Source organism: Trichosurus vulpecula, chromosome 2 (assembly GCF_011100635.1).
Source record: "Trichosurus vulpecula isolate mTriVul1 chromosome 2, mTriVul1.pri, whole genome shotgun sequence".
NCBI classification, from domain to species: Eukaryota; Metazoa; Chordata; class Mammalia; order Diprotodontia; family Phalangeridae; genus Trichosurus; species Trichosurus vulpecula.
Genome location: NC_050574.1, coordinates 273,736,297 through 274,024,654, shown reverse-complemented (window position 1 = coordinate 274,024,654; position 288,358 = coordinate 273,736,297). Strand labels below are relative to the sequence as shown.

General features: G+C 37.6%; 1 protein-coding gene across 2 annotated transcripts; it reads left to right on the top strand.

Annotated features, from left to right (window-relative positions):
• Positions 1 to 111,007: 111,007 nt before the first annotated feature.
• EPC2 (enhancer of polycomb homolog 2) lies at positions 111,008 to 286,431 on the top strand. Of its 2 annotated transcripts, XM_036745118.1 has the most exons (14): positions 111,008 to 111,463; positions 161,353 to 161,512; positions 210,433 to 210,578; positions 238,719 to 238,925; positions 243,344 to 243,492; positions 244,749 to 244,881; positions 248,349 to 248,540; positions 261,392 to 261,481; positions 263,202 to 263,347; positions 263,443 to 263,786; positions 277,016 to 277,152; positions 278,540 to 278,699; positions 280,652 to 280,985; positions 283,698 to 286,431. In XM_036745118.1, exons 1-14 carry the CDS (start codon positions 111,311 to 111,313, stop codon positions 283,768 to 283,770), a joined length of 2,424 nt encoding a protein of 807 aa, XP_036601013.1. In that variant the 5' UTR covers positions 111,008 to 111,310; the 3' UTR covers positions 283,771 to 286,431. The 2 variants fall into 2 exon arrangements, with proteins under 2 accessions (XP_036601013.1, XP_036601014.1); XM_036745119.1 differs by lacking the exon at positions 248,349 to 248,540 and having other exon boundaries at positions 111,029 to 111,463.
• The last annotated feature ends 1,927 nt before the right edge of the window (positions 286,432 to 288,358 follow it).

Here is a 288,358-nt window from a genome sequence, read left to right as displayed (position 1 = left end):
TGGCCGGCTCACCCTAGAATATTCCCCCATAAGACCTGCCCCCATCATCCCATTGTTGAGTTCCTCATGGAGTCTCCATTGTGTGGAAGGGCCCAGGCCAGTTTGCCTTCATTCTCCTGTCCACCCTATTCCTCACTTTTTGGCCTTCAAGACTAAACTCCAATGGCAGGTACCTCTCCCCATATCCCTATCCCCCTCTAAAACAGCTCCACTTATTTATCAGAGATAGTAACCTCAACTCCTTCAAGAAGGGGTTTTCCCACTCTCCCCCAGATGATACATCCTTTGTTATATAGTCATACGTAGCTTTACTGAGAACTACACAGATTAAAGTAAATTGTGTGGAAACCAAGGCTCTTTACAATCAGGAACAGATTTACAGTTTCAGCCTTCTTGTACCTTACTCTCCATCTTGTGCCATATGCAACAGTCAGCCCAGACTGCCTATATATCTTTATCATATTGCCAGTTTATTTGGTGCACTTTGTGGATCCCCTAGCCAATCTTCTTGCAGCTGTACCACACCTGGTGGGCATCTGCTTCCTAGGTGCAGAAGGGATCTCAGGAGTCATCCAGGCCAAGCTTCTAATTTTACATTTGAGGCATCTGAGGCCCAAGGAGGTAACAAGAGCTGCCCATCCATGGGCACCAGGTACAGCTGGCATCAGGTTGGATTTAAATGGATGTCTTTTGGCATCAGGGCCAGTGTTCTTTCCATGGTACTGTGTCATAGCCACAGAGATAGTCTTAGCCTCCAGAAGCCTAAGACATCATTGAGTCTAACCCTATATAGATGAGGCAGATTAGCTGTGTAACTAGTACGCACTAAGTAAATATCTGTTGAATGAATAAAGGTGAGAAGTGAAATGATTCGCCTAGAAGTGGAGGTATCCTGAAGACACTGCTGGACCTGGAGTCAGGAAGCCCTGAGTTCAAATTCCATTTCTAGCTGTGTGAACACGGGCAACTTAACCTCTCTGTGCCTTGGTTTCCTCACTTGTAAAATATGTAATAATACGTGAAATACATTTCTCATAGGGTTGATGAGTCACAAATGAGGTAACATATGTAAAGTACTATATAATTATCCTGGGTTTATTTTGGGGTTCCTATACCGTCACCTAACAACCTACATACAAACATAACATAACCTACATAACAAACAATAAACGTACCTAGCAACACCTGACAACATACGTCTTTGAGACCGTCTAAGGGTGTAATCTGCCAAGTCCTGATCTACAGTGAGCGTGTGAACTCTCAGTTTCGAATCCATTCAATTCTCAGTATGCAAATCCATCTGGACTACATGTGTAATTAGCCCTGACGTTTGATTAAAAGATCCTGCAAACACCAGAGTAGAAGACACTATTCTAACAAGGGTTATCAACTTGGACCAAAAAAAATCAATTAAGAACCACTCAGAAGTAAAAAGCAACTTAATTTGGTTCTCGTAGTCCCCAGCTGCTACTTTGGTGTCTAGAGAGGTTGTATCACACCCCAGAGGTTCCACAGAAGGAAGGAAAGGATGGAAGGAAACAAGCATTTATTAAACATCTACAATGTGCCAGGCACTGTGCTAAGCACTTTACAAATACCATCTCATTTGGTCCTCACATAGGTGCTTTTATTATCCTTATTTTACAGTCAAGGAAACTGAGGCAGACAGAAGTTAAGTGACTTGTCAGTGGACTGGCTCTGACTTACTGAGCCCAATGTTCACAGCCTGGAAAGGAGAAATACTAGCCAGAAAGGAGGAGTCACAGTCCACAAGATAAATTACATTAACAGGACATTCAGCTGAACAAGAGGGGCCCTGGGAATGGAGGGGCGGGTAGGCAGGGTGAGCAGGGGAGGTTGGATGAGTACCCACCAAGAACAAGAGAATGAGTAGGTATTCTGAGCATAGAGTCAGCCAACCCTAGCAGAAGGAAGTTGAAGCCCAGCCAGAGGGAGGGCAGAGCTGGACAAAGCAGATTAACAGCCAGGTAGCAGGATGGACATTAATCGTACACCAACCGGCTCAGCAGGAGCAGGCACCTTTTAGCAGGCCAGGCCTATGGTTTTTCTTCCTTAGCCACCCATGGAATCAGAACCTGACAGTTATGGGTGTCTTTGACAGTGTCTCAAATAAAGGGTAAATTAATTTTAATGTTTTGTTGTTGTTCAGTTGTTTCAATTGTGTCTGACTCTTTGTGACCCCATTTTCTTGGCAAAGGTACTGAAATCGTTTGCCATTTCCTTCTCCAGCTCATTTTATAGACGAGGAAACTGAGGCAAACAAAATTAATGACTTGCCCAGAGTCACACAGCTATTAAGTGTCTGAGGCCAGATTGGAACTCAGGAAGATGACCCTTCCTGACTCCAGGCCTGGTGCTCTATCCACTGTGCCACCTAGCTGCTCCAATTTTAAAGTAAGAACAGGGAAAATAACATTTTATTCCACAGATGCAAGAAATATATTTTTAAAAATATTCTTCTCCATATAGTGAAAGGAAGGAAAGTGGGAAAAACAAGAAACAAGCAAGAGAGATTGGAGTGGAGGGTTAGAAAAGAAAGAGGCAGAAGAGGAAGGGAAGAGAAACAGAAGCAGATGACAGGGAACTCTCCCCTGCCTTCTCTGCTCCTACTCTAGAGAGGAAAAAAAATCAGGACATTGATTCCACCATACACACACACGTATACAAACAGAGGTTAAGTAGCTTCCCCAAGATCATAAAACTAGTAAATGCCTGAGGCACGCTGGCTCTCAGGTAGGTGACCATCTTCCAGGTGAAGGATCAGCCTATTAAGGAGGACTCTGGCAAGAATCTTGCCAGCAACCACTAAGAGAGAGACTTGGTAGTGTACTTTCCAGGGATGTACACATTGATAATGAGGTTGATGCACACATTTCCAGAGCTAACTCAGTATCTGGGAGGCTCCAAAGGAAAGTGTGGGCAAGAAGAGGTATTAGACTGATTACCAAACTGAAGGTCTACAGAGCCTTGGTGCTGACCTCATTGTAGTATGACTGTGAAACCTGGACAGTCTACCAGCGCCATGCCAGGAAACTGAATTGCTTCCGTTTGAATTGTCTTAAGAAGATTCTGAAGATCACCTAGCAGGATAAGGTGCCAGACCTTGAGGTCCTTTCTTGAACTAAACTGCCAAGCACTCAAACTCTGCTTCAGAGAGCGCAACTCTGATGGGCTGGCCATGTGGTTTGAATGCCAAATGTACATTTGCCTAAATTACTATTTTATGGAGAACTCACACGGGGTAGGCGTTCACATGGTGGTCAGAAGAAGCAATAGAAGGACACTCTCAAGGTCTATCTTAAGAACTTTGGAATTGATTGTGTGACATGGGAGACATTGGCACAGGACCACGTAGCATGGTGTGCCTACATTAGAGAAGGTGCTGTGCTCTATGAGCAAAGCAGAATTGAAACAGCTCAAAGGAAACGCGAGATGCACAAATTTAGATAATTGACCCCAAATGTTCACACGGACTGTTTGTGCCTGACCTGTGGTAGAGCATTCCGAAATCATATTGGTCTGATGAGCCACAGTCAGACACAATGAAACTTGACTCTAGCATGGTCATATCATTTTGGTCCTCTTCGAGAATGAAGGACAACCACAATAGCCTGAAGCAGGATTTGAACTCTGGTCTTCCTTACTCTAGGCCCAGAGTTCTGCAGAAGGAAGAGGCAAAGGAGACAGATTTCGAAAAAAGTGTTAATGGACTTACTCTGCGCTGCCGTTTGTTTGGGTTGGTGCTTTGGGTACTTCTTTTCCTTGTCTCTCACGTGCCGATTAATTTTTTAAGCAGGATGACTTAGGTCAGGGAACTAGAGATTCTCTTCAAAAAAAGGGAACAAAAACCAAAAACCACAACTTTTATCCTGGCCTGGCAGGCCCTGCCCTCTCTGTAACCTTTGACATTGTCGATCACTTCCTTCTCCTTAAAGCTCTCTTCTCACTAACTTTTTGTGAAAATATTCTCTCCTGGTTCTTTTCCTGCCTACTTTACCACTTTGTCTCAGTCTCCTTTGCCAGGTCATGCCCACTAACCATGGGGGTCATGCAAGCCTCCTTTCCTACATCCTCTTCTCTTCTCCCACTATACTTTTTCACTTAGTGATCACATCAGCTCCAGTGGATTTAATTATCATCCCTGAGATTATGATTCTCAGATCTTCTTATCTGTAATCTCTCTCCTTACCTCCAGTTTCAAATCTTCAACTGCCTATTGGACATCTGGAACTGGCCATCCTGTAGACTTCTTAAACTCAATATGTCTAAAACAGAATTTCTTATCTTTGCCCCGAAACTCTCCCCTCTTCTGAATTTCCCTATTATTTACTGTCAAGTGTACCATCAATGCCCCAGTCACCCAGGCTTACAGCCTGGATATTGTTCTTGACTCTTCACACACACACACACACACACACACACACACACACACACACACACACCCATATCAATCTGTTGCCAAGGCCTATCTAATTTACCTTCATAACATCTTCCCTATGTGCCTCCTTCTTTCCTCTGACACTGTCATCATCCTGGTCCTCATCACCTCACTCATGGCCTCAGAGTAGACTGCTGATTGGTCTCCCTCCCTCAAGGCCCACCCCTACCCCAGTCTGTCTTCCTCTCCAGTCACCAAGGTGATGTCCATGTCACCCTCTTACCCAATGAACTCCAGTGGCTCCTTACCACCTCCAGGATCAAATATAAAATCCTCTGTTTGGAATTCAAAGCCCTCCATAACCTGTCCCCCCGCCACACCTTCCTACTCTTCTTGCATTCTATTCCTTCCCCATCACCCCAAGATGTACTCTGAAATTCAGTGACATCGGCCTCCTTGGTGTTTCTTGAACAAGAAATTGCATCTCCCAGCTGAGTATTTTCACTGGCTGTTATACATGACTCCAGACAGTCTCTCCCTCTTTATCACCTCCTGGCTTCCTTTAAAAAATAATCCCATTTTTTTTGGCAGGGCAATTGGAGTTAAGCGACTTGTCCATGGTCATACAGCTAGTAAGTGTCAAGGGTCTGAGGCAGGATTTAAACTCAGGTCCTCCTGACTCCAGGGCTGATGCTCTACTCACTGCACCACCTAGCTGCCCCCAAAATAATCCCATTTTCTACCTCAATTTCCTCCTCAGTTCTATGGCCTTCCTTCTATTAAGTATCTCCAATATATCCTCATTTGTACATAGTTATTTGCATACGTATCACTTAACCTCTGTTTGCCTCAATTTCTTCTCTATAAAATGGGGATAATAATAACACCTCCCTCCCAGGGTTGTGGTGAGGTTAAAACAATATAATATTATAAAGTGCTTAGCACAGTGCCTGGCACATAGACGCTTTGTAATTGTTAGCTATTGCTGTTATTAGTATTAATTATTATCATATTGTCTCCTGCATTAGATTGTGAGCTTCTTGAGAGTAGGGGGGGCCTTTGTGTCCCCAGCACAGAGCATAATTCCTGGCACGTAGTAGGTGTTTAATAAATGTTTATTGACCAACTGACTGCCTTGTTCTCCCTTCCCCCTTTACAGTAGGAGATATCCTGGGCTCTCCTTCCATGGGGGAAGGTATTCCAGGGTCTCTTTCTCCCAACAATGAGGTAATGTCCTAGAGTCTATCCCCTCTCCCAAATGAATTAGTCTTTACAAGTTGGTCTAGACCTAGGCATATTTCTGGACTGAACACAGGTTGTTGTTTTGTTGGCAAAGCTTGCCCCAGGCATTAAAATTGCTAGTTACAGGTGTAATATGCATTATCTCATTTGATCAAGATAAGCCAGAGCAGGAAAGGTTCTCTACAATGGAATAGGCTGTCCTCCCACAGATGAATTTGCCCCGCCCTCAATAATCCCTAGTTAAGACTGCTGAATGGCTACTCCTTGGAATTCTTTTACTGCCCTTTACGCAAAAACCTTTCAATTACACTAAATGGAAAAGCCATAGCAGCCTACCAAGAAAGAAATTACCTTCTGGTCCATAGGAATAACCAAAGTTTATTATTACTCACTTAAAAGGATTCATAGGAAGAAAAATGATATAATCTCATTTTTAACTTGGTAAGTTGATGAATCTGTGATTTTATCAACACAGATAACTTCTCCACATCTTCTCATCTTGTACAGTTCTTGTTCATATTTTCCAAGAATCCATAGGATTTTTACCCAGCGCTTAATAGCTCTTTCTTTTCTTCTTTTATTAAATTGTTGGTAGCAATTTACCAGTTAGGTTGTCCTTTTGTTGTCCCTTATTTCCTCTACATTCCAATTCAAATTCAATAAACATTTATTAAGCTCCTACTATGTGCCAGACACTGTGCTAAGTGCTCAGAATACAAATAAAAAAAGAAAGACAGTTCCTGCCCTCAAGGAGCTTACAGTCCAATGGGGGAAACAACACATTAAAGGAAGCTGGCAAGGGGGAGAGGGTGCCACTAGGAGGCACCAGTTTCCCCGGAGTTCAAACCACGCTGAGCTACAGAGGGAAGTTGGAGAGTTAGTGGACAGTCCAAGTCCAGCTCTCCATAAAGGGAAGCTTTGTGAGGAGTTTACTGCTCCACCCTCCACTGCTGCAATCAGAGGGAAGAGGAGGCTGAGGGAGTTGGGAGGGTTTTGAGTATCCAAAGCTGTTGGACAGCATGAGATTTCATCTTAGCCAGGGAGGAGCATGGTATTCCTATGGACTTTAAACTCAGCAGAGCGGCAGATGAGGATCCTGGGACAAGAAATTTAGCGTCCAAAGGGACCTCAGGAATCATCAATTCCACCTGTTTTTCTTGACTTCATTTTTAAAAAATATAATCCACTTGAGGAGTATGGCTCATTGGAGCTATTCTACTATTATTGATGATGACAATAGATCATTATACACTCACTGACAAATCTGCTGCGTTTCATGACTGTTCATTGTCTTCCTTCTCACTTTCTCTACAAATGCTGAGAAAAATGTGACATAACCAGGTCTTATGCTAATCTTTCCATTTTTCAACTGGGGTTTGCTATTTTGTACAATCATAGTACAATTATCCTCATAATTTTATATCTCTTCTGTATGTTTTTCAAATGGGCTCATACTCTAAACTGGTGGTCCCTGTGGCTGTCACATGTCTTTGCTTAGCAAGGAGACTCTTCCTGCTGAGGCAATTTTTAGGCTCTTTCAGCCTCTTCATTGTAGTGATTTTTCACCTCTTAAAATTCCCTAGGAAATGGTGATTTAATTCAGAGACTGTTTTATCCTCTATTTTATGATTCTCTTGACGAAAATAATGATGATGTTTAAGATTTGTGAATAGTCTACAAGCCTTTAATCTCTCTTGATTCTTGATCCTAAACCATATTTTATTTTCCTTTCTTTTCTTTCTTTCTTTCTTTTGGACCAGACCCATGATTCTGTTGGTATAGACAACTAACTCCACTGAGATGGCTAAGCATCATCTTCCCTGGGGCAAATGAGAAGGGTCACACAGCCAATATGTGTCAGAGGCAGCACTTGAACCTGGGCCTTCCTGACTCTGAAGAAGCTCATACTGTCTTTTCTTTCCTCCTTTGTTATTTTCTTCCTTCCTTACCTCCTTTCTTCTTTCCTTCCTTTCTTTTTGAAGGAATTTCAGGACTATATATTTTTAGTTAATATTTTATTTTTCCCCAATTACATGTGAAAACAATTTTAACATTTATTTTTTTAAAAAAAATTTGAGTTCCAAATTCTCTTTCCTCTTTCCTCTTCCCTCTCACTGAGAAGGCAAGTAATTTGATATAGGTTGTACATGCACAGTCATGCAAAATATATTTTCATTTTAGTCATGTTGTAGAAAAAAAAACAGACTGAAAAAAATACCAAGAAAAAATAAAGTTTAAAAGAAAGTATTCTTCAATCTGCATTCAGAACCCATCAGTTCTTTCTCTGGAAATGAATAGCATTTTTCACTCTAAGTCCTTTGGAATTGTCTTGGATCTTTGTATTGCCGAGAATAGCTAAGTCATTTGCAGGTGATATAATATGCTATTAATGAGGACATTGTTCTGGTTTCACTCACTTCACTTTGCATCAGTTCATGTAAGTCTTTTCAGGTTTTTCTGAGGGCATTTTGTTTATCATTTCTCATAATAGCACAAAAGTATTACATCACAAATATATACCATAACTTGTTCAGCCATTCCCCAACTAATGGGCATCCCCTCAATTTCCAATTCTTTGCCCCCACTGAAGAACCTGCTATAAACCATACTGTCTTTTCTAAATAATATTTTTTAGCAAAGTTTTGCCCCTCCCCATTCCCACATTTACATTGACGTCGCCTTGTATAAGGTACATGTTGACTAAGACTGGAGGACCTTGTCAAGTTCTCTGTTGAACAATCCTATTTCTTTATCTTCTACAATCGATATTGACTGTAATATAAGCTGTGATTATTTGCATGGTATTCTGTTAATTCATGTAATCTCCTTGGGAATAGAGATCGTTTCCTTCTTTGTATTTGTATACCCAGTACTTGGCACATAGCAGGCACTTAATAAAAACTTGTCAACTGATTATGATCATCCTGAGGACTACAGAGCAAAAAGATCAATTATTCTATGATCCTCTTAGATACATGATGAGGATCTCCCTGAGGGGAAAAAATGGAGTTTCTTTCCATTTAGCTGTACCTTCTTTGTGTCATAGCATTTCATTAATAGAGGTAATGTCAATATGGGTGTACTACAGTTCCTAAAGTAGCCTGTCAACTCATTAATTGTTGAAGGTTGAAACAAGTAATAATGCCAGCAGTCACGTTAATGTTTGTAGAAAGTCTAGTGGCTATGTGTGTTTGTGATAAAGCTTTTGGTTAAGTTGTAATTTATATTTGGCCTATTTATAGTGTTATTGATAAAACTGGATAACTTTGCTATGTTAGTTAGCCATGCTTATTTCTTTTGATTGATTGCTATGTGCTATGTATATCTAAGTACTTTTGAAATGTATGTAGTTAAGCATGTTGTCACTGTGGTATCCTCATAGGTGATGCTCTGTATGGTGCCAATTCTACTGCATTTATTGTTAATATGCTTTTGTTTTATTTCAGTTTCAATGATACCAAAGTTTTGGTTACATGGGATGCCAGGAAAATCATCCTTGTTTTAAAGCACTGATGTTTGCTTTCATGTTATATATTTACATATTTTGGATCTGCCTCAGCTGACCTTTCAAGGGACTACAAAGAATTCCAGCCCAAGGAAGGATTGTAACCCCTGTCCCAAAGCCCATTAGTATGGCTCTCTCCTAATTGGTAGAGATGCAGTCCCTGCTCTGAGTGAGGGGCAGGGCACAGTTAGTGAGAGATGAGAAACCTACGGCCTTCACCAGTGGGACTCTTCAAGTGCCAGTCCTCTTCCAGACTCATCAAACATTGAGTTGCTTTGGGTACTTCTGGCTTCCTGCTTCAAGAGAGAAGACGGAAAAGGTCAACCTTATTTCAGGTTGCTCAAAGAAAAGACCCTGGGAAGACATGGGAGGAGACATGTCCCCTATATCCAGCTTGCTGTTCTAGAGACTTTGAGGAACTTCCCCCCAGGTGAGATCACAACTCTCTCTTGATTGAGGTGAGTTATCTTGCCAATGAGAAAGTTCCTTCACTCTGTATTGTCTAGTATATATCCTCCTTCTCTGATTTCTGTTTTGCTACAGATTTGGATAAATGGGGTTTCTTTGCTATGTGTGTTCATTGTGGAATTGGCATTAGGTGGGAAAGGGGTCAAGCCTTGGACACAGAGTTTGGGATTCCCATTCCCCTCCAAAATAACAAGGCAATCAGAACCTTGAACTTGATCATATCCCATAGACTAATAATGTTTGAGAGAGCAGATAGATATAGTTCCCACCCCATAATCCCTCTCTCTGAGAGGAGTAGAGTAGTAGCCTCTGGCCCCAATCTCTTGCTTCTCTTCCTAGAAGGAATGAAAGTCTCCTCTGGAGAAGGATAGGTGGAGAAGAGGCTACAGATGTCTATTTTGCCTCCCTCTGAGCCATAGTGACAACCCTTGCTGTATGTGGGCTTCTCTCAGCACTTGGAGTCTTTCCTTATGCATGGGGAACAGTACTTGCTGTATTATATCAAAGTATGGTCTGGGAAGGCCTGGGTGTTTCCCAGGTCCTTTTAGGAGGTCCATGAAGTAAATAATGTTTTTATAATTATAACAAGATGTTTTAATTTCTATTAAGGTAAATAACAGTACATAGAATCCACATAAGGTAAAACTTTTTAAAATATAAAAGGGGCCTGAGACCATTGCTCTTTACCATGCTTGTAAAATGAATAAGAAGCCAGTAAGTGAAAGGTTTCTCTGGACAAAAAATTTACAATGTTTAACATGATTGTACATATATAACCTATATCAAATTGCTTGTTGTCTTGGGAAGGGGAGAAGGGAAGAAGGGAGGCAGAAAAATTTGGAATGCAAAATTTTACAAAATGAATGTTGAAAACTATCCTTACATGTAATTGGAAAAATATTATTAAGGGGGAAAAAAGACAGAATATTTACAGAGTTAATTTACTCGAGTTCTAAATAGAATATAGAATATTCTGGTTGTGTCTCCATGAGGTTACTTCTTCCAGTGTCATTTGCTCCTAGACTGAGGGAGTTTACTGAGCTTCTTAACTTGGACTGATGTCATGGCTGGGTTATTGAGAGGGGTTTGAGATAGGCCTAGGTGCTATTGTCTTATTAAGACAAAGTTCCTGAAAAATTTACACACACCAAAAGCAATCAGAATGGAAAAGGAGATACAAAAATTCCAAAAAGAACTTCTTAAAAAACAGAATTGGCCAAATGGAAAAAGAAGTACAAAAACTCACTGAAGAGAATAATTCCTTAAAAATTAGAATTGGGCAAGTGGAAGCTAATGACTCCATGAGACATCAAAAAAAGATTTTTAAAAAGTCAAAAGAATTTTACAAATAAGAAAATGTGAAATATCTTATTGGAAAAACAAATGGCCTGGAAAACAGATCAAAGAGAAATAGTTTATTGGACTACCTGAAAACCAAGATCAAAGAAAGAGCCTAGACATCATATTTCAAGAAATTATTAAGGAAAAAAATGCCCTAATATCTTAGATCCAGAGGGTAAAATAAAAATGGAAAAATCCACTGATCACCACCTGAAAAATATCCCAAAATGAAAACTCCCAGTAATATTATAGCCATATTCCAGAGCTACCAGGTCAAAGAGAAAATACTTCAAGCAGCCAGAAAGAAGTAATTCAAATATCATGGAGCCACAGTCAGGATAATACAAGATTTAGTGGCTTCCACGTTAAAGGAGTGGAGGGCTTGGAACATAATATTCCAGGAGGCAAAGGAAGTAGGATTATAATCAAGCTGAGCAAAACAGTATAATCCTTCGGGGGGAGGGGGGAATGGATATTTAATGAAATAGAGGACTTTCAAGCATTACTAATAAAGGGACCCGAGCTGAATAGAAAATTTGACTTTGAAATACAAGACTCAAGAGAAGCATAAAAAAGGTAAACATGAAAGAGTAATCATAAGGGTCTCAATAAAGTTAAACTGTTTGTATCCTATACGGGAAGATGATACATGTAACTACTAAGAACTTTATCATTATTAGAGTAGTTAAAATGAGTTTACATGGACAGAGGGCATGGATGTGAGTTGATTATGTTGGAATGATCTTCAAAAACAATGAATGGGTAAGAAAGAGGGATGGACTTGGAGAAGAAGAAAGGGAGAGGTAGAATGGGGAAAATTTTCTCACAAAGAAGAGGCATGTAAGGAAGAGCTTTTATGGTTGAAGGAGAAATCAGGGGTTGGGGGTAGTGGGCAGTGCTTGAATCTCACTCTCATGAATTGGTTCAAAAAGGAAAGATCTATCTATCTATATCTATCTATCTATAACACACACACACATACATGCACACATATTCAATTGTGTATAGAAATGTAATTTACCCAATAGGGAAATAGGAGGCGAAAGGGATGAGAAGGGCAGGGGGGAGATAATGATATAAGAGAGAACAGATTAAGAGAAGTGATGGTTAAAAGCAAAATAGACTTTTGAGGAGGGACAGGATAAAAAGGGAGAGAGAAGAGAAATAGAAGAAAATGAGATGGAAGGAAAAACGCAGTAATCATAACTGTGAATGTGAGTGGGATGAGCTTACCCACAAAATGAAAGCAGATAGCAGAATGAATTAGAAACCAGAATCCAACCATATCTTGTTTACAAAAGGCATGCTTGAAACAGAAAGACCCACAAAGTTAAAATAAAAGGCTAGAAGAGAATCAGCTAAACTAAAAAAAAAAAAAGACACATATAGCAATCATGATCTCAGACAAAGCAAAAGCAAAAATAGATCTAATTAAAAGGGATAATCAGGGAACTACATTTTGCTAAAAAGGTACCATAGACAGTGAAGTAATATAAAAATTTTTCAGAAGCTTTTCTGACAAAGGTCTCATTTCTCAAATATATACTGAGTATAGAACTGAGTCACATTTATAAATATGAGTCAGTCTCCAATTGAAATGATCAAAGGATACAAACAGACAATTTTCAGAGGAAAAAATCAAAGCTATCTATAGTCACATGAAAAAAAATGCTCTAAATCATTATTGATTAGAGAAAGGCAAAACAACTCAGTGGTACAACCTCATACCTACCAGAAATGACAAATGCTAGAGGGGATGAGGGGAACATAGGTACACTAATGAATTGTTGGTGGAATAGAGAACTGGTCCAATCATTATGGAGACCAATTTTGCAACTATCTCCAAAGAGTTATAAAACTTTCATAGCCTTTGACCCAGCAATACCACTGCTAGGTGTGTAACCCAGAGATCAAAGAAAAGGGGAAAGGACCTATATGTACAAAAATATTTATAGCAGCTCTTTTTGTGGTAGCAAAGGATTGGAAATCAAGGGGATGCCCATCAATTGGGGAATGGCTAAACAAGTTGTGGCATATGATTGTGATCTAGTACTATTTTGCTACAAGAAATGAAGAGGGGGATAGTTTCAGAAAAAAACATGACAAGACCTATATGAACTAATGCAAAGTGAAGTGAGAAGAACAATCATTGCACACAGAAATCTCAATGTTTTAATGATGATCAGCTTTGAAAGACTTGGCTACTCTGATCAATACAATGATCCAAGACAATTCCAAAGGACTCATGATGAAAAAATGCTGTCTACCTCCAGAGAGAGAGAACTGATGAACTCTAGAGTGCAAACTGAAGTATAATTTTCTTTCTTTTTCTTTCTTCTTTTGAAATACGACTAATATGGAAATATGTTTTGCATGATTTCATATGTATAATTGATATCACATTGCCTCCTCAGTGGACATGGAAGGGAACTCAAAATTTAGAAAGCAAATAATGTTAAAAATAATAAATTTTACAATAAACAAAAAGAAACAATCAGAGAACAATATATGACAGTGTATTCTCATTGCTCAGTCATTTGGTCATGTCTAACTCTTCATGACTCTACGGACCATAGCATGCAATGTTGTTCATAGGGTTTTCTTGGAGTGGTTTGCCATTTCTCTTTCCAGTGGATGAAGGTAAACAGAGCTTACGTGACTTGCCCGGGGTCGCATAACTAATAAGTGTCTAAGGTCACATTTGAACTCATGTCTTCCTGACTCCAGGTCCAGTGTATTACTGAGCCCTAAATTGCATGGCAAAGATTCCAAATATTGCAGGAGTTTGGAGAAGAGATCACTGTGGACTCGGGTAGTCGGAGATTTAATTGAAAGCATTATTCTTGTCTCTCATTCCAGGTTTGTTACAATTAGTCAATAAACATTTATTAAGGACTTACTAAAGTCTAAGATCAAGTTCTACCTTTTGCAATAAGCTTCTTTCTGGTCCTAAAGTCAATTTAAACTATATATATATATATATATATATATATATATATATATATATATATACATACACACACACACACATATATATATACATACACATATGTATATATATATATCTTGTTTCTACATATTTGTTTGCATGTTTCTCCCCCATTAGACAGTGACCCTTTGAGAACAGGGGCTGGTTTTTTGCCCTTTTTGTATTCCCAATACTAATACTCAGCAGAATGCCTGACGCATCTGTTGTTGTTCAGTCCTGTCTGACTCTTCATGACTCCATTTGGGGTTTTCTTGGCAGAGATAGTGGAGTGGTTTGCCATTTCCTTCTCCAGCTCATTTGACAGATGAGGAAACTGAGACAAACAGGGTTAAGTGACTTGCCCAGGGTCACACAGCTATAAGTGTCTGAAGTCAGATTTGAACTCGAAGATGAGTCTTCCTGATTCCAAGACCAATATTCTATCCACTGCACCACCAAGCTGCCCTGCCCTGCCCTGACATATATAGTAAATGTTTAAAAAATGTTAGTTCACTTACTAATTAGATCAACAAACATTTGTTTAAGAGCTTACTATATGCCAAGCATTATCCTAAGTACTATGGGTTAATAATAGTAATAATTATAGTAGCTAAGGTTTACAAAGTGTTTCATGTATGTATATATATATATATATATATATATATACACACACACACACACACACACATATATATATGTATATATATGTATGTGTATATATATACATACGATCTCTTTCGATCCTCACAGATAAGATCCTTACAGATAAGAAGAGCTCGTGGCTGAGATAAGTGATTGGCACAGGAGCCCAAGCTAGTAAGTGTTTGAGGCAAGATCTGAATTCTGGACTTCATTGGTCTTCCCTGGTTTTCCCAACTGCAAGTCTGGCATGTTATCTGTTACTCCACTTAGTTATCTAAAAGAAAAAGCAAAAACATGGTGCTATCTCTTTAGAGAGCTCACTTTCCACATTCTCAGAAATACTGTGTTCGCCAGGGACTAGATTTCATCCTCTTCAGCAATGATGATTTTCCCCTTTGTAGTGGTCTCTGTTTCTTATCCATTCCAGACAGTTTACTCTCACCTTTTCTTATCTCTCATGATAAAAGATAGTAAACAATCAGTTGGTTAGGATATTGAACAATTAGCTAGGTGGGACTAAGAAAGCAGCTTGTTTGCCCTTTGCTCCAAGTCTGCTTGCTGGAGGATGGGCTGATAAAGAAGCAGCAACTAACCTTCCCATATCAGTGGGTCTTTCCCCACTCAGGTGCATGATAACACACATATTTCAGGCCTGAGGCAGGAGCCTCAGGGTTTTCCACCTTATGCTTTCCAAGTGGGGCCCTGTGCAAAGGTAGGTGCCCAGCTCCTTAGGCACTTCTCAGTAAAGACATCCCCATTCATCTTCTCAGTTGCCCCAGGGCACCCTGCTGGCAGCTTTAAGCTTCCTTTAGTTTAGACCCAGGGCGTAGCTTGGCCTTTAGTGATCCTTTGTGTCCTATCAGATGTTTTGTTATTTTATTTCTTTCTGTTTTTAATCTTATTTCAATCCTTTTTTTTTTTGAAATTGGAAAGGAACTATAAGCGTCATAATAAGGGAAGGAGGGTGTCAGACTGGTGGATAGCCCCTACACTGAAAAAGGAGGTTTAGGTGCCTATTTTCTCCCACTTAGCTTCATAGTGGCTTTTTAACACCAAAGACAAGCCACTGATTTCAATCTCAGAAGGCTTTTCTGAAAGACAGCCCTATGGGGAAGGTGGAAGTCCTGCCTTGTCCATCACTTCCCCTAGGAACTGAGCTCAATTATGGCTTCAAAGTATTCTCCAAGAGACCAGTAATACCCCCAGCTCCAAAAATAACTCAAGAAAACCACTAGAAGTATTGTTTTTTAATATATAGAATTATTCAGACTTTATAAGGAGACATTCATGAATTAAAAACCATGCTCTCTAATCTGCATAATTTTCTGACATTTTCCAAGCAACCTGTACATTTATTCAATGCTTATATATGCAAGGCATTGTGTCAGGCATGGAGACACAGAGATCAAAATAAAACGGTCCCTCCTCTCAAAGAGCTTACATGCTGGGATGGGGGGAAAGGGGAAGAAAGAATAGAGGGGTTGCACAGGGGTGGAGTAGGGAAGGAAAACAACATGTACATAAGTAAGTAAATGCAAAGTATGTACAAGGAAAGCAAAGCAATTTCAAGAGGGGGAAAGTGCTCTCGTGAGAGGAGCAGGGGAGAGATCAGGAAAGGGCCCGTGAAGCAGGTGGCACCAGATCCACATTTTGGAGGAAGCTGAGGATTCAAAAGGTAAAGGTGAGAAGAGAATGAAATTCCAAAGGCCAGGATGCTGCAGATAGAGAAAATAGGCACCTAAGCCTCCTTTTTCAGTGTAGGGGCTATCCACCAGACTGTGAGTGGGGAACTTTTAGCAGAAACAGTGATGAGGTAGTTCAGACTGAATTTTTTTTCTTAAGTGTCTAAGTTGAAAGGATAAATAAATGACCCTAATCAAATTTAAATAATAATAATGACATTTATATGGAACTTTAAGGTTTGCAGAGTGCTTTACAAATATTATCTCATTTGCTCCCCACAACAATGCTAAGACTAGGTGCGCTTATTATTCCATTTTACAGACGAGGAAACTAAGGGGAAGGATGTTAAGTGACTTGCCTCGGGTCAGGATTTAAATTAGGATCTCACCACTCCAAGTCCAGCATTCTACCCACTACAGCCTGCTGTCTCTTCCAACAGTCTCATTTAATTAGCTAAGAGAAAGGGAGTCTATTGTGTATTTGGGCATTATTATTAATAATCGCTGTCTCATTATTACTAATAATAACACATATGTATAGCATTTTATTGCACTTTATATGATTCTCACTTGACCCTCTCAACAACCCAGAGAATTATGTAGTGTACGATCATCCCCATCTTATATATGAAGAAGCTAAGGCTCAAATAGGCCCAATGCAATTCCTCTGCCATGTAACCTAGGCCAGAGCCTATGGGGGAATATTCTCCTTTACAAATGCAGTGGTTTTTTCTCTACATTGCTAAAATTGCCTTTACACCGGACTGATGAAAGCTAGGGATTCCTAATCCTTTTTTGTGTCACTGACCCCTTCAGCACATCGCTGAAGTCTGTGGACTTCTCAAAATAATGTTTTAAAATGCATAAAATAAAATATATAAGATTGCAAAGGAAACATTACATTGACATAGAGTTATCAAAACACTTTTTTTAAAAATTCATGAGCCTCAGGTTAAAAATCCTTGTAAATATCTTATCCGTCTCCACTGAATAGAAAGTTGAACATCCAAAAGTGGAGATGAATTTGGGCTATCCATACACAGCAAACTCACATACTTGTGATCAAACTACATCTGGAGCAGTTGGAGGCATAGGACTTGGAAACCCAGAGAAAGACTGCCAAAGACTGCCATTTCAAATGCAGTCATCCTAGGAGGAGGCGATATCCCCAAAAGGTAATTGCAGCCCATTCCCCCGGAGGAAAACTAGGCAAGGTGCACAGATGGTAGTTACTCCTATGGAGACTTCTATGCACCCTCAGGCAAAATTCCATTTTCCCACGCTAATTCTGTATGTGTTGATAGGAAGACCTGAGTTCAAGCCTTACCTGGGACACATACCAGCTACGTGACTCTGGATAAATCATTTAATCTTTCAGGGTCCTAGTCAACTCTCCATTACTATCAGATGCCAAGAAGGTCATAACTTGTGTTGGCAGAGGGAGCTGTTCCCCTGGAGGTCTTACACTGCTAAACTCACAGACTACAATGGAAGGGAGGCTACCACAGTAACACCAGCTTGCCTTTCAGTATCATTTCCAGTAGGTTTCCTTTCAACTGATTTGGACCCTGAGATCGAATTTCACCCTCAATCAATCCCACCCTCTCCACCCAGAGATTATAATCAAGTTTGTCTCTTTATCAAAGACACTGGATTAGGAGACCAATAAATTCCTTTGCTATCAAGGAGAAATTAGTTGGGCCTGGCCACTGCCATGAGCGTTAGTAACTGAGTAATTATGGAATTACGAAATCCCCGAACCTAAAAGACAAAAGAGATGCATTTTTCTCTGACCCTATGTAGAGTTTTGAACACATTACCAAAATTCTAAACATACTGTTCTGGAAAATGGCAGGATCGAGAAGCAGGTGCAAAAACCCTGACTCTCTAATCTTCCTCTACTGTTTTATCATCGGTTAACAGACAAGATATTCGGATTAACGATCTGAAAATAATTAAAAATTATGTGATCAAAGTCCCTAAACTATTCATAACTGTTAATCTCACTGTTGGGCTTACATCTTCAAGGGGATCAAAGACAGAAAGAAAGACCCAATATACACCAAAATATGCACAGCAGCATTTTTGTGATAGTAGAACACTGGAAGTAAAGTAGATGCTCAGCAGCTGTAGGAAATTTTAGCTGGGAACAAATTTTGGTAGAGGAATATAGTGCTATATTGTTGTCCCCTAAGAATGGATGGATATGAAGAATTCAGAAAAACATAGGAAGACTTATATGAATGATGAGGAAAGAAGGAAGCAGCACTAGAATGACACAATTGTGATAATGTTATAAATTATTATTTATTAATTTATAGAAAGGAAGCTGAGTTCCGAGGAACTGTAGTTCTGGTTCTAGAGGATCAGATGACAAAATGTACATTCTCCCTTCCAGTAAAGAGGCAGAGAATTATGCTTAGGGGATGTTGCAGACATTGTCAGGGTTGGTCACTGGGCCCACCGTTTCTGTTTAACTTTGTTTCAAATAATCAGGTGGCACAGTGGATAGAGCACTGTAACAGGAGACAAGAAGACCTAAGTTCAAATCCACCCTCATATACTTGATAGCTGTGTAGTCCTGGGCAAGTCACTTAACTGCTGTTTGCCTCGGTTTCTTCATCTCTGAAAGGGGGATAGTAATAGCCCTTACCTCCCGGGATTGTTGTGAGGATCAAATAAAACAGTAATTGTAAAGTCCTTAGGATGGTGCTTGGCATATAGTAAGTGCTATACAAATGTTAGCTATTATTAGTGCTTTGTCCTTGTTACAAGATGGGGTCTTATGAGAGGGGAGGCATTTATTTAGAAATGACTGTGATGTACAATGTAGGAACGAAAAGTAGTAATAAAATGAAATACCCCCCCCCATACACACACAAAGTGAATAATAAATTGCTAGCCCGGAAATTCTATAAGGCACTTAACATACTTGCTAAATTTAATTGAATTAACAAGAGATTTGCCTTTTAGGAAAAATGAATTCCATCCTTGCCAGGGTTCCACAGCTTTTTTGTCATTCAGCAAAGCAATCTTGCTAATAGTAAGAGTATTATATTATACCAGCTAGCCCCGTCCCTGGGTGAGGATGGATTTAAGACCTGCCCCATAGTGGGGTTGAGTGTCTTCTAGGACATAAGCTGAATCCCCCTAGGCCTGAGAGCAAGGAAAGGCCATGGTTGGAAGCTTCTCACTCAAGGCAAGATCCAAAACGTAAGAATTGTCCTGCAAAACCAAGAAGGGTCAAACAACAAAGATGTTGGGATCAAAAAGAGAAATCAGCACTAGGATCGGAGTCTGAGGAAGGAGAGTAAAGAGAAATGGTGTAGGGCTCAAGTCAAAGGGTTCCACAACAGGATGACTTGAGGGGCTGAGTTCCACAGAGAATTCATACAGTTTGCTTTGCATTTGCTGAAGGCACACAAGTTGCCATTTAGCCCTCCTTAAATTGGTTGCATCTGGACAGTTCTTCCCAGTGGCTGCTACTTTATTCTCTATGGAAATGGTCATCTTGGAAGGGCAGTAAATAAGGGGTGGATTAGCTCCATTGACCATAATTAGCATCAGAAGATCAGCCTCTGAACTACCCTGGTACATAGAACAAAAACATTCTTCCCAACCTGATCCATCTTCCTGATGAGGCCTGGTAGGCCTTAGCGTATCTATCACTCCTATTAAAATGCATACTGATTCCTCAGGTGACTGTAACCAATTTGCCTGCCTTCAAAAAGTTATATTTTCCAAGTTTTCATCAGCTGACCTAATCAATTCAGGAGATTTGGACTAACACTGTCCATAGTTCTGCCAAAACTTCAACCTTAGGAAACTTGGATTAGAAAGATTGCTTCCCTTTGGGCCATCCCTCCCGGGATTACTGTTTAAATCAAGAAAGAAAATATCTGGTCGAATTCATTTATCATCACAATCTTATAATGTGAATCAGTAGTCCCTGGGATAAGGCTAGGGGAAATTTCTCTTACCTCTCTATCCAAGAAGCCAGTGTTACTGGCTATTTAATAATAAGCCTTTTATTGCTCATCTCTGTCCTTGAGATAGCTATTCTAAGCTGGGTTGAAAGTGATAATTTTCCCTCTACAGTTAATATGACCCTTAGTATCACTGCCCCTGAGCATGACTATCTATATGATGGGAATGGTGAGATTGTAGGGGTAAGAAGGTTAAGATGGGCTAAAGCTCCCTCAAATTCCCTGATTGCTTTTCTGAGGTCTAAAGAATTTATGATACTCCACTCACACTGCCTTCTGGCAGAGGTTCCTCCTCTAACTATATATCAACAGTCTGTAGACAGACTGAAACTGGCTTTGACAACCCTGTACTCGAACAGTCAGAGGACTGGCCGTCTTATTTCTTATTCGAATCTAAAGATTGCAAGAAAGCAAGAAAAAAAAATTCTGGCAAAGTTATTGAACTAGCCCTGTGAATGGGATTCAACTGAAATCACCCCAAAATTTAATAAATTCAAAACAACTCTTCTGTTAAGAGGCTATGTATAAACATATCCCTTTATTGTGGTTCAGTAGAAAGAACTCTAGATACAGGATAAGTGTTCAAATCCTGGCTATGCCATTCACTACCTGTGGAACCTCGGATATGTCACTCATCTTCTCTGGCCTTCACTTTCTACATATTAAAAAAGGAGGGGTTTGGATTATGTGACCTTTGTGATCCTTTTCAGCTCTATATGTCTAGGATCATAAATTTAGAGCAGAGAAGAAACTCAGAACCATCATTTTACAGATGAAAAAACTGAAGATTAGGAGGGTTAAGCAACTAATTTGTGATCATGTGCTTAATAGATGATAGAACAAGGCCTTCTGATCCACAGGTCCATGGCTCATTCCACTCAGCCATGTTTGCCATTGGACAATAAAACCCATTTGGAAGACTTTGGGTTCAGGTTTTGGCAGCAACATTTCCTGCATATTTGTTATCGAAGATGTGGCTCCTCTAAGCTGAGGAGCACAAGTCTCCATTGATCACTGGATAAGTTAATTCCTTCAAATTTACAATAGACCTTTGATGACTTTTCCACATTTTAAATGTTCTGGGGTCCCCTCTATCAATTCCACCAGCTCTAAATCATCACCTAACACTGAAAAGGACCCAGGAGATTTCTTGCCAACAGAATTGTTTAAATCCTGACCCAAGTGGTTTCGGTTTATGTATGACCTTGATTAATTCCACAGATAAAGATCCTTTAGGATGGACTCACAGGGTAGCCTATCCCATCTTGAAAAAAAGAAATTCTGTGTCCCTTAAATCATAATTAGCTTACTGAACACCCCCTCAAAACCCTATGACAAAGGTCAATGATTAACAAATGGAGTTGTTTTTAGCATACCCTAACAGGTTCAGAATAAGAGATTACCAAATCAATAGTAATTAACGCTGGATCAATAAGAGGATAAAACTTGATAGAGCTCTGAATTGGTCCAGCCATTCTAGATAACAATTTGGCTTTATTCACGAAAAGCCACTAGACCATTCATATCCTTTGACTCTGAGATCCACTGCTGAGAATTTGCCCCCAAGAAAGTCAAAGACAGAAGCAAGTTTATATATGTCTATGTTTGTGTGTATGATAATAATTATAATATTTAACATCACTTAATGTTATATCTGATATATATAAACACAATGTATACATATATATTTGATGTAACATGCAATGTACCTATATCAGATATGTGTTATATGTAACATATGTGATCATATAATACATAATATTCATAATAGTCCTTTTTATACTGGAAAAAACTATAAAATGGTGAAGTAAATTTTGAAATATGAATGTAATAGATTATTTTTGTGCCCTTTGAAATGACACATTGAACATGAGATTTTTATGAATTGATGTGTAATAAAGCAAGCAGAACCAGGAAAATTATACACATAATGTGTACAATGATGTAAATGAAAACAATACTACAAACAAAGCAGGATGGTACGCAATTGTACTGACCAATCTTGGCCGTGGAAAAGAATTAAGGCGATGTGCTTCGGTTTCTTTGAGAGCTAAGCGACCATGGGTGTTGCTTATGGTGTTAAATGAAGTTGTCATGTCAGCTCACGGGATGATGGCAGAGCAGGAATAAAACATTTGGAAATAGTGATGATGTCCCTCTGACACAGAAGGCAGGGGGAGGCAGTGGGAGGGACGTTCATTTTTTCTCTCAAGGTAGTTGAGTTTGTGAGGGAGTATCTTTTTTGTCTTGTGGGGTAATAGAGACTATAGTTTGATTAATTAGTTTTAGTTGATATTATCCCTTAAATCGTAATTAACCTATTATAATCCATTAATTTCATTTACTGTTGTTCAGTTGTGTCCTATTCTTCATGACCTCATTTGGGTTGGGTTTTTTTTTTCTGGCAAAGGTACTGGAATGGTTTGCCATTTCCTTCTCCAGCTCATTTTACAAATGAGGAAACTGAAGCAAACAAGGTTGAGTGACTTGCCCAGGGTCACACAGCTGTATCTGAGGCCAGATTTGAACTCAGATCTTTCTGACTCCAAGCTGTATGCTCTATCCACTGTACCATCTAGCCCCCCCAGAACAATTCCATACATGCTATAAATAGATATAAAATATATTTATTTTTTCAAAAAGAAATCAGACTATATAAAGGTGAACAGGTATCACTAAAACTTTTTGTAAGTGCAGAGGATTCTGGGAAATATGCATCTGCAAGCATTTCCAACATTCCTCATACTTTGTTGATCCATTACCCTGTGACTTCTAGAAGATATTAAAAATACTTGTTACAAAAGAGAGAAAAATTAATAAATATTTGCTAAATTGAAAAAAAAATTCTCCTTTATCAACTTTTCATTGTGGGGAGGAAGCGAGCCATCTTGATCAGGGTGGCTACTGTCACTAAGAAGGTATCCTGCCCTGGGACAGAAGCAGATCTGTAATGAAATCTAAAATAATCATGATCTAGGAATGTTGACAGGCTGCAGCAAGTCTCGCAGCCTACCCCACTAGATCTTTGGCCCGAGCATATGTATACACAGATAGACTGGCCAACATTAGGTCAAAGTTGTAGGGATCAACAGTTATGGTTAACTGTGTTAGGTCATGTAAAGGCCCATGGAATCCACTGCTGTTCTCTCATGACAGAGGTTGAGGGTTGTCTATTGAGCCTTACAAGGAGCGATATATTCATATGATTGGAGAAAAAGAGACCTCTCCAAGACTAATTTTCCTTCTGGAGGAAGGACCACTGAGTATAGAGGGATCACTTGCCTACTACAGGTGGACTGATTTTAATAGATGTGGTTGAAGTTTACTGCTACAAAGTGGTTTGCACAAGGGTCTGTCATGTTTTGTCCAAGTCTGGATTTTTAATCCATGGCAAATCTGCCCACAGATTATGTCTAAAGATGAAGGTGATAGTGAAATTGAAGATCTTGGAAAGTAACATCCAGCAGATTTGGCATTGCTTGAGCTTTGGAAGAGATGAAATGTCATATATATAGAATGACAATTAAGCCCTTCTGGCTGGAACATAGAATACATGAAAAAGTAATTGTGCAATAAGTCTGGCAAGGCAGGCAATGGCCAGACTGTGAAGGTTTTAAAAAGCCAACCAAAGGACTTTGAATTTTATCTTAAAGGTGGTAGGGAGCCATTGAAACTTCTTGATCAGATAATCAAGTATGGTCAGTCCTGTGTTTTAAGACTATCAACTTGACAGCTGTGTGAAAGAGATCTTAATTATATATTCCTCAAAAGTCTTTTCTACAAGTTAGATAATCAGAAATATTTGTACAAATGCCTTCGAGTCAAATTTGTTAACATAAGAAATGTCCCATTGAACAACACTTCTTTATCTCTCACAAAATCATAAAGACATTGCCCACTGTGTCGCTCAGTGTCCACCCAAAACTCAATATGTCCAAAACAGAACTTGCTTCCTCCCTAATCTGCCCCTCCTCCAAAATTCACTACTCTTTCTTAGGACTCCACCATTCTGCCAGTCACTTAGATTTGTATTCTTAAGATCACTCTTGAGTCTTCCCTTTCTTCACTGTCCTCCTGCCCCTTGCCCTTTATCCAACCTGTTATCAATTCTATCTCCACAATACCATCCATCAGTCCTTTTCCCTCTACTCACATAGACACCAGCCTACTTTAAACCTTCATCACTTCTGGCCCGGACAATTGCAACTGGCCTGTTCCACACAGCTGCCGTCTTGATATTCCTAAAACATGTCTGACCAAGTCATTCCCCCTTGTCCTTTGGATAAAATACAAAATTCTCAGCCTGTTGTTTAAGCCTTCCATAATCTAGTTCCAACCTACCTTTCACAGTTGTATTTCCTCCTATTTCATTTCATATATTCTTTTTCCAGTCAAACTGGCCTACTCCTCTCCCAACTCTTGCTTCTGTGACTTTACCTAAACTGGAGTCTGGTACTGCCTCTTTGAATCGCCAGCTGCCTTCAAGTGCAGAAGCCTTTCCCAATCCACCCCAGTTCATGTGCTCTCTACCTCTTGAAATTATACTGTATTCCTTTATGCTTGCTTCATTGGTTATTCATTGTATCTTTCTAGTAGAAAGGAAGCTTCTTAACATTGTGTAATGATCAACTATGGTGACTTAGTTCTTCTCAGCAATACAATGATCTAAGACAATTCCAAAAGACCCATGATGGAAAATTCTATCCATATCCAAAGGAAGAAGTAATGGAGTCTGAATGCAAGTCAATGCATATTATTTCCACTTTCTTAGTTTTTTCTTGTTTTTTTTTCCCCTTTTGTTCTGTTTCTACTTTCACAATATGACTAATATGGAAATGTGCTTTAAATGATTGCACATGTATAACCTATATCAAATTGCTTGCCATCTTTGGGAGGGGAAAAGGAGGAAGAAAACTTGGAAATCAAAATTTTGTTTAAAATGAATGAAAAAAAATTTAATTAAAAAAGTAAGCTTCTTGAGAGTAGAGACCTTTTCTTTTTATTTTTTTCCTTCTAGGACCTAGCCTATAATAGCAACTTGATAAATGTTTGTGGAATTGAAATGAGAACATTTCTTTCCTCAGAATCAATTGGTTGTTTTCTTATGTCAGACACAATAAATAAGAATTTGCTGAAAACAGTGAAAAGATTTCAGAAATTGAGAAGTCTTGGGTAAAAAACTGAAAACCATAGTTGCATAGGTATGTTTTCACTGCTGCTGTCCTTTGAAGGCAAAGAATACTGAAGAGAAAAGTTGATTTGGGAGGTGAACAGCTAGATAAGAGATGGTATCTGAGAATAGGATTTGCAATGCTGGACAATGGTTTAAAAATATAGGAATGGCATGCTCTTGACCAGAGATGGAGCAGAAAAGCTTTAAGAATGTGTTTGCCTGTTATCTTGCAAATCTAATAATTTTAAAAAAAAAAATTAAAGTAAAAAGGATGGGGATAAAACTTCCAAAGTATATGCACCAAGCTATATACCAAAGGGAGAAACTACAACGTAATAATAGCCCACCATTAAATAGTATGTTAAGGTTTAAAAAGGTATGTTACATATATTGTCTCATTTGATCCCTACAACAAACCTGTATGGCGGATATTATTTTTATCTCCAATATCTCCAATGAGGAAATAGACTCAGGAAAAAAAGGTTAAATGATTTGCCCAGAGTCACACAGATAGTAAATGTCTGAGGCAGGATTCAAACTCAGATTTTTCTAATTCCAAGTTTAACACTCTATTGTACCACTGTGACACCCTAAAGCTCGAAGGACAAAAATTAAAGACCCATTAGTAAAATTCACAGCCTTAAATGTCAAAAGTTGAACCATTAAGAAATATTAACTACAGGTCTCGCAGCAAGAAGTCAAACGTAATACCACAGGTATAACTAAGATTTGGTTAGATGAGATCTATGACTGGAATAGGACTCTGGATAGGTGTACTTTATTCAAAAGAAATAGGACAAATAAAAGGGAGAAGAGTAGCATTATATAAAAAGAAAGTATACTCATATGACAAAATCCAAAAATTAGAAGGAAGAAGAAAAGAGGAGCACATCTGAGTGAAGACCAATGAAGGGAAAAACAAAATTAATTTTGTCATCAGAGACTAAAGAGAGAGCCCCTGAAGAAAAGAGGGAATAGATGAGGATTTCAGGAAATATCACACATCTGGTACAGAAACATGGTAGAGCAATGCTGAAGGACTTCAATTATCCAGACACATGATGGATAATTGTCAAAAAGCAGAATATCGAACAAACTGCTTGACTTGTCTTAATGATAAAATTATTCTTCTAAAAGTAGAAGAACTGATAAGGGGGAATTCTATTCTGTATCTGATTCTCAGAAACATAAAAAACCAATTTTTGAGATAGAAGTGATAGAAACCTTAAGGGGAAGTGATCACTACCTCCTACAATTTTGTTTTAGCAGGGGAGAGGGAAAGGAGAGAAAAACCAAGTATATTCTGACATGCACCCTAGATTTTAAGAGAGCAGATTTCAAATGACCCAGAGAAAGGACTGAAATTCTACAGGGAAAGTCGTCCCAGGCCAGATGGGAAACTCCCAAGAATGAAATTCTGATAATTTCTTTTTGTTTTTTCTTTTTGGAGGGGGGAAGGCAGGGAAATTGGGGTTAAGTGACTTGCCCAAAGTCACACAGCTAGGAAGTATGTCAAGTGTCTGAGGCCGTATTTGAACTCAGGTCCTCCTGACTCTAGGGCCAGTGTTCTACTCATTGAGCCACCTAGCTGCCCATCAACCTAGATTTTTAAAGGTTATATACAGAAGATAGAAATAAGCGAAGGTTCTGGAAGATGAATACAATAGCATTAAATAATCCTGTAAGAATAGTTTCTGGAGTTCTAAAGGTCAGACCTATCTAAGGCTGAAAAAGACAGCTAAAAGGACAAAGAGATTTTTTAAAGTTTTATTTGAAAAAAAAAAAAGAAGGGTCAAAGAAAGAACAGGACTACAGATGCGGTAAATGGGATAAATGTGACCAGCAAAAGAGGGAAGGCAGAATTGTTTAATTCTTAAATTGCTTCTGTTTTCTCTGCCAAGGAGAATGATCTTTGAACTGGGAAAAAATGACACCAAAAGATGGTCTAGAGGGAGCTGATGCCCAGAATAAGTAAAGAGATGGCATGTCCTTAGCTATCTTTGATGAATTAAAGTCACATGGCCCAGATGAACTACATCTTTAGGTACTGAAAGAGCTGGCAAATGTGGTTACTGCACTAAAATCAGTATTATTTTAAAGACCTGGAGAACAGAAGAGATACTACAGTACTGGGGGACACATACCCTGATTTTCAAAAAAGGGAAGAAAATATAATCTTCAAACAAGAGGATGATTAGCTTGACTTCAATCCCTGGGAAAATTATCAAACATGTTATTAAAGGAATGGTTAATGAATGCATAGATAAGAAAGCAGTGATTACCACAAGCTTCATCAAGAACAGGTCATGCTAGACCAACTCCACTTCTCTTTTGACAGGGTTGCTTAAGTAGTAGATTAAGAAAATTCTGTAGCTTTAGCAAAGCTGACTGTTCTTGTGGAAAAGATGGAGAGATGTGATCTAGATGATACAATCAGATGGATCTGGAATTGCTTGAATGGCCAGATTTAAAGAGCAAACACTGATAGTTCCATATATAAACTTGGAGGTAGATCTCCAGTTGAGTAGTCTCAGGATCTGTGCTTGGTCCTATGTTGTCTAACATTTTTATCAATGACTTGGATAAAAGTATGGATGGCATGATTACCAAATTTACAGATTCTAGGAAGGATAAATGAACATATTGGATAAAAGAGTTAGGATCTAAAAAGATCATGACAGCCTAGAAAACTGAGAAGAATCTAAAATTTAATAATCACAGATGTAAAGGGGCATCTAGGTAGCACAGTGGATAGAATGTCAGGCCTGGAGTCAGGAAGACTTATCTTTGTGAGTTCAAATCTGGTCTTAGATACTTAACTAGCTATGTGACCCTGGACAAATCACTTCACTCTCTCTACCTCAATTCCTCATCTGTAAAATGAGCTGGAGAAAGAAATGGCAAACCACTTGAGTATCCTTGCCAAGGAAAACTCTAAATGGGGTCATGAAGAGTTGGATACAACTGAAAAACAGCTGAATAACAACAAAGTCTCATACTTGCTTTTAAGAAATACACTTCATAAGAACAAGGTGGTGGAAATATGTCTAGATGACAGTTCATCTCAAAGACACGTAGGGATTTTAGTGGACTATAAACTCCATATGCATCAGCGGTATGATATAGAATCCAAAAAAAACTAATATAACCTTAGAATATGAAGAGAATCTTAATTTCCAGGAATGGTGAGGTAATAGCCCTGCTCAACTCTGCCCTGGTCAGACCACCCCTACAGTATTGTGTTCAGTTCTGCATACTGTATTTTAAGAAAGACATTAAGCTGGAAGACATTCAGAGGAAGTCAACCAAGCCTTTCCCAATTACCAATTCTAGTGCCTTCCTTCTGTTGATTATTTCCAATTGATCCTGTATCTAGTTTGTACATAGTTGCCTACATGTCGTCTCCCTCATTAGACTGAGAGCTCCTTGGAACTGTAGAGATGGTTAACCTGGAAAAGTAAAAGGAGGGAAGGGGGGCTGGAGGGGAAGGAGATGGCACATGATAATATCTGTCTTCCAGTATTTGAAAGAGATATTGGACTTGTTTGGTTTGGTCAGAGAGGGCTGAAGTAGGAACTAGGGGTGGAAGTTGCTAAGGAGACAATTTAGATTTAATGTATAGATAAACTTTCAAACAATGTAGCGGTGTTCCTAAAGTCTGGACATATAGGCAAAAATGCATATTTTCAAGAAATGAAATGAATGAAATTTTTATTTAATTGGAATATTAACAAATGACATCTTCAATATGATTTCCATCATTTGCGATACAAAGGTTGATGCATTTTGCAAGATTCACGTGAACTCAATGCAATAACTCCACATTGCCATCAATTGCCTGTGTGTCCAGACTTTAGGAACACCCTGTAGAATGAGTTGCCTCTGGAAGTAGTTGTTCCTTCTCATGAGAGGTTAGCTAGCAAAGGTTAAATGACTACAAGTTGAGTACGATAAAATGAAGGTTCTTTTTCTGAGTATGAGTTATCTGTGGGGACCTCTGAAGTCCCTTACACAGCACAGTGCCAGGCACCTAGTAAGCACTTCATGTTTATTCTTTGAAATGCTTGTTGACTATGTTTCTGTTTGCATCAATTGCCAGGAAACTCAAAGTTTAATTCAGTGCTAGACTCCAGGACTCATTTTATCTGGGTTTCTCAGCAATATTTATCTCTTCACTTATTTGGTTTTGTTCTGTTTTATTTTTCTGTTTCATACTGTGGTTAATTTTATAAACTGCCTCAAATCCTTTTTGGAAGTAGACAACGTGTAAAGCCTAAAGAAATATTCAGCTGCTGATGCTGGAGATACATGGCCTTGCCTCTGTCATGACAAAAGATGTTGTTATTCTAACATAGGGAAACCTTGACCCTCCCCACCAGGGTTCCCTCAGCTGTAGGAGCCTCCTTCCAATTGCAGAAAACAGAGCAGAGATCTCTTTTACAAAGTGCCTATTGATACTGGCAAAAGAGAAAGGGACGGGGCCTTCAGAACTTCATCCCTTCCCCACCCAGCCTTGTGGCTCAGTTTTCTTATTCATTTCATTTCTGCAATTTAATTTAAGTTTTAATTAAACTGAACCAAATTGACACATTATTTACACAGTCCTTAAGACTGAATCCCTCTCAGCTCTTTTGCCATAGTTAGACATTTGAGAACATAAAGACAATGGTCCATTGTTCCATTTTTCAAATACCTTTCTATCCAAAAGACTTTACAATCCCTCTAGCTATACTTCTCTCTTTATTCCCTATAGCATTCCCTTGCTCACAGAGCTTTTAACCTTTGTTTCACTTATAGAGAGAACCTTTTTGTGGAGCTTATGCCCAGAGGTATTGGTATAACTTTTCTAAAAATATCTCACAGGGCCTGTACTAAGATAGCTCACACAGGTTCCCCTGAGGCAAAAAAAAATTACCTTTTATTTTTGTTGGTGTTATAGAGCAGGGAGGAAATTGTATCTAGGTACTTTAGCTATCAGTAAAGTATTGGATTTTTCAGTGAAGGTTAGGTGGTGGGGAGGAAAGCATTGCCACCTCAGCTTTATTCCCCAGGGTCTGGGGGCTGGTCCAGAAGTGTCCTTCCTGTAGCAAGAAGGGGACAAGAAAAAGTGGGTGGGTTGGAAAGAATGAGCCAAAACTTAAGCAGAGTTTTCTGAAAGGTTAAGTCTGTGATTTCACTAATTTTCTGCCTATTAGAACCTACTCTCTCCCAAGGTATTTCCACTCTCAACCCACTATTCTTTTTACTCAGTTCTTAGTTCTTTCTTTACCTGTGTTGTTAATGACAATCTTTCCCCACTGAATAAGTAATGCCTGTGAGGGACAAAGAGGGGAAGAGTGAGAGAGAGAGCTCAGCCCTTCTGTTGTTTAAAAAAGAGACCCAGATAAGTTGGAGAGTGGGTTGCTGTGAAGCTGCAGGAAGTAGACGTACCCAAGCAACTTCTAAGGAAGGCCTCTGTGTCAGTTAGCTGGTGAGGCAGAGAATAAAAAGGAACAGGATGTCTCCCCTGGCCTGAAAAAAACCCTCCCTTGATCATTCCACCCCAGCTAACTATCATTCCTGTTTCTCTTTTGCCCTCTGTAGCTAAACTCTTCCAAAAGGCTGTCTACAATAGCTGCCTCGACTTTCTCTCCTCACATTCTCTTCTTAACCCCTTATAGTCTGGCTTCTGACTTTATTCCATGGAAACCACTCTTTCCAAAGTTACTAATGATCTCTTAGTTGCCCAACCCAATGGCTGCTTTTCAATCTTCATTCTCCTTTACTTTTCTGCAGCCTTTGGCACTATGGATCACTCTCTACTCCTCGATATTCTCTTCTCTCTAGGTTTTTGGGACACCATTCTATCCTGGTTTTCCGCCTACTTATTTGACTGCTCCTTCTCAGTCTCCTGCTGGATTCTCCTCCAGATCACAGCCTTTAACTGTAGGTGTCCCTTGGGGTTCTCTTTCTGAGTTCTCTTCTCCCTCTATATCACTTCACTTAGTGATCTCATCCGCTCCCATGGATTTAATCACCATCTCCATGCTGATGGTTCTCAAAGCTACATTTCCTGCCCCAGTCTCTCTGCTGACCTTTAATGTTGCATCTCCAACTGCCTTTCAGACTTCTCAAGCTGGATGTCCACTAGACATCTTAAACTCAACATACTCAAAACAGAACTCATTGTCTTTCCAAACTCTTCCTGCCTCCTACCTTCCCTATTATTGTAGGGGGCAAGACCGTCTTTCCAGTCCCCAGGGCTCACAACCTAGGAGTTGTCCTGGATTCCACGCTCTCTCTCATCCCCCATATCCAAGCTCTTGTTAAGGCCTATCAATTTTACCTTTGTAACATTTCTCTAATGTGTCCTTCTCTCCCTTCAACACTGCCACCACTCTGATGTAGGCCCTCATCACTTCAAGCTGAGACGATTGCAATAATCTCCTGGTGGGTCTGCCTGCCTCAAGTCTCCCGCTATCCCAATCTATTCTAGCCACTAACGTGATTTTTCTAAAAGGCAGTACTGATCATGTCACCCCCCTCCTCAATAAACTCTACTGGTTTCCTATTTCCTCCAAGAGCAAATAGAAAATTCTCTGGCACTCAATAATCTTCATAACGCATCTGCCTCCTACCTTTCCAAGTCTTCTTATACCTTAACCCTCACCACATATTCCGCCATCCAGTGACACTGGCCACCTGGCTCTTCCAAGAACAAGACAGTCCTTCCTCAGCTCTGGGCATTCTCTCTGGCTTTTCCCCCACACCTGGAAAGTTCTCCCTTCTCCGCTCTGACTAATGGCCTCCCTGACTCCTGCTAAGTCACAACTAAAATCTCACCTTCTACAAGAATTATTCTAGTGCTTCCCCTCTTTCGATTATTTCCCATTTATCCTGTACATGCTTGCTTTGTATACATTTGTTTGCATGTTGTGTGTCCCCATTCGATTGCAAATTCCTTGAGAGTAGGGACTGTCTTTTGCCTTTGTATCCCCTAGTGCTTAGCACATAGTGGGCACTTAGCAAATGCTTATTGATTAAGTGTGAATTTTAACTCAGGCCCAGCACTCTATTTACTGTGCCACCAGCTGCCAAAAGAGCAAAAGCCCCTTGAGGGCAGGGACAATTTCATTTTTGTCTTCAATCCAAAGGGCTTGGCACATAGTTGGAACTTAATAAATCCTTGTTGATTAATTGCCATTGAACTTCCAAAATGCTTTTTGTCATTTCTCTTTTCATAAAGCAAAGATGTGATGGGAATCAATCAATTAACCATATATTAAGTGCTTGCTATGTGACAGGCATTGTGCTAAATGATGGGGAACCAAGACCACAGTGAAATAACACCTGCTCTCATGGAGTTCATTCTTAGGAAGGGGAAGAAGGCATGTGCATGTTGTTGTTCACTCATATCTGACTCTTTGTGACCCCATGGACAATAGCACACCCAATAGTGCCCATGGGGTTTCCTTGGCAAGGATACTGGAGTGGTTTGCCATTTCCTTCTGCAACAGATTAAGGCAAACAGGGGTTGAATGACTTGTCTAGGGTCACACAGCGAGTGTCTGAGGCTACATTTGAACTCAGGTCTTCCTGATACCCAGGCCCAGTGCTCCATCCAATGAGCCATCTAGCTCCCTCATCGACACATAAAGAAATATATGAGGAATAGACGTAAAATGAAAGCGAAGTAGTTTGGGAATAGAGGGCACTCCTGGCTGGGAGGATCAGGAAAGGTTCCATGTAGAAGATGGAGCTTGCACTAAGACTGGAAAGAAACAGTGAGGGGAGAGGGGCAGCGCATTCCAGATGTGGAGGACAGTCAGTGAAAAGACCAGAGACAAGAGATAGAGAGCATTGCGCAAGTGCCGAACAGCAAGTATACCAGCAGGGTCCAGCTGGGCGGCAGAGTGTGGGGAGGGAAGTAAACTATAAGAAGACTGGAAAGGTAGGAAGAAGTCAGGTTGTAAAGAAGATTGAAGATTGAAGTAATTGTTACCAGATACCATTTTTGCTAGGGCTGCCAGGTAAACACATAGGTGACACATTCCTGCCCAGTGTAAGATGATACCCCAGACATGTACTAAGACAGGAAAACAAGACACATGGTTCTCGTTCTCCATTATAATACCTCCTCATCAGTTAAGTTTCAGAAGGAAAAGGGATTAGTTGGATAGGAAGGGAGTAGGAAGTTGCAGAGATTATAAGGAATGGCAGAAGAAAAGGCACAAGAGGAAGAGAAGGAATAAGGAAATAAGGCAGAAGATCACTTGATGAAGAGGGAATTTGATGAAGAGTGGAAGGAGATGATGGTAATGAGAGCAGAGAGGTCAGAGTGAAATAAGGACAGGAAGCTGGGATTTAAGAACATAAAGAAGGGAATTCAGCAAGGGTAGAAGTGAGTGAAAGGTGATCTTGTTGGTAAGATTTTTTTTTTAGACACAGGGGTGGTCAGGTGAGGAGTAGCCAGTCCAACAAAGAGAAGATTGTTCGATCTACTTTTATAATCATTCTCCCCCAAACTTGCCATCTCATAGAAGCAAAGCGCTTTTCCTGGCAATGTGCTCCTTCCCAGATGGTCCCATGACAGGAACCATTGTGCAGCCAGGGGCTCTCAGAATCCCAGGGAATCCAGCTGCTGTGATGCTGTCTGTCCTCAAGAGTTACTGCTCTCATGTCATTGCAGGAAACTAGGCAGGGTTTCCCTGCGAGCTATGATAACTTGAAGGGAAAAGCAGGTGGACGTTAGAGCTACATTTAAAATGCCTTTAGTGATGCTTCTTGTCACTTCCTCTTAAATATCCTGTACAGTGGAACCTTGAACTCTATGGAGACAGAATAAAGACCAAATAGAGTGAAATGCTTTTAGAAGGCTAATGTGGAAGGGCAGGATTGGTCCTTACCCGCCTCAAAATTTCTCTGAATCACTTCAGGCTTTTAGTGTGTATTTTAGAGTATGTTTTTAAAAACATGATCTGACCTGCCACTTATCCAAATGCAACAACAATGTATTCCAATCCACAACAAGTAACCATGCACTAATAGAGTTCCCCTGTAGAACTCATTCAGCATGTTAGAGGCTTTTGTACAACATATCCTCACTGAGCCATTGACACCACAAGAGCAACTTACTCTTCTCTATTGCTACTTAGGAGAAATGGAAATAAATGCGGGGTGCATATAAACATGCTATATTATCATACATATAATGCTTGGTTGTCTATATTTATGGAGGGGAGAAGAGCAGATTATATAAAACCTGAGATGATTCTTGTTTAGTTTTAGAATGCAGTTACGCATATCCACTAAGATAGATATATATAATATATATAATTGATCATGCTATGTATAAATACATACACATATGTAAGCACACTTGCACTTATAAACATATAAATTTATGCATGCACACAAGTTTGAGATATTTGTGCATGTGCACACACATGTATGCACACATACAACATATATTTCTGGACATGTGTTAGTACATATATGCATGCATGTAATATATTGTGTGTGCATTTATATGCAAAGATATGCATTTATATGTATATATTTATAGCATGCATTGTGTTTATTAATATATGTGTGTTTGTACATGTATGTGTGCATCGTGTTTATACATACACGTATATATTTATTTGTATATGGTATAACCAAATATCTCAGTCCTAGAGAGGCAGAATGTTACAGAAGAAAGAATACTGAACTTGGAGTCACAAGAGCTGATTTTGAATCCTGCTCTGCTATTTTCTACCTGTTTGACCTTGAATAAGTCCCTTAATCTTTATGGGCCTCAGTTTCCTTATCTGTAAAATAAAGTGTTTGAACTAGATGCTTCATAAGGTGCCTTCCAGTTCTCAATCTATGTTCCTATGATTCTGTTGAGCTCCATATAATCTCTCTCTCCTCTGCTTATTAGCTAATATTGTACTTGGTACCATCACTGAAGTCCCTGCCACTGCCATGGTCATAGAGGGGGTGACCTCAGCACTGATATCTAGAGGGGCAGGGGAGCTACTGGAGATCTCAAGGACTGGGCCTAAAGTCCAGCCACTGAGTCCATAGTTGAATATTCAACTGGTGGGAATATTGTTCAATGGCACAGAGTGACAAGGATCCTTATAAGCTACCATCAAGCTGTGGCCTGTGCAATGGGAAGACATAGGCATCCTGACTTCAGCATGATGGTCTTCAGGATCTCAGTCTCCATGGGTCCTGAAAGGCAGGAGCAAGGGATTTATCTGAGGTCTAATGAAGGGGCTGGCATAGCCAAAACAGAAATGAAAGCGTCATGTCCTTGTAACCTAGCAATGGGCAGAGAAACAGAAGGCTCCAAAGGCAGAAATGCATTAAACATTCAAACATTTATTTTAAGTACCTACATTCAAACATTTACTTTAACTACCTACTGGGTATGCAGAATTAGATTTTAAAGATGGTGACAAACTAAAGAGATAAGGTGAATCAAGATAAGGGGGAAGGGAAGAGCAGTCAAACAGTGTAGGCCAGGGGTGGGGAACCCGCAGCCTGGAGGCCCCTTGTGGCCCTCTAGGTCCTCAAGTGCAGTCCCTTGACTGAATCCCAACAAACAAATCGATTTGTTCTGTGAAGTTTGGATTCTGTCAAAGGGCTGAACTTGAGGACCTAAAGGGCCACAGGTTCCCCACCCCTGGCCTAGGCCAATTTGTTAGAAAATCTGTAACTTTTTTTTTCTTTTCTTTTCTTTTTTAAAGAGCTAAGCCTTTTACGCTGGGTTCTCACCTAGCTAATCACCTACCTAATGTCCTGAGGCCTGGTCCCTTACTCTGTTCTTTTTCACCATGACCTCCATTCCCTCTACCCCTTCTTTCTTTCCCTGGCCATCACCCAGGCACCAGCTACACTCTTTTCCCTTTTTGATTCCCTGGCCCATTTATCCCAATATAGATCGTGCAGATTACAACCTTGCCAGGTCACAACAGTGGATTACTCCCACATCCACTTCCTTCACTCTCGTTTATGTGCTATTGAATAGAGGGGAAGGAAATCACACAACTGCCCACTACAAATTTTGTTATCTAATTTCAACAGGGTCCTCATTTCAGCTAGGTGAACATTCTTTTCCTCCCTAGTTTCATTATCTCACTTTCCACAGTAGCTATTTCAAACCTTATCATCCCTTCTTAAATTTCTCACCACAACCCCATATCCTACACCCCTCTCCTGAAGACCTCATGTTACACTTCACTGAAAATTACATCAATGAAAAAACTAAGACTAATCTCAGTTTCACCCTTTCTTTTTCATCTCACATCACGCAGACATCATCTTCTACTATTTCCTCCTTCCAGTTTCAGAGGAAGAGGTGATTTTTCTTCAGTAAATTGCCCCCCACTATTATTCTCTCTCTATCTCTGTCTTGCTCTGTCTTTCTCTCTCTCTTGGTCTCTCTGCTTGTTTTTCTGTCTCTTTGTCTCTCTGCCTATTTTTCTGTTTCTTTGTCTCTCTGTCTCTGTCTCTCTCTGTCTCTCTCGTATTTCCCTAGCTCCTGGCTCTTTCCCTACTCCCTAAAAATATGTCCATGTCTCCCCCACCTTAAAAACCTCTCAACCGATCTGACCATCCTCACTAGCTTGTCCTATACCTCTCCCCCCCTTCAAGGCTAAACTCCATGTGAAAGCCATCCCTAATCAGTGCTTCACTTGCTTCTAAACCCTCCATAATCTGGCTTCCGACCTGAAATTGCCTTCTCCAAAGTTATAAATGATCTCCTAACTGCCAAATGTAAGGGCCCTTTCTCAATCTTGATCCTTCTTGACTGTTCTGCAGCAGCATTTGACACTTTTCAATCTCCGCCTCCTTCCAGACACTCTCATTTCTTTAGGGTTTTTGTGGCACTGCCTTCTCCTGGTTCTATGTCCTATCTGCCCCCTTCTCAGGCTCCTTTTGTTGGGGGGAAGGTTGGGGAGGCTCAAGTTAGCACCTTGTCAGTAAAGGTTCAATACTGGGACAAAATTAAGCACTCATTAAGTCATTGAACATCTGACAAAAGGAAGTTTGCTTTGCACCAACACAAAAACTATGTGCAACAAAACTTGCTTCTCTAGATGTGGCTCCTTAACGTTCACCAAGCTGTAGCGCCGTGACTCCACATGGGTAGGACTTTTATGACTTTAGGGGACCAGTAAGTTGTATCAAGAGAGACAGTAGCCACTAAAGTCCCAGGGGCAGCTTTGTTGCATTTTATGGAAAACTATTTTGTGCTGTGGGGGATACTAGCGAACCCCTGGTTCTATTTGTTTTTCTGATTAATAGTAAAAAGAATTAGCATTTATATAGGACTTCAAAGTTTGTAAAGTGCTTTATGTATATTACATTATTTGTTATTTCATTCATTGCTTCTTCCTCCACATTACACCCTCTACCTTGGGTGACCTCAAGGCTCCTTCCTGGGCCCCCTTCTCTTTTTACTCTCTATGATATTACTTAGCAATTTCATCAATTCCCATGGGTTCAATGCAGATGATTCCTAGATCAATATATCCTGTCTTGATCTCTCTTCTGAGCAACAGTCATGCATCTCCAACTGTTTTTAAACATCTTGAACTGGGTGTCCCATAGATACTTCAAATTCAACATGTCCTAAACTTTGTCCCTCCCCACCCCCCACTAACTTCCTTTTTTCCCAACTTCTCTATTATTACTGGTGAGATCATAATCATCTTCCCAGTCACCCAGACCTGCAACTTTGGTGTCACATTGGACTCCTCATTCTTACCCTACGTCTATTCTTACTCCACAATCTATTGCCAAATATTCTCATTTCTACCTTCATGACATTTTTCATATATGTCCCTTCCGTTCCACTCATACTGCTACAACCCTAGTTCAGGCTTTTACCACCTTTTGCCTAGCCTACTGAGATAGCCTTCTTCTACCTGGTCTTTCTGTCTCAAGTCTCTCCCCACTCCAACCCATCCTCCATTCAGATACTAAGGTGATTTTTTTTCTACACTGTACACCTGACAATGTTACACACACACACACACACACACACACACACACACACACACACACACTGATCTCTAGTGGTTCTCTGTCAATCAGTCCTCAGTCAACAAGAATTTATTGAACGTTTACTACATGCCAGTCACTTTGCTGGCAGCTAGGTGGCACAGTGAATAGAGCTCTGGGCCTGGAGTCAGGAGGACCTCAGATACTAGTTGTGTGACCCTGGGCAAGTCACTTTAACCCTGTTTGCCTCAGTTTCATCCTCTGCAAAATGAGCTGGAGAAGGAAATGGCAAACCACTTCAGCATCCTTGCCAAGAAAACTTGAAATGAGGTCACAAAGAGTTAGACACAACTGAAACCACTGAACAACAGCAGTCATTATGCTAAGTGCTGGGGCTATAAAGAAAAGCAAAAACATAGTTTTTAGAGGAAATTATATGAAGATAACTGTGTATATGCAAGATATATATGTGTAAATGGGAGTCTGCCTTGGAGGGAAGGCACTAGCAGTGGGGGAGGACCAGTAAAGGCCTTTTGTGGAAGGTGAAATACAAGCTGAGTCTTAAAAGAAGCCGGGGCAGCCAAGATGCAAAGGTGAAAGAGAGCATTTCAGGCTGGGGACAGCCAGTGAAAAGTCGGGAGTTGGAAGCTGTGGGCTAGGACTAACACATAGGCTACTTTCAAACTCCAGGATTTAGAATGCTTCATAACCTGACCTCTTCCTACTTTGACAGTCTTCTTATACTTTCCTTCCCCCCATCTAGCTCTACCATCCAGCCATACTGGCTGACTTGTAGTTCTTTGAATCTTGTACACCATTTCCATCTCCAGTGGTAACTTCATTTTCCACAATCAGTCTACTTGGTTCATCAAGCCTCACTCAGAATAAGCACATCCCCTGAAATTTCATCACTGTGTTGATTGGCTCAGTTTTTGATACTCAACTCTCACCAGTGGCCTCTCCACTCTGATTAGAGGGCTGGAGAGTGGAGCAATAAATTCCTTCCAAAGTCTTCCTTAACTTCCACCCCTTCTCCTAAATTCCCTGTCATTGTCAATCACTCCACTGTTCTTCCACTTACCTCTGTTTGTAGCCTAGGAGCCAACTTTTCACTCTCCCTTAATCACCAGACCACACTCTCCCCACTCCATATCCAGTTACTTGCCAAGTCTCCTGTATTTCACCTCCTCAGCGTCTCTCCCACCCTCCTTTTCTCTCCACTCACATCATAACTACCCTAGGTGAGACACTCATCACCTCTCACTTACATGGACTACTGAAAAAGCCTTCTAATGAGTCTTCCTCCCTCCATTTACTTCCTCCCCACTCTGATCCATTCTCCACATAGCTACCAAATATATATTCCTGAGATATAAATCTGACCTCATCACTCCTTGCTTAAGAAGGGTGAGTGGTTTCCCTTTGCCCTTGCAATAAAATAGAAGCTCCTCTATTTGTCATTTAAAGTCTGTCACAATCTGGCTCCAGTCAATCATTCCAGGATGACTACACATTACTCCTGGTTCACCCACTCTCCAGTAAACTAGTCTACTTGCATCTCCCCCTAAACAACATTCCATCTCTTGCCTCTATGTTTTTGCAAGGTTGTCTCTTGTGCCTGGAGTGCTTTCCCTCCTTGCTCTGCTTTGGGAACCCCTGACTCAGCTTGGAACCTCAAGGCTCAACTCAAGTGCCATCTCCTTTGTGAAGCCTCCCCTGACTGCCCAAGCTGTTAGTGCTCTCTCATCCCTAACTTCCAAATCACTGTATATTTATTTCATATACATATATATATATACATTTACATATATATATTTCATGTATGTTCTTCTTGGTGAATATGATGAAATCCTATGTTTGACTTTGAAAGTTCTTCATAACCTGCCCTCCCACCCTTTCCAGTCTTCTTACACTTTACACATCCCACCCCACTTCCCCAAGTACACTGACACAGGACTCCTTGGAAAAAGCCATGCGCTGTCTTGACTCTGGGCATTTTCATTGGTTGCTCCCTCATGCCTAGTATACTCTACCCCCTCATTTCAATCTCTTGGTTTCTCCGGCTTCTATCAAGTCTCAGTTAAAATCCCACCTTCCATAGGAAGCCTTTCCTGAGCCCCCTTAATTCTAGTGCTTTCCCTCTGTGGACCTCCAATTGATTCAGCATGTATTTTGTTGTATACAGCTATGTGTATGTTGTTTCCCATAAGACTGTGGGCTCCTCAGGGACAGGGTGTGTCTTTGGTCTTTCTTTGTATCCTGAGTACTCAGCACAGTGCATGGCGTGTAATAGGTGCTTAATAAATGTTTGTTGATTGACTGTGACTATGATGTATCCTAGTCATAGACTGTAAGCTAGCTCCTAGAAGGTCTAGGGGTCATCCTGGACTCTTTGCCCTCTCTCATTTCCCATATTCATTAGATTGAGAGAGGGACATCTTTTGCTTCTTTTTGTATCCTGAGTACTTAGCACAGTGCATGGCATGTAATAGATGCTTAATAAATTTTTGTTGAATTGAGTGAATAAATATTTAGTTACCAAGTCCCCTTTATTTGACCTCTTCAACATCCCTCTCCTTTGTTTTTGTCTTTCTGTCCCCCAAACCTAGCACAGTGCCTGGCACATAGCAAGTACTTAATAAATACTCATCAAGTCAGGCTTTTACCCATATTTTCTCTTCAGCACATAAAGTATCTTGTAATTCTATAATATGGAATTGTTATTTTATAGTTATGAAATAATACGAGATTTTTCATTGTGGGAACTCTAGAGTAAGAATTTTATCCTCTGATAGGAATCATAATCGATCCATCGACATCATAGAATTAATGAATAAGTCCTAGGGAGTTGCCTGAGACACAAAGGGGTTAAGTGACTTGCAACTACTAAGAATTTGAACCCGAGTACTCTGTCTGTGATGCCTTGTTTCTCTTATGGTGATATATGTAGTTGGAAAAATTGCCTTCTTAAAAAGCTTTACATGTAGATTGGTGAATGTACTCATTTAATAATCTGAAGTGCTTTACTACTTATAATTAGTTACATGAGACAATATCCTTAAGATAATATTTAGCTATGCTTAACTGTGCATGTGGAAAGTCTGGTTGAGAAAACTACAACTTTTATTTTAAAAATGTGATCAACAGAGGAAATGGTTATTATAAAGGAACTTAGCTTTTTTAAAAAAGATTTGAATAGTTATTTGGAAAAGATGAATTTGAATCCTGGAGAAAGCACTGGATTTGTAGTAAGAAACCTGCCTCTGTCACTTATTCTCTGTGTGATTTTGGGCAAGTTTTAATTTCTTTGGGCCTCAGGCTGCAGCTCATCTGTAAGATGAATAGGGCGAGGATGGACTAGATTGGCTCTGAGGTCACTTCCAGCTCTATGACCCCATGACCATACCAACTAAACTAGAAGGACAACAAATTCCTCTGTCTTCTGGAGAGGCAATGGCTAAACAATAGTATAATTAGGTAGATTCCTATAGTTAAAAGGATGGACATCCCCCTGCCCCCAACATAATGATTAATTGGCCAGCGTCAATCATCGATGTGGAATGAGACGTCAGAGTTTCCCAGGGCTCTTGTCCTTGACCCAGTTCTGTTCTACATCTTTAGATCCACTGAGTTGGATGAAGGCAATTGTGTCAGGCTTATCAAATTTGGGGATGACACAAAGTGAGGATGAATAACTAACATGTTGGATGACAGAATTGGATCTAAAAATATCTCAAGAGGAGAGAATGATGGGCTGAATCTAATAAGTTGGATTTAATAGAGATTCATGTAGGACTTTCATCCTACACTTATTTTCAGAAAACCAATGGCACAAAGTACAGGATATGGAAGAAATGGCGAGATAAGTTTTTTTTAAGTGAACATAATATGTAACCTAACATTAATAAAAATATCACCTTTAAACATTTTTTTGCTTTATTTTGTACATGTTTGCATGGAAAAGGCCTGGGGGTTTTAGGTTACTACAGTCTCTACATAAGACAGTGGCATAAATGCTGATGCAAGTTTCAGACAAGGCTGCTGGCAGCCTCACAACATTCCACCCTAGTCAGACCCCATCTGGAGTATTAGATGCAAATCTGGGCATGATGTTTTAGGAGAGGCAGTGACAATCCAAAATGCAGCCGAAGAAAGGGGACCAAGATTGTTAGTTCCAAACCATGCCATACAAAGACTGGGTGAAGGAACCAGGGATAGAGAAGAGAATGTTTAGAGGGAACATGATAGGTGTCTTCAAATATCTGAAAGATGCTCAGGTGAAATGAACGAATAATTAAAGCATTTATTAAGTGCCTACTATGTGCAAAACATTGTGCTAAGTGCTAAGGATAAAATAGAAAAGCCAACAATCTTGGCTCCTAATGAGGTCATATTCTAAGAGGGAGGGACTATGCATAGAGTTTCCAGGTGCAAATTCTGCTTCTCTGCCAAGCCAATATTCTGCTTGGCTCCAGAGTTCGGAACTAGGAGCTTGGGGAGAAAGTTGCAGAGAGGCAGATATGGCTCTAGGAAGAGAATCCTAGTATAATTAGAGCTAGACAAAAGGGGAATAGGGTCTTCAGAGAAGTAATGAGTTTCTTCTTGAAGTAGAGGCTAGGTGACTGCTCTTTGGGAACAGATAGAATGGGGTCAGGAGGACCTGAGTTCAAATCAGACCTAAGACACTAGTTTCGTTACCCTGAACAAGACGCTTAACCTCTGTCTGTCTCAATTTCACCATTTGTAAAGTGGGCAAAATAGTAGCGCCTACCTCGCAGGGTTGTTTTGAGGTGAGACATTTGTAAAAGTGTTTGGCGCAATGCACAGCATGTTATATAAGCACTCATTTCCTTCCCGTCCCTCTATTTAGGGCTGTAGAAGACAGGGAATTTGCTGAAGACTTCATGGGGGAACAAAAGAGCAGCTCTTTGTTTCAGCTATGTGCTAACCCTGTCTGAGCCTAGACAGCAGAATTATCAGCGTCTACTTAGCCAGACAGTGACCTTGCTTGAACTCTGGCCAGCAGAGCATCCTTATCTCTACTACCTGCTGGGGACCTATCTGACTCTCTAGGTGGCACACCCGAAGGGCAATCTAGATTAAAGGCACCATCCTAACTAGGCTCTTTGAAGTCTTTGTTCAGAAGGAACCAGTAAAGCCTTTCCCATCCCTGAAAGGTTATTGTTTCCCAGGATCTCTACTTGGGCATTCCCAGAGGCAGGAAAGTTCTTTTGGCTACCTCTGTGGTGCTCAATGTGCTGGTGGCCCCTATGATTCGAACCCAGGCCCTTCCTGTGAGATGGAATTCCTGCGCTTAATAAATGTTTATTTGACTGAATTGAACTGAATTTAGGTACGTGTTGGACTGGATGATCTCTGAAGTGTCTCCTACCTCTTATGGTCAATGATTTGATGATCTGAACAATAAAACGTGGTTAGCTTAAGCTAGGCCAGGACTCTTTGCAGCTACTAAATCAACTTTTTGGGGTGGGGGGCGGGAAGAGGAAATGTTTTATTATTTCTTGTGGTTATCCTAATGCCTTAAGTACCATACCAGCCGGATCTGACCATACAAAGGGCTTTAGTCTATTCTTAACATGGCCAATAGCTCTGAATTAACCACAATTAACCTTAATTTCTTCATCTGCAAAATGGAATCACTGAAATGCTACACAAAGGCAGTCTGATAGGATGGTTGAGCCAGATATTGATTGGGACAGCAGGAACCATGTTCAAGTCTGGCCTCTGACACATACTGGCAGTGTGACCCTGGGTAAATCACTTAACCTCTCAATGATAAAGTCAACTAAGACTATAAGTTGCAAAACTATTGCTTATATGCATAGGTTCAAGGCCAGTTTCTGATGCAAATCAGCTGTCCAACTTTGGGCAAGCTACTTCTCACTGTTCCTGTCAACTTGCTAAGGCCATAAATTGCAGAGAAGGTTCTGACCTCCATTGGTAGGAAAGGCTTTCTCATCCATAAGTTCCCAATATCCATGGAATCCAGTCCTGATCTTCACAGTTGGCAAAAGGTGGGGGGAAGGAGAGGTTGGGAGTAAAGAGGATTATTAGTTACTGTGTTCGCAGAAAGGGAAATATTTCCTTACAGAGATGCTTTGATGCCTGCTTTTGGTTTAAAAATGGAAACTTCGAATTTCAAAGACTTCACTCACATGCAATTTACTTGTTTATCTGTTCTCTTTCCAGTTATTGCCTCTCCCTTGAGCTTGGGGATTGGTAACCTGGGGACAGGTGTTTTAGAACCAAAGCATTCCAAAAGCCAGGAAGGAAAAGTCCCTGTCCCTTTGCTGGTGCTGATTAAGGGATGTGAAAAAGCATTTACTATTTTCAAGACATTTCTAACTTCAATCAACTGAAGAAGGATGAGTTATGGTTGATAGTTTGAGGTTGGGGACTTTTAAGGTGATTATATATTTTTTCCTAGACACAATAAGTTCTCTCTACCTGTTCTGTGTAATTCAGTGTCCCTTAAAGACTGCAGGAGAAAGAAAATTGTTTTGAAGGGCTTGGTTTTAACTCTCAGGAGCCTGAAAAGCTGTTCTGGGATCAGCCAGGAAAGGCAATCCATAGCTAGTAAACAGTTGCAAGAGAGGCAGTCTGGTATGTGCAATAGAGGTTATATCTCAGAGTCAGGAATACCTAAATTCAGAACCGGCACCAACAGACTGTGTGACCCTGGGCAAATCACTCAACCTCTCAGAGTGCCCCAGCAATTCTCTAAAACTAAATTACAAAGTTCCCTGTCTCCTTAGTGGAGGGAGTCTCTCCATAGATTAAATCACAGGCATTGGGGGGAAAAGTGTTGTGCCCAGGCCAACCTCCAACGGTTTTCAGAATCAAATGATCTAAGTTATACAAGAGGAAGCCATGTGTGACCATTACAATAAATGAGTCTTACAACTCTTTCAATCCTACTTCCCCTAGGACAGGGGTGGGGGACCTGGGGCCTTGAAGTGACATGTGGCCTTATAGATCCTTAAGTGCGGCCTTCTGACCGAATCCAAATTTTACAGAATTTGTTTTTGACTCAGTTGTCTCAAAGTCGCAGGTTCCCCACCCCTATTCTGGGATGATTTCCAGGACTGATAACAAAAGATCTAAGAATAATGCTCCACCAAGCTGGAAAGCTCCTTGAGGACTTACCTTCCTTAAAGCAATAAAATAATCATAATGATGATGAGAATGACAAAAAAAAATTTTATCATGAACTTAACAATCATCAACAATATTCCAGCATCCAAAGAACAAAAAAGAGGATTATACATAAAATTATGAACCTATTATACAGTTCATTTTTTTAAAGTATACATATCAAACTTGTATTAAACAATGTAGTAATAAAATTGCCCTATTTTGTGTCTCCTTCTGAACTTATATGTTTTATTTTAGACTTTCTTTGTACATATTCTTGCTTTATTGACATTCTGCTTATTCATTCACCCCCGCATCCAAAAAAAAAGGCTTCCCTTGTAACAACAAAGTATAGTCATGTAAAATTCTCATTCTTTATTTCTATGTCACCTTCATCACCTATGTCACCTTTCTGCCCAGCAAAGGGAGACCTGCTTTCTCATCAGACTTTCTAATTCATGACTGATCTCGTTGACGACAAGGACTATCTTTCGCCTCTTTTTGTATCCCCAGTATTCAGCACAGTACCTGGCATATGGTAAGAGCTTAAACATGTTGATTGATCAGAATTCTGAAGGTTTCAAAGTTGCTTTCCTTTACATTACTGTAGTTATCACCTAAACTTTTCTCCCAGTTCTGGTTCATTTTGCTGTGCATCTTTCAAAGATAGAGAACTATACCTAGAATCAGGAAGACCTGAGTTCAAATCTAGCCTCAGCCTTTACTATCTGTGTGACCCTGGGCAAGTCACTTGACTTCTGCCTGCCTCAGATTCCTCAACTGTAAAATGGGGATAATAACGTCATCTACCTCTCGGGATTGTTTTGAGAATCACATGAGGTATTTGTAAAGTGCTTAGCACAATGGCTGGCTCACAGAAGCACTAAATAAACAGTCCGCACCTCCTTCTTCTCATTTATTGCAGCACAATAATACTACATTAAATTTGTATACCACAATTTGTTCAGTCATTCCCCAACTAAAGGGTCCTTGTTTTTTTTTTTTTTTCCAGTTCCTTGCTACAATAAAAAGTTCTCTTAAAATGTTTTTGTACATATTTAGGTCCTTTCCTTCTGTCTCTGACCTCTTTGAGTAGTATTATCAATAAATCAAAGGATATTTACAGTTTAGTGATGTTGGGGGTGTAGTTCCAAGTTGTTTTCCAGGACATTTGGACCAGTTTACAATTCTACCAGCACATGTTAGTGTGCCCATCCTCCTGTGCCCATTTTCATCTTTGCCAATTTGATTAATATAAGGTAGAGCCTGAGAGCTGTTTTAATTTCAATGGCTCTTATTATTAGTGATCTGATACATTTTTTCATATGGTTGTTGATAGCTTGCATTTCCTCACTTAAAAACTGCCTGTTCACCTCTTTTGACCTATTGAGGAATGACTTTTGTTTTTATATGTTGGTATCAATTCCTTGCACACAGTGTTCCAAAAGTTAAATGCTGTTAAGAGTTTAAAACTTGATTAAGGCTTTTGACACACCCTCTATGTCTTCGATATCAAACCTTATCAGAGATACTGGCAGCAAGGGATTACTCTCTTCTTGTAGCTTGCTTTCTTTTCCCTGACAACTCCTGGTACAGTGCCAAAACAGGCATTTAATAAGTACATGTTGATTTGTTTTTTATCGAAGAGAATGAACAACTTTGCCACCCTGATCAAACTCTTTGCTCCATTCAATCCCTTTCCCCATAGTTACTTCCCAAACATACTTGTCCCACTTGGAAACTACATAAATATACAAACGTATTCAGTGCTTTCTCATAAAGTATGAAAGAACGTGCTTGTTTGGTATTGATCCTTCAGTTGTTTGTATCCATGTTACACCCATTTCTCTCTCTGTCAGTGTTCTCTACAATGACCACAATTTTGACTTAGAGAAAAGAACTGGTAGCTTCAAGTAGATTTTTTCCCTTATTCTTCATTTATTACTACACAATAATGTTCCATTAAATTTATATAGCACAATTTGCTCAGCCATTCCCCAACTGAAGGGTGCTTGTTTTATTTCCAGTTCTTTGCTACAATAAAAAGTCCTATTAAAATGTTTTTGTACATATACAGGTCCTTTCCTTCTGTTCCTGACCTCTTTGAAGTATCTAGCCAGCCATGGTATCAATAAATCAAAGGATATGTACAGTTTTATTACTTTGGGGGTATAATTCCAAGTAGGTTTTGCTAAAGAAATATACTTTGTCAGAACAACCTTCCCATTTGGGGACTTAGAAAACATGATCCCTGTAGCTTCTGCTTTAGATACGAAAGCATTTTCCTCTCTGAGACTACCCCCAATTTAGCCTGTATTTCTTTTGTTTGTGGGTTGTTGTTTACATGTTGTCTTCCCCCATTAGACTGTGAGCTCTTTGAGATCCATTTTTCACCTTCCTTTGAATTTCCAGAGATTGACACAGTGTCTAGCACATAGTAGGTGCTTAATAAATGTTAGTAGACTGACTAGTAAAGCAAGAGCCCTCTTTAGCATAATAGATTTAGAGCTGGGAGGAATCTTTAGAGATCATCTAGTCCACCTCCACTCCATCTTACAGAAGAGAAAACTGAGGTTTGGAGAGATTCAGTCATTTGTCTACTATCTGACTTGCCTTGCAGGGTTCCATGACATTTTTTTTTTTTTGCTTGGACCTGTATTGTAATTGCTACAGGAAATTTTCTCCATCCTTGCAGATCAGCAGCTATTAATTTCTTGGGACAGAGCAATTAAATGACTTTTCCAGGGTCACACAGCTGCTGTGTCAGAGGCTGGCTTTCCATGGCACAGTGCCTCACACAATTAAACATTTTAGCAACTTTTAAAAAATTATGATGAAAAACTTAAGACCCAGTAGAATGTTAATTCCCTTAGAGCAAGGACCATAAGTATAGCCCCTTGTACATAGTAGGCGCTTAATAAATGTTTGTCCAATTAAACTGATCCAAACTTGAGATTTGTAACCCTGAATGAATGAATATCTATGGTTAACTCAGCAAGAAATAGCTGTTATTTTATCTTTCCAAGAGAGTGCTATCTCCAGGGACCATAATCAATACTGTATTTCAGCAAAGGGCAATAATACTGGTGCTCATCCCTTAATCCTTCCCCTGTGATTTCACACTACCCTTTTTTTAAATGACAGAGACTAATTTCTCACAGAGTTCACTAGGATTTCCCTACTGCTCGATAGAATTTTCTGATCAATAGCAAGGAGAAAAAATGGTTCGTGGTGGAGAGAGGAGCTCTCCAGGGACCTATGATTCTAATGAATTCCATTTCCCAAAGGTTGGTGGTAATATTATTGAGATACAGACAGCTAGCAGAAATAAGCAAGAAAGGAGGAAGCAGGGGGGAAAATGCAGAAAAGACAAGAGACTTCCATAATTTACAATGGTGTTTGTGTTATTTTTTTTTTGCATCCCCAAAACGTGATGTTACATTGGAGAGAGTATTTCCAGTCAGCAATCAGCTACTATCTGAAATCAAAACTTTAGTTATTGTCCAGATGACTGATAACTTACTCTATAAATCAATAACTGCCTTTTGTCCAGTTGCCATACCGAAAGATTAATAGAAGCATCTCCTTCCTGTTTTCTCTAGTGATAACCTAGCTCAGGTTTTAAGGGTTTTTTCTTCCTTTGTAGCTAGGAACTTCCTGGTTACTATCCATAAAAGTCGTGGGGCTGTTTTCAGAGAATCTGTGTGACTGTATTCTATCATTTTTTTGTTACCAGTTCCTCCTTGAAGGAAGTGTATCTCGTCAGTAATCCCTATATCACTTTCCAAGGATCAATCCATTCAAAAGTAGGGAATAGGAATTATTCATTCATTTCACAAATATTTATTAAGCACCTAATTCTTTTTCTTTTTTTTAAAGACTTGATTTCCTTGTATCTCCTCAGCCAGACATACAGGGACTACCCCTAGTCCCAATCCCACTACTGATTAGCAGGGTAGTTTTGACCTATTTAATTTCCAACCTGAGTGGGTTCTCCCATCTTTGGGCAGCTTGGTGGCCCTGCTCCTGTGTGCTCACCATATTGAACTTAGTGAGGACACTGGATGGGGGCATAATCCTCAGTAGCTCACATCTCTCAAGTTTAAGAAATCCACCCATCAGTCTCAGACTGCCAGGTAGCTGGGATGAACACACTCTGCTACTTAGTTTGTATAGGGCATAGTGGAAGTTACAAAAATGTATGACATATGGGGTTTTTTTTTGATGGGGGATTTATTCTGCTTGGTTATGTATATTTATTACAAGGGGTTTGTTTTTCTTTCTTTTTTAGTGGGTGGGAGAGGAAATGGATCTTTGTTAGCTGAAAAACAAGTAAATAAATGAGATACATGAAATTTGTTCCTGCCCTTAATGAGATTAAAATGTATTTGTGAAGAATATGTATGCTCTTTGCATATGCTCACAAAGATAGACTAGTTTGTTCTCAGATAAAATTTATCTTAAATTTGATTATAACTTCTAATATCATAAAGTGTAATTCTGGTTCCTCAAAGCAAGATTTAATAAAGATGCTCCTTTATTTTATCTTAGGATGGGTGACATTTACGCCAGCAGAGAAAAAAGGTGGTTGATGGGTCAACAAGACTCTGACTGTTGCTAGCTCTCTGTTGTCTTTTCCCAGATGCCCCAGGCAAATTACAATCCCAAACATGAATTACAAATAGGCAAGCTGGTGTAATAGAAAGAACTTTAGTTTAAGACTCAGAGCTGGCTTAGTTCCTTCTCTGCCACTAACTTGTCCTACAATCTTAGGCAAGGTTTTAGCCTCAGTTTACTTATCTATAAAATGAGAAGATTGGACTAGATGATTTCTAAAGTCCCTTCTAGAGCTAACATTTTGTGATTCTATAATCCCCAAGCGGCTAGATGGTGCTGTGGATAGACTGAGAGTCAGGACTTGAGTTTGAATCCTGCCTCAGACATTTTTATTAGTTGTGTGATCCTGGGCAAAGCTTTTCATTTCTATCAGCCTCAGTTTCCTCAACTGTACGATGGGGATAATAATAGCACCTGCCTCCCAGGTTTGGTATGAGAAGGAAATGAGACAATATTTGTAAAGCACTTAATACAGTGCCTGGGACATATTAGGTGCTTAATAAATGCTTGTTTCCTTCCTCCCTATAGAAATTTTTGGGATGTTCAGAGGTTTCAACTAAAGTGAGCAGCAAATACAAATATAATGGTGGTATTCTGTGAAGCCTTAGCGCTCTCTTATGACTTTTGGTAGGAAACTTGTTGAATTAGTAGGACTGGTTATACCATGAAATTTGTTATTGTGAACTGTGTGATCTATTGTGTGGGCATTTGTGACATTGTCATGGCAGTGGCTGAGGTTATCACAGGCTATCCCGGTGCCCTAAGGGTGATCCTTGGTTACTAGGAAGTTTGGGGGCTACATGAGGGAACATAACCAAGGAGCTCAGGCCCACTTTGGGAAGAGAGATTCAGCAATGGTATGAACCTTGACAATCGATAGGATAGGGCAGAAGTTTTCAAGCCATTCTCCATCCTTGTCTTCCTATTGTTATCTTCTACTATTGTCATCTCTCTTTTTTCTTCTCTATCTTCCTTCATCATCACCACTCCTGAGCAATTTGCAGCAACCCTTGGATGATATCTTCAGATTATTTAAATGGTAAATAAAAGATATTTGAAAATAGCATTACAGAATGGCATGGCTCGCCATTCCTAGTTCTGAAGATGTACATTCAAAGTGGATGATTTTTAATCACTTTGGACATAGACATCAAATGCCCTCCATAATCTGGCTCCAACTTACCTTTCCAGCTTTTTTTTTCATTCTTTGGGTACTCCAGCCAAAAAGAACACGTATCTACTTCCCAATGTTGTCTCCCACCTCTCTGTATTTGCTATGCCGTTCCCTAGATCTTTTAAGAACTCCTTGTTGATCTGTTGTTGAAATCCTTCTCTTCCTTCAAGGTCCAGCTCAGGGGCTACCATCTCAAAGAAGTTTTCTCCAAACTCTCTGGCTGGGGGTGGAAAGGGGGGAGAGGGAAGAGAATCCTCTCTCCCTAAATCTGTCATTTCATTCTATTTAATCCCTTCTGTGCACTTCTCATAATTGAACATATAATTATATGGGGAAATATCATTATCCCCTCCTTTCCCACTCCTCCCCAACTAGACTGTAAGAGTCTGTAGAGCAAGGAACTGTTCCTTTGTCCTGGTATACCTATTGGGGGCCATCTTCAATCATCTTGTGGTCATATCTGACCAAAGGACCCAGGTGGCTCCAGAGGAGAAAATGAAGCTGGTGACTTTGCACAGCCCTCCCTCACTTAAATCCAATTCACTTGCAAGTCACAGCATCACCTTCCAGATGTCATGATCCTCTTTGAAAACAAAGAACAACCTGTGAGTGGCATGAGCTATCCCACTGGGGACCCGACTGGCCAGTTCCAGTTGGGCAACATAGCAACTTCTTTCCTTCCTTCCTTCCTTCCTTCCTTCCTTCCTTCCTTCCTTCCTTCCTTCCTTCCTTCCTTCCTCCTCTTCTCTCATATGTAAATTTTGATCTCTTAAACTTCATCAGATATTGATATCTTGCACTTTATGGGCTAGTTTTCTTTCTTAAGATGATACCTTTAACACAAGTCACTCTGGCTGTCATTGACTGGCTAACAATAGGTCCCAAACCAAGACCATGGGGTCATAGTTTGGGCCCTGATTGCTCGCAGTGAGAATAAATAGCAATTGTTTCTGTTTTGGCCAGAAACCCTGAGGTTCTTCCCCTCCCAGATTAATATTTTTTTTAACTAGGTAAAAGAAATTATTCTTTGCCTCATTTCTTATCTAGCCTTAATCATTGAATGGGAATTGCTTCTGGGAAAGACCTTAGCTTAAAATGGCCAAGGTCTCCCACTGCATAGGGGCCAGCTCCAGCTGTATTGATCTATATCTTGCCATTGAACCCAGATGGCTCTGGAGGACAGAGTGAGACTGGTGACTTTGCACAGCCCTTCCTCACTTAAATCTAATTCACTTTCAAGTGATGGCATCATCTTTCTGATGTCATGGTCTTCTTCAAGAATGACGGACAAACAACAATAAGGTATCCCTATCAACTACCAATGCACTGCAAAATGTAGGTAGCTGGGCTGTATTGAAGTAACTTGGCAGTTGGACCACACATACCCCTCCTTCTTTTACCTTTCCTTCTTACTCATCCCTGACTTGCCCATTTCAGGAGAGAGAAATGAAAGGGAGGACAGGGAAGAGATAGAGTAGAGGGTAGAGCAGAAAGTGAATCCAAGGGCCAGAGAAAGGGGCATAGACAAAGGAGAGTGGGAAAAATAGGAAGAGGAGAGGAAGGAAAAAGGCAGAAGAACCATAGGAGAAGAGGATGGAGAGCAAGGGACAGACAGCATTAAACCATAGTCTGGCCTGTACCACATGCCTCTAGCAAACTGAAATTTTGAAAATAAGATCATACATGACATTCTATTTAAAAACAAACAAACATGAGTTTCTCCCTTCCCAACTCTTAAAATGGGGGTAATAAGGACAGAAGAATGGAGACAAGATAAATTTCACCTATTCACTTTTCTGCCTAAGGCCAGCCTCATCTTTCATTTACAGGGCAAAGAATGCTGACAAAGATCAAGTCAATAAAAAAATAATTACAAGCCATTTGTGTCATTACCTTCTAATGAAATAGAAGCCTTTAATAAGCACAATCCTGATGTCATTTGTAATCATAGGTATTTAGGGGGGTTGAAGCTGGTAGACTTAGTATTTGTAATTATCTCACTTTCCAAATATTCCAGATATCAGCTTGCAAACTAAAGAACAATCCAGATTATTAAGAGGACCCTTTCTTTCTTAAAGTAAAGATGATTTGTATATTGGCAGGGGATGGGATCCCTCACTCAGCCTAGGGGATCATGGATTGGATCTTGAGATTCCCCAGTGGAAGAGAATATACTGAAGGGACTATCAAAATCCAATCTATGAGCCCCGAGGCTGAGGGAGGGATCCTACTCCCTAAATATACAGATATCATTTCTACTTCATGCATCAAAGTCCTGGATGAGTGAACCACCTGAAATGGCATCTAAGCTTTTGCACTGGACAGCATGAAGCAAGATAATCTATAGCCTGCCCCCTGACAGATTCCTGACAGCATTTCTTTATTGTCTTTGAATTATTTATTGCCATAGGTCAAGAGATCTAGATGCCAAGGGAATGTGGAATAATTAGTTCCATTGTGTTTCCACCTTCAACCCAGAGAAACAAGACTAGAAGATTATGACTGACCTGAGGGACTGACCTACTTGGAAATTTATCACCCCCTCTGCAATATACACATACACATCTGATTTGGTGATTGTTGGGAATAAGCAACTAAAACCTTACAGAGCTATACAAATCCATGACATTCTGGAGAGGCAAGGATTTCATAGTCAATGGGCATTTATTAAGAGCCTACTACATACCAGACACTGTGCTAAGTGCTGGGGATACATAGACAACGTCCCCCACCCCCTCCAAAAAGTCCACATAAAACAAAAAACTCATGGTCCCTGCTCTCAAGGAGCTCACAGGTTAATGGATGAAACAATGTGCAAACTATATGTATACATACATACATATGTATATATACATGTGGGGGGTGGTGGTTGGATATGTGTGTGTGTGTGTATGTGTGTGTGTATATATATATATATATATATATATATATATATATATATACATATATATATATATATATATATATATATATATATATATATTAGGGGAGTAAGGTATAAGGAGACTGGAAAAGTAGGAAGAGTCCAGGTTATGCAGGGTTTTAAAAGCCAGAGGATTTTATATTTTTTATCCTGGTGGTAATAGGGCATCATTGGAGTTTGTGGAATAAGAGAGTGATATGTTCATAATAGGGTGATCATTATAGTTATCAATTATTTATTGCAAAATATGGAGACTTGACTTTGGATAAATTTTTTAATGTTGAAAAGGCTAAATTGATTTTCTTTGTTTAAGGAGAAACTACAAAGTGGCGTAACAGAAAACCCAAGACAGCAAGTTGGGAGTTTTTGGTTCTTATCTCAGGTTTGCTACAAGACAGCTGAGTAGTCTTGAACAAATCACTTTACCCCCTCTGGGCCCCAGTTTCTCCATCTGTAAAATAAAGAGGTTGGACAATGTACTATCTAAGTCATAGTCCATAGCTATGATTCAGCTCTTGAAATGAGCCACTCATTCAATGCTTGTCTCTTTAAAAATTTTTTAGAAAATTATACTTTATTTTAACAATCATTTCCAAAACTTTTGAGTTCCCAATTCTTTCTCTCCACCCAACTCCTCCCTCACCATTTAGGAGAAAAACAATATGATATCAAATATATATGTGAAGTCATACAAAACATATTTCCACATTAGCTATGTTGCAAAAAAAAAGCAAGAAAAATAAAGTAAGTGAAAAAAGTATGCTCGATCTGTACTCAGAATTCATCAGTTCAGTCTCTGGATGTAGATGGCATTTTTCTTCATGAGTCCTTTGGAATTGTCTTGGATCATTGAAGTGATTATAATAGGTAAGTCTTTCACAGTTGATCATCCTTACAATATTGCTGTTACTATGTGCAATGTTCTTCTGGTTCTGCTCACTTCATTTTGCATCAGTTCATATAAGTCTTCCAGGTTATTCTGAAGCTCTTCTATTTATCATTTCTCAGGTTAAGTGGTTTCTCCAGGGTTACACAATTAATGTAAGTGTCCTAAGGCAGGATTTAAACCCAGGATTTTCTGACTTCAAGGCCAGTGCATTTTCTACCATACCATAATTATGAATGCATTGTGACTATAAAGTAATGAGCTGTTGTAACAATTCAGCTAGCAGTTGCTGTGGGGGTATAAAACCAACAACAACCAGCTCACAGAACGCTGCAAGCCCAGGTTCTTTTGATCTCCTTTTCTAAGGAAAGCAATGTTAAGGGGTTAACAATCTTACTTTAATCCAGTATACAAATATCATGCACTTAGTTCAGGGGAAAAAACAAGCACCCTGAACTTTAGAGCAAATACAAACAAATTACAAACATCAACAGACAGACCTTGTCTGATTCAAATCTCAATGCATAGTTACCAGGGTTTAACAAAGTCCAAATATCCGGGTTTACAAGCTGGAGGGCTCTTAACTACAGCTGCCTGGAGTTTCCACATCAGCACACCACCAAGAGTGAGAGACCTAAGCAAATAGCTCTGTCTTCTCTTTTTATGCAGTCTTTAGCCATCATCAAATGTCATCTGAGCGACCAGAACTTAAGCTCCTACTATTGGCTCTGGAGTTAGCACCTCCCCCTAGGACCTTGAGGGCTTCACACCCACATCGACTTAGCACATAATAGCTAGCGGTTTTGGGCCTACTTGGGAGCCAAGATATTATCAGACCTCCCTTCATGAGTCCTACCTGGAGCCCCACCTTAGTTACCTAATTTAATCAAGGAGATAAAGGCCAAAACTCTTCAAGGGCACTGGGTTGAATAAGTGCTAAGAGCCCATCTTGATAGCCAATACATGAGCTTATATGTGACAAAATCACTAATGAATTTTATATCCTTTGTTACATTATCTTCATTTCCAAATATATCCTTTTCCACCTCCATCCCACCCCCCACTAGCAAGACATCTCTAGACATCTAAAGAATTTTAAAAATCAGTTGCAAACTACTAGCAACTTTATGAGAGATTCCGCCAAAATCACTAATAATCAGAAATGCTAATGGAAAAAACTCTAAAGTTTCATCTTGCATCCAGCAAATTGGCTAAGATGGCAAAAGATGAGAAAAGGTAATGTTGAAGTGGTCACGGAAAGAGAGGCACACTAATGCATGATTGAATCAGTTTAACTACTATGGAAAGCAATTTAAAATTTTGCTTTAAAAAAAAAGTGAGTATGTCTATATTCCTTGATACAGCAGTTCCACCGATAGGTAGATAACCCAAAATTTTCAAAGAAAGAAAGAAAGATCCCATATACATTAAGTATTTATAGTGATACTCAGCAACACAGAACTGGCAGCAAAACAGGTATCCATTGATTGGCGAATGGCTAAACAAACTGTATCCTTTAAATATAATGGAATATGGCACTATAAAGAGACAGAACTATGAAAAAAACAGGGAACCATGATGCTATTTGTGTGTATATGTGTGTGTGTGTGTGTGTGTGTGCGTGTATGCATGTACGTATGTATGTATGCACATATGCAGGTAGAGTGAAGATAAGAAGAAGCATTTTTGCCTAGCTCATTTAGCACACCTCCTCTACAACCTAGAAAACATAGCAGAGCAAATTCTTATTGAGAAAACCAAGAAAAAGTAATAGTGAGTCATTCTTTCTGCCCAGGGCAACCTAAATTGAGAGAGAGGTTCGCCAGCACTGGGGTGAGGGCTTGTTAGGAGCACACAGAGGCAATAAGACAAGAAAAAGAGAATGGAAGGAATAACCATAGGCAAAGAAGAAACAAAATGATCCCTTTTTACAGATAATATAATAAACCCTAGAGAGTCAACTAAAAACTAATTAAAATAATGAACAACTTCAGCAAAGTTGCAGGATATCAAATAAACCCATACAAATCATTTGCATTTCCAAGTATGGCCTACATAATCCAGCAGGAAGAGATAGAAAGAGAAATTCTACTTAAAAATAACCACAGATAGAATAAAATACTTGGGAGTCTACCTGCCAAGACATCCACAGGAACCATCTGAACACAATTACTAAACATTTCATAAAAATAGACAGATTTAAACAATTGGAAAAATATTAACTAATTATTAATAGGTTGACCCAATATAATAAAAATGACAATGATGCCTAAATTATTTATTCAGTGCCATACCAATCAAACTACCAAAGAATTACTTTAAAGAGCTAGAAAAAAATAGTAAAATTCATCTGGAAGAAAAATAGATCAAGAATATCAAGGGAAGTAATGAAAACAAATGGGAAGGAAGGGCTATTAGTATCAGATCTCAAATTATACCGCAAAGTTTTAATCATCAAAACAATTTGGTGCTGGATAAGAAATGGAGGAGTTGATAAGTGGAACAGACTCAATATATGGAAGCAAATGAGCAAAGTAACCCTGTGTTTGTTAAACCTTAAAATTCTAGCTACTGGGGCAAGAACTCACTATTCAACAAAAACCGTTGGGAAAATTGTAAAGTAGTCTGGCAGAAACTAGGTATAGACTAACATCTCACACCATATAACAAGATAAACTCAAAATGGGTACATGAGTTAGACATAGAGGGTGATAGCATAAGCAAATTAGTGGAGCATGGAAAAGATAATCTGTCAAATATATACATAGGGGAAGAGTTTATGACCAAACAAGAGATAGAGAGGTTCAAAGGAAGTAAAATGGATAACTTTGATTACATACAATTAACAATAGTTTTGTACAAACAAAACCAATGCAGATAAAATTAAAGGTGGGGGGGAGTAGGAAACTGGGGAAAATATTTGCAGCAAGTTTCTCTGATAAAGGTCTGATTTCTAAGATATATAGGGAACTGAGTCAAACTGATAAGAAAAGAAGCCATCCCCCAATTGATAGTCAAAGGATAGAAATAGTGTTCAGAGGAAGAAAGCAAAGCTATCAATAGCCATATGAAAAAAAGCTCTAAATCTCTAATAAATAGAAAAATACAAATTAAAACAACTCCAAAGTACACCTCACACCCATCAGATTGACTAAGATAACAAAAAAAGGAAAATTGCAAATGCTAGAAAGGCTATGGGAAAACGGGTGCATTAATTTACTCTTGATTGAAATGTCAACTAGTTCAACTATTCTGGAAAGGAATTTGGAAATGTGTCCCCAAAGGTACTAAACTGTGCATACATTTTGACCCAGAAATTCTTCTATTAGGTCTGTACCCCAAAAGATCAAAGAAAGACTAAAAGAACCCACATGGAAAAAATATTTATAGTGACTCTCTGCAGTGGCAGAGAATTGGAAACGGAAGTGTTGAATGGTTGAGTAACTTAGGGCATAGAATGCTATTGTGCTGTAAGAAAAGATGAAGGGAATGGTTTCAGAAAAATCTGGGAAGACATCTATGAACCAATGCAAAGAGAAGTGAGCAGAACAAGGAGAACAATTTACACAGTAACAACAATATTGGAAAGACAAACAACTTTTAAGACTTAAGAACTCAGATTAGTGCAATGACCAACCTTAATTCCAAAAGACTCATGATGAAAGATGCTATCTACCACTAGATTTAGATCTGATGGACTCAGAGCACAGATTAAAACATATTTTCTTCTATCCTTCCCTCCTTCCCTCCCTCCCTTCCTTCCTTGCTTCCTTCCTTCCTCCTTCCTTTCTCCCTCCCTCCCTTCCTCCCTTCCTTCCTTCCATGCTTCCTTTCTCCCTCCCTCCCTTCCTCCTTTCCTTCCTTCCTTGCTTCCTTCCTTCTTTTCTTCCTTCCTTTATTCTGTTCTTTTAGACATATCTAGTGCAGGAATTTATTTTGTGTAACTATATATATTTGTAACGGTTTTTTTTTTTGCCTTCTTAATAAGTGGGGGAAGGGGAGGGGGCGAAAGAGAGAATTTGGAACTGAAAACAAAATAAAATTGAATTTTAAAAAAAGAAACATATGTATTTATGCAAAGTAAAGCAAGCAGAACCACAAAACCAATATCCGCAGTGACTACAATAATGAAAATGGAAAGAAAAACAAAAATTGAAATCGAATGCTTTGTAATTTTCAGTTATCAAGCTCATCTCCAAAAGAAAAAGGAGAAAGTACACCTCTCTCTCCCTTCCTCTCAGAGGAAGGGGCCTGTGGTCTGGAATGCTGAATATACTGTCAGCCTAGATTAAAATGTTGGTTTGCTTTGCTGAACTGATTTGTAAAATTCTTTGTTATAAGAGATCTCTTATTGTTGCAGGGTGGGATGGGGGTGGAAAGGGATATATTTGAAAATGCAGATAATATAACAAATGATATAAAATTCATTAGTGATTTTGTCACATATGAAGATAAGCTCACTCCTTTATAGTCACACTGCTTTTGTAATTATGGTATAGTGGAAAAGGGCACTGGCCTTGAAGTCAGAAAGGCCTGGGTTCAAATCCTGCCTTAGGACACTTACATTAATTATGTAACCCTGGGTAAACCATTTAACCTCTCTATATCTCTTGTTTCCTCATCTGCCAAAGTGTGTGTGTGTGTGTGTGTGTGTGTGTGTGTGTGTGTGTATTCAATGACCCCTAATTTCTTTTACAACTTTAAAGCTATGATCTTATGACATTAAAATATATTCAACATGGTCATTATCTGAATTCTTTAATTCAGAGTGTACTTCAGGCTCTTGCAGTGCTTCAGGGTCATCCTTACTGTACATTATCCTTATATAACTATATAACCAGTTCTGGTTATTTGAGCTTTCTTAGGTTCTGGATAAAAGGGAGTTTGTTATGCCAACATATTATGTTTGAATATAGTCTGTCAACCCGAGATAAAGGTCCCTTCCATTACAGGGAAGAAAATCTGAACCTTTATCACTATAGACAAATACAATTTTCTGGACCATTGAGCAGTCTATTGCCTGTAATGGAGGAGCATCCTTTCAAATAGCCTAGGCTAGGCCAAGGAAAGTGAGCAGAAGATTGTCAGTAAGGCTTTAAAAAGGAGGGAGGCAGGGGAGGGAAGATAAGTGAACATAATAAGTTGTGTTACTTAATTAGTTTTAAAATTACATTCTTGGATATTTAACAGATATTTCCCCAAGTGAACTAAGCTCAATGAAAAATCATCATGTCGGAATAAGCCTACTGTAGTTCCATGTCTGTCCAACAAGGTTTCTAATGTGAGTGTGTTCTTTTTTGCGGGTCTTGGGGTCAGAATTTTGAGGCAAGATATAATGTAAAGAGCCCTGGATGGAGGGCAGAGACCCACAGAGCAGACTATGGCAATGACCCTCAACCAGAAGTGGTTTTGTCATGTGATGCAATCTTGTCACCTGGATAAAACAAAAGGTATACATTTTTTGAAACCTTACAAAAGAACTCTGAGTTTGAAAATTAAGAAAAAGTAGCAGAGAAAAAACTCTTGCATTTGATCACCAAAAAAATTAAAAGGGCAATGAAAAGTTGACTTTAGAAATGCAATGATTGGGACCACGTAGCATAGAAAGAATACAGGTATTGGAGATATCTCAAAAATCAGTTCTAGACGATCTTTTAAAAGAGTAGGAACCTCAGCTCTCCAATTTATAGTATTACACCCAAGATGGCAGACTCCAAGGGAGACACAAAAAGTGGTATTGTCCCTCTAAAGAGGGACATCTAGCGAAACAAAAATGATCCCTAGGACTTCAGAAAGAAGGCCTCTGGGTAGCTACTCAGGGATGCCACTATATAAACATTTTAAAATAAAAATAACCCACAAAACAAAATCTCTGACAGGCAACATGAATAAACATAAATTCAATAGCATACACATTTAATTGCAATGGTCATTATCATGTTTTACTGATATTCGTATGGCACTTTAAAGTCTGAAAAGTATTTTATATACCTCATGGTCCACTGGGAAAAAAGGACCGGCTCTGTATTTAGAGACCATAGGTTCAAATGGTTAATCTATGTGACTCTGGGCAAGTCACTACCTTAATAGGTCTTGATTTCCTCATCTATAAAATGAGACAGTTGAACGAGCTGACCTCTAAGGCCCCTGCTAGCTTAAGATTGATGGTGCTGTTGTCTAATTTGAGTCTTACAACTCTGTTAGGTAGGTATTACAAGTAGCATCATTCTCTTTTTACAAATGAAGAGACTGACTATCAGAGAGAATGTAATTTGCCCATGGTCACAAAGCAAGTTATGTCAGAGGTGGGAGCAAAACCAGGTTTTCCTAACTCTGAGTCCAGGATTCTATCTATTGTGACAAGATAGATAGATCACAGATAGATAGATAGATAGATAGATAGAAACATGCATACATACATATGTAGATACATAGCTGTACAATTATTTCTTTTCTTCAATTATTTAACGTCTGGTGCCTCCCAGACTATGCAATCTCTGAGGGAAAGTCTCTTCTTCCTTACTCCCCATAGTATAGGTAGTGGTCGCATAACAATCACTGTGGTGTGAATTCAATTCATCTAATGTTTTTTAAAGCCTATTTAGGGTAAGATGTTGGGTCTTGAGGTCAGAAGGCCTGAGTTCGGGTCTGTAACCACTGCTCAGTTAGCTATGTAATCCAGAATAAGTAATTTAGCTTCTTCTATAGAGAGCTGGGTGGTTTAGTGGAGAGAATGTCGGACTTGGAATCTGGAAGTCTTGAGTTCAAATGTGGCCTCAGACACTAAAAAAAAAAAAATAGAAAGAAATTTACATGATAGCTTTACTATATGCTTAAAAGGAATAGCAAGTTATACATGATAAATTTGCAGTTTCATATGTAATCATCCTTTTTTTAAAAAAAAAATTACACTGTGTTAGGGAAATTGTTGTTTTATTCCATAAATCAAAAAAAAAATTGAAAAATAGTTGTATGACCCTGGGCAATTTCTTTGTGCCTCAGTTTTCCCATCTGTAAAATGGAGATGATGGCGGCATTTATCTCCCAAGGTTGTTGTAAGGACAAAATGAGATAGTATTTGTAAAATGCTTTGTAAATCTAAAAAGGTTATAGAAACACTAGCTACTGCTGTTTATTCCTGTTTCCTCAGCTATAAAATAAGGGAAATAATACTTGCATCACCTTCTTCATTGGGTCGTTGTGATGAAAGTGCTTTGCAAATCTGAAAGCCCTAGGTCAGTGAGAGTCATCATCATCAGGAGCGCTTAACATGGCTGGGTGGCTATTAGTTGATATTTTAATCTACTCACTTTGTTTTGGAGAGTGCTCAAATCCTTCCCCTTCTAAGAAATCTGCAGAGACTCTAGCCCAACAAAAGAAGATATGTTGTGGTTGAGTCATGCCCAGCTCTTCAAGACTCCATTTAGGTTTTTCTTTTTCTTTTTTTTTTGGAGGGGGAAAGGCAGGGCAATTGGGGCTAAGTGACTTACCCAAGGTCACACAGCTAGTAAATGTGTCAAGTGCCTGAGGTCAAATTTGAACTCAGGTCCTCCTGACTCCGGGGCTGGTGCTCTACTCGCTGTGCCCCATTTGGGGTTTTCTTGGCAAAGGTACTGTGGTTTGCCATTTCTTTCTCCAGTGGATTAAAGCAAACAGAGGTTAAGTGGCTTGCCCAGGGTCACACAGCTAGAGAATGTCTAAGGCTGGATTTGAACTCAGGTCTTCCTGACTCAAGGCCCAGTACTCTATCCACTGAGCCACCTAGCTGCCTCCAAGGCAAACAGATTAGGACTTGCCCAGGGTCACACAGCCATTACTGAGGTTTGGGCTCTGGAAGATGAGTCTTCCTAACTTCAGACCCAGCCCTCTATCCATTGAGCCATCTAGTTGGGGGGTGGGAAGGGGGAGGTGAAGAATGGGGTAGATGTCTCCCCTTTTTTTGAAGAGACAAGTAACTCTGAATGTTGTACATACTGTCATATACAGTAGATGTGTTGGTTTTGCTGAACTGTTTTTTTAATCTTTATTACAAGGCTCACTGGGTAGAGAAGATGAGAAGGATATTTTGGGAAATAAACATGATGTAAATCCAAAAAGCATTAAAAAAATTACCATAGCCTGTAGGGATATCATTTTTCTCTCACCCCCTATAGTGCTCATCATCTGTGCCAATCATTTTGGCCCTTAAAAATATATTGACTTCTCTTGTAATTTAACTGTTTCGCGTATGTGTATATGTCTTGTCTCCCCACTAGAAGGTAAAGTCCCTAGGGGCAAGAGCTTACCTCACTCTTTTGTTTCCTATACTATTAACCATGGGGCTAGAATGGATCAGAATATTAACTTACTGACTGGATATTTTATTTTTTGTTTAGTTTTGAGAATAATATTTTATTTTTCCCCAGTTATGTGTAAAGACAATTTTTAATATTCATTTTTTAAAAACTTTGAGATTCAAATTCTCTCTCTTCCTCCCTCACCACCATCCTCCCCCACCCTCGCCCACCCCAGACAGCAAACAATTTGATATAGGTTATACATGTTCAGTCATGCAAAACACACTGCCATATTCTGACTGGATATCCTTTTAAAAAGCCGTCGTGAAGACAGCTACATGAGGTCAAGTCATACAACTACATAGTTTCAGCCACTCACCAAAGATGACCACACTGACACCAGGATTCAGCTGCCTTCTCTCTCCGCCACCACAGCCCCCTTCTCCCAATGGCGAGTTCTTCCCAGAACCTTCATTTTGAGGAAGGGTCCAAATCAGCTATCGTTCATTCTCCAGCCTTGGCCACTACACCTCCATCCAGGTACTTTTGCTGCTAGTCCTCAGCTCCCATTAATGTGTGTCTTCCTTCATTAGAAGGCAAGCTTCTTAAGGGCAGCAACTGCTTTTCCTTTTCTTTACATTTGTATTCCTAGTACTTGGTTAATAAATGTTTGTCAAATGATTTGACTTGACCTTAGAATTTATCTTTAATTGGAATTACAATACCTCTGATAACCTAATCTCAGAAATTCTATTCTCTGACCACAACCTCCTTTCTTTTCACCTCTTCTACTCCTACTAAACCTGTTTTGTTTTGTTTTGTTTTGGTTTTTCCACATCTTACAGTGGATAGAGCTTCAAGCTAGGAATCAGGAAGACCTGAGTTCAAATCCAGCCTCAGACACTTACTAGCTATGTGACTGTGAACAAGTCACTTAACCTCTGTTTGTGTCAGTTTCCTAATATGTAAAATGGGGATAATAGCCCCTATCTCCCAGGGTTGTTATGAAGACTCAATGAGATAATTATAAAGCATTTCGTATAGTCCCTGGCACATGATAAGGGCTATATAAATATTAACTATTATTCTCCCAGACCACCATCTCCACTCTCCATTTGTTAGCATCCCTAGCCATCCTTAACCTCATGGTCAGCCACTTCAACAAATGTTGCTACCACTCTAAAATCCCTTACTTCCCTTGGCTTTCTGCTGTTCCTGTACTGGTCACCTTAGCCAGAGAGGTGATTAATTCCTTTCATTTAATTTCTCTGAGTTCCCAGGCATTTCTTGAAAATGTCATAACATCGGTCTGCTCCTGTCCATCATACATTACCCTCAGTTGGGCTGTCAAGGCTGCCTGGCAATCCTTTTATTCAACTCTTATTTACTATTTTTTTCTTACATTCCCCAATAGTTCCCATCCCAGCCCTTCTCCAGGCTCCTTAAGATCCCAGCCTACTTCTGCCACCATGTTCTTAGTAAATGACCTTTCTTCCTACTTTCGGAATGAGTAGCTTCAACTCTGGCCCATCCCATCTCAAAACGCTTGTGTGTCACTTCCCTCCCGCCTCAGAGAAAGTGATGCTTTCCTTGCAAAGGTTAACCCCTTCATCTCTCCCCTTAGTCCCATCCCCTCATACTTACTCTAGCATCTTACTCTGTCTGTCATCCCTTCAGCCTCACACATCTTTGATTTTTTCCTTCTTCAACAGATTCCTTCCCCTGGGCCAAAACTTGCATCTTTCAGTCCTTTTAGGACCATAGAAAGGTAATTCCCGTGGGTCAGGTGACTTGAATTCATCAAGGGCAGGTAGGTGCTCTCCTATTATCTCCTTTCTTATCTTGGCTATCAACTCCCTGTTAGTTCATTTTCGTCCTGTCATTCTCAATATAAAAGTCATTTTCTTTCAAAGGGAAAACAGGAACAAAATGGGCATTCGCCAGCCTGGTCTTCTCTCCCTGGTTAGTTATCATCCTATCCACCCCAAGCAAAGGCCCTGTTCCTTCTGAGTGAGAGATAATTCTTGTGAAGACTTCATAGAGAGAGAAAATATAAGAATTATTTCTGGAATGAGCAGGGGCAGTGAGAGGATGGAATAGACCTTGGGATTTAACCTTGTAGGAATGTGATCACCTAATTCTCAGGAATTCGGGGCCTTGGGCAATAAGTGCCTCCCCTACCACCCCCTAGCACAGAGTTGTTACCAAATCCAGGAAGACTCCCCATCCCCTCCCTAATTCTTCCTCTTTACCTTAGATTGGCTGTGCTTGATTTCCTAGTTCTTTGTCTAGCTTTTCGTGCCTGGATTGTAAGCCCACCTCCCAGATAATGGAGAGGAGGGATAGTGGTGGGCGGGAATCTTTTTGCATTAGGATATAAATTGGTCTCTTGCCTTTTGTAATTAGCCTCCTTCCGCTAGTCTGTCCTAGTGGAGGTGACACCCAAATCTGCGAGATTTGTAAAATAAAATTAATTCCTTTTCTGTCCCTACCTGAGAAGCCTCTGTGAATTATTGGGGTACTCGGGTGGTCTTGCCACCCCACACACTTCTTTGATCTTCCTTTTTTTTTCTGCAGCTCATTTTAGCTTAAAAACAATATTTTTTGTTGTCTTTAGCCTCCCTTGCCAGCCTCAGTTCATTCTGAGGTTTAGAGTTTCTTATACTATTTTTATAGGACTACGACACACTCATATTCATTCTTTGTCATCTAGCCTTGTTTCTATCCTTTGTGTGTTTCTTTCTAAAATCTAAGTTGTCTTCCGAGCTCCTTTTGAATCCACATTAGTCTCTTCTCACAAATCCCATTTTCCCCACCTCATTGGAATTACTTCACTTTGTGTCTAGAATTTCATTCTTGAGCATTAACCATGCTGGTAGCGGGTTGACGTCCCCTGGAGCATTTCAGTACAGGAGGTCTTACCTATTTTTTCTCTGAACTTTTGGAATCTTCTTTCTCAAGCTTTAGAGTTTGTGTCAGACTATGCCCAGATTTCCTCTACTCTATCACAACATCTAGGATGGAGTGGTCACTTTTTCCCAAGGTTCCTTTTCCACTCCCAGAAACCAGTTCCTTTCTTATATACTTTCCTTCTTTGGCTTCTTCATCCAGTTCTTTTCTTACCACTCTAATTGCTCCTTTGTCTCTTTCCCCTTCTAATCCTCTTAATAGAGGCATTGCCCAAGGCTCTATCCTTGATCCTTTTCTCTCTAAACACTTTCTCCTTTGTTTACCTCATCTAGCCTAATGGCTTCAAGCATCTCCTTTGTGTGGATAAATTCTCAGTCCAGGCCCTCATTACATTTTCCCTAAACAGCTGGAATAGCCTTCTAATGGGTTTACTCACCTCTAGTTTCTCCCCTCTCCAAGCTATCTTTCACAGCCATGTCAGATTAATCTTTCTAATGTACAAATCCAATCACTTTACTCCCCTCTTCAGAAATCTTCAGTAGCTAACCATTACTTACTAAAGTTAAACTCTAATTTGGCACTCAAGGTGTTCTTTATCCAATATACTTGTGTAGATTTTTCTCTTACTATACCCCTTCTCGTATTCTATGTTTCATCCAAACTGGACTACTCCTTATTCCCCAAATATTTCCCATGACTTTTCCCTCCATTCTTTTGTCCTACTCCTAGAATACGCCTCCATCCTAAAGTTCTCCCTCTCATTCCTACTTTTTGAAATCTTATTGATGTTGCCCCATTTTACCATTTTTTTTTCTTTAAGCTTTCTCCTCCTTGGATTTTCAGATCAAAATTTAGTGAGTTCGGGTGGTGGTGGTGGTCATGGGATAGGGTAGAGAAGTTTTAGAGAGAGGGATTTCTCTATTCCATACAACCTCAGTAACTGAAAATAGCGACTTGTAGAAGAAGCTTATCATGAGAAGCCTGTGCATGCCCAGGTAAACTTAAGAGTGCGGTCCCCGGATGCCTTCTTCGTCTTTTCTGAGCACGAATGACAGACTAGAACCCAGACGAATGACATAAGCCTTGTGGGTTACTTCATGGCTAATCAGAAATTCAAGAATTTTTAAATTCCAGAGTCAGGCACTGCTCTTAGTCTCCAGAGGGAAAAGGTTTTTTTAATAATCATGCTTCTTGGAGAAGAATCACCCTGTAGCTGGAAGATTAAAGCCATGCCACGAGACACCAGGAGATCTAGACCTTGCCAACCTTCCATTATGAGTTCCTCAGACAGTGAAAGTCTGAGGTGAATGTTCAGCAATCCCTCAAAGTGTCTTTACCTTCTTGGCTGAGTTTGATGAGTGTGTGGGTTATTTTAGTGTTTTATGTCTGTATTTGTTCATGAGCTCCTGTGAATCCTTGCATCTTTGTATTTCATGATGTGGAGGAAATAAAGATTGTTCCATACCTGAAATGAAAAAAAAAATCCTACTCATTCTTCAAAACCAATATGACCTCTTAAATTCTAACCCCCCACCCCCGCCACTTCCTCAGAGAGATGGCACCCTAAGGGGGCAGAATATAACATACACTGTCAGATTTAGTCACTGTTAATTGTTTTTGCTTAACTGGTTTTCTTTGTTGTAAGGGGAGGCTCATTGGGTAGGTGGAGTGGTGGTGGCATATCTGGAAATGTCTGTGGCATATAAAAAAGAAAAGGCATCAAAAATGATCATTTTAAAAATTAACTACTAATTTTTCCAAGAGGACCTCTTAGGAGAACTAATTGGAGGGGGTAGGGGGCAGGGTGGGAGGAGATGACTTTGGCCCTTCCTTCCCTCCACCTTTGGCCAGAGAAGAACTTTATGTAATTCAAGGAATCCAGAAGGTGTTGGACTTCCCATCCTTCCCTTGGTTCTAACAGAATCCCTGGATCAGTTTATGGCAGTATCTGAATTGGGGGGCAAGGAAAGACTGGCAATATAGAGCCACAAGGAACCAGCTAAGAAACTACACTGTGCCTAAGGGAAACTTTTGAGCACCCATAGATAGAAGAAAAAGACTTTCGGTAATCAGGAGATGTGAATTACTCCTTTGCCACATACAGCCTGTAAACTTAAAGCCACTTTCCCCTGGTCTCTTTGCCACAGACTCTTGGTGAGATGTTTTGTTGCAAATGTTCTTCCTATAACACCTTAGTAAATACTGCTCTCTAAAAGCTAAATAACTGTGACTGAAATGATTCTTAGAGGACAGTCTTGGGGGAAGAAAAAAGCATACCAATGGGGGCTTGAGCCTACAGCATTAAAGAATAAATCCTAACTCCTCAAGGACATCCCTAGACCTCTGAAAGGATAGGGATACAGCCTTGTTGTGGGACTCAAGATTTTTCTGAGAGTGGGAGTTTAAATACAGATCTTCAGAACTAATATGGGCTACAGAAGTCTTTTATTATTATCTTGATTAATGGAAAGTGTGATTATCCGTTCTTAATACTCCCTCTTTTCTTTACTCCACGTTGCCTACACTATAGCCATCATCCTTGTTCCCCTACTACTGGAACCTTGGACTCCACCCTGGCACCCTAGGCTCTGATGAGATGAGTTTTCTCCTCATCTTGCTTGGAACCAGGACTCCTCACAACTTCTTCTCTGTCTATATCACATGGCTACATGCTTCAACACCCCCCCCTCTAGTTCCCCTTTTATGTTGTCTTTCTTCATTAGAATGTTAGTTCTTTGAGAGCAAGAACTATCTTGCTTGCTTGTGTTGGTATCCCCAACACTTAGCACAATACTTGGCAGTCAATAAGCATTTATTAAGTACCTACTGTGTGCCAGGCACTGTGGGAAGCCCTGGGAATAATACAAAGGAAAGGAAAATTCATTCCCAGTTCTCAAGGAGCCCATTGTCTATTGGAGGAGACAACACACAAACAAGTACATACAAACAGGACACATACAGGATAAATTGGAGATATTGGAATCAATAAAGGGAAAGCACTGGCAATAAGGGGAATTTGGAAAGGCATATAATAAGTGTTTAATAAATGCTTTCTCTGGCTATCCACCTATCATTATCCCTTACTTTTTGAAGACATTGATAGTGCTGCCACCCAAGTGAATGGATGTAGCTGAGTGGATAAAGATATATGGCCTGCCATCCTGTTGTCCTTCTCATCAATGCCAGAGGAAGCGTCAGTCAGCTATCATGGGCAGGATCCTGTAGAGACCCCAGCTCGTGTCATCCTGATACCACTGTTGAAACCCTCCCCATCTTTCAAGACCCAGCTCAGAGGCATGCAGGTGATTGGTGTCACCAGAGTAAATCCCTACACCCCCACACATACATACTCCTCCCGCCACCCCCCCATCACTCCCACCCCCAATCATATAACTTAGTTATCAGAGGCTCCAGGAGGGTGAGGCAACAGGAAAAGGCCAGGACATCCAGGGAGCTTTGGGTAACCTCACAATCTATACCTGTCTAGATGCCTGGGATGCATTAACACCTTTACTTTCTACATTCTATATGTGCAAACACTGACCTTTAGTTTGAGGTTATAAGTCACTATGTGTAAAGTCTGTGACCATTTGTGGCTTTTCTTCTTGATCTCACAGGCTGCTCTTTTTAAAATATGAGTCACCCTGCCACTGTCTACTGTGAGCCAAAATGGTCTTCCTGATTTCAGTGTTTCCAGAAAAATAGTACAACATAACACTAACTTCTAAATCACCTTTTAGTACAAAATCTATCTTCCTCAAAAATGGTTACAACTTTTCAAAGGAAATAGGTTAAAATGAATGGATCCCCTTTAACTTTCCTCCACAGGTCCCCCTCACCTCTCCCTCCTCAGCCCCACTTCCTTTATACACAACCCACTTGCTTGGAAATACCTTTGGCGATGGCATTTTAGCATTCTTCACAAATGAAAATGAGCAATTCACTTTGGCACTAAGACACATTCAATTCTTGGGTGAGTTTCTTTTTTACTAATTAATGACTCCCTTTGGGTATAGTCCACAAAGCCAAATGAGTGACTTCCCTTGTATATTATTCTCCTGACTGAGCAGTGTGGTGCAGGAGAAATGTTTCTAGACTTGGAGCCAGGCATAGACCTGGGTTCAAATGCCATCCCTGGCACTTACTGTGTGACCATGTGTGGCAAGTCAATTAACCTCTTGGAACCTTGATTTTCCCTTCTGTAAAATTGGAATGCTACCCTTAGAATCTAGTTCAGCAGGCTGTTTTAAGGATCAAGTGAGATAATGTCTCATTATATAGCTTAGCAGCTATATAAATGTCAGTTGTTACCTTAAGAAAGTAAGAATGAATCAGAAACTGTCCCAATCCTGTGAAAGGTCATTTTTAAGCTTGAGTTCTCATATCCTTAATAAGTATAACCCCAAGCTGTATATCATAGTAAGCAATTTCCTACAGAGTGCGATTTCAGAAATGCTGAAAGGCTCCTTGCCCCCAAAATAGACCTCCCTTTCCCCCAAATTCCTACCATCACACTACTTTCTCAGGGTTAAATCTCTGTAAAGTATCTGAGAAAAACTTAAATATATTATCTGGAATAGATAAAACAGAAAGCCATTATATGAGAAGAGAACAGAAGATCAGAGAACAGGACACAGGAAACATCCATTTTGATGTGAGGGATTCTAGATTTTCGATATAGGGTGAGTTTGTAGCCAATGTTTTGGGGAACACCCTAGACAGCCAGCAATCAGAGTGAGGGCACTAGATCCCTGAGAGGGGAATAGCAGGAAAGCTATGCAAAGGAGAAAGAAGGCCATGACATGGGGAACTGGGGGGAAGCATCAGAGATCAACTTCATCAATTTCATAATTTTATTCTTAGATTCATAGAAGAGAAAAATTTTAGAGCTAGAAGAGATTTTCTTATAAAAAATTCTATTTTATTTTATTTTCAGTTCCAAATCCTTTTCCTTCACCTTCCCTCTACTCTTTCCCTACTTATTGAAAAAGCAAGAAAGATAAAACACATTATAAATACATATAGTCATGCAAAATAAATTCCCACATTAGCCATTTTCAAAAAAAAGAAAGAAAAAAATATGTTTCACTCTGAGGTCTGAGCCCATTAACTCTTCCTCTAGAGGGGATAGTATGTTTCATTATGAGTCCTTTGGAATTATAGTTGGTCATTGTGTTGATCAGAGTTCTTAAGTCTTTCAAAGTAGTTTGTCTTTACAATATTATTGTTATTGTGTAAATTGTCTCCCGATTCTGCTCACTATACTTTGCATCAATGTTCACACAAGTCTTCCTAGGTTTCTCTGAAACCATCCCCTTCATCATTTCTTACTACGCAATAGTATTCAATCCCAATCATATACCATAACTTATTCAGCCATTCCTCAAATAACAGGCATCCCCTCAGTTTCCAATTTTTTGGCACTACAGAAAGACTTGCTTTTAAATGTTTTTTGTACATATAGGTTCTTTCTGGAAGAGACCTTTGAAGTCAAGTCAAACTTCTTCATTTCACAGACAAGAAAGCTGAGACCCAGAGAGGCAAAGGCAACAGGAAAAAGCCCAGGCCCAAGATCATACAACCAGACAGTGGTAGAGCAAGGATTGGAACTCAGGTTTCCTGACCCTCGGTCTGGTGGTAGCTGCCACGCCTTGCTGTTTCTATGTTTGTAAAGTTCATTTCCTTCATATAGACTGACTGCATTATACTGTTGTGGGGAAAGAAATTGTAAACCTGAAGACACTATAGGAATGTAAACTTTTATAGATAGAGATCTATGTATACAGAGACACATATAATTAGTACATAGGCTCCCAACCTGTCTTGTATTCTACTTTGAATGATGACCCTCCCAGGGCAAAAACATAAACCACATAATGAAGTGAGACTGGAAGAAATGACTGTTTTAAAAATTACATATATATATATATATATATATATATATATATATGTATATATACACACACATATGTATATGTATGTGTGTGTATGTGTGTGTATTTTTGTATCCTTTCCAAGTCTATGGATCCCCTGAAATCTATCCACTGAATCCTTAGGGGTCTGTGGACCCAGGTTAAGAACTCCTGTTCTACAGGAAGAAGTCACAGTCACTACCAAGGGACAAACCCACTAATCAATCAAAGGTATTGATTTGATAGCAGTTTAGTCTGGGGCTGTGGAGGGATATGTATATGGCAGCCTGGTAATAATAAATTGAATGCTAGATTTGAAATCAAGGAAACTATATTCAAATTGTGCCTCTGCTACTCACTTCCATGTGACCTTGGTTTTTGTTTTATTGTTTCTTGATATCTCATAAAGTCATTAACTTCCATTTGCCCAATTTTAGTTTTTAAGGAATTATTTTCTTTAGTGAGTTTTTGTACCTTCTTTTCCATTTGGCCAATTCTGCTTTTTAAGGAGTTCTCTTCAGCAAGTATTTGGACAATTCTACTTTTCAAGGCATTCTTCTCCTCATTTGATTTTTGTACATCTTGTATCATTTGGCCTATAATGTTTTCTAAGGTATTATTTTCTTCAATATTTTTGCGTGCGTGTGTGTGTGTGCCTCCTTTACCAAGCTTTTAGTTCTTTTTCCATCATTTTCTTGCATCACTCTTATTTCTCTTCCCAATTTTTCTTCTACCTCTTTTACTTGATTTTTAAAATCCTTTTTGAACTCTTCCATGACCTGAAACCAATTCATATTTCTCTTTGAGGCTTTAGATGTAGCAGTTTTGACTTTGTAGTCTTCTTCTGAGCATGTGTTTTGATCTTCCTTGTCACCATAGTAACTTTTTATAGTTGGAATTTTTTTTTCTGTCATTTGCTCATTTTTCAAGTCTATTTCTTGACCTTTAACTCTATGTTAAAGCATAACTCTGCTTCCTGGCTGGAGGGTGCCCTTTCCCAATCTTCATGTTTTTTGTGCAGCTGTTTTCAGAGCTAGTTCTGGAGGTCTGTAAGATTTCTATTCTTTCAAGCTGGTATGTTCTAAGGAAAGGTATGTTTACTACTCTCTTGGTGCTCTGATCTATAAATGACCATAAACACTGTTTTCTGCCCTGGAAGTGTGACGAGAGTTCCTGCTCCACTGCAGTCACAAGCTCTGGTGTGTTAGTGCTTCTCCTCACCCTCAGACTGCCAAGCAGGACTGTGACCCCGATACTAGTATGAGCAATGCAACAAAGTCCTGCCCCCAGTGCCAACCAAGGGACCCATGTAATCTCCTTCTGACCACTTGTCTGACCCCCTTACTGTCTCTAAGCTGAGAGCTCTGGAAGGAGTCACTGCTGCTCCTCATTCAGTCTCTTCCAAGGCCTGCTCCTGGTTTACTGGAGCCCAGTCTGTGCTGGTATGGCCTGCACTGGACTGAGCTCCACTGGTGCAACAGACCTTTCCTGCCAACCTTCTAGGTTGTCTTGGGCTAGAAAATCATTTCACCTTGTAATTTTGTGGGTTCTGCTGCTCCAGAATTTATTTTGAGGCATTATTGAAAATTATGTGGAGACTGAATTTGAAGAGAACTCAGAATTTGAAGAGAGCTGCCTTTTCTCTGCCATCTTGGCTCCCCCTTGTGACCTTGGACAAATAGCTGTCTCTCTGGAGTTCAATATTCTCATTTGTCAAATGAAGTCAAATTAGATGATCTATTTAGTGCCTCCTGGCTCGAAGCCATATGATACTAGACTTTCCAAATTCACTCATTCCACCTGTCTTCATTTGATTTCAAAATAATCAATTAAGTGAAATGAATCAAGCTGAGTATACAAAAATAATTGTAGGGTTTTTCCTCATCTGATTTAAATACAGAAACAAAAAACCTTTTCAGCCATTTGTGGTAATACTACCCAAAAAGAACCCAAGAAGGAATAACAATACTTGGAAAAGTAGCTCATTGTTTCACCACAAAGAAAGATTTTTTAGTAAGTCATCCTGGGAAATAGAATTTAACTACACTGAATTGTGTCTCTCTCTGAGTAGTGTTGGTTCAATGACTTTAATGATGTACAGGAGGGGTGTGTCTAGAGGTAGTTAGATGGTATAGTGCAGGGGTGAGGAACCGGTGGCCTCCTAGGTCCTTGGGTGCAGCCTTTTGACTGAGTCAAGTTTTACAGAACGAATCCTTTTACTAAGGGTATTTGTTATGTGAAGTTTGGATTCAGTGAAAGGGCCACTCTTGAGGACCTAGAGGGCCACATGTGTCCTCGAGGCTGCAGGTTCCCTACCCCTGGTATAGTGGATAGAGTGCAGGGCCTAAAGTTAGAAAGACCTGAGGTCACATCTAGCTTTAGAAACTTACTACATGTGTGACCTTAAATAAGTCACATAACCAGTCTGCTTCAGTTTCTTCACTTGTAAAATGAAGATAATAATAAGACCTACATTGCAGAGTTGTTGTGAAGATCAAACAAGATGATATTGATAAGGTTCTGTATAAACACTAGCTATTGGGAAATCTAGCTTTACCTGATTTGAGGAGGATCAAGCACCTTGTAAGTTCTTACTTGGTTATAAGCCTGGGGAGGTAGGGCAAGAAGGTCATATAGTATCTAACCTTATATTGGGGCTCTGCACAGAGTAGGTACTCTGTAAAGGCAGGATGAATGAATTTTGTTTATAAATTCCATTTAAACTGGAACAGAGTTTTGACTGACAGGACAAATCAGTTTTTACTCCTTGGTGATGTATAAATGGACTGAGCTGTTCTGTTCAGAGAGCTAGGTCCTCAGGAATCTCATGTTTGTCAATGAGTGGGAAAGGGGATTTCAAATTGAAGATTTTTCATGGAAGACATAGAAAGACTAAGTAAGTATAAATACATTTTTCCTTGCTTGTGTTTCTCTTCTAAGTACCATGCTCTTTTGTTTCAAAGTCATTCATCATCTTGGCTCACAGTAGGCTCTTAATAAATCTTTGCTTGCTTGATTCATTTACTATTGCTCTGCAGGTCAAACCAAATGAAAAGTAAAGAAAGTTTCAAGTATAGTGGACCAGAGTTGTACAGTTTGTGGTAAAATTAGAATTAGAATTACACACCTCACTCTAATCAGTATTGGCACAAAGAGGGAATAGTATACACAATAATACACTATAGATAGATAACTACATATATATAATATACACAATATATCCATATAATAATAGTCTACACACAATCAGCTGAATATCAAAATCTATCTTCCCTGATAAGAAAGCAGGAGGGAAGGACAATAAGCAAAGGTGGGGGAAGGGGAGAGGGCGGGCTGACAGAAGAGAGAGCAGACTGGGGGAGGTGGCAGATAGAAGCAAAACATTGTTGAGGGTGAAATGAGAGAGAGGACAATTCTAATTTCATTACATTAGAATGTAATGTAATGTGGTACAATCAGAGCCAAGGATGAGCTTGCTTTTTCCTCAGTCTCCACAGAGTGAGCCTGTTCATCTATATTTGTTAGTCTAAACACCACCATGTGATGAACTTCTTTATAAGTGTAAAATAAAAGCCATGGGATCATAGATTTAGAGCTAGAAGGAAACTTAGAGGCCATTGTGTCCAACTCTCTCCTTTTACAGATCAGGCAACTGAGACATAGAGAGGTTAAATATCTTACCCAGGGTCACACAGTAAGTGTTTGGAGCAGATTTTCAACTGAGGCATTCCTGAATCCAAGTACAGTCAGGGTTATTCACCAATCCAGGTTCCATGAATTTTCTGTGCACCTTGCTACATGGAAACTGAATATGACTAGTTACTTTGGACAGTTCAGTCAATCCAAATACTTTTGTTAATACCTGTTATGATTGATTCCCAGAAGAGAAGCAGACAGAATTTCTCAGCGTTGTAGCTGCTCCCTTCTTTCCAAAAAGTTGATTTTAGTATGATAAATGGCTTAGTAATGAAGAGTTGTCCCCTAAAAAAATCATTTTCAATAGGTTCAAATCAGGCTTTGGCTGCCTCCCTAGAGAAGGAAAATAGAAAATGTTTCAGCCATCAATGCACATAACTAGTCCCTTTGGGGAATGTGAAAAAAGAAATGGTTGAGACCAGACAACATGTTTAATTCTGAGAATTAGCCAGTAAGGAGACTTAGAAGCTACTTGGATGATATGATCTGGCTTTTTTTTTTTCTTTCCTTCTTCCTTTTTTCCTTTCTTTCCTTTCTTTTTCTCCTCCATTTTTCTTTTCTTTTTCTTTCTTTTTTTTTTTTTTTTTACAAACCCCCCATTGAATCAACTGGACAGAAGTTCCATTCACTTCAATGGGAGTTTTCAGGCAAAAGGAGAAAGGAGGATTTCATAACCTTTAAAAAGCCTCAGAACCCATTCATAGATTTCCTAGCATTCTCTGCACTTTTCCTGTGGTCAGGATACTAAGCCTGTCTCCTCACTGTCTTTATTGTTTCTCTTGGGGACTACCCTTACAGCTGAGTTCCCCAAGCCACATACATGGCCTTTGAGGTATAGATGTGAACCCATTTAAATATTTCCTGAAAGGGAAAACTGGGCACCAACCCCAGTGACGGACCTAAAGGGAGAAGCAGATGGGTCCAGAAACATAGAATAACTCAATTAAGAACACAGGACTGTCTTCTCTTCCTGTTTCATTACACTTTCTTGTGCCCTTATGCGTAGTATTCTTGTAAGTCAATCACTCTACTGCTCTAATCCAACAAAGAATAACTCAAATAAAAGAGCATTTCTCTGCATTCAAAATGCAAAAAGATCATCTCTGAATATTCTCTCAAGCCCTTTCCAATACCTTTCCTTTCCTTATTCCCTAACTGCCTTCCTTTCCAATATAGTATTCTATTTTCCTGCAATATTTATCAATCATTTTAAAACTTCAACCTAAGTCCTTCCTGCAGTTATTAGGATTAGACCCTGATGCCTGGCTAGGAGTCTTCCAAAATCCCTATTTTCTGCCCAATGAGTGACTTGCTATCATATTTCTTTTATTTATTTATTTTTAATTTATGGAATAAAACAAGCATTTCCATAACATAGTATAATAAAAAGATGGTTGCACATGAAACTGCAAATCAATTATGTACAACTTGCTATTCCTTTTTTTTTTTGAGGTTTTTTTATATCTTTTTTTGGAGGGGAGAAGAGAGGGCAATTGGGGTTAAGTGACTTGCCCAAGGTCATACAGCTACTAAGTATGTCAAATGTCTGAGGCCACATTTAAACTCAGGTCCTCCTGACTCCAGGGCTGGTGCTCTACTCACTATGCTACCTAGCTTCTCCAATTCCCTTTAAATATATAATAAAGTTATCATGTAAATTTCTTTTTTCCCTCCCCTCTCTCTCCTAGAGATGGTTACCATTAGACAGAAATAGGTGTTTGAGTATATGTGTGTGTATGTATGTATGTGTGTATATATAGTGTGTGTATATACATATATACACAGAGAATAATTTTACATACATGCATATAAAATTATTCTATACATACTTCTATTTATCAGTTCTTTCTCTGAATGCAGATAGTGTCTTCCTTCATGTGTCCTTTACAGTTAATTTGGGTAGTTATAATAGTCAAAATGACTTATTGGCTCTAATTTGTTCTTAAAACAGCATTGCTGTTACTGTATACAGTGTTCTCTTGCATCTGTTCATTTCACTCTTCAATATTTCGTGCAAGTCTTTCCATGTTTTCCTAAGATCATTGAGCTCATCATGTCTTATAGCACAGTAGTATTCCAACATGAAAAACGGCTCATGGTGTGTTTTCCTCCTCCTTTATAATATATGTAATTTATGAACATTGGAGCATCAGGTCTTCTGTCAAGGTAATAGCAAAAGTGTGTTTAAGCAAAAGTGTGTGTTTAAGGTTTCCTTTGCCTTCATGCCAGCTAAAGGTGAATTTTCCAGACACTTACTTTTTTCTGGCAACCAATGCAAATACTAAGATCCTGTCTGATTTAAACTCTCATGAAACTAAAGAAAAGGACCAGATAGGGGGAGCCAGAGGGGGCTGATTTACAATGCTCTTTGATGGCCTCAAGGCTATGTCTGCCCTGCTTTTCTGCCTAAATTCTAATGAACTGGTCTGAGCTTGAAGATATAAAGCAAGGGTGAATTACCATGGAATCCTAGAGGGAAGGAGAAGTTTCCATACCCATTACTGTTATTCCTTTTTTTTTTTTCCTTTTCTTGATTCTTACTAGAGCTGCCATCCTATTCTCAGTGTGGTGCTCCTGAAGATTACAGATAAGGTCAAAAATAAGAGTAGGTAGACACATATAAAAACATGATTTCAGAGACCCTGTGGATGGCTTCTGCCCCTCCCAAAACCTCCTCTACTCCACAAAAATGCAAATAGCTTTCCAACTTGGTTTGTTCAAGGTGAAAATTCCTAATATTCATTCCTATGACTTGAGCCAAATAAAGATTTTGGTTTTTTTTTTATCCATGTCTAAAAACAAGTACGTTAAAACTTTAACAGTCATTTGCATGTCAGTGTGAATGTGCTTATTATTTTTAAAGGCAGAATGGAGAAAGCAAAAGTAACACTAATATCTGAGTGGGGACCTAGCTGTGGAAGAGACAAGAAGAGAAGGCTAGAAGACAAAGAAAAAATCCTAGGGATTTCCCCAGTCTTTTGTATGGTGGTAGCCCATTATAGGATCAAGGCACTCCCCCATGGGCATGAGAAAAAGGACTGGGAGTCAGAGGGCCCAGAAACTTATAATTTCGACCAAGGTTATGGCTGGAGATGATTGTTTATCTATAGCACCCAGCACTTTAAATGCTTTAGAGTAAAACTGCTGCACTGAGGATATTGTTATACCCCAGCAATCCTATGCAACAACCTGGTACCCAGACTGTCACCCAGCATACCACATGGTAGGCACTCAATGAAGACTAGCTCAATTGAATACAATTAATAATCATAAGAGCATGGTAAATCAAAGGGTACCAGGTACCCTTACTTTTTTAAAAGATCCTCCAATTGATCAATGTGCCAGGCACTATGCTCTATATTGGGGATATAAAGACAAAATTGAAACAATCTCTACCCTGGGGAGGCTTACCAGGGTGAACAATATGTACACATATAGGTATATAAAATGTATATACAAAATAAAGTGATAGGGGAAAAGATGAATGAAAGAACTAGCAGATGGAGAGATTAAGAAAGGCTTTAGTTAAGAAGTGGCTTGAGCTAAACTTGGAAGAAAAATAAGGATTCTAAGAGGCAGAAGTGTGAAAAAAAAAACACGTTATAGGCATGGGAGATGGTCAGTGCAAAGCACAGTGTCATGTATGAGGTTCAGTGAGAGGGTGAGTGTGGGTAGCCCAGAGTGAGCATAAAGGGCAATAATACATCCTAAAGCTGAGAAGGTAGGTTAGGGCCAGGTGACGAAGGGCCAGAAATGCTAAACAGAGGAGTTTATGTTTGATGATCAAACAGGGAGTCACTGGAGTTTGCTGAGGAGAGGGTGACATGGTTAGACCTTCACTTTAGGAAAATCTCTTTGGCAGCAATGGTGTCAAACTCATATAGAAGCAGGGGCCACTAAAACACACATATAGATCCCTGAACGCTGCTTATTTGACTTAGAAAACCACAGAGTAATATTATGTATGTTTAGTTATATTTTTATTTATTTTATTTAACATTTCCCAATTCCATTTTAATCTGGTTCCAGCCTCCTGGCCAGTGCAGCCTCAGTCCGGTATTTGACAATCAACCATTTCCAAATCTATGAGATTTTATTACCTCCCAGTCTATATATCTTTATCTTGTGCACAAGAATAGCAAGAGAGACTACTAAATGCTTTGCTCAAATCTAGCTGAAGTATGGGGCAGCTAGGTGGCACATCTTCGTGGGTTCAAATTTGGCCTCAGATACTAGCTGTGTGACCCTTGGCAAGTCACTTAAACCTGTTTGCCTCAGTTCCCTCATCTGTAAAATGAGTTGGAAAAGGAAATGGCAAACCACTCCAGTATCTTTGACAAGAAAACCCTAAAATGAGGCCACAGAGAGTCAGACACAACTGGGCAACAAAAAAGGTTAATTGTATCTATTCCATTCTGCTGATCTTAGTAATTCTATAAGAAAAGGAATAAGGCCAGTCTGATGTGACCTATTCTTGCTGGAGCCATGCTGGCTATTTTATAATCACCACTTCCTGTTTGAGTTGTTCACTAACCAACTCTGGAATGAGCAATTGTAGATGTTTTTCAAGGAATTGAAATCAAGTTCACTGGCCTATAGTTTGCAGACTATATTCTTTTCCTGTTTTTGAAAATTAGGACAACATTTTCCCTTCTTCTCCCCAGTCTTTCCAACATTATTGACAGTGGCATAACAATCACATCTAGCATTGGAGTTCTTAGCACAGTGCCTGGGGCATACATAATAAGTATTTAATAAGTGTTTGTCGACTCACTGACTTTCTTATTTGCTTTTCCACTCTCTATTGGAGTTCACATTTCACAGCCCATGGAGGAAAGTCTCTGATCTAAGGATTGGGCCACCACCACATAACTGATTGGATGGAAAGGTACAGAAATCACAGGCTAAATAAAATGGCTAATTTCTTGTGGACATGTCAGATCTCTCTATAGTATAGCCAGTGACATCTTTAACTGTCATTTGTAGTCAGTCTGACCCCATCTAATCCAAAATGTAGTGGTATTCTTCCTACTCCCTCAATTTAAGGGCTACTGGAAAGCAAAGTCATTTATATGACTTCACCAGATTGCATAGTTGAACAAGTAAAGATTTTTCCATGTTTAAAGGCTTGTCAGACCTGAGGGTATTGGAGAGGGCGGGCATGATGGTAATAGAGACCAGGAGCAAATTGCAAACTAGGCCATATCTAGAAATGATTCTGCCTACGAGTTTCTCCGCTGATGAAGAACCCAAAGGGCTAGAGATACTTTTACTTCTGTTAACTGCCAATTCCCTTTTTTATTGGCTTTTAAATTGTCAAGTTACAATGGAGAAAATCTGATTCTCCACCCACCCCACCCCCAATCCCATTTTCTGATTCCACTCTCCTGTTCTCCCACCACATCTCAAGAATAGCTTGGAAAATTCATGCTGATTCAGGAAATATACTTTTATGTAGCAGGTGAATGCTTTCTCCCCTATTCATATGAACTGTGGCCCTGGGCCCTGGCCACCAGTCTGGAGAAGAGACAGTGCCCAAGTATTATATTAAAATAGTGTCTTTACCCAGAAGTCTTTCCCCGAAAGGTAAACAGTCAAAGGATATGATAACATAGTTATCTAAAGAAGAATTATTGGGGGCAGCTAGGTGGCACAGTGAGTAGAACACTAGCCCTGGAGTCAGGAGGACCTGAGTTCAAATCCAGCTTCAGACACTTGACACGTGTACTAGCTGTGTGACCTTGGGCAAGTCACTTAACCCCAATTGCCCTGCCCCACCCCCAAAAAACCAAAAAAAAAAGCAATAAAGGATTATTGTTGTTCAGTCATGTCCAATTCTTCATGACCCCATTTGGTCTTTCTTGGCAAAGATACTGAAATGTTTTGCCATTTCTTTCTCCAGCTTATTTTATAGATGAGGAAACTGAGGCAAACAGAGTTAAAGTGATTTGCCTAGGGTCACACAGCTAGTAAGTGTCTGAAGCCGGATTTGAACTCAGAAAGAAGAATCTTTATGACTCCAGGCTTAGCACTCTATCCATTTTGCCACCTAGATTTCCCTAAAGAAGAAGTACAAACTGTTAAAAAAAACCATATGAAAGAATGCTCCAGATCACCAATAATAAGAGAAATGCAAATCAAAACAACCCTGAGGTTTCAGTTCATATCCAGTAAACTGGCAAAGATGTAAGACTATGTTCAAGGTTAGAGAGATTGCAGAAAGGCAGGAACACAAATACGTTGTTGTTGGAGCCAGGAATTCTTAAAACTATCCTGGAAAGCAATTTGAAATCATGTGAAGTGACTACTAATAATAGCTAACATTCATCGTGTACCTACTATGTGCTAGGAATTGTGCCAAGTGTTTTATATTTATTATCTTATTTGATCCTTCCAACAACTCTGGGAGATAGGTGCTATTATTATCTTCATTTTACAGATAAGGGAACTGAAGGCAAGCAGAAGTTAAGTGACTTGCCTGGAGTCACAGAGCCAACAAGTGTCTGAAGCTACATTTGAATTCAGGTCTTTCTAACTCCGGGCCTAGCATTCTATCTATTGCACTACTATTGAGCACTCCAAGGAGCTCATTGACCAAAAAAAAAAAACAAAACTTCATACACACCAAAATATTTATAGCAGCATTTTTTTGTGTGTAGTAGCCAAGCATTGGGAACAAAGCAAATGCCCAAGAATTAGAGAATTGCTAACTAAATTATAGTGCATGAATGTAATAGAATATTATTTATTGTACTTCAATAAATAATGTATATATGGGCAATGGGGTATAGAAATCTGTCTTGCCCTACAAGAAAGTGAAGAGGAAGGGTATAATGGATGGGTGATAGAAGGGAGGGCAGACTGGGGGAAAGGATAATCAGAATGCATGCCACCTTGGGGTGGAGGGAGGGGAGAGATGGGGAGAAAATTTGGAACTCAATCTTGTGGAAATGAATGTTGAAAACCCAGAATAAATAAATTAAGAAATTTTTTAAAAATTTTAAACAGAAATAATGAATACAATGAAGCATGGAAAGACTTGGAAACTGATGCAAAGTGAAGTAAGCAGAGCCAGGAAAACAATATGCACCATGACTTCAACAACGTAAATGGAAAGAGCCACCACGAAACAATCAAATCAACCTTGTTATAGATAACAAGGTTGGCCCCAAAGAAGATATATGAGAAAATACCTTTCTCCCCACCTTCCTTTGCAGAGGTGGTGGTCCATGGGTGTGGAACATTGCAAAAAACGACTTTTGATGTGTGGTTTTGCTTCACTTTTTCTCTTATCTTTTAAAAAAATTCTTTGCTGTAAGGAATGACTCCCAAAAATGGAGGAGGGAGACAGATACAGGAGAAATGTATATGATATAAAAATATCAACTAAAATCTATTTTAAATTATATAATATCTTTTACAACAACAAAAATATATAATATTAAAACAAAGTGATCTGAATGTTGATTAAAGAAAAGATTATCATTTTTTTTTTAAAGAATAGGTGCTTTAAGAACCCAACCCGCTGCAAAGACGGTTCCCTGGGTATGATCCAGAAGGTTGCCTAGAACTCATTCCCAATTTATACTGCAGCCTGAACACACTCCCCTAGAAAACACTTTGAGTTTCCAGGGAGAAATGTGCTAGATTATGTATGTGAAATTGTCCAGGAAGTAAAGGCATGAATGAAAGTGGAGAAAAAAGGGTAGAGATAACACAGTCCAACAAAAGGCTGGTTCTGAGTATAGTGTCCTTATCTCTCTAAGAAGTGTCTTCCCTGGTTTTAAAGTAATCCCTTTGTATCCTGATTGTATAGTATGGTACCCAGAACGAACTAAGTGTGTGATGGATGTTTATTGTCTGCCCCAGAAAGAAATTCAAATCCTCTCCAGTCCAATAGAGACCCCAAAAAGAATTCATATTACAATACCTCTGAGAATCAGTCATCCAGTCTCTCCTTAAAGACTTCCAATGAAGGAGAACTCACTAACTTTCAACCCAACCCAGATAGAGCACTGGGCCTGGAGTCAGGAAGACTCATCTTGATGAGTTCAAATCCAGTTTCAGACACTTACTAGCTGTATGACCCTGAGCAAGTCACTTAAGCCTGTTTGCCTCAGTTCTTCACTGATAAAATGAGCTAGAGAAGGGAATGGCAAACCATTTCAGTACCTCTGCCAAGAAAATATCTAAAATGGGGTCACAAAGAGTCAGACAGGACTGAAATGACTCAACGACATCGACAATTGTTGCTAAGTTCTTACTGAGATCAAACCTAAATTTTCCTCTCTGCACCTTCCACGCATTGCTTCTAGTTTTATCCTCAGGGACCAGAGAGAAGAGATCCAGTCCCTCTTCAGCATGACAGTTCTTTAATAACTTGAACACAGCCATCATGTCCCACCTGAGTCTTCTCCAGGCTAACCATCTCACCCAGTTCCTTCAACTGATCCTCTTACGGCACAGATTCGATACCCTTTACCAGCTTGGTTGCCTTTCTTTGGATGCTCTCTAGCTTAGCAATGTCTTTCCTAAACCTGGAACTGAATGTAATATTACAGATGTGGTCTGAGCAAGGTAGAGTGGAGGAGGGGGAGGAGTGTGATTATCACTTCTTTATTCTGGGAACTCATGCCTCTCTTAAGGCAGCTTAGAATCATATCAATAGCTTTGGTTGCCACATCACATTGTCAATTTGTATTAAACTTGTGGTTCACTAAGACCCTCAGATCTTTTTTAGATCAACTATAGTCTAACCATGCCTGCTCCATCTTGTACTTTTGGAGGTGGTTTTTTGAAACCCAGGTTTAAGATTTTATATTGATCTCCACTGATTCATCTCATTAGAATCAACCTATGATGACTTTCCGGCATCATAATTATGCCATACAATGTGTTACTTGACCATCCCAGCTTTGTGTCATCTGTAAATTTGATAAAAGATGTCATCAGTGCCTTTACCCAAGTCATTTATTAAAAATTTAAGCAGCATAGGGTCAAGCATAGATACCATATATGAAAACCATTCTCATCTGATTAGGTTTTTTTTTTTTTTACTCAGAACAGAATTACCCAGCTTAATGTCTCTTCTTATTAGTGAGACTTGGCTCCGAAAGATAAAGCCTATACTTAAAATATGATTTGTCACCCTTGAAGATATTCCAAACAATATGCAGGGGACTCTGAAGATAATTCCTATAATGCTTTGGGGCTATAAGCAGCATCACTGAAATAAGAACATAGTCTCCCAAGGCTATGCGTTTTAAATGACAGCATTGATTTAGATCAAGATTTCTTAACCTTTCTTTGTTTCTTCTATTAAAGCCCTTCTCTGAATAATGTTTTAAAATGCACAAAATAGAATATATAGAATAGAAATGGAAACACATAGAACAGAAAATTACAAAGTAAACCGATTATATTGAAATAAGGATATAATTTCTCTCAAGTTTACAGATCCCCAGGAATCTATCCATGGACCCCTTGAGAGTCTGTGGATCTCATGATAAGAATCTCTGATTTAGATATATTGTTTTGCCCTCTGGCAAAGATCAGTGAACCACCAAAGCACTCTGTGTCTCTGTCTGTCTGTCTCTGTCTTTATTTCTCTGTCTCTGTCTCTCTCTGTCTCTTTCTTTCTGTCCCTCTCTGTATCTATGTCTTTCTGTCTCTATCTGTCTCTTTCTCTGTCTCTGTGTCTCTATGTCTGTCTTTCTGTCTTTCACACACACACACACACACACACACCTACACGCATGCACGCATGCACAAGCAAACACCAGGGAACTCAAAACTACCCAAAATACCAACACCATGTCATATCACAGCAAAGAGGCAAGCCTCCTTCTCCTTTTGTTCGGATGCTATAGCTCTTTGCATCCCTCAGTATGAGATACATCAGCAAAGAAGGCATTGCATTTCCCTTTTAATACTTTGCCTATGGGCAGCCTGCATGGAATGGAAGGACTGAAGCACTTTCCTGGCACCAATGGTCACACCTGCCTGCTATTTTCTTCTGCAGTCCCACTGTTTCCCCTCCTCCACTGTCCTAACATGTCACTGTTAAATATGGATCATAAACTAATATAGAAAAGAGTAATTAGTGAATTTATTCATTAGGATCTCTTTGTACCTCTATTGTTGATTTTAATAATTTATTTAAACTAAGATCCCTTACTTTATGCATTAGTTCTAGTAAGTAAATAATTGTATGTTTGATTTTTTATAAATTTATTTAAAATAATTATTTTTTGGAGGCAATCAGGATTAAATGACTTACCCAGGGTCACCCAGCTTGTAAGTGTCTGAGGTCAGATTTGAACTCAGGCCCTCCTGACTTTTTATATATTTTGAATGAGGCAAAAGGGACCTGACCCAGTCATTATGTTCATATATCAACATTCATAATAAATGTGTGTTGCTTAAGATAACAAATAATTATTAGTTACAATAAAGACACAAACAGAATTCTATTCACAAAATTAGTAATCATCTTTTTCTACTATGAATGTTAGATCCTATTCAATCATCAATAATAATAATAATAGCTAACATTTATATAGGGCTTCAAGGTTTGCAAAATGCTTTATGAGTATTGTTTTATTTGATCCTCACAACAACCCTGTGAGGTAAGTGTTGTTCTTATCCCCATTTTACAGGTGAGGAAATTGAGGAAGATGAAAGTTAAATAACTTGTCCAGGGCCACGCAGCTGATAAGTGTCTGTAGCTAGATTTACATTCAGGTCTTCCTGACTCAAGGCCCAGTACTCTATCCATATTTGTATCTATATCCTTTGTTTTTGCAGATGCTGTTGCTATTTTTTTAATTAGATTTTTTATTTTTAGTTTACAACACTTAGTTCTACATGTTCTTGAGTTTCAAATTTTCTTCCCTTCCCTCCCCTCCCCCATCCCACCCAAGACAGCATGCAGTCTGATATAGATTCTATATAAACCTTTGCATAAAACTTATTTACACAATCGTCAAGTTGCAAAGAAGAATTATGACCAATGGAATGAATCATGAGAGGGAAGAAACAAAACCGAAAAAGAAGAGGAAAAAAAAAAAGAGAGCAAATAGTTTGCCTCAATCTGCATTCAGACTCCACAGTTCTTTCTCTGGATGCAGCTCGCTTTTTCCATCATGAGTCCTTTGGAGCTGTCTTTGAGCCTTGTATTGCTGAGGAGAGCCAAGTCTATCAAAGTTAGTCATCACAGAATCAATATGTCTGTGGTTTGTTGCTGTTGCTATTCTTAACCAAGCAAAGAAGTTGTGTTAAAACAAACCAAAAAACCATGTGGAATTAGCATTTTTTTCACGTTGTGTCCAACTCTTCATGACCTCATTTGGGGTTTTCTTGGTAAGGATACTAAAAGGGTTTGCCGTTTCCCTCTCTAGCTCATTTTACAGATGAGGAAACTGAGGCAAGCAGGGTTAAGTGACTTTCCCAGGGGTCACACAGTTAGTAAATGTCTAAGGCTGTATTTGAACTCAGATCTTCCTGACTCCAGGCCCAATGTGCTATCTACTGCTCCATCTAGCTGTTTCATTTCTTTTTATACTAAATACATATGAAGACTATGGAAAGTCTCTACACAGCTATTACTTTATATACCACAGGATAACTTTGATCCAAAGGAATTGCTCTTCAAATATTCTATACAGAATCAAAGAATATTGGACTTGGGAGGGAACTGAGAGATCATCTGGGTTAGCCCCACCCCCCCCAATCCAATTATAGAAAGTAACAACCCTAACAGGCTGTCCCCATTCTCTCCTGGAGCACCTCGTTCATTCTGAAGCTCAGTTTGGTGAAGCATCAAGTTTCACTGTTGGACAGCTCTAATTGTGAAAAAGTTGTTCCTTGTATTGAGCTGAAATCTAGCTCTATGGAATTTGTACCCATCGGGGCTAGTTGTCTGCAAAATGCACCTAGTTTCATGCAATAGCCCTTCAAATATTTAAAACCAATAATCTTGCCTTCCTTTGAGAGGTCTTCCCTGCTTACCCCATTATTGTACATTTTTCTGTATGTAGTCTATTTATTTATCAGTGCACCTGCTGTGTTCCCTCAAAAGAACATAAAATCCTTGAAGGTAGGGACTGTCTCCCTACTGTTTTTGCATCTCCAGCAGCTTGAGCAATGACTGGCATATAGTAGGCATTTCATAAATTATTGTTGATTGATTCCCTAGTCTTCTTTCCACCCCTCCCCCTCCCCCTACACATCTTCAGTTCCTTCAGCTGTTCCTCCTACAACAAGTTTTACAGATCTCATTCTGGTCATCCTCATTTGGATGTTCTCTAATATATTAACTTGTACACCCATATTTCAAAGATCCATAGTTTTGTTTTTATGTCTATTTCCTACACAGGTGAAAATGGTAACCCCTCTTTGTATTGGTAGAGGTTTTTAATTACTTTCTCCAACTCTCCAGACATAGCTAGGTTGATCCTAGTACAACATATAGTCCATTGGAGACTCAAACCCAAACCTTTCCAGCTTGTTAAGACCTACCAGAGCTTGTTGGCATACTATTTTGAAAGTCTAGGGTGCCATCTGCACCATGATAAAACACTGGGTTTTTTAAGCATCTCTCCTAAAACGTAGCTGCCCAAACAAAATGCAATATTATAAATGTGGCCTGATTAGGGTAGACTGCTATCTGTAAAAAGAAGGGGTTAGATTAGATGGCCTCTGAGGTCCCTTTCAGCTCTAAACCTAGGATCTGATTATCCTATAAATATTGTTTCTCTTGATTTGGACCCTGTACTTTTAACAGCTCAGCATAAGACAGCATTAGCTTTCTTAACAACTATATCACATAACTGTCTCATATGAATTTGTGGCCAGCTAAAACCTTCAGTTCTTTTTCATCTGAATTTCCATTAAACCAGGTCCCCCAGCTCCCCTGCCTCCCCCGCCTCATTCCATCCCCATCCAATTCTCATGCAATTTTTTTCTTTTAATTGAAATTCAGAACTATAAAGTTATCCTTATTATATTGTCTCTTTTTGGTTTCATCTGAATATCTAGTCCAGATCATATCATACCCTGATTCTATTATCTTTCTTGGATCTCAGCCTTCTAGGAGTAGGGGGCTGATGTTTGCCATTGATTATCAAGCAATTAACAGGACTCCCAGGAAGAGAACCCTTGTAGGGAAAGTGGTATGATCAAATTAGTGATCTGCGATGATTGTTTGGGGTCAAGCCAGAGCTCATGGAGTAATCAAATCCAAGGGCCAAGAAGGAATCAGGAGGTTTTCATAGCACTCATTCAAATCTAGAGAAATCGGCACAGAGTGTGTGAAGGAAGCATACAAGGAAGGGAGCAGTAGATGGTAGAGCAGTTGATTTCCTGTAAATCCTCTGCTGCATACAGGCTTCCTTTATGGCTATGGTTACTGGCCAGCCCTCTGCCTTGCTCACGAATTAGTCACAGACGTCCCAGATAATCACTTTCATGTACATTATCTCCCTCAACTCCATGTCATCCACAAATTTGATAAGCATGGCTATGTCTTCTTCCAAGTTGTTGACAAAAGGGTTGAAGAGGGCAGGGTCAAGGACAGAGCCCAAGACACACCTTTGTCTTTGTAGATGTTTTTGCAAACTTCCAGGTTGACTTTGAGCCAGTAATCAAACTCAAGTTTCAGTTTTTCAACCAGATAGGAAGTCATGTGGCCAGGCAATCATTAAGCCCACATTATTTCAATTTTGTCTAGAATTGAGTAATCTTACTTTCTCTCCACTAAATTTGTTTTATTTCTTTCAAGCAACAGGCCTATCTTGTCCTTCTTCCTCCAAAGACAGATTTTGTTTGAGTTTTGTCATCACTTTTTTTAGAAGCCTCAGTTTATGGGAGCTTTAGGCTAGTTGATCCTATTCCTAAGATCTCTGCTTCCCTTTTGTATTTATCCTTGGCTGTGCACCACTACTTTTATCTTTTTTCCACATGTGCCAAACGTTATACCTGAATTCATTTGAAAATTTCCTGTGTAGCTACAGTTGGACTTCATAGATCCTTTCCATCTTTCTTCCTGGAATTATGCATGATTCTCTAGTCAGATTTTCAATTTCCGGAGTCTTCTACCATGACCATGACTTCTTTATAGAGTCCAAACCTAAAGGATTTTCTCCCAAATTTTAACACACTGGTTGTGGGTGTGGAACTAGGCCCAACAGTCTATTCTTTTGTTTTTACAAACTCAAGATGATATATGCCCTTTTCTGAAGGATCCTGTCACTTTCCCCTCACCAATTATTTCTGCCTTGTTGAATAAAAGTCCAGAATAGCTGATCCCCACATTGCTGCCTCTACTTACTGAGTGAAAAAATTTTTTTTGCCAAGATGAGTAGGCAGTAATGTCTCAGATGCTCTGCTTTTAACAGAGTTGGACGTCCTATAGATAGAGGCATGGTTAGTTGAAGTCTCCCATTGTTATAATAATTTCTTCTATACCAATTTGACCATTTCTATTAGATTTAGCTCCCAACTGGGCTAGATATGAAACTCTACGATTTGCTTTTCTAGCCTTGAGGACTGAGAGAAATATGGGAATAATACAGGCACAGCATGAGTGATGGGCCGAGGTGAGAATAGTGTGTGGGTGGGAGAAGATATGTGTTGCTAGGACCATACAAAAAGACATTTAAATTGCTTTTACTCATACTGAGTGAACGGTTTCAACCTGAAATGGAGGGGGTGGGATTGGTTTTCCAGGGATCAAAGGAGCTAAGAGAAATTATTTACCAAAATCTGGAGGAGCTAGCAAGAATTAGTAGTTATCCTAAGGGTGAGGGCTAGAGAGAGAGCCAGCACTAATTAGATTTCAAATCTGCACCAAAATAATTGGGTAACATGATTCTGCATACCTTAACTTATCTAATCTGTACGCAGTTTGTACTCCCAAGATTGTCTTTTGTAGTGGAAAGAGCACTGTTTTGGGAGTCAAAAGCACCTGAGTTCAAATTCTGGTGCTTCCATTTACTACCTCTGTGGTTTTGGTGAGGCCACTTGACCTCTAGGCCTTAACTTTGTTCTCTGTAAAGTTAGAAGGTTCTTAGTTGATTTTGCAGGCTTTTCTGTGGAAGAATGAGGGATGGAATGAGTGGAGAGGGGATGAGAGGAAATACTGCTGGAGGGGTGAACAAGTGCAAATTCCCTGGGGTTTGGGCTTTGGAGGAAAAATCCCCCTGGGGGTTTAGCTGCAGAAAATCATTTAAGAAAAGTGATAAAGGAAACCCACCTAAGAAACTTTCTGTTTTAGGGATGTCCTGGGAATATTCATTTCCCTGTACCCTACATAGAGTTCAAAGATTTTCAGTCTCGATGCTGTGATGGATCTGTGACGTGGTGCTCTCCCTACAGTGGTGTAGATTGGAACCCAGCCCTGCCTTCTCATATAGAGTTGGTCACCAAATTAAACTGCTTTAAGGGGTGTTCTAGCTTAGGAGGCTCAACAGATAGAGCATAGCAGGGGTGGCGAACCTGGGAGCTTCGAGGCCACATGTGGCCTTCTAGGTCCTTGGGTATGGCCTTTTGACTGCTATCTGTAAAAAGAAGGGGTTAGATTAGATGGCCTCTGAGGTCCCTTTCAGCTCTAAACCTAGGATCTGATTATCCTATAAATATTGTTTCTCTTGATTTGGACCCTGTACTTTTAACAGCTCAGCATAAGACAGCATTAGCTTTCTTAACAACAGACAAATCCTTTTATTAAGGGGAGCCTTGGGCCTGGAATCAGGAAGATCTAAATTGAAATCTGGCCTCAGATACTCACTAGTTATCTGACCCTGGGCAAGTCACTTAACCTCTGACTGTCTCAGTTTCCTTGACTATAAGATGAGGATAATAATAGCACCTCACACATTTGTTGTGAGGATCAAATGAGATATTTATAAAAGTGTTAAGCATCATGACTGGCACACAGTCGGAATGATATAAATGCTTATTCCCTTCCCTGCCCACTAATGCAGTGATACACAAAGATATCTTACATGTCTTTCAGGAAACTGGCAGATGGAACACATTGTCAGTGAGCCATAAATCTACCAGCCAGGACCAAGGACTATTGAGAGGTGGTAGTAACCAAATGTCTTTATATTTAGGAATATGTAACTAGGAAGGTTGCTCTGACTTCTTGTATTCTGACCTCATATTGTTCACATGTGTTTAAAACCAAGAGCACCAAGATAAGACAAAATTTGTAACTGATATCCCATCTGGGCAAGTAAAATAACCAGATGAAGGCAGAGAATTCCTTTCACTTTATTCAGTGTTATCAGAAATAACACGGACCTCCTAGATTCTAATGTCATGTCCCAATCCTCCCATCCTGGAACCAGACACACCTTCTCTAGGGACAGGTACTTGAGCTTAACTGCTGGGGATCAAATATGTGGCTTTAAGCTGAATCTGTGACACATATCCTTATCACTCAGACCCTCTTTTCAATGTTCTCTTTGTCTAGTCTCTAGAGCAATAAAGGAGCCACATAAACCACCTGGGTAATACAAACGTGGACTCCTGATGACCTCTTTCAAGGGCAGCCAGGTGTCACATACCAGACACAGAGGGAAACAGGAAGGACTACTGCACAATTGTTAAAGACTCTTCCAAGTCTTACCTGACAACATATTTGCTCCCATACTGTCCCCTCCACACTGCACAGTGAATGGTGCCAAAATCCTGCTGTTCTGACGTTTGTACACCCGCACTGTCCTCCCACTGTGACCCCACCTAAATGGTCTCTCTTTAACTCAGGTGCAGACAGAAGCTGCCAGAGTTCATTCCCTATGTGCAAATCTCAGCCTTGTTCCTCTCCTCTTATACTACTATTTCTCATCCCCAAATATATTTCTTACTATTAATTATTCTCTTATCAATAATTATTTCTCATTTTTTTCATGTTTCAGTTTCCATGTACAGGTCTCAACTGTCTAGAAGTTGAAAACTGGAGAGAAAGAGACACAATTTTCTCTTTCTTCCACTGGCTCCAGGCATGACTGTCATCAAGCCCTACACCTGTTATAACTTGAAAAGCTGCTTAACTTAATGAACATCTAAAAGTGGGTTGTAAGAATCATAAAGGACAGCTAGGTGGTACAGTGGATGGTGTGTTGGGTCTGGAGTCAGAAAGACATCTCCCTGAGTTCAAATCTGGCTTTAGACACTTAGCTATGTGACCGCAGGCAAACCCTGTTTGCCTCAGTTTCCTCATCTGTAAAATGAGCTGGAGGAGGAAATAGCAACCCACTTCAGTATCTTTGCCAAGAAAACCCCAAATGGGGTCAAGAAAAGTTGGACACGACAGAATGACAACAAAAAATCCAATATTTTAAAGCACTCCAATAAACTTGATTTTTAAAAGCTACCTTTTAGGTTGTTTAAAGGGCTATCAGGATTAAGTAAATACACACAGGTTTTTTTGTTTTTTTTTAGTGATAGTGAAATTTAAGAATCTGGTGGCTTAATCAAGCTCAACAGTCTATTTTAAAATATTCTTATATTTTTATAGTTCAGACACCTTTTGATAATACTTTAGCGAAAGGACAACTTATTTTTAACAATAGGAAATTTGGCAGGCCTTTACTTCTGAAGGTAGCTGGGCACCCTTTCCTTTTGGTATTAATACAAGCTGTTGATTGACACTTGAAAAGCATCTGCTTCTTCTAGCTTCTAAGGGGGAGGAGGTATAGGCTAATCATAGAGCAGCCCAAAGATTGCTCTTTCATGTCCGTGTTACATCATATGGGTTATTACTACGTATAGAGTTCTATTTGTCAGAGCATAGGCTGTTAGGTATTTCTATTTATAGAATTAGAGTTTCTCTCAAAATGTTCTGCATCAAAAAGATCTGATACACTTGGCCTGATTTTTATCCTCTTCTCTATAGATTTCTTCTGGGTTGAGAGCTAACTTTGAAGTCAATGGGAATCTGTCTGTCATGAAGGGAACCAAATGGCTTTGGTACAGACATGGCCAGACAGTCACCTTCATATATAAAAAGGGCCTTTAGATTTAAAAGGGCTTCTAGACTGCCCCAACCCACACCCTTTTGCCTCAGGGAATGCCACAGGCCAATCCTCCTTGTCTAGGCCTCCAAGCTGGTTATAGACATTTTCTTTATAAGACTAGGATAATTTATTCTGTACACTAAAAGCACTAAAAGGAATTTCCTTTTATAACTCAAATTTCTATAAGTACTTCAGGGGACTGAATCAATTTTTTAAAATACAGTTTTTGAATGGGAAGAAGTCTTAGCAATCAACTAGACCCATGCTCTCATTTAAAAAATATATTTTTTATTCTTTACTCAACAAACACCCAATACAACAAGCAATTCAAGATACAGAGTAGAACAGAAAGGAAGATTGTACATGAAACTGCAGATTGATATTATAGACAGCTTGCCTTTCTTTTTAAGTATATAAATTCCACCTGTAGCTTTCAAATCTGACTCCTCTTATATAAACAGGTTCAGATGCCCTCTATCCTTTAAAAAAAAAGAGGCTTTCCTTCCCTTAAATCCTCCCTTTCTTCCCTCTCAATGACAAACTTTTAGAGCATCATCAGTGCTTGATGCCTCCACTTCCTTTATACTCACTCATTGCTAAATACTATATTGTATTTAAGAAATGTCTGTTGAATATCTCCACACTGATATCCCAGCAGCACCTCAAGTTCAACATGCCTCATGCTGAATGCATCATATTTTTCCCAAAACCTCCACCTCCTGACTTTCCTGTTGCTGTGAATAAATTCACTATTTCCAGTCATCTATTCTCAAAGCCTGTCCTTGGACTCCTCCCACGCTCTCACCTTCCACATTTCATCATTTCACCAAGACCTATTAATACTCTCTTGGCAATCGCCTTCTCCTCTGTACCCTCATTTCCATTCCTCCTATCACCAGCCTAGTTCAGATTCTCATTTGCCTCTTTCTATTATTATATTTATCACATACATATCAGTGGAGTATAGTGGAAAAAACAATGGGTCTTGTAGGAAGAAGCTTTGGGTTCAGGGCTGGTCATGCTACTAACTAGCTGGATGACCCTTAGATTGCCCAGCTGTAAAATGCCATTAATAACACTACAATTACCTATCTCACAGGGGTTAAGAAAAATACTTAAAGCACTATGCAAATGTTAATTTTTTTTAATGATGTTCTACTGAACAGTAAACTTCTTTAGGGAAGGTACTGTGTATCTTATCCAAATTTTATATCTCCCCACAGTGGGTCAATCAATGAGCATTTACTAAGCATATACCATGTCCTAGGCACTATGTTCACTGCTGGAGATAATTAAAAAAAATAAAGGCAAAAACAGTCCCTGCCCTCAAGGAGCTCACCTTCTAATGGGGGAGACAACATGCAAACAACTATATTACAAACAAGATATAAACAGGGTAAATCAGAGGGAATCTCAGAGGGAACACACTATAATATAGCACTGAGGGGGGCTAGGAAAGGATTCTTTAAGAGGGTAGGATTTTAGCTGAGATTTGAAGAAAGCCAGGAGGCAGAGCACATCCATCACCATGTCCTGTATACAGTAGACATTTAATAAATGTATTCTGATTCCCCCTCATTTGGGAGTGCAGTAACTAATAGATAGTAGGTGCCTCAATAAGATATTGGGTGAATAGATAAAAGTTTAGTTATATAAGTTCTCATTCTCAACAGGTAAACTTAATACGTAATTCTAAAAATGTTCTAAAAAGTAGAACATTAATGGAAGAGTTGTGTTTAAGTTGACCTAGGACCAAGAACTTTTAAAAATCTGATTCAATAACTTTGACAAATATATTTGTTTGTGCCTCTTTCAACTTAATGTCTTTACACTAAACATTAGCATAATTTAAAATATGCATTTTACATTAAAAAGTAAAGCTTTGTTAAGTTAGAAATACCTGAAAAGACTAAAATTGCTAACCACTTGTATTTTTAATGTTCAGGGAAGCAGCTCTTTCATTTATATACCTCAAGAGGTCTTTTTTTTTTCCTTCTCCAGAAGTTGGTAATATACCTAAAACAGAGGAGAAAATGTTATCATGATTCTATTTACATCAAAGCAGTTTCTTTTTTTCTTTCTTTCCTTCCTTCCTTCCTTCCTTTCTTTCTTCCTTCCTTCCTTCCTTTCTTTCTCTTTCTTTTTTCTTCCTTCCTTTCTTTCTCTTTCTTTCTTTTTCTTTCTTTCTTTCTTTCTTTCTTTCTTTCTTTCTTTCTTTCTTTCTTTCTTCTTTTTTCTCCCTTCCTTCCTTCCTTCCTTCCTTCCTTCCTTCCTTCCTTCCTTCCTTCCTTCCTTCCTTCCTTCCTTCCTTCCTTCCTTCCTTCCTTTTCTCCACATTCTCCTCCTCCTCCTTCTCCCTGTCTTGTCCAGGCTGGAAATGCAGAAACTGCTCATGGGCTCAATCCCATTACTGATCAGCATGGAAGCTTCGCTCTGCTCCATTTTTCTGACTTGACCAGTTTGACCTTCTTTAACTAGCCTGGTATACCCTTTACCCCCTACCCACTCCTGGGGGCTCAACATATATCTAGTTCACAAACCCTGCATTTTATCTCCGCTACAGTTAAGAATTCCCAAGCTAAACAAACACCAGTTTCAGCCTTTCTAGCAGCAGGATTACTCTCATTTGCCATTATGCCCAGCTTTGTTGCTGTTAAGTCCTTTCAATAGTGTCCAACTCTTTGTGACCTCATTTGAGCTTTTCTTGGTAAAGATACTGTAGAGGTTTGACATTTCCTTTTCCAGTTCATTTTACAGATGAGGAAACTGAGGCACAGTCAGTTTGGTCACACAGCTAGTAAATGTCTGAGGCCATATTTGAACTCAAGAAGATGAGTCTCCTTGACTCTAGGACCAGTGTTCTATGCACTATCATGCCACCTCACTGCCCCATACCGTGCTCAGCACATCAAATCAGTTTTACAGTTGCATTATCATTTACCAAAAGGATCTGCTATAACATTCAGGTATCAAGTACTTTCTGCTATGACATAAGTATTGGTTTCATGGGTATAGGAAAGCATGTAGTATATATATGGCAAAATGTATGTCTTAAGTGCTTCTAAGTATATTTCTTATGAAAATCTTTCCTTTTCATAAGACTTTCAACACTTATTAACATTTAGCTATTGCCAAAATGTTGCCAGATATATTTGTGACTGTATTGTGAGACCATATCCCATTTTTTTCTGTATGAAGGACCATACTTCGCAGCCCTAGCTAACTATTTAACTATCCTTGCTGTGTTCATGATTGTACCAAAGCTATGGATGAACCTGCTGAGCTACTGATCACATAGGGGGTCCGCATCAGATGACACATATGGGGTTAGTTATTATATTAGTGGTCCTTATGGAACTTTGCCTGCCGTGATGTTGGTTGTGTGTCAAATTTGTAGAGTATTAGTCATAGTCATGTTGGGAGTCCATATTGAATCGTGCCTGCTGTGTAAGTGATCTCCTTGTCTAACCGTATTGAACTGTACTGACGGGGTAAGTGATCATGTTATGTATCCATATCTAGCTGGGCCTGCTGTGTTAGTGATCACATTGTGTGTAATTGCAGGGCCACCCTGCTATAGATCGGGAAACAGGACAGGAGGGCAGCCAATAATTGTGCGTGTTTTGGGTTGTTAGCTGTACTATTGAGTGAGATCATCTACTCCTGTAATGGAAAACAAGTTTTTAGTTTTAAAATGGAAATGGACTTGATATTCTTAATCTTGAACACATTCAGACCAATTTTTCTCCTGTTATCATCATATATAGTGATAAATGATATGTAGCAAGAAAAGGATGAATATTAAAAAGGTGAAAAGCTCTTATGTGCTAGACTAAAGGCCTATCTAATATTGCCAAGGAAAAATAAGCAGGAAAGTTATGTACTCTTCCCAAAGAGAATGCTTTTATTTCTTAACAAGATAAACACCCTTCAGGGATTAATTTTTTAAAAATGATTGACCACAAGAAATAGGTACTTTGTCTGAGAGTATGGGTGATCCTTGACTGGCTATGCTCTTGTCACCAATTACCAGGGTCACATTGATAAATGTTTAACAACTGGCTCTTGGGGTGGGTGTAGGGGAAGGGTATGCAAGACAATTTTAAAAATTTAATCTGCATTATTAATATTTTCTCTATAATTTTCCTAAGTAATTTCTTAAACCCCGATTTGTCGCATTTACCAATTTCTAAGGTGTAAGTGCTCACACTGAAAATTTAACAACTAGCTCTCACAAGACTATGAGCTAGCTTTAGCACACTCCTGCTTACGTATCCAGAGAATTCCCTCATCTTCCAGGATCCAAAATAAATTGCTTTAACAATGGATTTAAATTTTGTGTCTCAATACTTTTCATCTGAAAGATAATAATGAACACAAAGGAAAAGAAGAATAAAACAAAATTATGGACTCTGACTACAGCATAATGAAAACAGCTTTTTAATTCGTACACTAGAACTATGTATCAGGGGAACTAGGTACTGTAGTGGGTAGAGCATTGGTCCTAAAGTCACAAGGATCTGATTCAATTCTGTCCTCAGATACTTACTAGCTGTGTGACCCTGGACAAATCACTTAACCCTGATTGCCTCAAAAAACAAACAAACAAAACATTATATATCCCAATGAGTATTGTTTGTCAAAGTATCAGAGGATCACAGAATTTGAGAGTTGGAAGGGACCTTGGTAGACTTCTAGTTTAACCTCGGTTCATTATATTCTTATTCTGCCATTACTCAAATTATTTCTGAAGCCACTCTTGCAGAAGTAATTGTCTCTTGGATTTTGTCCTCCAGATAGGATTTCAGCGAGGGGTGGAGCTGTTCAGTTGTTTCAGCCCTGTGCAACTCTTCATGACCCCATTTGCGGTTTTCTTGACAGAGATGGTGGAGTGGTTTGCCATTTTCTTCTCCAGATCATTTTACAGATGAAGAAACTGAGGCAAAAAGGGTTAAGTGACTTGCCAAGGGTCACACAGCAAGTAAGTGTCTGAGGCCAGATTTGAACTCATGAAGATGAGTCTTCTTGACTCCAGGCCCAGCACTCTATCCACTGTACTACCTAGCTGCCATATGTGTGTGTGTGTGTGTGTGTGTGTGTGTGTGTGTACGTATGTATGTATATGTATGTATATATATACATACACACATACATACACATATACATATATTTCTTACAAAAATTCTTAGATGTGATATAAAATCCTTATAATGCTGTAGTGAAGGTTATTCTTTTGTTTTTAACAGAAAAGAACAAATGCAGGCTTCCACAGTTGCTGTTGGATGAAATTGTAACTTGTCCATTGATTTATTTATCATGTTGTGGTTATGAACCAGAGCTATTCACGATGATGTTCAGATTGCAATCCCACTTCTTTTTTAAATAAGGAGGAAAAGTGAAAAAATGAAAAAAATAAAGAAAAGGAAGTTGGAAGGAAGCTAGGAAAGAAGAAAGAAAGGGAGAGAGAGAGGAAAGAAGAAAGAAGAAGAAAGGAAGGGAGGGATTGAGGAAGAGAGGGAGGGAGGGAGAGAGGAAATAAGGGAGGGAAGAAAAAAAGAAAGAGAAAGAAGAAGGAAGAAAAGGAAAGGGAAGAAAGGAAGAAGATTTGGAAGGAGGCAGAAAGAAAGGAAAGGAGGAAAGAAAGAAGGAAGGAAGAGAGGAAGGAAGAAAGGAAAAGAGGAAAGGAGGAAAGGAAAAGCAAAGGGAAAGAAAAGTTCTTTCCTCATTTAGACTAACAGTATATATTATATATATTATAACTAACAGTTACATCCTTAGAAAAATACATGTAAATCATTCTAAATGTCTTCCATAATCAAAGTATAAAGTGTTTGACTTTTATCAAAAAAAGTTGAATTAAGTATTCAATACTTACATGTTTTCATGTTTGATAGTCTTATAATGTCCACCTATTGAAGTATTTAATGTTAGCTCTTTTGCAGAGTTCTACAGTCATGTCAATTCGAATAATAGTTTAACTCCAAACCTTAGTAACTGGCAAGACCAAAGCAGGATAGCTTAATGTGGTGACAATGAGAGAGGAAAAATGCCCTGGTCTCTTTCAGCCTGGATTATACTTAAACGTTTTAAATGGACCCCAGGACACAATAGAAACCCCTGATTTTGTCCTAAGTGTGCTTTCTAGGTAGTTCCAGGTATGTGATCTCATGTTATGGAAACAACAATAATAATTCTTCAAAATGAGTTTTTAATGTTGCTTTCTTTGGTTAGATTCCCATGCACAATGTGGATGAAGTTTAAGACCAGAGGAAGTATTTTACACATGGATTGAGGCAAGTTATTTAAAGGCTAGTCCATCCCAGTGGAGTAGGTTCGTATTTACAATCTTGCTGAAGAGGAAGTAGAAAACAGGACCAAGAAGGCCAGCCTGACCTTTAAGAGCCAAATTGACAGATTGTGACATTGGCATGCCATCAAGCTCTAGCTTGAGCTAAAGTTCCCCAAAGCCATTGTATAAAGTTTCAACGGAGTTGTGAGCCTTGGACTTGCTAGCGATGGCAACGACCTTTATGAGTCTTAATTCTACAAACTTCTCTGCAGCTGTCACTGTCAATCACTTTGTTCTTCTAGACTCTTCTCCCTAGGCTTTCGTGACACTGTTCTCTCTTGGTTTTCCTTTTGTCCACCTGGCCATTCCTTCTAGGTCTCCTTTACTGTTTGCAGGAGGCAGGGAAAGAGCCATGGATAAGGAGAGATGGAAGGTAAGAAAAAAGGTGAAGGATTCAGTTCAATTCAAATCCTGGGGATCAAGGTCCTGGAGGACATGGGCAGGGATGGGATCAAGAGCTCGGAGTTAGCCTTAGCAAATGTAGCACAGATCACTCCGGCCCAGACTGCCTGGAGGTCAGGTGTGTTACATTTCACTCCACCCTTTGGCCTCTCTGGTACCCTTAAGGGCACTTGGGAGGTCTTGTCTCTCTGCCAATGGGTCCAGTCTCCACAGATGATGTTCCCTCAATTGTAAGGGGTGGGGTTGTCCCCTGCATACCAGTTCCATTAGCCGTGAGCTGTTAGATCAGCTTTTTACACAGAAATATTTACTTCAGAAGGTATAAACACAAATATACAGTTATTTCTCCAACATGTGAGAGACCTAATCCCTCCCCTGTACCGCTTCAGTGTCTGGGGAGGGGCAGAGTCTATAGCTTAGCTTGGTAGCTATAAAGTATAGAGTAGAGTCCAAGTTCTTAGTCCAAAACCCCACACAGGCTCAAGTTCTAGGTATGACAGCTTCTCAGGACTTCCATGTCAGGCTGACCAACTGTACCACCCTGCCTGCACTCCTGGCTCCAGGGTCGACACGGCTTGAACTCCTGGGTCCAGTGGGGTTTCTCTCTGGTATCTGAAACTTAGGAGGATAAATAGCACCCAACAGAATCGGCATTTGCCAAGCCCATTTCTTGGAGCTGGAGTAAAAGAGGGAGAGCAAGGGAAGGAGCTCTTCCCCTCTCAACTGTCATGGCACCCATACTTGGTGCAGCAGATAAGAGTTACTAAGAAGAATGCGGCCAAAAAGGGAGTGGGGTCATGATTGGCTCAATCTCACCAGCTTTAATGTTGCGGACAGCCAATCAAAGAAAGCTATCTCTCCAAATGTAGCAAGGGATGCAGAGACCTCCATTAAATTAACACCCTAGTTCCATTAACTATTTACTATATATAACATTTTCCCCTAAATACTTCTGGGGCATACTAGACCACCTCTGTAGAGGTGAGTCTGGTGAAATAGACTTAAACCTTAGTTCAATTCCTATATAGCACTGGTCCCACCAAGTTTCCGCCCAAAGACAACACTACTGCCAGATGAGTCCCCATTTCAGCTTTTGCTGGCATGTGTCCAGGGCCATCATTAAGTGCTTGGCTGAGTTCAATACCAGCCCTAGAACCTAGGTAATGGATTGCCTGAAGGCTAGATGTTGATGACCTTTCAAATTCACTAGGTTGTGAACTTCTTCTCCCTTCACTTAGAACAGAAAAAGGACAAACAAAAACGCCAAGGATGAAGACTTGTTTCTTCTGGGCCATATGGCCTCAGAAGGGACGAAGGCTCTAAGGCTGTGCCTCCTATTACATGGTCTCTCCCCAGATTCTATGAGCAAAAGAGTCATCAAGCTCATGAAGCAAAGAGATAACCAAAGCTGACTCACCTTTGCCTTCATTTGAAAAGGCTCCTCCCAAACACAGAGTTACCCAACTGTAACCAGCTACAGAATGTCCACAGGTGTGCCATATTCTTGCCACACATCATCATGATTCTCCTAGAAGCCATCTCTTCACTGTCTTCCACATAAAGAGGTTGTATTTGTTGAACAAGCTAATAGGATCTGAGCATACACCTGACCAACATTACAAAGGGACCTGGACAAAGTACTGTAAGAAATATGAGGAGGGAGAGATCGCCTTTATCTGGAGGATGTGGGAAGGCTTCATGGAGGAAATGGCATTTAAGCTTTCCTCCATGCAGTGACGTTTCAGGCATGGAGGACAACTTGAATGACTCAATACATGAATCAGCAAGCACTTATTAAGTGCCTACTGTATGCCAGGCACTGTACTAGATGCTAGGGATATATGTTCAAAGAATGAAGCAAGTTCTGCTCATATGAGCTTGGATTTCTAATGGGGGAGACAATAAGTACATATAGAAGCATCATAATAAATATAAATAGTAATATAATATTATAAGTATAGATATAATTATGTTCAGCATAAATAAAAAGTTAATAATACAAATATATACAAAACTGCAAAATATACACATTTGGGAGGGAGGGCAGTAAGCAGTTGTAGGGATCAGGAAAGTTTTCATGCAGAAGATGAATGCACGGAGGAAGGGGAAGAATCAGAGGGTTGTAGATTTATAGCTGAAAAGGACCTTAGAGACTGTCTTACCCACTCCTTTTATTTTACAGATAAGGAAATGGTCTACAGATGTTAAATGACTTGACCAAGGTCACACAATACTAAGTAGCAGATCCTGGATTTAGGCCCAGCTCATTTGACACCAAATCCTGCCTTCTTTCCACTGCGCCGCGTTGTTGGAAGTCAAGAAAAGAACAAAAAACAACTAATAGTCCTCACTGGTTGGTATGCACAGTATATGATAAGGAATAGGGTGAAACAGGTCTGGAAAAGGAGGGTGATTAGAATTAAGTAGTCAAGAACCTGAAATACCAGAAAATAGCCTTATCAGATAGCAGCTAAAGCCAATGATCTATCTATCTATCTATCTATCTGTCTGTCTGTCTGTCTGTCTATCTATCTATTGATCCATCTATATAGTATATATAATACATACAATGATCTATCTATCCATCAATGTATTATATATAATATGTATAATACATGTATATATATATACTTTATACACATATATACTACATATACATATATATGATGTAAACATTTCTGGATATATGTATACATATATGAAGGGCAGCTAGGATGGCACAGTGGATAGAGCACTAGAGCTGGAGTCAGGAAGACCTGAGTTCAAATCTGGCCCTGGAGAAGTCATTTCACCCTGTTTGCCTCAGTTTCCTCAATTGTAAAATGAGCCGGAGAAGGAAACGGCAAACCACTCCAGTATCTTTGCCCAGAAAACCCCAAATGGGGTCATGAATAGTCAGATAGAACTAAACAGACAAACAAAAAAGTATATAGATGTATATATGTATATAAATGTATACAAATACATATGTTCCCTATAGATATTGGCTTTAGGGGCTATCTAGTAAACTTATTCTCTCTCTCTCTCTCTCTCTTTCACTCTTTCTCTCTCTGTCTCTCTCCTTTTACACACACGCACACACACACGCACACTCCATTCATAAATTCCTTCCATTTATCAAAGAAAACATATGGGAACACTGGGCTAAGCAATATGAGTGATACAAAGATGACTAAGACATAGGCCCAACCCTCCAGGAGCTTACTATCTAACTGGGGAGATGGGAAGGATACGAATAATGATAATTCAAGGTAGAATATATGTGTCCTAAAAAAAAAAGTGCTTCATTTGTTCAGGAAAGAGAGGGATCAGTTCTGATTTGAAGAATCATGGAAGACTTTGTGACTGAGGTAGTGTTTGAGCTGGGCCTTGAAAGATGATTCATTTGGATGGGCAAAAATGAAAGGAAGGACATTCTACATGAAGAAAACAGGGACAAAGCCTTGGAAATGGAAAAGAATGGTTCGTGTAAAAAAGATAACTTATAGCATCCCCCGTTTTTCCAGTTTCAGGTGAACTTATGAATACCAACACCATTAGAAACACCACTGAATAGCTAGCATATCAGTGTACAACTTGTTTATGAATAGACTTTAATCAGTGTGTTTAGCCAGAAGCTCAATGTTTTCCGATTCTTCAAGCCAAAAGGTACCTTTGAAATCTGACTAACTTGGCAAACTATTTTAATTTACAGACCAAATTGTCCCTTTCCTTGTGCTTCACAAAATAGTGTTTGGAAGTTTAAGGAAGGTGACTCAGAGATTTAGGAAACCCATAATCCTAGGACTTTATATTGGGAAACAGACCATGTATTACTTGCGGGGGGATGCAAGCTGTTGTTACAGGGTTAAGTTCCTCGACTATGGATGCTGACAGCTGTTTTTAGTCATATTCTCACAGCTTGCTTTATTTACAAATCTATGTTCGTAATCATGTACTTCTTTTTTGGGGGGAGGAAATGAAAAGTAGGACATTTATGTGTGTATACATGCATATATAATATATACATTGTATATATATGCAATATATGCAAGTAGGTACATATATACACATATGGAGTAGCAGCTTAAGTAGGCTTTAGCTCTGCACCTGTTTCAGCTCCATGATGGAAGAGAAAGCAACCATTGGCAACATGTCAACATGGACTGAGTTGCCTCCTGAGGGAACAGAGAGACCACCATTGAGGTTGGCAAGCTACCAGCCCCTCCCAAAGATACTTGAAGAAAACAGGATATGGAGTGGGAGTAGATGAGAGGGGGAGGTTGGATGGGATCAGGACAGGGGGAAAAAAGTTGCAGGAGAACTGAACCAGTAGCAGATTTTAGAGTCAGACTGAATCCTTTCTACAAAATGGTCTAACAGGCACAGATATACATGTATAATAAATGCAAAGATGGCTTTAGTGGTGTGATGGATAGTAAGGTATCTTGTCTGGGCCAGTCCTGATTATAGAGTGATGGATGGATTCAGAGCCGGTTTCCTTAAGATTCACATTTCTTAAAGTTCTAGTAGAGAAGGCAGCTGTTTAAGATGGGCTCTTGTCTCAAATAGACTTGCTAATTTAAATTGTGTTTGTTTCATTCTTTGTATTTACATGCCCATAGCCTAGCACAACACCAGCTACCTAGGAGGCACTTCATGAACACTTGTCGATTGATTATTTCCCTCTTTTAAACTCAGCCTCCATTTGTTTCTAAATGTCACATCATTTTTTCAAATCTGCTGAAAGGATGAGAACCTTCCTTGATTATTGCTGTTCAGTTGTGTGCAACTCTTCCTGACCCCATTTGGGGTTTTCTTGGCAAAGATCTTGGAGTGGTTTGCCATTGCCTTTTCCGGCTCATTTTACAGATGAGGAAACTGAGGCTGAGGGCTAAGTGACTTGCCCAGGTTCACACAGCTAGTGAGTGTCTGAGGCCAGATGTGTGCTCCACCCACTTTGCCGCCTAGCTGCCCTCCTTGTTTGCTACCTCCTTTCAATCCACACATCAGGAACAGCAGTTCATTGGATCAGGATTGGGAGGCACCTTAGATATCATTTAGTCTTACCCTCCTCCCTTCTCAGATGAAGAAACTGAAGACTAGAGAAGTGAAATGATTTAGTTGAAGAACTTGGACTCTAGTGTTTTGATTCTACATCCAGGGGATGGAGTTTAGAGTTGGGGAGACCTGAAATCTGGTTCTGTCTCTATTGCCATGGGCAAATCACAGCCTTTCAGAGCCTTAGTTTCCTCATCTGTAAAATGGGGATAGTAATACCTAAAATATCCCCTTCCTAGGTTTTTTGAGGCTCAAATGGGACCATGTATTTAAAGTGCTTTGCTAATTTGAAGTGCTAATAAATGACAGTTATTATCATTGTTATTATATCGCTTGTCCTGCTGTAAGCCCAAGTTCTTGAATCAAAAATCTCAATCTAAAGCTCTAGATCTATAGAACTTTCTTTCTTCCGATCATAGTTGCCTCTCATATTCATCAGCTCATTCACTTAAGTAAACTGTTCCTGGTGTGCACATATATAATCGTCTGAGTGAGCTGTTACAATGTGTTTCATGAAAGAAAGGAATAGGGTTCGGGGTAGTAGGGAGCAAGGAAGAAATTTCAGAGTAAGGAAAGGATCCAGTAAATTATGATGTGAACTCTGGAGAGGCATTTTAATAGTCTGCATTACCTGCTTTTTCTTTCTTTCTTTTGATTGTTTCATTAATAAAGAAAATGTGGAGCATTCTTGAATGTTTAATTTTGGAGGCTTTCTGCATTCTTTATGGAGCTGGAAAAGCAAATTGTCAGCTTATACACAAGGTGGCACCCTGTGATACCAGCCAGGTTTGAGAGGAGAGATGGAGAGAAGAGACTGAGCCACATTTTGAATTTACCACCTGGCATTCTAACTGTGGAAAAAAACAGAAAATGAATCAGACAATGCCCATCAACACTTACGCATGGCATCCTCTTCAGCGAGTCCAGGGGTTAAGAACAGCCACACCATAAGGATGTAGGGAGCTAGGAAATTATTCTGATTGATTATAATAAAGAAAGCAAACAATATGTCCAGATTACTCATAGATAAGAACTCAGCTCCCTTGATGTTGTGATTATTCCAGTAAAACTGAGGAGTGGGGGTTGGGGGATGGAGGGAGGTCAGGAGGCAGGAAGGAAATCCACATACCAACTTAATTAACTTTAAATTGGGTTGTTGAAATACTGAGCCAATTTGAAAGAATGTGACATTTACAAAACTCTTAAATAGTTGAATGGTAGCTATGACTATTTGTTTTTCCCAACCAGATTAAGTTTGCTTTTTAAAAGTTATTTGTCAATTATTTAGAAAAAGCCTGTTCTGATTGCAGGAGTGGGATACAGATAGTGAGATTTTATTTTGGCTTTCATGATAAATTGCTGTTTGATCTTGAATACTCAATTTGTGACTCACTTTCCTTATTTTTCACCCTAAGAAATTTCATATATATATATGTATATATATATATATATATACACACGTATATAGTTTTTTTTCTAATATTGTTTTAAAACCCAGTTCTGATTCCCTGATCTTTCTTCATATTACATTTTTGGGTTAAATGTATGCAGTTCATTGTGGGTCAAGGGAAAAGCATATTTGAACAGATCAGTAAGAATGTGTTGCAATTATTCCAAACCTTTCAAAATTCTTTTTGATAGAGAACTTTTTTCTTAGTAAGAGGACCTGTCTCAGAGGTTGAGACCATAAACTTATGCTATTTATGGCAGCAAGATAGTGGTGAAATTCAACAAATATGTTAGGAAGAAGGCTTAGTTTAATAAGAAATGATATTTATGTACAAACGAAAGACTTCCCAGACACCAACAAGAGTCAAATACTAGTTTGAGTAATGAACTGGAAGTAAAAAAAAAACAAACCCACAGACTGACTTATGATAAATACGTATTGTGCTGTTTCCTTCAAACTCTTTTCCTCTAATTCTATAATAACTGCCCATATGGCAAAAGTAAGAGAGACTTGAGTGAGAAGCTTAAGTGGACAAAGGTTTAAAGGTCATTGACGAGGCACTTTGAATGTACTGGCTCATCTGGGCCTTACAATAACCTTGAGAAGTAGGTACTAAAGGTCTTATTACCCCAATTCTATAGATGAAAGAACAGAGGTACAGAGGGCTTAAATACCTTACTTGCCTATAGTCACACAGCTAGAAAGTTTCAGGAGCAGGATTCAAAACTAGGGCTTTAGTCTTCAAGTCCAGTACCTTGGCAGCAAGTTTCTGAGTAGAAAAAAAAATCTGTTCTTAGTACTATATGCTAGGGCTTAACATGACTTATAGTAATGCATTGTCTTGTTTCCCAAATTGCTATTGGCCCATAAATGTTGGGCTGAGGAACCAGAAATGCTGTGGGTCATTGCAGGAACTTGCATGGAAAACCAAGTTCAATTCAGGTAAGGGACCAGTGAGGCATTCTAGGTCAAGCTGGAGTAGGGAGTATCTTGGTTCCCCATTTATCCACCTCCACCCCTGTTTCCATCACTGAATCCACAATGGAATAGATAGTAGATCTAAATCTAGCCTCTAGGCCATGGGGTATGAATCTTTATTGGGATCTTTGGGGCATTTAGGTTAGAAACTTTACCACCTGGAATGCTCAACAATCAGAGGCATTTTCCTAAGTAAGAAGGTGAATAATAAAGGAAAGGAAGAGGAAGTGTGGGGGAGGGGGAAGAGAGCTGGGGAAAGGTGGCCAGAGCTGCTGGTGAAGCATAAGACTACTTGCACTTGAATATTTTTGGGGACTCAGGGAAAAATCCTAGGAGCCCACTTACTGCATTTTTCTTTCCCTGTATTATCTTTACTCTTTTCATATTCAGTTCTGTGTTGAACCCTCAACTTCTTGGTTTTTTCCTTTCTTTATGCCTTCCTTTCTTCGCCCCTGGGATTCCTGCAGAGAGTAGTATTCACAGTTAAACCATGCTCACCAGCATAAGAAAAGTTTTAGTTCCAAACATTCCCATCTTTTATTAAGAACACCTTCCATGGAAAATGTTTAGGGTTTTAGATTTGGAAAAGACCTACTTACTTACTACCTTAGAGACCAGCTAGTCCAATCCTCTCATTTTATGGATGAAGAAATGGAGGTCCAGAGAGTTTGTGACAATGCCAACATCACAGACATTGAAACCAAGATTCGAATCTGGCTCTTCCACCTCCAAATCTAGTGTTCTCCTCATTACATCATGACTTAATGATAATTGACATTCATACAGGGAGTCTCAGAAGTCTTAGTGCAGTTTTATGCTTTAAATGCCTTTAAAACTGCACACAGATTTTTTAGGGACACTCGGTATCATGTTGTTAAGGCTCTCAAAGCCCTTTGAATGCCTTATTTTCTTTGATTCTGACAATGGGGCTATGAAGTTGGTACAAAAGGTATTCTTAACCACATTTCACAGATGAGGCAACCAGAGGCTCAGAGAATTTAAGTGACTTGCCTGTGGTTACACAGTGAGGGTCACAGGCAATGTGACTATGCACTCTTCCTGGCTAGAATCCAACCTTCCACAGGAAACCTTTCTTGAGTCTCTTAGTGCTAGTGCCTTCCCTCTATTGGTTTTCTCTGGTTTATCTTGTATACAGTTTGTACATAATTGTTGCGTGTCATCTCTCCCATTAGACCGTGAGCTCCTTGAGAGCAAGGACTGATTTTATCTTTTTTTATATCTTCAGCACTTAATATAATGACTGGCACACAGTAGGTGCTTAATAAATATGTATGTACTGGAAATGTCTATAGATGCTTGTTCAAAAAAAAAAAAATCTTGGAGTCAAACAGAAATGACTGTAGAGTTTCACTTTTCATTATCGGACCTTGAGCAATCCTGGTACTTTCTTATGCCTCTGTTCCTGACTTCCTTGACTATTATTAAAGTTTGATAATACTCGTCATCGAATTCCTAGGAATTTTGTTACGATTATGTAATTTTTTAAAGATTAATCAAGATATTCCAGCTAAAATAAGTGCCAAGAATACTGTTATCAAGATGGAGCTCAAATCATACTTCTCCAAGCTTTCCCTGAACACCCCAGCCTAAGATGAGCTTTCCCCCTTGTTAACTGAACAATTATTTTCTGTACAATTTATTTGGTATGTAATAATTTGCTGCATTTTGATGTCGTTTCTCTTCGCCACTGCGTTCTTGTGAAATCTTGGATCCTTAACCTCAATGAAGGGGTAGGATCAGATGATCTTTAAGGCCCCTTCCAGATCTAAATTTAAATATCTTCTGGTTTTGTTTTTCATAAGTTTGTATAATTTTAGATAAAATGGATTTGTTTTTGCTTCCCAACTAGAACCTGGCTGGGACCACCATGTCTTTATAGAACTCTCTATCCTACCATCATGTAGTGAAGTGCCTTGTACATGAACACACATTTGTTGATTTGATATTTTTGTTTAAGCTAAAAAAAAAAAATCCTCTAGACTTTTGATGCTCTTAGGATAGCGCAGATGACATCAAAAGTTCCTCCGCACTCTAAGATTCTAGGGTCTGGGGTGAAAAAAGTGAGTAGTGCACTTGCTCCACTGACCGGATTTGCAGCTTCTGAATCCCCTCACCTTGGTAGCACTGTTGCCTTAGGCATTGCCCCAAGGAAGGTAACTGCCAATGGCAGGTCGCTCCCCTAGGACAGCTCTCCAGGAATAATATTTTAGGTAAAAAGGGTGCAGGAAAGAGGTCTGCGGTAGCAAAACTGGCTCTAGGCTGGAGTTCTGTTAACCAAGCGGTGTAGACCAGTCCTACGGTATTTTCACACCTCCTGGGTATGTTGTGAGCATGAATTAAGAGCGTGCTCTGGGCTCCTCGGAGATAAGCACGGTTTAAATACAGGGTGTTATGATGATGACTGTTTTACTCTCAGACTTTGTCTAAGCACCCATGGGCAGAGAGCTAAGGGTGAGCAGGCATTTTTCATGCCCTCCCTCCCCCGGTGGTGTGCATGGATGGGATGGGTTGAGGAGGCAGGGGACACATGTTATGGTGCATGCCAACCCCACGCACACCTGACAGCAGTCAGGTTGGTGGTGGGTCGCAGGGTTCTCGCCAGTCCTGTCACCCTGGGAGGCTCTAGGGCCCGCGCACACTCCCGCGGGCCGGGGGCGCGCCGAGGAAGGAGTGGGTGGGGAGGGGAGCCAACTGGAGAGGAAGGAGGGAGTTAAGAGGGAGGGAGGAAAGAGAGAGGGAAGGAGGGAGGGGACGGCGGGGAGGGAGGGAGAGGACGAGGCGCGTCCCCGCGGCGGGGGCGCGCCCTCGCGCGGGCTGCCGGGATCGCTCGCCGCCGCTGTGGTAATGTCCGCCATGTTGGCCATGGCGCAGGGAGCGGATCGGGCGGGCGAGCGGCGGATCTAGTGTGTGGAAGCGGCCGCGGGCGGCGGTGGGTTGTTCTCGGGCGGGGTGGGCGCCCATGCTGTGGACGGGGGCAGTGAGGAGGAGGAGGAGGAGCGGGCCGGCCGTGCTGCACTGAGGAAGGAGAGGAGGCGGCGGGAGCCCTCCCCCCCCTCGCCCGCCCCGCCGCCGCCGCCGCCGCCGCCCGGGCTGTTCCTGTGAGGCGGGGAGACAATGAGTAAACTCTCCTTCCGAGCGCGGGCGCTGGACGCCGCCAAACCGCTGCCCATCTACCGCGGCAAGGATATGCCCGACCTCAACGACTGCGTCTCCATCAACAGGGCCGTGCCCCAGATGCCCACCGGGATGGAGAAGGAGGAGGAATCGGTAGGGACTCGAGTGTTTATTATCCCCCCCACCTTTCCCTCCTCCCTCCCCCCCCCATTGTCAGTCGGGCATCGCCATTCACGGAGCGCTCTACGCACGCTGGAGGGCGCAGCCGCTGCTCCGCCGCATGGGACCGTACGCCGGCGGAGTAGCGTAAACTCTCTCCGGCAGCGCCGAGCCCTCCGCGGCCGCCATGTTGTTGCGTCCCAGTGTTGTGATTAGCTCGCCGCGGCGCTTACGCTGCCGTATGGGGGCCTTGCCGTAAGCGGCGTCTAGGAATGGCGCAGGGGGATGCGCTGGCCGCTTTTGGCGTAGTGCCTCTTACTCGTTCAGGCACTGGGGACCTTTGCGGCCAGAAAGGTTTGTTTTTCGGGGTGTGTTGGTTTTTTTTTTCTTTTCCTTTTTTTTTTTGTTTTGGCGGCTGTTGCTGAAGGTTTCTTTTTCTTTTTTTGAAATTACTTCGGGGAAGTAGAACGATGTCAAAACAAACATCGGTTTTATCCCAGCAAGATAGTCTTCCTCTTGCTCTTACCTTCCCCCTCTATCCTCCCCATCCTCCCATCCCTGGTGCAGTAGGAATAAGCACTCCGTAGTGCAGCATTGCAGGGGGTGGGGAGAGACAGGACGGCGACGACACGGGGACCACTATATTGCAGCCTGCAGAATTGCATTAAGCCGGTCAGCATGCAAACGCAGACCCCTTTTTATAGCGTTGCCTTCCCAGTAGCTTAAGGTATACGTTGTTGTTTTGTTGTATCCTTCTGTACGAGGCATTGCATTTTCAGTGCGATACAAGCGACCAGTTATTGTACTTGTCAGGGAGGGTCGCTGCTCTTTTCATTTTGAGGTTTGACATTTCGGTGGTAGGATCTATTTCGTCTGAAATTCTCAGTTGTGGATTGTTGCATTCGGGGCGGAATGCTTTTCTTATTATGGGGGTGACTTTTGCACCCGGTTGAATTTCAGCTGGCTTGATGCATGGTGTTTATGACCCCTCGAGTGGTTTTACTTGCATGCGGAGTTCATAGTAACTGCACCCTCAAGAATTTCTTCAATGAACCTACTTCCCCGCCTCATTGTCAACCCCCGGAGTGTGTGGATTGGTTCTCCTGCTTCTGTGGCTGTCAAAAGAAGGCTTGCATCTCTGTGATTGGTTTCCTCCTTTGACTATTAATATTGCAGGAAACACTTTTATGTCTTTGATTGGCTGCTCGTGCCTCTGACCTCATTGTATTGCCCTGTTATTACTACTTTCCAGCTGTGATTTAATCACATCTCCCTTTAGAATTTGAATCACTGACTTACCCTTTCACTTGAAAACATGGTGGTGTTTTTATTTCTGAATACAGCCTTCCTTCTTTATTGTGATCATGGAGAATATGTTCTTCAAGACTTTTGGAGATCAAATTCTCCAATTTTTTTTTTTAAACTAGAGTAAAAAGGAACATTTTTGGTGAAGTCTGTGCTTGAATAGAAGGAATTACTTAGACGTTTTCAGTTCATCGCACCAGCAACAAATAGTTGCTTATGGGACTAGCATTTAAAATAAAGTTCCATTCCGAATGAAGAATTACTTTAATTACTTTTTTTTATTTCTAAATCAGGGATAGGCTTTTGATCTGTCTCAGGTGAAGGGAATTTCCGGTGAGAAAACTCCTTTTATCATTTAAAGTTGATACTTTTCTACGCAATGTATAGTCTTAGAGAGTTGCTTAGAGTACGAAGAAGTTAAGTGACATAGCCAGATTCATACAACCAATATACATCAGAAGCAGAACAAGATTCCAGTTTTTGCTGATGTATTGGTTCACTTTCTTTCCACTACACCCTGCTGCCTCATATTTTACTCAACTTTTGATTTTAAGAATTTTTAATATTTTGATCTTATAAAACTAAATTTTCCATAGCTATCATACACACATTTTCAGACTTTCAAAAAGACGGGCATGAAATGAATCCATCTACTCTTGTATATAATTAGTGTAGTAAAAAGAGCTTTGGACTAAAATTCAAGAGATTTGACTTCAGAGTCTGGAGGTGATACTGATTATAGCTCTCTGATCCTGGACAAATGCTTAACTTTTTCTGGGTTTCACTTTTCCTCCTTAAAAAAGTGAGGAACTTGTACTAGGTATTAGAGTCAGCTTATTCATTCTATCTGTCCATATCTTTTTTGGATCCTGATTCTGTTATGCACAGATTATTTTATGGTATTTCAGAGACCATTTAGGTCAAACCTGAAAAAAGAATCTTTCCTACAACATATCTGAGAAGTGGTCAGACTTTGCCTAAAGACCTCATGTTGGGGAATTTCACTTTGGAATAGCTCTAATTGTTAAACAGTTTTTCATTAAATCAAGCCAAACTTTGTCACTTTACAACATAAATCCATTTCTGTTCTATGGAGTCAAGGAGGATAAGCATACTGCTTGTCTACATGACAACCTTTCATTTGAAATAATCCATCCTGTGTCCTCTTAAGTATTCTCCTCTGCAGGCTAAATATCCTAGTTCCTTCAATTGATTTTCATGTAACATGGTGTTGAAACACTTTCCCAACTTTGTTGCTCTCCTCTGGATACTCACTAGGTTGTTAACATGTTTCCTAAACTGTTGTATTAGCAGCTATTGATCTTCTCCTCCTTTTCCACCTCCTTCTCTCTGCCTCCCTGTCCTTTATCCTCCCCCTCTTCTCCCACCTGACTGCAGGAAACTTTTTCTGCTAATGCAGATTGTAACTTCATTTGGTTGCCTACTCTTAGAGAGTTGCCTCAAGGACTCAGTGGTTAACAGTGACCTGTCCAGGATTACAGCAAGCATTTTGCCCATCTTGATGCAGCCTAATAGCACAACTTGTTTGGATGCCATATCTAAAAGATCATTTTCAGCTCTAAAAGTCTGCCACTCAGTGAATATTTGGTTATTTTTTTTTGTATTTCTGATTTATCAAAGCTCTCTAGTTTATTAACTTCCAAAAATTTGATTCTCCCCCTCCCCCAACCCCCCAAAAAGCAATCTCTTTTAGGACTACTTAACTCTAGGACCAGGACTGGGTCTACCATTTCATGGGGAATCGCTGAATGAAGATGCATCCTCTACTAATGCAAGTAGACACCTTTTCTGCAATTTGTAGTCTTAATCACTTTGAACACAGAGGTGAAGTGACTTGCCCAGGATCACAAACTATGTGTCAGCGATAGGACTTGAACCTAGGTCTTCCTGGCTCCAAGGCCAGCTCTCAATCCACTAGGTCATGCAGTCTTGAACCAGTTAATTACATACAGTGACGAATAACTTGCTGGTTCTTGGCTTCCTACTTCAGTTGGTCAGTAAGCGTTTATTAAGAACCTTTTATGTGCCAGGCACTCTGCTAAGTAACGTAGATACAATAAGAGGAAAAAGACAGTCTCTATTCTCAGGGAGTTTGCAGTCTAATGTGGAAGATAACATACCAAAACCTATGTACAAACCAAACTATATATTGGATAAATTGGAGACAATTAACAAAGAGTAGGTACTAAAATTAAGGGGATTCTGGAAAGGCTTCTTGTAGAAGATGGGATTTTAGCTGGGACTTGGAGAGACCAAGGGAGAAATTGGAAGGCAGAGATGAGGAGGGAGAACATTCCAAACATGGGAGACAGCTACTGAACTTGCCCATTTTGGAGATTGAGTGTTTTGTTGGAGGAACTGCAAGGAGGCCAATGTCACTGGATCACAGAATATATGGCAGGGTGTAAGAAGCCTGGAATGGTGGTGGTGGTGGTAGTGGTGGTAGGGGGTAGATTATGAAGGGTTTTGAATGTCATACTGAGGATTTGACAGCTGAGTAGAGGATGTACTGGAGTGGGGAGAGAGTTGTGACAGGGAGGCCAACACCAAGTTATTGCAGTAGTGCAGCTGTGAGGTGATGAGGGCTTGCACTAGGATAGTGGTGGCAGCAAAGGAGAGAAGGGGACATAGGGGACATATAGGAGAGATGTTTCAGAGGTAAAATCAATAGGTCTTAGCAACAGATTGCATAAGGGGTAGGAAGGAGAAAATGGAAAGCGTCAAGGATGACACCTAGGTTGTGAGATTGGGTGACTGGAAGGATGGTGATCAACACTAATAAGGGAGGTAGGAAGAGGGGAGGGTTTTTGGAGGGAGGAAGATAACTAGTTTAGTTTTGACATGTTGAGTTTAAGATGTCTGTGAGACATCTAGTTCAAGATGTCCAGTAGGCAATTGGAGATGCAAGACTGGAGTTCATCAGAGAGGTTAGGGCTGGTTAAGTAGATTTGAGAATTCATCAGCATAGAAGATGGTAATTAATTCCATGGGAGCTGATGATATCACCAAGTGAAATAGTGTAGCAGGAGACAAGAAGAGGGCCCAGATGGAGCTCTGCGGGACACCTACCTTTAATGTTTTGGGTATTTCCTGGACAAAGATCCAGTAAAGAAGATAGAGTGTTCAAATAGGAGAAAAACCAGGAGAGGGTATTGTTCAGAAAACCTAGAGAGAAGACAGTATCAAAAAGAAGATGGTTGACAGTGTCAGAGGCTGCAAGAAGGATGAGGATTGTGAAAATGCCATTGTATCTGGTATTTAAGAGATCATTAGTAACTTTGGAGAGAGCAGTTTTGGTTGAATCAAGGTCACAAGTCAGATAAAGAGAGTTAAGAAGAGAGTAAGAGGAAAGGAAGTGGAGGCACCTATTGTAAATGACTTTCTCTAGGAGTTTAGCCATAAAAAGGAAGAGAGATTTGAGATTGTAGATAGTAGCTAGTAGTAGAGGGATTAATTAAGGGAGAGTTTTTCTTGTTTTGTTTTAGGATGGGGGAGATTTAGGTGTGTTTGTGGGCCAGAGGAAAACAGCCAGTGATAGAGTTTGAAGAGTTGTCAGAGAATAAGAATGATAGAGGGAACAGTCTGCTGGAGAAGAAGGGATATTGGGATTTTTTTTTAATAATTAAATTTATATGTAAATATTGATTTATATATTCAAGGACTTAACCTGTGTCTCCTAATGACAATATTGGGAAATTCTTTTTAACTTTTTCAGAAGAGCAGAGGTTGTGACTCTGTGTGGTGTGATTGCCAAACAGCTGGTTTGTGGTTGTCATTGGCAGGTTAGCTATGGCCATATGTTCCTTACTACCCCTAAATGTGTTTTCACTGCCTCCACTATCCCTAAAAATCTGACCTTTGGCTGCTAAGCAGTTTGCATGAATCAGGATTTGGAGTTGGTTGTAAATTCCTTACCCTGTATTCCCAAAGAGCAGGGCATACCAGCTGGGTACTTTCAAGAATGGACTATTTAAATTCTATTCCCAAAGAATATGCTAGTCATAGAATTTTAAAGCTGGCAGAAACCTTAGAATGCATAATACTTGTTTATTTTTATTTTAGCAAGGAGAATAATTTTATTTATTTTAAATATGATGCCTTGCTTTTATAAAAGTCATTGTTTCTTTAATGTCTGAGTAAATGATGTAGATTTTACGTATGTTAGAATTACACATTTGTTGCATTGCAGACAAGTTGCTTAAAAAATTTTAAGGGATCCATGCTGTCCTCCATGTGCATAATTTTCCTCATCAGTTTTGATCCCAACCTAGCCATACCTTTTGATCCTATACAATTCATGACCATGTCTTTCCATACTAAGATGTCATTGTTCAGGTCTTTTTACATTTTGTAGGTAATAGTCATATACCACTACCAGTAGAGTTTTCTGGCTATCTAATGCCTCACTTTTACCACATGATGAACTTGCAAATTCATATACTAATAAATGAGCTATAGGATCATAAGCTTACAAACATGTGCCTATTTTAGTAGAATTATAAGCATAACCCTTATAATTTTACTGATTGTTTTTTGCTTTTTGCATGTTAGGTGCATTATATATACTTAGTTTCATAATATGCCTGATGAACAAGAACAGATGCAGTGTATGCCCAGTTTAATAACTATTTCTAATGAGTAAGAACTAAATAACTTTTTGTCTTTCACAGCAAAGTTTATTTTATATAAAATTTCGGGAGAATATAGATTCTACATAGTCATTGTAGATATTTCGAAAAAAAAATACAAATTTCACTAGGACACTTGAAATAACTTAAGACAATTGATTTATTTGGCTATAAGTTTTAGCATGGAGATTTTCAGTCTCCTTGAATCTTTTGATTTTTTTTTTTTTTTAGATTCAAAAACTGTAACCTACAGCATAGCATAGATGGCATTATACCACTTTATTCCATGTTTTTTTTTCTCGTGTTGCTGTGTAGTAGTAACTGATATTCATAATAATGGTCCCTAAGCACTGCAAGTTTCCCAAATTGACTTTTGAATCAGGTGGATATTAAATTACTTTCCATTGTTTTACTTTTAAGTATTTTGTTGTGTTTTAATTCTTTAAAAAATTTTTTAATCTGTGTGGGCCAACTTTAATCTTTTCAGTTACCTTGAACTGACTCTGAATGTGTGACATTTTGTTGTTTAATGCTATTTTCTTAGCAACCCAACACCAACAATGAGAAGTAATCGATCCTTATTAGTATAGTTTCTCCCCAGTACTGGCAACATCATGGTTATATGAGTAACTTCTAGCTAGTATGTCTCAAAGTGCATATTGAAGTACACAGGAAGTGTGTGGAAAACACTCTTTCGTTCCTTAGAATAATTTGTTCTTGTTCACTTGTTTCAGTTGTGTCTGACTCCTCATGACCCTGTTCGGGGTTTTCTTGGCAAAGATACTGGAGTGGTGTGCCATTTCCTTCTCCAGCCCGTTTTACAGATGAGGAAACTGAGGCAAATAGGGTTAAGTGACTTGCTCAGGGTCACACGGCTAGTAAGCATCTGAGGGCAGATTTGAAATCAGGTTTTCCTGACTCTAGGCCTGGTGCTCTATCCGCTGTGCCACTTGGCTGGCCACTTAGAATAATACTCCTGTTTTTATTTACTAAGGCAGAGAGGCAGTACTTTTATGGAACATTAGTTGAGTAATTCCAAAATATGCTTCCTGTTACAGTGGGACATTTTTGGAGTTACAGGCCTCACAGCATGAATTTAAAATTTTATGCAATCTTTTAAAAATACATATTCAAATTCATACTTTGAGAGAGAATATATAGAGTGTTTTGAATATCTTTTATCTTTATTGTAGCGTTTAATATAGCATAACTTCACATAATAGAGATATGCCTGAAAAGTTGTCTTTTAACAGTTATTTAAAAAACTGATTAATGTTTTAAATTCATTTGAATCCATCAGTCATAATTTATTCAACTCTTGCTGTATTCAAGATTGATAGTATTGGCTTTTATATGGGATATCAAATCTCTAAACTGGCTTCTGGTGTTTGCTATTCTCAGGGAGCTTACAGTCTAATTAGTGAGATAGGAAATGGGTCAGATAAAATATGAAGTAGTAGCATAGAGGAGGGCAAAGTAGGTGGTTGAAAAAATTGTGTCTGTGTAGCCTGGGGGGAAGGGAGAATATGTGCTACCTATTTTCAAGCATATTTTTGAAAGGCTGTCATGCAGAAGGGCTGTAACTTTTTTTCTCCAGAGGACAAAACTAGGAGAGATGGGTGGAACTTGCAGAACTGCAAATTTAGGTTTGATGACAGGAAAACTTTGCCTACAATTTAAAGCAAGCCAAAATGGAATAGGCAGTTTGTGAGAGGTGGTTGGTTCCCCTTTCTTGGAGGTCTTCAAACATAGGCTGAATTGATGACTTGTCAGATATTCTATGGGAGTTATTTCTGGGAGGTTGGACTACCTGCCTGCTGAGGTCTCTTCTAACCCTAACATTCTGTGATTCTGTGAATAATACAAATAAATACTGAAATAGTTCTGGGGAAATTGAAATTACTATGAATTGGTATAGACAGAGAAGGATTTAAGGAAGTGGGTCTTGAGCTGAGTTTAGTTGGGTTGTAAAATGGAAGGAGAAACTTAGAGACAGGCATGATTGGAAGAGTATTTTGTATTTGAGAATAGTGGGAGAAAATGTTAGAAAAATGCCTTCAAGGAGAAGGCACTTATATATTTATTAGATAATTGAATGCCAGGTAGCTTATGGAAAGGGTATTGAGTACTAGGTTGGGGAATATTTAATCCTGTAAGCATAGGGGAATAATTTTTATTTTTGGTGAGGCGATCAGGGTTATGGTGACTTTCCCAGGGTCACCCAGCTAGTAAGTATCAAGTATCTGAGGTCGCATTTGAACTCAGGTCCTCCTGACTCCAGGGCCTCTGTTCACTGTGCCACCTAGTTGCCCTGGAGTAATTTTATCGATGAGAGAAGGGACATAATGAAAAAAATTCTTGGATTTTGTAAAATATTCCCTTTTTGGGATATCATTATTCCGTCATTTGTTGTTTAGATAAAAGTTTGATAAAGGGTAAAAGTCTAGACCTTTCTTTATAAGTTTTTCTAAAAGTAGAATGTATCTTAAAATTTTCATCTGTATAACATTTAGTGTGATGTTTTAGTTTAAAGTTAAGCTTTATTGTTAAATTTTAAAAGTGTTATCCAACTTAACATCATTAAATGTTTTGTTTACATAGTAATTTGTAATGCAGAATTAAGCAAACATACATACCTTTAGTAGACTATCTGTAGCCCATAGATATATATGACTTTTTAAAGTGCCAGTATTATGATTAGTAAAATATAAATTCATCTACAAGTTATTGAATTCATAGTAGTTTGTCATTGTTATTTTCTCAATCAAAGGCTATACACTTACTAGAAGTCCACCTAATTTTTGATATTATAAAGGGGTCCTCACACTTGGAAATGTTGGAAAACACTTATCTAGACCAACACATTTATTTTGCAAATTAAGAAATAGATTTAAAGAGGTAAAGTGCTAAAAAATAGACAAGTTCATCAATGGAAAAGAAACATGAAGAAGAAAATAGTCACCTGGTCTTCTGTAAACTCAAAGACAACTTTAGTACTGGTAAAATTGGAAAATAATCTGGCAGAAATAAGATATAGGCCAACATTTCACACTGTATACCAAGATAAGCTTTAAATGAATACATAGACATAATAAAGGGTGGCATCTTAAACAAAGTAAAACAGCAGGGAAGAAATTACCTTGTAGGTGGATGGATAGGGAAGACTTACTGGCTAAACCAGGGATAGAGAGGATCATAAGATAAAATAGATGATTTTCGATTATATAAAATTATTATTATTTTATTTTTTTACAAAAATCAATGTAGCTAAAACCAAGCAATCTTAACTGGGGAGGATACTTACTGACTCACTGACTTGTAAGTGGCCCAGCCAGGACTGTTACTCAGATATTTTGACTTTTAGGCTGTTGCTCTTTCTATTTCTCTACTCTGCACTATTAATTTTGTACCACATAATATGGCACTTAATCATATACTATTTTGTGTTGTTTGTTGTTTCATATATGTTAGTCTTGTTTTTCCAAATAAATAATAATGTATTTGAAGACAGGGTTATGTCTCATTCTTTATTTGTACCTGTACTTAGCACTATGCTTTGTGAGTACTGCAGGCTCAAAACCTACTTTTTAAGTGAATCTGTCACTATGATAAGGTGTTATTTTTGTCCTCTGTCTTTAAGAGATATATGGTGCTACATCTTTACTGCTTGTACCTAGAGTGAAGAACAAGGTACGGTTAAATTAATTTAGTTTACCTTTCTGAGACATAAAACCATTAAGGCCCTGGTGAATCATTGTTGCTTAAAACTTGCTTTACTTTAACTAAGAAATGAATATAGATTAAATTTCATTTGGATTCGATTTTAGTAAGTTGAAAATATAATTTGATGGATAGCTACTCACATTTTTTATGCCATAAAGAAGACTGACTGGAGAAAAATTTGGCATAAAAATGGGGCAGTAGAAAATAGAATTTGTAGCACCAAATTAGACATTGATAAACTGGTAGAATATATAATTAACTTATCAAATTAGAGTGAAACCAACGTAGCAATGGTTATGATTCTTTACATTTGTTTAAAATATGTAATTTATACACATATCATTTGAGCTAGAGGCAGCATGTAGTAGTTAATAACTGGCCTTAGAGTAAGTATGACTAGAGTTTGTCTGCTGAACCTAAGAAACTCTCTAAGATTATATATTTCTGAAGTAAACAGATCTGCTTTATTAAGAGGGAGTTTCCTCACTGGATTTTTGAATCAGAGTTCCAGTCCAAAAATACATTAAGGAAGAAATCTATGCTTAGTGTTGTGCAGGATACAAAAGAAGTGAATGATGTCACCTTTGCCCCCAGAGATTATACGTAGGAAATATTTAGAGTATAATATGAGAATAAATATAGCTAAGTGCTAAAATATGAGAATGGATATAGTTAAGTGGTAAAAGAACTAAGTGTTGTAGAAGGTTAGGAAATGGAAAAATCAGTCTGACCTGAGAACTGCAAGGAAGTATAATTTAATTTAGATCTTGAAGGAAGAGTAGGATTTAGATCCGCAAGAACAGTGCATCAGGGAGTGTATTACTGATGGTTTGGTGGTTGGTAGTGAGAAGAGGCTTCCTGGGCTAAGGCCCAGGAGAAGCCTAGGGAATGAGTAGTGATAAGATAAGATGGCTGTGAGATACAGAGTAGTTGTTAAACATTTTGCAAATGTAATTGATCAAATCTTTGTGAATCCTGATCTTTGATTATTCTATATCTGATCTACATTACAGTTGAACATTTTCCAAATCTAGACATTCTATCATGTAATTCCAATTCTTCATCTGGTGCTTTGAAAGTAGATTACAACCTAGATTTTAAAATTGCCTTTAGGTTGCCTGTTACACTGTTTTCTTTTCCTGTTTTACCTATGGTGGAAATGGTCATGTCATTCAGTTAGCATTGTTGAGAAAGGAGAGGGATAAACAATTTAATTTAACCAGAGAACATTTTATTTTTAGTACTTACTATGTGCAAGAATTTGGAGGAGCAACAAAATAAGGGGTAACAAACTAGCCTTAAAACAGTTTTCAAAAAAAACTTAAATTTTATCTTATTTAGAAGTACTCTAGAAAAGTTCTCTATAACAGATTCTTGTGTGCGCGTGCGTGTGTGTGTGTGTGTGAATGTGTGAGATGGAACCCTTTGGATATCTGGTGAAATCTTCCTTCTTAGAATGAAGCCACTTTAAATAGTTTTTAAATGCATAAAGTAAAATGCACAGGATTACAAAGGAAACCAGTTATGTTGAAATAGATATCAAAATATTAAAAAAGCAACTTCACAGAACCCAGGTTAAGAACCCTTGCTCTAGAACATAGGTTCCCAAAGTGGGCATTACCTCCCCCTGTGGGGCGCTGCAGTGATGGGGGCAGTAGTAAACTTAGGTGCAGTTGGGGACCATTGAATAAAAATAAGGAGATGGTGGAAGCATAAAGAAGATAAGAAAAGAAAAAATATAAGAAAATTTTGAAAAACCCTTTGTACATGTTTTCTCAGTTGCATAAGAGTTAAAGTTGTAGTGATTACGTTGTTTTACAAATAAAGACACAAAATACAAAAGTCCACCAACAGGTCTTAACAAGCAAGGGTTGGCAGGAGAATGAGTAGCATAGCACAATGTGTTGTTCAGAAGTCCAACATGCATCGGCACGAATATGTACATGTATGACTTGTTTATAGTATGATATTATATGGTTACATGATGTAATATTACATCATCAAAATTTCAGTGCAGGAAAAAAATCTACCAATTTACAATAAATTATTAAATTTAAGATGCATCATTTCAAAAAACAATGGTTTTTTTTTTTTTTTGGAAATGACAGATTTAAAAAAAAACCTGTTAAATAGTTAAAAGAAAATAAGATTTTTGAGTGGGGCTCTGAGTAATTTTTTTTAGAGGGGGAGTAGGCCAAAGAAGTTTGGGAACCTCTGCTCTACAAGGACAAAGGCATCGCCTTGGCTATAGTAAATCATAGTCAATTTTGAAAAGAGATGTAGAGAGAATACTGGCTTCAGAGACAGAAGATGTGTGTTCTGATCCTTTCTCTCACATACTGGCTGGGAGGTGGGCAAATCAATTAATCTCTCAATGCTCTAGGCAACTCTGAGACAGTATAAGTTTCAGAGAAGGTGCTGACCTGCATTAGTGGAGGGGGTTTCCCCATCTAGGTTTTCACTATTAAAGGTCCAGTCCCTATCTCTGTTCCTATGTGCTTAGGTACAAAGACAACTAAACATTCCCTCTTTTCAAAGAAGTTTATAGTCCATTGGGAGAATACAATGTATCAAGTAAATACAAAGTATATACAAAGGAGAGACTATGTTAATACCTATTAGTGGGGTGGTAGGGAAGAATCAGGAAAGGTCTTTTATAGGAGGTGGCACATCCAATCTATGCTTTGAAAAAGGTAAGGATTCTACTACTTGGAAGTGAAGAAATATAATCTAGATTTATGTAGAAATACTTAGAGATACATTGACAGGTGTGGACAATAGTCAGGCACAGGCCATTTTGACTGGAATTTAGTTCTTTGTCCTTCATTTTCAAAGAGGACCAGTGATGTCACAGGGTAATGTCTTGACTTGTACAAGAATTGGATTTTAGTGAGGCAGAGTTGCACAAACTTTTCAGCCTAAGTCTCTCTTCCTGAATCATTGAAGTCCAGTGGCAAGACAAAAGTCAGGATGAGTGGAGATGGCCCAGGATGCATTGGTTGACCTTGGGGTCTTTGATGTCTGACCAAACTCTTAAGCACTCCACAGTGTCTGCTTTAGTTGCCTTCATGCACATTGGAAGAAATTGTTCTCATTTGCCCATTCAGAGGGGGACGTCTTAACATATTTGGGTAGAAACCCTACTAATTCACTGACAGGTCCGCTGGTTAGTTACCCTTAACCTGTTTTAGCCCATCTGATGAGAAGAGGGTTTACTGGGGTGAAATCACAAGTGAGAGAGTTGAGTGCCAAGTAGGCACCAAAGGTGGGTGAGCAGCCCTGAAAAGGGCTCAGCTAGTCCTCAAAACAGAGGTGCTAGTCCTCCTTGAACACCCTGTATGTCCTTTATGTACAGGAATTTAGTTTTGTGAAAGGGAAGGATTGGAATAAAACTGGAAAGGTAGTTGAGAACCATATTGTAGAGGACTTGAAGTACCAAACAAAGGAGTTTGTATTTTGTTTTCTAGGTAATAGGGAGCCATTGAAGGTTTTTTTTTTTAACTAAGTTGGTTATATGGTCATATCAGTGTTTTAGATTTATCAATTTGGCAACTATCTGGAAGATGGATTGGAGAGGGGAGAGACTGGAGGCTGAGAGACCAACTAACAGGAGACAGGAATACCATAAGGATAGATAAAAGAAAGGCTGTTTAAGCATATGTTTGGCTGTCTTTCTGCCTACTTATCTCCTACTCTTAACTTTTTTGTTTTATTTTTTAACAATTTAAAAATTTTATGGACATCTCTTATTTTTGTATAACTTTTATTTCTAAGTATCTCTCTCCCCTTTCCCTCTCTAGGGAGCCAGCCCTTGGAACAAATAATTTTTTTTTTTAAAGAGAGAAATAAAAGCAATTCAGCAAAACTTAACAAACGTTTCAGTCAAAACTGACAATATATCTAAAGTTCCACATTCATGTGCTTCCACTTTTGGAAAGGAAAAAAATTCTAACTTTTTCTTTTGTGCCTTTTGTGGGACAGAAGAGCTAACAGTGATTACAAAGAACATCATAAATAATTCAAACCTACATCCTGTGGTACCTGTGTATCTATTATTTGATTTCTTTATGGAGAGTGCCCAGTAGTTTTTGTTTTTGTTATTGTTGTGGGGTTATTTTTTGGGGGGGGGGTTGGCATTAGAGTTTTCATCTTTGTACATGGGCAGTCAGGAATGACAATAAACTGAAAGTCCTACATAAATCTCAGACCTCAAGAAGGAGAACTATATTGTCTTAGATGATCTGCAAACAGGAAAAGTGATTCCTGAAAAATTGAGTTGGTTGTATTGGATTTATTGGTTATTAATAAGCGAAGTTTTGAGCCAGTTATGTTCTCTCCAGACATCAGCTCCAATGCTTCACCATCTCTCCATGGACTTAGTTCTTGAATATCACCATTTTTCATGATTACTCTGCCCTCTATGAGAGAGGCATGTTCTATTGCACTTTAGTGCTTTAATGCCTATTAATTCAATAATGGGGAATGATGCTTTGCGGGATAGAAGTGCTAGCAGTTTCTCCCAGTGGAGTGAATTATGAGCTACATGGGTGAGCATGTAAGAAAACCTTGAAGGCTGAGACAAATCTTGATCTTTATTGATTTGATTTTTTAAAAAAATAGATTTTTTTGATAGTTTTTGTTTCATATATATATCACCAGAATTTCTCTTGATATCTCTTCCCCATGAGAGCTATCCCACATAACACATAATATTTTTTAAAGAAAAATCAGCAGAACTGATCAATATATCAGAAGAGTCTAAAAATACATGCAGTGTACCACAGTAATGGACCTTTTAACTGTATAAAAGTGAGCATGTATTCTCTTATCTCTTTTTTGGACCCATGCTTGTTCTTTGTAATTTTGCAACATTCACTTTTTTTGGATAATATTTTATTTTTCTCCCCAATTACATGTAAAAACAATTTTTGACATTTAAACAAAATTGAGTTCCAAATTTTCTCCCTGCTTCCCTCCACTTCCCCCTCTCTGAGATGGCAAGCAATTTGATATAGGTAATACATATGCAGTCATGCAAAACATATTTACATATTGGTCATGTTGTGAGAAAAACACAGACCAAGAAAAAAATAAAGTGAAAAGTAGTATGCTTTCATCTGCATTCATATTCCATCAGTTCTTTTTCTGGGGGTGACTAGCGTTTTTCATTATGGGTCCTTTGGAATTGTCTTAGGTCATTGTATTGCTGAAAATAACTAAGTCATTTGTGTTTGATCATCGTTACAATATTTTTGTTACTGTGTACAATGTTCTCCTGGTTCTGCTCACTTCACTCTGCATCAGTTCATGTAAGTCTTTCCAGTTTTTTCTGAAATCATCTTCATTTCTTATTGCACAACAGTATTTTATTACTACAATCATATATCGCAACTTGTTTAGCCATTTCCTGATTGATGGGCATTCCCTCAATTTCCAGTTCTTGGCCACCACAAAAAGAGCTGCTATAAGTAATTTTGTACAAATAGATCCTTTTCCTTTGGGATACTGACCTAATAGTGGTGTTCCTGTGTCACCAGGTATACACAAATTTATAGTGCTTTGGGTACAGTTTGAAATTGCTCCCCAGAATGGTTGGATCAGTTCACAATTCCACCAACAATTCATTAATGTCCCAAAATTTCCCACATCCCTTCAGCATTTATCATTTTCCTTTTCTGTCATATCAGCCAGTCTGATAGGTGTGAGGTGGTACCTCAGAGTTGTTTTAATTTGCATTTCTCTAATCAATAGTGATTTAGTACATTTTTTCATATGACAAGATAACTTTAATTTCTTCATCTGAAAACTGCCTGTTCATATCTTTTGATCATTTATCAATTGGGGAATGACTTGTATTCTTATAAATTTGGCTCAGTTCTCTATATATTTCAGAAATGAGGCCTTTCTCTAAAGACACTTGCTATAAATTTTTTCCCAGCTTTCTGCTTTCCTTCTAATTTTGGTTGCATTGGTTTTATTGTGCAAACCCTTTTTAATTTAATATAATCAAAATTACCCATTTTGTATCTCATAGTGTTCTCTTGTTTGGTCATAAATTCTTCCATTCTCCATAGGTCTGACAGGTAAACTATTCCATGCTCTTCTAATTTGCTTATGGTATCACTCTTTATGTCTAAATCATGTACCCATTTTGACCTTTTCTTGGTATATGGTGTGAGTTATTGGCCTATTCTTTCTGTAAAACTACTTTCTAATTTTCCCAGCAGTTTTTGTCAAATAGTGAGTTCTTATCCCAAAAGCTTGAATGTTTGGGTTTTCAAACATTAGATTACTCTAGTTATTTTCCTTTCTCATTGTTTAGTTGTGTCTGACTCTTTGTTGACCCTATTTGGGGTTTTCTAGGCAAAGATGCTAGAGTGGTTTGCTGTTTGCTTCTCTAGCTCGTTTTATAGATGAGGAACTGAGACAAAAAGGATTAAGTGACTTACCTGGGGGTCACACAGTAAGTGTCTGAGGCCAGATTTGAACTCAGGTAGATAAATGAGTCTTCCTTATTCATAGCCAGTGTTCTGTCTCTGTGCTACCTGGCTGCCCCCAGTAAATGGTCATTTACTACCGTGTATTGTGTGCCTAATCTAGTCTACTGATCCACCTCTCTATTTCTTAGCCAGTACAGGATTGTTTTGATGATTACTGCTTTGTAAATATACTTTGAAATCTGATATGGCTAGGCCATCTTCTTTCATATTTTTTTCATTAAGTTCCTTGATATTCTTGATCTTTTGTTATTCAGGATGAATTTTGTTATGATTTTTTTCTAGCTCTATAAAATAATTTTTTGGTAGTATGATTGGTATGGCTGAATAAATAGCATTCATCCTTGATTTTTTTTGTTGGTGTTTTTCCATTTGTAGAGTTTGTCATTGTGTATGTTGTTTTCTTGGCTCTCCTTACACTTCACTTTGCATCAGATTGCATATATGTTCCTGTGCTTCTCTGTACTTATATTCATAGTTTCTTATCCCACAGTGTTATTGCATTACATTTGTGTACCAAATTTGTTTAGCCCTTCCCCAATTGATGGGTTTCTACTTTTTCCCACTTTTTTGCTATCACAAAAAATGTTGCTATAAATATTTGGTGTATATAGAGACTTCTCATCAATAAACTCCTTGGGGTATAAGCCTACCAGTGGAATCTATGGGTAAAAGGATATAGACATTTTAGTAAATCTATTTGTATAAATTCAAATTGCTTTTCCAAATGATTGTATCTCTGTTGATTTCTGGGTTGCAGTCTGACTGAGTTGGAACCTGGAAAGACTAGAACTAAACAACCAAATGATCTCTGCTTTGGGGTCAGGACCAATGAAGGAATTTTGCCCTCCTGCTGCATAGGTTTGTTTGGAACGTTAGCTCTTTGTTGAACTGAATAATCAGGTTGTTGCCCTATGAGGATGAGAACTGAATTCTTCTTTGGTTCTGGATCCTGATTGTGTTCATCCTTCGTTTTCGAAGAGGACCACATCAGGAAAATGGTGACATGACTTGCAATTAACTTTGATTTGAGTGAGGGAGGGCTGTGCAAGGTCACCAGCCTCACTTTCTCCTCTAGAGCCATCTGGGTCCAGTGGCCTGATATTCATCAGGATGACTGGACATGGCTCAGGATGCAGTGGGATACCTTTGCCCTTTCAGGCTAAGGCCTTTTCAGGTTCTCACTGGTGTAGTGGGTATTGAACCATATGATCCTCTTAAATAAGGACACTACTCTCCTATGCCTCTACATGTATTTCTCGGACAGGAGAACATTACTACAGGGCAGTAGAAATTAAGATAAACTTCTGCCATACCAACTAGCCGTTGGCTTGCCTTTTTTTACCTCAGGCAGTCATGAAGCAGTGTCCTAGTATCCTGGACCAACCAAATACCAAGGATGGCCTCCTTACAAAGAAAACTTTTCAGTGGATATAAAGTATATACTACTTTTACCACATTTGGTCAGAGCTGCAGTTCCCAAACTGAGAGGGAAATTAAACCAGAAAATATTTAGTCTTGTTTATAGATTTATTTAGAGTTAGAAAGAGCCTGAGAGCTCATCTAGTCCATCTGCTTCATTTTACAGATGAGGAATTGAAGCTAAGAGAGGTTGAGTGAATTGCCCAAAGTCACCTAGGTAATAAACAGAGTGAGGATTCAAATTCACATCCATTGACGCTAGTGCTGGCATACTTTCTTCTGTACCAGGATTCCTACCTTATATATTTTTTAAACATTCTCTGTAATGTTGAGGAGAGAAAAAACTGGAATAGAGAGAAAAATACATCAAGAGAAAATAAAACCGATGGAACACGTAGGTAGCATTATTGTGTTGTCATGGTTCATTTGGGCCCAGTTATTTAATGTATTTCATGGTTACTCTTTTTTAATTTTTAGTTTACAACACTTGGTACTACATAATTTTGAGTTCCAGATTTTCTTCACCCCACTCCCCCAAGACAGCATGGAATCTGATATATCTTCTGTGTATAACTTTGCATTGAATTTATTTACACTCTAGTCAAGTTGTGAAGAAGAATTATGACCAATGGAATGAATCATGAGAAAGAAGAAACAGAACCAAAAAAAAAAACCCCCAGAAACCAAAACAAAAAAAGAGGGGAAATAAAAGGCGAGCGTAAAGTGTGCCTCCATCTGCATTCATACTTCATAGTTCTTTCTCTGGACGTAGGTAGTATTCTCCATCGTGAGTCCTTTGGAGTTGTCTTTGCACCTTATGTTGCTGAGAAGAGCAAAGTCTATCAAGGTTAGTCCTCACAGAAAACATATGTCTGTGGTTGTGTATAATGTTCTCCTGGTTCTGCTGTGCTCACTCAGCATTATATCGTGTAGGTTTTTCCAGGTTGTTATGAAATCTGTATCATCCCCATTTCTTATAGAACAATAGTATTCCATTACCTTCATATACCGCAACTTGTTCAGCCATTCCCCAATTGATGGGCATCCCATTGATTTCCAATTCTTAGCTACTACAAAAAGAGCCGCTATAAATATTTTTGTACACATGGGTCCTTTTCCCACTTGTGTGATCTTTTTGGGATACAACCCTAGAAGTGCTACTGCTGGGTCAAAGGGTATGAACATTTTTATAGCCCTTTGGGCATAGTTCCAGATTGCTCTCCAGAATGGCTGGATCAGTTCACAACTTCACCAGCAATGTAACAATGTTCCAATTTTCCCACATCCTCTCCAGCATTTATCATTTTCCTGTTTTGTCATTTTAGCCAATCTGACAGGAGAGATGTGGTACCTAAGAGTTGTTTTGATTTGCATTTCTCTAATCAGTAGTGATTTAGAGCATTTTTTCATATGCCTATAGATATCTTTAATTTCTTTCTCTGAAAACTGCCTGTTTGTATCCTTTGACCATTTCTCAGTTGGGGAAGTTACTTTTGTTTTAACCAGTAGCCCAAATGATACCATTTGTTCTGGTCAGCCACATAAGAAATGTATGATTGAATCAGTAATTCTGGATACTACAGAGCTAGTGCTAAGTAGGTTGCCCAGCTTCATCCTGGACAGCGAGACACACCTCCAACCTTCCTGCCAGTGTCCCCTTATCCTTTTCTATTCCTGGTCGTATGACCTTTTCCTTATCTTCCACTCCTCAAATTGTCATCTCTCTCAGAGGGAACCCACAGTTCCTGTTCACTCCTTCCTTCTAATTGCACCCCTCTAGGCTCCCAATTCTGTGATGAGTACCCTAAAATATTAAGGATCTTGTTATTCTCCCTGTAGCTGAATCCTTCTATATGTGCTGGTCTCTCCCAATTAGAAGTTGAGCTAAATGACATCTAGGACATGCCTATTTCTAAGGAAAGGCTGGGCAAGTGTTCTCTTTAAGCTTCATATCCTTCAGACTAGACAACTAGTAACAGACTAGTAGGCATTTATTAAGTGTCTTCTATGTGCCAGCTATGGTGATAAACCCTGGGGAATACAAAAAAGAGGCAAAAGCCAAGTCCGTCTTCTCAAGGAGCTCAGTCTGGTGGAGGAGACATTTTGACTAAATGTCATTTTGGCAGTGGATTTATTTAAAAAAAAAATAACCAGTACAACAGTTTAGATGTTTTCGTAGAGTTTATTATCAGGACTATTTTCTTTACTGTACACCAAATTTTGGCAAAAGTATAAATGAATAAAAACTATTTCCTCTATTGCACCATATTGGTTTGATTTAAATCCTTGTTAATCATTAAAGTTCTTAGTAGATAAAATTGAACATATAAAGTTATGCCTACCTCTAACTTTATTCATTTTGTTGGTTTTTATTGACAATCTATACACAATATTCAGTATTACACTGTTAAGATTTTGGACTGCCTTAAGAAAACCAATTAAAACTGAATTTATTTACATTATTTTGAGATAAATTTTGCTTAATTATCTAATTTTTCACAGGAATGCACATTTTATCAGTATAGAAACATATGTGTGTGCAAAACTTTTTATTAAGCACCTACAAAACAAGTTAGATATTGTGACTTTTATTATGAAAGAATTATGCCTAGAAGGAAGGGCATAATTAAGGATTGCTCAGTTCTCTCTCTCTCTCTCTTTATAGCTTTCATATAGTATTTTATTTTTCCCCAGTTACATGTAAAAACAGTTTTTAACATTCGTTTTTAAAATTTTGAGTTCCATATCATCACCTTTTCTTCCTCCCCACACCCCTTCATTGAGAAGGCAAGCAATTATGCAGGTGTAGTGATGCAAAACATATCCATAATAGCCATATTGTGAAAGAAAACATAGACAAAAAAAACTTCAGAAAAATAAAATAAAAAAGTATGCTTCAATCTGTATTCAGATACCATCAGTTCTTTTTCGGGGGATTGATAGCATTTTTCATCAGAAGTCCTTCAGAATTGTCTTGGATAGTTGTATTGCTTAGAATCGCTAAAGCAATCACAGCTGATCATCTTACAATATTGTTGTTACTTTGTACATAGTACATTTCACTTTGCATCAGTCCATGCGAGTCTTTCCAGGTTTTTAACAGAGTATCCTGCTCATCATTTCTCATGGTACAATAGTATTTCATCATAATCACATATCACAGCTTATTCAGCCATTCCCTAATTGATGGGTATTCCCTCAATTTCTAATTCTTTGCCCCCAGAAAAGAGCTGCTATAAATATTTTTGTACCTACAGGTCCTTTTCCTTTTTGCTTTATTATATCTTTTGGGATACAGACCTAGTAGTGATGTTGCTAGGTCAAAGGGTATGCATGGTTTTATAGCCCTTTGGACATAGTTCCAAATTGCTCCACAGAATGGTTGAATCAGTTCACAACTCTACCAATTGTGCATTAATGTCTCATTTTCCCCACATCCCCTCCAACATTTGTCATTTACCTTCTCTGTCTTATTAGACAGTCTAATAAGTATGAAGTAGTATATCAGAATTGTTTTAATTTGCATTTTTCCAATCAATAATGAGTTAGAGTATTTTTTCATATGGCTATAGATAGCTTCGATTACATCATATGAAAAGTAATCATATCTTTTGATCATTTATCAATTGTGGAATGGCTCTTATTTTTAAAAATTTTACTCATTTCTCTATATGTTTGAGAAATGAGACCATTATCAGAGAAACTTGCTTCAAAATTTTTTCCACAGTTACTATTGCTAACTGTTTTTTCTTCAATCCTGTTCCCCCCCCCCCCATTTATTATATTCTCTCTCCTTTCACCTTGTCCATCCTCAAAAGTATTTTGCTTCTGACGGTGCCCTCCCCCAATGTTCCCTCCCTTAATTATTAATCATCCCCCCCTTCCCTTCCCCTCCTACTTTCCTGTAGGGTAAGATAGATTTCCCCAATTGAGTGTCTGTGTTATTCTCTCTTTGAGCCAGTTCTGATGAGGGTAAGGTTCACTCACTCTCCCTCACCTCACCCCTCTTCTCCACTGTAAAAAACTTTTTCTTGCCTCTTTTATGTGAGATAATTTACCCCATTCTACCTCTCCCTTTCTTTTTCTCCCAGTACATTCCTCTCTCACCCCTTAATTTTATTTTTTAGGTACTATCCCTTCATATTCAACTCACACCTGTGCCCTCTCTCTCTATACTCCTTCTAACCACCCTTCAGCTTTCTCTTTATATTCTCTTTATTGTTGACAAGACATTAGTGTAGTATGTTTCAAAGTATACTACCATGTAGTTATGTTAGTACTGATTCAGTGATTATTGGATATGTGCTTAGCCATATGATACACAATCTCTTTCTTTAGAATGTGGATATTTCTCATGTAGAAGTAGCCAATACATTTACCAAATTACATGGCTTTGTTATTCATTATGATTCATGATAGCTATACTGATGTGTAGTGGGTATTCATGATATATTGGTACAGTAGTTATCAGTAATGCTTTGGTTAGTTTAACAAGTGTCAAAATTCTTGCCTGTTGGGAAGAAAAATATGCCTGTATGTAGTCGTCCTATTTTATATATTTACGTATTTGTTTGTTAATCTGTTTCATCATAATATTGCGTTAGCATTAGCCATTTTGCTGAGGAAATGTCGTTTCAAGTGGAATATTATTTTCTTGTTGGCATTATCCCAAATTAATTACTTTTATTGTAAAGAGTGAATTTTGAGAGATAATCTTTAAATGGGATTCTGCAGATAGCACTGGAAAAAAGAAATTTAATGCCTGTGGAGATTGGTGGGATTATAAAATACTTCGGTTGTATAGTAAATGGTTAACCTTAACTTTTCTTAGGAATATTTAAAAACACATATAATTAACAATTCATATATATTGGGTGGATGCTTATAATTGCAGTAGTGTGTCACTTTGCCTGGATCTTGCATTTGGATAGCTTGTTCAATTATTCAATTTCATGTTTATATGCCTGCAAAACTATGTCTGAAGTTATATTTCAATCCTTTCTTCCTTGCAAAGTACCTGAAATTATAAGACCATATATTACTCTGGATTATTATAATACTTCCTATTCAATAGTATCTTTAACCAGAAACTGATTAGTGTAGAATCACTAAATAAAAGTTGATAATTTGCTTGATTGGCTTACTTCTATGTCTTCTGCACAAAAAGCCAAATTATTGCTTTAGTGCAATTTTTCACAATTAAGCTGAAGTGTTGCTTTAAAAAAAATCTTACTATGTTACCAAATTATTTGAGTCAAACAGTGGACTTGTCTTCCCTTAGGGATGGAGAATTTATTTAGAAAGCTTTGTGTTCATTTTTCAACTTTTTTTAAAAATGTAATCATTTATTTATTTTTAGTTTTAGTTTACATGGCTCGGTTCTACATAATTTTGAGTTCCAGATTTTCTTTCCTCCCTCCCCACCTCCCTCCCCAAGTAAGGGTTTTTTTTTTCTTTTTTTGGAGGGGGAGGGCAGGGCAATTGGGATTAAGTGACTTGCCCAAGGTCACACAGCTAGTAAGTGTGTCAAGTGTCTGAGGTCGGATTTGAACTCAGGTCCTCCTGACTCCAGGGCTGGTACTCTACTGACTGTGCCACCTAGCTGCCCCCATTTTTCAACTTTTAAGTTTAATTTTCTCTGTTTTATTCTCATTTGAAACATGTACCTTTCCTTAAAGAACTGAGGTAAAAAGACAAACTAGCTGAAGATTAATTTCTCTTTATCTTTCTTAGGCTTGAGATAATTTTTTAAAGACTGTGTTATCTCAAATATACTGTATAATAATAACTACAGTAATGATAACAGTAATAGCTCATATACATGTAGCATATAGCACTTTAAGGTTTGTAAAACTTTGCAGACATTATCTCATTTAATCCTGCCAACAGCCCTTTGAAGTTTAAGACTTGCAGATATTTTCTTCATTTTACAGTTGAAGGAACTAAACCTTGGAAGTTAAATAAATGATCACATGACTGGTTAATATTAGGTGATTCGAACCCAAGTCTTTACTGATGCCAAGTATAGCATTATTTCCACTACAGTATAGTTTTTCAATACCGTAATAGAAAGTCTTAGTTCTAAGATGTCATCTTAAGTGCATAAGGACAGCAGTAGAGATGTATTTCAATATGAAATAATTCTAGCAGCATTTGAATTTTGCCTTTTTTACATCATAAGAGGGAACCTGGAAAGCATTTGAAGTGAGTCAGTACGTAGCACATTGTTTATATAGTATTTGGTCAGTTGGAATGTTATAGAAGTAAACGTGGCAAAACCAGTGTAACAACAATGCTACTTGCAGCTGCTGTGGAGGTGTGAGGCCAATAACACCAGCATGCAGGAGGGCTTCTAGCTCAAGTTCTTTGATCTGCTTTTCTAAGGAAAGCAACTTTAAGGGGTTTACATTCTCACTTTAGTTAAGCATACGTATATCATTCACTTTGTTCAGGGGAAAAAGTCAGCACCCTTAACTTCAGAGAAAACACAAACAGAAATTACAAGCAGAAATTATATAAACAGAGCAAATAACACAAATCAGCAGACAGGGCTTCTGTCTGTCCATAGCAATATATACAGTTACCAGAGAGAGAAGCACTGACATCTGGGATTTCAATGCCAGGGGCTCTCCTTAACAGCTACCCAGAGTCTTGTCTGGCCAAATCACACGAACATTCTTCCAATAAGTGAACCCCCAAATCAAAATTTTAACCTCAGTACATATATTTATATCTCCTCAGGGTCAGCCCACAGAAGACGTCACAACCATGTGACTCAAACCCATGTGACCTAGGCTTTCTTGTGACTTAAGCAGGTCATCAAAGATTCTTGATTCAATCAAAGACTCCTGTTTCAAACAGAGGCAAAATTCAGTCAAAGGCACTTGGTTGCCTTAGTGCTGAGAAGCACTCTAAAAGAAAAAATAGCAAAAAGTTCCACCTTGCTTGCCATTACAACCAGCAAAATATTCTGTGCTTAAATTATTGCTGTATTAGAAAAGGTTCACCAGTCAATAAGTAAGCATTTGTTAAGTGCCTAGTATGTGCCAGGCTCTAGTCCTGGGGACTAAGGATAAAAGTCAGATGGGAAACATCCCATGCCCTCAGAGGTTTTACTTTCTATAGGGGAGACAATATGCATCCATAGCTATATACAGAATGGATAAGCAGTATATTTTGGGGTGAAGGCATTTGGGGATAGTATCATCAGGAAAGACTTCATGTCAAAGGTTGTACTTGAGCTGAACCTTGAAGGACACTAGGGATTCTTAGATATATAAGTGAAGGAGGGAGGGCAGCATATCCTGGGCCATCTCCAGTCATCCTGATGAATATCTGGCCACTGGATCCAGATGGCTCTGGAGGAGAAAGTGAGGCTGGTGACCTCGCACAGCCCTCTCTCTCTCAAATCAAAGTCAACTGCAAGTCATGTCATCATTTCCCTGATACCATGGTCCTCTTTGAAAATGAAGGACAAACACAACCTGTGGGTAGACCGAGCTGCCTGAATGGAGAGCCGGCTAGTTAAGTAACTCAGCTTTCCCTTTTCTTCTCCTCTCCAAAGGAAAGTAAATTTTGATGGCTAGAAGCTGCCCTCTTAACTTGGGGTTTACTGGCTATATTTCTTTCTCTCTTTCCTTCTTTCCTCCTTTCTTTCTTTCTTTCTTTCTCTTTCTTTCTTTCTCTCTTTTTCTCTCCCTTTCTCTCTCTCTCTCTCTCTCTCTCTCTCTCTCTCTCTCTCTCTCTCTCTCTCTTTCTCTCTCTTTCTCTCTTTGGAATAGCAACTCTGAGGGTCTTCCCCTCCCAGATGGATTTTTTTTTCTCTCTTTTTTTAATTACAAGGCTCATCCTTTGATACACTTCTTAAAGAGGCCTACTCACTGAATGAGCCTTACCTCACTCTAAGTGAGTACTTGAAAAGGCCTAAGCCTAAAAGGGCCAGGGTCCAACCTGGGCCATCTCCAGCCATCCTGATGAATATCTGGTCACTGGATCCAGATGGCTCAGGAGAAAAAAGTGAGACTGGTGACCTTGCCCAGCTCTCCCTCACTCAAATCAAAGTCAACTGCAAGTCGTGTCATCATTTCCCTGATGCCATGGTCCTCTTTGAAAACGAAAGACAAACACAACAAGCCAGCTAGTGCAAAGGCATAGATAAGGGATGTAGAGTGTCATGTATGAGGGACAGTAGGGCCAATTTGACTCATGTGTAGACACAGTAGAATGGTAGTTCTCAAACTTTTTTGTCTCAGGACCCTTTTATACTTCTAGTTTTGAGGACCTCTTTACACTTAAAAATTGAGAACTCTGAAGAGCTTTTGTTTATACTTCTGTTTTGTTTACCTTATTAGAAATTAAAATAGATACATTTAAAAACATTAATAAATTTTGCAAAAATAAAGCCATCACATGGTGACATAAATAATATGTTTTATGAAAAGTAACTTTTCCAAAATAAAAAAATTAGAAGAGTAGCATTGTTTTATATATTTTTGCGAATATCTTAATAAAAAGCAACTCCCTTTTCATATATGCTTCTGCATTCAATTTGTTGTAATGTTGTTTTGGTTGAAGTATGTGGAGCAAATGTGGCCTCACAGATATTTAGTTGGGAAAGGAAGGAGTATTTTAATAGACAAATAATGTCTTAGTACTATTATGAAAATAACTTTGATCTCATGAAAGGGTTTTGGGGATAGACCCCAAGGGGTCCTTGGACCAGATTCTGAGGATCACTCGAATAAGGTATAATAAAGCTAAAAAGGAAAGTTGTATAGAGCTTTAAATGTCATTCAGGGGAGGGTTTTGTTAAAAAAAATCTTATAGGTGATAGCTACTGGAGTTTTTTGAATAGGGGAGAAACGTGGTCAGACTTGCACTATAGGAACATTCCTTTGGCAGCTGAGTGGAACATGGTTTTGAAGTGGGGAGAGCCTTGAGACAGGGAGGCCAGCTTAGACATTATTGCAAGTAACTCAGTCGGAAGGTGATGAGTCTGCATTAGTGTTGTAACTAAGTAGAGAGAAGGGGTAGAATGTAGAGGTAGAAATTACAAGATTTGGCAACTGATGGGAAATGTGGCTGAATGAGTGGAGGATGACTCTGAGGTTATGAACCTGGATGACATTTGGTTACCATTCCCTGAAAAGAAAAATGTTGGAAAGAGCTACTACGACCAATGTAGTGAAAGTGTTAAAGGGAAATATTCTTATATAGGTTCCTTGAATTACAAATCTGAGATCTATTACTCTTACTTTGTCTAGTCTTGGTTGTTCTGCTACCTACAAACCATTCCCAAGACTACTCTATTCTCAAAACCCCTTCTCTTGATTGCACTCTTCCTGCTAGTTGATGTCCTAAATCTTTTCTCATTTTCTCAGCCAAAATATTTCAAATAGCTGTCTGTATTCTGTGCTCCCATTTCCTTTCCTCTTCTTTTACTTTTTCTAAACACTTAGCAACCTGACATCTAACCTTATCAGTGACCTTATTTGCCAAATCTAATAGTCTCTTATCAACCCTCACCCTTCTTATGCTCTCAAACATTTTGACACTTACCTTTCTAGTCTTCTCATAAGATACCCACTTCTGTGGACCCTAGGGTCAAACCATACTGACCTACTTGCTGCTCTTGAATGCATGATGCTTTATCTCCTTTATACTGGCTGGCTGTCTTCCATGCCTACTGACCTCTTTCCTCACATCTGCCATGTAGATCTGGTTTTTTTTTTTCAAGACTCAGCTCAAATGCCACCTCCAGCATGAAGGCTTTCCTGATCTTTCCAGCTACTAGTGGATTCTCTTCTCAAACTTATTGGATTATAAACTTTTTGAAGACAAGGGACTTTACTTTTGTTTTTGTGTATGCTTAGTGATTAGTACAATGCCTGACATGCTCTTTGATTGATTCATGTATTGAAATGATATTGAAATCCATAAAGAAGAACATGTTGGAGGTGAAGTAATCATGTCTATTGTATTGGGCTTTGTTTAAATCCTTGTTAGCATTCTCAACCCTACAAATTAATATAGATGTAGAGAATTTATACAGGATGAAGAGATAGAAGAATTGGCAAATAAAGCCTTAAAGGAATGGTTTGAAGAAATTGGATCTTATAACAGAGAGGAGAAAAAATAAAAATTTGGAACTTGAGAAATTAAATTAGGCCAATGTGATATTAGTTTAGATACAGATAAGAATTTTTTAAAAAAATAGAAAACTCAGTTGCTCTGGTATTATACTTCTTTAAGCTGCTAACTCACTTTATGGTGATATCTTGGTTCAAATTTTTGTCAGTTTTAAAAAAAGATATGTGGAGAGATTGATAGAAAATAAATAGCAATTCTCAAACATTTTCATCTATAATCCATCACCACCACCCCCTCCCAAGTATCATAGGATCTTAACACGTACAAGTGCTCCCATTCCATCTGGTCTTCAGTTATAGCAGATTACTCCTTTCATCCCCATACATTTCACTAATATTCAGTCTATCCTAGTCTCCGGGCTGCTTCCCTGCTATCTGTAAACCTATGTTTCTGTCATCCTTAAAAAACCCTTGCCTTGATTGGCTAAAATAACAAAACAGGAAAATGATAAATGCTGGAGAAGATGTGGGAAATTTGGAACATTGTTGCATTGCTGGTGGAGTTGTGAGATGATCCAGCCATTTTGGAGAGTAATTTGGAACTACGCCCAAAGGGCCACAGGAATGTTCATACCCTTTGACCCAGCAATACCACTTCTAGGGTTGTATCCCAAAGAAATCACACAAGCGGGAAAAGGACCCATATGTACAAGGATATTTATAGCAGCTCTTTCTGTGGTAGCCAAGAATTGGAAATCAATGGGATGCCCATCAATTGGGGAATGGCTGAACAAGCTGTGGTATATGAAGGTCATGGAATACTATTGTGCCATAAGAAATGGGGATGATACGGACTTCGTAACAACCTGGAAAAACCTACACGACATAATGCTGAGTGAGCGAAGCAAAGCCAGAAGAACACTGTACACAACCACAGATATATGCATTCCGTGAGGACCAACCCTGACAGACTTTGCTCTTCTCAGCAACACAAGGTGCAGACACAACTCCAAAGGACTCACTATGGAGAATGCTGTCTACATCCAGAGAAAGAACTATGAAGTTTGAATGCAGATTGAGGCACACTTCATGCTCGCATTTTTCTCTTCTCTTTTGTTTTTGGGTTTTGTTTTTTTTTTTTTTTTTGGTTCTGTTTCTTCTTTCTCATGATTCATTCCATTGGTCATAATTCTTCTCCGCAACTTGACTAGTGTATAAATTAATTCAATGCGAAGTTATTTGTGGTAGTTATATGAGATTCCATGCCGTCTTGGGGAGGGAGGGGGGAGGGAGGGGAGAAAATCTGGAACTCAAAATTATGTAGAACCGTCTGTTGTAAACTAAAAATAAAAATAATTATTAAAAAAAGAATTAATATCATTTGAAATCACTTTTATGCATCACTATTACATGAATTAAAATTCACTAATTAAAAAAAAAACAAAACCCTTGCCTTGACCCTTCCATTCCCAGTTGCTATTGTTTTGTATCTCTCTGCATCATTCAATTGTGAAACTGCTCTGTGCAGAGTTACTAGTGATTTCTTAGTTGCCCCAACTAATAGCCTTTTCTTAATCCTCATCTTTCTTGACCTCTTTGTAACCTTTGACATTGTTGATCATTTTCTTCTCACTAGGTTTTCTGTGACACCTCTCTCTTCTGGTTCTCCTACCTGTCTGACAGCTCCTATTCAGTTCTCTTGTTAATCTTCATCCAGGTTGTGCCTACCAGTTGGGATATTCCCCAAGCTCTGTCTTAGCTCCTCTGTTTTCTCCCTCTTTACCATTTCACTTGAGGATCTCATCTCATTAATTATCATCTCTCTTCAGGTGATTCTATCTACTTATCCAGTCCTAACTTCTCTTGATTTACAGTCTTGCATCTCCAACTTCCTATTGGACATCATGATGTTCCTTGGACATCTTAAACTTAAACATGTCTAAAACAGCTCATTATCTTTCCTTCCAAACCAGTGGTTTGCTGGAGTTGATTTATGCCAGATTAGGAGAGCCAATTGTTAAATTTAATTTCAGGGAATTTAGGAGCTGATTGTTAAATACAGCCAGTGCAGAGTTCAGTGATGTATACTGACAATGTTATTTATTGCTTTTAAAGAACTGATGTCAATAGTGGCAGAGTTTATTTGCAACACATAATTTGTCTACCTTAAGTGATTGTAGCTTTAATATTGAACATTTGAAAGTAAACTTAATTGTATTTTGTCCTGATGGCACTAATGCTGGGAAGAAAGTCTGGAGAAGCTGTGATGTTGCTAGAAAAATTTTCTGAAATCATCATTTGACACTTTAAAAATTATTGTAATTATCACTTGATTCAATATCTGAAATAAAATAAATTAATCGTTTAAAAAATTCTGACTATATAGAATGTACATGAAGAATATTGCATATTTCATTATTATTTGTAAGTTGTATGCTACACATCTTTTATATTATTAAAATTTATAATAAACTTCTGTGTGTGTATGCATACTGTATTTTTCCTTGGAGGATCAGTTGTTAAACATTATCAACACAACACTACCCCCAAACCCTCAGCTCTTCTGAACTTTACTGTTTCGGTGGAGAGCAGTATCATCTTACCAGTCACCTAGATTTAATATCCACAAGCAGGGTATCAAGCTACATTTATACCAAATGTCTCAGACAAAAACAGTTTCTTGGAGTGTTGAGATGGCACCTGGGATACATAAAAGAATTTTTCCAGAAAATAAGTGTTAGTGTCATTCTTGACCCTCTCATTCTCCCTTTTGCTTCAAAACATCCTTCTATATGTTCCCTTCTGTCTACTCACATAGGTGCGACCCCTAATTACTTCACATCTGGACTATTGCAGTAGCCTTGTGGTTGGCCTCTATACCATCAGTCTCTCCTCACTCCAGTCCATCCTCTACTCAGCTATTGTATTGATCTTCCTTAAGCACAAGTCTGACCGTGTAAATTAATTGGGCAAATTCCAGTGGCTCCCTGTCACTTCCAAGACCAAATATTAAATCAACTCTTGGAATTTTAAAGCCCTTCATAATCTGGCCCCGGTCTTTTTGCACTTTGTTTCAGAACTCTGTGTACTCTACAATCCAGTAGGTATTCGATGAATACTTCTTGACTTGACTTCGTATTGAGAAGAGCTACAGTATCAATGGTATCTTTATTTTGCTTGTTACAGAAATGATCAAATTTCCACTTGGGTAAACTTTAACATATTGGAGTTTATAAAGGCTTAGCTTATGGGAGGAGATGCAAGTGGTGGGAAAAAGGTAAGACAAATGGGAAAGCAAAATAGAAAGAACAGGCAGTGCTCGTAGTGTTTGCAGTCTTTGGGACGGTTTTGTGTAATGTGAACCCCATTCTGCAAAAATACAATTTTCTAGTCCTGGACACACAGTATTAGGTTGGCTGCCCTCGTAAGTACTTAATAGGAATATTAATCCAGCCTCCAAAAAGGATAGATAAACTTGGAGGGAACATTGCCATATACTCTCACTTGTAAGAAACTATGGTTTAAAGTATATGCTTAAATTGTACACAAAAGCCAATTGATAAGTAGTAAAGATTGCAGATCTTTCAGGACCCAACTGAATTCAGTCTCTTCTGTGAAACTTTCCCTAGACTCCTGTAGCACTTGTTATTTACTCATTTGATTGTCGCATATTGCTTTACTAACAATAGTTAGAATAGATCATTGGACTTAGAGTCAGGAGGACCTAAATTCAAGTTCTGCCTCAGATGCTTGCTGGCTGTTTGACTGTGGGCATGTCATTTAAACACTCTGTTTCCTTGTCTGTAAAATGGGAATAAAAATAGCACTTAGCTTGCTTTGAGTATCAAGTGAGATAAGCAGAGTACTTTGCAAACTGACATCAGTGTTAGCTATTTTCTTTGTGTATGTGTGCATGTTTGTTTGTGTGTATGTATGTGCACACATTTCTCATCTGCCCAACTACACTTTGTGAGCTTCTTCTGGACATGTCCTCTATTTAATACTTATGTGCATTTCCCAGTGCACTCACCTTTACTAGATCTTCAGTAATATTTGTTAATTGAAGTAATTTTCTTGTATTTGTACTTTACAGTAGAAATGTTCTGTTGCATTTTTTAACCAAAGCATGCAGATTTAAAAAAAAGTAAATGTGGATTGAATTGTAATATGCTCTGGAAATTAGGAAAACATGAATAACTAATACAGTGTGTTTGAAAAAAAATCTGAAGACATCAGTTCTCCAAGATTGAAATTTTGCTAAGTCATTTTCAATGAACTTTGATTTTTTTTGGATATTTTAATGATATCCTCCAATATGGGATCAGTCATCATACTAGATAAGATTGTAACTAGATATTCCAAGATTGTAACTGGATATTTAGCATGTAGAATGTAATAGGTAATACAGTACTTTTAGCAGCATAATGTCTAAATGCCTCTATCCATTCAACTTGTCCTCTATATCCTTTAAACAGAATGGTGTGAATAACTCCAAATTTGGTGCTGCCCCAGATTTTTTTTTAATCTTTTTTTTTCTTTTTGGAGAGGGGAAGGCAGGGCAGTTGGGGTTAAGTGACTTGCCCAAGGTCACACAGCTAGTGAATGTGTCAAGTGTTTGAGGCCAGATTTGAATTCAGGTCCTTCTGACTTCAGGGCCGGTGCTCTACTCACTGTGCCACCTAGCTGCCCTTAGCTTTTTTTTTTTTCCCTTGGAGTGGGGTAGGTAAAGCATTTGGGGTTAAGTGACTTGCCCAAAGTCACACAACTAGTAAGTGTGTCAAGTGTCTGAGGTCAGGCTTGAACTCAGGTCCTCCTGACTCCGCGTCTACTCATTGCACCACCTAGCTGCCCCAAGGATTTGTAGTTGTTAAAAACTGTATTCTAGAAGATGAAAAATAACTGTCAAATCCTTTCTAATCATCTGCTTTGTGAATTGCCATGGTAAAATCATCATCTAGTGGCCAACCTTCTGGTAATGAACCTCCCTGTACTTTAGATAAGTTCGATAGAATTCAGCATTTAATGAAAAGCTTCCCTCCTTGTTAGAATAAGACTTTGTACACTACTGATATGGAAGAACCCAGGGTCATCCTCTGTACTATAAGGAAACATGGAAGTAAAGCTTTTGTGGAGTGGAAATGTCTTTTCCAGTCTACTTTTGTAATAATTCAAATATTTGTCAAGCACTTCCTCAGCATAAGGCACTGTGGGGACATAAAGAAAATGACACAATTCCTGCCCTCATAGAGCCTAGAGTTTAGTAGATTGTATAGCAGTCTATTAATATAGAACATCAGAGTTGACTGATATCTTAGAGCCAATTAATTAAAACCCCCTACCTGAAAAAAAAAATCTACAATGTAGATTGGTCATAAATCTTTACTTGAACACTACTAGTGAGGTGGAATCACACTGCCTCTCACATAGTTCATTCATTGTGTTTTAGGAGAGCTCCGAAGCCCAAATATGCCTTTTTTGCAATATCACTTGTTACTTTGTAATTCTGCCTTTTGGGGCCAAGCAGACGAAGTATAATCTCACTTCCCTTTACATGGTGAATTTTCATATACTTGATAATTGCTGTCATTTCCACTTGATAACTTTTCTTCTTTAGACAACACCCCAGTTTCTTCATCATTTTTTACTTCCCATTCTTTGGTTGATCTTAGGTATCTTTGTCCTTCCTAAAATGTGCCCAGAATGGAATACTGTATTCCCTTATTCCTACATGTTATGCCTCCCTTAATGTATTTTAGCTTTCTTTGCTGCCATGTTACACTATTGATTGATCTTTGCAGTCTTCTAAAAACCCCAGATCTTTTTTTTCTTCAAATTGTTTCAGTTAATCCTCATCTGGCATAATTTCAAGACTTTTACCAGCTTTGTTTTACTAGTTTGAGGTGTTTTTTTCAGTTTATCAGTGTCCTTCCTAAAATGTGGTACCCATTGTAGTTACTTAGTGGTAAATGTAAAGCATATCCAATATATTTGACACTTTATTGAACTAGCACAAATCATTGGGTAGTTAAATATTGGGTCATATATTAATTGCTGATGTCAAGTATTCTGCAATTAACTGTCAGTTCTTCACACCTGCAATACTATGATAATTAATTTTTATGTTGGTGTGCTTTCTAGATCATTAAAAAGGATAAGTTCTTTATAGTATGGTTTTAATATTGCATACTGTGTTCTAATTCTTTGAAAATTGGTCGACTAATTGCCTTACATAGCAATTTTGTTAAACAGATTATTTGATTAATTAGTATTCCTAATCACTCAGGACAACCCAGGGTTTATTTCATTTGAAAGGTGTCTACATAGTTCAGATCGATGGCCTTATATCAAGGAGTGCAGCCATTTTCCACTACTGCAGTAAACACAGAAGACATTTCAGAGATCTTTGTAGCACTGCTTCTCATTTCATTCTCACATGAAGGACTTTAGGTGGCCTGAAATGTATTATTTTGAAGTGCTGCATACTTTTAATATGTACTAATTTGTCAAATTTCAGAGTCAAAAATGATTTATGGATTATCTATCATTTTTCATTTAGTTTAGCTAGGCAGTCCAATGGATAAAGTGTTAGACCTGGAGTCAGGAAGACCTGAATTCACATCTGTGCTCTGATATTTACTAGCTGTGTGACCCTGGGCAGGTCACTTAACCTGTCTCCCACAGTTTTCTTAACTGTATGATAACAGCACCTACCTTCCAGGATTGTTGTGAGGATAAAAAGATAACATTTGTAAAGCACTTTGCAAGCCTTAAAGTGTTCTATAAATATATTAACTATAATTATATAATACAGTATAGAATTTGAAGTTAGGAACAATTTTGTATCTTATCAGTATATTTAATTAGGTCCACAATTAAATGGGAGGATGAAACCAGGCTGAATTGCCTTCAGGAAATTGATGGGCTCTTTTAATGAATGACCCCAGACTTATTCTGGAAATAGAATCTTATCTTTGAAAAAATTTTTCATGCTCTTTTTTTTCTTTGCATCAGCGTAATTTCCCCCAACATTCCTACCCTTCACCTCCCAGAGAGCCATTCCATCTAGCCAGTAATATTTTTTAAAGACAAAAAGAAAAAATAGGAAAAAAATCAGCATAACTGATCAATGCATTGAAAAAATTTGAAAATATATGTGTTGTATCACACTCATGGACCTCTAAGCTCTGCAAAGGGTGGGGTGAGAGAGCCTTCTCATAGTGCTTTTTCTGAGCCATAACAGCTTATCTTTATTAATACTAATGTTCTATGGATTCTGTTACACTGCTTTGACATTTTAACCACAGTCTCCAAAGAATTGAAAAATGAATATCATATATAGTAGGTATGAACAGTCTGTAATATGTACACATACCTATGTGTGTGTGTATATGTGTGTGTATGTATATATGTCATTTCAGTCATGTCCGACTCTCTGGACGCTCTTTTGGGATTTTCTTACCAGAGATACTGGAATGGTTGTCATTTCCTTCTCCAGCTGATTTTACAGATGAGAAACTGATTCCTATTGGTATTATCAGAAAAATGTATGCCACACAGAAAAATGATGGTCTGGTCACTTGGTGTGTGTGAGGGATGATAGCGTGTCCAAGTGCTTCACAAGTATTCTCAGTCTGTTAGGAGAAATTGGGTCCCTTGTGATGAATTTATTTTATAATATAGACAATCACTGAGCAGTAAAGGCAGGTGTAGTTGGTTTGTTATCTGCATTGTTGGAAGAAACATGGAAGTCTTTAAGATCAGACCCATTTGAGTATTTGACAGTCCCCTAATATAGAGTCTTGCATTTATAATACATATTTAATGAATTTAGTTAAACACTGGATTGGGAATGCTGAAGATCTTTCCATGGAGGAATACTTTCTTTACTATCTCTTAGAGATTGGCAGCATATTCCTTTGTTGGAAAGTTTCAGTTGATACATTTTTCCTTGTGCTGTGCTGAAATCTACCTTCCTGTAACTTATGTTCATTGGTCCTCATTTTGTCTTCTGGAGCTACAGACTTCTTTGTTTTTAGTCTCTAAAATAGTAAACCAAAGCTTTTGAGCTGCATGTTACTATTTGATTTTTAGTGTGCAGCCTATTGAAAACTTCTAATATCTGTTTAAGAATGTTATATTTTAATTGACTTTAGAGAGCATATAATCATCACCATCTGGCTGTTTGCATAATGATGATACTTGCCAGTTTTTTCCTATGTGTCAACAGGATCTGATAACCAGAAATATAGGCAATAAGTGAATGAATAATAATTATGTCTTAGCTGAGAATGTCTTTACAGCCTCAGTGCTATTTTTAAAACAAATTTGATAGTGCTATAAATCCTAAGTTTGGGGAACATTGCAGAATTAGTAATTTCCCCCACAAACATATAATTGTTTAAGGAACAGAATCTTATAATTGCTTCAGAAAGAAATTTCATTTGATCTTACAGGGAGATGAGAGAGTTCCTTTTCTTTATCTATAACCTAATTAACAAAAACTTGTAAAATATTTTATAGGCTAGAAATAGTAAGTGGAGTCTGATCTTATTTTTCATCTCATATATTTCTTTCCTGAGGGAAAATTAAGAACAGTGGCAAGTTATTGATCAAGATAGAGCTAGGATGTGTATCAGAAGTTCACATATCTTCCTTACATATAGCTGATGATTTACTAGATTCACTATGATGTAGGACTTGTTTGGGAGAATGGTAATTTTATCCATTAGGGCATTGTATCAGGAGATATACAAACATGTAAGAGTTTAAAGAAATTGAGATGCATTTTCCATAAAAAATTATAATTTGTAATATTCCAGATTAAATCACAAAACATTTATTAAATAAATGAAAAAACATTAATTTTTTGTGTGCTAAGTACTATGCTAAGTGATAATAGAAAAATTGAGAAATTGAGAAAGACTGAGAAAGTAAGATCTAGAGTAAGTGCCTACTTCGTGCCAGGAGTTGAGCTAAGTCCCTGATCTCAAGAAGCTCATGTTCTAATAGGAGATGGCACCTGAAAAAACAGGTACAGTTCCAGGAGGATGGAAAGACCTAGAAATCCTAAGAAGTGAGATGGGAGCAGAAATAGAGTGAATGGAAAGAGCTAAAATGTACTCTTACAGTAGGAACAATAAAAAAAAAAAACTTTGTAATGAGGTAAGTAGTAGTATAATATTTAGCTTTAGTGCTTTAGTAAAAGGAGGTATAGAGGAAAAGAAAAATTTTTGGAAGAAAATTCTGGGTTAAAAAAAGACTCAGTAACTTTTTGATGGATAGACGAGATATAGAGGGTGTACCCTTTGTGGTAAATGCAAGAGTTGAAAAAGACAAGTAAAGAAGTAGAGGTTTCAAGAGGACATAGATATGCATGAGAGATTGCCTGAATTATAATTAACTGAATTATAATTAACTTAACCATGAGCTGGTGAATAATGGAGAAAAGGGAGCAGGCATGGCAAGAGACCTGTATCACTGATGGGACAAGAAAAAAGGTGATTTGGAAGGTAGGCTCAGTAATGGCCATTGCGTACTGTCAGTGCTCCAGAAAAGTACATTAACGTTTGAGGATAGGATGGGGTAGTGTTAGAAGGATGTTAAAGAGGTTGATATTTTATATATATGGGTTTGTGAGTCAGATTGATAATTCTGTGAGTTTCCATGTAAAGCAATAAGTCTTAGACTATATGTTTATTTGATAAATCGCTCTCTCATCCTTATTAGTATATGTAGTGCAGGTTAAAACCCATCCACTGCCTTTTCATCTTGCATCATGGTTATCCCTGTTTTTCTTCTCTTCACTGTAAGGGGTTGAGAAGTGAGTGAATGATACCCTTATCCATGATAAACATATAGTCTAAGACTTATTGCTTTACATGGAAACTCACAGAATTATCAATCTGACTCACAGAGGTGTCAAACAGTATAGAGAGCTTCTTGAGACTCTTGGCTGGGAAAAGGAAGAGAGGTAAGTGCAAGTGTCTTTAACACTGGAGGAATGTGAGTCAGTGCAAAGAGTGCTTATTTTGAAATTAGGGACCTGACAAATTACCTCCTGTATGGTTTTGGGCAAGTCACCTTCTAGACTTCAGTTTCCCCATTTATAAAACAAAGGGGTTGTACTAGATGGCTTCTAAGGGCCTTTCCAATTCTAATAACCCTATGGTTTTAGAGGTGGTGGGATTCAAGGACACAGGTGGAAGGGTAATCCTTTGCAATAAAGGCCACCTCTTCATCTCTCTGTAAAATTATTAAGCATTCTTCTAGGTAAGCTGCCTTTTGACCTTGTTTCACTGTTTGTTCTGCTGTCTTTACGTTTTTCTGTTTCTCCATCTGTGGTTTTATTTCTGTATTCTATGGATGTTTCCATGCTGTTGGGTTTTGTCAGTATTTTGACTTGTTCCTTTTTTACTTATGCCAGGGACTGTGCTAGGCTCTAGGATTACAAAGAAAGGCAAAAGACAGTCCCTTCTCACTGGGGGTTCACAGTAGTAGGTGGGATTTGAAACCAGCAGGTGGGGATGAGGAGGAAGAGTATTCTGGGCATGGGGATAACAAGTGAAAATGCCCAATCTGGAGATGAAGTGGCTTGTGTGAAGAACAGGAAGGAGGCCAATGTCACTGGATTGCAGAGTATATTAAGGGGAGAAAGGTATGAGAACTCTGGAAAAGTAGGAGGAGGACAAGGTTGTCAAGATCCTTGAATATCAAAGAGAGGATTTTATATTTGATCCTGGAGGTGATAGGGAAACACTGAAGTTTATTGAAGGGCAGGGAGTATGGGGAGGTGACATGGTCAAATGTGGGCTTTAGGAAGTGGGAATAAACTTGAAGCAGGGAGACCAACAAGAACGCTATTGCAATAGTTCTGATTTTATGATTAAAAAAGTATAGCATTCTGTGAATATTCTGATCACAGCTTATTAAATTTAATTTTTTGATTTCTTGATCTTTTTTTCTGTACCCTCCAAAAATGTAATTTTTTTTAACATTAATAAAATTTTTTTGAATTCCAAATTATCTCCTTTCAACTCCTTCCCCCATTGAAGAAGCAAGCAATATGATATAAATTGTACATGTGAATACATGTAAAACATTTCCATATTTTCCATGTTACAAAAAAAGCAAGGAAAGTAAAGTGGAAAAGAAATTCTGCTTCATTTTGTACTCAGAGCTCATCAATTATCTCTCTCTGGAGGTGGATAGTATTTTTCATCATGAGTCCTTCAGAATTGTCTTTGATCATTATATTGATCAGAGTAGCTAAGTCTCGCAGTTGATCATCTTCACAGTATTGCTGTTACTGTGTACAGTGATCTGGTTCCACTCACTCCATTCTGTATCAGTTCATATAAGTCTTCCCATGTTTTTCTGAAACCATCCCCTTTGTTATTTCTTATGACATAATAGTATTCCATCATAATCATATACTACAACTTGTTCAGCCGTTCCACAATCGATGGGTATCCCCTCAATGTCCAATTCTTTGCCATCATAAAAAGAACTGCTATGAGTATTTTTGTACTTATAGGTCTTTTCTTTTTTCTTTGATCTCTTTGGGATACTGACCTAGTAGTAATATTACTGGGTCAAAGTTTTATAGCCCTTTGGGCATAGTTTCAAATTGTTCTTCAGAATGGTTGGACTAGTTCACAACTTCATCAACAATTCATTAGTGTCCCTTTTTTATATTCCCTCCAGCATTTATAATTTTCCTTTACTGTCATGTTAGCCAATCTGATGAGTGTGTGGTGGTGCCTCAGAGTTGTTTTAATTTGCATTTCTCTAATCGATAGTGATTTAGAACGTTTTTTCCACATGACTATAGCTTTGATTTCATCTTCAGAAAACTGCCTGTTCACATCATTTGATCATTTATCAGTTGGGAGAATGGGTCTTTTTTTTTTTTTTTAATAAATTTGGCTCAGTTCCTTATACATTTGAGAAATGAAACTTTTATCTGAAGAACTTGCTGAAATCCTCTCCTTCCCCCATTTTACTGCTTTCCTTCTAATTTTGCCTGCATTGGTTTTGTTTGTGCCTTTATGAAATTTGGATGCTCTGCTATTTGCTGCATTAGTATTTAGTATTATTATTTGGTGTTTATCATTGGTTTTACTTCTTTGTCTATTTTAGCAGAATATAGTTTGCCTGATTGTCTCTTTTAATTTGGTCTATTTTTGCTTTTGCTATGTCTGAGATCATGATTGCTAATTCCCCTGCCCTTTTTTTAAACCTCAGCTAAAACATAGTAGATTCTGTTGCAGCCTCTTATTTTAACTTTGTTATCTAGGTTCTTTTTTTTTTAATTTTTATTTAATTTATTTAATATATTTAGTTTTCAGCACTGATTTTCACAAGAGTTTGAATTACAAATTTTCTCCCCATTTCTACCCTCCCGCCCACTCCAAGATGGCGTATATTCTGGTTGCACCATTCCCCAGTCAGCCCTCCCATCTGTCACCCCACTCCCCTCCCATCCCTCTTTCCCTTCTTCTCTTGTAGGGCAAGATAAATTTCTATGCTCCATTTCCTGTGTATCTTATTTCCTAGTTGCATGCAAAAACTTTTTTCTTTGTTGTTGTTTTTGTATGTCTGTTTTTAAAACTTTGAGTTTCAATTTCTCTCCCCTCTTCCCTCCCCACCCACCCTCCCTAAGAAGGCAATCAATTCAACATAGACCACATGTGTATCATTATGTAAAACCCTTCCACTATACTCATGTTGTGAAAGATTAACTATGTTTTGCTTCTTCCTAACCTATCCCCCTTTATTGAATTTTCTCCCTTGACCCTGTCCCTTCTCGAAAGTGTTTGGTTTTGATTACCTCCTCCCCCCATCTGCCCTCTCTTCTATCGTCCCCCCTTTTTTATCTTCTTCCTCCTTTCCTGTGGGGTAAGATGCCCAATTGAGTGTGTATGGTATTCCCTCCTCAGGTCAAATCTGATGAGAGCAAGGTTTACTCATTCCTCCTCACCTGCCCCCTCTTTCCTTCCTAGAGAACCACTTTTTCTTGCCACTTTTATGCGAGATAATTTACCCCATTCTATCTCTCCCTTTCTCCCCCTCTCAATATATTCCTCTCGTATCCCTTAATTTGATTTTATTTTTTTAGATATCATCCCTTCATATTCAACTCACCCTGTGCCCTCTGTGTGTGTACATATATACACATATGTATATACATACACACCTACATATATACATACCTAGACACACACATATGTATATATATGTACACACACACACACGTGTGTGTGTGTGTGTGTGTGTGTGTGTGTGTGTATGTATGCATATTCCTTTCAGCTACTATGATATTGAGGTCTCATGAATCATACAGATCATCTTTCCATGTAGGAATGTAAACAAAACAGTTCAACTTTAGTAAGTCCCTTATGATTTCTCTTTCTTGTTTACCTTTTCATGCTTCTCTTGATTCTTGTGTTTGAAAGTCAAATTTTCTATTCAGCTCTGGTCTTTTCACTGAGAAAGCTTAAAAGTCCTCTATTTTATTGAAAGTCCATAATTTGCCTTGGAGCATAATACTAAGTTTTTGCTGGGTAGGTGATTCTTGGTTTTAATCCTAGCTCCACTGACCTCTGGAATATTGTATTCCAAGCCCTTCGGTCCCTTAATGTGGAAGCTGCCAGATCCTGTGTTATCCTGATTGTTTTTCCACAATACTCAAATTGTTTTTTTCTGGCTGCTTGCAGTATTTTCTCCTTGACCTGGGAGCTCTGGAATTTGGTGACAATGTTCATAGGAGTTTTCTTTTTGGGATCTATTTGAGGAGGCCATCTGTGAATTCTTTCAATTTCTATTTTACCCTCTGGCTCTAGAATATCTGGTCAGTTCTCCTTGATAATTTCTTGAAAGATGATATCTAGGCTCTTTTTTTGATCATGGCTTTCAGGTAGTCCAATAATTTTTAAATTATCTCTCCTGGATCTATTTTCCAGGTCGGTGGTTTTTCCAATGAGATATTTCACATTGTCTTCCACTTTTTCATTCCTTTGGTTCTGCTTTATAATATCTTGATTTCTCATAAAATCACTAGCTTCCACTTGTTCCAATCTCATTTCTAAGGTAGTATTTTCTTCAGTGGTCTTCTGGACCTCCTTTTCCATTTGGCTAATTCTGCCTTTCAAGGCATTCTTCTCCTCATTGGCTTTTTGGAGCTCTTTTGCCATTTGAGTTAGTCTATTTTTTAAGGTGTTGTTTTCTTCAGTGTATTTTTCAGTATTTTTTTGGGTCTCCTTTAGCAAGTCATTGACTTGTTTTTTGTGGTTTTCTCACATCATTCTCATTTCTCTTCCCATTTTTTCCTCTACTTCTCTAACTTGCTTTTCCAAGTCCTTTTTGAGCTCTTCCATGGCCTGAGACCAGTTCATGTTTTTCTTGGAGGCTTTTGGTGTAGGCTCTTTGACTTTGTTGACTTCTTCTGGCTGTATGTTTTGGTCTTCTTTGTCACCAAAGAAAGATTCCAAAGTCTGAGACTGAATCTGAGTGCGTTTTTGCTGCCTGGCCATGTTCCCAGCCAACTAACTTGACCCTTGAGTTTTTCGTTGGGGTGTGACTGCTTGTAGAGCAAAGAGTACTTTGTTCCAAGCTTGAGGGGATGCGCTGTTGATTTCAGAGCTATTTCTATACAGCCAGCTCTGCCACACCAGCACTCCTCCTTCTTCAAGAACCACCAACCCGGACCTGACGCAAGTCTTAAGCAGGCTCTGCACTCCTGCTCTGATCCACCACTTCATTCCTCGCACCATGTGGGCCTGGGGCCAGAAGTAACTGCAGCTGTAGTTCTGTAGCTGCACCTCCCCTGCTGCCCCTGGGGCAGTGGCTGAACCACGAACTCTGTCTCCCACAGCTTTTCCCACTAACCTTCTCTGTTGTCTTTGGTGTTTGTGGGTTAAGAAGTCTGATAACTGCCACAGCTCACTGATTCAGGGCGCTAGGGCCTGTTCCAGCCTGCTGCTGGTCTGGTTGGTCCTGCCGCCGCCCACGCTGAGCTCTACTCCCCTCTGCTCCATGCGCGATAGACCCCATCCAGTGACCATCCAGGCTGTCCTGGGCTAGATCCCTGCTTCCCTCTACTATTTTGTGGGTTCTGCAGTTCTAGAATTTTTTCAGAGCCATTTTTTATAGGTTTTTGGAGGGACCTGGAGGGGAGCTCACGCAGGTCCCTGCTTTTCAGCTGCCATCTTGGCTCCGCCCTGGGAAGTTCCGCTAGGTTCTTTTTGAAATGTGTTTCTTGTAGAAAACATATTGTTGGATTCTGGTTTCTACTGCCCCTTTCTGTTTTCTGGATGAGCTCATCCCATTCACATTAACAGTTAAGATTACTATGTATTTCCCTCAATCCCATTTTCTTCTGTTTGTTAATCTCCCTCTTTTTACCCTGTCCTTCTTTAAAATTCTGTTTTTCTTCTGACCGTTGACTCTCTTAATCTGCCCTTCCTTTTATCATACCCATTGCTTTAGCTTATCCCCTTCCCTTCTTACTTTCCTGTGGGGTAAGAAAGATTTCTATACCCAACTGAATGTGTATGTGTGTGTTTGTGTATTCCCTTTTTGATCCAGTTCTGGTGAAAGGGAGGTACAAGTGTTGATCAGCCCTCCCACGTTTTTCCTTCTATTGTAAAAGCTCTCTCTTTTATGTGAGATATTTTTTCCCCATTCTTCTCCCTTCCCCCTTCTCCCAGTGCATCCTTCTTTCTCCTTAATTTTTTTTAAGAGATCATCCTAATATAATAAACTCACACTCATACCCTCTGTATAGTCCTCTTTCTAACTGCCCTAATAATGATAAAGTTCTTAGGAGTTATATATATCATCTTCCCATATAGGAATGTAAACAGTTTGACCTTAGTAAGTCCCTTATGCTTTCTCTTTCATGTTTACCTTTTTATGCTTCTTTTGAGTCTTTTATTTGAGTGTCAGTTATTTGAATGTCAGATTTTCTGTTCAGCTCTGTTCTTTCATCAGGAATTCTTGAAAGCCCTCTGTTTCATTAAATAGCCATTTTTTCCCCCTAAAGGAGTATATACTCAGTTTTGCTGGGTAGGTTTTTCTTGGTTGTAATCCTAGCTCCTTTGCCTTCTGGAATATGTTGCAAGTCCTCTACTCCTTCAGTGTAGAAGCTGCTAAATCTTGTGTGAACCTGACTGTTCCACTGATATTGGAATGGTTTCCTTCTGGCTGCTTGCAATACTTTCTCCTTGACGTGGGAGCTCTGGAATTTGCCTATAATATTCCTGGGATTTTTCATTTTGGGATGTCTTTGAGGAGGATTGACAGATTCTTTCCATTTCAGCTTTACTCTCTGGCTCTAAGATATTTGGTCAGGTTTTCTTTATAATTTCTTGAAATACAAAGTCAGTCGCTCCCCCCCCCCCCCCCCCCCGCCCTTTTTCTTTATTATGGCTTTCAGCTAGTCCAATAATCCTTTGATTATCTCTACTTAATCTGTTTTTCAGGTCAGTTCTTCAAAAAAATGATTCACATTTTCTTCAATTTTTTTTTCGTTCTTATGACTTTGCATTATTGTTTATGTGTCATGGAATCATTAGCTTCTACTTGCCCAGTTCCGTTTTTTAAGAAGCTATTTTCTTCAGCATTTTTTTGCCTCTTTTATAAGCTGTTAATTCTCTTTGTAATTTTCTTGTATCACTCATTTCTTTTCCCAATTTTCCCTCTTTATCTCTTTTTAAAGCTCTTCCAGGAATTCTTGTTGAATTTATATCTGCTTTGCAGTTTTCTCCTTTGAGGCTTTGCTTGTAGCTATTTTTGCGTTATTTTTTGAGTTTGTGTCTTGATCTTCCTTTGCACCATAGTACCTTTTTATGGTATTGTTCTTTTTTATTGTTTGCTCATTTTTCCAGTCTATTTCTTGACTTTGAACTGTATGTTAGATTTAGGTTCTGATCACCTGGGGGTGGAGAGGCAGTGTGCCAAGGTTCAGGCTTTTTTTTCAGAACTAGTTTTTGGGGTCTTTAAGTTTTTGGTGCTTCCAAGATTGTGTAATCCAGGGAGAGGTGTGGTTGCTGCTCTTGTTTGCTCTGGTCTTTCCCCAGGAAGGAACTCTGCTCCCTGTAGACATAAGCATTAGTGCTTCCCTTGTCCTTGGAATATCTCTGGACTGATAGTTTCTGAAGCTGCTTTTGCTGCATATCACTACATCCAAGGTCCATCACTGGTGTTGTCACTAGCTCCTACCCTGGTGTCACAGATCTTTCAACCTGCTAAGTTGTTTTGTCTCATCCCAACCTTTTGTTGACTGTGCTCATGCTCCAGAATTTGATTTGACAAGTTACTTTAAAGTTGTTTGAAGGGGAACGTTGGAAGAGTTCAACTGGATTGCTGCCTTTGCTCTGCTTTTTTGGCTTTGCCCCCAATGGTAGCTTTTTTTTTTGAAAGAACCTTTCTGAACTCTTGCTAATTCATTATAGAAGAATTCTGTTTTAGTATTTGTAGACTGAGAATAATTTTTAGCCAAGCATTGTGATACAATTCTACTATTAATTGTAGTGGGGTTTTAACTGTAATGTTTTGTGAACACCTCAGAACATTTCTAGTCCAAATACCTGCATTGCGTGAAAGCAGTATAGTTATTTCTTAAGTTACTGGTTTTCTCATAAAAAATAAAATCTTGTTTGAAACTAATAAAAGATCATGTAGCTTTATGACCTGATAAGGAAAGATATTCTTTATTTTTAGGTAAAGTGTTCTGATATACCGTGTTAAGAATAGTTGTGAACAACTATGTGAGAGACTACATGGTATAGTAGAGGAGAACATTGAATTTAGTACTAAAAAGGCATGGGTTCAGAATCTAGCTTCTTGCTTATATGACCTTTTACCAGGCATAACCTATTTGAGCTTATATTCTATTTTGTTTCCTTGGTTTTTAATGCTGGGGCATTAGAGGTATAACATTTGTGATTCTTGCTGCCTATGGCTGTTAGGAACAAATAAGATAATGTACATAAAGTCGCCTGCAAATGTGATTAGTTGCAATTGTAAGTATTCATACCTTGTTTTTTTTTTCCTCTAGCCTCACTTTTTTTCTGGTGCTTTCTTGTACACTTATTACAACTGCTATCTCTTGTGAAAAATAATTTTAAGTGGTAGTTTTAGAAGTGTCTAGTTCTGTGTTGTGTAGATCACTGTATTGTCTAAATGGTGGTAAATTTAGTGAAAAGGTGCTGAAATAATGTTATTAGCTAAACTGACAGATATAACTTTTTAGGTCCTGCAGATTAATAGATTTTATTAACTACTTGATAATACTTGTCAAACTTGGGAATATTTGTTGTTCAGTTGTTTTCAATTGTTTCTGACTCCCTGTGACCCCATTTGGGATTTTCTTGGCAAAGATACTGGAATGGGTTTGCCATTACCTTCTCCAGCTCATTTTACAGATGAGGAAACTGAGGCAAACAAACTGAAGGTTAAGTGACTTGCCCAGGGTGACATAGCTTGGTGTCTGAGGCCGATTTGAAGAAGATGATTCTTCCTGGCTTCAGGCCTGGCCCTCTGTCTGCTGCTCCACCTAATTGCCCCAAACTTGAGAATACCTGACAACGTACAATTTTTGTATACAGCTACTTTTCCCTAGAAATTATTTAATCTATCCAAGACCTTCATTTAGTCTTAAATTATTCCAGAATTTGAAATACATCTTTAGTAAAATGATTTTATTTTCTTGCTTCTAATATTGTTTTACCCACCACATCAATGAGCAAACTTTTAAAAATAATTATTAATATACTAAAATAATGGTAATATTATGCAAAATTAATATGGAAAAATTAACTTGGTTTAATTAGCAGCATTAAATTTAGAATATTTTAGCAACATATGGACTTAATTTTAAGGCTTTCCAGTACCTTTGCCTTGTTAATTATAATTCCAGAGGTTTTTTTAGTTTTTAGTTTTTTCTCTTTATTCAGGAGTAGTGAAAAATAATAGGAAATGCAATTCGCTAACACATTTATTTCTGTTTTTGAAGTCATAAGGCTTGGGTTCAAATCCCAGTTTTACTTCTTGACACTTTTAGCAAATGATTTAATTTCTTTGGGTCTTCTTCCTCATTGTTAATGAGGTGGGTGGACTAGACAGCCAAGGTTCAAGGTGTTGATTTTATAATCTTTTTTTAAAAGAAAAAAAATAATAATTCAAATAGAAATTTTTAGAGAGAAGAATCTTAGGGTTTTTTTTTGCATTTGAGATACAAAGAAAAGTACACTATTAATTTGCCTGACTGAAATATCAATTGATTGAAACAACTTCAATCAACTACAATTGACTAACAGCTTTGTGGACTAGTTAATAAAAGCAAATATTTATATGGTACTTTAAGATTTGCAAAGTACTTTATATGTTTTATATTATTTGATACTCACCACAACCCTGGCAGGTAGGTGCTAGAAATTATCCTCATATTACAGATGAGGAAAGCAAGGAGGGTCAAGAGATGTTCAGTGATTTGCTCCAGGGTTACAGAATAATTGTGGCTGAGGTAACATTTGAACTCAGGTCTTCCTGACTCCAAGTCCAACACTCTATCTACTGTGCCACCTAGGTACCTCTTTATATGGATTTATATTTCAAGAAAACTCAATGTATCAAGTGTATTAATGGCCTGTTTTCCCACAGGCCTTCTGACGTTTTTATTTAGGTCAGTTTGATGTGTGTGACATGCCTTTCTCAAATTTGCATTTGCTGAGATTTGCATTTCTTAAATTAGTAATATTTGAGCCCTTTTTTTCATGTTGTTGATAACTTGGATTTCTTCTTTTGAATACTGCTAGGTTATATTGTTTAGCCATTTGTCAATTTGTCAGTTGACTGTCATAGCCCTTTGTAAATTCATAGCCGTTTGTAACCTGACTGACTTCAGCCTAACTTTTCAAGCTTCTTAGAATCTATGATCTGGTCTATCGTGACTTTTTGCTGCTACTTACGGGTAACATTTCAGTTCTGTTCTGTTTGTATTCCCTCCTCACTTTCACCTTTTACCTTCCTTTAAAGCTTAGCCTAAGCTGCTTTCTACATGAGGCCTCCTTATGATGGCCAGCTGCTAGTACCTATTCCCAACATTACATTATATATTATTTTATACATAGTGGTGTATGCATATTTCTTTTCTCTGATAGAATGCACCGTTTCCTTGTCCCCAGCTCCTATCACGGTGCCTGACATGCAGTAGGTACTTTATGAATGCTTATTGATTATAATTAAATTCAGTTGCTTGCATTGATTTTCCCCAAGTTTTGACCTTAAATGTTTTTCACATAATGATATTTTATATACCTAAGAAAAATAAAACTGAGTGTTCTCGGTTTTGTTCCAGACATTCTAATGTTAAATTTATCTGTTTAGTTTTTCAATGGATCAGTAATCTCATCAGTGTGCATATTACCTCCAAAATATACGTTGCAATCCTTACTTACTTGCCCATCCTTTGTGACTCTTGTCCATGCCTTTCTAAATATGTAGAGGGTTTGCCCAATGTTCTGAGACTTTTATATTCAAGGATACCACTGGAACACACAAGTTGTCCATCATTTCCTCCTTGTTTTCACCACGTCTTTATTCTCATTTATGTCTTTTGTGGAATCCTTTATTTGGATTCTTGTTCAACAAATCAACCAATCAACAAATTTTCATTAAGTGCCTACTCTCTACCAAGCACTATGCTAGGCAATAGGAATTACAAATACAATAAATGAAACAATTCCTGCTCTCAAGGAGCTTGTATTCCAATTTTGGATACTGCAAGGACATAAGTACATACACAATAAATATAGAGAAAAAATACAAATAAATACCAAGAGGTTAAATACAGGACGATTTGAGAGCTAGGGTACTAACAATTGAGGGTAGTGATTGATCTGTGCCGTGAATAAAGAGAGAAAGAAGCTAAGACATGGGAGTTGAAGAGAGGTGTCAGCCAGGCATGGGAGACAGCTAGTGGAAAGACACAGAAACAAAAGGGAGTGTTATGTGTGTGAATTTTGTGTTCTTCCTTCCCTTAAAAAAAAAGTATTGAAGTTTCAGAAGACTATAGGGCTTCCATGACTTGTGGCAATACGATAACACCAGTATAATAGTAATATTTAAACAATGGAACTTTATTTCAGGGATAAATTTGGAGTGATTAAAAAAATAAACTTTGCATTCTCAAAGGTAGTTCAGCTTCCTCTCTTTGTGTTAAATCTTGGCCTGCCTCATTGTCCATTTGAAGTGGCTGTTAAAGATGCATGCACACATACCTACATAATATATGAATACATATCTACACATGTATAAACAACCCATTCAAAAGATCTAAACAAAATACCAACCAGAATCTGTGGAAATTGCACCTATTGTTTATAGTCATTAATTTTTTTTGTTAACTCAGGGTTAATCAGATAAGTCTTTTTTGGTTTTACTTCTGTTTTGAAAAGTCTTCTTTGCTTTAGGACTATCGAGCAAAATTGAATCTCTGGAAAAATGAGCATTGTCTAGTTCAAAGGGGTCAAAGTCAGTGGGCTTGCAGCAAGGGACCTGCAAAACTACTAAGTGGAGCCTGAACTAGATTAAAATGTAATTGGGAGGGAGCAGCTAGGTGGTACAGTGAGTAGAGCACCGGCCCTGGTGTCAGGAGGACCTGAGTTCAAATTCGGCCTCAGACACTTGACACACTTACTAGTTGTGTGACCTTGGGCAAGTCACTTAACGCCAATTGCCTTGCCTTCCTCCGTCCAAAAAAAAATGTAATTGGGAAATGTTTAGTAAAATAAATAAAAATATAATACAACCTAGATAATGTTAATTTGTGGTTTTCTAAATCAACATTTGGCTTGCAAGGATCCATTTCTGTTTTGAGTTTCATAACTATTCTCGTTCTTCATCTTTAACAGCTGTCTGTTTTCGTGGTTTAGTTCTTATGTTAAAAAATATAGGACATGACTGAATGTATGCTTACCCTAGCTTATAGGCTGAAAGCTATTTTTTTAATGATACCAGATTTTATATGATTTGCCTCTTGTTCTCTAATAATTAATGGCAGAAGAAAATTCAAGCCCTAGTTATTTGGGTTCTTTAAAATTACTGGTGCATAATAGTACAAAACAAATGTTAAATATAGTTGTATGTTGAATCTTGATTATTAGCACAACTTAAATTGCTCACTTTACATTTTCCAGGAACACCATTTACAACGAGCAATTTCAGCGCAGCAAGTGTTTAGAGAGAAGAAAGAGAGCATGGTCATTCCAGTTCCTGAGGCAGAAAGCAACGTCATCTATTATAATCGTCTGTACAAAGGAGAGTTTAAACAGCCGAAACAGTTCATTCATATTCAGCGTAAGTTTGTTGAGCCATTGTTTTCTTTTTACAAATTCAGTTTATCAGATCTTTTTTTTCCTCCTCTTCTAAATTAGTTTTTATATGTATACATTGATTAAGACAACCATAAATTTAAAAATGGAATCTGTTCTGTCTGCTTTTAAAATTGAAGTACATTTTGAGTACTGATAGGGCTTGTAAAAGATTAATGTTTATGTGGCATTTAGAACTTGTTGCTGGTTTTATTTGCTATTTCATTTAGACTTTCTTCCACTGCTTTGGGGAGAGAAAGAGACACTTGTAAATATTTTTTAAAGGTTCAGTTTCCATTAAATCTAATGTCAAGGGTGAATTTTAAAAACAATTTTTATGCTGATTCAGGAAAGCCTTGTCTTAAAAACGACTTAAAAACCCTTGGATGTTAGACTTTGTTTCCCAGAGACATCTTTCTTTCAAAAAAAAAATTGAATTTCCTATGATTTGTTGTATTCTCTCATTTTATTGTCATCTGCTTAATTTGTTGGGTTAATTTAATTTACATTAGTCAGGCATATTTAAGCTCTTTAGTTTTGATTAAAGACTCCTGTTTTATTGAAACCTATTTTTTTCAGTATAGTGCAACTGGACAGTATTTCCATTTGTTTTACTATGTTGGTTAAGGCTTTCCTTGAAAAATTTCATCATTTCATTTCTCTGTCAAGATTGGTAATTTAAGGTGTTATTTTTTCCTTTTCTTGAGTTAGAGATATTCAAATTGTTCTTAGGAGTCCAGACCCCAAACCAAAACTCAGAATCCAGCAGAATTTTAAACTGTGCACATTTTTTCTTGAAATATTTTAAAACAAAATATAGTATCTTACTTTGTCACCTGATTGTTGGAGAGACTTTAACTGTGAAGATCTTGTAAGAAAAACATTTCCCTCCTAAATTAAATATTAAAAAAGTATCTGATTTATTAATATTAAGTTAGAAAATTGATATAAAATTGTCATGGTGCTCCTCATCATCCTATACCTGGGGGCAAATGCTGGAGATGCAACAATCATAATATTTTATAAAGAATATTTTTATTCTATAGGTCTTTCTGTAACAAATATATTTTGAGGACTCATTTTGTGTATAGCAGTCCTGAGTGTTAATATAGTACTGAGCTGCAAAGAAGTGACCTGTTCAAGGCCATATAATATTGTTGATGTGTGGATAATGTCTACATTGTATAAGGAAATTCAGCATCGGTAGTCTAAAATACTAAAAGTGAAAGGTTATTTCTCTGTTACCATAAACACAATATTTGTAGTAGACATAACCAACATTCTAAACAAATCTCAAACCAAAGTTTCCAAATTTGAGCCACTTATATTTTAATTAGATAAGAAAAAATGCTACCACATGTTTTTAACAAATAAAATCAAACTACTAAGCCACTCAGGCAGTAAGAATTTTTTATTAAGGCATTATGCTAGTGGTTACAGTTAGGAAAAGAAAAATGAAACAGTACCTATTCTAAAAGATCTTGCATTTTAACAGGAGAGACAATATGCAGTTACATAAATATATTCAAGTCAGATATTGGGGGAGGGAACTGAGGGTGAGGCAGGGTACAAGACCGCATTCAGAAAGTTGGGTTTGAGTTGAGCCTTAAAGGTATTCAAAGAGTTATGAGTGTATATGGGCAGCATTCCAGGAGTTGGGGACAGCTAGTGAAAAGGCATACATATGAGAGAAAGAGTGGTATATGTGAGGAACCTACAGTAAGGCAAGGAAGTCCATTGTACCTTTATGGAAGGAGTCTTATGTAATAAGTTCGAAAAGCGAAGACTATACCTGATTTTGAAGAGCTTTAAGTGGCAAACAGAAGGACCTATAGCTCAATGTGGAGACTCTGGATTTTGCATGTTGAGGTGACGTGGTCAGACTGGTGATTTAGGAAAATCACTGTGGTGGTTGTATGGAGGATGCTCTGGGGAGAGATGAGAGAGTTGAGGCAGGTAAACCAATTGGGAGGCTTTTGTAGTTGTCCAAGGCAGAGATAATGAAGTGCTGAACTAGTATGGAGAGAAGTCATAAGAGAGAAGGGGACATATGTGAGAGATGTGGAAATAGAAATGTCAACTGATTTGATAGATGGGGTGAGGTGAGAGTGGGCAGTTGAGGGTAAACCTGAGTGACTGTGAAAGGATGGTGGTGTCCTCAGAAACAGGGAATTTCCTAAGAGTGCTAGAGTTAGTGGGAAAGAACTTGTATACTGTTTGGAACATGTTGAATTTAAAGTGCTTGTGGTACCTACAGTTAGAAATGTCCAATAGGCAGTGGACATCAGCAGAAAGACTAGGGCCAGAAATGAAGATTTTGGACTTACCTACATAGAGGTAGTAAATGAACCTCTACTAGCTGATGGAGGTCAGGAAGTGAGAGAGTATAGAAAAAAAGAGAAAGAGCACCCAGGTCAGAGCCTTCAGAGTTTGTTATATGTACAGTTAGTGAGCATGATGTGGATGATAATCTAGTGAAGCATCAGTAGGAGAGCCAAGATATTATAGTGCCAGAAAACCTATGGAAGAGAGAGTATCCCAGAGGAGATTGTGGTCAACAGCATCAGATGCTGTAGAAAGGTAAAAAAAGGACATGAAGATTTTAAAGACCATTAAATCTGGCAGTTAAGAGATCATTGTTAATTTGGAAAGAAAACTTCTGTTGATTAATGAAGTTAGAAGCCAAACTGCAGAGCATTTAGAAAAGAGGGAGGGGGAAGGAAGTAGAGGTAATGAGCATAGATAGATTTTAAAGGAGTTTGAGAAAGGGAAGAGAAATTTAAGATTAACAACTCAACATGGGATATGTTTTGATATAAATCACCACCAGTTAATAATAAAATTCTTAAAGTTCAGATTAGACAAACCGCTGTCTAGGAGCTACGCAACTCACTTATAAAGTATGTTTCACCTTTCTGACCCTTGAGATACTTAGGGCATCCTTTTAGAAATTTGGGAGAAATTAACTCACTGGTTTTGTCTTCTAAGACCCTGGGCTACTTATTTCAGCCAGACAGAATTAGTGAATACAAGGAGGAAAACTGGATCCCTTGTTGAGGCTTTACATTTGCAAAATCTGGTTGGCCTTGTATACCTGTAAAATAAATCTATAGGTTATGTGAATTGAAGCCACAGGAAATATCATTTTAACCTAAGAAAGGAGATTGATGGTCTCTGTTACTCCAACTTGAAAAATTGGAAATAAGGATTTCTTATCCATGGACATCGTAATTTTAGATCAGTTTCCAAAGATGGAAACTACCTTTCCACTTGTTTCTTCATCCTTGAAATGGAATGGTATCCTCTCTCGTTTCCATATTTTGCATTAAAGACACTTGTTGATATATTCTAGGAAATTTGTTTCTAAGTTACACATTAATGTATTTCTCATTGCTGAAATCAAGGCCCATTAATTTTGATATTCTCCAAGATTCTGTTCTTGGCCTTCTTTTTACTTCAAAGATTCTCAAACTGGGAGTCTATAAACTTTTAAAATTTTATATATATACTTTGACAAGTATATTTCAATATGATTGAAATGTAAATGTAATTCACTATAATAATAAGATATTTTATTTTATGCATTTTAAAACATTATTCTGAGAAAGGGTTGATAGACTTTACCAGAGTATTAAAAGGATCCATGACTCAAAAAGTTGAGAACTGCTACTCTGCATACTCCCTCTTTGTGATCTCATCCACTTATTCTCTCTCTGCCTCAGTTTCCTATCTGTAAAATGGGGATAGTAACAGTCTCCATCTTGCAGGGATGCTTTGAGGATAAAATGAGATAATATATGTAAAGTTATTTATTACTATAATTATATTCAGTAGGGCAGGGTATTACACATACACACAGAGTCAACAGGTGTGAGAAGTTGAAAATCAGTAAAAGAAAAAAAAATGAATGTAAGGCTATGAGCATGGGTGACTAGGAAAGGTAGCTTCATTAACAGAATTAGAGAGGCCAGAAATAGCACCAGATTTTAGAGGAAAATGAGGTGTTCAATTTTAGAAATGTTGAGTTTAAAACTTCAATGAGACATTTAGATTATTTATGACAGGTAGTTGGAAATCAAGGTCTAGAACTTGGAAGAATATTTAGTGCTAGAAATATAGATGTGGGAGTCATCTGCATAGAAGTGATGGTTGAAGCCATGTAGATGGAAAAAGTAGGCATGTATCTTGGTAGTTAATGTTTTCTCAGTCACTTTTTCAGTATAAATAAGATCTGAATTTTTTTGTGATGATTCTAGCAAGGATCTTCTTTATATATGCTTGGTCTAATTCAGCTGCTCTTCTGGTAGTTATTCACTTTAGTGCCATTTCTGTCTCTTTTCTAAGTACATCTGGGATTATGATGTTAGCCTGTAAGTGTGGTGGCTTTACTGTCTTTGATGGTATTTTCCGTTTCACTTAGTTGAATCTCTTGATAAATTTTCTTTAAACTGATGTTACCCTCTACTCCTCTCTCTTTTTTTATGAGTAGATAATACTTAGAATTTTCCATCAGTCTTTCTCCTGTGGGTGTGTTTCCCAAGGCTCTGTCCTAGGTCCTCTTTTCTTTTCCCTCTCTGCTCTCTTCTGGTGATCAGTCACCTCATCAGCTCACATAGGTTTAACTATCATCTCTATGTAGATGACTTACAGTTCTTTTTATCTATCTCCCAATCTCTTTGAGCCTTAGTCCTATGTTAGCAGCTGTCTTATAGTACATTTTCAACCTAGATGTCCTGGAGGCATCCAGACATGTCCCAAATTGAATTCATAGTCTTTTCCCACAAACTACCTTCCAAAATCCCCTGTTCTGTTGAAAGCACCACCATCCTCCTTGTCTTCTAGGTTCATAACCTCAGTATCATCCTTTCCTCACTACACATTTACAGTTAGCTGACAAATCTTATTAATTACACCTCCACACTATTTCTTGTATCTATCCCCTTCTTTCTATTCACCGTACAGCTAACACTTTAATTAAGGCCTTCATTACATTTCACCTGGCTTTTTAGAATAGCCTTCTAATTGGTTTTCTGGGTTCAAGTCTCTCCCTACTCCAGTTCATTCCTACACATTGCTGTCAAAATGATTTTCCTGAAGCACAGATCTCACCATGCCTCTCCTTTACTCAGTTAAACTCAGTGGCTCCCTATTGTCTCCAGGATCAAATATATACTCCTCATTGTCTCATTGGAAATTACTCCCCTCTAGAACTCTACCATCTATCTAATCATATCAGCTTTTTTTTTTTTAATGTTCCAAATTAGCTTTTTTTCTTTTCCTCACAAATGACACTCACTTCCCATATCAGTGCTTTTGCACTGTTTCTCCCATGGGCCTGGAATGTGCTCCCTCATGCCTCATAGATGCCCTTTTGTCCTTTAGGACATAGCTCAGGCACGATCTTCTTTACTCTCTGTGTGTCTTTATTGGGCTAAAGCTTCTGAGGTATTAGGTTAGGGGTACCTTTCCTATCCAGTACCTGTTACTACTTTTGTAGTAATCATAATTCAACGCATCCTATATATTTTAAAAACTGTTTTACTTCTATCTTAGCATTGTTGATTCATGAGGAAAGCAGTGTCAAACAGAAACAGTGTTGTGAGGTGGGAGTTAAGTATCCCAAAACCTGAAGCCTGGTCCTGCCCTTTTCTTTCCATGATCAGTCTCCATTCGTAAGGCCATTTTAACCTCTTCTCAGTCTGTGTACACATTCTGTCACTCAGGGTGCTGACTGGAGGGTGTGAATTGGTAAAAGGCAAATCTCATGCTTTGTTTCTCTGGAGATGCTATCAAGTGAGGTGCAACCCTTTCTGAGGCATGTTCTAATGAACAAAATTTCCCCAGACCATAGGTTCTTAACCTGTTTTTTTTTTTGTCCTGAGTTCTTTGGCAGTTTTGTGATGCCAATTGGACCTCTTCTCAGAATATTTTTAAATACATAAAATAAAATCATAGGTTTGCAAAGGAAATCAATTATAATGAAATAGTAATCAAAATATTAAAATAACAAGTTCACAAATTTTGGGTTAAGAACTGTACCCCTACACAAAGCACAAAATGAAGCCACTACAGATATATACTTCTAATTGTGGGGCAGGGGAAGAAAGGGAAAATAAGATCTATATGGTGTCTGTGTGCCAGGCACTGTGCTAAGTAAGCTCTCCTCCTCTTCCTCCTCCTCCTCATCTTTAAAAATATTATCTTATTTGGTTCTCACAACAATCCTTAGAGGTAGGTACTGTTATTATCCCTATTTTACAGTTGAGGAAACTGAGGCAAAGAAAAGTTAAGTGATTTGTCCAAGTTCACAAAGCTAATAAGTACCTGAAGCCTGAATTGAACTCAGTTCTCCCAGGCACAGTGCGCTTATTCACTGTTACACTGATCACCATTACATGGGTCTTCAGTGGCTAGACTAAATCCCTCTCTGATATGCCAGTCAGGCCACACCCCCCCCCCACCCCCCCAGTTCTTCTACACCCCACCTCACTTTGTGAGATAACAAAGGAATGAGTATCACTCACCTCCCTTTACTTACCTTCTTTGCACTTTGTTATTCTAGCCCACAAAAAGTTTTGATTGAAATAATGTGGTTCAGGGGATTTAGATTATAAAGTTTTAATTCAGCTCTTCTACTTTATCATCTGATTCTTAAAATTACCATTCCCCTTAGAATCTTTTTCTTTTGATGATGTATCTTGTTGTTCTTTTTAAAAACATTTCTTAGATCAGTCTGATTCTTTTTTTTCTAAGCAATAACCTAGGTACATGGAAGAATTGATTTTATTACATAGTCTTTTCTTGATGATTGGACTTGCCTTTCTCGTGTTTCTGTTTGGGATCTCATACAACCTTTTTTTTTTTTCAAGTTTGTTTTTGGGAGGGCAAGAATGCCACAAATTCCTTCTTTCTGTTGAATAACTTTTTTTTTATTGATAATTTGTATTGTTTACAGGATTATGTTATTTGAATTCGTACCCTCATCTTCGCTTTTCGGAGTGTACTATTTCTTTCTCTTTTAAGACTTCTTGTGAATGTAATATGATCCTATATAATTTGAGCTACTTTTCCTTTATATTTGAAAGTTTCTCTTATTTATCACAAAATTTATTATTTATTGTTAAAATTGTAAAATTTCAATTTTACAGGCTTTGTAGTTTGATGGTGATTTTTTGTCTGGTAGTAATCTAGGAATTCTCTGAATCTCTGCTTTGTTGTCTGTATTTAGAAGTTGTGGAAAGATTCTTTTATTATTCTTGCATTAAATTCTCAGCAATTTTTGATTTGCCATGTTCTTTTGGAAGACATGATTTTCAAGTTCTTTTCACATGCTTTCTTTAAGATTAGTCTCTTTTTCTTGTATAGAGATCATCTTATGTTTTTTTAATGTTAATATTTTGTTTCTTTTCTGCCTGATTTTCCTCCACTGTGTTCTAGATCTGTTGTACTTTCTGTTATACTTTTTTTTAGATCACATATTTATTTGAGAGGTATTGAATATTATTAAATTTTTCCTACTTGATATTGTGTTTTCTAAATACTGGAATGAATATTCTAATTTCATTAGTAATTTCTTCTTTTAAGAATTTTTCTTTTGTAACATTCTTGAGCTTCTTACTGTTATTTAACCATCTGTGGTGAGGTCCCAGTTTTTCATCAGGTAATAAGGGTTCATTTTCCTTTCTCTGCTATTTGTGCTTTGCTTTCCCCTTGAAGTTTCATTTCTTTTTTTAATGTTCGTTCTCTCTCTCTCTCTCTCCCTCCCCCCCGCCCCCCCCCCCTTCCTTTTTAGTTAAGTTTTTATTGACAGGTTTTCACTCTGGATCTTTTACTCTTTTAGCTTTTCTCTTGTATTTTCCTATCACTAGCCTTGGGGGATTTTCCTCACTCTTTGGCTCCTCCCTCATCTCTATGTACAGATTGAGGGAAATTGCACCCTACTCTTTCCTGCCCCCCTCCCTCCCAAACATTTAGGCCTACTTGCAAAATAGCCTCTTCACACAGAGAGATATGAAGGTCTCAGTCATGAGTAACCTGGAGAGGAATGGGAAAGAAGATTTGCTTCAGATGTTTTTCTTATTCCTTTCCTCAGTCCTGACTCATTTTTCCTTTTTAGACGTGAGCGCTTTATGTGGCTTCCACCTAGCTTGAGTTTTTTGCTCTTTTCCTTTTATCTGGCTGGGCAGACTCCATCTGTTACTCCTTGTAGGATCAGAAGGAGTTTTGGGCCATACCACCCCTGTATGATCCCTATAGCAGGACTCTGAGTCACTCGGTTGTAAGATTGTTTGCACTTGCTACTGTGGGTGCACACAGTTGGTAAAGGGGTGAAATTGTTGAATGGGAGCTCTGAGTATTAAATTTCTACCTTATTAATCATGCCATTTTACCTTGTATGTAGTTTCTATCTTTCTATCTTTTGAATTCAGCTGTAATACTCTGTATCTGGTGGCTGATTAATTGGAGTGGGGTGGAGAGGGTTGAAGAGTTTTGAAGAAAACAGCTACTCCATTTTTTCTGGTCATGTGCTTATCTCTGATTGGCTTTTAAATACTATAAAAATACTATAATAATACAAATTTCTCATTGTTTCCCATCATACAACCTGTCTTCCAGACCAGCTGGCTTGCTTGATGCTCTCTGTCTCCTGTCTCCCTCCCTGCCATTGAACAGGATATCTGTCCCTCCATGCTTGGAAATGCTCTCTTTATCTTCATCTCTGCCTCTTCGAATGCCCAGCTTTCGTCAAAGCCCAGCCCAAAATACTAACTCCGTTATAATGGAAGACTCTCTACCTTTCTCACAGAATTGTTTTGAAATTGGCACTTGGTAAACCTCTTTATAAATAGCCATTAATATGGTTGTACCCTTGTACTCATTGGATTTGCTGCCACCTGAACTTTTAACCACCTGTTTTGTTTTTGTTTTTCTGTAAGATGAAAGAGCATGTATTATGGATAGAGCTTTGGGTTTTGAGTATGGAAGACCTGGGTTCAAATCTTACCTTCATTATTTATTAGTTGTGTGACCACAATCAATTCCTGTAACTTCCCTTAGTCTCAATGTCCTCATCTGCAAAGTGAGAGTAATACTGGTAATTTCTACTCCACAGGTTTGAGGCTTAAATGAGATAATATTTGTAAGGCACTTTGCCTTAAATTAGTATTATTATCTTGTTCTTGGAATGTCTACTTTGCCTTACCTCTGCCTATTGAAATACCATCCAGAATTCAAGACATAAGTAAATTCCTTACTTTGCCGGTAGTTTATATATGTTTTTTTAAAATTGTGAACTTAGACACCAAAAATATTTCCATATATAAAGCAGAACACAAAAAGGATTTTGTATGAAACCATGAATCTTCAGTTTGCTTTTTTTAGAAAAAGTATATAATTAATTTAATAGTTTTAAAACTGTTCTGCTCTTACGTGTTTCCTTCTGAACTTCCTTCTCTTTTGTGCATTTAAAAAAATTCAGTGGCCCTCCTTTTTTGAGCATTACTCTTACTAGTCATCCTTCTCAATTAAAAAGGGAGGGGAAAAAACTCCTTGTAACAAATGAACATAGTCACAAAACAAAACTACATGGTGGCCATGCCCAAAAAAGAATATCTCTTTCTGCACCTTGAGTCCTCCACTTCTCTATCAGCCGACGGATTAAATGGTTTATTATAACTCCTTTGTTGACATGGTTGGCCATTATATTGATTAGAGTTCTTAAGCCTTTCAAAGTTCTTTTTCTAGGATGTTGTAATGTTTTTTTCTTTTGGTCCTGCTCACTTCACTGTGCATTAGTTCATACTATCTAGGATTCTCTGAAACCATCTTTTACATTATTTTATAGTCTCATTACATTCATATATTACAATTTGTTCAGCTTGTTCCCCATTAGATTCTAATCATTCCCAACCCCACTGGCCCATCAAGACCAAGAGGTTTGTTTTGCTTTTGACAGTTTTCTCCTTAATATTGTTCTTTCTCTTAACTTCTCCTTTCCTATTTTCTTGTTGAGTTTGATGTGTTTTTATACCAGACTCTCTGTCAGTTTCAGATAAGATCATTTGATACCTATTCCTCCCCTTCCTTTTTCTCATGTGCCTCAGTTACAAAAAATAGCAAGTTCTACCCTCTTATTTCTCATTTTTATATTAGTGTATTACTTTTACCTTATCTCCTTTTTCCCTTCCCAGTTCTTTATAACAGAACTAATCCACCCCCCAAGTCCTCATCTCTTCATAGTCAGCTCCCTCAAAACCCTTTGAAGCTTTTAGGATTCTGAAGGGACACTTGTTTTCTTCTTCCTTATTAGAGTTTTAGTACTACATAATCATACAACTCCTTCCAGTTTTTCAATAAATTAACTGTACTAGACTTCTCTTGACTTGTGTTCATATTTTCAAACTCCGACTCAGCTCAGGTCTTTTATTTTATTTTATTTTTTTAATTAGAAGTGCTTGACAGTTCTCTGTTTCTGTAAAGCTTTATTTTCCTTCATCAGCTTTACATGGAAAGTTCTTCTTGATTATAAAAACCTCTCTCACATTTTGAAATACTGTATTTCAAGATATCTGTTTTAGTAGAAGCTGCCAAGTTTTGTACTTTTAACTTTGGTTCTTTGGTATTTGACTTCTAGATGTTTTCAATATTTTTTTTTCTTTGACAGGGGAGCTCTGCATTTTGGCTATGATATTCATAGACTTTTTCTTCTGAGGAAAAGAAAATTGATGGGTCCTTTGTATCTTTACTTTGCCCTCCAATTCTAACATATCTGAGCAGTTTTTGTTAATGATTTTTAAAAATAAAGTGTCCATGCTTTTTTATTTTCAAAAATCCTGGTTTTCCGGTAGTCTTGTGATTCTTAAATTACTTTTCCTTGACCTGTTTTCCAGGTTACTTGTTTTTTTTTTATATCAGATATCTAAATTTTCTTTTGTTTTTATCAACCTTTTGATTTTGTTATACTATTTCTTGCTCTTCAGTAACTGATTTTTATTTGGTCTTTTCTAGTTTTTAGGGAGTCTGTTAACTTGGGTGGGGTTTACCATTTTCTCTTATAACGTATTCACTTTCTAGTTATTTCCTACAGTGATTTCATTTCATGTTTTATCCCTTGCTTCGTTTCATTTAGGTACTTATGTAATTATGGAAAACCAATTTTTTACTTTGAATTACTTTTTGCAGTTGTTAATGGAATTTATTCTAGGCAGGATTTTGGGGCATCTCAAGATTTACAATAGTTTTTTATGCTAGTCGATATCTTTTTTGGTTTACTCATCTCTCTAGCTTTTGTTCTTGAATTGAGGCTCTTTGCTATACAGTAGCTGCCCTTTGCTGCTTTTTGAGATGTTTGGTTTTGCCCTGCATCATCTGGGTTCATCTGCTGACTTCCACTTCCCAGGATAAGACACTGGATTGTTGAGATTTAAAATGCTGGATCTTCCCGGCCTTTTAAAGCATCTTAGGATCGAGTGCTAAGAATCTTGGGAACTCTTGCTTTCTTGCGGCTTGTCTTAGTCTGAGAGCTGCTGGGTGGCTGGGAGGTAGATTTAGAGGCTGCTTATTATAGTATAGGTGAAAGATAATGAGGACCTGAATTAGGATGGAAGACATGGGTTTGGGAAGCAGAGGACCCCTACATAAGGAAGTGGAATTGATAGTATTTGGCAACTGAGATACAGGGCAGAAACAGAACTTTGAGCTTTTATGCCTAGGTGACTGTTGGGATGTTTGTGCCAACAACAGAGTCAGGGAAGTAATGAAGATGAGCAGGCTTGGGAGGAAGATGACTACAGTTTTGGACATACTGAATTTGAGGTTCCATTAGGATATCTAGATGCTTGTTGGATAACCTTATCTGAGCATGTTTGGAAAATGTAAGATGGGCAGTCAGAAGAAATCAGGACAGGAGATAAAAAAGCTTTGTAAGTTATCTACCTTGACTCCAAGGTCAACACTAAGTTACCTAGCTGGTTTTGGTAGCAAATTATTGGAAACAGAATAGGTGTCCTTTGATTCAGAAATGACTAAACAAATTGTGTTATGTTTATTTAAGGAAGTATTACTGCTGTAAGAAATAACATACAGAGAAGAATTAGAAGGCTTTTCTGAATTAAACAGTTCCAGGAAAATAGTATATGGGATGAAATACAATAGTAGAAACAGAATGAACAGTAATATAAACACAGTAATTATAAAGACCAAGCTTGGCCTTGGAGAATATGTGAGGAAATGTGCCACTCTTCTTTTCCTTGAAGAAGTGGGAGACTGGGTGTGGAATATTATGTAATGTCAAGTTCAATTATGTATTAATTGATTTTGTGGATCTGTTTTTTTCTTTTTCTATCTTAAAAGCTTTGGGTGCCTTGGCAGGATAATAGGGGAGGGATATATTCTAAAATGAATATGTGAAGACCAGACATCAGTAATGGCAGCATTGCTGGAACAAACAGGATGTGGTTCCCTCCCTGCTTCCTCCCCCACCTCACTCCTCAATGATACATGTTCATGAGTGATTAAGGTATTTTTTTTTACCTTAGATCTAGGAATATTACCATTTTTAGTAAGTTGTTAGATGACTAAGACAATATAGCAGTTATTTCTTATGGTGATGGGCGTGGGATGAGAGTGGGGAGAGTGGGGATTCAGATACCTTATCTTTGATTACAGAATCATCACTAAGGTTACTTAATCATCAAATTGGCAATTATTCTCACTTGAGTATCTGGAACTTGAGGGGCTTTTGTGTTAATAGGTATTAGAGTGTTATTGATAAGTGAGATGACTGATAGAATGGCCAAAGTTCACACGTCTTTTCCATTTTGTGTGTGTCCTTCATGCAGGAAGCATATGAATTCTTTGTTTTGAGCTGTTCTTCCCCCCCCCCCCCCCCCCCCCCCCCCGGCTCCCCTTTCCCCCAGCCATGGAGGTCTACCAGGAAGGAGGCAGGGAAACCACATTCTCCCTTCCTTTCCAAAGCCCTCCCCTCCACGTTGTTAGTAGTCTTTTTTTTCTATCCTTAACTGCACATAAGAAGCTCCATATTTAGTTTCTTTACCTCTATTCAAGCAACTTACTTAATTAAGAACTGCCTGAAGGCTCCTAGGAAAATGAAAGTGATCACAGTTCCAATCAAGGCAGAAATCTGTTTTAATTATCATAGAGAACAGAAATGTAAATAGGAATTCAGTTCATGAATCTGCTGATATCTTATTCAGAGCTTAGAGTTAAATCTTTAACTGGAATAGCTATGTTAGAGATAGCTGTGTTAACATGCTCTTTCTGGGAATTGTTCAGGTTTGCTTCATTTTATACAACATATGTATTTCAGAAAAGATTGTGTACTTCGTTTTTAAAAACAAAATTACATTTTACCAGGGGAGCTTTTTTTAGGGAGTAGACTTGTGGGGCTATTTTGTACCATTCTGTGTGTGTGTGTGTGTGTGTGTGTGAGAGAGAGAGAGAGAGAGAGAGAGAGAGGGTCACAGGCAAAATTCGCAAACATTCCGGGTGATGGGGGATTGTTATGTGTGAAGAATAGTAAGAAGGCCAACTTGGCTATTTCATAGAGTGAGAATGGAAGCAATAAACAAACAGAAACTCCCAAATTAATATTACCTATGTTGTATTGTATTTTTATTTATTTTGTTAAAACATTTCTCAGTTATATTTTGAATTTTAATGGCCAGACTGCAAGTTTGACACCCCTGCTTTAGATGACTGGACTCTTCAGGTTTAGAATAGGCTCAATAGTATATCCTCAAGTTGTAAAAAGAATTTAGGGTCATTGTATAAGTTTTTTTTCTCCCTAAGTAATGAATTCCTTTATTCTAGCAAACTGATTATCTATAACAGAAATATCAAACACCCTGCTGGCATGTAACCTAAAACACTCCAGAGTGTGGCCAGAACCACACTAAAGTGTAATAGAGAAATATTTAACAAAATAAATATAAAAACAACAAAACACAGAACATATTACATTTTAAAAACTAAGTATATAGTTGCCGATATCCTTGTTTATGGATTAGTGGTCCTTTGCTTTTGTTTATTTCAGTGTGTGTGCTCATTTCTCTATTTTCTTACACTTTTAAAAAGTGTTTGAATAACTATACTTGCCAAAGGAAGTTAAAAAACAAATCAATCTTTTATTTCTACATCACCTACATTTCACAATTAATCCTCTTCTCAGAGCTATTTCTTAATACTTCAGCAAAACTGACCAATTCTTTGAGAAAAGCTGGCATTATCTTCTCATATCTCTTCTTCTGGACCAAGCTTATTCTTTATAATATCACTGCATTGTTTATTTGTTGTTTTGTTGTTATTCTTTCCATTTACATTGTTGTAGTTGTATATTGTTTTCTTGCTTGTGTTTATTTCACTTTGCATTAGTTTTTGTATATATTTTCCCATGTTTCTATGAGATGGATTATATTCATTATATATTATTGTAACAACAATGTTACTTGCAGCTGTAAGGGCGTAAGACCAGTAACACTAGCATACAGGAAGGCTGCTAGCACAAATTCTTTGATCTTCTTTTCTAAAGGAAAGCAACTTTAAAGGGGTCAATAACCTTACTTTAATTGGTATTAATATATATTATATTAATATAATAATATACATTATTATATTATTAATACAATATTATATAATATATTATTAATAATATATTAATGTAATATATTAATTAATATATATTTATATATATCTCATTCACTTGGTTCAAGGGAAAAGTCAGCACCCTGAATTTCAGAGAAAATACAAACAGGAATTACAAGCAGAAATTATATAAACAGAGCAAATACGAACAGCAAAGACCAACAGACAGGGCTTCCAATTGTCTGACCAAAAGTAATATATACATAGCTACCAGAGAGAGAAGCACCAACATCTGCGTTTTTCAAAGGCGGGGCAGGGTGGGGGTACTCCTTAACAGCTACCCAGAGCCTCATCTGGCTACATTACAGGAACACACTTCCCATGAGTGAACCTCAAAGCAAAATGCTGACCTCAGAGTATATATATACTTCTTCAGGGTCAGAGGGCATCACAACCCTTGAGACCCAGGCTCATGTGACTCAAACTCATGTGACTTAAACAGGTCACATGGGCCTATTAATGGATGGGAAAGATCTTCCCATTAAGCAAAAATACATTAATAGTATGCTTGTAGAGCAATAATATTTCATTACATTTATGTATCACAGTTTGATTAGTCATTTCCTAAGTAATGATGATCTTTGCAGTTCTTTGCTATCACAAAAAGGGATGCCATAGTTTGCTCTTTATGGAGCCTTTGACCCCTTGGTTTATATGGCTAGCAGAATCTCTGAGTCTGAGGACATGGACATTTTAAATACTTTTTCACAATTCAAATTACTTTCTAGAATGATTGGACCTATCAACAGCTCTACCAACTGTGAATCTTTCCATACCCATTTAGCATCAACTGATCTCATCTTTTCCAGTTTACTGTGTGTGAAGTGAAACTTCAGAGTTGTTTCAATTTGAATTTCTGTTATTATTGGTGGTTGTGGTCATTCTTTTCATATGGTTAATAGTTTCTAGTTTTTTTGGTCACTGTGTGCTTATATCCTTTGATAACTTAACTCTTGGGAATTGCTTTGGGTCATATGTATTATACATTTCTTTGCTATCAGACCCTTAATAGAGATATTTCATGCAAAGATTTTTTTCTGGTTAACCACTTCCTTTATTTATCCTACTACCATTAATTTTGTTCATGCAGGAGCTTTTCAATTTTATGTAACCAAAATTATCTGTTTCATCTTTTGTAAATGCCTCTAACCCTTGCTTTGTCACCTAACCATAGTCATTAGAGGTTCCTGGTTTGATTCTTTCAATTTTTTTATGATATAAGCTTTACTATTCAAGGCATTTTTCCATTTCAAGTTTATTGTGGTGTATAGTATAAGATATTGTTAAAAACCTAATTTCTGCCAGACTGCTTTCCAGTTTTTCTAGTAAGTCTTGTCAAATAGAAAATTCTTGGTGGAGCCAAGATGGCATCTGGAAAGCAGCAACTTGCTTAAGCTCTCCCCAGGTCCCTCCAAACACATATAAAAATGGCTCTGAACAAATTCTAGAGCTGCAGAACCCGTGAAATAGCAGAGGGAAGCAGGGCTCCAGCCCAGGACAACCTGGATGGTCGCTGGGAAGGGTCTATTGCACGGAGCTAGGAGTGGAGCAGAGCCCATCCTGGGCCGCGCCAGGAACAACCAGACTGGGAGCTGGACGGAAGAGGCCCTAGCGCCCTGAATCAGTGAGCTGTGGCAGTTACCAGACTTCTTAACCCATAAACACCAAAGACAACAGAGCAGGTTAGTGGGAAAAATGGCTGGGATAGAATGAAAGGAGTTCGCAGTTCGGCCACTGCCCTGGGGGTTGGCGGAGGTGGTGCAGCTCTGAGGTTGCTTCCAGAGCTACAGCTGCAGTTGCTTCCAACCCCAGGCCCACCTGGTGGGAGGAATTAAGCAGCAGATTAGAGCAGGGGTACAAAGCCTGCTTTGCCCTGCCTGGATCTGGACTGCAATCCTGGTTGGCAGTTCTTGGGGGAGGAAGAGTGCTGGTGTGGCAGAGCTTGCTGTAGCTACTTGTGTAGAAGTAGCTCTGAAAACAGCGCAGCCCCTCAAGTTTGGGACAAAGTACTCTCTACTCTACAAGTAGTCGTACCCCGACAAAAAGCTCAAGGGTCAAGTAGTTGGCTGGGAACATGAACAGGCAGCGAAAACAGTTTGGCAGTTCCCAGCCAACTTACTTGACCCTTGAGTTTTTCGTGGGGGTATCACCGCTTGTAGAGCAAAGAGTACTTTGTTCCAAGCTTGATGGGATGCACTGTTGTTTTCAGAGCTATTTCTATACAGCCAGCTCTGCCACACCAGCGCTCCTCCTTCCCCAAGAACTGCCAACCCAGACCTGAAGAATATCTTAAGCAGGCTCTGCATTCCTACTCTTATCTGCCACTTAATTCCTCCCACCATGTGGGCCTGGGGGGCCTTGTTCCGCCAGGCTCCTGGTCTGGTCGGTCCTGCCACCACCCATGCTGAGCTCCGCTCCCAGCTCTGTGGGCATAGATCTCACCCAGTGACCATCCAGGTTGTCCTGGGCTGGAACCCTGCCTCCCTCTGCTATTTTGTGGGTTCTGCAGTCCTAAAATTTGTTTAGAGCCATTTTTTATAGTTTTTTGGAGGGACCTGGCTGGGAACTCACTCAAGTCCCTGCTTTCCTGCCGCCATCTTGGCTGGTTTTTCTCATTTAAAAAAAATTGTTTATTCAGTTCATTAACCCTTTTTTTAAAAAAAGTTTTTTTTGTTAATGTGTGTTCTTAGGGATATAATTTTTTATTCTGAACACTGCTTTCTCTGCATCCCAGAAATTTTGGTATGTGGTCTTATCATTGTCATTGTCTTTTCTATAGTAATTGTTTCTATAATTTTTTTAACCTATTGATTCTTCAGAATGTTGTCATTAAGTCTTCATTGAGGACTGCATTTTTTCCTTGTGCCCTGTGTAATATTTTCATTACTTTGCATTATGGTTTATAAAATATGTGTTTACTATTTGTTTTTTCATATTCATAATTTCTCTACATTCAAATATATGGTCTGTTTTTTTTTGTGAAGCTGCCATGTGGTCCTTAGAAATATGTATATTCTTTAATGTTACCATTCAGAAGATGATGTAAGTTTTTCTGCTTTAAATTCTCCGACAAATTATTCACTTCTGTCTTTATCTGTTAGATTTGTCCAGTTCTGAGAGAGGAATATTAAAGTCGCCTACTGTTTTTGTGTTATTATTATTGTTTTACTCTTATTGTGTGGCCAAAACATCAAATGTGACATCATTCTATGAGAAAAATCAAATGAAATACAATTTCAATTGAAAAATCTTCAGTAAAAGCACAGAAAAATCTTTTGTGAAAGCGTAGGCAGACAAATCAACAGAGAGGATCCTAAAACTAGAAAGAACTATGAGTACTTAACATTGAGTTCTCTTCACAAATATTACAAGATAAAGGAAAGTGAACCAATCAGCGTTCATGGAAAAACAGATTTCTGTGAACTCCCAAGAGAGCATGGAAGAACAAGAAATTCCACAGTGGTTCAAAATGGAAATAATATATATAAAAGAATATGTTAGGAAATGAATGTAAGGTCAGAATTCAGAGTTCTCAGTGTAGAATGTTAAACACAAACATATACACACCCACTTCCTCAATTAGCACATTAAAATTCATGCTGGAGCATCACTTTAAAGAAATAAAAGTGATATTATCAGATTTGGAACACAAAAAATATGAAAGTATATTAAAATCTTTTAGAAAAACAAAAAGGAGCATTAAAAGAGCACATGAATTCTTTGTAATACAAAGTAATTCACCTTGAAGACAGGATGAATAGATACAATTTAAAGATCATAGGTGCCCTAGACAAATAAGATTAATTTTTTAAAAACCTGAAAACTTCAATGCAAGGGATAATACAAGAAAATTGCATAGGGCTTCTGAATATAGGTATTTGGCAGAATCTCCAAAATACCTCCAGAAAAATAAACAACACATCAGTCTCCAAGACAAATAATAGTTAAATTTATCAGCTTCAGTGACAACAAATTTTGCTGCTGTCCGGGAGAAAAACTTTGAAATATAAAGAAAAGTAAATTTGAATCACGCAAGTTTAATCGACAACCATGGCAAATTGTATAAAAAATTTTTTTTAATGTATCCTCCCCCACCCCCCATCCCCCCAAGGAGCGCATGCAACAACACCGAAGAACATATCCTGTTAATCCTCATTATTGAGGAAAAAAATTGGTATTCAACAGTGGAGAGACATTGGAGGTATTCCTGCAATATATTTGCACGTAAATCCTCCAAGTAACTGAGTGAGTAATGAAATCAATCATACTGTGTTTAGGCATTATTAAAAAAAGACACTGTGTTCTGTAGGGTTAATAAAAGAGAGATTATTAAAGTATAAAAGAGGATAAAAGTGTATGAAGATCACAACGGAATTTAAAGAAACAAGTGAAAGTGGAAGAGCAGAGTTGAAACACTAAAGATTTAAACTTGATGATTCTCCTACAGGTGAATCAGTGTATCTTGTGGGACAGACTAGCGTAGTGGGAGGATGTGTAAATGGGGAGAGAAAGATGAGGGCCATAGGGAATGGGTGATATACTCCTACCAAGCCCATGGGTGAACAGTGAAAGTATGGTTATTCCTGTGCCCTTCAAGCCAAAAGATGTCTGTTGGACATAGGGAGAGTGTTTGTGGGGAGGTCCTCACTCTGGCAGGAGCAGATGGGGTCCTGCGAAAGAACATTGACATGGGGCAAGAAGTATTTGCATGTGGTGGGAGATGGAAACCTCATGATAAGTTTTATTTGGAGGAGTTGAGACAACACTTTTTCAGGGAGAGTATTATGCCTCCATTGGCAACATCCTGGCCTAGGAGGACGACTATGTAAAATTCCTGGTACCCTGATTTACACGGTGGGAGTGGAACCAAAAATGAGGAGACATGACCTTGAAAAGGAAAATGATAATGGAGAGGACAGTGAGTAAAACTGGTCTTGTCACTTTGGACACAGGATAGTTTCTGAACATCATTACTTCTCTCAGGAATTGATACTTCTAAGCAGAACAAGGACATGATGAGGCAAGATTTATAAAACCAAAAATATAGGAATTACTAGAAGGAGTTGAAACTTAATACTTCAGAAGCTTTTCCTCCATGAGATATAGAGATTAAAGAAAGAACAAATAAGTAGCTAACCCATGAATCAGAGGGCACTTTACATCGTGGGGTATTAGGAAAACACTTCTAAGAGGTGGTAACAGAGGTGAGCCTTGAAGAAAGCAAGGGATTCTGAGAGGTGGAGGTAAGAAGGAAGAACAGTAGGGGTATGGGAAGGGAGTGATATTGTCAGATCTGTGCTTGAAAAAAGAATGTTAGCAGCTATGTGGAGTATTGATAATAGAAGAGAGACAGGAAGCTTTTGAGAGTTGATGAAAGCCTGAATTAGGTCAGTGACTATGGGCAGAGGGAATGGGAAAGATGTGGAGGTATTATGAATGAAATTTGGAATTCATTGATAATAGGGGATATATGGAAAAGTCGAGGAAGATTGCACTCTGGACAGAAATAATAAAAGTAAGAAGGAATGATGTATTTAGCAGTAAATGTAACATATTCTTTTGGGGACATACTGAATTTGAGATATGGAGCCATTCAGGTGGAGGTATCCTGTAGGTAGGTGGTGATGGAGGACTGTGGAACTCATTAGAAAGGAGAGGAGGGTGAAAGAGACAAGATGAGAGATCAGGAAATAGTACTGTTTGAATAAACACTTCAAGGACAGCGCATATAGTAGGCATTTAATTACTTGTCAGTTTATTGATTACCTTAACCTTGGCTCGCACCTAGCTCCCACAGTACTTAATAAATGTTGAATTATTACAACAAGGGATTTTTCAAATTATTTTGTTGAACTAGAATTTTTTTTTTCATTTAGATGCTTTATTGTGTAATTTACTTCCTTCATGTTTGGTTTAAAAAATCATATAGTTAATATACTTCTGGGTTATATTAATCCTTGCCTTACAAGGATTCCAGTCTTACATCTCCAACTGCATATTTTATATCTTGATCTGGATATCCAGTAGACATCTTAAATTCACTATGTCTAAAACTGAACTCATCTTTCTTGCCAAACCATTTTCTCCCTTCAAACTCCCCTATTACTGTTGAGGGTATACGTCCTTCCATTCTCCTGGGATTGAAACCCAAGTGTCATCTTTGACTTCTCTTTCTTTCTCAGTCACAATAATAAATCTGTTGCTCTGAGGCCTGTTGATTTTTAGCTTTATAACATCTCTTGCATTAGCCCCTTCTTTTCTTTGACATTGTTGCCACCCTGGTGTTTGTTCTCATCACTTTACACCTGGAATGTTGCTAATTGGTTGGCTGGCCACAAGTCTCTTCTACCTTCTAGTCTCTCCTCAGCTGTCCAAAATGATTTTCTTAAAGGGCAAATCTGATCATGTCACCCCTCAACTCAGGAAATTCCAGTGGCTCCCTGCCACCTCCATGATCAAATATTAAATCCTCTGTTTGGCTTTTTAAACCCTTAATAGCCTCTTTCCCCTCCTTGCCTGTAACCTTTTTTAGTTTCTTACACTTTACACCCTACCAGTGATCCAGAGACACTGGGCCTCCTTGCTGTTCCTCACAGGAGACACTCTTACCTCCTGATTCCAGGCACTTTAACTAGATGTTCTGCTTTCTGTAATGTTCTCTCTTCTCATCTCTACTTCCTGGTTTCCTTGGGTTCCTTCAAGTCCCATCTAAAATCTCATCTTCTACAAGAAGTCTTTCTTTCCTGATTTCTCTTAATTCTAGTACCTTCTGTCAGTAACAGTCTCCAACTTATCCTTTATATAGCTTTTTTTGTATGTGGTTGCTTGCATGTAATCTCTCCCATTAGACTGTGAGATCCTTAAGACCAGGGACTATCTTTTTGCCTTTCTTTGTATCCCCAGTGCTCAGCACAGTGCTTGGAACTTAGTAGTTGCTTAATAAGTGTTTGTTGACTGACTTTGGCTAGTTTTTGAACTATTAATTTTGAGATTTTTACATCATTTAATAAAGAAATGAAATTGTTCTGTAATTTGGGTGAACCAGTGGCAAATTAATTAGACTCTGAACCTCTTAGTCCATTTCCTTCATTATCCTAGTTTATTTCCTAGAAAGTGCTTTTTAGAAAAAAATGCTTTAAGCAAAAAATTGTAGTGGGGTCTCAGCTTGTTTGTGAGAGATCAGATAAAATGATTGGATAGTATCACATTTAGATTTTAAATTCAATTTGATAAGCATTTGTTTAGTGTCTGCTATATGCCACACACTATGCTAGATACTGAGGATGCAAAGACAAAAAGTGGAAGAGTCCTTGCCTCAAGGAGCTTACATTTTATAGGGTTCCTTTTTTCAGTTGGGGGAGAGGGGAGGTGGGGCTTGTGCATATTTGATCTAGGGAAAGGAGTGTAATGATTAACTGTTGTAACCTTAGATCATGCCAAGGGACACACATATGATTAGATTTGCATTACTTCAGAATTACAAAGGAATAACCATATACCTTGTCCCCTGTACTGGCTGCTGTGAAATGCTCTGGAAGTTTTGCAACTTCAACCCAGAGGAGGAATGGAAAGTGAAGATAGTGATAAAATTGAAGTAGAATGAATATCTTCTGGGTGGTAGAAAATGGTGATAGAAAAATGAATTCGTATTGTTAGCCACATACCCCCAGCAAGTGACAGGCAGTCAGATGCTGTTAACTGTCTCTTTTCCTTCCCTATTCAGAATAAATAAAGCTAGTTCAACTTTGCAGTAAGTGTTTCCTAATGAGAATTAAGTTTTAGTGAAACTAAAGCATTTAAAACTAGAAATTGCTATATTCTTACTTGGATAACTTTTTCCAACTGTGAAACTTCTACATCATCAATGCAATTGATTTGCAATTTTGTTATTATTTCCAAACAGAAAAAAATATTTTCATGGAATAGGTAGGACAATTAAATTTTTGTCTTGGAAAGAAGTATGAGAAGGCATAGGGAGACTGATTTCAGCCAAGTCTAAGAAAGAACAGTGTGACCATTAGATATACTTGTGGAATAGGTTACTGTTTATGATAGTGATTACCTGATCACTGAAAATGTTAAAACACAAGTTGATTGTCAGAAAGAAACGTTACAAAGGCAGGTAAATTGGGCAGCTAGGTGACAGAGTGCCGGGATTGGAGTCAGGAGGACTCAGGTTCAAATGTGGCCTCATTTACTTTATTGCCTCTGACCCTGGGCAAGTCACTTAACCCTGTTTGCCTCAGTTTCCTCATCTGTAAAATGAACTGGAGAAAACTGGCAAACTGGCAAACTGCCATACTACCTTTGCCAAGAAAACCCTAAATGGGGTTATGAAGAGTTGGACGTAACTGAAACAACTAAACAACAACAACAGATTGGGCTGGGACAAGGAAGATCTATTTTCTAAGCTGAGTGAACTTTTGACATATCTAGACTTCTGTTGGTTTGTTTCCTCCTCTCTAAAATGAAAGGTTAGAAGGATGATTATTTAAATAGGGTGTTCAGGTTTAAAAGGGCTTTCCCCAGAATAACTCATTAAGGTCAATGTGAATAGGTGAAATATTACCATCTCCAGTTTACAGAAAATAGGAACAGAGAGGTTAAATCACTTGCCTCTAGTGACAGAGTTATTAAAGTCTGTTAGAACTTAGTTAATTAGAGAGCTAGGATTTAATTCAATTTAATTCAGTAAACATTTAGGCGCCTAGGATATCAGAGGCAGCCTGGTGAGAGTCAGGAACACCTGTTTAAAATCCTTACTGGTTGAATGACCACTGACAAATAATTTAGCCTGAGTCTCTAGTACTCTCATCTGTAATATAGGGATAATAACTGCCTACTTCCCTCCTTTATGCCATATCTTCAGAAATATATGACTTTAAGAAATTATGAGTGGGTCATGTAGTTAGTAAGAATGGGAGGTAGCCCTTGAACAGCTTTTGTGCTCCATGGGTGTGAATCCTGACTCACACCACTTACTCAGAGATACTCAGTAAATCATTTAATCTCTCTGAGCCTTTGTTTCTTCATGTGTATAATAGGGATAATAGCACTTTATAGGGTGGTTGTTGCCCCTGGTTACAGAATTAGTAAGTGTTAGAGAGCTAGGATAGTTCTAGCATATGTGAAGTTCATAGTAAAGGGTAAAGTGATATGTAAATGGGAACCGTCTACCCAGTATGAAGAGAACTCAGGAAAGTGCTTTCCCAGCATATTGGGTCAGCTTCTTGTGGTAAATTTATGAGATGACATGGAAGTGAATCATACAAGACAGATAGGTTACCTTCTGCATCTTAGGGGGGAATACCTGCATGGATTAGATAATAGATGAAGTGGAATATCTATTGGGTTATTTTTACACTAAAATACAGTATGAATGGAAATTGCTTTGAAAACTTTAAAATATGTTTCAACCAATTACTTCTACTATTACTACATCATTGTTAACAACAGTGACATTGGCACTTGAGATAACAAAAACAAAAGTCTCTGACCTTAACGGAGCTTGTTTTCTTGTTGGCATACATGCTGTGTTTTCTCCCAGTAGAGCACAAGGAAATTTGAAGAGCGAGACTAATAACTGGGGCTAGAAGGCAGAGAAGGAAGACAATATATGAGAAATAATACCTGAGCTAAGTTTGGAAGGAAAATGAAGATTCTGAGAAGTGGAGAAGAGAAAGGACATTCTAGCTATGGAGGCAAGAGGTGGAATGGAAAACAGGAGGAACAGCTAGTTTAGTTGGAAAATAGTATGTGTTAAGTTATGTGAAATAAGGCTTTAAAAGGTAGGCCTTTGGTAGGATTGTTCAGGGCCATGATTGCCAAGCTACAGAAATTAGATTTTATCTTTGTAAGGAACCAGTTAAGATTTTTGATCAGGAGATTGACATAGAATTTGTACTCTGGTCTCCTGACTTCATGTCCAGTGTTCTTTCCACTGCACTGTATTACTATCTCTAAGGTCCCTTCGAATTATTTAACATTCTCAGTCTATAAATAGAGAATGGATTCCATCAGTGGTTAAGAGGTTAAACTTAAAACCATAGTACTGTTTCAAACTTTTTCCTTTCTGCTCAAGCCCCCTACCTGCACCCAGTGACACTTAAAGCAGATAATCTAGCATCCTACTTCACTTAAAAAAAAAAATCATTCAGTAGGAGCTCCTTCCCCTCCCTGCTGCCACATCTTAAAATGTGGATATTTCAGCCCAATTTCTTCTTATTCTTGCTAAGGCTAATCTCTCTCTGTGTTCATCCTTAATCCCTTCTCCCTCATCTCCTTCCAGAATTGAATTCTACCAGTCATCCCTTTTCTCTCACACATCTGCAGTTTCACTATCTGTATTTGGCAATGGCCTGAAAACATACTCAAGTATCCTTAAATCCTAAAAACACTTTCTTTTGACCATTCTATGACCATTGAGATACTGTCCCATTTTTTCCTCTACATTTCTTGTAAAAGCAATTCAAATTTGATACTGTCACTTCATATTCTTTCCATATCTATTTACTCCTCAACCTCTTACAATTAGATATTCATCCTCATCAGTCTACTGAAGCCATTTTCTTCAAACATCAGCATGATATGTGTGTGTGTGTGTGCGCGCGCGCGCGCGTGTATGTGTGTGTGTGTATGTATGTATTTGTATATAATTTTTTTCTAAACCAGTGGTCTTTCTTTTTCTTCATCCCTTAGGAACCTTTGAGATAATTAAGTCTAACCCTCTCTCTAATTTTGCAGGTTAGAAAAACAGAGCCCAGGGAGGTTAAATTATTTGTTCATAGTCACAGAAGTACTTGAGTGTCCAAAGTGAGATTTGAACTTAGGCTCTTTTCTACGGGCTGGGGTGGGGAGGGAAGGAAAGGGCGCTGTGGCCTTGAGGCCACTTGTGGCATTCTAGGTCCTTGGGTGTAGCCTTTTGACTGAGTCCAAGTTTTACAGAACAGATCCTTTTATTAAGGAGATTTGTTCTGTAAAGTTTGGATTCAGTTAAAGGGCCACACTTGAGGACCTAGACAGCCGCATGTGGCATTGAGGCTGAAGGTTCCCCACCCCTGTACTATATACCATTTTGACTCTGAACTTGCTTATAATCCTTGGGAATAGTTGACTATCCCCAGTCTCTTCCTGTTGCTTCTGAGGTTAGCATAGTACACACTTATAAAGCTTATCTTCTCTTTCCTGATCTTTCCTAGAGTCTTAGCCTAAGTTTTCTTTTCTGTGCCTTCTTCCTTTATGTTCTCATTTATGCACATAGCTTCAAGACATAGCATAGTATAGTCAGATGAGAATCAGACATTGGTTCAAATCCTATCTCTGACAATATTAACTGTGTGAATATGGGCAAAATTGCTCTCTAAACCCCAGTTCCTTCACAGGGCTTTTGTAACAAAAGTACTTTGTAACTCATAAAAGCAGTGTGAATTGTTATTCCAATCTATGTCTTTATCCCCAGCTTCTTTTCTGATCATTAGCGCCACATTTCCATCTTCCTGTTACCAATAGAAATGTATACTTGGATGACTGGCTGGTGACTCCAACTCAGCATATCAGAAGCTGAGCTTTATCTTTTATCCCCAATGTATTCTTCCTCATGACTTGAAGCTCTCTGTCATTAGTATCACCATTCATGCAGTTGGCTGTTTTGAAAACTTTGGTGTTATCTTTATTATTTTCTTCTTCCCCGTTTTTAGCCAGGGTCTTGTCAGCTATACCTCATGATAAAAATAATAACAATGATAGCATTTATGTATGTGTGTGTATGTATAAAGTTTATGTTATATATATTGCATATTAATATATATATATATATATAATTATATATTAAGGTTTACAAAATGCCTTAAATACCATATTTTTATTTGCTCTTTATAACAACACTATGAAGTTGGTGCTGTTGTTATATCCATATTTTACAGATGAGGAAACTCATGTGTTAGGCTTAGGGAGGTAAGAGTGACTTTCCCAGTTTTACACAGCTAAGTAAGTGTCTGAGATACCAGGTCTTCCTTACCCCATATTCATCACTCTTCACTATACCACCTAGCTGCCTCTTTATTTTTACTACTAATCTAGTATGGACCATCACTTGGGCTGAAAAGAATCTTAAGAGTTTAGTCATTTCATTAAATGTCCTTATTTTACTGATGAGGAAACTTAGGGCCAGCTAGGAATGTGCTGGCTGGGTTCACAAAGTGGAGAATAGAAGGCATATTTCTCTTTGTTCAGTTTGTCAACTGGGAACCATTGTAGTTGAAGCTGTAGTTTGGAATTGAGTAGAGATGATGAGAGTGGATTTTAGGAAAGGAAGAAATTGGAATATAGACATGAGGAGAAGATTAAGATAAATGGGGAAGTCATAGTTTAATAAGATATACTAGCCAGAAGCATTTATTAAGTAAATACCTGTGGTGGGCAAAAACTTTGCTAAGAGTTGTGTACTGCCAATTAATCATAATGGTATTAGCTTTCAGTCATTGATAAATATATTGTGCTCCAATTTTATCATATAGACCACTATTTAAACTAGATGGTGGTTAGGTGGCTCAGTGGAGCGTGCAGCTTTAAGTAGGAAGATTCATCTTTCTGAGTGCAAATCTAGCTTCAGACACTTAATAGCTGTGTGGCCTGGGGCAAATGATTTTAACTCTATTTGCCTCAGTTCCTCGTCTGTAAAATGAACTAGAGAAGGAAATGGCAAACCACTCTAGTATTTTTGGCCAAGAAAATCCCAAATGGAGTCATGAAAAGTCAGACATGACCGAAATAACTGAACAGTTTAAAATAGATGGACAATATGCTGCTGTGACTTGGCTCCATTATGAGTTTTTCATTTTAACAGTATTTAACAGTATTAACAGTATTAATTAATAACAGTATTACATTCTTTGAAATGGGATTTAAATCCAGTTGAAGAGTACACTTTTGAAAGACAGAAACACAAAGCAGTCATCTTTAAAAATAATGAAGCACTAAATAAGACCCACAGTTGACAAGAAATATCTTGGCCAGTGTCTTTCACGAATTGAGCCAAGGGAAAAAACAGAACAAAGAATAGAACAAAATGTGCAAATAATGCATCTATTTTCGGGGTGAAATAAAATAAGTTAGTAAACAACGTAGACAGAAGAAATACCAAAATACATCTTCAAAGGATATAGCGTAGCAGTGGTGTTATTCCCATAGGAATGTGTTCATATGCAGTACATAATGGATTGTCTGTCACAAAAACATCTTTTCTGGTTGACAATGCATATCTTGAAAGTAGCATTAATGTCAATAAATGTGTTTTACTGACAATCTTATTAACTGCATGATATTTCTGGGAGATAGGAGGTAAATACTATTTTGGGGTATCCACACGTAGATATTCCTCTGAAGTGTATAGGCTAAAATTAAAAATTTCTAGGTCCGTCTGATAGGAGTATAGAAGATTAGGGAGGTGCCAACTGTGGACTAGATTTGTGAATGAAATTATAACATCATTCGTACATATTGGCCAGTGGCATTGCCAGAGCCTTCATCCTATACCTTCATGTGAGCATCTTCCTTGTGTTTGAATTCTTCACTTTAGCTCCTACTGCCTGTTTTCTGGAGCTCTGACTTAGACTCTGTAATTCCAGTTATGTTTCATTACCTACCTCCTCTCCTGGCCCCCTCCCCCTTCAGGACTTGGTACAGTAGGAAAAGAGCTGTTTTTGGAGTTAGAGGACTGGGACCCTTCTTCTGGCTGTGCTGCTTGTTATGCTTAAGACTCCGAACAAGTAACTTGCCCTCTATGGACTTCTGTTTTCTCATATATAAAATTAAAGAATTGAACTAGATGACCTCACAGGTTTCTTTCAGCTCTCAATCTGTGATCTTAAGATTTTCTTTGTGTTAGTTCTAGCTTATATTTGGTACAGCTCTGCCCTACCTCACAAATCTCTAGGATAAGGAAACCCCAGCCTTGTCTGAGAGATTTTATTCTCTTAGTTCTAGGTATATCTCTGTTCTCTTGTAGAGATGATATCAAGAAATTATTTAGTGTAAGTAACAATCAATTTAAAATATCTCAAATACATATAAATACATATTTTCCCCTTTTTTGCAGATAAGAAATTTATTTCATGGAGCATTTGGAACACTTAGGCTCTAAACCAGGGAAATAACATTAAGATTTGGGGCTAATCCAGAGATCTATAAAACTGTTCATACGCTTTGATCCAGCAATACCACTACTAGGTCTGTATCCTAGAGAGATCATAAAAAAGGAGAAGGACCTGCATGTACAAAAATATTTATGGCGGCTCTTTTTGTTGTGGCAAAGAATTGGAAATTGAAGGGATGCCCATCAATTGAGGAATGGCTGAACAAGTTGTGGTATATGAATGTGACAGAATACTGTTGTTCCATAAGAAATGATAAGCAGGCAGATTTCAGAAAAACCTGGAAAGACTTACATGAAATAATGCTCAGTGAAGTGAGCAGAACCAGGAGAACATTGTACATAGTAACAGCAACATTGTGAGATGACCAACTTTGATAGACTTAGCTCTTCTCAGCAATAGAATGATCTAAGACAATTCCAAAAGACCCACAATGGAAAATGCTATCCACATCCAGAGAAAGACCTATGGAGTCTGAATGCAGATCGAAGCAAACTATTTTCTCTTTTTTTGTTTGTTTATTTTTTCTTTCTCATGATTTTTCCCTTTTGTTTTGATTCTTTCACAACATGACTAATGTGGGAAATGTGTTTAATATGATTGTACATGTATAGCCTATATCAGATTGCATGCCATCTTGGGAAAGGGGAAGGAAAGGGAGGGAGGAAACAAAATTTGGAACTCAAAATTTTACAGAAGTGAATGTTGAAAACTATCTTTACATGTAAATGGAAAAAAATAAAATACTACTCTCCCCCCCCCCCCCCCCATTACCTCCCCCAAAAGATCTGGGGCTGATGCAAGTAGAATTAATCCCCTTTAGCCTCCATAGTCTAGGTTTGTTGTTGTGCAGTCATGTCCAACTCTTTGTGACCCCATGGACCATAGCACTCTAGGCCCTGCTGTTCTCCCCTGCCTCTGGGACTCTGTCCAAGTTCATATTCATTGTTTCCTGACTATCCATCTCATCCTCTACCGTCCCTTTTTTCTTTTGCTTTCAGTCTTTCCCAAAATCAGGTTCTTTTTGAGTGAGTCTCATCTTCTCACATGGCCAAAGTATTTAAACTTCAGCTTCAGTATTTGATCTTCCAGTGAATAGCCTGAATTAATTTCTCTAAGTATTGACTGATTTGCTCTCCTTGCTGTCCAAGGCACTCTCAAAAGTCTTCTCCAACACCACAATTCGAAAGTTTCAATTCTGCAGCCTTCAACTTTCCTTATACTCTCACAGCCTTACATTGCTCCTGGAAAAACCATAGCTTTGACTGTATGCACCTTTGTTGGCAAAGTGATATCTCTGCTTTTTAGTATGCTTTCCAGATTTGCCATGACTTTCCTTCCAAGGAGCAAGCGTCCTTAAATTTCATGGCTGGACTTGCCATCTGCAGACATTGTTTAGCCCAAGAATATAAAATTGGACAATACTTCCATTTCTTCTTCCTCTGTTTGCCAGGAAGTGATGGGACCAGTTGCCAAGATTTTAGTTTTTTGGGTTTTTTTTGATATTAAGCTTCAAGCAAGCTTTTACACTCTTCTTTCACTCTCTTCAAGAGGTTCTTTTTAATTTCTGTTCACTTTTCTGCCGTCTGAGAGGTATTGTCTGCATATCTGAGATTGTTGATATTTCTCCTGGCAACTTTAATTCTGGCTTTTGATTACCCAGCCTAGCATTTCACATGATGTACTCTGCGTATAAGTTAAATAAGGAGATACTATATAGTCTTGTTACGCTCCTTTCCCAATCTTGAATCAATCAGTTGTTCCATGTTTGGTTTTAACTGTAGCTTTTGAGACTGTATACTGGTTCCTCTGGAGGCTAGTAAGATGAGCTGGTACTCCCATCCCTTTGAGGACTTGCCACATGGTTGTGATCCACACAGTTAAAGGCTTTAGTGTAGTCAGTGAAGCAGAAGTAGATGTTTTTCTGGAACTCCCTTACTTTCTCCATAATCCAGTGAATGTTGGCAATTTGGTCTCCTCCTCCCCCCCCCTTCCTCCCCCTCCCCCACTCCTCCCCCTCTTCCCCCTCGCCCTCCCCCTCTTGTCTTCTTTCTACCTGCCCTAAGGAATAGGAATGTAAATGGTTTCACTTTATTGAAATTCTTATGACTACTGTTTTCTGTTTACTTTTTTATGATTCTGTTGAGTTTTATGTTTGAATGTCAGATTTTCTATTCAGCTCTGGTCTTTATCAGGAATGCTTGGAAGTCTTCTATTTCATTCAATATCTATTTTCTTCTGAAGGATCATACTCAGTTTTGCCGGGTTGTAATCCTAGCTCCTTTGCCTTCCAGAATATCATATTTCAAACCTTTCAGCTTCTTTAATGTAGAAGCTGCTAAATCCTGTGTGATCCTGGCTCTGGCTCCACTATATTTGAATTGTGGTATGTGGTTTTTTGTTATTTTGTGGTGGTAGTGGTGTTTGGCTGCTTAAAGTATTTTCTCTTTGACCTGGCAACTCTGGAGTTTGGCTATAATTTTCCTGGGGGGTTTTCATTTTGTGATCTCTTTCAGGAGGTGATCAGTGGTAGTGGTATCTTTCAATTTCTGTTTTACACTCTGGATCTAAAATATCAGGGCACCTTTCCTTGATTTCTTTTCCTGGATGATGTCTAGGCTCTTTTTTTTTTATTATCATGGCTTTCAGGTATTCCTATTATTTCTTCTCAATCTATTTTCCAGTGAAATATTTCATATTTTCTTTTTCTCCCATTCTTTTGAATTTGTTTTATTGTTTCCGATTTTTAAGGAATTATTTTCTTCAATGAACTTTTGTACCTCTTTTTCCATCTGGCCGATTCTTCTATTTAGGGAGTTTTTTTCTTCAGTGAATTTTTCTACTTCCATTTCCATTTGGCCTAATCTGTATTTTAATTCTTCAGTGAATTTTTGTGCCTCTTTTACATTAGGTCAGTTCTGTTTTTAAGGTGTTATTTTCATCAGTAATTTTTTTTTGGGCCTCTTTTACCAAACTGTTCATTCTCTCTTCATTATTTTCTTGTATCACTCTCATTTTATTTCCCAAATTTTCCTGTATCATTTTTATCTCTTTCTTTTAACTCTTCTAGGAATTCTTGTTGGGCTTGGGTCCTTTTACCATTTTTCTTTGAGGCTTTTTTTCCCATAGCTGTGTTCACATTGTTGTCTTCTTCTGAGTTTATGTCTTGGATTTTCCTGCCGTATAGTAGCTTTTTGTTGTCAAAATCTTGTTTTGTTGTTTGTTCATTTTCCCAGCCTGTTTTTTGATTTTGAACTTTATGTTAAAGTTGGGTTCTTCTCACCTTGGGGTGGGGAGGCACTGTCTCAAGCTTCAGGCTTTTTCTTGCTTTGGTTTTCTGAGCTGGTTTTGGGTATCTTCACATTTTTGGTGTTTCCAGGGTAGTGTGATCCACGTAGAGGTGTTGTTACTGCTATTCTTGTCTGTGCTCTAGTCTTTACCCAGGAAGGGCCCCTGCTCACCTATAGCTACAAGAACTAATGCTTTCCTTTGGAACTGTGACCAGGGCCCCCTGCTTTTTTGTGACTGACCAGAAGCACTACTCTCCACCCTGGAACTATGACCGAGAACTACATGTGGGCATTAGAGTTGTTGATCAGTGCCAGCAAGGGACCCCTGTAGTCTTTTCCTGACCAGTTGTCTGACCTCCTTACCATCTCTGGGCCAAGATCTTCCAAAGGTGCTGTTGCCACGTGTATAGTTGTTGGCCATCTACTCCATTGTCACAGACTTCTCCTGCCAAACTCCTAAATTTTCTTAGGCCAGAAAAATATCTTACCCTGACCTTTTGTTGGAACTACTGCTCCAAAATTTTATTTGAGGCATTATTTTAAAGTTGTTGGGAAGGGAATGTTGAGAGAGTTCAGGGGTTTTGCCTCTAATCCATCATTTGATTCCCATTTACCAACATTTCTAAAGTATTCTAGGTAGGGATTTGTAATTATTTGCTGAGAGATTCTGAATGTTGTCTGTTTTTGGATGGTAAAGTGAAATTCAGAGCCTAAGGACTGAAGAGAAATCTAGAGGGATGAAAATAAAGGATAAACTTTTGCTCTCCCTAATAGTCACTTGCTCTTTCCTTCCTTCCCCAGATGCTCCCAGATTTGTGGCATCTGTTCCATATACTTTACACATCTAGGCTATTTTAACCAAAACAACACTTAGAATTCATTGATAGGTGATTAGTCTTAGGGTGTTTCAAATTCCTAAAGAAATATAAAGCAAACATACTGCAAAAACATCTTCTGGAGCTTATAACTAATAACACATGTCATGTTCTGAACTATGCATCATTACTAATTACTACTCTTATTTTAAAAAGAAACTATATACACATGGGTTCAGTTTGTAAACAAAAACAACTATTCTTTCTTCTCTCTCACTTTCCTTCCAGTCTCCAACCTAAACAGTTGCCAAATCCACAAAATGTCACCTGTCCCTTTCTCATAGAACCCACTACCATAGTTCAAGTCCACATCACCTCTCCTGGTTTAGTGTAAGAGCTTAGCAAATAGATCCCTGTTTCCAGTCTTTCCCTTCTTTAATTTATCTGCCATGTAGGTGCCTAATTAATATTCCTAAACTACAAGTCTCACTGTTTACTAAATCATTCTCTTTGGCAAAACCTTTCATGATCTGATTCTCTAACCTTTTCCCAAAATGATTTCACATACCTCCCTGTTATATTCTTGTTTTCAACCACAGTGATTTCCATTCTGTTCATTACACATGACATTTTATCTCCTTCCTCTGTGCTTTGCAGAGTCTCTCCCTTATGTGTGGAATGCCCTTCTTCCTTCCTTATGGCTCTTGGAATTCATGATTTCCTTCCACTCTCAGTTCAAGTGCCACTACCTACATAAGGCCTTTCTTGGTCTGCTTGAAGTTGTTCGTATTCTTTATCCTTAAGAGATTTATTTTATTTATCTTGAATACGTTATGTGTGCGCGCGCACGCGCGCGCGCGCGCGTGTGTGTGTGTGTGTGTCCCCTCGCCCCGAGCTCCTTAAGAATATAAAATCTTTGTGGGCAGGGACTGTTTTGAGGTTTTTCTGTCCCTAGTGCCTAGCATCAGGACCATATATGTGGTAAACATTTGATAAACGCTTGTCAATTGAAGAAATTACTTCTAATATAATAGGATCATAGTTAGTGCCAGAAGTGATTTAGAATCCAACCATTTTAAAATTGAGGAAACTTGTGGTGCTTAGGTGATTTGTCCACGGTAACGTGTTTTAGACTGTGATTGGAGCCAAGGTCCTGTGACTCCAAATCTAGCCCTCTTTCTACTGTACCATTTTTTTTGTCTGAGTTTAATTAAATAATTGAATGAGCATTTATTTAGCAGTCTTTATGTGACAGGAACTTGGCTTGGCCCAAAGGGGTACTAAAATAAAGGGAACAGTCCTTACATTCAAAGAGGTTATATTTTACTGAGTCAGGGCTATTTTGAAGCATCTTCCAAAATTCTATTGAAATCTATAAAGCCGGGTGTTTGTTTGTTTGTTTGTTTGTTTTTTTGGTATTTAACTCTTATAGTGGTAATTGGAAAAACTTAATTACATAGTGGTCAGATGAACCCCTTCACCACAGAAATCAATGTGAAGTTTCCTTATAGATAACTTTTTTTATCTAAAAAGAACACTTCAGAAAGTCACAGCTTCCCTAGTGTACTCTTCCCTGTTATTTGTGGAGAATTCTCAGCCTCAGAGTTAGAAGGAACCTAAAAGCCAATCTAGTCTATCCTGTACATGACTGAGAATTCTTTGTTGTTCAGCTGTATCCAATTTTTTGTGACCTTGTATGGGGTTTTCTTGGCAAAGATATTGGAGTGGTTTGCCATTTCCTTCTCCAGTGGATTAAGGCAAACAAGTTAAGTGGCTTGTCCAGAGTCATACAGCTAGTGAGTGTCTAAGGGTGAATTTGAACTCAGGTTTTCTTGACTCCACCCCAGTGTTCTGTCCACTCCAGTTCTTTGTAGAATGTAATTTTTTTAAAAAAAAGGTCAGCTAGCCTTTGCTTAATAGTAGCTAACATTTATATAGTGCTATGTTAAGTGCTTTATAATTATGTCATTTGATCCTCGCATTAACCCTGGCAAATAGGAACTGTTATTATCTCCATTTTTACAAATGTTGAAACTAAGGCAAATTCAATGACCTGTTCAGGGTCACACAGCTAGTAAGTGGCTGAGGCTGGATTTGAATTCATGTCTCTCTGACTTCAGGCCCATTGCTCTGTCCACTGAGCCATTTAGATGTCCTTTCATAATGGAAATCCAATGCGTCCTAGAGGCATCCCATTTGACTTCCGCAAAGCTGTGGACATATATCATTAGCAAAGTTTTCTTTATATCTAACCTAAGTCAGCCCCTCCATAACAACTGCCTATTTTTCCTAGTTATGCCCTCTGGGTCAATTAATTAGAAATAACATAAACTCATCTAGTGTTAGGTGACTTCACATCATGAGACTTGGGTTCAAATACTGTTTCTGATAGTTACTATCTGTGTGATCATGGGCAAATCATTTAACTTATCTACATCTTAGTAATCTTGTCTGTAAAATGAGAGAATTGTACTAGACTACCTCTAAGTTCCCCTTGAGTTCAAAATTTATCCCATGATGATATTCTTTTGTAGCTATAATGACAGATGTTTGTTTGTTAATCATCCCCCAAAAAACTATTTATGTATATATGTATGGTTTTTCAGTTCCAAATTCTTTCCCTCCCTCCACACCTCTCACACCAATTGAGAAGGCAAGAAATATGATGCCTATTATATGTAACATAATCAGTTAAGAGATATGGTGGAGGTGTGTGCTTTTTGTCACTCTCATAGAGAATTTCTAGATAGAAACAGGATTCCTTATAATTGGTGAGATCCTCTAGATATTCCTATTTGCAAATGATGTAGCACTTGAAAGTAGTTCAGGTTTTCTAAAATGAGATCCATGTCTGCTCTAAGATAATCCATTTAAGGATCCTTACAGTAAAAACCAAGTGGATGAAAAAGACCCTGTTGCCTCCTTCAGTGTACAGTTTGAAGGAAAGTTCATTGAATTAGTTCATATAGCTTGGATGACCATAGCAGGTAGAAAGTGCCCAAAAGGGCCCAGAATTGGATATAGGGAAGAGAGCAGTGTGATTTGCACTGGGGAAGTTGCTTAGTTTATTTAACAATCCCAAGTTACTCCCTGACAGAAAATGCTGTCTTTTTAAAAGATCAGTGTTCTTCCTCATGTTATAAGGCTGAAAATCACAGAATACAAGAATTGCTAAAGAATCAAAATTGCATGTGATGGAGGGTAATGGAGAGATATATGGTGCGCATAACTGTACCATACATATCTATCTGTCTGTACCTATATCTGGGGCAGCTATGTTGAGCTGTACCTGGAGTCAGGAAGACCTCAGTTCAAGTGTGACCTCAGACGCTTACTAGTTGTGTGACCCTGGGCAAGTCACTTAACCGTGCTTGCTTGCCTCAGCTTCTCATCTGTAAACTAAGTTGGAGAAGGAAATGGCAAACCACTCCTGTATCTTTGCCAAGAAAACCCCAAATGGGGTCACAAACAGTTGGATACAACTGGAATAAATGAACAACATCTATATATCAATCTATCTATATCTGTGTCTCTGTATCTGTATCTATACATCAGTACCTTTTTCCAGGACAAGTTAATGTGTCTGGATTGTAATTTATGCCATTGGAAGGAAAACCCACTAAATGATAAATCGTGTAAGTGTGTTTATATTAAGTAGAGAAATTCTTATTCAGATAGGAATTAGACTAGATGGTGCTTGGAGTTCTCTTTTAACTTTGAGATTCTGTGAGTAACAGAGCCATCTAGCAATACAATTTGTCTAGTGGTATAAAGGAAAATAGTAGATTAGGAATCAGGAAATTTGGGTTATGTAATATTAACTTTGCTACTAATTTTCTGTAATACTTTGAGAAAGTCAGTTCTTTTCTCTGGACCAGAATTTCCTCCTCTGTAAAATATGGGGTTGGTACTAGACAGTCTTTTAAGTTTCATTTCAGTTCTAATATAATATACTTTTTAGGATGCAAGCTTCTTGGAAGCAGAGTATCTATCATTTTTGGATGAATAATTTCTTGATCTGATATTGTGTCACTGATGTAAGGAAATTGACATTAATCGTCAATCATTTTTTACCTTTTTGTGTCACCTTAAACTCTTGATATATGCTTGAATGCAAACAAGTAATTTATTGACTAGGAGAGAACAATAATCTTCATGGGATTCTTTACTGTACATAATATTAATGATTCACAATCACATAATGTTTTAAGACTAGCAAAGTACTTTCCTCACAATAACCTTTTGAGATAAGTAGCACAAGTATCCATTTTACAGATTAACTGTAACCTGAGGCTTAGAAAGGTTAAGTGATTTCCCCAAGGCCTCCCTATCACACACCTAATAAGTATAGGCACTGTAATATTAATCCCATTGTTCTAACTCCACCTGTAGCGTTTTTTTCCATTAAGCTACTGTTATGAGTTTGTTTTGTTCCAGTTTAATTTTATTTTCAGTTCCAGAATCTTTCCCTTCCCCAACCCCCTCCGACCCTCTTTGAGAAAGCAAGAAATGCAATAGTCATTACACATATGAAGTCATGCAAAACATTTCTGCTTTAGCTATGTTTTGGGGAGGAGACAAAAAATATACTTTAGTCTGCACTCTGAGCCCATCAGTTCTCTGTCTGGAAGTTGATAGCATTTTTCATCATCATGTATGTGTCTTTCATCCTGAGTTCTTTGGAATTGCGGTAGATTGTTATATTGATCAGTTATCAAGTATTTCACAGTTGATTATCTTTACCTTATTTCTGTTAGTGTGTAAATTGTTCTCCTGCTTCTGCTCACTTCACTTGGCATCGGTTCATATGACTTCCTGTACACAAGTTCCACATACAAGTTCATGTAAGACTTTGCAGGTTTTTCTGAAACTATCCCTTTCATCATTTCTTATAGCACAGTAATATCTTACCATATTTATATACCATAACTTCTTCACCCGTTCCTCAGTTTGTGGAGCATTCCTTCATTTTTGAGTCTTTAAAGTGTGTGCGTGTGTCTGCATGTATGTGTATATATACATGTATATATACATTTATAGTCAGTCATTTTATTTTTAAACATAAATTTTTGTTAGTATCTTTTGTTTTTACATTGTCAAAATTTCTCCTAATATCCCTCCTCCTTTCCAGAGAGCCATCTCATAACAAAATGTATTTTTTCTTAAAGAGCAGAGGAAAAGAAGATCATTAAAACCAATCAGTAAAATGGCAAAAGTCTGAAAATATATATCAAGCTTCACATGTGTGGGCCTGTCATTTCTGCAAAGGAGTGGGGTGGGAGTGTCATTTCATCTCTCTTCTTTGGGGCCATATTCATTCTTTGTAAATTGGCAGCACTCACTTTTGATTGTTTTGTGGTGGTGGTTCTTTCCAATTACACCATTATAGTCATTGTGATGTGTATATTTTTTTTGGCTCTGCTTATTTTACTCTGCATCAGATCATGTAAATCTTTTTCATACTTCTCTTTATAGTGCAGTATTATTCCATTGTATTTGTTTTGTGATCATTCACCTTTTGATGGGCATCTACTTTGTTTCCAGTTATTTGCTGCTATCAGAAATCCTGCCATACATACTTTGGTAGATATGAGTATTTTCTTGTAAGAGATTTTCTGGGAAGATGCCTAGTAATGCAATCTTTGGGTCAATATATATGGAACTTTTAGTCACTTCTTTTTCTTGTCACTTTAATAAATTGTAATCTTACAGTGGGCAGCTAAATGGCGCAATGGAGAGTCCTGGACCTGGACTCATCTTCCTGAATTCAAATCAGCCCTCAGATACTTGACTAGCTATGTTTTCCTGGTCAGGTCACCTAACCACGTTTGCCTCAGTTTCCCTCATCTATAAAAGGAGCTGGAAAAGGAAATGGCAAAGCACTCTAGTATCTTTGCCAAGAAAACCCCAAATAGGGTCACAAAGAGTTGAACATAACCGAAATGACTGAAAAACAAAAACAATCTTATAGTAGAGATATGAATTCGATTTGTGATATTATTGACATAGGAAATTATCAGGTGTGGAAACTACTTCTACCAGTGCAATTTGGCATCTTCTTTAATACTTAAAGTCTTTGAGAATTGCCTATTGCACTGAGGAGGTTAAAAATTTGCATAGAGTCACATATCCACTCTGTGTCACTTAGGACTTGAAGCCAGGTCTTCTGACTTCAAGTCCAATTCTCTATCCATTGCATTTTGCTACCTCACATAATTTATGAAACCTGTAAAAAATAATTGTCAAAAGTCACATTTCCTCAGGGAAAATGTGACTTGGGCAAATTTCCAGGGAAATCTTATTATCATGGATTTAAAATGTACAGACTTGACAGATTAGTTACTGATTGCTATTATTTGATTTAAAGCCTTATATTAGACGAATTTAAAATCTGAACTATATCATGTTTTATGGTGGTACCGTGTGTGTGTGTGTGTGTGTGTGTGTGTGAGAGAGAGAGAGAGAGAGAGAGAGAGAGAGATTGAGATTGCATCTTAACTCTGGTGCATATAGCAAATAACTAGAATGAAAGAAGGAAGGAAGGGATACATCTAAGATTCTTTTGGGATGAAGTGAAGACATGATTGGGGAAGAGATAGTTGATAAAATGTGAAGAGCCCACAATTTTCGTAGTTTAGGTCTCAGAGTAGCATGAGATTAGTCATATCTTGACCTCTTTCTCCAAAGCGATCAATTTGGTGTACTAAAAAAATTATTTTTGATTGTTTTAGGAATTAACCTGCATTTTATAATGAACATGGAGGCAGCTACGTATTGCAATGAGTAGAGCCCCAGACCTGGAGTTAGGAAGACCTAAGTTCAAGTTTAGCCTTAGACTTAGTAGTTGCGTGACCCTGGGTGAGTTACTTAAACTCTGGCACAGTTTCCTCATCTGTAAAAATGGGGATAAAAGTAGCACCTCCTTCCCAGGGTTGTTTTGAGGCTCAAGTATAAATGTTTGCTGCTGTTATTATTATTATAATTATTATTCATAATGACTTGCCATTAAAGGAACCCTTTCTGGAATACATCTAATCCATAAGGTGAGAGATAAAGGTTAAAATACAGAAATGAATATCACCAATAAAGATGCCAACAGGAGCAGATTCTATCAAGTTAGATACCATAGAGCAGGGATTCTTTTTTGTTTATGTGTGTCGTAGACCCTTCTTACAAAGCAGGTGGATCCCTTCTCAGAATGTGCTTTTAAATACATAAAAGAAAATAAAAGGATTACTGAAGAAACTGATTATGTTGATCTAAACTTGTCAAAATATTTTTCAAAAGCAAGTTCACAAACTCCAGGTTAATTATATGGATACTTCCCCACCCCCACCCCCACCCCAAGAGAATAGCAGTGAGGAATCTTGAAATTCAGTCAACATCAATCAGCAAGTATTTTTTAAAGTGCTTAGCAGGAGTGGGAAACCTGAGCCCTCAAAGCCATATGTGGCCTTTTAGGTCCTTGGGTGTGGCCTTTTGACCAAGTCTGAGTTTTACCCAACAAATCCTTTTATTAAGGAATTTGTTCTCTGAAGTTTGGATTTAGTCAAAGGGCTACACTTGAGAACCTAGAGAGCCATGTATGGCCTTGAGGCTGCAGGTTCCCCACCCCTGGTACTATGTTCCAGGAAGTATGTATGTAGCTAGGTGGCACAGTGGATGGAACCATGGGCCTGGAGTTGAAAGAACCTGAGCTCAGATTTGGCCCCAGACACTAACTAGCTTTGTAATCCTAGACTAGTCACTTAACCTGTTTGCCTCAGTTTTCTCAGCTGTAAAATGAGGATAATAACAGCACCTTACCCCCTAGGGTGGTTGCGAGGATCAAATGAGATAATGTTTGTAAAGCACTTATCACGATGCTTGCATATAGCAGGTAAATGCTGCTGTTACTGTCTTTAATTGTAGTCATCGTTGTTGCTGCCACTGCAGTAGCAGCAATAATCAGTGAATGGAATAATCCTCTTCAAAAGTAGCTATGTTCACAGATGGCTAGTGGCCCAGGATCCATCCCCCCCTTCTGTCTGTCTGTCTGTCTGTCTGTCTTATCTACACATATCTACATTTACAGATACCAGTATATATTTACATCAAACAAATAAATGCATAAGTAAGTAAACAAGATGAACTAAAAATCCAAATTGTAAGTAGTTCATCTAGCAAGATGAACTAGAGAACCAAATTGTAAGCAGTGCATTTGATACTGTAGATATTCCTAAGACTCAGTAGGATGAGACCCATGGCTAATATGTGGTTTTCTGGGATATGTACCATACTCAAAATGTACTCTGTGTATATATTTGTACCTGGTTTTGGGTGGGTGGGATCATAGTTTGAGTAACACTGTGTATGGAGGATACATTCATATGAGGAAATCTAGCAACCACAAAAGAAATTGTAGATATCCGTATCGTTCGGGGGAAGATCAGTGAAGACAGAAACAGGAACGGCAGTCGCAAAGAAACAGGATGTCTCATTAAGAGCATGTCATGCTATGCTAATCTTTCTTGATATGTTATTGTGTGGTTTGAGCACACTGTGAATAGTTAGCCCAGATTTTCTGAAAGCTTTGGATAAATTCTCTTTTATTATCCTTGTGGACATGATAGTTGTGGGCTAGACAGTAATATATTTAAGTGCATTTGAAACTTGTAGAATAGCTATCCCCCCAAAGTAGTCATTGCTACTTGGATGTCAACTTGACAGAAAATCTGTATTGGAGCACCCCAGAAATCTGTGGTGCTTAACATTTTTGTCAGTGACAAAGATATTGATGACATGCTTATTTGCAGATGTGGTAAAACTAAGTATAGATAAATAACGTCAGATGGCACAGTCAGGTTTCAAAAAGATCTTAACAGATTAGGTTGTTAGGCAGAACCTAATAAAAGGAAATTTTAAAAGGTCATAAGTGTGTATGTGCTACAGTTTAGTTAAAATATTGACAACAATTAAGTACTGTGCTAAGTACCTTGCAAAATATTTTCTCAGTTTATCCTCACAACAATAGGTGTTGCTATTATCCCCATTCTTACAGTTGAGGAAACTTGAGGCAGAAAAAGGCTAAGTGACTTGCCCATGATTATTCTAGTAAGCATCGGAGATGGGAGATTCAATGTTATATAGGGGGAATGGCCAGAAGAGCAATTGGACTGGATGGTGAAGTGTGGGAAGGATAGTGGCATATAAGAAAACCGGAAGGGGAGGTGGGGGCCAGTCTGTGAAGAACTTTAGAAACTACACAGAGAACCTAATATTTGATTCTGTAGGTAATAGGGAGCCACTGGAGTTGAATGAGTAGAGGTATGACATAATCTGATCTGCACTTTAGGAAAATCACTTTGGTAGTTGTATGGAGGATGGATTGGTGAGTTGTAGAGAGGCAGAGAGACCAGTTGCAAGACTATTGTTATAGTGCAGGTGATAGATGCTGAAGGCCTAAACTAGGGTGGTAGCTGTTTGAGAAGAGAGAAGGGAATGGATATGAGAGATATGATGGAAGAATAAACAATATTTGGTAACTAATTAGATAGATAGGTTAAGGGCAAGTGATGAGCCAGATACAATGCTGAAATAGGAAAGTTTGAAAGGTGGGTTAGGGAGGTTATGGGAGGAAACGTAATGAGTTCTGTTTTGAACATGTTTTGTTTCATATGACTTACAGTGCCTAGAGTACATAGTAATTGCTGATATAAAAACTTAATGAAAGTTCATTGAGTTAAATGTAGGATGTTGTAGATGATAGCTACAAAGTCAGGAGAGAGACTTAGCTGGATATATAGATATGGGAATCATCTGTAGAGGTGATAGTATAGAGGAGATAATTTAATTAATGGAGGCTGATGAAGTCACCGAGAGAATTAATATAGAGACTAGAGGAGGGGATCCAAGACAGAACCTAGGTAAATGAAAGAGAGAAAAGATATAGGATAATAGTCTGAGAGAATATAGTTCTTTGGGTGCTTTTCCCAGGCAGGAAAGACTTGGGCAAGCTCATAGACAGTAGGGAGGTCACTGGTCAATAAACATTTATTAAGAACCTGCTGTGTGCAAGTACTGTGCTAAATGCTGGGGTTACAAAGAAAGGCATAAGACAGTCCTTGCTTTCAAGAATCTTCAGTCTAATGGGGGAAGGCAACACACAAACAAGCTGAAGGTTGTAGGGGAGGGATTGGTAAAAATCCTGCTCAGGGGCATGATGAAGTCCTGCCAGGGTGAGAAATGACTGGTGGAGTTGTGATTTGATTTCACCTTGCAAAATGATGAGTTTCTGGAGATCATGAAACCCAGGAGGTCAGCTAGGTAAGAAATGATAAGGTGAATTCCCTTTATGCCACCTTAGATGGTAGAGAATTAGGGAAGAACTCTGCTATTTCCAGCTTCTACCCACTCTAGCCAGAGGGTAGAGGCCCCAGTATTGGATTTCTCTCAATCTACTGATTACTTTACCAGGAGGAAAGTGGGAGGGAGGGAGGGAGGGGGAAGGGGGGGGAGAGAGAGAGAGAGAGAGAGAGAGAGAGAGAGAGAGAGAGAGAGAGAGAGAGAGAGAGAGAGAGAGAGAATGAATGAGAAGGACAGTGAATGCACAGGCAATAAAGGCTTGGCTAGATAGTATTTCTTAAAAAAAGATCCAGGGACTTTAGTGGATGTGATCAATGTGAGTCAGTAGTTCAATATGGCAACCAAAAAAAACTAAAACAATTGGAGTTTGCTTAAAGACAGGCTTAGTGTTCAGGACTAAGGAGATAATAATCTCAATGTACTCTGGCTTGGCCAAATCACATTTGGAGTTAATATGTTCAACTCTGGGTGCTACATTTTTACAAAGGATATTAATACACTGGAAAATATAAGTTTCTTGAAGGCAGGATCTATTTTTGCCCTTAAGTCCCTAGCACCTAGTACTTGGCACATAGCAGTTTTTATATAAATGCTTGATAATTGATTGCAGTATCCAGTGAGAGACCAAGAGTAGTGCTTTGAGCTTATTTCATGTGAAGGTTGCTTGAATGAACTAGGGGATGTTTATCTTGGAGAAGAGGAAATTTAAAAGAAACATGATCTCTCTTTGAAGGGCTGTCAGGTGAAAGAGGGACTAGACTCATTCTACTTGTCCCAGGAGAACTAGGAACATTGGTAAAGAAAATTTCCTATTATTTCTAGAGGTAGAATGGACTGCCTCAGGAAGTACATATTAGGTTTACCCCTCACTGGAATAATAGTATTCATGCAAAGGCTAAATGACCATTTAAGAAGATTTGTGTTCATATAAGAGTTAAACAATATGGCCTCATATTTCTTCCAATTTTGAGGTTCTATGAGATAACATTTTTTTCTTTGTAGTGAATTCTATAGAATGTGGACATGTTGTGATTCAGGTAAACAGATAATTGTTAATGTATCAAAATTAGTTGAGATTGCTCTTTACCATTTATTGTTTTTATTTTTCCATTGGAGAAGAGAAGGTAGAAAGGGGAAGGAAGAATAAATGTTGGACAATTTAATTAAAATTAAAAAAAAACAAAAAAGAGAGGTAGTCTGGGTAAAGTCAGAGGCCTGAAAATAGCAAAAGGTGTGAGTAAAAGACATTTAAGGGTGAGGAGAGAGAGATGGTAGAGTATGTATTAAGCAGGTACTTTATGTAGATATAGGGTATGAATAATTTTGATAATAGTATTTCAATAAGGTTTTAATATTTTGCAAAGCAGTTGACTTATATTAAGTCATTTAATCCTCATGACAATCTTAGCATGTAGATGATAAGTCTCTTTTTATAGATGAGTAAAAATGATAAAAAAGTTTAGGTGACATGGTCATATTGATAATAAATGTCAGAGATGGGAATAGAAAGTAATTCTTTTCCTTGTTCCAGATCTTTTGCCCTTATCATGCTTCTCTGAATTAAGGTAGTGGAAGATGTGTGAATTAGACATTGGGTGATGAAGGGGTGGTGTTGTAGGGACAGCTGGTGATGCAGTAGATAGAGTGTTGGGCCTGGAATAAGGAAGACCTGAGATCAAATCTAGCCTCAGATACTAACTGTGTGGTCCTGGGTAAGTCACTTAACATCTGTTTGCCTCAGTTTTCTCAATTGCAAAATGGGAATAATAACAGTGTCTTACAGGGTTGTTATGGGGATCAGATGAAATATTTTTAAGCTGCTTAGCAGTGTGCCTGGTGTGTAGTAAGTACAATGTAAATGCTTACTGCCCTTCCTTTCTCTGATGGTATGAGGGTAAGGTGGAGAGGGAAGGGCTTTGCGATGGGTCTGTTACAAATGAGGGGAGATAGTGAGGTATAAGTATAAGAAGCAAAAGCACAAGGAGATACAATGGCAGGATAGGTATGTAGGAAGTTTCATGTCTGTGTAAGTTGAGGAAAAGGGATGAGTAGCCAGGGATTGAGTCTATAACATGAAAAAGTCAGGAGGCGGTGGTGATATCCAGTAATGTCTCTCACATCTGGGGCGGGATAACAGGGTGAGGAATAGGGTTCACCCCCAGCACCTGGACAGTCACATTATTGTCTTCAACTTCCTGGCCACCTTTGTCAGAATAACAGTTTCCTCAGAGAACCTCAGTTGAGATCATCCAAAACAGCATATGCTATCAATGTAGAAATACTTGAGAATCTTCAGTGGTGTTTTATAGTTGGGGGCAGTGCTTAGTGAGTGAATTTTTATAAATTCTTTGTGTAACCTAAAATGAAAGTAGTAGTTATAGCTGGTTTTTCCTCCCCCCAGATTGTAATGTTGTTTACCTCCAAAGATTTAAAAATCACATTCCCTGTCTCATGTTTAAATTATCTGCACTAGGGATAGTTTTTCTCTGCTCAAATTGGGATTTCTGGCAAAACACAGAGGCTGTAATTCATTCTTTGTAATGTCTAATTTTTCTTTATCTTGCAGTCAGGAGTAAAAGAAAGCAAGCTTGAAGGCAAACAAAGTCTGTTTAATCAAAAGCAGTTGAACTGAAAGTAGGACAAATAAAGCATCTATTGCTTAAAACTTTTATTTTTGTTGTTGCTAAGTCATATCTGACCCTTTGTTGTGACCTTATTTGGGGTTTTCTTGGAAAAAATAGTTTGCCATTTCTTTCTCCTGCCCATTTTACAGATGAGGAAACTAAGGCAAATGGTTAAATTTAAATGATTTGTCTAGGGTCATCCAGCTGGTAAGTGACTTAGGCCAGATTTGAACTCAGGGTCTACCTGACTCTAGGCTCTGCGCTCTAGCCATTGTGCCACCTAGCCCAAAACTTCTATTAGCACAGTGCACCTGTGATTATATATCCATTTGTTGGGTATTTTATACTGTAAATTTCTTTTGTTTGTGGGTTGAATTAGAGGGTATCTTAGCTCCTCTCCAACTTTCAGATTTTCTGATTCTTTGTGGGGAACTCCTTTTGTGGAAATTCTCTCTATTTTCTGATTTACAACTTATCTGTAACTTGTAGTTTTAGAAAATCACCTGGTGGTCATGAGAATTTTAAATCATCTGCCCATGATCATGCAGACAGTATATGTCAGAAGCAGAACTTAAACCCAGGTCTTCTTACCTTTCTTTATCCATATAAGTGTAGGCAGCTTCTATCATTTATGTGTTTTTCTCTCGGCATATTTTAAATTAGAAACAATTTTTTCCAGTGAACAAAAATCTGTAATTTGGGTTGGAGGATTGGAAAAAGAAAGACTGAAACCTTTATCACAAATACATATAGTTGGTCAGAACAAAGTTCCCCATTGAATCTCAATCCATTACTTCCCTTTTTTTTAATTAAGATTTTTTATTTTTAGTTTACAACACTCAGTTCTGCATGATTTTGAGTTCCAGATTTTCCTCTCCCCTCTCCCTCCCCAAGACAGCATGGTATCCGATATATCTTCTGCATAAACCTTTGCATTAAACTTATTTACACAATAGTCAAGGTGTAAAGAAAAATTATGACCAATGGAATGAATCATGAGAAAGAAGAAACAAAACCAAAAAAAGCAAAAGCAATAACAAAAGAGGAGAAAAAAACAAAAGAAGAAAAAATAAAAAGGAGAGCAAATAGTTTGCCTCAATCTGCATTCAGACTCCATAGTTCTTTCTCTGGATGTAGATAGCTCTTTCCATCATGAGACCTTTGGAGCTGTCTTTAATAAAGCCTTGCATTGCTGAGAAGAGCCAAGTCTACCAAGGTTAGTCATCACAGAATCAATACATCTGTGGTTGTGTACAATGTTCTGGTTCTGCTTCGCTCACTCAGCATTATATCATATAGGTTTTTCCAGGTTATTATGAAGTCCCTATCTTCCTCATTTCTTATAGCACAATAGTATTCCATTACATTCATATCAACCCATTACTTCTCTAACAGGAGAGGGGTATCATGTTTTATCATTGGTCCTTTGAAAACATGGTTGGTAATTGCAATGAACAGAGTTCTTAAGTCTTTCAAAGTTGTTTGTCTTTACAATATTGTTATATGAATTGTCCTACTGGTTCTGCTCACTTAACTGGATCAGTTCATGCTATTCTTCCCAGGTTTCTTTGAAATTGTCTTGAAGTAGCACAGTAGTATTCCATTATGAGTATTTCAAATTAGCTGACACTAATTATTTTAAGCCATTCCACAGTTGATGGACACCCCCTTAATTTCCAATTCTCTGCCACCACAAAAAGAGCTGCTATAAATATTTTTGTGCATGTGAGTTCTTTCCCTCTTTTTTGATCTCTTTGGTGGCTAGTTAAGGTCTAGTTAAGGCTATTGCTTGGGTCATAGGGTATGTACAGTTTAATAGCTTTTGGGGTGTATTTCAGGTGCTTTCCAGAATGACTCTTCTAGACTCATGTATCTATTATGATTAATATTCAGTATAAACCAAATATTATGTTGCTCCGCGGAGCCTAGAGTAGCCCTGAAAAACATATGTATTTACTTAAGCATACATGTCTTACTGTTTGATGCAAAGACTAAATTGACTTTATGTAAGTGTACATTTGAAGTATTTTTGTCATAGTTGACTTAAGAAGCTTCTAATTTCTATTTATCTTTCAAACATTGTAATTGGTTTTTGTGTTACTTCCAAAGTGACTTATGTCCTTAGTTCATCATTAGCTGTAAACTTGTTTGTTTAGAACTACTTTTATTTATACATATCAAGCCTCTCAAAATAATTTTAGAGTGCAAAAATTTTTCACTTAGACATTTTCATGGTTTAAGATGTGCCTCATAGAAGGTTTGTATAACTGATTTAGATCATGTATCCATTGAAGCCTGAGAAATGTTTCTTTAAAGAGTTAATATATCTGAGGTCATACTTATACATTTAAATACATAATTTCATTGCAATTAGTGTTTTTTCTTTAAACTTAAAAAAGATTTTATTTAGCCTTTTTATTTTAAAGATCGTTACTTTCACTTTCCAATGACAGTCCCTGAGTAGGAATGTGAATTGATAGGGAATGGTGGACATGGAAAAAAAGAGCATTAATAACTCATTTTATAAGGTGCACAGAAGCAAGGGAGGGGAAGTGAGAAACAATAATTGGTTACTACCTTTTAAAGCTTGCATATACATACATATAAACACATATATATTTGTTTTCAATCTCTATAATAATAGCTGCTATTCATATGGTACTTTAAGGTTTACAATGTGATATGTGTGTGTTATCTCACTTGTATATAATAGGAATTCACATCTTTTTTCTTGTCCTTTGTGACTTGAAACATCTGTTTATTAATGATTGTTGAATTTACAATAAAATTAAAAAATTGAATAACAAAAAAAATTGCTGTTAATTCCTAGTGACAGCTACTAAGATTCCTCTCTGTAACAGAAATGTATATTTAAAAATACATTGCTCATATGGTTTGCGCTTTTCCATTGTTTGAACTTTATTTTTAATTCTTGATGATGTTTAGTCTTGTGTAACTTTATAAATTGCTCTTGAGTTGAAGGACTCTTTCTCTCTCTCTCTTTCTCTCTAATTCTTCCTAGCCTTTAATCTGGACAATGAACAACCAGATTATGATATGGATTCTGAGGATGAGACATTATTAAATAGACTCAACAGGAAGATGGAAATTAAGCCTCTGCAGTTTGAAATTATGATTGACAGGCTTGAAAAAGCCAGTTCTAATCAGGTATAGTACTGCATAAAAATACAATTTTATCTTATTTTATTGTTAATCTAATGAACAATTAGCTCTGTTTTCATTTTGTTGGATGTTTAAAAAATGCATTTGCTTTTCTTTGAATTTCTTATGTTTGGTACTCTGCAGTTTCCATTTATAATATCCTTTGAGTTCACACGTGTTATTAGCTCAGACACCATCCTGCCCTTTGAAAATATTTGAGACAGACATTCGTAGATATATACTATTTTGGTTTAGAGAGTAGCAGGAGGCAAGAAGTTAGATTGGTTAGCCCTTGTCAAAACTAGTCCACACAGTCTCATATAAAAAAGCTAATAGTTTCTGCCGTTCTTATCCCCCCCAACAAGTGTCGGCAGTCTTTGACTCTTGAGGAATCCCAGAGGAGCCACCATCACAAAGTAAGTGCTATTGTGAGTTACTGGCTCCTTAGTGGTGAGTTGATGGTGAGGAAGAAAGCTTTTAGAAGTACTAATGCAACACACATGGCTCTTTTCAAGTCCCCTTCATAGTTTTGGAATATTTGGAGGCTAGTTCTTCTTTCTAGTATTTGCTAGACACACATAAACTACTTATTTGTCAGTCTAGATTTTTTTTTGAAAAAATGGATGAAATAATAGTTATTCTCTTTGTTCTGAAGTTTGCAGAGGAACTCTCTAAAGTGTTTTTTAAATTAATTTATTTTTTAAATTTATTTATTTAATATACTTAGTTTTCAGCATTGATTTTCACAAGAGTTTGAATTACAAATTTTCTCCCCATTTCTACCCTCCCACCCACTCCAAGATGGCATATATTCTGGTTGCCCCATTCCCCAGTCAGTTCTTCCTTCTTAAATTAATTGATAATAGCATTTCTATAATGCTTTAAATTTTGCAAAGTGCTTTAAATATATTCTTTCATTTGATTTCTTACATCAATTTGATGAGGTAAGTGCTATTATTGTCCCCATTTAACACACGAGGAAACTGAGGCTAACGGGCTAAATAATTTGCTAGGATCACACAATTTATAACTGTATGAAAGAGGATTCGAATGCAGGTATTTCTGACTCCAAATCCAATGCTCTATATACACTATACTACTTGGCTGACTACTATTTTGAGTATAATCCTATTTCTTTTTATACCTTTAATTTCTGTTTCACATTCATTTCTTTATATCTCTTTTCCACCAATGAGCTTTCTGTTGTAATAAATCTTTTGAAAGATAGCGGAGAAAAAAAGCAATTTAGCAAAACCAGTTAGCACATCAGCCATGTCTGACAGTATCTGCAGTATTCCACACCCATGGTCTTCCACCTCTGCAAAGAAGGAAAGGGCACTGCATGTTATAAGCTCTTACTCTGGGCCAAAGGGAAAGTAGATAGTCTGAGTCTAATCTGCTATTGGTAGATGAGCTGAAATTTGTGCTTAGAGAAGTCAGAGGAATTGTGTTTCTAATTGTCCCTCCTGGGAGGTCTAGCAACTAGGTGTCAGGTTGGAAGGATGTAAATATTGCCAAATGCAGGAATCTAAATAGAGCTGATCATAAAATGAAACTTAGGAAAGGCAGCAAGATATCAAAGAGAAAATCAGAACTAAAAACCGATGGGTCAAGATGATGGGAAGTGAAATGAGAGGTGTGAAGATCAGTTACTATTGAGATAAGTTATCCTGTGGCAAGGTGGAGTTATTCTCTGACTCATTTGTTTTCTCTCCCATTGTCTTAAAGGAGGCATAGTTAGGTTTCTGTAGGGAGAGGTGGGGAACAAGCATTTATTAAGCTTCTAATGTGCCAGGTACTACTCTAAATGCTTGACAAATATTATCTCATTTGATCCTGATGAACCTAAAGCTGAAGAATCTGCTAATTAGAGCTATTGTTATAATTTTAGTTCCAAGTGCCTTCGTATTTGCAAAGAAGCTTATACCATACCATTAAACTTTCAGCTAAAGGAAAACATTTTAATCAGCTGAGTCAGTCAAAAAACCTTAAGTACCTGCAATGTTCCAGGCTCTGTGCTAAGCACTGGGAATACAAAGAAAAGCAAAAGACAGTGACTGCTCCCAAGGTGCCCACAGTCTAACATGGGAGACAACATGGAAATAACCATGTATGAACAAGCTATATATAATATAAATTGGAAGTAATAAATAGAGGAAAGACACTGGAATCCAGTGGTATTGGGAAAGGCTTCGTGGAAAAGAAATTTTAACTGAGACGTGAGAGAAGCTAGGAGACAGAAACGAGGTATTCTAGGCATGAGAGACAGCCAGTGAAAATGCCTGAAATTGGGAGATGGAGTTTCTTAGCAAGGAGCAGCAAGAAGGCCAGTATCACTGGATCATAAAGTAGATTATGGCGGGGAGAGACTCTGAAGGTAGCAGGGAGCCACTGGAAGTTTATTGAAAGAGGGTGACGACGTAGTTACCCTGGTGCTTTAGGAAAATCACTTTGACAGCGGAGAGGAGGATGGACTGGAGTGGGAAAATGCTTGAGACCAGAAGATCAATCAACAGGATATTTTCAGTATTCCAGGCATGAAGTGATCAGTATTGCAGGCATGAAGTGATCAGGGTCTTCACCATGGTGGTGATAGTGTCAGAGAGAGAAGGGGGAGATAGCTAAGAGATGTTCTGAAGGTGAAATGTACAGGCTATAAGGCCTGATTGCATATAGAGGGTGAGCGAGAATGAGGTAGTCAAGGATGATACCTAGATTGTAAGCTTCAGGGACTAGAAGGATGAATGTACCCTCATCAGTGATAGGGAAGTTTGGAAAGGGGGTTGGACATGCTGAGTTTGAGACATCTATAGGACATATAGTTCAAGATGCCTAATATATAAGGCAGTTAGGGATATGAGACTGAATGTCAGCAGAGAGGTTAAAGCTCTTATCATTTTTCCATAGACTATAGATACTAAGGAATTGTCATTTTAGGGTATTATATCATACGTCACCTTTGCCGATGCTAATAATAATTCACAATTATATAGTACTTTATTGTTTTTTTTCTTCTTGGAACAGCTTTTTAATATGTATATTGAAATATCTCTCCTTCTTAGAAAGATTGAGTCGCTTGCCCAAATCCAAATAAATAGGACTTGAACTAAGGATTCTTGAGTCTAAATCCTGTATTCTTACTACACTGCGTTTCCAGGCAGTCTTAGATGTTTTACCATCAGCCTGTCATGTTAGTTCCTCAGACTAGCAGATTTTAATTAACTAATCCATAGTTTATAGGATCCTATCACTGTTTAAATCCTTTTATTCAGTATTGATTTTTAAAATTCCTAACTGTCTTCACAATTTTCTCTTAAGTACAAATTTGCCAGCTCACTTATCTCTAGTCAAATCCAACTTTTGTCAAGCCCCATTCCTCTCCCCAGCACCGCGCCCCCCCCGCCGGCCCCCACTTTAAAAATACATTTTTCGGGGGAAGAAACTACCTTATTTTTTACATATATAATTTTATTTGGGGGAAGTTTGTGCCATTCTGATTAGGGATTTTGGATCTCAGACTGAAAAGTTGTATGGAGATTTTCTAGGCTAAACTCCACATTTCATATAAGAAGAAACCAAGGTCCAAAGAGATTAAATTACTTTGCCCATGATCAAATTTCACTTCTTTTCTCAAAAATTTTTAGTTCTCCATTATTTGCTGATTAAACCCAAACTCCATGGTATGCTATTCAAAGTTCTCCACCAAGCTGTCCTGTTTGTCTCCTGTGACTCCTTGCCAAATTCTAATGCTTGTTCTCCGAGAAATGACCTTTCCTTTTTTTCCCCATACATTGACTTCCTACTCATTCACCATAAACTCCAGCTCAGATACCATCAAATAAGTGTCAGTGGAATAGCTGATCTTTTATGTCCCCTTGCAGCTCAAAATTTGTGATCCTGGTAAATTTTCCTACCCAAGCACAAGTAATCTCTCTTGCCCCAGCACTTGGCATTTCTCTCATGAAAATTCTGACTCTCTGGACTTCTTGTTAAGGTGTTCTCTTTCTTTCTTTCTAATATGTTCTCTTTCTTTCTTTCTTTTTTTAATATTTTTACGTGCTGTTTTTCCTCATTTGGATTTAAGCTTCTTGAGGGCAGAGATTCTTTCTTTTTGTTTCTTTTTGTATCCCTGGTGCTTAGCCCAGTGCCTGACACATAGTAAATACTTAAATGCTTGTTGACTTGGAGTTTAACCCTTTGTCTATTGTTTTATATTATTTGTACATATGTTTTATCTTCCCTAGTAGATTTTAAACTCCTTGAGGATAGGGAGAATTCTCTCTCTCTTTTTTAATCTTTGCATTCTTTAGTGCCTAGTATGGTAGCTTGTGAGTAGCAGAATTTCAATAAATGTTTAATAAATTAAATTAGTATTATAATTAGTACTCATACTTTTTTGGAAATTTTATTTAACAGTTGAAAAACTATTTAAATACTTGCTACGTGCAAGTCATCATAGCAGGTATTGAAGGAAGTCACTGTCAGTGGCAACGAAAATTAAATTGCTTCCCAGGTTTCCACAAGAAGCCTCTTTTCCTCTTGTCCTAAAGTGTTGTTTTGTTTTTTCCTTCCCAATTCACTTATGTCTGTCATTTCCAAGCTTAATTTGCCCATGTGTTCATATAATGGCACAAGGAGTTTAATTTTCTGTATTTGGAACAGGAAATGGTGCCATTTTGAGATCCATTTTATCATGTGGTCCTATCTCTCTGATTAACCCAGCACATTGGTTAAAAAAAAGTCTCCATAAACTTATGGTATTGTTATCATTATCTGATTCCATGATGGCTCTAGGATTGTACAACCAGCTGAACCACAGAACTAAGTTCTATTGCATATGGTAGTTGCTGATTTCATTCTCATTGCCTTTTCTTTATTTCTGACCTCTCTCCCGCCCCATTTAATTATGAGTAATAAGCTAGTGATTAGGCCTAGATAGGTTTTTATATAACTGTTTATATAACTGTATTGGATTGTAGTAACTAAATTGGATTGCAGAATGCTAGAAAATAAATATAATGTTATTGTTCACCCATTTGTTGAAATTTTGCTTGCAGTTTTTTTGCCACAAATTTGGTATCAAAAATATTCAGCCCAAGGGATCAAATCCAGATTTTAAGATAATTTTTCCCTCCTCACTCCTTCTAGAGCTTAGACAGTTATTCCTTTAAGAAGGGGAGTTTTATATAGGCTTAAGGATTAGAACAGTTGAAAGAGCTGAAGATCAGTTAATCAAAAGAATTAATCAGCTAGTGAACATTTCAGAGGTACTTTAGTGTTAGTCGAGAAGCACTGTGCTTTGGAGTTAAAGGATTTGGGTTCATCTTGGGTCTGTTACTTTCTGTGTAACTTCATGCAAATCACATAATCTTTCTCGACCTGTTTTTGTCATCATTAAAATGAGGACATTAGATATTAAGGTTCTTTTCAGCTTCAAGTCTTAGGATCTTTTGAAATTACAGCAATTAGTCATCAAGTGTTTATTAAGCACCTACCATGTGTGAAGTGCTGCCACACTTATAACTTGAGTTAGAAGTACAAGGAATGAAACTGTCCTGATTTTGGTGAGTTTAATAATACTTAGATATCCACAGTGGAAGCAAAAAAGAGGATGCTCTCTTATGCTCACTTCACACTTACTCATGGTGAGTTCTACCTTTATTGTCACTATCCTTTACCCTTCTCTTTCTCCTTGTTTTTTTTCTAGTACTCTTTTCATGCATTTCTATCTGTAACTCTTTCCTCTCATTCTTTACAGATTTTTAAACTTAAATGTTTTATTGATGTTTTAAAAAGTTGATACTACTTCCCAGTAACTCCTTTCCCTCTCAATACAGTCCTCACTTGTAACAATAAAGTATAATTAAAACACACCAACACATTGGTCATATCTGACAGCATATGCCTCATTCTGCATTCATGTAGTCCATCACCCCTCTGTCAAGATGATTTTGTTATGCTTCAGTGTTGGTCCTCTAAAGTCATAATTGATCACTGCATTAATGAGTCCTCATATCTTTTGTTTTCCTTTATATTACTCTGGGTTCTGTATAAGGTGTTCTCCTGGTTCTACTTACTTCGCTTTATATTAGTTATTAAAAGTCTTTCCAAGTTTTCTTATGTTCTTTGTATTTGTTATTTTATATAAAGCAATAATATTCCATTATATTCATTTGCCACAATTTCTTCAGCCATCTTCCAGTTGATGTGCATCCCCTCTGCCTTTATCTTGAATTGTGTTTTTTTGTTGTCTCATTTCTTCAATCTATTACTACTCCTTACATCTTCTGTTTTTTCTCTCTTATTCTACTTGTCTCCCTTTGTTCCTTCTCATGATTCCCTCTGTACGTTTTTAACTGACTGAAATAGCACAGAATTATAAAATCTGAGACTATTAGATTTGGAAAGGATCTTAGGGTAGTTTAGTCCAGCCTCAACCAGTGCAACGAATCCCTTGTACAACATACCTGACAGGTCATTTATTCTGTTTTTGGATACCTTTGGTAGTCTGGAGGCAGACTTTCATTTTAGGATTTATCTAGTTTTTGGTCTCTTTTAAATTGTACCAAAGTCTTATTTCTTCTACCTTTCATTAACTTATCTTACTGATTCTAAAGAAGCAACACAAAAATCATGAAAATCATGTCAGTTTTTCAATTTTTTGCAGGAAATTGTGTCAGTTCTCAATTGTTTTTCCAGGGTAACCACCCTATAGTTCTTCAGCTGGCACATGACATTGTTTTTCAGATATTTCACAATATTATTTGCTCTCTCCTGTATATTCTAGTTTTATTATTGTCCTTTTAAAAATGTAGTACCAAAAGAATTGTAAATATGGTCTAATAAATATGGAGTCCTCCACTGGGATTGTTAAATTTCAGAACTTGGGCACTGTACATCTATTAATGAAGCCTGAGTTTGTGGTAGTATTTTTAGTGCGTAGCTAAAACACGTTGGCTTATGTTACACATCTGGTTATCTAAAACCTCAGAGTATGCCAACCTAGAAGGCAGGCGCGCGCGTGTGTGTGTGTGTGTGTGTGTGTGTGTGTGTGTGTGTGTGTGTTATCTGTGTAGTTACTTTTAAATCTTAGATGTGTCATCTGTGACGTATCTATCTTTCTTAACTTTGCCCCATTGTCTCCAAAGTTGACAATTGTGCCTTTTTTCTTCTTTTTTTTGGGCAGGGCAGTTGAGGTTAAGTGAATTGCCCAAGGTCACACAGCTAGTACATGTGTCAAGTATCTGAGGCTGGATTTGAACTCAAGTCCTCCTGACTCTAGGGCCAGTGCTCTACTCACTGCACCACCTAGCTGCCCCAACAATTGTGCCTTTTGTTACCATCTAAGTCATTGGTAAAAATATTGAAAGAAATAGGGTCAATGATGGTGGCACTCTTTTCTTGAGGGTAACTTAGCAATCGGTCAGTGCTCTTCCAATCAATACAGTAGTGCTTATCAGTGCATAATTTACCATTGTGTCATATGACTAGGGGAGGTTTATTTTGAAACATGCTTTGATGAGATCAAAATACACTGTGCCTAAAGCATTTACCTGCTTTTGTTAGCTTGTATTCCTATCACAGAAAGAAATATGTTTAGTTAGCTATTACTTACACTTAACCCATGTTGATTCATAGTGATTTCTAAAATGTTTTCTGAATACAAAATATATGTTTAATAATCTGTTCTAGAATTTTGCTAGGGATCAGCAATTAAATGGGAACTGGATAGAAGAAAAGACATTGAAAGCATCTCCTAACAACTTATTACTAAAGTTTGATTGATATATCGTTGGCCATCATGAGAGACCAGGAGACCCTAGTAACACCTAAGACTGTAAATCCTTGATCCGCTTGCTAGATGGAGAGACAGGATAGCCAAAGGCAAAATTAGTTTAGAATATAAAATTATATTGCAAAGAACTATAGAAGATTTGGGGCAGTATTACTATATAAGACAATGGGGTGTAATGCAGATAACTGAAAGCTTGGCGAGAGACCTTACGCAGTGCCAGTGGGATACTCTCAGTGGCTATGGCTGCTATGAATATTCTGGAGTTAGTTCTGAATTGCAAAATATAACAGACTCTATCCATTGAAGGTGAAACCAAAACATTTATTCAAACACCAAAAAGCCAAATCCCAATACCAGAAAGCCAAATCCATCATAGCAACATACAGCATATATACATTATCAATGCCGGGGGCACCAACATCCCTGAGCCTTCACTCCCTCAGGCCTTCCCACAAACCAAGTTCCCTTAGGCAAAAATGCCCCTCTCTCACCTATGCTAGCTGTTCTGTTCTCTGACTGCCTCCTCTCTCTCTAAGCTGCAACTCCCACCACCTCTCTCCCAGCTCTGACTGAGCTGTCTCACTTCCTCTCAGCTCTGCTCCACCCCTTCCTGCTTTACCCATTCAGCAAGCTCCTCCCACCACAGGCTCGTGTGACTCAGACTTCCATGTGGTCTAAGCAGGTCACATGGGCCTATTGATGGATGGGAAAGATCTTCCCATCGCATTAACAATAAATTAACAACATATTCAGTACATTAACAAACACCTTACCAGACAAAGTCATGATGATGGCATTTAAGGATGAAACCGGAAAGGGAATACCACAAACAGATGAAAAAAGGAAAACAAATTTCTAAAAGATTCTTAGGACAAACTAATTATCCACAGTCAAGGATAGCTATCACATTTGCACTCTTAACATCAAAGTCTTACATGTGCTTATAGAAGATGTGGAATTATCATTTAAGAAAATAAAAAATGGGCAAATCAGCTTGATTCTACTGAGTATATCAAAAGCAGGTCTATGCTAGTGGTAATATAATTTTGAGAGCATCAGTGCATTGATTCTGTAGGTACCTGAAGGAGAAGATATTAAAAATATCTTTGGACCTTGTTATTAGTTTTTAAAAAATACAACCCAGAACATATAAATACCAAATGGCATGCCAACTTTCTCAATCTAGAAATGTTTATGACAATATTGTACACATTCATTGATGGTATCCTTGATGACTTTATAGACTTTTGTAAATGATAATTCACATCTTTATCATCACATGATTGATCAAAGATGTAGAGAATATAAGATACCTTTGGGGTTATTTTTAAGTATAAAAAAGTATTTTGTTTGGTAGAGCACAGTAATATCTCAAAGACTTTCCTTCAACAGGGTCTTCCATATCAAAATTATATAAAAGTCCTGAAAAATATAACAGAGACAACAGTTTTGTTTCATGAATCTGTTATTATTAATATTAAGTGAGATGTAACAGACCATGCTTGCTAAAGATTTTTAATGCTTCCAGAGAAAATGTCCAATGCATAGCTCAAGTAGAAGATGGATTCTCTACAAATGGTGAGGTCCTTCAAATGTTTCTGCTTATGAGTAATATTATGCTGATTGTATTAAATCAAGAAAATGCAAAGTCACAGGATCATATGATCAACACAGTCTCCAAGTTGAGCTCTGTAATTACTCAAGTTGGCCCTAATTATCCATACAAAAAATATTAAGTAGATGAAGAATTCTTATTGTTTAATCTGTGAAATACAATTGATAAGACTACCTAAAGAACTCATTTAAGTCTGTGTGTGTGTGTGTGTGTGCGTGTGCGCGCATGCTGCATGCATAGAAGCCTGTACATACATGCATACATACATCTTTATATTTATCATGTGCATATATTATATGTATATGTGCATCTGTCCATCCACATAGCATTAGAAATGCACATCCACAGGCATTAGAAATGATAGATAATGAGTTGTGCCCAGAATAGAACAGGCAGGAGAACAGGCACGATTACCTTAGGGACATAACAGTGTTTTTTCTTTGACCCCAGTCTTTGTCTTATCCTTTTAACATTAGCATTCTTTTGATGATACTGCAATAGCTGTAAACTCTCTACCTATGTGCCAGGCACTAAGCCAAATGTTTGCGATAGGAATATCTACCGTTCTTCTAAACTCCTCCTGATCTCAAATCCCCACCCCATCACCAAATTTTCTGCTGTTATGGAGCCCAAAGTCTCTTGGTAGAAACAACATGCAAACAACTATGCACAAACAAGATGTATGCAGGATAAATTAGAAATAATTACTGATGGAAGACACTGGCAATGAAGGAGGATCAAGAAGGGCTTCTTGTAGAAGGTGGGATTTTAGCTGGGACATGAAGGAAACCAGGAGGTATTGATGAAGAGTGAGAAAATTCTAGGCATGGGTACATCCAGTGAAAATACCCAGAGTAGGGAGATAACAGAATGTATCAGGTGTGAGGAATATAGTAAGGAGGACAGTGTCACTGTATCTCAGAGTACAGGGGCTGAGTAAGGTGTAAGATGACTGGAAAGATAGAAAGAGGCCAGGTTATAAAGGACTTAGAAAGCCAAACAAAAAAATTTGATATTTGATCTTGGAGGTGATAGGGGACCACTGGAGTTTATTGAAAAGAGAGGTAACATAGTCAGATTTGAATTTTAGGAAGATCAGTTCATTTTGACAACTTGAGTAGAGGGTAGACTGGAGAAACTTGAGGCTGGGAGACCAACCAGCAGACTATAAGACATGAGGTAATGAGAGCCTATACCAGGGTGGTGGCTGTGTAAGAGGAGAGAAGGGGGCATATAGGAGAGAGATTATGAAGCTATAATCAACAGAACTTGGCACCTGATTAAATATGCAGGGTGAAAGATTTTCAGGAGTTAACCATGATAACCAAATTATGAGCTTATGTAACTGGGAAGGTGGTGATGTCTTATAAAATAATAGGAAAGTTAGGAAATGGGGTAGGTTTTTTTTTTGAGGTAAGATAATAAGTTCAGTTTTAGACATGTCGAGTTTATGTTTATATGTCTGTGAGACATTCAGATCTAGATGTCCAGTAGGCAATTGGAGATGTGAGACTGGAGGTCAAGAGAGAAGTTAGGGCTTAACACAGTTCCTGGAATGTAGTAGCTGCTTAATAAATGTCTGTTGAGTGATTGACATTTTCTTTTCAGTGATGAAGTCAAAAGCTACATTGCAGAGCATTAATAAGAAAGTGAAGGCACCAGTCTTCCTAAGGAATTCAGCCACCAGAGGTCAGAGAGATGAAGGATGTTTGTTAGTAGTGTTGTACGGATCAAATGAGCGGGTTTGGTTTTTTTTGAGAATTTTTAATAGAGATATTAGAGTAAAGAGGCAAAATGAGATTTGCATTCTCTGACATAGACAATATGTTTATTTTATTCCCTGGAATTTGCGTATTTATTACCTGAGATGGTTTCTACTTGAGAAAAGAGAGTGAGGGTGCTAAATTAGTGGATGGTGGTAGATTTGCAAATAAAAGAGCATCAATAAAAAATGTTTAAAAAGACAGAAAAAAATAAAAGTGCAGGAGATGTAAATAGAGCAGTTTTGTTAGTACTTTGTTAAATTACATATTGTATACATTTATGTGTGTGTGTCTTAAAAACTGTATGTCATAGAAGTTTGCAGTTTCTTTTGAAAACCTCTTGTTCTTTTTTTGTATATTGAGATGTTTCTGTTTGTTAAAGTTTATAATAAAGAAATTTTTCAAAAAAGAATATGGAGTCATTTCTCAAATGCCTATGTAACAGCTAAACCATTAAGTTGTTAGGACAACAAGTAAAATGCATTCCAAAATAAATGAAAGGATAAAAATTTGAGGATATGGTGTGAAGTTAAAGTGTTTCCATGTCTGACCTTTTAAAATAAGTTGTTGGTGCCTCTCAAAAGTTTAATGTATAAAAGAACAGACATTTAACATCACTGTCACCATTTCCTAAGGAAGTTTAACTAGTGTAAACTAATTGCTCCGATGAGAGAACCAAAGAACCCAGAAAGCATATGGTAGCCAAAGGTAATACTATTTTAGGATATAAATTTTAAGTGTTAGAATTTGTTTGTAAAATCTTAAGTAGGAGAATACTTCAAGTTCATGAGTAATGAGAAGATGTGGAGGGGAAAACAAGTTGACAGATGGCAAGGTAGATATTCAGAGATCATTTAAAGAGGTCTAGAAACTGTAAAAACTTGGAAAAGATCTTACGATTTTTGTAACAAACTATTTTCCACCTCAGTGAAAGTAGAGCCAGTGTGTATGCATCTTTAACATCAGCTCCCAATGGTCAGCATAAAAAGTAAATATAGATTGGGAGAGCAGCTAAACCAGGAAGTCTGTGTTAGAGACAATGCAGTTTTGCAGGTGTTAATTAAGAAATTTTTTATTATTTAACACTTGCAAGAAGGGAAGGTACCAGAAGTTTGGAAAGGATTATTAACTTTATTACCACACAGTATCATTTGAGAAAATATCAATAATTGCATATCTATTTGCCTACATTTCCAATTCTTTAAAAAATCTTTATCTTTGATAAAGGTATTAGAAAGGAACAGATAAACTTCTAGTGTTCTACTGGACCACAATTTACAGTCACACTGCTGCCTTAAAGCTAGAGAATACAAGATCCCACTATGCTTATTGTTTGTTGACTCTTAACATTTACTTGATTTAATATAAAATCAGCAAATATTTTATTGTGTGCTAGGCATTCTACTGTACTAGGTGTTGGTGATAAAAGTATGAAGAATGAAACAGTCTCTACTTGCAATGAGCTTACATTCTAATTGTGTAGAAAACAAATGTGTATAAAAATATATACAGCATAAATATAAAGCTAATAAGTTCAATATATACAAAGTAGTTAAATACAAGGTTGTTTAGTGGGTAGTTAGTAGTTAGGGGTGAGGAAAGGCTTCATTCAGAAGAGGGTGCCTAACTTCCACCTTAAGGGGAGAGAGGAACTCTATGAGGTTATAGGTAATGAAGGAGTGTGTTCTAGGCATGTAGGACAGAAAGCCAGGCTATAAAACTGGGAATTAGAGTATCTAAAGGAAGAAAAGACAGATCAATTTGGCTGGATGGCAGAGGGGAGGAGGAGGCACAATGTCCTGTGAGACTAGAAAGTTGTGATGGGGGCAGTTTGTAGAGGGTTTTAAAAAGCTAGATTGAGGAGTAAATATTTTACCATAGATATACTAGGGTAATCTCTGCAGTTGATCAAGTAGGGAGGTCACATGGTCAGATTTGTGCTTAAGGAAAATTACTTTGGCTACAGTTGTAGAATGAACTCTACAGTGAGGAGAGCCGTGAGGCAAGAAGACCAATGAGGCTGTTGCAACTATAGGTCAGAGGTGATGAGGACCTGAAGTAAAGTGGTAGTTGTAAAGAAAAGGGGTTGGATGCAAGAGATATTGTGAAGGTAGAAGTGGTAAGATTGGGTAACTGGTTGGATATGTGGGATGAGTGAGAGTGATGAATCAATGATCATGCTGAAATTATAAATCTGAGAAACTGAAGGATGGTGGTGGTGCCTTCAGCAGAAAGAAGGAAGTTTAGAAAAGGGGAGAGTTTGGATGGAAAGTTAAATGTTCAGTTTTAGACATGTTTGTTCAGTTTAAAATGTCTATAGGACATCCAGTTTGAAGTGTCTAACAGGCAATTGGTGACTGGAGATGGAAGATTGGAAGAGAGTGGGGTTGGTTTTGCACAAACACTGCATATGTATACATATATGTGTATGTGTGTGTGTGTGTATATATATATATATATATATATATATATATATATGTATATGTATGTATATCATCCCAATAGAGATGGTAGTTATACCTACAGAAACTGTTAACATGAAGTAAGAGAAATAATACAGAGAAAGAAGAGGGGCTGTGACACATTAAAAAAAAAAGAGCTTTGGAGAAAGAAAACCCAGTTTTGACAGATCTTTGGGGAGTAAAAATCCACTTAGTGGCTGTGATTTGGGTCCTGAACCAGCAAAAGAGATCAAGAAGGAGCAGTCAGATAGGTATGAGGCAAACCAGGAGGGAATAGTATGACAAAAACCAAGAATGGAAAGAGTATCTAGGAACAGAGGGGCTGTTAACAGTGTGAAATGCAGCAGATAGATATGAAGGATTAGGACTGAGACTCTAGAACCATCAGATTTCACAATTAAGAGGCCATTGGTAATTTAATTGAAAGCCAGATTTCAGAGGCTTGAGGAGGGAGAACAGGAAGTAGATGCAGTGAATATAATCACTTTTTTGGAGGAATTCAGTGAGAAAGGGAAGGTTGATGTGTGATGAGAGTGAGTTGTTTTCTATCCATCTGTCTGTTTTATCAGATTCTTGAGGAACCATACACTAGAGATTTAGAGCTAAAAGGACCTTAACAGGCATCTAGTACACTCCCACCCTTCTGGAAAAACAAGTTCCAAAGAGGTTTTGTGAGTTTTCCAAGGCTGCACAGGTAGTAAATAGCAGAGTTGATATTTAGAACTCAAGTCCTCCAACCAAATCCACATTCTTCCTACTGCAGCTTACTATCTCAAGAATAGAGATAATTTTGTTCATCTTCCTGATTATCAGTATCAAGTAGGTCACAAGAGCACAGATATGTATGTTTGCCAAAGCTGATTACCAGTGTTGGGGCTGAGCTATCTTAATTGGTGAATAAATAAACGCACACTCACCTAGTCTACTACATCTAGGCAGCTCCATATCATGATAACCATACTTCATATATCATAGAGTTGTCCACCCAGGTCATCTTCCCATCTGTTTTTTTTTTTTTTTTGACCTCTCCACCCTTTTCCACCCCCTTTCTATTTTTTGCTCTGGACATAGTAATCAAATCAGTACCTCCCTTGCTTTTGGAAAGGGCATGTCATTCAGCTGCCCTATAGCAACTTCCTTTTTTTTCCCCTTCCCACCACTTCTCCATTTGGATTATTTCCACCATTCCATTTTAGAATGTAAGCTTGAAGGCAGGGATTATATAGCTTTAGTATTAATGTTCCTACTATTTTCCACAATGCTAGGCACTTAGCAAGCATTTAATATATACTTTTTCATTCATTCAAACCAGTAGATATTAAATTCAGAGTACAATTGGAAGAGAGAGTCCCTATGGATGTAGAGGTCCTCCAGATACTCCTCTTTGTAGATCATATTATGTTGATTTTATCAACTTCGTGAACATTGTAGTACCTTCTTATTAAGACCTATGGTCGTTCAAGAGTTTCACTTAACTATCCATAACAGAAGAGCCAAGTGGTTGAAGAATTGATATGCCATTGAATGGATGGTTATTATAGAACTAGTTCATTAGTGTATTTCTCTTGGACAGATATTGAAGTTTGAAAATGAACTGAGCCTAAAATGCATGAAATAGGAGCAAGAGGGAACTGCGTTGCATTTGAGGAATTGTGCAGTTCATTTAGTGATCCTAAGTCTTTCCCTAAAACAAATGTCCTTTAAAATAAAAAAAAAGTTTTCTTTCAGTAATGCTATATGGCTGTGAATCATGAGATTCCATAATCTCTAAGAAATAAAGTTGCAAATAACCCAAAGGACAATGGAAAAATCTATTGTAGGGGGTTGTTTATAGAATTCAGCATTCTCCCAGTAAATAGTTGTCCCCTACACGTAGTGTTAAAAAATTATGCTAGATAAATGTGTAATTAGATAAGGTTGATCATGTGGCAAGAGCTATTCATGGAAATGGTACCCCTGTAATGTTAAGAGATTTAGAGAAAGGACCCATTCCACAGTGCATTGAGCCCCCATGAAGGGATTCTGGGAAGTTATGAAAATAGTTACACAGGGTAAGGCACATAGGGGTTATAATCTGAACTGTTTGAGGGAACACCTATGTAGATGAGATCTCATAACCATTGAATTTTTCCATATCAAGTATGCTTAATAGGAAGGAGCTCTATTCTTTCTGCTTTGTAGGGTGATCTAAAATAGCTTTGGAAATAGACTTTTAGGAATCAAAGTAACCTGTCAGGAACATTAAAAGTGATCTATCTAGTCTTTAAGCCTGTACTGTCATCCTCTAGGGATAGGGACCAGACCTGTGGTTTCTTTGCTATATATCCCCATATTTTCAGGTAAAAAAAACCTCATTCTGCCCCTGTAGTTCAGTGTCCTCTCTGCAATTTATGGCCTTAAAGAGTTTCCTGTGGCACTAAGAGTTTAAATGACTTGCCCAGGGTTACACAGCCAGAATGTGTCAGAGGTGGAACTTCAACCCAGGCCTGGTTTTCAGGGCGGCTCTCTTGGCTATGCCACAGTGTCTTGCAGTTGTTTATTCTGTTCTTGATCAATTGGTAAATCTCATTGATAGTTTTTTTGATGTGAGAGCAGGTTCGGTTCTGAATCACCAAACTTGCTTATCAGTAGCATATTAACATCCTGCTGTCCAACATAGCAGCTTTGTTAGTTTTTGTTTCTGTAACACATTCAACATACTCCGCTACTATTTCAGGGTTCTTACTAGTGAGGTGATCAATACAAATAGACCCTCTTACACTTACATGGAAACTGAGAGACAGTTACCATTACCAATTTATATATTGGCCTCTTCCTCATGGTATCTTGTCTAACACTTAGTTTTGTAATACCTAGTTCTCCCTCAGGCCTACTTATAAATCGGGAAATGAATGACTCTTGTGTCCTTGTACATATGCATACACACACACTCACACATATACATTCATGTTCTCAACAATGAAAAAAAGCCCCAGTTATCGAAGTAGTCTGAGTAAGGATTTCTGGGAAGCTGTTCTCTAATGATAGTTAGATAATCATATCAGCTATGCCCATTCAGTTTCTGAAAAAAAAATTCTGATAGTATTGAGGGTCTCATAACAAGATAACCAATGAAGCTTTGGGCTTTTAAACTGTGACCATGTGAGTCATTACCAGAAGAATGAGGCCAGAGCCATGCTAATTACCTGTATATTGTTATCTTTTAGGAAGTAGTTCCTTGTTTACCTGCAGACAACATATAGACTTTCAGACCTTGGACAGCACTTCTCTGTTTTGAGATGTTCAAAATTATTGATGACAGTGTTGATGCATTGCCAGTTTAATGTAGTGATTTTAGAGCAGTGCTTGTGTATTACACATATCAGGCACCATGTGAAATGAATTTTTCACTGTCACAACCACAATCAGAGACAGATAAAGCCTAATAAGCTTCCCTTTAAAAAAAACTTTGTATCCTTTAATGAGATATTAGTTGTTTTTTTTTCCTGAAACAGCTAAACATAGAAAGTTATAAATTATACGTAGCAGTTCAGCATAACCATGACAATTTCATGAAATACTCTACCGCATATTTCATTTCTCAGCACTTCCATATTTAAGACTGTATATTACCACACCTTTCACAGGTAATAGATGTGAAATTGGCCATGATTGTTCATATCCTTGCAGAAAAAAGTTTTATCTTACTACTATAAAACAGTACTGTGCACCGTGGTTTGAGGTGTCTATAGCCTAGGCCAAATCTTGACTTTGTGTTCTCATTCTCTGAGAGTCTTTCATTTTCAAAGATAGTCATTGGAATTCATTGGAAGAGATTTCGCACATTGATAGGGATAGAAAGCTAAATAGTGATTGTGCCTCACCGTTGGGTAATAACACCTCTCAGTGCTTTGGGCAGGCTCTAGAGACATGGAAAAACCCTTTGCAGATTAATCACAGAATTTAAGAGTTGGATGGGATCTCTCAGTGGCTATCTAGTCTAATTTATATCTGGAAAAGAATTCTTCCTGCAAAATACTAGACAGATAATCATTCAGCCTTCAATTTAATTTACCACCTCCAAGGTAACCTATTCCACTTTTGGAAAGCTCTATTAGCAAGTTTTTGTTTATAGGAAGCCTAAATTTTCCTCTGTGACACACTCATTGCTCTTCTGAGGATAATATTATTTCTATTCTATGATGTCTTAGTCTTTACAGTCTTCTAGGAGTATGGGTTGATTAAAATTAAGCCTGTTTCTCTCAAAGGAATTAGAATCATATCAAGGATGAGAGACAGAATTTTCTTTTTTCCTAAGATAAATCTAGACTAGAGTGACTCTCCCAGACCTATCCAGTGAACTTGCTGTTGATATTAAACTGCCATTATCATATTTCTTTATGTTTTGTATTAACCATCACATGTGCCTCATCCTTCTTGAGGTTTCTCCTGGTCACCATCAGCTAATGTCCTGCTGCACATGTGATCTTGTGTTTATTTTTTTGTGTGTTTAATATATACCTGTTTTTGTACTTGTCACCTTCCCTATTACAATGTAAGTTCCTTGAGGACAAAAACCATTTTCCTTGTGTCTTCACGTCCTCATTACCGTACCTAGCACATAGTAATACTTAGATTTAACATGCAGAAATACAGGAAAAGTATTGTCAGGCCAAGAAAACATATGTATAAATATAAACCTGGGGACCATTTATGTAGAGTGGGAAATAATTTAGGAATGATAGAAGAGATGAGTTTTGTTTAACCATAGCTGTTACGACTAGAAAGATAGGCATAATATTAAATTAAGTCAGTTCTATAAACATTTTCCATTCATATTCAGCACTGCTGTTAGGTTCAGTTTGGCAGTTCAAAACTTAAGAGATGTGAAAATCTCAGTCAGTTCAGAAAAGTGGCCCATGGTGCCTCACCACTGCAAAGAAGTGAGAGGAGATGGTTTCTTATATCTATTCTTTGGGTTCAAGATAGTCTTTATAATTTGCAGCATTCATTTGTTTTTTTTTTCCTATTTACAATTTTGAAGTAAAGCAAATTGTTTTTCTAATTCTACTTTAATTTGCATCTGTTCATATGTCTTTCTCTGCTTTTCAGTATTCTTCTTTTCATCATTTTTTCCTAACATAGTAATAGACCATTGGAGTAGCTAGATGGTGCAGTTGATAGAGCACTGGGCCTGGAGATAGGAAGATCCGCTGAGTTCATATCCAGCCTCAGAAAATTATTAGCTGTGTGACACTAGGCAAGTCATTCGACCTCTATTTGCCTCAGTTTCTCATTTGTAAAGTGGGAACACAGTGGAGAAAGACATGACAAACCACTCCAGTATCTTTGCCTAAAAACAAACAAAAAATCCCAAACCAACCCCATGGACAAAGTCCATGAGGTCACATAGAGTTGGACATGACTGAATAACTGAACAACTATATATCATTACATATCTGAATTAGTTTAGCCATTCTCCAGTTGATCGCAGTCTACCTTGTTTCTAGTTCTTTGTTGTCATAAAAAGTGCTACTATAAGTATTTTGTTACATATGTGGCCTTTCTTTTTGTTATTGACCTCTTTGAAGTAAAAGCTTAGAGGTATGGTCTCTTGGTCAAAGGGTATGTATGGATATTTTTGTCATTTGCTTAGCATAATTCCAAATTGCTTTCCAGAATGGTTGTACTAATCTATAGTTCTACCCATAATGTCTTAGTGTGCCTGTCCTTCCCCAACCCTTCCAATATCTTCATTTTTTGTCATCGTTGCCAATTTGCTGGATGTGAGGTGAAACTTCAGGGTTTGTTTTTTTGTTTTTATTTCTCTTATTATTAGTGTTTCAGAACATTTTTTTCATATAGTTGTTTAGTTTGCAATTCCTCTTTTGAAAACTATTTGTTTGTATCCTTTGGCCACATATCAATTGAGGAATGGCCTACATGTATGTCTTGTAGTGGTATTCCTTTACTTACAAAATTGTCTTTTTCAGTAAAATTCTAAATTGTTTTCCAGTGTGGTTGAACAAGGTAAAAGCTCCCCATTAGTGTTTGTGTTGTTCCACAGCCCCTCTTCCAAATGCTGTCTCTCTCTTTTGTCATCATTGCTGATCTGATAGTATTAGGTAGAACCTAAGTTTTGTTAATTTGCATTTCTTTTGTTGTTTGTGATTTGGAGCATTTTTAAATGTTTGTTAATAGCTTTCATTTTAATTAATCATTAAACATTTATTAAACTCTTACTATATGCCATGAACTATGCTGAGGCTTTGTGCTGAGAGCTTTGTTGGTTGGTTGTTGTTCGTCCTTCATTTTCAAAGAGAGCCAGTGACATCATGGGGTTGATGTCTTGACCTATGCATGAATTGGATTTAAGTGAGGAAGCGTTTTACACAAAGCAAAGAAAAAGGAAAGGCAACCTGCTGCCCTCATGAAGCTAATATTTTAATGAGGGAGACAACTTATAGATAAAAGATAAATGCAGAATACATAGAAGTTAACTAGAGGGAAAGGCTCCAAGGGGAAGCTGTTTCTTGTAAAATACAGAGTTTATACCAAGTCTGCTTGTTCATATCTTTGATCTTTTATGGTTCATTTCCATGAAATGAGGCATAAACCTTGAAAAAGAGGTGTAAAAATTGCTGGTGAGCTTCCTAAAAGAGGGAATTTTATCTTTGAGGAACAGTGCTTTGGTAACTCACTTTTCCTTACCACATAGATTTTATCTTGAGCACATTAAAATATTATGGAGTATTGCGTATCATTGGCAAAACATTGAATCTTATTTAATCCTGCATATCCATTAACCATTAAGACTAGCACCTCCGGCATGAGGGCTTGCTCAACCATTTTCAGGGCTGCTCGTCCACCTTTGGTGTCCATCTCTCACCCAACGGTCACCTGTGGCCCCAAGATGCTGTAGCATATGCAGTGGCCACACCCTAGTAAAATCATCTCAGCAGATGGGCTAAACCAGGTTCAGGAAAACCAACAGGCCTTAAACCCATTGTTGAGTTAGGGAGATGTCTACCCCAAGCATGTGAAGACTTCCTCCAGTATAATGGGTAGATGAGAACAGTTTGTTCCGGTGGCCATAAAGGTGACTGAAACAGGCACTGTGGAACACTTGGAGCAAGCTTGGTCAGGCATCAAAGATGCCAAAGTCATCCACTGCATCCCTGGCTATTACCAGTTGTGTTGACTTTTGTCTTGCCGCTGGACTTCAGTGACTCTCCGAGAGAGAATGAGGCTGATGTCTTTGTGCAGCTCTGCCTCACTTAAATCCATTTCATGCGTGAATCAAGACATCACTCTATGGTCAACAACCCTGTGGAACAACAACAACAAGCATTTTAGAAGTGCCCACTATGTGTCAAGCAATATACTACATGCTGGGGATACATATAATAACAAAGTTAAATCCCTGCTTACAAGAAGCTTACATTCTAATGAGAAAGATAATAAATCCATGGAAAGTAGTTATACAAGGTTGTTGTTGTTGTTGTTTGTCCTTCGTTCTCGAAGAGGATCATGGCATCAGGAACCTGGGAAAGTTATACAAGGTAGTTTGAAAGGGAAGGCACTAGCAGTTGGAGAGATCATCAAAGGTTTCATGCAGAAGATGTTGTTTGAACCACCTCTTTAAAAGATGGAAGGTAAGGAGGATTGCATTTCTGTAATGGGGATGGAGGAGATGGAGAATTGTGTGTGAGGACCAGAGAGAAGGCCAGTTTGTCTAGAATGCCGAGTACGGAAGAACGAGTAACATCCAATGAAGCTAGAAAGATAGGTTGGCTTCAGGTTATATGAAAGGTTTAAAAGATAAATAGATAAGTTTGATGTTTTATTCTAGAGGTAATAAAAAATCACTTGAGTTGATTGAGTCTAACATAACCACATCTTTACTTAAGGAAAATTACTTCAGTAGTAGGATGGATTAGAGTAGTGAAAAGCTTGAGGCAGAGAGACCTGTTAGGAAGCTATTGGAATAGTCTGAGGGAGAAGTGACATTATACAGGACATCTTTAACATTCATTTTACAGATAAAGAAATTGAGGAATAGGGAATCAAAGGAACCTATAAGTAATGAGAGTGACTAGACTTAAGTCCATGTAGTCTGATTTTAGAGCAGAGGTTCTTGCCCTGGCATCCATGAATTTTTATTTTTTTAGTTTGCTAACTATATTTCTATATAATTGGTTTCCTTTGCATTCTTTATGCTTTTAGAAGCATTATTTTGAGAAGGGGGTCCATAAGCTTCACGAGATTACTAAAGGGCTTTCATGATACAAAAAAGATTAAGAACCCTTGCTGAATACGTGTTTATTCCAAACTTGTGTTACCTGTTCCTACTTAACCATAAGATTTTCATACTTTTGATCCTTCTGTGGTTTCCCTTTCTATCAAACGTAGATAGATCACAGGTATCCATTACTGTCTTATCCTGAGGAATTCTCTACCCAGAAATCTTCCACATGTCAGATACATTGGAGGCCTTCCTCTGGTTCTTTAAATATTCTGGTCATAGCTATAGCAACACTACGTAATTGACCCACCTCCTTTTCAATTCATGCCACTTTTCTTGATCATTAGACTGTGAGCTCCTTAAGAGCAGGGACTGTCTTTGCATTTTTCTTTGTGTCTCCAGTGGTTAGCACAGTGTCTGGCATATAGGAAGCACTTAATAAATGTTTATTGAGTAACTATATTACCAATGATTACCTGAAGAGGTAGACTAAAAGGTCTGATCAGTCAGATCATTAAGCACCTACTGTGTGTCAGGCATCGTGCTAAGCCCTTGGGATAAAAAGAAAAGCAAAAGATAGTCTTTACCTTCAAGGAGCTCACAGTTTAATGGGGGAGACAATAAGCAAACAAATGATATGCAAACAATATACAGGATAAATAGGAAATAATTAACAGATGGAAAGGACTAGAATTATGAGAGATTTGAAAAGGTTTCCTATAGAAGGTGAAATTTTAGCTGAGACTTACTTGAAGGAAGCTAGGAGGCAGAGATAAGAAGGGAGACTGTTGTAAGCTTGGGGACAGCTCGAAAAAATGTCCAGAGCAAAGAGATGAAATATCTTGTTTATGGAACAGTAGGCTGTTGTCATTGGACCAAGGAATTTGTAATGAAGTGTAAGGTATTAGAAGCCTAGAAAGGTAGAGTGAAGGTGCTGGGTTATGAAGGGATTTGAACACCAAACAGGTTTTTGTATTTGATCCTAGAGGTTCACTGGAGTTGAATATGGGGGTGATGTGGTTGGATTGGTGCTTCATGGAAATCGCTTTGGTGGCTCAATGGAGAAAGGAATGGAGAGGAGACACTTGTGACAGGGAGACCAACCGGCAGGCCATTCCAGTGTTGCAGGCTAGAGGTAATAAGGGCCTATACCATCATTTTGGTAATATCAGAGGAGAGAAGGACACATATTCAAGAGATGTTGCGAAGGAGGATTTGACAAACTTTGGCAACAAATTGGCTTGGAGGGTCGTGGGGGAGGGGGGAGAGAAAGGGAAAGACACAGACAGAAAATGAATGAGAATGATACCTAAGTTGTGAGCGTTGGGGACTGGGAGGGTGGTGGTACATCAGCAGTAATAGGGAAGTTTGGAGGGAGCAGGGGTTTATGGGGAGTGTGTTTAGATGTCTACTGGACGTCCAGTTCATGATGTCTGAAAGACTTGGAGATGCTAGATCACCGATGAGGGGAGAGGTTAGCAATGGATAAGTAGATTTGAGAATCATTAGCTTGGAGATGATAATCATTCATGGGAGCTGATAAGCTTACCAGGTAAAATAGTATAAAGTGAGAAGAGATGAGGGCTCAGGGCAGGACACTGTGGAGATACTTGTGGTTAGTGTAGTATGACCCGGATCCAGCAAAAAAGATTAAGAAAGAGCAGATCATATAAATAGGATGAGAACCAGGAGAGAGTGATGTCCTGAAAACGTAGAGAGAAGAGAGTATCAAAGAGAAGAGGGTGAACAACAGTGTCAGAGGCTGCAGAGAGGCAAGAAGAATGAGGATTGAGGAAAGGCCTTTGGATTTGGCAATTAGGAGAGCATTAATAACTTTGGAGAGAGCAGTTTTGGTTGAATGATGTCAGAAATCAGATTGTAAGGGAGTAAGTGGAGCCACCTGTCGTAGATGGCCTTCTCAAGGAGTTTAGGTCCAAAGGGCAGAAGAGATGTAGGATGACAGCATGGATAGAAGGATCAAATGAGGGTTTTTTGTGGTGTTGTTTTTTTTTTTTTTTTTTTAGGATTGGGGAGACATGGGCATATTTGTAGGCCAGTAAACAGCAAGAGACTGAAAACAAGTGAGAGCAAAGAATATAGAACTGTAATGAAGCCAGCTCCTTTTATTTGACTTATTCTGATAGAATTTTCAATTACTCTCTTGGTTATTTGTAGTTTTGTTGGACTAGTTAGGCGGTACAGTGGGTAGAGCTCCAGGCCTGGAGTCAGGAAGACCTGAGTTCAAATCCAGCCTCAGACATTTGCTAGCTAGTGTGACCCTGGGTAAGTCACTTAATCCTGTTTGTCTCAGTTTCCTCATCTATAGCTGGAGAAGGAAATGGCAAACCACTCAATTATCTTTGCCAGGAATACCCCAAATGGGATCACAAAGAGTTGGACAGGACTGAACAACAAAAATTTTATTGGAAAATTACAAATAATATCTAAAGAAAAAAGAGGCAAAAAAAACTTACTTTCTAATGACTCCATGATAGAACAATAATGTTTTTTCAGATTAGTTCAGATTCATCAGAAAAGAATAAATGGCTGAATGGAAAAAAAACATTTTTTAAGTGCTTATCATGTACTAAGCACTGTATTTAGTCCTAGGGATACAATAGAAAAGCAAGATAGTATTTGCTCCTAAAGAGCTCCTGTATTGATTGAGAGACAATACTTACGGGAGGTTTTTGCTTCGAGTCATATGGAGAGGCCTCAGCATCCTCAGGGTGCACAGCAAATGTTGATTGATCTTTAGTGTCATTTCAGTTGACAAAACTGTATCCTTTGCTGACATTGAACTATTTGACATTTCTGAGGACTTTGGTTGTGAGAATTTTATTTTCTAGATCTTCAGTATTTATGACTTCTGGGGAGATCGTAGCCAGATTATCTTTCCACATGCATTACTCCCTTACATGATGGCCTACCAAAAAGTAGTACTGCAAGTGTTGGTGGTTCTACTGTTTCCACAGCTTACCTGCCCCTTGTTTGAAGTTGATCAGTGGATTATAATGGTGGTTGTGGGGATGTTAAATTACCTTTCCGCAAGGGTTGCCCTCTTTAATGGTGATGGCTTGAGGGTTCGGGTCTAAAGCCTGGCCTGCGATATGGGGAGGGATTTGATACTCCCATGGCTATTGGTCACAGGATCTTGGGCTTTCTTTGTTTGGGTCTAAGGAAAAAGTCAGATCTCGAAATTTCAAAAGAAGCATGTTGCATAATGATAGATGGAATGATGGTTTCATTTGTATTTTGGGTTGCTCTAAGTTCATAATCTTGTTCCAAATAGAAGTGGGAGACCAAATTGAATTTGGGACAACGTTAGGGGTTTTGTGTTTTTTTCTTGGTTTTTTTTTTCTTGTTGTTGTTGTTGTTGTTGTTTGTTTGTTGGGTTTTTTTTTTTTGTAAATTTGCTTCAGATATACACAGCTTGCTACTAAAGAAGAGTTTTAAAGATCTCAGCTAGCACATGTTGCTGATATTTATGTGAAGTCAGTATAGTTTTTCTTTCTTCCATTCTGATCCTCTCTCTATTCCACTAAGGAAATTTGTTTTACTAAAGAAAATTATGAAAAATTTGACCTGTTTTGTCAGAAGTTGTTTATGATTTCAGGAACAAGGCTATATTTACAGTTAATACCTTTCCAATCTTCTTATATACTCTGTATATACTTTATTCACTACATGCCCTTTGATGCAGAGACACTGGCTTCCTTGCTGTTCCTCGCACAAGAAACTTCATTTCTTGGCTCCAAACATTTTATCTTAATGTCCCCAAGTTGGTAATGCTTTCCTTCTTCATTTCTGCTTCCTTGTTTCCCTGCCTTCTTTTAAGTGCCAGCTAAAATTTCACCTTCTGCAGGAAACTTTTTCCCATCTCTCTTAATTGTAGTCCCTTTCCTGTGTTAATTATTTCTTACTTATCCTATATATATCTTTTTGCACATAGCTGTTTGCATGTTGTGCAACACATTGGATTGTGAGCTCCTCAAGGTTAAAGACTGTCATTTGCCTTTTTTTTTTTTGGCAGGGGGAAGGCAGGGCAATTGGGGTTAAGTGACTTGCCCAAGGTCACACAGCTAGTAAGTGTGTCAAGTGTCTGAGGCCGGATTTGAACTCAGGTCCTCCTGACTTCAGGGCCGGTTCTCTACTCACTGCGCCACCTAGCTGCCCCTGTCATTGGCTTTTCTTTGTATCCCCACCACTTAGCACAATTTCTGGTAAAATATTTATTACTGTTTATTGACTGAATGACACTGTTTATTGATTGAATGCAGCCTGCAATTTGCTTGTAACTTAAGTTTTGTTATTATTATTATATTAAATACCTAACATGTCTACAAATTGTTTGAAAATATTCTAAAATATATAGTTAGAAATATAAAATTAAAGTCTTAGAATTATACGAGTCTCTTAGTTATTTCTCCATATTTATTTGCTTATTAATGTGTACCTTCTAATAGTCCTCAGTAGTCTCAGCTATCAGAGCAGGATTTTGAAGTGCTTATTCATCATATTTTGGATATTCACAGATTTGCCTTTTAAGTTATTGTTAATATTTTACATATTGAGTTACTATATAAACCGATATCACTGAAATATAACAGATTTTGAAGTTAGGAGGTTGGTGTATACCTTGTGTATTTAAAATTGGTATAAATATAAGCCTCTTTATTTGTTCCTAAAGCCACTTCTCAAGAGTGTGTGTGCGTCTGTCTGTCTGTCTGTGTCTATGTCTGTGTGTGCGCACAGACACGTGGAATCAGAGACAACTAGATTTATTTTTTACCAAATAGTATGAAGTCTATATCTAAAGGAAAAAGACACCCCCATTTCTTATAGATAGCTACAGGAGTACAAAATATAATAACAAGTATATAAAACCTTCCCTCAACTTGGTCTTTAAATACTCTCCCAGAGAAATATAGAACTAACTACCAGCTGGAATGTATCATTGCTATGAGTCTCATGAATTTTCCAGGAAAACTGACATTCATTCGTATAGCTACTGGAAAGTACTTTTTGGAGTGTAAGGGGAGCCCATTTAGTCAGACATAAAACATTTTGCCCATCAAAACAGTAGGAAATATGTTTATTTTTATAGTTGATGTTAAAACTTTCATTAAGAAATACTCAAAATTGATGACCAGAGAAAGAGTTTTGTGAGTCTCTGCACATATATTATTTTTTGTAGGTAAGAAATCTTGTTTTTTAAGTTCTTAAAATTGTCAAAACTCTGATAGTGTTGATATTAATATCCTGTGGGTTACCCTTTCTATTCCCTTTTCTGCTTCTTCCTCATTGAGTTCTAGGAAAATATTTTCAGCTAATGCACTTCTTTTTCTTGCCCTGGGAAATCTGTGAGTTAGAGAAAAAGGCCAGATTAGAGGTGATGATGTTAAAAGCAGGAAAAAAGGATGGAAATCTATATAAATTTGCTAGATTTTCCTAAGTGATATCATGGCAATATGGTTTCATATTTTGTTTATGTATACTGTGATTTCCCAGAAAGTCAGGTGAATATTTACTTAGTAAATTTAATACTTAATAAATATTTACTTAAAATGAATATTGCCAAGTCAAGTATAAATTATAAAGATATTACACACAATTTGTGCCATTGTTATCCTCTATTAATGTGCATGACTATAGTTAACATATTTAGCAAGCAAGCATGAGAAAATGATACTTAACATCTATTTACTATCCTTTTTTAAAAATTTATGTGATACTTTGGTGTTAATACCTATACAGCTAATACATTCTAGTAAAAGAGTAATGGTTCATACTTTATTTTTCAGCTATTCTCTATGTAAAGAGATTTGTATGTGTAGACAGCTTCTTAAAAGTTGTCTGTAAATAATTTTTAAAGGAATATTCATTCATTTCAGCCTGTGATCTGTTGGCATCTGAACCCATGAAATTTCCTCAAGAAAGCAGAAAAATCAGAAAGCACCACCTGGGTACTAGTGTTTTATAAGCAGATGCTATGCAGAAGACTTGTCAGAGCCACTTGCAAGGACATGTTTGTGATCATAAAATCCACCTGATAAAACAGGCAACTTAAAAACCTAATACTATAAGTGGTCAAGTAACATGTACTCAGATTATCCTTCATTTCATCAGCTTAAAAAAAAAAGCAAATTTATCACTTTTATTACCATGTTAGATTGTCTTATTTAGGGATAGAATAAAAGTGAAAGTATAAATGTTTAATCTTATTAGCACTTTTCTTTTTCCTTTTCACATATTGTCACTGATAGCATTTTATATTTTTCATTTAGCTTGTAACACTCCAAGAAGCAAAACTGCTGCTAAATGAGGATGATTACCTTATTAAGGCTGTATATGACTACTGGGTGAGGAAACGTAAAAACTGCAGGGGGCCATCCCTCATTCCTCAGATAAAACAAGAAAAAAGAGATGGTTCCACCAACAATGACCCCTATGTTGCTTTTCGGAGAAGAACAGAGAAAATGCAGACTCGAAAGGTAATTTGTAATTTGGATTTAAGTATGTTTAGCATAATGGTGTTTAGGACAAATTTGGTTTTTTTAATGCCAATAACGTAAATGGTTTTGAATTTAGAGATTGATAGAATTTAATGCTCTTAAAGGAAAACAATTTAACAGCTTTATTTGAAATTCTGTTTTTCAGTAGTTCTTGAGTAAGAGTCTCTCATTTTCACCTTGTACTTTACATTGACCAATGGTAGAGGTCTTATATGAACTTTACTCCCTATCTAGACTACACAAATATAAATTACCTCTCCATCTCAATTGATCAAAGGTGAAAGAACGTTCTCAATTTCAATAAGAGGAACAGGTTTGGAGTTGTGAATTGATTTTGAAAGACTTCTTTTACCTTTCTTTTGGTTTGGATGTGTAGGGGGAATGATTGATTTCAAAGATTTAGCAAAAAATGCCACTAGCCACAATTTTCATACTCTCACAAGAATTATATACACAAACCCATCCTCTACCATAATCCATAGTTGGGAAAATTATAAATGAAATGTTAAGAGTTAAAGACAGCCCAGTGACTCTGATAGACTGCTGAGCCTGGGGTCAGGAAGATCTGAGTTCAGATCCAGCCTTGGGTACTTACTAGTTCTATGAGCCTGCAAAAGCCACTTAACCTCTGTCTGATTCAGTTTCCTTAACTCTAAAATGGGAATAATAATAGCACCTACCTCCCAGAGTTGTTGAGACGATTAAATGAGATAATATTTATAAAGTGCTTAGCACGGTACTTGGTTTAGAACAGTACGTGGCACATAGTGAATACTATATAAATGTTAGCTATTATTCAAAACCTAACCCATCTCATACTTACTTCCTCTATGAGCCATTCCCAGACAGAGTCAACGCACAATAATTACCCCTTGATATTAATTTTAGCCTTTGTTTGTTATTGAGTATAAGCTACCCTGTAAGTATCCTATCTCATCAAATAGATTGTCAGCTCTTGCAGGATAAGATCTCTCTTTTATTCCTATTTTAATTCATATTATCTAGTGAAGTACAATACCCCGAAAATACTATAAACATTGCATGTTTGTTTTGATGATGATAATAGTGTTTATTTTCTTTTTTTTTGGAATGATTATTAATACCTATTTGAGTAATTCCTGGAAGTTAGGGTCAAGGTTTTACCTAGAAATGCAAGAGTCTAAAGGGAGAAAGGAGAAGTCTCTTGGGGTTTAAAAAAAGCTGATATATTTGTTTGGATATTTTGAGATTTTGTGTTCAAAAATTTGATTTAAATGTTATTTAAGAATTTGCTTGATATGCTTTTATTGTTGTTTTTTCTGAAGCTACAGCAAGTATTACATTTTACTTATTAATAGGTGGGATGCTAATCCTTCACATATAGATTGATAGATTTTTCCTGAAACTCCATATTCTCTTGTAGAAAAGCACAGTCATTGTACCAGACAAGCTAAGAAGTACACATATTTGCCATGCTTAAAAATATATGTCTCATTGTTTATCTTGGGTTCATTAACCTGCATCCTAGTTCTTTTCCTACCAGTCTGATCACTCTGTTTTCCTTTGCTGGATCTTTGTCCAGGTCATACCAGTTAAAAGCAATTATCCTTCTTTTCTCACTTTATGCTATTTCACTTATTGATTTCATTAGCTCCCATAGATTCAGTTATCCTCTCTGTGCTGATGATTCACAAAACTAACTGTCTAGCCTTAACTTTTGTCCTAACCTCCAGACTCCCATCTCCAAATGCCTGTTAGGCACCTCAAATTGGTTGTCCTATAGACATCTCAAACTCAACATATTCAAAACTGAACTCATCTTTTCCTGTCAAACCCTTCCCCTTCCAAATTTCCCTATTACTGTCGAGGGCACTACCCAGTCACCTAGGTTCCTTACCAGGTATCATTCTTGACTCTTTACTCTCTCTCACCCTCTATTTCCAGTCTGTTGCCAGTGCCTGTCAATTTTACCATCATACCATCTTTCATATATGTCTCTTTTCTCTGATGCTGCCACCACCCTGGTATAGCCCTCCTTACCTCACATAAACTATTGCAACAGTCTGCTGGTTGGTCTCCCTGCAACAAGTCTCCTCACTCCTGTCCATTCTCCACTCAGTTGTTAAATTAATCTTTCTAAAGCACAGATCTGATCATTCAACTCTTCTTCACTCCCCCTTCTTCCTCCCTATTTAGTAAACTTTCAGGGGCTTTTTGCCACTCCAGAATAAAATTAAAAACCCTCTGTTTGGCATTCAAAAACTACTACCTGGCCCTCTCTTACCTTTCCAGTGTTATTGAACTGTACTTCCCTCAACATCCTCTGCAATCCAGGGACATTTGTCTCCTTGCTGTTTCTCTGAGACACTCCATCTCCAGACCCCAGGAATTTTCATTGGCTGTCTTCCATACCTAGGATACTCTCCCCTTTCATCTCTTCCTCCTTGCTTCCTTGGCTTCCTTCAAGTCTCAGATAAAATTCCACCTTCTGTAAGAATCTTTTCTGTTCCTCCTTAATCTTATTGCTTTCCTTCTCAAAGTACCCCAATTTATTCTATTATATATCTTGTTTGTACTTAGTTGTTTTAATGTTATTTCCTCCATTAGCCTGTGAGGCCAATGAAAGCAAGGAATGTCATTTGCCTTTCTTTGTATACCTGATACTTAGCTCTGACACATACTATGATGCTTGATGAATGCTACTTGCCTGACTGATATCTGGCTGAAAATGCGTTGCATACTTCATGATCAATCCTCTGGAGTCATAACTGGTCATTGCATTGATCAAAGTTCTTAAATCTTTCAAAGTTATTTTTCATTACAATGTTGTTACTATATAAATGTTATAAATAATCCTGGACTGCTCACTTCCTTCTGCATCAGTTCTGCATCAGTCTTCCCAGGTTTATCTTAAACCATGTCTTTATTTTTTATGCATAATACTATTCATTTATATTCATAACTTTCTCCAACTATTACCTAATTGACAGGCACTTCCTTTTTTCTTTGTCTTTGATATAACAAAAAGAGCTACTATGTTTTCATATGTATATGAGTTTTTGTCCATAAGAACCTGTGTTTGGGGTGTAGATCTCATACTGGTCTTAATAAATCTAAGGCGCTATGCACAGTTTAGTGACTTTTGGAGCATGGTTCCAAATTGCTTTCCAGAATGGCTGGGCCAGTTCACAACTCCACCAACAATGCATTACTGTGTTTGTCTTTTTGTATCCTCTTGAATAAATTTTCCTTTTTTCTTTGCTGATCTGATAAATGTGCAGTGGAACCTCAGAGTACCAACATAGAGTTTTATACAAAGTAGATGAATGGATGATTAGATTTAGCATAATTGATTATTTTTTCATCTACAAATAGTACTAATGACTGCATTTAGATTTTTATAGGTTGCCCCTGAATATAGAGCATACTCCTAAAACAAGACTTCTTTGAAAGGAAATTAATATATAAGTGTATAACAAAAAATAGTTATGCTGTTATCATATTTAAAATACTTATTGTGAATATTTTTATTTTCAACTTTTCAATTCAAATAAAGATATTTTATCTTTATTATCACTTTCTTCCTCATCAGTTTAGGCATTATAATTTCCTTTCCATTATCCATATGGTGTGTCATCTTTAGACATAACTGTTCTGTTTGAAATGTGTCATGGATAAAGCTACGGGAGATTAAAAGACATTCAGAATATTAGAAAAATTACCAAAATGTGCCATAGTTCTATTCCTAGCTCTTAGGGTTTTGCTTAAAGTGACAAGTTTTCTTTCAAGGGTATTAAAAATGTGATTGTATGTTGAATTTAGGTTTTTTTGTTGAAGCCAAATTTAGAGGCAATGAATGGCCTATATTTGGGCCATTGTGGGTACCAATACCTACTTTTCTTCTACCTGCAAATATTTTTAACAGTAATTTTGAGCTCCTACAAATACTTGAAGATATGTTGTTTCTTATAAAAGAATCTGAAATTCAAAATTTTTACTATTACTATATCATTGTCAGTCAGTTAGTACCTACTCCCATCAGTTCAAATTCATAGAACTACTAATTAAGATATTAATAATTAAGCATTTAATATTTAAATTTAACTTTCTTAGTATCATTTGGATAAAGCTTATTCACTGTTTGCATTTTATTTACCTTTCCTTTGTCCCAAATTACATTGAGAGCAATTATTTCATTTCTGGTTATTTTTAGATATTTGGGCTTTACATACTTTATTAAAATTAAGTGACATTTTTTGATTTATTGACTTTATTCACAGAAGTCTTTCAGTGAGTCTTCAGTAATAGTAATAATAGTAGTAATAGTTTAGACTCATTTTGGTTATTGTCTCGGTGCTACAATTGAGAAACAGAGTCTTGTTGTCAATTATAATCTTAAAATTGTCGTTTTTCGACAGAATCGCAAAAATGATGAAGCTTCATATGAAAAGATGTTGAAATTAAGGCGAGAATTTAGCAGAGCCATAACTATTTTGGAAATGATTAAGAGAAGAGAGAAAACAAAACGGGAATTATTGCACTTAACATTAGAAGTTGTTGAAAAAAGGTAACACTAGTACTATTTTATATTGATAGCTAGATGAGTATTTGTGTCATGAGAGTTTTTAAAAATCACTTCTTCAAGCATCAAGATGTGATTTTATTAGTATATGTATATCCTCTACAGTTGTAGATCATAAACTATCTTTAATAAACTGTGTTTATAAGTCATGGCTATTATTCTGGTTGTAAGCCTTTTTAAACTTAACTATACCTTTCAAGCTTGGTAGGTCATATCAGACCTTGTGAAAGCCTTCAGGAATGCATGATTCACCCCATGCCATAATAATAAGAGATTGGAATAGGACTTTATTACTTTACTATTTTCTAGCATTTCAGTGCATTTTTGCCATTATGAGTACTATTGAAACTCCTCTATTACTTAGTTTACCATCTTTAAGAATTACTGTAGCTGCGAAATTAATCACTGTGATAATGAGCTTATCTAAAATTATCTAAGCTACCTGGTCCATAGAAAACTGATATTCAGTCTATCAGTGGACTTTTACTCAAATCCCTGATATGAGCTTTTCCAAAATTAACTAGTCTGGTCCTTAGAAAACTAACATATAGCCCATTACACCCATACTCTAATCCTTCTTATCATAGTAAAACCTGTCAAAGTTTGTGTTCCACTGGCATAGATTTCATGAACCAAGGTCACCTGTATGCTGTGGAGTAGCATTAGAGTAACACTTTAGTAAGTGTAAATATTATTAAAAATCATAAGATATTGTATATTTTTAAAAAATTTAAATTTGTGGGTCTTCGTTTTCATATAGATTAAAATAAGCTAAACTTGAAGTGTCCTTTTTTTTTTAGTGATACTGTACAATATTTTTATAATATGGTCAGTATACATAAAAGCTCAACCAGAATTTAAGAATTAGTTGATTAAGCAGAAAAGACTGATGAAAATGTTTCTAGGATATATTAATGTTCTTTTCTGCTTTAGTGTTCTTCTTAATTGATGCTTAATAAATGATGATCTCAGTACCTCGGGGGGAACATGCTGAATATCACTTTCCCATGTAAAGTGTAGAAAATTTAGAAGTTGACTGCATGTATATTGATCATGCTGTGAAAAATGTTTTGTTTTTTTTTTTAAACTAAGTCTCCAGTATAAAGTTATTTTCTTTTGGTCTAAAAATGGGATACAAAGAAAACATTATTGATGCATTTGGTTGGTTCTAGCCAACTGAGGTTCCATTGTACTCATGTTTGTATACAATATACAGCATTGCTTTTTGTCATATTTTCAAGATATCATTTGGGAGACTATGGTGGTGAAATCCTTAATGAAGTGAAAATTAATAGACCAGAAAAAGAAATATATGCCACTCCAGCAACTCTTCATAATGGAAATCATCACAAAGTCCAAGAATGTAAAACTAAGGTAAATAACTTTTGAAGAGAATTACATCCGATTAATTTGACCAGAGTCAAGTAAGTGTTGATTGCAGTACTTAAGTCTGTAAGTATAAATTGAAAAATAAATATTTTTTAATGTATCCTTTTAAGTAACTGTAATGTGTTTATAATCACTATCCCTTGCAGTGTTCTTTGCTAATGGTGGCAGATTTTAAAAGATGAAAGTAAAACTTTAAATTTTTTTCCAGGCATACTATTGTTATTATCATTACCATTTATCTTCTATTTAGGCTGTATGACTTTACTCAAGTCACTTAACCTCTCTGTACCTCAGTTTTCTCATTGGTAAAACAAAGGAATTGGATTAATTAAATTTTAAAATTCCTTTTTCCACACTTAAGTTTCTGTGGTTAAATTTATTCCTTGCTTACTTAGATGTGTGTCACCATTCAAAGTGCATTAAGATTGGGTTATGTATTCATTTCATTCCATGTTATTTATATTCACTTAGCACAATGCATATTAGGTACTTGATAAATACTTGTTGATTGATTGAATGACTCTCTTGTTTTAGGGAGCTTTTAGTAAAATAAACAACACGATATTTACTCAAATACATAAAATACCCCAGCTAGCTACATGGGAAAAACTTGACCATACCAATGATATTAGGGTTTCATAAATTGAATTACTGACCCATTACATGACCTGAAGAATGTTTGGAATGTCATGGGTTCTACCAAAACCCTAGAAACTGTTTCTAAACTAGTTGAAAACGTTTACTTATTTAAAATGTTAGTCATCTGTTTTAGAAATGCTGTATAGTAAGTCTTCATTTGTTGTGGGTGCATTTCTGAAGTGTATGACAAAGCAATAAAGCCAATTCAAGATAAAAAGCATTTATTAAGCACCTTCTACATGCCAGGCATTACAGTAAATACAGATTAAAAAGAAAGGCAAAAGACAGTCCTTGCCATCACATTCTAAATAAAGAGGAAACAATATACAAACAACTGTCTACAAATAAGCCATATACAAGATTAATTGGAGATAATCAGCACAAGGAAGGTACTGTGATTAAGGATGTTAAGAAAAGGTTTATTGGAGAAGAGATGTTAGCTGTGACTTGAAGGAAGATAGGGAAATCAGGAGGTGGAGATGAAGTAGGAAGAGTCATGGGGTGGGGATGGGAGTAGAGGAGGAGAACATCCAATGGATGAAAATGCTCAATCAGATAGGGAATGCCTTTGGTGAGAAAAAGCAAGGATTTCAGCGTCAGTGGATGGCAGAGCATGTGGAAGGGATAAGGTGTAAGGAGACTGGAAAGGTAGGAGGAGAACAGGTTATGAAGGTCTTTGAAAACCAAAGGGCAACTACAGCCTTAAGCAGGAATACTCTTCCCTTGTGTAACCAAGAAGAAAAAGATCAAGTTATATGGCGGGGGGGAAAGGTGTTTATTGTTTTAATTAATAAAAATGTGTATGATCATAGAACTCTAGTATTGGTAGGGATGTCTGAATCTTAAATCCTTTCCCATCGCTGGTCAGTGATTATTCAGCTACACTTACTAATAAATCAGTTCACAAGTCATAAATTGATGGAGGTTTTGGCTTTATTGGCCCTGAATTTTAGATACTGCCTACTAAAAAAAAGGGCAGCTATAAATTTAGATTTATCATGGAAGAATGTAAAGGTAAGATGTTGATATCACCCCCCCACACACACACTTTTTCATCTTTAGTTTCCTACCTATCTTTTAGAGATACTTTCTTCTTCTAACTCAATTTTCATGTGTATTCAAGACTTGGAAGTGTACTCAGGAAGACACTTTAACAACCCTTTTTAAAAGTAGGGTATGTCACTAAGAGTTCATTTACAGAACGTAAATTAGAAGAAAAATTTTTTGGTAATAATTGATAGAATTTTGGAGTTTTAAAAATTGTCTTTTAAAAGTCTGTTAATCATTAAATTTCTTCTTTTGCTTTTTCTGTCAGTGAAGGAAGACTAGCAGTCTGTAATTTATTTCACTACTAAGAGTAAAATATTTTACTGGTTATCATGGCGTCATAAACTAACAGATCTAATGTAGAGCTCATGTAGTGCATTTCCTTGTCTCCAAGCAGAATGATTTCTAAATTACTTATAAATAGAGAACATTTGCCAGTGCAGCAGACTGGTTTTTTGGCCAGCATCAGTGCAGGTAGTGCAATAAATCGGCATTCTTCATAGTCCAACTAGCCTGGCTTAATAGTTACCCCAGGATAATGAGAGCAGTCACTTTGCTGGACATATGATCTCATTAATATATGGGTACTCTCTCCATTGAGGCACCACTTTTAACAGGACCTGGAACATAGTAGGTACTTCATAAATATTTGTTCGTTATTGATTGATAGCCTCTCATACAGTGCTTGCCCATTATTTACAATAGTTGTCCACATCTTTCTTTAAATCTGAAAGGAGCACTTAAAAGGTGAATTTCTTAACTCAAAAACCACCATCAGTGCTAATTTTGTGTGTGTGTGTGTTGACTGTTAAATTCTTCATGTTCTTTTTGTAAGAATATAAACCTGAATCAGTGTAGAGTTAGAGTGTACTGAGTCTTGCAAGTATGTATGTATTCCTTCATTTGTAATCAGCATTTTTATTGTTTAGATTGATATAGCTGGTGGTAATGATTTCCAGATCTTCTTATACACCACATACGTGGTTAGGCCTATTACATCAAATTTAGTTACTTGAAAGTATATTAACATCTTTGTCACATTTCAGACCTTTATATATAGGTAGTATCTTAGAAACTGTTTTTATCTTATTCTGTTGTTGCTTCTCATTCCCATTATGTCTTGCCAAATTGAGTTTCATAATATGAAATATCTTTAGTTCTAAAGCAGTTATGGTATCTGTTACCTTTCCATGTGTATAACTTGACCATCAGCTTAAGATTTGTATATTTGTATTTGAAGATGATTAAGAATATTAATATATTTTAAAATAATGAAACTTTATTTTCATTGAAATTAGTCAACCTTATTTTTTAAAAATTGCTCCCAAATAAATCGAGTTACTAAACAGGCATACAATTGATTCATAAATTGAATTGAACTAATTACTTATTTATAATATGAACTAAAATTTATCATTATTCATTGCCAATCTATCATAATGAAAGAAAAAAAGAAAGATAATAAAATATCTTTGTAGTGTTTGGATTGTAAACATATGAATAATCCCCAAAGTCACTATTAATTTTAATTTATTATCAATAAAACATAAAGTCAAGCCCCTTGATTGATTTTTATTGTAACTAATGGAAAATAAAATACATTGAAGTAGATGACAGTAGAATGATTCCTGGCATGTCCATATTCAAAACAATAAATAAAATAACTTCTAAATAAAACTTTTGATTTTCATAGAGCAGCTTAGGTTCTTTGAATTATAAAATATTTTCATTTTCCCTTTCATCTTGGGCAAAATTATAACAAACAGCACCCTCATCATTCATCTTTAAAAGAAGAGGCACCTGATGTTGTTCGTCAAAAGAAGAAGTACCCAAAGAAGCCAAAAGCAGAGACTTTGATAACTCCTCAGCAGCCCACTACTGAGACATTACCTGTGATCAATAAGAGTGATATTAAACAGTATGACTTCCACAGCTCAGATGAGGATGAATTCCCACAGGTACTTAATTTACACTTTATTTTAAAAGGTCTAGTCACTCATGTCAACATTATTGTAATTTCTAGTTGGCACAAGTAGAAAACCTCTGGCTCAATCAAAAATTGCTATTCAAACTCTTGGATAAAAGAAGCATTTATAGAACTTACAGAAAGTATTTCGTTTGTTTACTGTATACAACTTTCAATCATAATGTACGATTGTAAAATTCATTCATTAAAAGTTTTGATGGTTTTATTCATTGTAAAAAAAGTGCTATTTTGAAAAGTATACTTTAAAAATTAATATATTATAGAAAATGTATCTACTAAATTAGTTAAAAGTTCCTCTTCCTTGCATTAATATCATTGCTCACATGTTTGGGCCTCATTTATGCTTAATTTCACCTTTTTCCACCTTCAGATAGTCTGACTTTTTTTAATATATGCACATTAACAATGGTGAAGGATAACTTATTTACAGTTTTTGAGTAGTTAATTTTTTATTCATATCAACTGATGAAATAATATTTAAAAAGATTTTAATGCTTGAGAATCTTGTTATATTTAACTCACCAAATTTACCTTTTCCAGTTGATGTAAGACAGACAGAAGAGACAGGAATTATTGGGAGGTCTTGTTAAGTCACATATTAGACTTAGAAATGCAAAGGAGAGAGAGTCTTAACACAATGAAGGAAAGTCCTCACCCAACAATCCAGAACTAGAGGATACTAAATTTAACACATGGATCACTATTTCTCTGCTTCCTCCTTCCCTGATAATAAATCGTAGCAAGGAAGATCATTTTACTACAGGTTTTTGTCTAGTGGGACCCCATGTGGTGAGCACGTTGAATATCTACGTGCTAGCACCATGACTACTTTATTACCTGATAAATCAAGAGTTCTAGAATTTTGCAGGAAAACTTTATGGGAATACCTGTAGAAAGTGGTGAGAGATTCTGTGTAATGAAGTCATACTGTGGTGTTTTTGAAAGGCCATGGCTAATGACTATGGCATCTTCCTAATACAATACAGAATGAATTTTTGGCCAAAAGTAATTTGCCTACCATATTTTGACACAGATAATGTTCTTGATATTTTAATTTAAAGATTATTTTAGGTTAAAAAAATTCCTCAGAACATAGCAATTTTTAAATGATTCTTCACATTACAAAATAAATTTTTGTTTTATTATTGCATTACTCAGAGAGGTTTTTAAAGTAATTATTCTATCATATTTAAAATAGTTTAATTTATGAAATACTGATTTAAATGTAACTTTTCAAGAACTAGAAAATAAACTTAGGTGGTCTTGGCCTTTTCTGTCATTCTTAGTTTATATGATGATAGATCTAAAACTGGAATAGACCTCAGAGGCCATCTAGTCCAACTCCTTCATTTTATGGATGGATGGAGGCTCACCAATATTCTTGAATAATCAACTGAAAGAGAGTCCAGTCTAGAACCATTTATTCTAATAGTTTTAATTTTATGTCAGAAATACGATGAAAATTTTATTTAAGATGCTAGAAGGGCTAATATATGAGGACAAATAAAAATTAACCTTCATAAATTTGGGAAGACTGAAGAAGTGGTTGTGGCCATACCCTTTAAAATGATAGAAAGGTATGGAATATTTTGCTTAGGAACCTTTGTTCACCAAATTCCACTGCCTCAGCCCCACATTTCACCCATTTAACCTTTTCTTTTTTGCTTTTTTCTGTTTTTCCATCTTCTATTTCTTCATTGTTAATAGAGGTGAAACTTAAAATAGTTAGAAGACCTCAGAAGGTCAGTGTGCATGCTTCAGGAACAGACAAGTAGGGGAAAAACTATGAAACATCATTCTTTTGCAAAGTGGCCAAGGTATATAGAGAGACCCCGACCAAAAGCACTAATTGAAATTTATGAAATGAGGAGCATTAAGTTTAAATCCCTGGGTCTATGGGGGAAAACGAGAAGGAAGCATTTGTAGAGTTATTTGGACTCAGAAATGTCCTTGTGGTTTATCCATATACCACTTGTTTGAGGCTTAAGTTTCTTAAGTAAGCATACCCTTGGTACACCTTTAATAGGAAGTTTCATACAAATATATGTTCTCTGGCATTTATCTCATCATTAGCCAGTTCCCCCAAACTCTTTTTTTATAGAGCCCTAGATTATTGGCCCAGAATAACACACACACACACACACACACACACACACACACACACACACATACAGGGGGGAAGAGAGAGAGAGAGAGAGACACGAGAAAAGGTATCCTTCCTAATAACCCATAGTGACTCACTTCATTTACATCAGAAACACTTTGCTTTCTAACTCTGAATCTCAGTATTGTAAGGTATCTTAGAAGTCATGTAGTCTAACCTGTACCTGACCAATAATTCCTTTTACAAAATAGCTGAGAAATGGAACTTAAGATGGCTAGGACAGCCACCAGCCTAGCTCCCACATATCTACCCCATCAAAAACCTAAAAATTCTACCTGAACAAATAAAGATCAAGAAATACAATCAGCAAGTATAGTCACAGACTTCTTCCTCCCTGGCACTTCACAAAATGTCACCAAGAGCCCCACAGGAGACAGGAAAAGGAGCTGCTTAAAAAGCCATCACTAGAGCAGACAAACAAGATGATAGCCTCCGTCAGCAACAGAGAATGGTCAGAAAATCCTCTACTCTGCCTTCTTTATGGAGGCAGTTAGAGGAGAGGGCCTCTGTCCCCCATAACAGGGACCTTGGAAGGGACTAGGAATGACTTCAAGGAACTACTGAGGTGCTATGGAAAACTCTAAAAATATAGCACTCTAAAACCTCAGTGGAGGTCAGTATAGTAACCCAGATTAAATGAAGCAGGACCTACCACTTCCACCCAAAAATACAGTAGCAGGGCAGAGCCAGGCCCTGACCCAAAGCATCAACTTGAGAAATAAGGCTAAAGAGATGAGTAATGCAAGGAAGGTATAGACTACTATAAAGAATTATAGTAGATCTAAGATACCCTTTGCTGTTATTGTTCGCTGTATATTCTAAAAATGCTAACAATGGTAATAAGAAAAGAGAAAGAAATTAAAAGCATAAAGAGTAGCAAATAGTACACAAAATTATCCTTTCATTGATCACTTGAAGGTATAAATATGTTTTGAAAATCCTAGGGAATAAGCAAAGAAAATGAGGTAATTAATAGGTTTAGCAAGTTGTAAGCTACTTGTTTTATAGCTTGCAACTCATAAAACCTAGCATTTTTATATAATAACAAAGTCTAAGAAGCAATAATAGAAAAATTCCCGTTCAAAATAACTATGCAGTGCATAAAATATTTGGTAGTCATTCCACTAAAATACACTCTGTACTTGTATATTCAGTTCCAAAAGGATCCTTAAAAAAAAATAAAAACTTAAAAAGCTAAAGGAATATCCAGTATAATAAAAATGACTATTACTAAAGTTAACTTACAGAATTAATGCTCTACCAATCAAAATTCTGAAGGTATACATTACTGGGATAGATAACATAATAACATTTCACCTGAAATAACAAAAGATCTAGACCATCAAGGGAAGAAAAAAAGCAGGAATAAAGAGGGACTAGCACTTTCAGACTTAAAACTATAGTACAAAGTAGCAGTAGTGCTGGCTTAGAAAATAAAGTAGATTAATGAAAAAGATTAAACAAGTTAGAATCAGAAATAAGGGAACTTAACTCAGTGTTCCGTAAACCCCCAAAACATCAATTAATTAGGAAGAAACTAATTACTTGAGAAGAACTACTAGGAAAACTGGAAAGCAGTTTGAAAGAAATTAGGCTTAGACAAATAATATATTCCACAATAAATTCCAAATGGATATGCAACCTGGATATTAAAAATCATACCATTAAAATCACTAGAAGAGAAACATACCTTTCATACATGTGGGTAGGAGATAAATTTTTTTAACCAAACAAGCAGTAGAGACAATTATGAAGAGATACAGTCGAACATTTTGATTTTATAAAATTGAAAAACTTTTTGCACAAACAGAAATAATACATCTAGCTAGGATAAGAAGGGAGGCTGTTCACTTAAGGGAAAGAATGCTTGTAATCAGTATTTCTGTTAAGGGTTTGTATCTAAAATGTAGAAGCAACTAATAGAAATAAGATCATATGTCATTAGACAAATGATCAAAGATATGATTAAGCAAAAGAAGAGTTGCAAAATATTAACAATATGAAGGAATTCTCCAAGACATTGGTAATAAGAAAAACGCAGGTTTTGTAGGTTTCCCCTCACACCCAGAAAATTGGTGATGATGACAAGGGATGAGAATAGTCAATGGTAGAGGGCTTATGGGGAGCACACTGGTGTGCTGGCGGAGCTCTTAGTGGATATAGCCATTTTGGAAAACAGTTTGGAATTTTGCAAATAAAGTGGCTAAAATGTCTGTATTCTCTGAGCCAAAGTTTGCACCTCCGGTTATGTAATCTCAAGGAAGTTGTTGACAAAAGGAAAGACTCCAGGCACCAAAATATTTATAGCATCACTTTTTGTAGTAGGGAGAAAGAAATAAAGAAAATATATTATATGTCCATCAAATGGGGAATGGATAAATTATGGTACATGAATGTAATGGAATGTTATTGTGCTTCAAGAAATGACTATATGGAGATGCATAGAAAGACTGATATGAATTGATGTAAAGTGAAGCAATCAGAGGTAGGAAAATGGTATACTCAAGGATTACAACAATGTACATGGAAAGAGCGACTACAAAACCATGGAAAATGAATGTTGCAGAATAATAAAAGGACCGGCTTCACCTCCGAAGAAGAAATATCAGAAGATACTCCTTTTGTTCCTTTGTTTATGGGGAAGGAGGTATCTGGATATGGAACATTTTTTTTAAAGTATACATTTTTATTTATACATTTTCCCCCTTTTTATTCCATCTTCCAGAGCTCCATCTCTTATCACAAAGAATGTTTTTTCTAAAAGAAAAGTGGAAGAAGAGAAAAAGCAATCAGAAAAACTGATGAATGTGGAACATTGCATATAATTTCAGATTTTTTTTTTTAGTTTATTGATCTATTTTGCTGAATTTTTTCTTTTCCCCATTTGTTCCCTTTTTTTTTTTTGGAGGGGGAAGACAGGGCAATTGGGGTTAAGTGACTTGCCCAAGGTCACACAGTACGTGTCAAGTGTCTGAGGTCACATTTGAACTCAGGTCCTCCTGACTCCAGGGCCGATGCTCTACTCACAGCGCCACCTAGATGCCCCCTATTCCTTTTATAAAAAATTCTTTGTTCTTAGAGATGGAGCTACCTCTTAGAAGGCATATATAGGACGAAGTATAGGTGGTGTAAAAGGAAAATATTAAAAAAAAAACTAAATCGAAAAAGAGAAAAAGAACAAAATCAAAAGAATTTTAAAAATTGGAAAATGTGAGCTATGATATAAAAAACACAAGTGATCTTGAAAAAAGGTTAAGGAGAAATAACTTGAGACTCACTGAATTCCCTGAAAGCAATGATATTTTTTAAAAGTCTGGACACTTTATTTAGAGAAATCATAAATTAAAATTTCCCAGATCTTTTAGCACCAGAATGCAAAGTAAAACCATAAAGAATTCACCAATCACATCTTGAATGGAACTCCAAAATGAAAAGTCCCAGGAATACCATAGCCAAAATCCAAAGCTTCCACATCAAAGAGAAAATACTGTAAGCAACCAGGAAGAAGCAATTGAAAAACCGAGGTATTACAGTCAGGATCATATATGACCTAGCAGTTTTCTACTAAAAATAAGAGGAGATCTTGGAATGCAGTGTTTGAAAAAAAGTAAAAAAGGCTTACAACCAGGAAAAATTTACCCTGCAAAACTGAGCATAATCCTACAAGGGAAAAATGGGCCTTTAATAAGAAATAGAATACTTTGAAGCATTTCCAATGAAAAGAACTGAGGTGAGCAGAAACTTTGAAATACAAATACAAGAGACCAGAGAAACTCAAAAAGGTAAATGTATTTGAACAATTTGAAGGGCTTTTATGAATTGAACAAAGTATGCATCAAACCCAACTGGGAAATAGGTGGGGATAGGGAGAAGAGAGATTAATTAAAGGGAAGTAATAGTAGCACTCAAAAATGGAGGTAATAATAACAAGCAAAACAAATTCTCCTAATCCTGAAGAAGAGATTTAAAGGAAAAAAGAAAAAACAAAGCCCTGGAGGCTAATGATTGGGTTATCTATCATTTGGAGAATGGCTAAACAAATTATGGTATATGAATATAATGGAATAGTATTGTGCTATAAGAAATGATAACAGATACAATTTCAGAGAATCCTGGAAAGTATGAATTGATGCAGAGTGAAGTAAGCAGAACCAAGAGAACAGTTTATACAACATCATACAGAAAAACAGCTTTAAGAGACTTAAGAACTCTGATCAAAGCAACGACCAACCACATTTCTTAGGATCTGTGATGAAGCATGTTATATACCTCCAGGCAGAGGTGATGTGCTTCATGGTACAGACAGAAAAAAAATACAGTTTTGGATTTGGCCCATGTGTGAATTTGTTTTAATTGATTATACTAGTTTATTAAAAGAGTGGTCCCTCCCTTTTAAATGGGGGCAGGGAATGGAGAGTAGAAAAGAGAGAGAACTACTGAAACATTTTAAATATACAGAAGAGAACAGAAGGCGTTTCAGATTGAAGCACAAACAGGTCACCATGGTTTTGAAAGCATACTTATAATAAAAGCAAACAGTAAGAAATAGTTTCACAGTTTTGGATACCAGATCTCTTTTTTATTGTTGTTTTGCTGTGCATATGCAAATGCCCTTGGGGGCAGAGGGGCGGGGAAAGTGGTTTTTAAACACAGAAATTTAACAAAAAATTTTTTTTTAATGAAAAAAATAAATGGATCTCAGATTTGAAAAGATTTACAGGGAAGCAGAATCCATTACCTCCTGAAGCTGCCTGTTCTGTTTTTTTGTGTGTTTGTTTTTGTGGTGGTGTTTTTTTTTTTTTAATAATCACTGTAATCAAAAGTTTCTTCTTTACATCAAGCCATCATCTGTGTCTCTATAAAGCAAACACTGTTTTCTGGGTTTACCAAAAACAAGTCTAATAATTCCTCTTTCACATAACAACACTTTCATATCATGACACCTGATTAAGTGTTCCCTCTAGGTCCTCTACGTACTTTTATTATGCCATGGTCTTCCCTTCTCTCACAGTTCTAGTTACAGTCTTCTGGACATCCTATATAGTTTTTTAATGCACTGCCTAATATATGATGCTCAGAACTGAAGACAACACTGGTGAAGTCTGACTAGGTCAGAGTAAAGGAAGGGAATGAAGGAATAAGCATTTAATAAGAACCTACTTTGTTCCAGGCATTGTGCTAAGCACTTTTTACAAATATATTACATTTTATCCAGTCTGGAGTTGGAACTGTCAGTGCACCCGTTGTGATACAACCAACATAGCCTTTTCTCTCCCCCACCCCGACTGTGTTATAACTTGATTCATATTGAATCTCCAGTCTGCTTAACCCTGCTGATATTTTTTCACACTAATTCTTGATGTACATTTTACACTGCTCCTGCATAATTACATTCAGCGCTTTACATAGAATAGGCAGCATGGAGTAGTGGACCTGGCTGTGAGATCCTGATCAAATAACTCAACCCTGGGCGAACTCTAAGACTAAATTGCAATGCTTTGGTAGAGGGATCTTCATCTAGGAATTCCTTTGAATTGAATTGACTAGATAATACCAGTGATTTCCTAGCGCAAAAATTCTGAAATGTAGCTAATGACTAACTCTGTAAGCCCAGAGATTATCAGGTGCCGTTTATTGGACAGCACCTGACTGATAATCATTACCTCACCTTCTTAGTAAAGGTCTATTGACTTTTTCTCTGCTATTAATATCACTTCCTGGAAGGTAGCTTGAAATATAAAAAATGGACTTAGTACTTGCAAGGGCTGTAATGAGTGTTACCAGAATTACCAAATTGAAATGCAAAACACGTTTACCCATAGAAACATCATTATAGACCTACAGCATAATACCACAGTATGTTAAATAGATTTGGTTGGGTTAGCCTAGAAACTTAACAATTATGTGTAATTTGTTTTTGTAGGAAGACATATTTCATTATGCAAACAATCAACTTAATAAATGAATTTTTAAGATACATCTTGTTTGTGTGTTTCAGCCTGGCTATATGGATTCAAGAATTGTTAGATAAATTTGTGCGTGGTAGATTATAATGAACTAGAAAAATCTGAGAAACATCTCAGTTTGAAGTGCATCGTTAACTGTTTATCCCTGATGCCAAGTCTTTCCTAAACATCTCTTGATCTCATTGTTAGATAAGAATACAGGGCTGAATAGTACATGGATGTTATTTAGTATGATAATATTTTTATGCTTCATGTATCTCAAAATCACTACTTCTGCTTAACTACATTTACTCACATAATTTCTCTCTTAGCTTTTCTCATTATAAATTCATTCTAAACATAAGGTGGCACAAATCACTGGCTCTTGGTAATGGCAACCTTTAAAAAATCATTTGAGATTCTATTTCAAGGACAGTGAATCACCTGAAATTAAATAACAGTAGTAATGCTGTTTTAAAGTGTTTTGATTTCATGATATCTAGAATTCATAGATCTAATTTAATGTGACCCCCAATTTTGTACAACTTGTTATTGTGAGAACTGGAACTGGTACCTGGAATTGTTTTCTTGTCCTGTAGACACTCCTGACATCACTTTTGCTTTGTTCTACTGTGGTTCCTGAAAAATATTACAAGAAATAAACATTTTGTTTAAGGATTTAGAGGAGAGTCTTAATGAAAGCTCCTTTGTATGTGCACTTGTATGGAGGAGGACAAAAGGATAGAACTGAGGAGAGGTTCCTGGAGTTGGGGTTGGTTGAAGAGAAGGGGAAAGAGAAAGAGATAATTTGCAAAGTGACTGAAAAGGTGATATTCACATTTGGGATTTCCTTTCCTTTCAAGTTTCAGATTTGGGGATTAAGTACCCTTGTCCCCAGGAAAAACGAACCAGGCGCTGCTGCAGCCCCAGCTCACTGCTTCACTCTCTCCCTATGGGGTTGTGGAGGTACATTAGCACCTCAAACAGACACCTTTCTTCTCAGACTAAGCCAGTTCAGTGCCAGTTACAGTAGTTCTTTGCCAGGCAAGCTGGTTGAGGCACCTTTCACTGCCTCTAGGCAAGAAATAAGCAGTTATGTTTCCCCTGTTGCTCCTTTAATCTTTTGCCTACCTTGGCAAAGAAAGATAGTCAACTAGTTAATATTATTTAAATTTTTTTGGAGGCTTGGCTAGAAGTCATAGTTGCTTTTTTAAGATGGAGTGGCAGAAAAAACAAAAGGGAATATTGTGTGGGAAAATTTTTTTTCTTGATTTCCTCCTCATGGTAGGAACACAGCTTTGTGATAAAATGTGCAAACAAATAAGATACAGTAATGCCTCATTTACCTAACATCAGCGTTGCAAATGAATAACTTTTCCAGATAACTGATAGTGACAAACTTCTTTATTGTAATCATTATGGATATAATTTCTAAATATTATGCACTTTACTGTCTTCTAAAATGAAGTATACTTGTTATTTAAGTTTTCCCTGACAACTGGGTTATTATAGGACTGTTTGTCCTATGTTAACTATCCCTAGGTTCCTGTGCTTTGTGTAGGTTTTCTGTCTAGAACCTTTCTGTCAACTGTCACTTCATTTTGCCATCAGCTTGACAGTCCTGAACAGACTCCTTATTTGCTGCTTCTCATCTATAGGCTTGAAAACCAGATAGCCAAGTTTGCATAATTTTGTGTGAAGTAGGAGAAAATAGTTTTGAATGAAGAGCCAGGAGCTCCCTTGTGAATAAAGTGCATGAGCTTCAGTGCATATACTTAATTATATTTTAACTGCTCAGAGGCCTCTTTTTGCTTACTTCCTGGTTTGGCCATATTTTATATGAGTAACATTGTTAGATAGATGGGATGTTAAAATTATTAAATATATACATTTTAAGTACATTTGTTTGGGTACATGTAGCACCAATGAAATATTCACAGCGCCTACAGTGGCTATGAATATGGTGGCGTAGTTCTGAATCACAAAATATAACAGACTCTCTATATGGAAGACAGAACCAAAACATTTATTCAAACACCAGAAAGCCAAATACATTGTAGCAACAAAGCAGTCTAGACACAGTAACAATGCAGGGGGCACCACCATCCCCAAGCCTTCCTCCTGCTAGGGCCTTCCCACAAAAGAACACTCAGAGCTAGCTGCCCTGCTTCCCCTCTCTGGGCTCTAACTACTCTGACCAATTTCCTTCATCTCAGCTTTGCTCCACCCTTCTTGCTCTACCCATTAAGCAAGCTCCTCCCACCACAGACTCCTGTGACTCAGGCTTCCATGTGACCCACACAGGTCACATGGGCCTATTAATGGATGGGAAAGGTCTTCCCTTTAAGCAACTCCCATTAAATAAAAATACATCAACATACTACATTATAGAATCAGAAAATGTCAGACCTGGAAGGGGTCTTAGGCCATCTAACTAACTTATTTTAAAGATGTGAATACTACAGAGTTTGTAACTTATCCAAGTTTACACATATTGAATGGCAAAGCTGAGTCTAGAACCCTGGGCCTTCAGATTCTTTCTTTAGTGCCTTATTGGTCATGCTGCCTCTCTGGGGGCTCTCTATTTGGCTTTCCTATTCCTCCCCCTAACCTATTCCTCATGTGAGAGTTTAGTGAAAGTTAGGGAAGGTTAAGTGTCCACAGAAGAGTTAAGTTCCACAGAATAATTGTCAGCCTGAACAAAGAGGGAGTAAAAATTAACCAGGATGACGGTCCTCAGCCAATCCGAATAAAGTTTGTGGTTTTGCAAAAACCGCAGACTCAGGATGTTAGGAAAACTGGTCTAAACTGGCCAGAGAATGGTCAGGGTTGAAGAGAGAACTAGATCAAATGGCTACCAAGTATGCTTAATTGGCTAATTGAATATTACCTTACACACCCACATGGAGGAGTTTTCCGCCATTTTTGGACATGGAACATATGATGAGGGGAGGGGGTCATGGTTGCACATATCAAGGAGAAAATATGCCAGGGGCTTGTTAGGAAGCCTGACTCAGAAGGGAGCAGGCCAATCAGTCCCTAAGGGGCCTGGAATCAGTCTGTGCCCTGAGGGCAGGAATGGGCAGAATTAACACTATAAAGCTGATCTCATTTAAACAGCACTTCCTCTTCCCAAAGAAGAGAGAAGTCAGCTCCCGTCCAAGAACGTTTTCCTACTCCTTTGGATTCTTCTAAAATAAATGGTCCTTGATACCTGAATTTCAGTGTCAAGGGTGTTTGTAACACTCATGTCTTTTTTGTTCCTTTTGGCTTCTCAGGAACCTGTTGCACTATACTCGGGCCCTTGTCCTTTGCTTTTTACTACCCAAACTAACAAACTATATTTCATTCTCAGCCCTTTCCACTCCTCATTTCAGTCCTGTATCTCTAGGACTCAGCTGTTTACTAGCTAATCTTTAAATTTGGGTGAGGCCAAGGCTAAGCCTCTAATTTCAGCAGTGTGGAAATATGTTCCAACATAGAGATTGGCAATCTGTCTATAATTTACAGTCTTAGACAGTTGCATGGGGCCTTAGTCCTAAGTGACTTGTGATCCTGTAGCTAAAATGTTTCAGAGATAAGACTTAAACCCAAGTCTTCCTGATTCTAAAGTCAGCCCTCCCTCCACTGTACCTCACAAAGCAGTGAATTTAACAGGTGTCAAAGTCAGCATATGATTTCACATTTTAGCTGGAATCTTTTGAAGATAATATCACCCTGAAAGAAGAGTTCTAAAGGTCATTAACTGTGAGAAGCTAGTGGTAGGAATATTTTGGTGTCTGAAGGCTTTCTGACATCCTTTAATTCTATATAAATTGCCACATACTTTGCCTATGCTTAACGCCTCTTTCCTTGCTCACTACAGAGCATCAGCTCTGCCCAAAGGAATGTAAATCTTGATGGCTGAAACTTAAGAAAATATCTTGGCGCTTACAGCTAGATTTCTTTCTTAAGGACCATTCCTTACACCCAATTCACTCTGGCTCTCATTGATTGGCCAGCAGTAGGTCCCAGCCCAAGCCCTACTTAGTGGTCATTGTTTGGGTCCTGAATGAACGTAAGTAGCAGTTGTTTCTGTTTGGGCCAGAAACCCTGAGGGTCATCGACCCCTGCCAGATTGATTTTTATTTTTTGACTAGGTAAAAGAGGCCATTCTTTGCCTCATTTCTTGCCTAGCCTTAATCACTGCATGTCAAACTGAGACCTGGGAAAGACCTTAGTTTGAAAGGCCAGGGTCTCCCACTGTATCCAGAGCCATCTCCAGTCATCCTGATACATATCTTGTCACTGGACGCAGTTTGCTCCAGAGGAGAGAGAATGAGGCTTTGCACAGTCCTCCCTCACTTAAATCCAATTCACTTGCAAGTCATGGCATCATCCTGATGTCATGGTCCTGTTACAGAACGAAGGACAAACAACAGAACACTGGGCACTTGAAATGAATAGGGTTTTTTCAGGCCAGTAAGAAATAATGACATTCCTTAAAGTGTTTTACCTTTCTTGATGTACTTATCTAGCAGGATCTGGATGAGTGTAGATGACATTAAAAACCAAAATAATAGCCTTTAAATAATGTTTTGGGAAGAAATGAAGTCTGTTTTATAATTTAAGTGATCATTACTTATGACAGAGTTCTGATTTTAGGAATATTTAAAGATAGACCTGTGAAATTAATTCTTACCTAAAAATGAAATAAATGCCTTTTCCATTTAGGTACCATCACCAGTTTCAGAACCTGAAGAAGAAAATGATCCTGATGGTCCCTGTGCTTTCAGGAGGAGGGCAGGATGCCAGTATTTTGCTGTAAGAGCTTTGCTTTTTTGTGGTATTGTAAACTGGAATAGAATCATATCAAGGCACCATACTCTCGATCTGGAAATGAGATATTAGTAAGCAGTATTTATTTAGCAACTACTGTATGAAGAACAGAAGCTAAAAGATAATAAGACAGTCATTCCTAAGTTCATCAGGCTCTTTTATTTGGGAAACCTCAGTTATGTTCATTTCATTTTTGATTTAACTGTAAATCTATTGACTGCAGAGAATTTATCCAAGATTGTATTCCTAGGGTACACTTTTAAAACTTTTCACTGTTGGGAAGCTATTTGACTTGTGCAAGATATTAATCTGCATACTTGCTCAGGTACCAAATGTGAGCATGGCAATTTTAAAGCCGTTATGACAATATTTTACCCAGTCATTGAGTTAGTTAATTGGTTTCACTAAACAGGAGTTTTTCTGTTGAAAGTGTGTATATTTAGATACAATTAAGGTTGTGTTGAACCACTTTGTTGAGTTTGTGCTAACAGGTAAAATAGTTGAAATACATTTAGTGTAACCCCAAAGAATTAATTAATGAAAGATAGGAAAAAACCTGCCAGTCAACCTAAAATTCTGGTTGCTTGAATTTTAAGTAATATAATTGTTGTGTAAGGTGTGATTGATTGTAAGGTAATTAGACTGGTTCTTAAGTGCTTTTTGAAGAATCAATCCATCTCTAATCTTCAGTCAGGCGACACACACATAATGCCTGTCTCTCCTTTTAAAAATTATATAAAGATAATAGTTGAGAGTTGCTTATTGAGGTAGCCAGGACAGTAACACAAAAATTATTTTTTAAAGGGAACGGAAGACAGAGGATAGCAGGAGGTTAGTCTTTTTAATGAAGGGAAATAGGAACTGAAAAGCAATTGGTTCGATTATTGTTTTGAAGGTAAATATATAGAAAGCTTAAATTTGACCAGTGGCTGCTTCAAGGACTATTCCTAGTTATTATAAATTAAATTATTTTCTGTCTAGTTTCCTAAACCAAGACATATATAATTTGGTAATAGCACCATTCTCAAACTTTGGCCTCAATATTAGGAAACACCTTCATCTTTTAAAAATATGTATCTTCTAAAATAATTAGCCCAAAGTAGAAGTTTTTAATAAGTGAACTTTTTATTTAATTCTGTGAATTTCTTATTGTAAATTAGCAGCATGGTATAGCAGCCAAGAAAACCAATGTAATTACAGTTCCCATTTGAAAGTTAGTGTATAGAATAAGGATGACTGGTATGTATTAGGAAATATACTCATAAGCAAGAGTTATTCCCTTGTAAGGAATTGGGATGGTGAGTGAATTTGAGACTATTATAAAGATCTGTGAAGAAGCTGGGTGTATTTTTTACTGAAAAGATGATTTAAGATGGTTAGGAGGGGAAGAAATATTTAGCTTCACATATTTGAAGATCTGTCTTGTGGAAGAGGAATTAACCCTTGTTCTGCTGGGTCCAAGAACGCAAAAGTAGAAATGATAAGCAGGCTAGATTTCTGACTAGAAATAAGGAAAACTACTAACACTTAGAGCTGTCCAAAAAATGCAATGAATTGCTTAGAACAACCTTTTATTTAGGTTTTGGCTAGTTGTTACAGTGCTGCTATTTAGGGTTTTTTTAATCAGGTTTTTTTTTTCATGCTGTTGATTATGTTCCTCATGTTAGTCTGTATGTTTTATTTTATTTTTTTCTTTTCTTTGTAGCCTCGTTTGGACCAAACTAACCATTCAAATGACAATTCAGAACTGGCAGATTTAGATAAGTTGAGATATAGGCACTGCCTTACAACTCTTACTGTCCCAAGAAGATGTATAGGATTTGCAAGGAGAAGAATTGGCAGAGGTGGAAGGTAAACTATTTGTTTTCAGTCTGTCAGGCGGTGAAAAATAAGGAAAATTTTATAAAGCTCTTGTAGTTAGTAATTAATCATATATTGTTTTTCAGGGTCATAATGGACCGGATATCCACAGAACATGACCCTGTCCTGAAACAGCTAGACCCTGAAATGCTGAATGGTTTTTCAAGCTCTTCCCAAACTGTGGACTTTTCTTCTAATTTCTCATGGACCAATGCTTCCAATAAACATTGTGAAAACAGACTGTCCCTTTCTGAAATACTAAGCAATATCAGATCATGTCGACTACAGTGTTTCCAGCCAAGGCTACTAAATTTACAGGACAGTGATAGTGAAGAATGTACCTCAAGGAAACCAGGGCAGACTGTGAACAATAAAAGAGTTTCTGCAGCATCTGTAGCTTTATTGAACACCAGCAGGAATGGCATATCAGGTAGGCTATCAATTTGTTAAGAATGTGAATTGTGGAGCTTGAAATGTGTGCTTACAGTATTAGCCTAATGATTCTTGTTGAGGGAATACAAGCTCCAAACCAATATTTAAAATATTTCTTTGCTTATTTTTCCTTTTTCCTTTGTACCAAGAAAACCATTTCATAGTAAAATAGAGTTATTGAATCCTACTTACTAGCAAAATTCTATTTTGATCCATGTTTTTCCTTTGTCTTTCATTATTCAAACCAGATAAAAAATAAGCATATTGAGACCAGTCATTTTAACTGTACTATAGGCCATGATTTTAAAATGAATTGTGTTTTGAGTATGCTTACCTGGTATAGTAGCATACTGTAGTCTCTGGGGAGATCCACTATAGGAGAACCAGCCATGGAGCCCAACACAGCTAGATACTGTTTGTTGGGGTTCAGTTAACTTCTTATCATACTATATTGCTTAAATTTGTAAGCAGAATGTAGCTCCTTGTGAGTAACATAGAAATTATATTTTAATTCCCCCAAAATTGAATGCTTTTTTTGAAATCTGTAAAAGGTTGTAATTTTATTTGAAGTATTTTCTCTCCTTTGACCTAGTTTTGAATAGTATTTTTTAATTTTGAGATGTTTCTCAGCTATGTGCTCTTCAGTTTTATTTTAATATTCCTGCTATGTACATTGTAAATAATATGGTATCCAAAGACTATAAAAATGTAACTAGAATTTTGTTTTATCTGTAGATAACCTCTTTATATAACATGTGTATGTGTAATTTATTAATATTCTTATGATATGTACATTGGAAATAATGTATGATATCCAGAGATTATAGTAGTTGTGGCTTGGCTTATACTGTGGGAATACTGTGTTTCTGTGAAACATATATGTTCCTGTATTTTTAAATTAGCGTGATGGTGCATTTTAGTATGCAAAATTATATTAAACTGCTTGAAATTGACAATCATTTAAGCTTGAAATTTGGTCTCAGTAGGGTTCAGTCGTTTATCATTGAACTACTTACATTTAAAACTTGGTGTAGAAGTATTTCTTTTAAAATGTTCATGAAAAATTGGATTTTAGTAATTTAAAGTAGACACATTATTCTTCAAATTAATTATTTCCCTCCTAAATGAATATAGGGAAAAATTACGTTATGGTACATAAAGTTCAACAATTAATAAAGTTTATGGCCAGTCTAAAATTTTTTAAAACCCTCATGAATTATTCTTGTCTCACCTAAAGTTTAAATAAATACTTGGTGAATAGTAAAATTTTGAAGCTGAAATAGACATGCTTCATATTATGATATGACTGCCTTTGGTTTATACAACTTTGTTTTAAAATACCTAAATATAACAAGAAGGTATGGTGCATTACTTTACATACAGGTCAAATCTATTTTCATTGAATTCCAAGGGATTGTTAAAAAATTTTCACACTACATCAAATGGTGTTTCGATATAACTTCACCATTATCAGGGCTTGAAAAGCTTTGATCATACAGGGATATTTAATGTAATAAGATTTGACCAGTATTATAACTCTGTTTTGTAAAAAAAAAAAAAAAATTATACTATATCGGAAAAATACACCTTAGTATTTTTTTAGTACAATACAATTTAGTATGGGAACATACTTTTAATAATTTTACCACATAATAGCGATATCTATTTCTAATAAATGCTAACCTAGCAGATATTTATTAAACATTTTCTACATACCAATCAGTGTTAGAATACGTGGAGAATAAGATGTGTTTCTTGGCATTGGTTTACAGTCTAATTGAGTAAGAAACCTGGTGTAGTAGAAGATGATCGAGGGTTTCTCTCTCAGAGCGCTGGTGCATACTGCTTTCATCTGTTAGTTTTTAAAAAATAACAGTAATGTAAGAAAGACTGAATGTGCAGTAAGATAGGGATGAAGTGCTACTATGTTACTTCAGAGGAAAAAGAGATTACTTGGGCTAGAGAAAAAGTAATATTTAGCTCTAAAGTTCTAAGATGGTATTTAATTGCATATACCACCATGAATTGAGAATTATAAATGTCACATGTGTTTGCATGTAAGTGTGTGCTTTTTAGATTTAAATTCCAACAACTTTCTCAGCAGTTAACCTTTATTTAAGTGAAAGAATGCATCATAGAATAATAGGAGTTTTATCTTTCCTACTTGACAGACCACGCATTCTTTTTCTTCTAGATGATGTGTGCTGTATCTTAAAAATACTGTGATTTTTTACTTCCCTCAAGAATTGCATTGCTAAAGTGAACTACTATGATTGCGTGACATGATGTAGCGGTTATATTTTTGTCAGGAGATTCAAATATAAGTTTTTTTGCCATTTACTTTTCAGTAGAGTAAGTTATTTTTCCCCTTAACACAAACTAGTTAGGCAAAATGGTAAGTAAACTTTGGACTATGGAAAGTATGTTGGACTAGGAGTCAGAAGACCCACCTAGGTGTAAGTTCTGGCTCAAGCACTTAATCTTCTCTGAAAATTAGTTTCCTTAGCTCTAAAGTTGCTTTAATACCAGGCAGAAGAGACAGCCTTCTATACAGAATGGAGCACTGGAGTCATTCAGGAGACCTAGATCTGAATGTCATTGCTGACATGAGAACCATTAACTATGAGCAGGTAGTTTAATTTCTATGAGCTTCAGTGCCTTGATCTAGAAAATGATGAGTATAATACTTTCATTATATTCCTCACAGAGTTATAGTGAAAAAAGCATTTTATAAACCTTAACATAGGATTATATTAATTATTAATCATAAGTATAAAGCATTGTATAAATATATGTGGTATAGATCAATAAGGTAGTGGAAATTTTTCTGGAACCATCTTTGTACTACAGTCATAGAATATTAGAACTAGAATGAAACTTGGATCAACTAGACCAACCCTTTGATTTTATAGGTCAAAAAACTAAGGGGGGAAGTAACTTGTTACACAAAGACTTAATGGCAGAAACAAGTAGAATACAGGCTCTCAGCCTCATGTTCTTTTCACATTACGCAGTGTCTAGAAAGACGATAGGAAGGCTCTTTTTTTTTTTTGCTTGTTCGCTTCTGTTGTTTATGTTGTGTGTGTTATGTTATGTTGTGTTATTTAGAGTTCAGTGATTCTTATATTTCTTTCTCCTTGTTCTGTTTTCCAGGCCAATGTTTTGCTTTAAGCTACCTTACATTTTCTTCTAATTTTTCAGTCTTTTGATCTTGTTTCTTGTCGCATAAAGTATTTCACTTCTATTTGGTCCATTTCAATTTTCAAGGAGTTTGTTGCTTGGACAAGGTTTTGTACTTCTGCCAAGCTATCAGTTCTCTTTCCAGTTCTTTCTTCCATAGATCTTGTTTCTTTTCAGTTTTTTCCTCTAGTGTTCTCACTTCATTTATAAAAAGTTTTTAAATTCTTAGGAATTCTAGTTGAATTTGTGGCCAAGCTGTGTTTTTCTTTGAGGCTTTGCTTTAGGTATTTTGGAGTCATTCTCTTCTGAGTTTCTGTCTTAAGCGTCCTTGTCACTAAAATATATTTTTAAAAACTTTTAAATGTGGGATTCTTTATTTGTTTGCTCATTGTTCCAGCTTACTTCCTGACTTCAGACTTTATATGAGGGCTAAACTTTGAGCACTTCTGCAAGGAAGGTCTGGACTGATCTTGTCATTGCTTTTTTGGGGTTGTGTTGTTCCAGGACCTCAGGGACAGCTCAGCTCAGGCTAAGGACCTGCAAGCCCCCCGTATCCCTGAAATGGTCTGATTAAAGGCAAAGTCCAGTCATCCTCCCTCCACCTACCCGGTCACCCTCTGTTCCACTGCAAGTTTTTGACCTAAGTTTGGGTTTAAGTAATAGTAAATTGCTGTTGAACTTAGCCCCTGTCAGCCACCTAGGAAGCTCTGCTGGTTCAGAAAGAGAGATCTGCAGGCTCCTTTTGGACTGGGATTCCTACCCTGGTTTTTCCTCTGTAGGACTCAGGCTCATCTAGAAGCTGGAATTGAGACTGCATTCTACTCTTGGGGTCTGAGCCACACAGGTACTACTTGCTTCTGAATTTCTGGTACACATTTCAAGGTTCCTTACCTTATAATGACACTCTGGGCAATGGTCTCATTCTCAGTCTTCTCCTATTCTGTGACCCAGTACTAAGGTAGCTTCCAGATGATACCTTTTCCTGCTTCAGGTTTCAGTGTGGGTCTGGGACCTCCTTTTGCACTTGATGCACTGCGTTCTTCCATCTGTGCTGGAGTGCTTTGCACAGTGCTCCCAGCCAGACCCCATCTCCAGTGTTCATAGATGTGTCCGTCTCCCTACATTGACTTGAGCTGCAAAAACAACTCACTATTTAAATGGGTGGGGGCTGTGGGGGAGCAGGGCAGAACTTTCATTACTAAGTACAACAATGCAGAGACTCTCAATGAACCAAACATTTCATTTATTTTTGATATGAATAAAACAGCGCAGAACCAGTTTGTTTTCTAGTTCTCTTGTTCCAATTACTTTTGATTATTAGTCGAACTTTAGTCTTTGTGTATAACAGATACATTACAATTCCTTTTTCAGGAATCGGCAACCTTTGCTCTGAATTGGCCCTCATATTAGCGCAGTAATTTTTTTGGCCTTGCTCTTGACATTGAACCAGAAGGTTTGAAAATGAGCCATACAATTCTTATTTATGAGCCATACAAGTCTTATTACGACAGGAAAGAGGCCCTCTTCTTATGACCATATTTTAATGAAAAAATAAATTTGTAAATACTCCAGAGAGAACAAAAAACTGGTTTATCAGTTAGCATAGCCATTACTTTTTAAGAATAAGTCTAACTAACCAAACTATTCTATGACAGTGACAAGCCTGGCAAATCCAGAAAAGAAAGGTCAATGATTAGCATAATAGGATCATAGTTTTAAAACTGGAAGGGACCTTAGCAGTCATCTCATAATCTAACCCCCTTATTTTACAGATGAAGAAACTGAATCCCAGAGAATTTGTGTTTTGTCTAAATTCACACAGGCAGCAAGTAGGATAGCTAAGATTTGAACCCACGTTCTCTGACTTCAATATACTTTGCACTACACTACACCACCCTTCCTCTCCCCATGTTATATCTGTTTCGACATTAGGTGAGTCTATACTATATGATGATGCCTGTTATTAAACTGGTAAACTTGAACTAGAACAGAGGTGGGGAACCTATGCCCTCAAGGCCACATATGGGTGCAGCCTTTTGATTGAGTCCAAGTTTTACAGAACAAATCCTTTTATTAAGGGAATTTGTTCCTTGAAGTTTGGATTCGGTCAAAGGGCTGTACCCGAGGACCTAGGGCCATATGTGACCTCAAGGCCACAGGTTCTCCACCCCCTGAACTAGACCAAGAGTTCTTAGCATGGGGTCCACAAAGCCTTTTTTTTTTTAACTTGTTCATTTGTGTCCAATTCTTTATAACTCTATGGACCATTACTGTCCATGGGGTTTTCTTAGCAAAAATTCTGAAGTGGTTTGCCTTTTCCTTCACCAGTAAATCGAAAACAAGTTAAGTGGCTTGCCTGGGGTCACACAGCTATTAAGTTTCAGAGAGCAGATCTAAACTTAGATCTTCCTGACTCCAGACCCTGACTCACTGGCTGCCCCTTTCAGTAACAGTATTTCAATATAATTAGTTTCCTTTGTATTTCCTTTTCCTATTTATTTTATTTTATGCATTTAAAAACATTATTCTGAGAAGGATTCCATGTGTTTCAACAGAGTGCCAAAAGGGTCCATGACCCAAAAAAGGTTAAGTACAACAGGTCTAGACTGAGGTAGTTTAAAACTGACTAAAGGAATACAAAGTCCTTTTTTAGTGGAACATGTTCAGTCCTAGAGCCAGTAAGTATATGCATTTAAACCAGGCTTAGCCTTGGAAATGCCTTTTGTTTGTTTGTTTTAAATATATCTTTCAGCTAGATGATGAAGGGGTATCTAAGACTTTGGAGAATGGGCTCAGAATACCAAATGACTTTGGTAAATAAGAATAAAATAGTATGAAGTACATTTAAGGTAGAAAACATTCCTATGATATTGGCATATAAAAAGATAGATTTTTTTTTTCTAGTCAGTGAAAAATTTCCTGACAGTTGACTACTAGAAGAAATATCAAAGGGGGTATAAAATCACCCTTCTTTAGGAGAGCATGATCTTCTAAAAATAGGATAAATTTCCAGATACAATAGCTAGACATAGTCCCTAAAAAGATAAAGGAAAACTTCTCTCAGTCTTATTTCTAGCTTTTTAATTTCAAGATTTTTAGGATAATTTATGGGTACATGTCATCCATTGGAAATTGAGGACTTAAAGCCTTAGCATGAAAATAAGGAACAGAAAGTCTGTATTAAAGCCTTTTCTACCTTGGATTTGGGGGAAATTATTTAAATTTCTCCAGTATAAGTAAAAAAAAGTATCTCTTTGAGATATTGTAGAAAAAGAAATGGACTTTTTAAAAATAAATAGAATAAAATATTACATACTCTGTAAATGTCCTGGGGTGATGGTGGGGGTGGTAATACCCTTTTGTCAGCTTTGGTTATAGTTTGAGTCATGAAAGAAATCATAGGATCACAGATTTAAAACTGGAGGGGATCTCTGGCCTTTTTCCATGAAGTATATAAATGTAGATTTACTATTATTTCAGAAGTTAGTAGCAGCTTGCCAGTATTTAATTAAATTGATTGATCCGTGCCATGAATGTATATGGGAATGTTTTCTGTATTTTGGTTAGTATAGGGTCTGATATATTTAAAATGGGTGTGTCCTCAGTGCAGTATCCCAAGCAAATTCTTGGATATAGAATGGGGTTGGGGGGGGATGATGGACTTTTCCATTTTAATTGGCAATTTTTTTACTAGAAGCTGCTACTTCTATAAAATCTCTGTATATAATTTCCCTTACCAAAAAGGGTAATTATGAAGGTAACTTAAAGTAGGAAGAAACAAAATAGAATAACTTCATTATTCCTGTGATATCACACTGATTAAAGGCGTCAGGCATAACCTATTATCACTTTTTTTAGTTTCTCTCATAGGGAATTTTTTCTCCTTATATCATAGGATAGAAGTGATATGATTTCAATTTTGATTCTAACACGAGGCATACAAAAAAACAAAATTGCTCTTATTAGTAAAACTTTGCAAAGGCATAGTGTAAACATGATAACATGATCAGGCAATCAGCATCCAAATTTGGATGTCTTTTTTTGTTATTCGTGTTTCTTAATAAGAGTACCTTTACACTTTCCTCTTCAGGCCAGTAGTTAGTAATTTTAGTACTCAAGTATCTAATGAATATATTTTACTTTTGTAATTTTTAGGCCATGTCCAACAAAATAAATCTGACTAAAAGAAAATAGAAATATTATGGCAAGTGGCATAAATGTCCCAGGGGGGAAAAAAACAAAAGAATGTCCATTGAAAAGAGCAGCCATGATCTTAAGACAGTCACCATTAGGATGCTTCCTGATAAAGAGTTATCTTAGTGTGGGTTACAGCCATGGTATAGTGGGAAGAAGATTGGATTTGAATCTTCTGTTTACTACATAAACTTCTTGGACAAATCATATCCTCATTGCACTTTGATTTCCTTGCCTGTGAAATGAAGGAGATGGACTAGATAGTCTTTGAGGTTCTTTTTCATTCTAAAACTTCTGTTATCCTGTAGTGGGTGATAACTAAAGACTAAGAAACTTTAAAACTTTAAAAGGAATCAATCTCTAACGGTAGGAGTGGAGAACATTTCCAACTACTGCTCCCATGGTAGGAAAGATTATCAAAGAATACTTTTTTTAAAAAAATCAGTAGTGAGTTTCTGCATAAAAACCGAACTCTAAGTCCTATGATCTTAGTGAATTAGTGATTACTAACCATTTGAGAGTTTTCCCTCATTTTTCTTACCATAGTGCGAAGAATGTGTATATATGATTTTGTGACTGTTACTAATTATTGTTTTTTTAATCAATTATAATACTAATAGCTCATCTTTATATAGCTTTAAGATTCACAAAGCACTTTTACATATTTTATTTGATCTTCACCACAACCCTGTGGGGAAGGTACAGTGCTATTCTTTTCCTCATTTTATAGATGAGGAAACTGAAGTTCAAGGGGTAAGGTGACTTGTCTAGGGTAAACACAGCTAGCCAGTATCTGAGGAGGGATTCAGCATTTTTTCCTTAATAATTTAAAAATGAAGGATAGCATGGTATAAATGATAGAAAGCTAACCTCAAAGTTAGGAAGATCTTAGTATAAGTCCTACCTCTCTAATACTAGTTGATTTTATGTTTGGGCAAGTCACTCAGCCTCTTGGCTGCCCAAGGCACAACACTCTTAAGACCTCAAAGCTGAAGAACAGGTGTGGAAATGCATTGCTAAAGAGAGTTTTCTCACCAGAAGATCCCTACACAAATGAAATCGTAGATCCACCTCTTCCTCCCCACTTCAAAAAAAAAAATCTTTTAGTAATTTTTTAGTGAAAAATCACTTTTAGTAATAAAATTTGGGGAAAGTAACAATACAGTAGCCCAAGTGGATAGATTCCTAGTTCAAGAAGAGCCGGATTTCAGAGATAGCTAAAAACCAATTTCAGTTTTTGTATATGTAGAATCTATGATCATTTGGATAGAGGTTAGAGTTCAGTTTTCTATCTTCTTTCCAAATTAGCAAAGTTTTACTATACTCCCATTTTTAGGAGATGGAAACAGAAGAAAATTCGAATGATATCCTAATTCCTTCTTCCTTAAAAAAATCCTATTAAAATGTAAATCTTATAATTTTAAAATTATCTCTCCTGGATCTATTTTCCAGGTCAGTGGTTTTTCCAATGAGATATTTCACATTGTCTTCAACTTTTCATTCCTTTGCTTCTGTTTGATAATATCTTGATTTTTCATAAAGTCACTAGCTTCCACTTGCTCCAGTCTCATTTTTAAGGTAGTATTTTCTTCAGTGGTCTTTTGGACCTTCTTTTCCATTTGGCTAATTCTGCCTTTCAAGGCATTCTTCTCCTCATTGGCTTTTTGGAGCTCTTTTGCCATTTGAGTTAGTCTGTTTTTTAAGGTGTTGTTTTCTTCAGTATATTTTTCAGTATTTTTTTTAGTCTCTTTTAGCAAGTCATTGACTTGTTTTTCCTGGTTTTCTCGCATCCTTCTCATTTCTCTTCCCAATTTTTCCTCTCCTTCTCTAACTTGTTTTTCCAAATCCTTTTTGAGCTCTTCCATGGCCTGAGACAAGTTCCTGTTTTTCTTGGATGTAGGCTCTTTTGACTTTGTTGACTTCTTCTGGCTGTATGTTTTGGTCTTCTTTGTTACCAAAGAAAGATTCCAAAGTCTGAGACTGAGACTGAGTCTTTTGACTTTTTTGATGTAGGCTCTTTGACTTTGTTGACTTCTTCTGGCTGCATGTTTTGGTCTTCTTTGTCACCAAAGAAAGATTCCAAAGTCTGAGACAGAGTCTGGGTGCGTTTTCGCTGCCTGGCCATGTTCCCAGCCAACTTACTTGACCCTTGAGTTTTTCAGTGGGGTATGACTGCTTGTAGAGTAAAGAGTACTGTGTTCCAAGCTTGGGGGGATGCGCTGTTGATTTCAGAGCTATTACAGCCACACCAGCACTCCTCCTTCCCCAAGACTGGACTTAGATCTTCAGCAGGCTCTTCACTCCTGCTCTCATCCGCCATTTAATTCCTCCCACCAGGTGGGTCTGGGGCAGGAAGCAACTGTAGCTGTAGTTCTGTAGCTGCCCCACCTCCGCTGCCCCCAGGCGGTGGCTGAACCTTGAACTCTATCCCCTGTCCCCAGCAGCTTTTCCCACTAACCTTCTCTGTTGTCTTTGGTGTTTGTGGGTTGAGAAGTCTGGTAACTGCTGCAGCTCACTGATTCAGGGCGCTAGGGCACGCTCCGCCAGTCTCCTGGTCTGATTGGTCCACACTGCCCAAGTTGGGCTCTGCTCCACTCCCAGCTCCATGTGCGAAAAACCTTACCCAGAGACCATGCAGGCTGTCCTGGGCTAGAGCCCTGCTTCCCTCCGCTATTTTGTAGGTTCTGCAGTTCTTCTCTGTTGTCTTTGGTGTTTGTGGGTTGAGAAGTCTGGCAACTGCCACAGCTCACTGATTCAGGGTGCTAGGGCCCGCTCTGCCCGGCTCCTAGTCTGGTTGGTCCTCGTGGCCCACCCTGGGCTCTGCTCTGCCCCCAGCTCCTTGCACGAAAGACCTCACCCAGTGGCCATCCAGGCTGTCCTGGGCTGGAGCCCTGCCTCCCTCTGCTATTTTGTGGGTTCTGCAGTTCTAGAATTGGTTTAGAGCCATTTTTTATAGGTTTTTGGAGGGACTTGGCGGGGAACTCACGCTAGTCTCTGCTTTCCAGCTGCCATCTTGGCTCCGCCCCCAAATTGTAAATCTTAAATATAAAAATGTACTTTTGTATTCCCTCTTCCTTAGACTTAAAGTTATTCATTGAATGCACATTCCATTTCCTACTTTATTTAAGCCTTAAAGAAGATTTGCTGCAGTATAGACAAACTTTTTTCTCACTTTTTTAGTGACAACTTAAATCACATTTATGGAAAGGCCTAATAAGCATTGTATTTAGGGGATGCATATTGACACACTTGCAAATGTACTTCTTGAAAATTGAATTAGATTCCTGTGTAGACCTTGGCTATGTATATTGTTTTTCAATTTAACTTAAAAATTTACTTTTTTATATCATGTATCTGTTTCTCAAACCTTTTTTCCCCGAGTTCATGGAAGTTCATGTGTACTTGAAATTTCCATTTGATTTAGAAGGTCCTGGATTTAAAGTTAAAGTCTTATTTTTGTTGTAGTTTTGAAGTTTTTATGTTAATGCTTTCATTGATTCCAGAAAAGGAAGATATGAAGAATTCATTTTGTTGATAGTTCATAGATAACTGATATGTTACAGGAATAGTGGATATTAAATCTTTATACTGAGTATTGTAATCTCAGATTGTTGAGTTTTTAAAAAATAGAAAATGTTACTTGAGAGTTGTTTCCCATCATCTTTCAATAAAAGTTCTGTTGAGAATGTTCTAGAATAGCATTGTAGGTTTCTAGAGATGTGATAACATCAAAGAAGGATTCAACTGAATCTGTGCCTAGATTTTCTAAATCTGCCATTTAGAATAGCATTGACCCAAATCTGGAGCCTACAAAACTCACAGGGAATGGATTTCATTTTAATGAAAATGGAAACCAGGATACATTACTTCTGCTTTGTGCTGCTATTGCCCATTCTTAATAATAAATGGATTATGACACTGGTAAATATAGGAATGATTGGCAAACATTTAGGATCTACTAGCATAAGTTGAGTAGATAGTAATCTGTACAGTTGATTGTGTTGATCATTTGTTGCTTTTCATATATTGTCATGTTTTTTCACTGCTTTTCATTATACACACATATATATACATACATATGCATGTATGTATGTCATTTTACCAACTATACTGTATACTTCAGTGAAGGCTTGCTTTTCTTTGTGGTTCCCCTGGTACTTCATATAGCGCTGTGTACATAGTGTTAGCAGATATTCATTTTTTGATTGCAAGTCAAAGAGTAAAGAGGAGGAAGGAAGGAGTAAAGAAGAAAAAAGTGAAACAAAAATTTCAGTATAGTATATATGAAAAATATTTTGATAAAGTTCAATATTTAATCATGTGCTTTTTGGGCAATTTTTGTCTTAAGTTTGTGGACTCTAATTTTAAAAATGATGAATGTTAAATGGGTTTTGAGTCTTGTGTAGTGCAAAAAACAGTAGAGAGTCTTGGGTGGGGAGGGCAGGCAGGATTTTGGTCCTAGCTGTATTCCTACCTAGCTCTGTGACCTTGGGCAAGTAATTTAACTTCTGTAAACTTTAGTTTCTCCTCATTCATAAAGTAAGAGGATTGGAATAGATGGGCTCTAGTTTCCATTTCCCAGAGTAAATCTGTCGATCTATCTATCTATCCATCTATGCACATATATATACATACACACAAACACACATATGTTACTGTGTTTTAATTATCAGTGAATGGTCATATTAAGTATATACAATTTGCACATTTTCTTCTAGAAAGTTTTGTTTGGTTTAAGTTTCCAGGAGGTGGTCCCTCAAACAAAAATCTTAAGAACTTTATTTGAAGGAGGTGATTTTTTTTTGTTTGTTTTTGATTTAGGTCCACTAGCCTTTCTTATATCTATTTTTGTAGCTGTGAGACATTTGACATTTTTTTTTAACGTTTCAATTCGTTTCTTGTATGAATTATTGATTTAGGTCTGATTTCTTTTATTCGTTGAACTTGTGAATGTAAGTTAATTTGGATAGCCATGGTATCCAAGTGCTTTGTCAACAAATCTTATTTTCTGTTAGTATTTGGGAAGCTGAATTTGCACCATTTACAGTTTTTATATGGCTTTGTTTTTATTATTGAAGGTAGGTATAGTTTATTTGTTGTTTCATTGTCCTTGGTTAAACAGGGAGTTTGGAATGGCAGCATAGAGTAGTGGATATAAGATCTTTCTAATATAATAGAAAGATAAAGGTTAAAATCCTACTTTTGATACATGCTGGCTGTATGAGCATAGGTATTTTGCTTCTTTAGTGTCCTTGGCAGATGTGAAAAAAAATCTTAGTTTGCAGATGAGTTGCTGATCTGCCTGGATTTATAGAGTTTCTGCTCGAGAAGCTCACTACACTGATGAAATCTGCTCTTGACCGGAAAAAGGAGGGTGATGGGAAGGAGAATAGTGGTTTTATTGGATGCTTGGATGTTTGGCAAGTTATTTACAGAACATAGAATTAAACACTAACCTCAAAAGGCAAAAACTACATCATAGAGTTGTAATTCAGTAACCATTTAGCAAGCACCTGCTTAATGAAGTGATAGTCACTGGGGGTGATACAGGGAAGAATACCAACACTATTCCTGCTCTCATGGATTTTGCAGTCTAGTAGTGATGAAACAGTAAGTATAATTACATCTAAGGAAGTTTGTTACTAAACTTCATTATGGTCCTTGAGTAAGCTGTGTCCTTCTCCCAAAGATTCATTTTTAGCTATGTTCTCTATATATGGTTATTATAAATCTCATTATAAAGGTTTAGTATCATTTCACTCTTTTACTCTGATTTATCATTATTTTATGATAATGTTTTTAAAATTACCTTTTATGGTATACTTATTTCTGAAATTAATGTCTTTTACACAGTAACGGGGGGTATCACAGAGGAGCAGTTTCAGACACATCAACAGCAATTAGTTCAAATGCAAAGGCAGCAACTTGCTCAGCTTCAGCAGAAACAGCAATCTCAGCATTCCTCACAACAGACACATCCAAAAGCACAGGTAAATCAGTCTATGACTTTCCTTTTTTTGTGGAAGTTTTTACTTCTGTTTAGCATAAGACTACCATGATGCTGCTGCTTTAGGGTTTAGAGGGGAGATTAAATTTCTGTATGTTTTTAAAAGTAAATTTCCTTAACTTATTCTTGAAATTTAGAATGTTATATTGAGTCAGATAATCTTTTTATTGCTTTCGTAATGAGGGAAAAAACTCAATAAGAATAGATTCTAAAGATGTTAGGATATGACTAAAAATATTTATCCAAAAATAGAACTTTTCTGATGTATTTTATCATTTTCTTATAATTATTTAAACAAACACTATATTGTTAGGTTCATTTTAAATGAAAGATTATTATGCCTTAATTCAGTAATTCCAAAAGAACCAACCAATCACTTCACTCTGTGCTTTTTGCTGCCTTCCTGTCTGTCATTATACCTTCCATGGAAGAATGAGGAGTCCTTTGCAAAAAGAATCTACTGTTGCCAGAAATTAGGGTCTTTAGTAAGTCCTAGATATGACTGTATACCTATAGTAGGGACAAAAATAACAATACTAGGACAGTTTTTCCCCCATATGCCTCAAATTTGAAATCAAGGTGATGTTTTAATGTAAATGATACATATAGATTTTATTAAGCTTTATTATCTGTATATTGAAATAAAATTGCTCAAATTTCATCTTCACTTTATCATTACTTTGGTCAGTATTCCAAGAAAATTGTACAAATTAACTTGATTATGAACTTTGGCCAACAGTGAAAATAAAATGTCTATAATAGCATTGCTAAACATCTGAGTCTAGACATACTATCATGATCTTGGATCCAGATCTTGGGTCAACAAACCTGATAGGATCTACCCAAATTGGTGCACACTGTGATTTTCAGACAGCAACAGTTTCCATCTTATCTGGGGGAATCCTAGATCTAAAGCTGAAAGGGACCTTGCAGGCCACTTCCTCCTCATTTTACTGATGAGAATACCTGGTCCCAGGGAGAGTAAGTGATGTAACCAAGGTCACACAGATAGTAGGTATCATAAGGAATTGGAATTTGAACCCAGGTCCTTGGTTCTAGAACAAACGTTCTTTCCACTCTATGGGCTGTTACTTCTTTTATTGATATTTATGTAATAAATATTGTTGACTGGAGCTTCAGTATTTTCCTAAAAGGACTTGTGTTATTCCATGAAGTATTTGCATTGGCTCTGGGGTCCTGAGTCAAGCAACTTGAGAATTTCAAGGGAGCCCAGAATTTAGAATTTTTCATTTATGTTTTTGAGTGGTTCCAGAGGGGAAGGCAACAGCTTTTTAGGGCCATCCCATTCTTCAGTGTGCTTTGGAAGTCACAAGTAGAGAATTAAGAATTTAACTTTGTTCATTTTGTAGGGCTCAAGCACCTCTGACTGTATGTCTAAAACACTTGACTCAGCCAGCGCCCACTTTGCTGCATCTGCAGTGGTCAGTGCACCAGTTCCAACTCGCAGTGAGGTGACCAAGGAACAGAGCACTAGCCACAGTAATATAAATGGTGTTGTCCAGCCTTCAGGTAAGGCTGACATTTCAAGTGATTCCGACTGGAAGAACTTAGGGTCATGGATCCAGAGCTCAGATACAGAGAGGATAAATGACTTGCCAAGTAAAGTTGCACACCTGGGATTCAGACTTAGGTCCTATGACCCTATATTCAACAACTTTTCCACTGTACCACACTGCCAGTTATGTTATTCACAAAGTGAGGTTTTGATTTCCTTTTTGTTAACATCCTACGATATTTGTGGCAATAAGAATGGGAAAGATTATGATAGTAAAACTTTATTCATGTAGAAATTTTAAAAAATAAATCTTATAGTTGGTATAATTTATAATTTTTCTACTTCTATACATGTTATAATTAATGGTCAGTAATTGACTAGTGTCCAAAAGTTAGCTGAAAGATTTAATACAAATTGAAATACTATATTCTCCTGCCTCTTAGTGATGTGAGTTTAATTTACCAACCTAGGAAAAATATAGTCACAAAATAGAAATACTTCACTTGGATATTTTCTAGGACTTAGGTTTATATCTAGGAGAGGGAGATAATGGGATAGAGAAGAATGTCAGTAGCTTGGTATTCTGGATGCCAGGGAAGAAAATTATAATACAGCTTCCTTTTTTCTTTTTTATTTCTTAGAACTCAGATTGAACCTAATCTCTTCTATACTTGTCCTTGCTATTTTCATCCCTCCTAGTTTCTTGACAATTTCATCACCATTTATCTAACCCATTGTGCTTATATACTATATCAACACCACATTATGCTTGGGATAATAAGTGACACATATATCAGTCACAATTGAAGAGAGATATTTAGAGAGGTGAAATCAGTGCTAAACCTCTAGTCTTTGAATGCAGAAATAGCTGTATACAGTGACTCGCCTTCACCCTGATCAATATTGATATGGAAGCTTGGCTGCCTTTCTCATCTGCCATAGGTCTTCAGGGACTATTATTTTTGCATCCATCACCCATTAATATTCTGTCTACCTGCTAGGACACCAAAATTTTTTCCTGTTTATTTGATGGAATTCCTTATTTCAGATTATCTATCCTTATTGGTAGCTATGTCAGTCTTCCACGAATGGTAATAAAATGCAAACTGACATTTCCACCTGCCTCAGACTCCAAAATGTGCTCTCAACTTCTTGAACTTGCATACCACCTACTCTAATTTACTAGAACACTGAAGGCAACTGGAAACTGTGTCTTCCCTGGTTCCCGTTAGTGAGTTTTAGTTTTGTGGGAGATGAGTGTATTGCATGTAGCAAAGATGTTTATTTACTTTAGAAGTAACATAGCAATGAAGGATAGTAATGATGGAACTAATGTGGTCAGATGTGGGCATAAATAGAGTATGGGGGATTAGGTTAGTTCTGTATAATTCAAAACATTTTGTCAGCCTACCTGAGTTAGAAGAATTGGGTATAAAGGCCATTTGAAACGTGGTGGTTGACAATGTTAGGAGGGATAGGGCAGGAGTAATTTTGGGTGAGTGTACAGTAGTTGAGAATGATGGTAAGATTCCTTGGCAATCATTTAAGTAACCTAGTACCAATATGTGAAATGTACCAATTTGTAGCCTATATGGGTTAATTTCCCCTCTGTTTTTGTCAAAATACCCCTAAAATAGGGGATGCATTGCTTCATCTAATTATAGTTGCCTATTTTCAGTAGAATGTGAATTTCCCACGGTATTTATTTCCCTTTTTTGTACGCTCTTTCTAGAAAATGACAATGAAAAGATGGCAGAATTCTAAATATTTTTGCTAGTTTTCAGAGCCTCCCTTAGAAATGATAAATTTTCCATTTCCTGCTTTTTGATAATAATTCACATTTTCATTAATAAAAATACTGATTTTTTTTCAATCCTAGTAAAATATTTACTAGCATAAATATTATAGTTTAGTTTTAAATAATTTCATTCACCTTTTCACCAGATGACCTTTCTTTCCTTCCTAGGAACCTCTAAAACTCTGTACTCCACCAATATGGCTTTATCATCTAGCCCAGGGATTTCAACTGTACAACTTGTAAGGACAGTTGGCCACACCACCACAAACCACTTAATCCCAGCATTGTGCACAAGCAGTCCTCAGACACTTCCCATGAACAATTCCTGCCTGACAAATGCAGTGCACCTCAACAATGTCAGTGTTGTTTCTCCAGTCAATGTGCATATCAATACAAGGACTTCAGCACCATCGCCAACAGCCTTAAAACTTGCCACAGTTGCTGCCAGTATGGACAGAGTGCCAAAGGTGACTCCTAGCAGTGCCATCAGCAGCATAGCAAGGTGTGTGTCTATGTCTAGAATAGAATAAAATACCAGAGTTATAAGGACCTTCTAAATTCTATTTTCCAGTCCTTTCATTATACAGGTAAGGAACCTGGGTATGGAAAAGTTAAGTGACATATATAAGGACACTCAGCCTGTAAGTGGCCGAATCATACTAGAAACTCAGGTTTCCTGGTTCTTGGTTCATTGATTTTTCCAGTATATTATGTCAATTTAAATAGAATAGACAGAAATGGTTGTAGACTTCTTTGGTTTAAAATGGATGGGTTGTGCAGTTTCTAAACTCCAACCAGAAATATGAACAGAATAGCACATTCATATGTATATCCATGATGTCCATAATTAATTCTCCTTTACTCTTCCCACATTGTCAGATGATTTCCTACTCTATCTCTTTCACCCCTAACATGAAGTAATCACCAGTCCAATACTTTACACGCACCCATGATTCCATCCTGTCTTATCCAGCAGTTGTCCCACTATCATTCGCACTCTCTCTAATCTTTGACGTCACTTTGTCTCCTCCTGACTCCATTCTTGCTTCCTGCAAATGGACCATGTCTCCATCATCCTTAAAAAAACCCAGGATCCCCACTAGCTAGCTATCATCCTATATTTCTCCACTTTTATTGGCCAAATATGAGAAAGCCATCTAACACGAGGTCTTTTCACTTCCTCTTTCTCATGTGCTTCTGATTACTCTCCAGTCTGGCTTCCAGTCTCATCACTGAGTGGAAACTACTCTCTCTGAAGTTACCAATGATCTCGTCAGTGTGAAATCTCTGGCATTGTCTCATAGTTTGTCTTTCTGGACCTTTCTGCAGCATCTAACATTTGACTACTCTCTTTTGGCTAAAATCTTATTTCTGGTTTTTTAGAGCACTTCACCTTTTTGGTTCTCCTTCTTGACTGATCATTTCTTATTCTCTTCAGCTGGCTTATCATTATCCATATTCTAACCTTTAACTGTAGCTATATCCCCAAGGCTCTGTCCTCAAACCTCTCTCATTCTGTCTCTCATTGTCTCTCTCAGTGACCTCAACAGTTTCTGTGGGTTCATATACTACCTTTAATTAGACGTCTCTATACATCTTTATATCCAGCTAGTCTCTCTCCTAAATCACTAGTTCTGATTCACAAGCTGGCTACTGGACATTTCTATTTGGATGTCCTGTGAGCATTTCAAACTCAGTATATCCAAAACTGAGCTCATTATCTTTTTCCCTAACCCTCTTCCTCTTCTGAACTCCTCTAATTATGTAGACAGTACTGCCATCTTAAGTCAACCAGGTTTACATCCTCAGAATAATCTTCTAACTATCCTTCACCCTCCCTCACCCCACATTTCCATTCAGTCTTGTCGTGTCCTCTTCTCTTCCTCCTTGTACCCCTCTCCTTCCTCCTCCTTGTACTCCTCTCCTTCCTCCTCCTTGTACTCCTCTCCTTCCTCCTTTCCTTCCCTCCCTTTTCCTCTCCTTACTTCCTCCTCTCCCTCACCCCTCCCATCTCCTATGTAGTCAACAAAGTAATGTTCCTAAAGCACCAGTCTCATCATCCTACTGCTATGTATGATAAACTCCAATGGCTCTCTCTGTTAACCTCTAGGGTCAAATGCAAACTCCTCTGTTTTGCATTTGAAGCCCATCATATTCTAGTTCCTATCTGCTGTTCTGGCATATTAGGCATTGTTTTCTTTTAGTTCTTTACTTTGGTCCAGCAAATTGGCCTTATTCTTATTCCTTTCTCCATCGTGCATCTCTTTGTCTTTGTACAGGCTGACCTCCATAACTGTAATACATTCCTCATCTCCATCTCTTAGATTCCCTAGTATTCCTAAAAACAGCTTAAATTCTGATTCCTATATGAGACTTCACCTGATCCTCTCAGCTGCTTTAGTTGCTCCCCACCCCAATTTCCTTGTATTAATTTTAAATATATTTTATATATTTGTATGTACATACATGTTGTTTTTCCCTATAGAAAGTAAGCCCCTTGAGGTCAAGGATCATTTCATTCTTTGTATTTGTATCTTCAGCATTTGACACAATACCTATCACTGGATAGTACGTATTTGAAACATGCTTTTTGTTTAATTAATTGATTGGTTTTTACTATAGAATAAGTTTTCAGCCTCCTTTATATGAGTTCCTTAAAAGCACTGACGATATCTTAATTCTTCTTCCCTTAGCACAGCAACTTGCATATAGTATGCACTCATTAAATATTTGATTAATGGGAAATTTTTGAGGACAGCCAGGTGTCTATTTAATAGATTGATAAGTGTATAGTCATACATGCTAATTTTTAAAAGACTATAAGTAAAACTATATGTCACTCTGTGCATAATGTTCTGGGGACATGTCCTGACCACAGAAGTCATTTCAGAAGACCTTTTGATTACCTCATGTTACATATTGAAGTTGTTCATGTTACCAGCTTTATAAAATATTTCTTTACAAATATGCCAGATTGACTAAATATATTATTTTGATGAAGTGTAAACAGTATAGCCAAGTCATGAGCAGATTAAAGGGATTCTTTCAATGAAAAGAACTATGCTTTATTTGTTCCAGTCTAGTTATGTCAGTACTTGATTTTGAATTTTGCTTTGCATGTGTTCAGAATAAGTGCTCCTATAAAGGTTTCTCAGGACATAAGCAATGCATATTTAAAACATGAGTGTTTATGTTATCATTATTCTTGTTTCAGAGAGAATCATGAACCAGAAAGATTGGGTTTAAATGGAATAGCGGAAACAACAGTAGCTATGGAAGTGACATAACCTCCAACTGGTGGCGCTGACCTGTGCTGATGGTGTGTAGTCATTTCTTTTCCAACTGAATGCAAAATACAATGCTCTGTGGATCACAGAGAACTAAATGGACCTATTGAACTATCAATATATCGTATATTAAATCGATATATAATGTACATTTTGTAAAATTGGGAAAATCACTACCTTGTAAAATAGTTTATTTGTATCATCAATATTATTTCTGTTACTTGAATAGTAGATATTCATCATCATGCTTTTGCACTTGAATTTGCAACTGAATGGATTTAAAAAAATAATTCTTTAATGGGATCATGAGCATGAAATGGGATCCTGCATCACTTGTTTTAACTATTTATTTTGCCATGTTTACATTTTGTATCTTGTACAAATAAATCAAACTTTGTGTCTAAAAAGTTAAAGATTCATAGCTAGGAAATGAAATTCTTGTAATTTTTTTCTAAAGGAACTGTAAAGTTTTCACTTGGTTCATTTTGTTTCACAATTTGACTAGATGGACTTTTTGGTAAATACTTTAGTGGCATTTCACTGTCAAATATGAAGTTCAAGGCAAAATAGTATTTTCTATTACTGTGCAGGGGAAAGGGATGGATCGATACATGCAAATTTAATGTAGTAACTCACTTTTCCATATATTTTGAATGTATATTTCTATTTATAATACCAGTTTATAAAAAATAATTACACAGAAAAAAACTGACTAGGAAAAATTATGCATCTAGCACATAGAAACTGTGCAGATAAGAAAATTTTTCAACTGATTACATTTTATCTGAAGACTACATATTTTAACGGCTTTAAAACTGTAACACACCACATAAAGAATATTTTACCAGGTATGTATTGCATTATATCATTGCAATAATTATTGGATGTCTAGATATCGAGCCATCCCAGGTGGTGGGAGGGGGGAGGGTTGTGGCAAGATTGTCTTTTCAATTTCGGAGAATTTTCCTGTGGCTTCAAGGCAAGTAACGGGTTGGAAAAAGTCTGACTGTAAGTGTTGGACACCTTCGTAGTGTAGTGTTTTAGTGACTTTTTTTATACGGTTCTTGTAAATTAGATATGTGTAGTGGTGTTTCAGAATGTTTGTTTATGCACTAGTTCAGACAACTTTCCCTGTTACTTGTTCTTGATAAGTGAAAACTGCAGGGAAATAAAAATACATATCAAAACATGAACATGTTGCATATGTTTATTTCAAAATGAAACAGTATAAATGGAAATTTAAGAAAGATAATAGCACTTAGCAGCACTTTTCATTTTCGCAGTGCTTTTCAAGCATTAACAAAGAAAATTATAATAAGCCTATCATCAGGCATTATGGTTTTCCTGATAATACAATATAAGCTACCTTTGAGATGGTAAGATCTTAAGTATTTTACAGAATGTAATTGATTTGCAGTATAATAGAAATTGGAAATCGCAAATGAGCCTCTTTATGAATAAAAGTTTAGTGTAGAGTTACTTTATAAGGGTTTTTTTGTCACATGAGGGGGGAATATAACTACTTTTACTGAGAAATTATGAAAACTACATTTTAAACTTACATCAATGATTTTATACTTTACAGTTTTATCTGCAGTCCTGGAAATTGTGAATGGTTGTGTCAGTTGAATTATTAATGGGCCAAGATTTTAGAACAGCAGTGAAATTTCTGTTGAGAGTGATTTTAATTGGGTCCTAAATTTGTATAACAATTTATGGGCAAAACTAGAGAAAAAAATAAATTTAATTTCCTCCATTAATTTGACCTGATAAGATCCATACTCTTTTCTTCCATTTTACACATAATTCTTTTGAGTTCTGGTTGCTGATTTCATAAAGGGAACAACCTTGGTTGGGCATGTCCTGTGACTAATATCTGCTTTCAGTGAAAGTGTCTCATTGTTGCTAAGGAATATGACAACTATATGGTATAGATTCAAGAAAAAAAATTTTTTTTCCTTCAAGTAAAGTAAGAAGTTAATTTGCTTGAGACAATATACTTTATTAGTAATTATCCTAAAAGGAAGAGACTACCAATATTTAAAAGATTAAAATACTTTTTGGGAATGTTAACACATCTACAATTTTATCAATTACTACCATTATTTCTGTACTTCAAAAGATCCATGTTTTCACCTATCTGGCCATTTCCTCCATTGTCGCAGATTGGAGTCTCTCTATTCCTCAGTAGGAGATCTTCATGAGTTATCATGTTGAAAAGAAATCTACCTCGTGTCCAAGATTTCTGATGTAACCAGGCTGATTCTCAAGTGATAGCTACCTGGCACTAGGTTCATGGTGGCATTTAGATAGGATGTGCCAGAGTGTAGATCCCCTGGAAAAAACCTTTGAGAAACCAGGGTTGTCACTATACTGTCATGAAACTTTAGTGGAGAATTAAACACCAATATCATTTTCATTCCTTTGAAACAAAGCAGAAAGGTAAGCTTTTCTAATTAGAAAAGATTGATGGGCAGTATTTCTGTTTGGTACATACATAGAATATCTTTCAAAACTAATCGAATGATGGGATTCTTCTTCCATTTTGAGATAATGAAATGTGGTAGATGGTACAGTACAGTAACTACATTTTAAAATAGTATACAGTTACCACTTCCACATTACAGGGGTGCCTCTGTGATCTGGAAAATCCACATAAAATTTTTTGGCCCTTCCTTTGTACCAAAGAAGAAGTCTTAATTTTTTTCTTTTTCTTTTATGCAGTGTTTACCATACCTTATTGTAAAATTTGGGTTATGCATTTCTGAGTTTCTAAACTTTTTTTGTCATCTGCTGGCCTTTGCATGTTGTCTGGCTTCTGCAAAACTCCCAAAATATTCCTATTTAACTTTTTATGCTGACCTGCAATGTATTGAAATTGTGATGATGTGGAAGGAGTAACTATTCTATCTGTTGATTTTTTTATCTAGTATCAGGATTTATCACAGTAAATGCTCTGCTACTTTAAGCCCTTAGAATGAGTAATCTTACGCAGAAAGCTAACTTTTTAAGGCCTAGAACTTTATAATTTTGCCATTGGGGAAACTTTTATAATATATACTTATGTTTCCTTTCATATTTAAAAACAACACAATTCATAACTTTTGCTTAAGTGATTGTGACATTAGTTATCATATTATGCTATAGGTGTAGCTAAAGATGAAGATGTCAGATGGTACAGAACAAAGTGGATAGTGATCCTAGCAGTGACTAAAACTTGAGTTCTTAAAAAGTTTTTTATGTCAATTTCTTTCTTGGCTATTTTCCTCTTTTCATATAGGTGGAATAAAGCATGTACAGCTTTGCATGACTAACTAGGATATGTAACATGCCTTTCAACACAGTTAATAATAGCTTTCTCCTAAGTGACATTTTATTCCTCTAGAAAATCACTCTTCTCTTCATTATTGTGATCATTGTCTTTTAATCCATCAGCAACATTAGAAGTGACTTTCTCCATCACTAACACAGCAGATTGCAGGTGCTTCCTCATCATTTTGTACTCATTCTCCTATCACTCTCACTAGGTTTTTGATAACAGTATGAAATAGTCCCCTGACCATTTCAAGAATTTTGTAGGTTTATTCTAAGGATAGTTTTCATCACCAGATGCAACTTCTATAAATGACGCCAGTCCGTAATTTTCTCTAAGTTTTCTTTAATGTTTAGTTTTAAACAGAAACCGAGGCAGAAGTAATTTGTAAGATGCCATACCTAAGTGCTAACATCATAAATCAACTATCATGCAGTATCTTCCACAATATTTCATATTATTATACCATTCAGTTATACCATCATCAGTTGAATCAGTGAGGTAATATGACACTAGACTTGACACTGAACTTGTTTCCACAGCTTAAGCTCTATAGTTATTTAACAATACGAATAGCTTTGCCAAAGTCCAGGCAAACTTACGGTTTGGAAACAACATTTTACTGTAGGTACAAAAGATAGAAGCAATCTAAAAATGTTTCTTTATCCACACATTAGCTTGTGTTCTCTAAGTAGCAAAGGCCTTCAGGTTTATTTCCAGTTTTTCTTGAAGAGAGCCTGTATTCAGCATTCAGTATCTAGTTTTAGAGCTGGAAGGGACCTTGAAGGCCATTTAATCTAAATCTCCATTTTATAGATGAAGAAACACACTCAAAGAGGTTTGGTGACTTTTCCAAGGTCATATAGGCAGAAAGGTAAGCTTTTCTAATTGGAAAAGATTGATGGGCAGTATTTCTAGGATTCAGACCCTTTGTCTTCCAACTCCAAATCCAGTGTCCTTTTAACTATGCCGTGCTGTCTTTTGAAAATCAGTCAACTTGTCCTTGTTCTGCTTAAACCCAGGGAGAATAGGATTCTCTGATACTTTTCTAAATAGAAATTGAAAAGCGTTGCTAAAATTGGCACATTCCAAAGAATCAGACAATTTTTCTAGAGATAGATTATGCTCATAAGTGAATGCTGGATAAAAAGCCACATGAGTCTTCTCTAGCTTCATTGTTGTCTGACTTTTTCACCAGCCATGTGTATTCTTCTAAAGCTATGTTTCATTTTGAAATTCCATAGTTCCTCTTTCAAAAAATATACATGGATTAGT

Coding starts and splice junctions, on each gene's coding strand:
- EPC2 (XM_036745118.1), top strand. CDS start 111,311: ATGAGTAAACTCTCCTTCCGAGCGCGGGCGCTGGACGCCGCCAAACCG. Junction 111,464..161,352: donor TGGAGAAGGAGGAGGAATCG/GTAGGGACTCGA, acceptor TACATTTTCCAG/GAACACCATTTACAACGAGC. Junction 210,579..238,718: donor AAAAAGCCAGTTCTAATCAG/GTATAGTACTGC, acceptor TTTTTCATTTAG/CTTGTAACACTCCAAGAAGC.